At 41.6% G+C, this 281797-nt stretch overlaps 2 protein-coding genes and 3 long non-coding RNA genes across 12 annotated transcripts; 2 read left to right on the top strand and 3 right to left on the bottom strand.

Annotated features, from left to right (window-relative positions):
- Nucleotides 1-59408: 59408 nt before the first annotated feature.
- Nucleotides 59409-70050, bottom strand: LOC121077642. Of its 2 annotated transcripts, none has more exons than XR_005824214.1 (2): nucleotides 69709-70050; nucleotides 59409-60326 (listed from the first exon to the last, which is right to left on the bottom strand). It is a non-coding gene; the product is annotated as an uncharacterized LOC121077642 (long non-coding RNA). The 2 variants fall into 2 exon arrangements; XR_005824213.1 differs by lacking the exon at nucleotides 69709-70050 and adding an exon at nucleotides 61488-61724.
- A 7626-nt stretch (nucleotides 70051-77676) lies between these two features.
- On the bottom strand, nucleotides 77677-85801 carry LOC121077609. 2 transcript variants are annotated; one of them, XR_005824203.1, is made up of 4 exons: nucleotides 85632-85801; nucleotides 80116-80297; nucleotides 79010-79088; nucleotides 77677-78003 (listed from the first exon to the last, which is right to left on the bottom strand). It is a non-coding gene; the product is annotated as an uncharacterized LOC121077609 (long non-coding RNA). The 2 variants fall into 2 exon arrangements; XR_005824204.1 differs by lacking the exon at nucleotides 85632-85801 and adding an exon at nucleotides 81061-81197.
- Nucleotides 85095-137855, top strand: WARS2 (tryptophanyl tRNA synthetase 2, mitochondrial). Of its 5 annotated transcripts, XR_005824015.1 has the most exons (8): nucleotides 85095-85492; nucleotides 87700-87770; nucleotides 107390-107647; nucleotides 119675-119755; nucleotides 121483-121568; nucleotides 124018-124136; nucleotides 126105-126825; nucleotides 136436-137855. XR_005824015.1 is itself a non-coding variant. In XM_040572621.1 (7 exons), the coding sequence occupies exons 1-7, from the start codon at nucleotides 85279-85281 to the stop codon at nucleotides 126551-126553; spliced, it is 1278 nt and encodes a 425-aa protein (XP_040428555.1). In that variant the 5' UTR covers nucleotides 85095-85278; the 3' UTR covers nucleotides 126554-127109. The 5 variants fall into 5 exon arrangements, 3 of the variants coding, with proteins under 3 accessions (XP_040428555.1, XP_040428580.1, XP_040428569.1); XM_040572621.1 differs by lacking the exon at nucleotides 136436-137855 and having other exon boundaries at nucleotides 126105-127109; XR_005824017.1 differs by lacking the exon at nucleotides 87700-87770 and having other exon boundaries at nucleotides 85100-85492.
- Nucleotides 137856-143142: 5287 nt separating this feature from the next.
- On the top strand, nucleotides 143143-256470 carry TBX15 (T-box transcription factor 15). 2 transcript variants are annotated; one of them, XM_040572594.1, is made up of 8 exons: nucleotides 143143-143406; nucleotides 216591-216804; nucleotides 228693-228794; nucleotides 231188-231359; nucleotides 231781-231948; nucleotides 235224-235288; nucleotides 242273-242370; nucleotides 254252-256470. In XM_040572594.1, exons 2-8 carry the CDS (start codon nucleotides 216713-216715, stop codon nucleotides 255034-255036), a joined length of 1482 nt encoding a protein of 493 aa, XP_040428528.1. In that variant the 5' UTR covers nucleotides 143143-143406; nucleotides 216591-216712; the 3' UTR covers nucleotides 255037-256470. The 2 variants fall into 2 exon arrangements, with proteins under 2 accessions (XP_040428528.1, XP_040428522.1); XM_040572588.1 differs by lacking the exon at nucleotides 143143-143406 and adding an exon at nucleotides 155244-155798.
- Nucleotides 143952-155082, bottom strand: LOC121077624. Its single transcript, XR_005824207.1, has 2 exons — nucleotides 154953-155082; nucleotides 143952-144627 (listed from the first exon to the last, which is right to left on the bottom strand). It is a non-coding gene; the product is annotated as an uncharacterized LOC121077624 (long non-coding RNA).
- Nucleotides 256471-281797: the final 25327 nt, after the last annotated feature.

Raw genomic sequence — 281797 nt, 5'->3', positions numbered from 1 at the left:
CACAGGCACTAATGCTAGTAATGCTGTGTCTGCTCAGCTCCTCTGCTTCCAAGGTGAGCATTTGGAGCTGTTCTTGAGATTCCCAGGGCACTGGTCCTAACCTCTGTGCTCGGGGTTCCTGTATGAAAAGTACGAGATATGATTTTGTTGCTATACACAGCACCAGTTCAGGAATATTCTTTTTTGGATGGGCTCTGCAAGTGCTAGTAGGCTTAGATTGCCTTACATCAGGCAATTCAAATTCATGGATGCGTTGGGAAGACAGCGCCTCATGGGATCCTATCCCAGTTGGCTCATGCTGCCACTACAGCCCCGTAGGTGTAATGCCTTCTTTTTCTCCTAGAGAGTTCAGGTCAGAAAAACAATGATCCTTTTCCCTTGTGAGGTCCAGGGATCCTTTCTGCCCTCTGACAAAGGGAAGGGAATCAAACATGGAGGACTTTCCAAATCGTGGGGTTTATCTCCAACTTCATCCCAACCCAAGATGCAGTAGGACAATTTCTTTGGGGGGAAGGAGTCTACCCCTCCTCACGCACCACATTTGTCTTGTCCTCCTTGGACACAGCAGCTCCTGGGAGAAGCACAGTGTACCCTGCCACCCCAAGCTGGAGCAGGGGCTGCAGATGCCATAACTGGTGGCTGCTCTTTTGTTTGCTGGGAGTGGAAACAGCCTGTGATTCGGAAAGCTGTGGGATGCAGTGAGTAGTTCTCAGCACAAGTGCAATCTGGACCCATGCTATTTTCCTCCCTTCTCTTAGAGTGTTCTCAGCTTGCTAGTGCAATCATTTCTTTAAGAAGACCAAACCGAGGAGCCATCCATCTGCCTGAATCTTCCTACACCTCTAGACTCTTTCAGTAGCCTAATTTCTGTGATGTGCCTTTCTTTCACCTCATCTTTACCCTTTCTCTTCATGTTTTACACTCCCAGAAAAACTGGGAGAAACCAGGAGCATGCTCCTGGGGTCCTACTGTGAAAGCCTCTTCCCTTGCACGTCTTTAAGCAAGGAAGGTCTGGCATGCTTTGTGGCACCAAAAAGACACAGTCTTTTCACCAGGTTACCGCTCTCCATAAAGATAGCGGAGTTGCACACTGAAAAAACTCTTCACCATCAGTGCTGGAATCAGGCCAAAAGGGCATTTGGTTGGGATGAGAGATTGTGTCAGGATTTGATGTAGGATTTGATGTAGGACACACTTACCATTGTGTGAGGAGTCATGGGCTGCAGGAGGCAGGGAGGGAGTGTACAAGCAGGGTCACAGACTGAACATACAACCATATAAAATGATTTCAGAAAGTGGTTCAAGAGTCATTTAAGTATTGCTGGGAACTGCCTAAGGAAGGAGGACGTCTGTCTGTCTGTTCTCAGTATGAACACATACAGCACTGCTCATCTCAGACACGTATCTAAGACTACTTTCAAGCAAATAACCACACAAATAAAGGCTAGTGAAACACAACCTGAAGTATGTATGTAAAATAGGGATAAGGTTTTAACGTCAGCAAGAGTAGAGCTTGAGAACAGCAGATGCTGTTTCCCAGAACACCCTTTGGTCCTCACAAGCTGCTGCCAAAGCTGCCTCCAAAGACACTGAGCTCACACAAGGTGGGGCAGCAGAGGAGCTCAGGCATGACTCAGCCTTGAGTTTTTCTCTTCATTTCCATTGGCGGCTGTCCCTGAAGCCAGAGAGTCAGAGGCAGCTGGATATGACATTAACCATGTCACACCCTTATGTAGGGTTGGCTACAGATTATTTTATTACTTTATCCATAACCTTACCTGGCCCAATAGGCCAGCTATGATTGTGTAGACATCTAACTTTTCTCTTCCTTCTTCATCTTTTTTATTTTATTTTTTTTAATACAATGGTGCTGTCAGTGGAAGAAGCAGCTCACTCAAATCCACAGAGCACAATAAAAGTGGAAACAAAAAGCACCTGAGAGTTGCACCTGCCTGAGAGGAAGAACAACCTGGGCCTGGTGCCCAAATTCTACCTTACAAACTGGGCAAAGGACTCCCAAGTTACACCTGCAGTGGGAGTGAAGCTGCCATCTGACCATGTGGGAATCAGTGACTAAGTCTTTATATGTCTTTGTATAACCATCATAGAAGAATACAGAAATAGAGCTGAGAGGAGGCCAGAGAGGCCTGAAATAAGAAACACCCAACCCTGTGCTGGTTTCCACTGATGGAGATTCCACATCTTCCAAAGTAAACTTGTTTCAGTGCTTTATTAGACTTAACACAAGATAGATCATTGCTGGGCATCCCTTTCTTTGTTTCTTTTCCTGATTAAGTTATGCAAGGTCCTGCAGCCTTTCCTCAAGAACCATGTTTTCTATACTTCTCTCCTATGGATTCTTCAGGTATTCCACATCTTCCCTTAATTAAAGCACCAGAAACTGGACATGATCCCCCAGCTGAGTCCTCTGCTGCTCTTATCTAGATCAGAGAAGAAAGAATATGCCAACACTCTTGTTTATTCAGCTGTGATGGTAGAAAAATATTTTTCTATTCATTACTCAGCAGTATGTTCCTTACTCATTCTGTCAGATGTACCATTTCATCCTGAGATAAAGAAAGGAGTCAAACCATTTTGTTCATCTCTTCCAGACAAAATAGTCTCATCGTTTTTGCTTACTCATATCCTCACTAAAGTTAAGATACATCTTTCTGCCGTTCTCCCCTATCCACAGTTCCTGTCACAGAAACATATAGATTTGATATGATTTGTTCTTGATAGACCCATACTGGTTGTCACTCACCTTGTAGTTAACTTCTGAAGGCTCAACGATTGCTTCCTCTGCCCCCTCATAATTTGAAAAAATAGTAAGAGGCAACACATTTATCTCTGTACTCCATGATTCCTCAAAGATGACAGCTAACAGTTCTGGCATTGCTTCAGACGCTTCTCTTAGTATCCTAGGAGGAATTTCATCAAGTCCAGCTGATTTGAAAGCATCCAACATATCTAACTCTCTGCCATGATACTGCTTGGTCTGGCAGCAAATTGAAAACATTCTCAGACATTCTTAGCAAAATGAAGGCCCTAGATAGAATTCTGTAACAAAAATATTCCCTTACCACATGGAAAAAACAAAGCAGTTGGAAAAGCCAACAGGTGTGGAAAAGCACAGATTCAGCAGGAGTTACCCTTATTAGGAAAAAATGGGCAAGTTCTGAATCCTCAAGGAAAGCATAATTCAGAAGATGCAAGTAATTCAACAGGGAATGGAAAGCAAGCATATTATTTTTTTATATGAGGTGCCAAGAAAAGAAGCAGAGCATTGGTACACTCATTTCTACACGATGTTTGAAATCTAAGAAATAATATGAAGAACCAGAATGCCTGATCCAAAATGCAGACACTGATACGCCTAGCATATTAGAAACTTTGGGAGACGAAGACAGTCAGTGGGACACTAATATGGAGATACAAACTACACAGTAAAGATAAACTGTGCCAGCAGCAGAGCAGTGATCTGCCTTCCTGAAAGCTTAGCATCACATTGAATTTGTCAGCTAACCAACTCAATGAGTAACATAGTGTTTATAAAGATTGAAATTCCAGGGCTAAGTATGAAGAATATAGGTACGGTAGATAATGTTACTGACACAGCACAAGAAAATGCCTTGTATTTGATAAGCTGAAGGAGATCACACTGGCAGTGTGGTCAGGAAATACAGTAGTAATGGGAGACTTCAACTGCCCTGCTGTAGATTGACAAATATCATACTAGGACATGAAACAGAGACAACATTTTTGGACTCTGTTAGCAATTATTTAATGGAGCAGATGGTTAGAGAGCCCACAGGAGCAAATGCAGTCCTTAGCTTTGTACTGACAAATGTGCACAATCTGGTTCTAGCCCTTCCAGTGGAAGCACCACTCTGTGACCACGACCACAGAGAACTCAGAGTCACCAGCTCAAGCGGAGCACCACAGGCCAAATACTCCCCTGTCATTGTGCTAAACTGCAAGAAAAGCTATGCAAAAAATGAGGAATCTTGTTAAAAAGAAGCTAGAAAGGTCAGCAGAGAGGATCAAATCCTAACAGCAGCATGGAAACTACTGAAGAACACCAGACTGGTAGCATAACACCGCTGCGTATGACCTATTGAGAAAGGCCGGAGAACGGATTAAAGGAGGCCAGCACACATAAACAGCCAAGTAAGCAAGTTTATTAGCAGTATGAAGGCATTTTTCAAAAAGATGTCTATTGTATCCAAGCAAATAAAATGAAATGAATCATGCAGTCTGGCAAATAAAAAGCAAAATCCTCATTAGGAAAGCTAAAAGGGACTTTGAGGAGCACTAGTTAAAAGAATTAAAACTAGTACTAAGCCCTTTGACAAAAATGTCAGGACCAAAAAACCTGCTAGGGACTCTGTTTGGCCAACTGGTGATAAAGCATAACTCAGAGACAATGAAGTCATTGAACATTGCACAGAAGCTAAGTTTTAACTATAAGCATTGCTCCTCATTTGGAAGAAATGGGGGAATTGTATGTACAGTGGGAAAATGCAAAGGATGTCTGAAATTGAAGTAATTGTGGATGAAATTATGTTTCAAACAGACAAACTGAACACTAACAGATGGTATCTAGCAGAAATCAAGGATGAAAATGCTAAGTTACTAATGACAGTGTGCAACCTTCCAGTTAAAACTTCTCTGGAACCTGAAGACTGGAAGGTTTCATATATGAAGCCGATCTTTAAAACAATTCCCAGGGACATCCAAGGAAACACAAGTTTTATGTTTCGTACTATTTTTTCAGCTCCAGGAGACCAGAATGTGTATATGTGAGAGGGGAACTTTTGCTCTTTGCAAATCATTAGTGCTCAGTTGAGAATTCATTGATATGTGAAGAAATACAATATATTTCAAAAGAGTCAAAATGGCTTGCATACAGATAAGTCCTTCCTGAGATGCCTCCTTGGCATTTATTGAAAGCGTCAGCAGCAGACACACAAATGTGGACAGAATCTGTCTTGAAAAGTCCCTTGTAAAGGCTGCTAAGTACACTGAACAGCCAAAGTACAAAAAGGAAAAATTCTGAGAAAGTATTAATTAAAATAAAGAAAATGGAGCATAGGGATAAACAGTCATTGTCTAAACTGAAGAATTTCACCAGCAGAGTTGCACAAAGGTCTGTGCTGGACCTATGTTCAACAATACTCATAAATGATCTGAAGCAGAGTGAGCTGTCAGATGACACTAGCTGATGGTACAAGATATTCAAGTCGGTGAGGATGAAGGCAGACTGTGAAGAAACATAAAGGGATTTGTGAAGACTAAGTAACGAACAAATAAATTGGCAGGTGAAATTCAGAGCAGATAAGTAGAAAACAATGCACTTGAGAAAAAGTCCCCACTTCTCATGTTGATTTATGACCCCATGGTGACCATTGCCACTAAGGAAGGAAACATGAAGGTGAAATGCCATGAAGACATTAGCTAGGTGCTCTGGAGCAATTAAAATGCTAGTCAGAAGTTTGGAGCTAGTAAGAAAGCAAGAGAGAACAAAACAGTGAATAACATCATGCCTATGTATAAGCCCATGGTTAGCCCCAAGCTTGAATCTGTGTGCAGTTCTGTTCTACCATCTCAAAAAGGATGTAATAGAACTGGAAAACTTTCAAATAAAGGCTACAAAGATGATCAAAAGTATGGAATGACTTCTGTAGGAGGAATGACTCAGTAGACTGGAACATTTCTGCCAGGAAAAGAAAAGATGTTGAGAGAGGTCTACAAAAGCCTGAATGAAGTGGTGATGATGCATTATGATAGATGTTGCTTCCAACTCAAGAACTAGGGACTACAAAATGATGCTAGCAGGAACCAGGTTCAGAAACAACTGAAAAAGAAGTGGTTTTCATTCAAGTAATAAAGCTGTGGAGTACTCCGCCTGAGGATGTTATAGATATGAAAAACATACTTGTGTTCAAGGAAACACTAGACAAATGTTTGGAAGTGCACTGCATTGGAGGATATTAAACAGGGAAAAATATTGGGATCAAGAAATCTCTGGAGCTAAATTTGTTTGAAGATTAGGAGAGTATCATTCATGCTTCACCTTTTCTTACCCTTCTGCAGGCATCTGCAATGGCCACTGTTGAAGAAAACTAACAGGCTACAGGGATCTTTGATCAAAACCACAACAGCAGTTTTCATGTGCATTTTTCTTACATAGTAGTTTGAGTGACCAGTCTAAGCTGTTCATCATAGCTACTTTAAGGCCAGGAGCAACAAAGAGCACAAGGGTCATCTCCTACTTTATCTACACAACATCAGAGGTCCTTTTGCATTCAGTTTTTTCAGTGTACCTTCATAGCCTAAGTATGAAGTAGAAAGTACTGAGCTGTATTCTCTCTAAATAGACTTTCAAGATCTCTTCTATTCTGGGGTTTTGAATAAATGGAAGTATAAAGATTCTTTACAAAGAATGCAAAAGAGCTGCAAAAACAGTTACCGTTTCACAGCTTGTTCCTTAAATAATGACAAACACTGTAACAGTTCAGAGCTGTCTGGGCACATCCACACTTCTCTGATAAGCCTGCATTAGGATCAGTTTTGCTATTCAGCCTGCACTTCTAGTTCAATTTCATTACTGATTATGCCAAGCTGTTACCAATGCAGTTCCAGTCTTAGACTCCCTTCTACCTTACCGTCCATCTCCCTCTTGATTTAAATCTTCTTTTTTCTTCATATTTATGCAGTGTTTATTCAAAAAAAAAAAAAAGGTGTTAAATATATATACTTTCACACTATCCAACAATATTAAATTTACAGCCCTGAAGGTACAGCAGGAATTCCTTGGTTTTAGTTTGCTTGCTTTAATAGATTTGCTTTACTGAAAAGTCATGAATTGCTCCATTTGGCCAACTCTCCTGATAGATTACTAAAGAACTCTTTAGCATGTAGTTTCTAGTACAATGAGAAATTTGAATGACTGTAGCATTCTGAGTGTGGTTTGATTTTTTTTTATATGCACCATTTATTTCTCATCAGTTTGTTTTGGGGCAAGTGAAAGCTTGGGAAAAAAAAAGGAATCGGTCTTCCTTAACTAAGGGAGGCTTAACTTTCTTAACTTCCTTAACTTTCCTTCTGGTGAAATTGTGGAGAGCAGGAACAGAATGAATTTCTTTTCATTTCCTCACTGGGAATATTAAACACAATGCAGCTAATTTGTCTGTGAATTAAATTTCCAGCTTTTTTCAGCTCTTTAGTGTTGCTCTTTTATTTCACTGTATCAGGGGAAGATGCAGTACTGTGCTAGCTAAGGTATAGTGGAGGGAGAAAAGCTTTGCCTTGTGTTTTTTTTTTCTAGCATTGAATTTCTCTAACAAAGACAGGTATGTACAGAAAATAGTAAATGTAGTTGCTCTAAGGATCAATTGCTTAGCAGTCTTCTCAGCCTACTGAAAAAAAAAATATCTCCCTTAGATGTACAAACTTAAAATGAGTCTTTCTGATGAGAGTTCTTGTATTTCTAATTAGGGTTCTTCCTCAATTTACTGTGTGCATAACATGGATTTCAAGCATGTCATATTTGCTGGCTCCTATCAGCCAGAAGCATCTACAACAATAGCGTTAAAACCAGCTTCTCTGAAAGCATTTCCACTCAGGTCTGGAGACTCAGATAGGTTTGTGTGATGGGGCAATTTGGGAGATGGCTGTGAGAGGGATCCTCATACTGGTCTAAAGAACACCAGAACTTCTTTGCTGTACCTAGATACCCTCCAGCACCTTCAACCCTGTTCTCTCTAGTGGCAATGCCAATATTATCCCGCAATCAAGCAGCTGTCCTGATGAATGGAATTATTTCTTTAGAGCAAAAACTTTAAAGAGTAAGTAGGCTTTAATCTAGCAGACCAGCCTCTCTGCTTGCACATTAGAACCCACTGAAAGTCCCACACATTCATCTTCTCTGCCTTCCTCTGCTCAGAGGGCTTTTTAACTGTTTAATGTCTTTTCCGACTGTGTTGCTTTTGAAGCTCGAAATTCTACTGTTGCCCTGTTAGTTTGGAGGTTGGTTGGAAACATTGCTTACTTGTTGGCTACTGCATTGCTCTCCTGCTTACTTTTCCTCCAGCAAGGCCAATTCTTTCCCCAGTGAAAGCATTATAACCTCAAGTATAGTAAATCATCTCACTAATAATGTCACCATAAAATTATTATATCTCATTATTCTTAATTGCTTTGCAGTGTTTCCACATTTTCCCCAAGCTCCTTGCTGGAGAGAAGAGGATATACAGCCTTTCTTTTAGCAGAATTAAGGATGCACTCCAAGTGAGACCCTAGGGTAAATTTTAGTGAAACCAAGATCCATTTTTGTCTCTATATCCCAAGTTTGGGCTACATTTTTTACATGCAGCAGAGTGGACATTTAACACATTTATACCAAGTTTAACAGTCATTTTCTGCAGCACTGTTGGAGAATTCACAGAAGTCATAACTGGCACCTGAGGTAAATGCTTAATGAAGGTGTTCCTAGAGTCCGCTACCCACAGCTAGAATATATATATACCCTGAGACAGCATCCATCCTCCTCAGCAAGACCACAGTTTGGCAAGGAACACTAAACCATCAGTACATCAGACCACAATCTATACAAGCACTTCATATAGAAGGACAGTTTTAATGAAGTGGTGGAGGAAAGAAAGAAAGGAAGGAATTAGCAACTTGCCAAAATAACAAGCACTGTGTATGTACCACTAGGGAATTTTCATGGGGAATGGATATAAGCCCCAGCATAAACAGATCCAGAGAGGAGTCAGGAATTCAACTGAAGGGCACATCCTGCCAAAATGGGTCCCCTGGGGCTGAAATTGCTGCAGGAGATATGGAGAATTTTAGCTTCACAAATCATGTGGGGGGAAGAAAAGCAGCTTTAAGAGGCTGCTGGCTGGTCTGCCCTAAAGCCAACACACCCAAAATTCTATCCAGTCTATGAGATGGAAACTGATGCAGTACTATTGGATGATCTGCTGGAAAAATAGAGAGAGCACAGGTCCATCCTCATCCTTCTGGATGTTTAAGCATTGTTCAACACTTGAGCCTCATGTAAAATAACAGCTAAGTCGGTGATCTGGGGTAAAGTGTGCTGTTGCCTCCTGGCAAGATGCATTCAACCATGCAGTGGTGGGAAGCTGCACTTCCATGATGAGCTTCTTTACCTGTGGAGTCCATCAGATGTTTCGTTTGCTCTCCAACTGCACTTCTTAAAGTGCACACATTCATTGTCTCAGTCCTTATTGTTGACCCTGAGCCCACCATCCCAGAGATATTCTGTGATGAGAATTACAGGGCAGAGTCATGGCAACAAGGTGTCATCCTAAACTGAAAATAGCTCCTAGAGCCTTATGAAAATGAGGAAGAAAATGTATTTTTGCATTTCAGAGGAAACAAAGAAAGAGTGAAGGATAATGTTGGTCAATAGTGCCCTGTTTTGGCAGAACTTCCTGAAATGGAAGTTTGAATACATCTAGTGCATCTTAACATCTGGTAGAGTAGAAAGCTGGGCTGATAGCTTTGGATCCAAGTCTGAAGAACATTTGCATGTATTAGTGCTGTCCATAGGATTAGGGTCAAATGCTCTGCACACAGGACCACCCAAAAATTCAGACCATGCATCTGAGAATGTTGTCCAAACACTTCTTGAACTCCAGCAGGCTCAATGCTGTGACCGCTTCCCTGAGGAGCCTGTTCCAGTGTCTGACCACCCTCTCGGTGAAGAACCTTTTCCTAACATCCAGCCTGAACCACCCCTGTTGCAGCTTCAAGCTGTTTCCTTGGGTCCTATTGCTGTCACCAGAGAGCAGAGCTCAGCACCTGCCCCTCCACTCCCCCTCGTGAGGAAACTGTAGTCCGCCATGAGGCCTCCCCTCAGTCTTCTCTTCTAAATAAATTAAAAAAAAAAATGGAACCTGTGTCTATTCTCTGGTATATTCAGCATACTTAAAGTAGCTGTCTTATATTTTTATGAAAAACATACATGCATTTGAAGTCCTTTTCCCCACCTATCCCTTCCTCAAAGAAGCAGGGTCTGGGTTTATCATTTCCTGCTACAAGCACGCCTATGACGCAGGAACAGGGGCTCAGAAATCCTGTTCAGAAAATAAAATTAAAATGCCTTAAGTAATCTACCCTCCACTCATTACAAGGAATCCATATGCTCTCAAATACAAAGCCATCATCTTCCCTTTTCTAAGCAGTAAAGATTCAAACAGAGGCAGTGCACAGCAACATAGCATTTAAACATAGAGAACCCAGAATCTGTCCCACAGAAGTAAGAGGCAAGCTGGCAACTGTGGTCAGCTTGAGCCCCAAGTTTCTTCTGTGAAAACACATATGAACAGCATCAAGGTTATAGCAGAGCAGTTAATACTGGCTTAATACAACACAAGCCTACTTGCAGAGACTGCTATTCCCTTAAGCTTAGATCCCTTCCATTTGCACAGCTTGATGGTATGAGGACAAACGATGCTGGAAGAATATGGGCTCAGTATGTCAGCCCTGTGAAAGGAGATGAATCAGTATCACACAGATGGTGTGTGCTTAGAGGAGAGGACAGGATGGAGACACTCTCCTTATAACTGGCCCAAAATTTAATCATCTGTGCACCTGGCTTCAGACAAAGTCAGAGCAGAGATGTGGTTTTAGTTAGGGATGTAAGCTGCATCACAAAGGCAGAATGTCTATTAGTTAATGGCTAGTATCAGTTTTCAGCCCTTTTAAGGCCATAAATATTTTAAATATCAAGACATTTTTCTTTCATGTGTGTATCTATTTCTCTTAAGTGCATTCCAGTGCTGTCTATCCCTTTCTCTTCTGCTCTACACTGCTGAAGATTAAACATGAGTTTGTCTGAGGGACACCTCCAAGTCCTCAGCCATAGAAGGTGTTCCTGGCTCCTCACCACAGGTCATGTCAGATTATTTCACAAGTATTTCATAATTCCTAGTATATTTGAAAGAGGACTTCCTTCAAATTATAGGACTAGGCACTCATTCTCATAAAAATGCTAAAATATATGACTCACAACAGGGACCAAGGACTCCTCTAGGAGATATGAATTAATTCAAAAAAGGTACTGTGAAGCTGTGACAGCTAATATCCCACCTGCTTATAGGTGCCTGGGACTGGTACAGAAGCACAAAGCAGGCTTGTCTGACACAGTCAGAGCAGCTCCTGAGAGCCTCCAAAATGCCTGGTGGAGTCTGACAGCACTCCGTGCGTCTGTTTGATATGGAGAGTTACTGTTTGATTCGCCAGATGTGCTTTCCCTGATTCCACTCACCCATCATCTCATTTCCTCTCTGTCAGTGGTTATAGTGTTTGGAGTGTGTTTCTACATATAACGGTTTTCTTATTGTGTTCTACGCAGGCTTTATTAGCAAGGCACACTGTTACTTTTCCCCCATGATGGGCAACACACTGGCCTCACCTCTGCCTTCCTAAACCTTTTTCTTTTCCCATTCCCCAGTCAGCTGGTATGACGAGGACAACTGGATTTGCCTTCTCTTCCATGTAATTTATTCCATTTCAGAGAACGTGCCCACTCCTTGATTAATCACATTCATTAGACATCTATATGAGTTACTGATGTCTTTTACTGTAGTCATGTACAATAAAATCTCCAAGTGGGGAAGCTGACAGCACAGGTGAATTGTACAGTGATGGAGAGAATTAGTGTCTGTGAACCTACCCTTTGAGAGAACTGTCCACAGGGTAGACAAGCTCCAGAGGTATGCCTGAATCCCCTGAATTTCCTTCAAAAACACTTGTGCAACTTACTTGGAATAGATAATTCCGGCTTCTCCAACTTCAGTTTTTGCTTGAATAATGCCAGATGTTAATAAAACTAGCAGACCTCATGGTTCCAGAAGTAACAATAGGATCTCAATAGCTAAATCGTGGCTGGAAGATGTTGGCATCAGTTAGATGACAGAGGGACTGAACGATTTTAGGGACAGCAGAGAGGTAGCTCCAGTATTTTTATTCTCCTTGTGGAATACAAAGAAAAATAATCCTGTTTTAATCTCTGGCATAATCTGGTGGCAACAAAATATGACAAAAAATCAAGTTTGACCATATGAAACTTATCTGTCCTTAACCAGATTAACTACATAACTTTCACAGTCATACGTTTAAAGGTGTTTAGCTTAACTGACTCCTTTAGATACATTAATTTTTGCTTTCACATTGTCCTCTATCTGTTAGACCTCAAGCAGCTGGGGTCCAGATTTGAAAGAAGATGCCTACAGCAACTGAATATGTCATTTAACATTGTAAGCTTCACAGAAGGTGTTAAAGGGAGCTGGCATGCAAGCTATGCAAGGGACATAGGGATTCAATCACACGCTGCAATTTCAGAGAACTGAATTGGAGAGAAAGAAAGAAGTGAAATTTGTGCTCTTATCTAGGAATGGTCAAAAACACTTTGAAGTCAATGGAAAGATTTTCACTGACTTCCAGAGCTCTGGATCAGATCCTGGATAGTCTTACAAAGAATGACAGGGAACTTTCATCTTCAGGAATTCCTTTCAAGGGACATGGCATTAAATGGCTCTAATTAGCTGTCAGGGTCAGTGTATAGATAATGGAACGGAAAATGTTAGGATCTTCACGGCAACTTCAGCTGCTGTCCACTAAGCAACTCAAATCTAGACACCTACACTGAGATGTATACATCTATATTTAACGTCTATGTAACAGAGGTCAGACATGCAAAGAGGAGAAGCATTGAAGTTCATGACAACTGTGGGTGATTAGCAGATGTAAAAATCTGGTCTCTTGCTGAGGTGCCTAAATACAGATTAATCACAGGGATGCATCCAGGAAGAGACCCTGTAATTAACAATGGATACCCATGATTGTTCAAAACCACCTTTGTTCTTATGCAAATGTTGGCAACCAGCTACTCCTCAAGCATCCTTAGTGGCTATACACCAAAGGGCATAGCTGCAGTCAAGCCAGACAGCTGTTTGGAATTTGAACAAATGACATCTTCCCAACATTTGAATATATCTCGTATAGAGTTCACTTAATCATTTATACACACACACATATATATATATACATATATGTGTCAGCCTTACCAACTCCCTCATAATTTTTGTTACTTTGCACTGGATTCTTCCAATTTGTCAATAACTGTCTAGTAATAAGGCAACAAGAACCAAACACAACAGGCAGGCTCTCAGCTGGTGTTAATTGGCACAGCTCCACTGACTTCAAAGTCCTCGAAACTTTCAGGTGTGGTCACACCAGGCATGTAGAGAGAGGGTTTATTATCATGTTCTCTGATGTGGTGCCTTTGTGTATGCAGCCCAAACTGCATTGCTGACACATTGCGAACTCATGTCTAATTTACTGTCCGCTCTCAAACTTAGGTCTCTTTCAGCTTACCTACTTCCACGGCTCCCTTGGTGAATAATATGTTTTAGATAATTTTCCCCATATGTATTATAGGTTTTTTATTTTCCAAGTAGGGTTTCATCTTGCCACCCAGTGATCTAGTTTCTGGTTCTCTGACTTCTCCAGTTTCAATCTATTCACATTACTCTGAGGTAGCACCCTTCCATGCTAGCACTGACTGCAGACACAATGAAGTTGAAACTTACCCTTTTTTCTGTTATGAAAATGCTAGAAAACATCAGAATTATTACTCAGTGTGCAACATATTCTGCTCTGGGGAGATATTGATTGTAAGCTCACTTTCAGGTAGTTTTCAGTTTGGCTCTTATTGACAAAACCTTTAAAATTGTGCTACTGAAATCAAAAACCCATGTCTAGAGCTACAATTGAGGTATGATTGACACAGCCCCAGATATAAGACGGGAAAGCAGCTTAGTGCTGTGGTACCTTAGCAGCAAAGCATTCTCAGCACTTCCAAATCTGGCTGCCAGGCCAGTGCCTCCTAAAAGTCAAAAGTACTTGAAAGCTGCTCTAATTCATCTCACTGACCTCAAGCAGGTGGAAGCCAGACACAGTGGGGATGTGGAGAAACGGAAAGGGACATGCCTACACTGGAGACATGGAGAAGGGATAAGACAGGAGGCACTACAGCTGGCTTACATTCAGGGGGCCATGTAAGACACATTTGAAGCTTGGTCTGTGCCAAAGGTCTAGTATCAGACCTGTTCCACATACTGCTCTCCCTCTTTCCATTAGTCTCATACACTCCTGAAATTCATTTTAAAAACTTCCGCCTGACAAAGTCTGCCTACTTTCTCTTCACGTGTCCATGGAGTGGATCCTGCTGCTGACTTACCCCTTGGCAGGTGAGACTAGACACACAGAATCTGGGCTCAGACAGCACTGGGTTTAGGTAGTCAAATGATGAACATACCGTGGGACCATGAGTAAGAACCTGTAGCAGAAGGCAAGAGCAGACATAATTTTTGCCAGGAGCTCCTCAGACATAAAGTGGCACACCGCAAACTGCAATGCATGGCCACAACTTCCCTCCCAGTCTGGACCCATACTCCAGTCTAGTGCATGTGGACCATAAAGTCATAGAGGCTGTGGTGCTGAACCACAAATGACTGACATACAGACCTCATGAGTAAATATTTTTTAAAAGAATAGAAATTAAACGTGGTACACATACTTTGTTTTTAATAATATTGTAATTGCTTTCCTCATGTTTACCAGTATCATCTCTGCTGTTATTAAGCATGCATACAGCATAAAAACTACAGTTGCAAATGGAATGGGAACTTGCCTGTCAGGGTAGTATAGCCTACACCTACCCCAGTATCTACCCTGAATAGTAAACAATAAGCAGAGCCAGGTAGTGGAGCTGGTGCTCTGTCACCTCTCTGTTAAATCACTGCAAATGTTCCTGGCACAGCCTTGGCCCAGGCTTTCTCTCAAACAATATCAAGGGATCATTCCCAGCCGGCAATAAGGATGTAGCCATTCTGGTTAGAAGACAATACCTCAAAGAGTGCAAATGATAGACACCTCATGACAGATAGATCTATTTGGTTAACCAGCATAAACATATCCTTACTCTTGAAAGCAAATAAAAATAGGATGTGAAAATAGACAATGGAAATTTTCTGATAAAAAAAGGAAGATTCAGTAGTTATACAGATTCAAACCTGAGTCTTACTAGCCAGCAATGAAATTATGGAATTCTGACATCTGTAAGTGAAATAAAGAGAGTGAAGGAGGAAAACAGAAGAGGAGAAAGGGCAGGCATAGAAACCTGTAGTGGAAGGCAAGATGAAAGGTGTTTTTTTGTTTGTTTGTTTGTTTTAATGAAGGGACCACACAGCATATGGTAAGAGTGTCATCTTCCTGAGTGGGGGGAAGTATTGCAAGGGAATGACATGGAAGGCAGAGGCAAGATGAAGGTTCCTAAATACAACAGAAAGGGCAGAAGAGCTGGCAAAGCATGGGGGAACAATCTGAGAAGGTAAAGCAGAGGAGACTAAGACAGGAAAGGGCTCTATGGCACCTTTATATTGCATGAGGGACCAGATAACAAGTTGTGACTGAACTGCACTTGAAGTTTCTCATCCTGGCTTTTATACCCATCAGAGATCTAGGCCCTGGGTCAATCTGTTGTCTTTTCACAGTCGATTCCCCTGGTGTTAAGGTGTAGTACTTTGCCCTTTACTGGACTGCATTTCCCAGTGAGCCCATAATAACGAATAAAACTGAAGTCACTAATTCACAGTAAGAGGATCTGCTTTTCCCTGTAACCTCATGCAGTTTCTGCTGCTATCTTGATATGTGGTTCCTCCTACAATGAGAGATGAGAGTTGCTGCTTTCACAATTTTAACTGTCAAACTCATAGTCAACCCCCCCTTTTTAAAATATCACAAGCATCAGCCTCCTTTTCCCAACTCCCATCTCAGGAACACAGTGTGCTCCTAAGGGCTTTTAGGTGCCCAGATACCCAATCCAAGAATTTGTCATGCCATTTTCTCTTTCCCATGCTTTTACCAGATGCTCATGGTAGTTTCTGCTTTTATCATACCCAGAAGTATACTGCCACTCTCCTTGGAACTGAAATTCACTGTGAAAGAAGTCATGACCTGCCAATGTTGTGGACACACCAGGCTGGGATCACAGCTCCTGGGCAGCCAAGACAGCCTGGCACCAATCAATTTGTCCCTCTTCCAGTTTTCTCTTGCCTCCTTCTCCTCCTGATCACTCATTTCTAGTTCTCAGTCCCAGCCCACAGTTCCCATTCAGGCTATCCAACCCTCCATCTTCTGATTCACTCCAGTCAGCCACTTCATGACTGTTCCCTTTCTTCTGCTCCACCTTTTATTCTTTCAGAAATTTCCACTTCCTCTCTAGGACACATATTTTGAAGCTGGCTGAGCCCCACAGGTCTCTCACATCAGTCTGCCTTTGTTCTCACAGGTAGCACTATGAGCTCAACAACACAGGCTATGGTCTTCCATACCTGGCTGCTCTTTGAGATACAATCCGTCGATCTCGTCTCCCCCTATTCCTCACCTCGGTTTCCTGCAATCAACTCCAAAGAGAGCAACTCTGCAAGCATCCTCTTTCCTTTGCTCTTCTTTTCTATTGCATTTTATCATATAGTCACTTTGGTGCTGTTAATGACCTGCCCAGCCTTTAATCTCTTTCATACACATATTAACCAAGCTGCCTATAGTGGTGGGAAACTAGCAAGAATCAACACAAATATGAAGTCCAGTCTCACTAGTCAGAAAGGTCAAAATGACCTTTTTCTGTACGTACACCTCATCAAAATCCACAGAGTGGTTCTAAAACCTGATTCCTAACATAAGTCTTGTAGCACAAAGAGCAAAAGCCACATATGTCACAGAAGAAGAACTGGTGAGTTAAAAAAATGCCAACAGGCAAACTTTGAGGGAAACATTTTGTGTAAATATAACGGGCACTATGGACCTGGGAGAGCTTTAAGGAGTGGTTTAACCTGGAGTGTACAAGCAAGCCACACCTCCTGGAATCTAGGAGAGCCTTCAGTAACCTCAGGACTGCTAGCAGTGTAGGACCTAGGGAAAGTGCAGAGGTGTTCACATTTCTCATGTACAGACCTTGAGCCTCGGTATGAATGTCAGCAATGTATTTGTCTGAATCTGCAAAATTCTGCCATGTGGATTCAAAATGTGTCATTATTGTGGGTGGATGGGTAAATTACCTGTAATGATGGGAAACTGCTCTTTAAATAAATTTATTAATAATGCAATTCACATGTATAGACTTCCACTTCTGCTTCTCAACTGCAACAGCAGTTGCATCACTCCACTGCTGCTCATTGACATTCTGCACAAGTATACAAAAATGTTCTGTGAAAATAAATGTAAAACACCACCAGTTAAAGAACCCATAGCTTACTGTAGCTTACCTCTGCTTTCCCAGATCTCAGAGTGCCGGACATCCTAGAACTGCAATATGATAGGCAAAAGACAATTGTTTTAATTGATTCTTATCGGCAGAATCCCCATCTGCAGATTGAAATTCCTGCATAAATGGTAAAACAGATCTTTTGGCAAAGCAGAGAGAAATTGATTTAGCAATTGGGAGCTAAGAAAGAGGGGAAGAAACTTCCTCTTCAGGGAAGAAAACTGGGAAACAAATCTAAAACTACATTAGAAAACTGTTCTCCACAGGTACCAAAACAAAACCCAGTCAGATGTCTCACCTACCTCCTTCCTCTCCCTTCTCCCCTGTTAAGGACGGAGCCAGGTATACTCACAGCAATTAGACTTAAACAAACAAAACAAATTGAAGAGGTCATGAGTGTGTTACCCAAGTGTAAAGAACAGGCCTCTTGCATGAGCATTTAGTGGGTCAGCATGTGAGAATGATGGATGGGGAGTCTGGGGGAAGGGAGATAAGGAAGTGTCCTTGCTGTTGAAGCCCCCATTGAGTTTGATGGGAATATGCGAGCAGGAGACTTGCAAGGAATACGGAGCTGATAATCAAAAACATGACAGGGAAACAGATGTTGCCTGCTTTGGAGACTCTCCTTGCACATTCAACACAATGGAAAGGGCTCGGATAATAAAACAGAGAGGATCCCAGCAAGAAATACAGCGTGCTGACACTTTTATGACCTGAGATGCTTACAAAATACAGAAATGGCGTTTTGTTTGCTTTCCATGCGCAGCTTGATATCACATGCTCAGCTCTCTCTGCTGCCACTCGGAGTCAGGAAGGACAATATATTTTCCTTTCCAGATAAACCTAGTGATTCTAGTCAGGTGCAGAAAGCAAATAAATTACATAAGAAGACTTTTTGTATCTATTAATCAAGAGGCTTGTCATTTTCCAGGCCTTGATCCACATGAAAGAAAGTGAAGAGGGGGAGGGGGATCTAGGAATAAGTAAGGATGTAGAAGGGAGCAAAAAGACGACTCTTACTGGCGCTGCTTGAGAGGTTTCTCATAGCACGAAGGACCACAGCTTAGACAAACACACTGAAAAACAACTCCCAACCCACTCCTTTTGGAGCTTTTCTCTGCAAGCCAAGGGGACGTGCTCCAAAAGAAGGAATGCATGAACCAGAAATATTCCATTATGCTTTTGGGGATGTTATTCTCACATTTCCTTTTTCTTTTGAGTGTTAAGAGGAAAATACTCCACTGCTGAAAAAAAGAGAGGTACATTCAACAACTTGTCTTCAAGTATATCCCAACAGGCCGAGTCACAGACTTAGAGGTTCTTTTCCAGTACACAGCTAGATACTTGTGGAGTATAGCAAGGGAGCCATGAAGCAACACAGTTGGTTACTTACATAGATAAAGGAGATAATTTTCACTGTGGAGTGCAATAATTCTCCTATCAAATAGAGATACGATGGACTCAGTAGTAGAAACTGGCTCTATTTCACTCTCTGCAATTGACTTAACATGTAGCATTAAAACAAGACTCAGAATAATCTTATTAAGGTCATATTTACTTCCTTGGATTGCTGCGAATGTAAATCAATGAATATTTATGACATTTTTGAAATCTTCCAAGAAAACAAACTAGAAAAGCATAGAATTACTGTATGGAAGGACTGAATTATTGCTCCAGACCAAATATGAATCAGAGTAATATCCCACATGGAAAACTGACAGGAAAGTTCTTGAACCAGGAACCTGGTTCATGGCCAAAGAGTAAATCTGTTTCTCTCTGAATCATCTGCCTGAGAAAATCTGTCCACTCGCTGCTTAGATGGACATGTACTGACAACATGGGCAAAGGAATTTTCTCTCTGAGGCCAGTTACAATGGCAAACATTGGCTTAGGGAAGGTGGTCTAAGTTCCCTCTACCATCTGTAACAAGAGAATGGCCTTTCCAAGAGGCACTTTTGAACACTGGAACTTAGACTCTTCTGCATTGCTTCCTGGAGGTGCCTGTACAAGAGTGTGTCTCTCTTCTTACTAATTTCTGCACAAAAAATATACTAAGTAAGAGTTAACGCTAAAGTTAAAGTATTGTTGTGATTGGAGCAATATTTCTAGTTCTGGTGTACACATTCATGAGAGATGGTAGAAATTGGAAGGGATTCACAAAACAGTTTAATGACTAATATGGTTTAGTGGAGGACTTGTTAGTGTTAGGTCAGAGGTTGGACTCGGTGATCTTGGAGGTCTCTTCCAACCTAGATGATTCTGTGTGATTCTGTGTGTGTGTGTGTGAGATAAAGTCAGGAAAGTCTGCTGTATAGCGAGGAAGGAAGAAAGACAAACCCACCAGCTTATCGAAAAGGCACTTGAGAAGGGATTTGATACTTACCTACAAATACCTATGTGGGGGAGGGATATCTGCTAAGAGAGAGCTTTTTAGTTTAGCTAGAAAAGACAGTGTGAGAGTAACAAATTTCAATTAGAAAGAATTTCTAATTAAACACTGAAATTACCTACTGAGAGACATGAGGGATTTTCCATTATAAAAAAGCTTTCAATCAAGACTGAAAAGATTTACAGAGGTTATGCTATAACTCAACCACAGGCTACTAATGTCACTGAAAAATAAATAAATAAATAAATAAGTAAAACAAAATAAAACAAAACAAAACAAAACAAAATAAAATAAAATAAAACAAAATCTTTTGTTTTATGACTTTGATCTTAAATTCTCTAGAGGCCTACAGGTTTTTTGCAACACTTCCAATAACCTCTTAGCTTGTTGGCAGTCTCTGTGCTAAGCAATATTATCAACATATTCAGCATTGACCAAAGATGATTCTGTAATTTTTACTCCTACTTTAGCATCTATTATCAGACAAGTCAACTGGAACACTGAAAAGACTGGCTAACAAACACTTCCCTGGCATATCCCTGTTGAAAGGAAGTCCACGAAACAGTCATTAGGTCTTTCATAATTAACAGCATTGTGATAAAGTTTCTTACTGGCTACCTTAACTCCACAGACAGAGGATTCATCTCTATGATTTATATTATGACTTGCTACAGACTGATCTGCAGGCCCTACAGGACAAGGAGGAATGGTTTTAAACTAAAAGAGGGGAGATTTAGATTAGAGATGAGGAGGAAATTCTTCACTCAGAGAGTTGTGAGGCACTGGAACAGGCTGCCCAGAGGAGCTGTGGATGCCCCATCCCTGGAGGTGTTCAAGACCAGGTTGGATGAGGCCCTGAGCAACCTGATCTAGTGGGTGGCATCCCTGCCTATGGCAGGGGGGTTGAAACTAGATGATCTTTAAGGTCCCTTCCAACCCAAGCCATCTCTGATTCTATGATTCTACCAAACTTTCTTCTTGGCTGGGTTTCTTGTATAGATATTCTGCTTGCTTGCTTTTAATTAAAAAGTGGTGCACTCACTTTCATTAGATTTCCTGTTTTGGAGGAATCTTGTTACTTAGTTAATAAAGTTCTCCTTCAACATTTTCTTCCACCTTGGGAAGGTTTTCCTAAAGTACTCACTATAATATAATGTCAAAGTATTTTGAGCTTCAACATATATCCTCCCAGTCCCCTTTCAGTTGGAGTTCGTATTATTTTGGCCGGAGGGAAACTGAGGAATATCTAATTATTGTGTCAGTCTGAGTTTCAGTACCCTTCAAAAGCAGATGAGAGGGCAGCAACAGTGGTGTTTCAGGGCAGGCAGCAGCCAGGCATTCGTCAAAGCTCTTCACCACCCAAGTGTGAAGTTGGCCTTGCCAGTGGCATTCTGGCTTGTAGAGTACAACCAGGTTATGTAGCCTGGGTCACAGAGTTTCATCCAATGTGGAGCACAAAGATACACCTTTCCCCCAACACTTTGGAGATGCTCTGGAGATCTCTATGGCATGGAGCATCCCCGTTCTTCATTCATTTAATTTCTGGTAGGTCTTGAAGTGCTCTTTTCAAAATAACAAATAAACCCACTCTGCAGGACTCAGCAAGGCCCTCAATCTACATATATCTGTCTTTCTAGTTACTCCAGCTCCTCACTCAATTTTGCTTCCATTTTCTCTGTAGATCCCTATTATTCTAAATATTTTTAAATTACCTACAGGGTGCTGGGATAGGAAGATGTATGTTTTGCAGACAAAAAAAAATCATTTAATAAAACATGAATAATTTAGAGATATGTGATGGGGTAGCATAACCATGTGCATTTGTCAGTACAGTAAGCATCAGCTTTCAGGACTGACCACACATACTGGGGACTCCTGTTTTAGAGTGCATTGTATCACCACTGTTGATTATTAGGGGTTTGCAACAGAAGATGTCATTGAGGGTGGTTACACGTGATCACCTTCTGTTCCCATTTCATTATCTGGTTGGCCTTAAAAGGACCGTCACACATCTGTAGTGCGTGAGTGATAGGCTGGGAAATGCCAGTTCAGCTGTGTGTATTTAACATGGGTGGAAATTCTCCTGCAAAATGAGGCCCAGATGACAAGTCTGTGAGAACTCATGGATAATTATCAGGCATCAGGGCTGTGGGTGCTGTGTGCTGCTGAGCCCACACAGCTCTTCAAGCTCAGATACTGATGCAACCACCCGACACAGGCAAGTTATATCTCAGAATATAAACTCTGTGGGGACAATCCCCCACATTGTAGGGATGTCCGCCACACTGGACATAGCTGTTTATACCATGCTTTCCTTCCTTTCATTTATTTTATACAGTGTGTACCCAAAACATTTCTCTTTACACCAGTTCTGATACTCACCCTCTCCATATTCTCAAAGGCTTGACAAAGTCAAGTACTGGAAAATTCACCATGTCCCTACGTTACTTGCTTCAGTAGTTAACGAACTCCACAGGCATGCACATGCTTTACATCCAGTCTCAATTTGACCAGACTGAGCTTTCAAACATTGCAGTTTTCTGTGCCTTTGTTACCGAAATTAAAGAGCTATAACCTGCCATGTAACATACAGCTCAAGGTATGCTCTTTATTGTTTTTTAAAAGCTTGATGGAACTGTTTTGGCTCAATTTTTAAACTAATCCCTCAGAAGGTTTAGTATCTCCACTATATATCTAGAGGTTGATACCTTATCTGAAAAAAACAGGGCTGACATAGAAATTTCTATAGAAGTCTCATTTTGCTAGAGGAAATGTTCATAATTTGAAATGTGATTGTCCTAGTGCAGCTGTGGCTGTCAGACACATTGCTGACTCTGTAATTGTTTTGGCTAACACATGTAGGCCCAGCACTAAGAAATCTTAAACTTTTTTGGTGTTCTTTTTCCTTGGTTTTGTAGCCAATATAAGTGACATCTTTTTCACCATAATTTCACAGAAGTGTAATCAGCCTGTTTTAGCAGTAAATAGACTCATCAAATCCCATTAGCCATAAACCAATGAAAAGCAGAAAAGCACTAGAGTCCCAGAAAAAGGATGCAACTTACACATCCAACAGACAGAATTTACATGCTTCCACCCACCTCATTATCACGTGTATTCCCAGATCAACATTTTTCCCCTTCGAGGGAGGCTAGTCATACCTGTACCCAGGCCCTCTGCCAGACAGTTATGTAGGCTGAGGGAAACTGTATTTGACTCATTCTGATCTGCTTCTAGGTTATGAAAACAACTTCTGTCTGATGTTTTGGATATCTTTCAGCAAAATACTCCAACCTTTTAGAATGACATTACACCTTTATAGCAAGACTTCAGCTGGTGTGCTGTCCACCACAGAACTGTAGAAAGCTATATTTGGAAAGGAACCTCAAGTGTCCCCATAATATTTCATGTGAAATTCTGTGATGTAGTCTTCTTTGCAATGTGATATGATCCTTACAAGTTTTTAACAGGGAAGAGTTTTCCAGAAAAAGGCAGACAAATGCAAAAAGCAATCCAGTGACTTAACACTGAACGATGAGAATTTCAGGGTAAGATAAATATGATATACATTCTTGTCCATGAAAATAGCCATTGAAACTACTTACCTGAGCAACTCTCCATCAGTTGAGATGTTTGAAACAAAAAGCGAATGTATTTTTAAAAGGTAATTTAAAGATAAATCAGAAGATACTGTTCTGTTGATGGAACAACCGAATGCAATTGCTTGGCCTATCTTATGGAAAAGCCTAGACTACAGCATTGTAGTGGTTCCTCTGGGCTTTAAGATCTCTGGAAACATCATCAATGCCTTGTGTTTACAGGAGTTTAGTCTTTGTTTTACCTCTTCTGGTTTTAATAGGCTGATTTTCGGCATTTAGCCACATGTAGCCTCTTAATGTCTAGAAGTGTCCGTGTTGAGCAGTCTCCTTCCTTCTGTATAAAGGGCGTCATCAATGGAAAAATTTGCTCTTTTGAAAAAATACTGATCCAGACAGAGAACAAAATATGGTTCTATTTAGCCCACTGAGATGATGACATTTTCCTCTCAGATAGTTTTCTCAGTAAGTGATGTTTCAACATCCTCTGACAGAAGAAGGAAAACAAACTTTCAGAAAACTTGCCTCTCACCAGCTGGCAGTTCCCCACTGAAAACTAGGTTGCAAAGCTCACTGTGGCTTCCTTGAGCTACAAAAGAAATGGCAGATGAGTGACTGAGGCCATGTGTGTTTTATGTTCAGAAAACATCCCTCTTGTAGCATTGGAGATGTGACAAATGGATGTTTGGTGGGGGAGGGATCTTTTTTATGTCTGAATGGTTTAGACATTAAAAACCAAAAGGCATTGTTTGGGCGATGCAGCCAGCAGTACCAGTGAAATCAAAGTGTGGTCACTGTAAACGACAATCAAGAAGGGCTTCTTCTCAGCAAGATCTATACATTTTAGATTAATGTGGACTCTTGAGCTTTCCTGACAAGCTGATGAGAGGCCTATACCCCAAGTATTCAGCATCTTATCCCCTATCTTGTCCTGCTTTACATCTATTCTCATGTGAAACAGGTGATCACTCGTATCTGACTGTATTTGACACGGTTGGCTTTACATCCCAGCTGCAAGGTAGCAATGGGTAGTCCTCCACAATCTGAAGAGCTTTCACAAAAATAAAACTATTCTTATTTCTTCTCACCCACCATCTCCCTTTAATTTTTCCACCTAAAGATTCAAACAGTAAACATGTAAGAGAAATAGCTTTTCTGACTGGGTGAGAAAAATGACATCAAAATTATATTCTGTTTCTGTCTATGTCTACAGCCTATCTAAATAGTTTGCAATTACCCCAACTTACACCTCTGGGAAGCTGTAGCTAAAGTTGCATACATTGCCTGTAATTTAGGAACTTGATAAAAATACAGATAATGTTGCTTATAATGAATCTGAATTGTAAGATATGGGAGGCAAGATTACAGATAAAAATATGCTGGAGAGGACGGAAATGTAGAACTAACAGGGAATGCAGTTCTCTAGGGTATGTCTTTGAATATTGTGTATCTATGCAGGAGATCGCAACACCTGTTAAATTTAATACATATTAAATCCTGTCATATCTTATATATCTGGGCAAATATAGCATACCTTCATATTTTTCTGGCAGCTTACAACTCCCAGATTTCAGTTTATGTTACAGAAAGTATGTATTCAATTTCCAATGAAAAGCTGATTTAAAGGAAACCATTGGGGATTGTAAAAATATTAAATAGTTTTAATACCTTCAATATACGGAATGGGTAATTTAAGTGGGAAGCTGGGAATCTTTGTTTCTTATGTGAAACACTAAAGTCAAGATTTTGCCATAGATACAAAAGTTGGAAGAAAGTTTCAGTTTGTGTAGACGTCCACATGTCCAGGGTGGGTGCTTAAGATGTTCTTAAATCACGTATGATGTACACTGATGGCTCATCTTGTCAATATACAGACTCCAAATGTAGTTTTTTTTCTTTATTTTATGTGGAAGATGTATGGCAAGAAAAAAGCAAACTAAAGGTTGTTGAAATCTTGAACTTTCTGGGGTTTTAGATTTTTAAGTTACCTCACTAATTTCCCCATTAAGTCTACTTATTCTAAATTCTAGTCTTTCACCATTATTTTTCACTTTTCAGATATGAATAGTATTTTTCTTAGTTTTAATATAACATTTTTTCCTGCAATGCTGGCTTTTCTAGGGACAAATTTTCACATGCTTCTGTACTCAAATTCATCTTGTGCAAAAAGCCAGCACAAAGCCCATTTCAAATAAAGATCTGTGTTGGCCACTGAGTTCATATTCTGCCCTAACAGTCACACTGTTCTCCTAGCAGACCGCCTCACATTGCCCACCACTGCCAACCTATCCGTCATAAAAAAAATCACGTAAGCTTTGCTGTCTGAGAAGGGAAGCTACACAGACTTTTAAACATGTCGTAGTTAGCTTGAAAGGGCTTCTTCAGGCTCATAAAAAATCAGCAACCAAATCTCATACAGCATCTCTATTTTTTTTCAACTTAGCTAATAAACTTTCACCAAACTAGTCAAAAGCATCAGTCATTGATGTATTTGTGTAAATAATTAATGTATTTCCCCCAAAAAAAACATCATGTGGGGTTAATCAAAACAATTCACAAATTCACACTGAATTTAGCAAGTCTACAGAGATTTTTTTGGGAGGAGAGGACTCTTCTCCCACACCCCTTATTTTCTCAATAATGTATTTCTATTCACTGAAGACTGGAGAAGTGGGCAAACACAGCCCAGCAACTTCTGAAGGGTTGGACAGGCTCTCCTCCCACAGAAAGACGTCTATATCAAAGGGCAACTGGGATGCAAGGGTTAGCTGGGAAAGAAAGGTGTGGAGCAGTGACAAATCAGAAGCCATGGAGGTGGGACAGGATAATTTACATACAAAGCCAATTGCATGTTGGCTTGATGCAGCTGACCTCCACGTGGATAAGACACAGTGGTAAAAACAGGCGCAGGTCATGGAGAGGACCAACGTCCAGTTTGAGCCTGGGGTGCACCAGGAAATTCACTCTTCTGACCCAAATTTGAAGTGAAGCTCCAGGTTGTCTTTGTGCCTCATTCACAATACTGGCCCAGCATACAAGACTACAAGAGCTGAACACAAAGCAGCTTCTCATCCATCTACAGAGCTAAGCTCTTTCCCTGCCCCCTAACCCTCTGTTTCTGCAATTGAATGGGTAATTACACAGGAGATTGTCCTTCGATGTGCATCACAGCGCCAGCTGGCGGTCCTCCATCAGGCAGGGAATGGACCAACCAAAAAGTATTGCCCCTTTCGCTGATTTTACTCTGTAGGCCCCTAGAAGAACCTGAAAAACTAGAGTCTACAGAGAAAACCCATGGTCTTGGCAGATCTGGAATTTTCCAGCCCATGTTGTTTTTGAGTCATAAAAAGCCAAAAAAAGTATATTAAAAAAATAGTTAAAAGAATGCTTCATTTTCTATATAAATCCAAGAATGCCTCATCCAATTTGCCTCAGATTTTCCAGAAAACGTCTGCTCTGACATGAGATCATATATATGAAATATAAGAGACTGGTTTGTAGATTTGGCAAAGCTGGGAGAGAAGACAAATTGAATTGTATTTTGAAAAAGAGAATTAGGGTCTCATCTTTGAATTGCTTATCACCTATTTAGGCAAGTCTTGCCATTCATGACACTTTTATCATTAGCAATGATAACAGGAGTAGCTGTCACTGGAAACTACTTTGCACTGGCAAAGAGATAATAAAGCATGTAGGAGGAGGCCAAAACAAAAGGAAAATAGAGATGTTTGGGGAGACAATAAAGAAGAAGGAAATGCAAAAACTTGTGAGCAAGCTATGCGCAAGGAAGAGCCGACATGGAGCTCAAGGGACTACACAGTGTAGCAGGATATTAAGGAGCACAGGGGACTGAAAATTGTAGAAGAGAAAGAACGAAGAGATCTTGAAAGAGACTAGGGAGGTGAAGATTCCCCTGACAATTCAACAAAAAAAAATAAATTGTTTTCTGATAAAGGATAGAATACCTAGAGTCTTCTCAAATCAGAGAGAAGGGAAAGACAGTTCATGTCATTGCTGGCATTATATATATAAATGTGTATATGCATATATATGTATGCATATATAAAAGCAGATGGGCTAATCACTTGAGTGGGCTTGGATATCCGTTTCCCAACGTTTGTACTACAGGACAGCTCCAATGCACCACTACCCAACCTGCTGTCAGTTCCTTCTATCACTGCTTCCCCAGAATGTACCCACGCAGACACTGTTGAAGAGTAAAGTGGACACAAAAATGTAATTTGTAAGCCATGTTCTCAACATACCTTAGCAGCAGCTTACATTGCGCCTAATACGCATCATGATACCTGGGCTGTACAAAGTCGGGTAAGAGCATCCAATTTTTCTTTCAGCATTCTGAAGGTCACCACCTTCAAGAAATGAAACACTTCAAAATAAAATACATAATGAGGCACCTAGTAATAATCTGCAACAAAATAATTCTGAGATAGAAACCCCACAATTCCTTTCTTAAACTCATTTGAATGTCTCAGGATGATAGCTTTTATGACTTCTTGTCATGATTTCATTTTTCCTTTGCAAGGAAAAAAACCTCTGTTACTCTTGGAAAGACAAGGGAGGGAACCTGAGGTGTCATGCAACTCACTGCCAGAAACACATATGAACTACTTGGCAAGAAGAAAACGATTGGCCCTGCCTGTCAGCCGCATGTGTTTCCTGGTCTTTCTTCTCTGTAGTGTTACCACATGTCACAAAGTAAGTTACAAAGCATTAACAGTAATTGTAGGCTTCCCACCCAAACAAAAACACAGAAAACAACTCTGCAAGTAAGTATTTGTAACTAATTACAAACCCTGAAGATGGCTTATTGCACCTTCAATTCATGAAAATTTTTGACTTTTGCGCTTTTTTGGCATAGGGGAGGGGAGGAGATTTGGTTTATTTTTTTTCTCTAATCACTCTGTCTTTTGAGGGGAGAGACAGGATTACGGGCATTTAGGTGATGTCATGTGCTAGACAGCATCCATATGGAGAACATGAAATGGAAGTTTTTTACCTAGTTCCTGGCAAACCTGAGGCAGATCCCACGTGACTGGAACTAGAAAGCAGTGCTCCACAGAGATGCAACAGGCACAATCCCCATCCTTCAAAATATGCAAAAACTGGCACAAACTGTGCAGTTGATCTGTGGGCAGACTTTTCATCCTAGCACACTGAAGGAAATCTGTTTTAGCCCTCTTTTCCTCTAAGGGTTGGCGTCCAGTGAAGGACTGTATTGTCTGAAAGGCAAGAGAACATAGGACTGTAATGAACCTCCAGAGTCACCAAAGCAGGCAATCACATCATGTAAACCTTTTAACACACTTCTCAGACCCATCTTAAAGTTTGTTCAGCTTCCAGTTTCCATTATTCCTACTGATGCTTTTCCTCACTCTTCCAATTCACAGCACATATTTGCTAAGAGCCATCTGTTCTCGTGCCAGAATGGTCACTCAGCTTATTGCTCTTCTCTACCCCAAGCCACTTGGCCCTGAAGTATGTATAGAGAACATCAGTATCTTCTTCCTGGTCTTCTCTTGGCTGAGTTAAAAAGAGACAAATTGGCTTGGTCTCTACATGTAAGACAAGCTTCCTATTCACAACCACTCCAACAGGCCTCCACGCAATTGTATTTTCAGTTTATCCTTTGCCAGACATGAACTGTGTTCTCACTGAGCTCTCCTGCAATGATATTAAAAGTCAACCTCTGCTAGAAACATTTCAATACACTGTAGGATCATATTCATTTTCTCCACGGTTGTATCACATGGCTACTCACACCCAGTCTACAATCACGTAAAAATCTCCAGTTCTTATCTTGTTCTGAATAACCTTACCCTCCCTCTATGCATCAATATCCAAGACCCTCCCTTTTTCCTGCGTGAACTGTGACCCTTTCTGCAGTGGGGATGTCCCCAGGTCTGTGCCACTAGCAAAAGCTGTCAGTGCTTTCTCACTTTTTTTGTTACTGAAACCATTAGATGAGCGCTGTGCCTACCCCATATGCACCTCCCATACTGCTCCTTTTTCTGAGATAGCTTGTATTGGGAATCACTAAATTTTGGGTACATCATGGAAAGATGTCCAGCCAGAGATCCTCACTCCCAAGAGAGATCAGGAACTCAAACTACAGAAGCTGTAATGAAATACACAAGCTTATTTTAATAATTAAATATGGTTATAAAAAAAAAAAAAAAAAAAAACAAAAAAAAAAAACAAGAAAATATAGTTCAGGGATGCTGAAATGTGTTTTAGCTGAACATGTCAAAAAACCTACATTTCTGGGTAAAGCCTTTCAAAATCCAAAGCCTCCACTTGCAGAAAAATGGATAGTCCAACCATTTGACATGCTAATTTTAAGGCTATTAAAAAAAAAAAAAAAAGCGTTACCTAGATATTTATTTCCATTCATTACTAAAATTCAAAATGAAGGTCACTTTGGGATCAGCCACATGAGACTCTTGAGAGTCAACTGTAAGACAAATATATTTATACACTGAATGACATAGCTGACAGTTTGCATAGTTATCATTTAATGAACAACAACAAGATAAAAAGAAAAACAACAGTAAAATGTAGGCTAGATTGCAAGATTGCTAATTGAGCAAAAGTCTCCCTATCAATACTATGGATTTTGTAACAAGGAACAGTATGTGTTTGTACTAAATCTGAATTATAATGGATATTTCAAGGCCAGGACATACCCCAGAAGAGAGGAATACCTTTCTGGCACCATAATGTTCTCCAGTCAACAGGCTCTTTTTATGTAAAAATCAGTCTTTTGCTATCTAAGTACTTATCCCATCTGTAAAGACACTCCACTTCAGTATGGTACCATTTCATTGTAGAAACAGAAAATATTCAGATAGCTATTCCTGAAGAAAATCTCCTTACACACTCAGAAGCCCACTGCTGCCACCACTTTCACCCAGCAAAGAAAACTGCCAAAGGCACACCTGAAAAGGCCGAAGATGGTACTTCCCAGTGTTGTAAACAAGAGCAAATTGTTTTATGGCTTCACATGCAAGGCAGGGAAGAAAGATGCATTTATTTGAACACGTACCTGCGATGTCACATTCTGCCCCTGCTTGGGATTATAGTCTCATTCTCTGTCAAAGCAGTTGAACTTTTAACTTGCTGGAGGAAATAGAGAAAATGTCTGGACCTGTAGCTTAGATGAGGTTCAGGCTGAGTGTCTGTTAACAACAGTCTCCTACATTCTCTGTGTGCAATTTCACAATTTCTGCAACAGCAGAATCCATGCTATCAGTCTCCTTCCCTGGGGTTTGAGTAGCAACTTTGTGATTTGAAGAACCAGTTCTGGCCCACACATGTAAAACTATCCAGATCATCCCTCTCCTCTCCTCTTCCTCTCCACCCCTCTTTCTTACTCTAGTATGTAAAACTCATGGAATTAAGCAGTTCACTCATATATTTGCCTGCGTTCTCACATGGCATTCCCTACTACTAGGCATTCCCCTACTGTTAATCTGATTACCTCACTCTGGGTGGGAATCAGCCGTGATTTCATCTTGAATTCAAAACAAAAAACTATTACACGAAACCATGGACACATGGGAGAAAAATTCTGTAAATGTGTTTTGTTAGTTTAAAAAAATGTCAGGGTTTTTAATCAAACCTTTCCAAAATGACTTTGCAGAATAATCATGCCTTGCAAAATACATCAGACCAGTTTCTGCAAAATAAAAGCCATACTTCTGTCAAATGAGCAGGTTGGCTTTTTTTTTTTTTTTTTCCCATGTTTTGCTTTCTCTTTGGTAAACTATGTCAAAGTGAAAATGCTGTATAAATTATAGGCATGATCTATGACGCAGAACAATATTTATAACATGCCTTTAAAGTTAAGTAATGCTGAGAACAGAAGTGCAATTAAAGTGGAGAGAAGAGGAGAGGAAGTTCTGCACTCTGCAGAGCATGCTGTCTCATCCCTTAAACAATGCAGCATGATGGAAACCAATAAATGTTTCTGCAGAGGTAACTGGTTTCTTATATGATGTATTGATATCATCAATACATGGAGGGGTTGATCTCAGAGATGCATTTTTTCAAAATCTATTTTTCAAACTCATTTGGGGAAAACAATGACATTTTCATTTTCTTTGTAAGGAAAGTATGTACTATCCTCCCCATATGTTCTCAGAAGAGTGCAGGCAAAAGAGGGCATTTGGAAGTTATTTTCTAGTGTGTACTAAATTATTTCACGTGTTTCAAAAATAAAAAGTCATGTTTATATGCATAGATATATTTTATATAGAGAGAGAAGGCTTCTCAGAAATGGGAGCCCAAGATGACAGCAGTATCAGAGACATTCTCAGGATGTGAGCTGCACTACAGAGTTCTCCATCTTCCACTGACAGAGTAGGGGTAATTAATTTCATTCTTTCAGTTTCACTATACATATATATATATGTAAAATATAGCAACTTAAAACATTTATGTCTCATTAGTATCTGTCTGTCATGTTCTTCTCTGTGTAGTTGTTTGTGACTAAGTACAAGAAATGTGCCAAATATTCATCTGTGAAAAATACCCATAGGATATCAGGTATCAAAATCATTTACCCTTTTGAAGACATAACTTCAGTGGCATGTCAGTGGCAAGTTCCTCTCCATAAAGGTGCCCACTGGGTATCTTAGCCTGCTAGTGCTCAAAAAAGCTCAAAAGGCAACCACATAACCAGTACTGCACAGCGCTACCAGAGGCTTCATGCACAGCATCTGGAACAGTCTGGTTTGAAGACCAGGCAGGCTCTTTCATGCATGAAGAAAACAGGGCTGTAAGTGCCACCAGCAGTGCTAATGATGTGTGAAGTAGGTAAGAGATTTGAGAGAGGAGGAGTGCACAGTCTCTCCACCAATAAACCCATTGCTACCAAGATAACACACCATCACTCAAAAGACCAACTGTGGTAGTTATACCAGATTGCACAACATATTTATACCCTAAAAAATATTTTTCAAAGATTCCAAAAGACAGGTAAAGACCAAACCCAAAGAGCTTACAGAGAGAGAAAGTAAGTCTGAGTGTAAAAAAAAAAAAAAATCCTTTAAAAAGCATTTTTCTGATGGAAAATCGATTTTTTTACTAGATAGAAGAATGTGTTTTCTCTTTACAGTTCTTGTGAAGACCAAAAATCTTTCCAGGGGAAATCTGACATTTTCTATTGAAATGTTAGCTTGTGTCTTTGAAGAGCTGTTGCTTGTGTAACTCACGCTGCTATGCCTCTCTAGTATAGTGCCATAGATAATTTTTTAATACCCTGACTGGTGCACCATGGAAGGACTGATGGTGAGAAAGATGCCATGTAAGATTGTGAGATGACAACTAGGGACTGTGAGTTTGACGAGTGGGGATGAGTGAGACATCAAGTAAACTATTCAGATTAGTACCTTTATATTGAAAATCTTAATTTCTGGGACGTGTTGATTTTTTACTGAAAGAATCCAAATTCCCTGGGAAAATGCCCAAATCAAATAAATATTCAACACTTTCCACCAAGCTGTAGCACACAAACAAAAAGACAGGGTGAAACCAAAGAAAAGACATCCAACTACATTAATTTGGAAGTGTTTTATGCTCATTATTATCTCATTTGCTTGATTTTCTTTTGGACACTTGTTCTGTTTCGGGAATATGAATTTTGCCTTTCCATGTATTAGAAGAGGGGGGTGGATATGAAGGGAAATACAGATCAAATACAGAAGACTGGCAAAGCAGAGGTGGCACAGAAACACAGAAGAGGAAGGGAATGGAATAAGGAATATGGAGGAAAAGTTGAGAAGGCTACTCAGAGAAGTTATCAACCCCAAAGTAATATCCAGCTACACTCTGAGGGTCACAGACTGAAGACGTTACCAAAGGTGATGGAGAGAGCAGTGGGGATTACAGTCAAAGTTGGCTGAATCCCTTCTCTGTAGATGCTAGCTTTGGTTTATCTTCCAAGATATGATAGCAGCAGGTGAGGGTGTTGAATCAGGCTTGGAGCCCTCACTTATGTCATTCCCACACACTGCTTTTACAAAGCAGAATATTACCAAAGTGTTCTAGTTAGTCTCCGTGTACGTAATGCACAAATGCACCTGCCAGAAAAAAAGGACTTCATAGATCATCCTCTTCTGTGTAGATAAAGAAGATCCTGAAGGAATCTGGGCTGATTTACAAGACTGCAAAGAGACATCATTAAGATCTTGCATACTAAGTACTATTTAACAGGAGGGAGATTATTGTTTATCACAAATTCAATTGTGAGAGATCAGCTTCTCACACATTTTAAAATTTGGTACATTTTTGCATCAAGACTCTCAAATCTGACAGTTATATCTCCTCAAACTTGACCATGTGCCACTCAGTTAAGTTGTTCATCAGGCTCAGGCAGCCACCAATTGCCACACTTGAATTTCTCCCTCACAAAATTTTCAAAGCTTGACAGAGTGGGACTTTTCCAACAATAACTTAGAAATGTGTAAATTTCTAGAAGAGAAACTTAATAGGAGAAAGCTAAATTAGGCATTTTAGTGTCAGACAAGTCTGACATGAGATCCTCTCAGAAATGGATATAAATGCATCAAAATGTACAGTTAATTCCAGCCAGTTACGTCTGATGAAAAATGTTCTTGTTATAATTATTTGTAATTAGACATTGATTTTGAATAGGATCTCATGAATTCTGATAATGTTCTTGTTTCTCTCTGAATTGAGGACTATGCCACACTTGAGACTGGAAGCAGGCTATTTTCCTAAGTGTATAATTACTTACTTAAGCAGCAAATGGACAAAACAAAAGTGTCACTTCGGAGTGAACCTGGCTTTAGGGACCCAAGGATTAGCAAAGTGTGGACTGAGCCATGGAGGTATGTGATTTTATCCTCTTACTAGGCAGATGAGTCTCAGAATAACATTCTGTGCTTGTCTGGAAGTCTGGATACAAGCCAGTGCCAACAAACTGTAGGTACAGAAAGACAAGCCACATTTTACAGATCTGAGCTTGTCCTGCTGCCTCAGAGGTTTTAAGTAACCATACAGTGACTTGGAGTGTGAAGTCTGGGGTACTGATGTCTTAGCCCTGCCTCATTAAGTCTTCGCTAGGAAAGAAAAGGGTGTGCATAATAATGTTAACAACACAACAAACACACACTTTTTTGAGATTTTTGAACAAGGGAAAAAAGCTGACAAATACGGGACCCAAAGTGCTTAAGCCCAGAAATGGCAGTCTAAAATTTGGGGTTCAGATTTGAGAAGAATATGTGAACAACTTAGAGAAAAGATTATTTTTGAGGAATCTTCCATTTTCAGTAAAACCTTTTTTTATTATTATTATTTTTTATTTTTGACAAAGTAAAGTTTGGATGGAAAAGTTTTAGCTAGCTGTACTTGCAAATCAGACACGTCGCAACATCAGTCCTTCTTTGACTTCACAGATATGAAAGGAAGCCAATTTCTTATGTTAGACTTTTGTTGTCCTGCTGTTTAGTTCTCGCTGGGATTCACAGATTTCTTCAGTCCAACCAGTTGTGATGTGATAATCTTGGACTAGAGTCATGGCACAGATCAAAACACCAAGAGGCTATTTTTGTGCAAGCACTCTGAGATGTGTTATGAGCCAGGAGGAGAGCATGCAGGTCAACTAGCAGGCTAAATTCTGCCACCCTTCCAAATTTACATTTGTTAGAGTTGTAACAGGAACAGGCCAAACAGACTGGGAGCCACTTGTGCCATGTCCAGGTGCAGAGGAAATGACAAATTCTGCCCCACAGAGTTTATGCTACAAATGCCACTGATTGGTGGTGGAATGTCTGCCATCATTCAGATTAACAGGATTATCTTTACCTGTAGAAGATTTTTGTTTCTTTGTTTGTTTGTTTTTTTCCTAAAAATAGTCTAGTCTACCTGCTAATTAATCATCAGCATTACGGCAGTCACCAGGGCAGTCCCTCTCATCTTAATGGACTGCTCTCATGCTCCATGCCACACATTTAAGGATGCTCCAGATTGGAGATGCTACTGCTTACTCTGCAGAAAAAAACACCTATGGACATCAAAGGCAAGATTGTAAATGTATTTAAAATATAACCACTACAAAGCTCACACAAAACTCTTCCTATCTCTTGCATCAGGGGACAGTGAAACAAGAATGGGATCTTATTCTTCTCCTGTGGCAGTCCTTCCTAGCTGTACGTAATATTTTCCTTCAGTTCATTTTCAAACTGTGAGTTCATTTAGAGCTGATTCCCAGATGACCTCCCTCTCCCAGTCATGCAGGCTGGAGATCTCTGTCTATGGGGCAGGTGCAACACCAGCAGATATAGCATAAGTTTCTCCATGGATTCACAGTACATACCACGAAGAAAGGATTTTGTTCACACAACATGCAATTACACTCTGGAACTCATTGCTCCAAGAAACTGTCACAGCTCAAAACCTAACAAAAAAATAAAAGGACAAGATATTTATGCGACTCTGAAAGGCATCCACATTTGTCACAGGCAACAATAGCAAACATTATGTACTTGAGGGATTAAGACACTTTCTAACTCCTGGAAATCCAAATAGGACAGAAAAAGGTCAAATTAGCCTCTTCTCTTTTGTCACCCATTGAACCACAGGATCCTCAAGTCTTCCTCTGAAGACTTTTCACGATCAGGTGGGATCTGGACACTGGCCTGGAGGGGCCACAATATGACAAGGCCATCAGTTCCCACTTATCTATGCTACAGAAGAATGAAAAGCCGAGTTAAGTTACCTGATGCTTTTTCTTCTTCACCCATTCCTGCTGAGATTTGGTAACAGTTGTCACTTACTTCAGTGCCTTTCATCCGCAAAGCTCAAAGTACTCTACATAAAATTTATGGCCTGTTAACACCAGCCTAGAAAGGGGTGTCAAAAGGGCTGAAGTGACTTTTGCTAAATGTCACACAACAATTGAGCATAGGATTCCAGAAGAAAGCACCTGAATGTTTCTAGACCTTCAGAACTTTTCAGCCATGCTGGTATTTTCTAGTTAAGTTGCATGTGTCATGGCTCTGCCCACTGTAGATTGGCATCCAGCCCACTGCTTTCTTCTAATCAGATTCTGGCTTCTCACATTGGGATTGTGGTGGGCTCTGCTTTGAAATGAGATGCTTGAAAATGGTTGACACCTGTAGTCCTCTGGCTCTCGGGAAAATTTGTTAACCTTCAAGAAAAGTCTTGGAGAGGAGGGACTTTCAAGTTTTACAAGATGGTGAAGTTCTCTTTGGTTCCCTTAAAAAGCATTAGCAAAGGTCAGATTAACAAGTCAACACTGAAACTAGATACAAGCAAGACTCACAAAACTGATGCAGAAAAGAAAAAAAGGTGGGTGGGGACTGGGTGTGGGGGAGAAAGGCCCACAACACAACATTGGCTCTGATCCTGTCCCCCTCGTTGGGCCTGGGGCACACTTGATAAGGTGAAGGGAAATTGTAAAATTAGACCTGGCAACCTACACAGAGAGGCCCAGTGCAAGGCCCTTGGCCTGAGGCAAGCTGAGAAAGTTGAGGAATTGTGGGGGAAAGGGGACTTGGCAGGCTAACTTCCTGTGGCTGCATCCAGGGCTAATTAGTTTTCAGTGTTCTGTGTGTGTTTGAATGGAAACGAGCCAGCACTGAGAGGCACGGGGTGAGGAAATCAAAAACACATGCACTGAGAAGGAAGAAAAAAAAAAAGAGAAGGAAAAAAAAAACTGTCCTTTTTAGCTACATTTTCTTTTTCAGGAGGGGATCTCATCATTTTGTTTCATGAGCACTAAATCACCCCGGCTCCCCTGTCTATCACATCTCACATCTGCTTCAGAACTCATTAAACATCAAAAGGCCTGCCCTATCAGTTCTGCTTAGTTAGAAGTCTGAGTTACTAGAATCCTAACCAGGGAAGATTTTGTATGTTTTTAATAATAGCTTAAGGAACTTCTTAGCACCCCATAAATTACTTAATGCAACAAACTCTTCCTGTGGACCAGCAAATGTTTTACAGAGAAGCTGAATGCTGCCTTAACATGCTTGTGGTCAGTCCAGAGTTACATAGCAACCTGCCTAAATGAACCTTTAATCCACATTTCAGCTTAGGAATTGTTTTCTCATGTATCCTCTCCTGTCGCTAGCCCACTTTCGTTTTTACTGCCGCTCTAATTTTATATAACTACATTATAACTTGTATTTCCATAGCATTTTGATCCTCAAAAATGCCAAGGCAATTATTAAACTGGCAATCATAGTGCTACAGCACCAATGAAATCTGCCACCTTCTGCCTCCTTCTGCCATTTCCCCTACTTCAAATACACATGTACAGTGCCCTCCACTACTGCATATGCCAAACAAACAGTTCATGAACATAATTTATATATAGGAAACACAATGAACATAGTAAAGTCTCCAGTGGGCATTTGTTATTAAGAGTGCCACGAGAGCTCTTTAAAATGAACTAAGCCTAGACCAACAGTGATTTTTTTCAGTGCTTGTTATTCAGACAAAACTAAGTCATTTTTCATCAGAGCACTCACAAACTTTTGTTTTTAGTGAGTAAGTTTTTTCTATCTAATTTGAAGGTTCTGCCTGCAGCTGTTTTATCACCAGAGCACTTCTGGCTCTCTTTATAGAGTCAAAAAGAACATTTTTTTTGCATTTTTCCTCATGCTCAGGAATGACTAAATCACTTTAACTCACACTTTTTAAGAAATCTGACCAGTGTCTGGGCTTGAACATGTGAGTCCCATAGGTGAGAATTTCAGATGATGATGGGCAAATCAAAGAGAGATTTTGAACCGAAAAAAAATCTGCAGCCCCAGCTTTAGCAATCATTCCCACTATACCAATAAGCTTTGTCAGCTAGTTGCAACTGTTCCTTCTTCCATCTGAGGATGGAGGCATATCTACACTTCAGGCAGGTTGAGGTTCAGAAGCATCCTTGGCTCCTCAGGGTTGTGTTGTGTCTTGGTAGAGACGTTAAGCTCAGAACCTCTTCTCTCTCAGTTCTGGGTCTAACAGAACATGTCATAATGAAAAAACTACTAAAGAATGGTGATCAAAAATGGTAAAAAATACAGTTATATGTAAAAGTTTCTTTTTTCTTTCATCTACCAGGAGTGACATCCTAGGCTCAAAGACATATAAGAATCTCTCTTTCAAAAATATAAATCAACAAAATTATTTTTTTTCAAAATTCAGAATGTCAGCATAAATAAAAGGAAATTTAAAAAAGAATATCGTGAACCTCAAGCTGTGCTGAACTCAGCTCATCGTGGAACACAAGTAGGGATGTGTGTTAGCACATCCATTATGAGGTCCTATGCCTTCAGAGCCTACCTAACAGTCACCTTGGTGCAGATGAAACTGCCTTGGATAACAGAGATGTTATTAGACTAGCAGTCAAGGAAAAATGAAGTCAATGGCTCTTCTAGGATTCCTATTTCTTGCCAACAAGCTCTGGATACTGCTTACCAACAGAGACGTCTCTTCCCAAACATGTCAAGTCTGGCTTCTTGTAATTTAGCGAAGGCCAGTCCTGCAGAACACCAAGGGTTCTTAAGCCTGAAGCAGGTGCAGCATAGCCAGTAAAGGAACACACACTCCTTATGTTCACTAATCCTCCACACAGCAGTTTCCCAGTGCTATCTTACCAAACCAGATTTAAGGAAAAAGTACAAAGTTCATTCCAACATTATGCACCACTAGGAAAGAAGTTACTTAGCTCAGGAACAGTTAGGAGGAAGTAAAGCCCAATAAGAGATACTTAGCCATTTAGCTCTGTTTCAGGATCTGTGCAGTACTCACTTCAACGACACTGCTGATAGGACAATTTCACAGCTGTCAGAGCTGCCAGCTAAATTCTTAGGTGATCCATGGCCTCTGATCATTGCCTTTCTTTAGAAGGGCATAAGAGGGACCTTTTTCTGGGATAAGCCTCCCATAACAAATCCCCAAGTCACCAGAGGTCCTGTTCAGTGTATCTTTGCTTTTGGGTCTGCAACCCTTCATCTTGACAAGTAATGTAATTAAGACATCAGCTTATAGGAGTACACCAATGAAATGCAATCAGCCACAGTATTAGTCTCTTTTATACTATGTGCTTAAGGAATGAAGCACCAAGCTAGTCAATAAACAAACTTCCTTATACAGTACAAGGCTGATACCCCCCTGCTATACACGATGTTGAGATGAAATTTAGTCCTTGAGAGTTCACATATGTTTCAGCACAGAGATGTACAATGACATATGACTCCAAAACTATTTACTGCACAAATACGTAAATGATAGAGAGGAATCCAGCTTATTACTAGCCCTAAAAAGAGACTAAGCACATCAGGAAATGATGACAGGTAATGATGTTTAGACTGAAAAATGCCTTAGACACAGCTTAGTGTGCTTGGGAACCCATGTCATACCATAAATATTACAAAATCACTGGAAGACTATGCATAATACTAAAATGAAAGGTTGCTGGAAGGTATTATTGCATAGGTATGTCTCAAAGAGATGGGCGATGTACCTCCGATCTGAAGACAACCACTCACCCCTTATCTGATATTCTCTGATAAGGCATTCAACAGCTGGGGTCTTCCTCCTGTAAACGTTATTTTCACCCATATTCAAGATTTGTACCACGCAACAGTTTAAATTAAGCACCCCTATGGAGGAAATGACAGGTTGTGAGTGAAAGAAGCTCTAGGGAGTGTGCGCACTTTCCCACTCTTTGATTTCCTCCTTCATGTGGAGCTCACACTGCCTTGGGACGATATTTACTCTTAGAGTCAAAGAACATATTTGCTTTCTGTTTTTCATTAAATACAGAGGGTTTCACAAAAGAGGCCATTTTTCATCAAAAACTGTTTTCAAGTGAAAAATATCTACCAGCTCTGCTCCTGACTCTAAATAGTTATTGGCCTAGGAGCACATTACTGTGACTTTACAGTTCATAGAGTGTGACTCAAGAAATGAGAAGAATGTTTTCAAGAAGTTACCATGAATATTTAAAAAAGAAAAAAAAAGTGTTTATATCACAGCTAACAGTGCAGCTGGTAGCCTGCATGCCATCTGAGACAGCCTCAGCATTCACTAGCATCAATCTTACTTCTTTTTCTGATGACGGGCTCTACATTTGCTTTCACTCAGCCTCCTGCTTCCTCCCTCATTTTCTATCACTTTAAAATAATTGTCAGTAGTATGATGCAAACTGAATTGTTTTTGTCCTTCTCCTGCCTTTCTAGTCTTCTTGCACTGTAAATGTCCTAGAATGAGGACAACTTACTGGGTTGAAGGAGCCAATTGAACAGAAGGTATCTGAGAGATGACAGAGTCATAAATTGGAAGTGCTTCATGTGTTGTGGCTAATGTACCTACAGAACATGAGGGCTTGCTCTATGTTAATGCTTTAACGGGTGAAGTATGTCTTACTCAGGTTCTAAAAACTTTTGGGAGACGTTCTTCATATGTGCTCAAATTCTTTGTGGCTTCATCAAAGCAAAATCTAGCCTCTGTTCAAGCAGGCGATTTTATTTTCTTTCTTTTCACCAGAGACTTCCTGTGTATCTTTTTTTCTAAAATGACATAAATCCCTCCCTCATCAGATCAGTGCATACAGCATATTTGGAGGCAGCTTATAAAAATAAAATAAAATAAAATAAAATAAAATAAAATAAAATAAAATAAAATAGAGTCTATTAGCAGAGATTAGATCAACCAATTTGAGTCCTACATAATGGCCTAGTTTTGCAACTATGGAAGTCAACAGCAAAAATTCCCCTTTAGCTTCAGACTGAAATATAGCCAATTGTAGAGTTCAGAAACCGTGACTCAAATGCAAGCAAATCTTTAAACTCACCTAAAAGTCATGAGAGATACATAATAATAGATGTTATAATTTTAATGTCTTTCTGTATTTTCAGCCTTCATTTTGACCATCTTCAGTTACAAACATGCTGTTCTTACGAACAGAGAATGAGACACACAATTGCTTCTGCAAAACACATAAGCCAAAATATTATCTATCACAAGACATACATGCAGATATCATGAATTAGCAGTACAAAGTGAGCTGAAAATGCACAGTGAAATTTTGCAGCTCTGAGAAGGACTTGGGGGTGTTGATTGACAAGAAGCTCAACATGAGCTGGCAATGTGCACTTGCAGCCCAGAAAGCCGGCCATATCCTGGGTTGCATCAAGAGAAGTGTGGCCAGCAGGTTGGGGGAGGTGATTGTCCCCCTCTACTCTGCTCTTGTGAGACCCCAGCTGGAGTGCTGCCTTCAGCTCTGGGACCCACAGCACAAGAAGGACATGGACCTGTTAAAACAAGTCCAGAGAAGGACCATGAGGATGATCAAGGGCCTGGAGCACCTCTCCTATGAAGACAGGCTGAGGGAATTGGGGTTGTTCAGCCTGGAGAAGAGAAGGCTCCAGGAAGACCTTATAGCAGCTGTCCAGTACCTAAAGGGGGCTTATAGAAAAGCTGGGGAGGGACACTTTGTCAGGGAGTGTATTGATAGGAGAAGGAATAATGGCTTTAAACTAAAAGAGCGGGGATTTAGATTAGATATAAGAAAGAAATTCTTTACTGTGAGTGTGGTGAGGTGTAGGAACAGGTTGCCCAGAGAAGCTGTGGATGCCCCATCCCTGGAAGTGTTCAAGGCCAGGCTGGATGGGGCTTGGAGCAACCCAATCTAGTGGAATGTGTCCCAGCCCACTGCAGGGGGGCTGGAATTATATGATCTAGGTCCTTTACAACCCAAACCATTCTATGATTCTATGGTACATTCAGCCTAGTTTTAGAAGAACGCCAATGCTTCCCTTTTCCAAGTTCTAGTACAGAATATAAAATTACAAAAATAAAATGACATCTCTACTCAGAAGACTTGGTAACGCATCGCATATTGGCAGAACACTGCCAGCTAGCTACTACATGCCAATAACGCAGCCAAAGTAGGCATCATGACCCAGGAAGAGAGGCTAGCTGAAGTCGTTAGGGATATGTGAACAATATAACTGCCGAATTGTGACTGTGCATTATGATTTTTCTAGAGATCTAAGCAGAACATAAGACTGCTGGCTCCTCCAATGGAGTATATCCAAGAAATGCAGAAGCAATGCTGTCTGACATCTCTAGAGTGAGTCCTCCCAGTCAACAAGACATTGGGTATAGAAAGCAGGTGTGATTTTTTAGCATCTCTGCCACATATACCCACCTAAATATCTAAGCATAAGGGTAGTATATTCATCACCGTAATATGTAAATGTGTCAGAGTTATTTTCCCAACAACATAAAGCTACAGTCCAGCAGCGGAGGGAATTTTTAATTGTATTTCTTCTCCACCTCATCTTCTGTTCTTCCCTTTGACTTCATTGTTTTTGACTTCTTGTTTTAAGTTTCAGTGAAAACATGAGTTTTTACATTTTATTTACAAAATACCAAGGTCTTACTTGCACTGGAAAGCAAGCCAGTCATCGGTAAAATTTCATGTCCTGCCCTCATGCCATTGCTTTCAAGTCTGACAGTTTCAAAATACTTCCTGTAACATAATATAAAAACTAAATACCGTATCATTTGATCCCCAAAAGCATATAATTTCACTTTTGTTTATCTCTGAATTTATTTTTTCATCTACATATAATTGTTCTTGCAAACTATTTGGCAGTACATACTGTCACCCAGCTGGAAAGAGTGTCAGTTTTAGCAAAGAGCTGAAAGGTAAGGAGTGAATACTCTGAGGTTTGGTCTTCTCTTGACCAAAGCTATTAAAAATAAATTTCCTGCAAATCAGCAGCACTTGTTTGTGTCCAGACCAACGTTTTCTGCAGCATGATTTTTTCCTTAACAGTGGCTCTGACCCTCAGGTATGTTCATTTCAACTTTACAGACTAAAGTGTTTGACTACTGAATTCTGTTCTTGAATATTAGTGGTTCTTTCTATGAATGTATTAATTAAATCTCTGCTTTTTCTCCTACAGAATAAACATACTGTTTCCATTTTCCTGTCTAGAAAATGACACTGATAATGCCATAAGCTAAAAAGAAAATAACATAAAAAGTTATCCATTATTTGAAATCACCTATATTCCTGGGCAGCCATCCTTCCAAATGCTCGACTTGCTAAGAAAATGTAGTTTAATGATTCATACTTACTTAATGGTTTGGTCTTCTTTCTTCCTTTAGCTTTGAAAAACACTTTAAAGAATCTAGACTAATTTGAATCAACATTGATTTCAGATACCTCTTTATATCCAAATGTGCTTAAACCCTCTCCAATATTTTCTTTTCATCCTGATGTATTTAAAAAATGCCTTCTTTTATTCCTCTAGGCTTTTTGACAGCATTAACTCATTCTTCTTCCTTTGCTGGTCTTCTCCTCTCCCTTTCAGCCTCAAGTAACTCTTGCTTTGACACTCTCTATCCTAACATTTTCATTTACAGATCAGTTGTGTTTCAATCTTCCCATCTCAGAACAACTCCTATTTACATATGCTGCCTACTTCTTGTTCTCTGAAAATGTTATTTGCATAAAAGAATGCTAGCTCTTTGTGCTGTAATTACAATGGGTCTGGAAGGGAAGGCTCTAGGGAGACACAAGCTCTGTGAGGATGTCTTCATGGTAATTTCTTAGGACGGCTACGGGAAGGACACAGCTGTCCCAGGAAGGAAAATGGTTCCTCTCCCAGATCACATGAATCCTCAGGGAAATAATGAAGACAAGGCCATGGGTGAAAAACCTCTGGATTTCTCTACTGCCATGCATTTAACACTAGCAAGATGGTGTAAAAGTGAATAAATTGATGGGAAGCACCAGCTTTTTGTAAGCTTCAATGTGTGCATTTAGAAAAGAATGATACAAATGAACATGGCTGCTTTTCCTCCTCCACTGAAAAACCCAGTTTTTAACTCCTGTTCTCAACATCTTTCATCCACTAAAATCAAAATTTCAATGCCCTAATTCTACTTTATTGTGGTTTTATCCATATAAGTTCCCATGGAAGTCAAACGGAGCCAACTTGAGTAAAAAGTAAGTAAACAATGAACATAGAATTGAGGGTTTGGTCCTAGATTTCCTAATCTTCTTTTATTCACTCTAGCTTTTTCTTTACTTTGTATCTGTACGCTCGTGAATCCAGTAATTCACTCCATATCCTCTGTCGACAGAACCTCCGGGGTCCAGCTGCCAAACTACTCTCTGTCTCTCTCAGCCTCTCCAGCCCTCTCAGATGGTAAAACAGATACCAGACAGTGGCTTTGCTACTAGAATCCCTGCCTTCTGAACAATAAAGGTTTTGTTTTGTTTTGTTTTTCCCATTCAGTTTAGGAAGCTATTTGGTGCTTATTTGACTAAAGTGAATTTCTTACAGTTATCAGCATATATAAAGCTTACATTCCTCCCTAAGCTTGGCATTTTGTGGCATGTCCTTGTTTAAGGACATTTTGTTCTTATTCTCTTCTGCCTTGGCAGTTAGCAGCAAATGCACATTTATATTTTTGTTCCCTTTTCTTGTGTCCTCACTTAGAAAAAATGAATTAGTACACTTTTCATTGTTGAGTTGTGGCCAGCTAGAATTGTCTCTTTACCCTCTTCTGTTCTGTATAGCTTGTATGTCTCATGCTGACCTTCCAGTTTCAAGTATCACTTTATTAAATTTCAAGGTTTATTTACCACATTGTTATATACACCCATTAGCACAGCCTTATCCTCAGAACTACTTATCTGATTCACAAGCTCCTTATATATTAGTACATTCAGATGTTCCTATTTTTTGATGTTTAAAATAACTCCGTCTTTCAGCCTTTGTTTATCTTCTGATGTTAGGGAGAACCCACCAGATTATTTGTGTTAAGCAAAAACTTGTGCTTCTTATCAAGCTTAGACATATACTTGAGAAGCAAGCTCATCCATCATGAATCATTTACACCTGTATATGTCACCAGCTCATGATCATTCACGGTGCTTTGGTAACACATGTACATAATGCCAAAATGAGATCATCTCTTACATGTCATTTCCACATATGTGAGGTGCCTACATATGAAAAAAAAGAAATGCAACTATTAGTTGCAATTGTAATTTTGCAAAATTGAACAGTGGACTTAACACCAGCCTGACAATCAGACCAAATCTTCTCTTCAAATCATCGCTGATGGGAATATTTTGCTGAAATCCCCAAAGTCAAAGCTCAGCTATACAAATAAATACTGTAGCAGATCCTGACAGGAAGACGTTCAGCCCAATCTTTTCCAGATGGCAGTGATGGATGGCTGTGTGCTTATATTTATTTGGTTTCCCAGGCAATGGTGTCCTGCTTTCACTGGTCATCACTTGGAGTGCTTTGGCTTACAGATGGACACAACAGTCTTGTACACTGCCAGACAGGTATTCTGGTGGGCTTACTCATTGCTTGGATGTCATGATTGCAAGATAGAACTACATTACGCTTTGCTGTGATTATCTTTCCTAGAAATTGTCCATCTCTTAAACTTGCAGCAAACTTTTGGTGCAGGACCCAAGGAGTTCCTAGGTAAAAATGAAACTCAACATATGTAACTTGTTCACGGCTGCGAGATGCCCATTCTGAAAACAATACAGTGACCTAAAGAGGAAAGAGAGAGAGAGAGAGAGAGGAAAGACATCCAAATCCCAAACCACATTGACTGAAAATGTGGCTGTCACTATGTTCTGTTCTGTAAAACACATGGTACTTTACATAGGGATATAAAACAAACGTCCACAGATCAGGGACTTACATTATACCATAATGTGTGGGGAAGAATGGAGCTGGGATACAAAGACTTCTGAATCCAGACCATTCATTTTGCTGGGTCATGCTTGAATAACAAACCAAAGTTATTAGCAACAAACACATGTTTGGTGGCCTAGGTAAAATGATCCATTGCCTCCAGATGATGTTCATTTTGCAGGCATCTATACCAGGGAATAAAATGAGACCCTGCTTGCTGCAGCAGTATGAGTTGTGTGGTGCTAGCACATTGTAAGCAATTTGGGGAAGAGCTTGTATTTTCATGAGTTCACGTAACGTCAAGCATAAGAGAGCCATATTGATGACTGGAGCTTTTCATGCTACTGGTAACATAATAGCGGTAAATGCAAATTCTTGATACAAGAACTTCCTGGTGAGATCAGGTGATGGCTGAAACACGGAGACACACAGGACTGAATGCTTAGCAGGAACCAATACAAAGAAATGCATGCCCCTCCTGTGGTCTTGAGTCACACGTTTACACAGTCTTTGTTAGGAGGGCAATGCAGCCAATGGAGTGCAATTATGGTAAAGCTCCCTTCTAAATACAAACCACACACATTAACATCAGAAAGTGGATAGATCAGGCGAAGGTTTCTTAGAAAAAAAAAAAAAAAAAAAAAAAAACTTTTATCTGGAATCCAAAGACAGCAGGAAGTGAATGAAATTGGTTGAGGCTGTGGGGATGTGGTCACACTTCTCTGTGTAAATGAACAGATGGGCAGCAGAATTCTGCATGTGCTGGTTTGGACAGCTGGGACTCTGGGAAGCCATAGAAAGGGAATGATAAGAGTAAGAGAAAATGAAGGCAGACTAAGGATTTCAGCGGAGGCTGAGTTGCAACACCACTGTGCTCAGGCACAAGTCTTCCAAAATGCACCCAATACCTACTAGGTTAGAGACTATTATTACCTGCCAGGCTGAAACCATACTATTCAACAAACAGAAAAATGAAGTTATAAAAACACTAGTAGCTATTGCGATGACAGAAACTCAAATCAAAAATAAACTACTGTGACTGTTTTTATGCTGCCTAAGTTGATTAGGTTCTCTCACGGACACACACAATGGTTCTACCTTTAACTACATGACCATATGACACTTTTGCTTTAAAACTTTCACCTACAATTGAAAAACTAGAACCTCTAAAATACTGCACACTAGTGATATGTATATAGCTCACCGATAGAAAAAGAGATTTTTTTCACCCAACAGAGCTCTACGTTGTGCTACCAAATACCCGACAGCAATACTAGATTGTTAACTAGATTGATGGGCTGAGTCTAATCGCATGGCATTCAACATGATTAAGTGCCAGGTCCTGTACTTGGGTCATAACAACCACACGCAGCAGTATAGGCTTGGGGAAATGTGGCTGGAAAGTTGCCTGGCAGAAAAGGACCTGGGTCAATAGCCAGTTGAAGACGACCCAGCAGTGTGCCCAGGTGGCCAAGAAGAAGAGCAATTAAGCTGGTGAAGGGACTAGAGAACAAGACATATGAAGAGCGACTGAGGGAACTAGGGCTGTGTAGTCCGGAGAAAAGGAGACTGAGGGGAGACCTCATTGCTCTCTACAACTACCTGAAAGGAGGCTGCAGCAAGGTGGATGTCTGTTTTCTCAGGTGAAAAGGGATTGGATGCAAGAAAACAATCTCAAGTTGCACCAGGGGAGGTTTAGACTAGGTGTCAGGAAGAATTTCTTCATGGAAAGAGTGGTTAAACATTGGAACAGGCTGCCCAGTGTGGTGTTGGAGTCCCCATCCCTGGAGGTATTTAAGAGATGTGTGAATGTGGTGCTTAGGGACGTGGTTTAGTGGTGGTTGGTGACTGGACTTGATAGTGTTAAGGGTCTTTTCCAACCTAAATGACTCTATGATTCTATGAACTTCTTTAGTCCTAAGAAAAGAGATGAAGCCATCTCACAGCATTATTCAAAGGCAAGTGAATAAAAGGGAATTTGTGATTCTCAGTTTTCACCCCAGAACCTGGAAAGGAATGAAGACTCTCACTTTTCCTTCCAAGTTTGCTCTTTCAATGCATCCTACTACATGTCTCTATCCTCCTTCTTTCTTTTCTTCTTTCACATAGTCCTGCCCTCCTCATCTACATGCTCACAGCTGCCTGCCTCAGAAAAATTATCTTAGCCCCACACCATGGCAGAGCAAAATTAAGCCTCAACTTTTCAAAAAACCTGCTCTGGTTCCCTGTCTCACCCTCTTGTTCCCACATGCCAAGCTGCAGTCTCTTGCCTGGGTATGACTGGTCACTGCCAGAGCTCCAATCTACCAGGAATGGCCAAGCTATCTACAAAGAAGCCGTGGCTAAGGAAAGCGAAGGTTTCTAAAGAGGTCATGGCAGTAATTCATTTTATGCATACTCTTGGCATAAATTCATTGCTCTTGCACACAATATGCTGCTGAGTTCCTAGCCTATTTTCCTAGCCACTCAGCACCAACACAACAGCTGTGGTTGGCCAAAAGAAATGGAGGAGTGTGGTGAAGACACCACCAGCAGCAGCAGCAAGATCCCAGTTATTTGCCAAATTTTCATACAAGAACAAAACTAAAATAAGCATACACAAGTTTCTTTGTTAATGATGAGAGTTTGAAAGATGATCCCAGTGACTTTAATTTACTCTTCCTGTAGATTCTGAATAGAAAACTGTCTCAGCTTTCAATATCTTTGTTACACAACAGTTGGCAAAATACTGTTGTGCCCAAAGCCCACCACAAAAGGGAATTAGCAACCCCACATGCCAAAGAGGCAGATGGACAGGTAGACACACAGATTTAATGGCTAAAGGAAAAAAACTGGGAATCTGTGTAACGGCTTCCACTGCAATACAAGGCACAGAACCCCTCTACAAATCCCCAAAACTCCTTGCTGAGCTGGGGACATCTCACAGGCAAACTTCCAACAAATAACGTAAGTTTATTCAATCACTTCAAGTAAAGAGGCATACACTGCATTACTGGTATGTATTTTTTTTCAGCAACTCACTGATCTCACCGTTAAGTGTCAGAACTTGATTTTCAGTGTGAATTTTTCTATTTCACAACCTCTAACTTTAATCCTCTGGATCATTTCTGCCTTTGTCTGAGCTATTTTATCAAAATCCAGTCCGTATAGTTACCTACAGACCATGGCTGAGCTTCCTTCTAACTTGCACTTGAGTTGCTCTCTCACTATGAAGACTCCCTTTGCAGTCACATTTGTGATTTTTTCTAAGCCCTTGTCATTTTTTCATCACCTTTTTGAAGTGTAGACAGCAGAACTGGGCACACATCTAGTGCTAGATATGTATCACCAGTTCTGTTTGCAGAGGAAATATGATCTCTTTATTCAGTACTGTCTGTTTATACATCCAGTGATCACCCAACCATCACTCACTGGGCTCACTCAGCCATAGCACTGCACCAAAAGGTCATATTCAGTCATTCACCACGAGCTGGACTTTGCTGTCAGAGTTACTGCTTTGTAACTGATAGACTTCATCCCACCAGGGCTACCTACTTATTTTGTTCTACTACTGTATAGCATTCCATTAACTCTGAACAGGTGAAAAGAAAAGACTTTATTCCAGCTGGGTAGGAATATGCTGTGTCAGCTTCAAGCAGAACTTCACAGTAAGAACAATTTGACAACTCGCTTCTAGAGCATGGCACTAACTGTAATTTAACAGGTCTAACCAGCTCATTTTTAGACCATTCATTTAAGTTGCATTTCCTGCAATCTAAGGAATATTCTTTGTGTGACAGCTCTAAAAGAATCCTGTAGGCTGCACCATTTATATTCTGAGAGAAAGGGAAATTGGACATGAAACTGAAAGGAAGAAAACTAGCAGGTAAGGAGGAGTCTAAGATAGATCCCAGTATGGGTTATTTCCAAATACAGAATCCTATTTGAGTGCTCAGATACATGCAGAGAAAAATAAATTTATCATGTTCAGTCAGACATGCTAGTCATTGACTATAGGTTATGGTTGTCATGGAAATTATGTTTATTCACCGGATGATTGGCCAACTGCAGAAACATTTTTCACTGCCAAAGGTTTTCCACTTCTCCTTACATTCCAGCTGGGGACTGTGGAATTTCACTCAAAGAACTTACCACAAAGGGCATGAACTGTCAAAACAGGAGCAAAAGCATGAAGAAACTGCCTCCAAATACTCTATTTAACCTTAGCATAAAGTGATGCAATTCTTCCAAAGACAATGTGTTGCTAGCTGATATTAAGGTCAGCATGGGGTACAACTGCCCGTTCTCAGCATATCTGAATTAGTTTATAAGCACTGGCTGAAAATACATTGGGATTTTTTGATTAACGTTCTATTATTTCTGCCAATAAACTGTAGAAAAACAATTTTATCTCATTCAACTAGAGACGCTTTAAGGGAAAAATATACAGAAAAAAGCCAAATGCCTTGAGATTGAAATCAGCAGTTCCAGGAATGGAGAATCAAGATCTCTTTATTTCAGAATTTATTGGACTGGGGGGGGGGGGGCTCAAATTTGCACAATCTTTGTGCAAAGGGACATAAACTAGGGGAACTCTATGCTGCTGACACTCTCAGCAGGGGTTGAAGACTGTTTCTGGCTGAAGTCCACCCTGATTTACAGTGCTCAGCATCCTATCAAGACAGCAACATATGTTATTCCTATTATCTTGCATTCTTTCTTTCCACCCAGTTGTGGAGTACCGTCTCCAGCACTGTATAGTCTAGTGCTAGGAAAGATGGTAATCACTAAGAATTGTAATTATAATAATTGAACAGTGCAAAGACAAAATGAACAGAAGTTCTTCAAGGGCTCTTCGCTGCAGACGCAGTTTCCAGACCAGAACCAAAGATTTGAGTTTTACCCAAATAAAGCCCAGTTATTTGAACTTCTCTCAAACTGCCAAGCTTCTGGTTGTATGAAGACTACACTGCATATACTTACAGCCTTGTTAACTACAAAACTATCAAAACTTTTGACCAGCCATCAAAGCCATTTTAGCTATGAGACAGGAAAATTGCACTGTTTTCACTACTGCTATTCTAATAAGTTAGGAGATTTTGCTCTGACTTAAAAGAAGGAAATTAAGAGACAAGGTTTCACCTTTTTGATTTCTCCTTTTGATAGCATTACACTTTGAAGAAGTAATCAGACATTTGATGGGTCAGAATGGGAGTCAAAGTGACTGTACAGATTAGCAGATTAGCACTTATCCAGTGCAGGAGAGAGCGAGGTTCAAGTCCTAGCCCCAGTTAATACTTGTAGAAAGTGACTTTTGTCACATGAACCACCAGAGTTCCAGATGTAGCCAGCAGCTGTATGGCCTGGGTTCTCACTGGGGATACATGAGGTAAGGACTACAAGTGTGGATCATGCAGTGCAGGGACTTCATGCAGAGTTTTACACTATCCAACTGAATCACTTAGTCTACAGCTCTTCCAAAGAAGGTGAAGATACATCTCTCTTGTCTCCAGAACAAGTCTTTCTGGAGACCTGTTCTCAGTCTAGTGTTTCTTTTAACCTTATTTGATACTTACCCAAACTGAAAGCGTAGCATCTGTCTTTTATTCATATAAGAGAAGAGAGCACTCTCTCATCTCACGTTCACACAAAATGAGATTAATACCCTAAGAATGTCAGGGTGGCATCCCTGCTCATGGCAGGGGGGTTGAAACCAGATGATCTGTAAGGTCCCTTCCAACCCGAGCTGTTCTCTGATTCTATGATAAGAAAAAATCAATGAACACACACTACCCACGTTCCCTGGAAATGGGTTGAATCTTGTAGGTAAAGCTCTTCTGTGAGCTCCTGCAAGGGAAGATGCAACCTTACATTAGCTCTAGACAGTGATCAATTTAGATAGCAAAATCTATTTCCTGATAGAGAAATGTTTTTTTACATGAGCTAGTTCAAGTAGAATTCAAGCACGTGAATTGTAAAAGACTTTGTACGGAGCAAAAATTTATTTAAACAAGGAGCTAAAGTGGGAAAACTCCAAATTTCTAACTATTTCTTCTGTATTTTCAGCTGAACAGCACTCAGGGCCCTGACTGCATTAATAGGCCCTAGTTGCCTTGACCAGCCTTACCTGCAGTCTTCTCACACACCCCGCCCATGTGTGCAGGAGCAAAATATATATTCAGTCCTGGGCTAATTGCAACCCTTGCTTGAGCTGTGTAGTAAGACAGTGTTAAGTCTGTTGTCATCTCAGCCACTACCTTGCCTTTGCCTGATCTTCAGCCTCACTATCTGGACTTTGACCATGCACCCATCTTGTCACTGCAGACCTGTCCCATCATGACTGGACTCTGTCTGACCATGTTTACCCTCATCAGCTCCAACCCTGACCTGTGGATTGACTTCCTGGCTTGACCTTGCACCTGCCTCATCATCACAAGCTTGTCTGGTGATCTGGGCTTCAGCTGAACCTGGCTGTAGTCTACTTTGCTTGTCTCGTTTGACAATGGTGGGACTAGGCCTTGCCTACTTAAGCCATCGTCCTGCCAGTCATGTTATTGTCCTCAGCTCTCAGCTCCCTAGCCCTCTGGAAGCAGCTGGCCCTCACTGCTCCCTGACAATCGTCAGCTACTAAGAAAATAATTCTCTGAAGATGTGCTTCCCAAACTAGGTAAATGAACCCAACAGCTACTGTACATACTTTAAAAAGTCTGTACATCGTAATGACACATATTTACTACATCCTCCACCTTGACCTTCATCTCCCAGTCAGGAACTCACAGTCCAAGTAATGGGATATGACAGCATAGCTCTTTATCACAGCATTCTTTTTTTGTGGGTGATAAACACTAAAATAGATATTATTACTGGAGTCTAGTACCTACCACCAATATGAACAGAGCACTGACATATTATGGCTTCTTATTATTGCAGATGGTCTACAAAATCAGGAAAATGTCTCTTACATTCTCTTGGTGCTTTTTAAAGCTTTCTCCAAACCTCTAATAACAAAAAACTTACTGGACTCCCCTAAGTATAAAACAATTTGTGGGATGGGGGAAGAAAGTTTCAGAAAATACACTCTATGAACTCCCAACCCTCATTAGTCTCTCACTCCATACTGAATGCTTATAGACCCCCCTCCCTGACCAGGGAGGGCAGGCATGCCCCCTGCTTATAGCCAGCTGCTAGAGGAAGCATGCTTCCCAGCACCTTGCGGTGAGACAGACACAGTTCAAAGTATCAGACTTGTTGTGCTGGAAGACTGGATAATCCTGATCTAGTTTGTAACTGGAATATAGGAAAACATCCTACTTTTTGTCTTGTGTGCGAAGTTATATAATAACTCATTTTCAAAATTCACATGCACAAAAAATGTTGAATGTCTTCCTTTCAAAGTTGCCTTGCATCTAGGTAAATACTCTACTTACAATTTCAATGAAAGGTAAGACTAGAGAACATTTATTAAATTTGCCTCATTTTCTTGTCTCACCTCTGTTCTAGACAAGTCATTCCAATACCTACTCCTTGCAGCCTGAGATTTCCTTGTTTTGGTAACCAGCAGCCCAGCACTAGCAGAAAGACCAGTGAATGTTTTCCATACATATAAGCAGCCCACAATAGATGCTAAACAAAGCTGTTACATTTTGAGTCCATAAGAAAAAAGAATCTGTAATTCTGAAAAGTGTTTCAAGGGCAGAAGTGTCCAGGGGGCAGATGTGCCCCGTATGATACCAGACGTGGAAAATTCTATACCTTCATTGTTTGTAGACATTGCGTTGATCAAAGCAATATTTCTTCAAACACTGTAAGGAACACAGTGTTTATATACATCACACAGTATTTATATACATCACTAGAACTATGATGGCCCCTGCCACCCCATGACTGCAGAGAGGACTGCACTAGAAAGCTGAATGTGAAAGCTGAGTTATGTGAATATGAATAACCTGAACAGCTATTTGGTATGGAAGAATTCTTTCAGATGGTAACTCATGGCAGTAGCTTCTGAATTTTATTATTTCTCAGAATGGTGACTGTAATAAAGACAAACCTTCCCCCTAAAACAAGGATATTATATGGGTAGAGATGCATACAGAGACCATGAGACAGCAAAAAGACCACTGGCTACCTTCAAGTTATAAGAAATATGATAACAAAGAAAAGCTTTCCTGAAGTAAATGAAAGAGAAGAAGGAGGTAACTTTGTCTATTGTCTCTCAGGTACAGGGAGACTAGATAAGAACATGAATCCATAAGGTATCAATTATTGCTGAATAAATGCATAAATTAAAGTGTTCTGATACATACCAGAGCCTGTCCTGAGTGCATCAACATGCTCTGCAATCTCTTTCCTCCTCTTTTTAGGTGCTTAGCCACCTGTGCTCAAAACCAGCTCTGGAAAGGCATGGCTGTGTAACCTTGGATCAGATGCCACAGACAGATGTCATGAGATGTGTGAGAGGCCTCCCACCTTTTCTCAAGAACTGCACTGAGATTTCACAGAATCACAGAATCATCTAGGTTGGAAGAGACCTCCCAGATCACCGAGTCCAACATCTGACCTAACACTAACAAGTCCTCCACTAAACCGTATCACTAAGCTCTGTATCTAAACGTCTTTTAAAGACCTCTAGGGATGGTGACTCAACCACTTCCCTGGGCAGCCCATTCCAATGCCTAACAGCCCTTTCAGTAAAGAAGTTCTTCCAAATATCCAACCTAAACCTCCCCTGGCACAACTTTAGCCCATTCCCCCTTGTCCTGTCACCAGGCACGTGGGAGAATAGACCAATCCCCACCTCGCTACAGCCTCCTTTAAGGTACCTGTAGAGAGCGATAAGTTCGCCCCTGAGCCTCCTCCAGGCTGAACAATCCCAGCTCCCTCAGCCGCTCCTCATAAGACTTGTTCTCCAGACCCCTCACCAGCTTTGTTGCCCTTCTCTGGACTGGCTCAAGCACCTCCATGTCCTTCTTGTAGCGAGGGGCCCAAAACTGAACACAGTACTCAAGGTGCGGCCTCACCAGAGCCGAGTACAGGGGGACAATCACTTCCCTAGTCCTGCTGGCCACACTGCTTCTTATACAAGCCAGGATGCTGTTGGCCTTCTTGGCCACCTGAGCACGCTGCTGGCTCATATTCAACCGACTATCAACCAATACTCCCAGGTCCTTCTCTGCCAGGCAGCTTTCCAGCCACTCATCTCCCAGCCTGTAGCTCTGCTTGGGGTTGTTGCGCCCCAGGTGCAGGACCCGGCACTTGGCCTTGTTGAACTTCATACGGTTGGCCTCAGTCCATCAGTCCAGTCTATCCAGATCCTCCTGCAGAGCCTTCCTACCCTCGAGCAGATTGACACACGCACCTAACTCGGTGTCGTCTGCAAACTTACTGAGGGTGCACTCGATCCCCTCATCCAGATCATCAGTAAAGATATTAAAGAGAACTGGCCCCAGTACTGAGCCCTGGGGGACTCCACTAGTGACCGACCTCCAACTGGATTTAACTCTATTCACCACGACTCTTTGGGCCCAGCTATCCAGCCAGTTTCTAACCCAACGAAGCGTACGCCAGTCCAAGCCAAGAGCAACCAGTTTCTTGAAGAGAATGCTGTGGGAAACGGTGTCAAAAGCCTTACTGAAGTCAAGGTAGACCACATCCACAGCCTTTCCCTCATCCACTAAGTGCGTCACTTTAGGGCCTCACCTTTGGTCCCTGCCTGTGCCTGGCTTTATACCACATTAATACGGAGCATGACTCAGTGGCTTGACTTCCTGGCTTGACCTGGTCTTGTGTGGCGATCACCAGATTCTTGTCTGAGCCTTGTTGCCTTCACTGGACCTGCCCTGCTCACCTTCTTTGGGTGATGCGGGACTGTGCTGCTGTGTCAGCAAGGTCTCAGCCCCTGCCTGCCTTGCTGCCACCCTCAGCTCCCAGCTCATCTTTCCTCACAGAGCAAACTACACTTGCTGAGACATTATGAAGAAAAAAAAGTCTCAATACTTTGCAATATCTAGTCAGTGAAATTCAAATACTAGGTTTCCTATAGATAAGCATTATGATAGAGCAAACTGTGACTAAAGAAAACGTCCTTTTTTGAGTTTACAAATACTTATGTGCAAAGGAGTGCAGAGTTACTGTTTCATGCAAAAAGCAGGCCATGCAGTGAATACTCCTGCTAGCTGAAGCACTGAACTTCAAGTCAGTTGGCAGGCTTTCTTCAGTAGAAAATGCCAGACTATGGCCCACAACTTCCTTCTGAGGAATTCCCTAAAATTAACTGATTGTGCTTCTGGTACAAGATCTGAGCAATCAGCATCAAAAGGACTAGCAGAACAGTGAAGCAAGCACAAGAGGATGTGTATATGAATGTATGTGCACATTTGGGAACTTTCTTCAATACAAAACTAGCCAAAATCACACAGTCCTGTTGTGAGAATGTTAACACCCAAAAGCAGATACAGTTCTGGCCCACTGTGAACTGCTGTCATACAGCTGCAAACAACAACAAATGCAAATGACATTCTCTGCATCTATAAATCAGAGTTTATATGGTAAAGCAATACCAGGAGGTTGTTACAGTTTAGCCACACCTGTGCTGCTACTGGCTAAAGCAGTGTGTCTGAGACATCCAACGATCTGGGATTCCAGGAAATGCAAAATTATACTGAGATATGACTCTGCCCACTAACACTTAAACCATATGATAATAACAGTATAATAATAAACAACTCCCAATTAAGTATTGTAATACAAAATGGAAATTCTTATGCTTCCCTAAAAGAGTAAGTTACAGTACAAATGAGGTTACGTTTTGATTCATTCATACCAGTGGAAATGTAGAGTAATTCCAGTGACTTCAGCAGAGTTCCTGAGTATTGACATGTCGGTCCAGGTGGCATCAGCAGCTGGTTGATTGTCCTTTCCATTGCTTTGCTTATTAAGTGTCCATGCATTATATAAAATTATCAAGTTGTGGCAGAAAAGATTGTTGAGTATTTGTGCTATTCAGAGTGGGTAAACTAAATTTCTTTTCTGTGGAAGCAAGGCTTATAAAGACACGTGGGCTGTCCAAGGGCAAGATGGAAGATTGTGATGCTAGTTTGCTTGTAATTTCCTTTCTATTTTCTTTCTTCCTACAGTGTTGCTTGAACACGTGAGACTGTTTCAGCTATATATGAAACAAGTGACAATGTCTCAGAGAGACTAACCTCTGATAGTCAATATGACAATTACTAGCTGTTGAGGAGAGTTCTTCCCAGTGCTTCCCTGCTTATGGAGAGACAGCAAGGTAAGCTTAGTTCTTTGCTGACCCCAGGGAATTCATTCAGGAATGCACTCTTGAAGACAATTAGAGGAAGAGCTTCCATTCTCTAGTGTCATTATTAGAAACCAAAGTTACCACAAGATGCCAAGCATGATTCTTTACTTCCAGAATTCATGAAGTTATTTGTCTTATATCATGTTTGCCTGCTAATCAGGCTATAGTATTCAGACATCATTGACCCATGAGAGGTTTTAGTGAAGGATTAGTCAATTCAGATAACAGGTTTGCATATTAGAGTTTAGCAAAATAACAGCATCTCTACAGGGCATGCATTTCCAGAATTAGCACTAGACTGTAACCCCTTAGATCCTGTGAAACCCGAGAAAATGCTCCCCAGGGGCTCCATGTAGAAGACTTTGGTTCCTCCAATAACAGCAACAATTTCAGGGCATTCTTGATGTCTGATTTGTAGTGATTGTAGTGGAATATCTTCATGTTAGTGAAAGAGAAGAGAAAAATGGTGGGATTGTGGTTAGCAGGTTGTTGGAGAATGGTGTGGACAGTCTGGAAATGGAAGGCTTCTGATGCGGTTTCAGGTTTCCATCTTGCTTTAAAATCTAGTCATAGGTAGCCTTTGCCTAGGTTGTCAACAGATTCCAGCTGTTCTGAAGGCCCTTCTAGGAAAGTCCATGGATTGACTGTACTTGCTTCTTGGTGTTTTTGAAGGGCCCAAATAATATATGGAAACAGCTGATTTGACAGAAAATACTATGTACATGCATACTTCAAGGAAGTATATGCTTGACTGTATTTCAACACACAAAAAACATCTGAGATTTCTCCTCGTCTGTAACAACTGAGTGAGTCCACATCCAGATCTGAGGTCACTTTTATAAAGAGGGTGAACAAACCCTGGAATTAAGCTTTGACTCTTAAAGCTGTTCTTAAAAGGCAGTGTGTGTAGACAGCTAACCCACAAAGTGAAGAGATACAGGAACCAGGAACATGCAGCAACAATGATCCACTCGTGAATGTAAAAACACTGTGGGGCTTGGATTAGGAGTATGACAGGGAATGATGACAGGACCCTCTCCTGAAGCCAGGAACTCTGAAGTATGTATGGAGTTAGAAGTTAGATCTTTTTTTTTACTGCTGAATGGCAGTAGGTTTTATGTATTTGTGCTTGTTTATGTGCTAGAGACCTTGGACTCTAGAATACTACATCACTACATCCTGATAATCAGCTGTAGTTACCTGACTTCTTCCACTACATCCTGATAATCAGCTGTAGTTACCTAACTTCTTCAGGGACTTGTAAATAATGGCATGAAAGTTGAATTCTGTAATCTGACTATATGGAGTACAGGGACAGGGCTACTGATTCTGCAAACTTCACCATTCAACTTGAGCCACAAGCAAAGCTAGATGGAAATGCTCTTCTAACAAGTGACTACTGGTACTTAATACCAATCCAAATAGTTAACTAGGTTTATGGATCACTAAACTGGCTGAGCAATTGTGCTCCCTGACTTACACTATTAATACGTCAGAAACTATGTATCCCTGCTGCAGACAAAACAAAAGTAAGGTTAAGATCTTGTGGAATGAGTTTGCTGGTTCAGTGGCAGGCAGACAAGTGTACAATGGGAACTGAGAGAAACCTGAAGAAATCCTGTATCTGAATAAATTTACCAGTACAAGATTCATTAACAGAAACTAGACCAAAAAATAAAAACATACTGTTTTGAGAATAGCTAAATCTGCACAACCATATACAGAGATCAAGCCCATGAAGTAAATGGAAAAAGATCAGTCACTCATACTGTGTTGTGTGCTTGCATATAAAAACTCAATTTTATTCCTTATACTGTCATCAAATTTCTGAGCATTCCTCTTTAGCCTGAAAGATCAATAGACAGTTTTCACACCTCTTTTTGCTCAGAAATACTGTGAATACATTTCACTTCTTCGTTCAAAGCTTGACTTCACATCATGTCTTCTTCCCTACAGCCAGAGTAGGGGATAATATGAAAAATGTTTTCTTGAATGAAAGGTGAGCAGAAAGATTGGGCTTGGCTAAGGTTTTGCTTTTCTAGTTTATTGAGATTAGAGGTGTATAATAAGTGTTGGGTTTCACAGTAAGACATCTCCGCTCGGTTTATCACATGCCAGTCATTCAGCCTTTCTACTCCACAGTATGCAGAAAACCTTTACATAAGTAGCTGGTCTCAGCAATGCACTTTTCCAGACTGTGCACTACAGATTCCAGTTTCACTACCCCTCACAACACCCCAGAACAAAATGAAAGGGAAAAATAATAAACGTTCTGCAATTTTGTAGCTCCCATTGAAGACATACACAAGCTAAAATAGAGTTTCTGTGCAGATACGCTTCTGAAAAGTAAAAAAAATATTCTTTTAAGTATAGCCTTCTCCAAGGAATAATCTTGGTCTAGATGATGCTTTAGTATCCTAGTCAGACCCAGATAGGGCCCTGAATAATGATAACAGAACCTTCATCTAGATTATATGCGAGAGAGCTGATGTCGAGATGATGGACAGAAATAAGGCTTTTGGTGTCCTGTGCTGTTAAGTGAGCAAATGGCTGCATTATAGTTCACCAGAACTGAGTCAGAACAATCCCCAGAGTTGTTTCTGGGTATAAATAATACAATAAACCAGAACCATATAGATGATGACTGCCACAGTGAAATCAAAATCTGATTGAACAAGGCCTAGATTTCCAGATTCCTACAGCTAAGAAATTGATTTATTAGTATCCATGTTTTGGGGGCTATTCCAGAAGAGCAAGGAATCCAGAAGAACTGGCCATGCTGACTTACTTGATGATATGAAGCCAGATACCATAGATGAATGGGTACATTCTGTTCTGAAGATGAGTTTTTCAAGATAGAAATTCTCCCGCAGACTTCCTCCATCCTGCCAGGCTCTGCCTGGCTGTTCTTTGTCCAGATGTTGATGTTTTCCAGGTGCTGAAAACAGAGAGATGATGCTATTTGCATATGAGGTAAAAAGATGTAGAATTGAGCATTGCTTATGCTGCTTATGGCCCCAGCCATGCTGCTTCAATCAGTTACATCAAGCACTGTGGTGGCAGAGTTAGCAAAAATGGAGGGGGTGCAGGAAGGCCCACAGTCCCTTCAGTTTAAGGGCATGAGGCAGAGGACTCCTGACCTTTCAGGAGTGGAGTTCCTTTGATATAAACTTCTTTCACCATGCTTTTGTCAATGGTACAGCAGCTGTTTGATGGGTACTTTGCGAACATATGGTCACCTTCGCCATTAACCCATGTAAAATACATTAGTATAAAAGCATGCACCATGTCTGGGCCTCTTGCTTGGCTCCAAAACCACGCCTTACTTGTGCGGACTTTGTTGCAAATCCAGAGTATTCTGGGGTCTGGGACTGTTTTTGTTTTGTGTCTTGTTCAACACAGAGCATGCTGAGACTGCTTAGCACATAATAAAATAAAGAACAACCCTAAATGAAGAGGAAGCCTTGAACTATGGAAAGAATAAAAGCATTTCAAAGGTGTCCTGACAATGTTTTACAGGTTTCAAGCAGCAGCTAGATGGCTCACGATGGAGGTCTGCTCTTTCAGACTCAGCATCTCTTACCCTAACGCTCTGAGCCGAAGAAAATGTTTGTTTGCTGCCAGTGCTTGTAGTCACAAGGGCAGCACCCACCTTCTGAGGACAAGTGCCTTTTGTGCTGCTGCACATTCTGCTGCAGTAAGCACAGGGGTGAGACCGCGCCTCACCTTTTATCCCAATTTCACACATTGGCTTCACAGCATTAATAAATTGGTTTCGTTTGCCACACATTTGGCAGGAGAATTTTCTAATAACATTTTTATCCCCTTTGAGAACATGAATCACTCACACGCCGAGTATAAAATTACTTCCCTCCCTCCCCTTATTAAAGGCACCGCACGTTAGCAGGGGTCAGGCACTCAGCCTTGCCAGTGGCAAAGTCAAAAACAAGGGCATGGCTGGGAGGCACGGTTGCAAAGCTCAATGCTTTTCTTTCTTACGGGCAGCAGATAACCTATTTAGCACTCCAAATATACGGTTTTCTCCAGCTGTCAATCCTACCTGCTCGCGGTACAGATTGAGAAAACGTGTCAGACTTACTGCACTGCTCACACGGCCATTCCAAACAATAAATAAATAAAACGTGCGCAGCAGATGTCCGCTGCGGCTGTGCTCTCAGGGGCCAGCAGAAGCTCCCCTTGCTGACCTGGCCATCCTCCCCCACCAGGCCAAGGCGAGACAGGCCGAGACAGGCCAAGGCAAGCCAGGCCGAGACAGACCAAGCTGAGCCAGGCCAAGCTGAGCCAGGCCAAACTGGGCCAAGCCCGGCCAAGCCAGGCCAAGCCGAGCCAGGCGAAGCCAAGCCAGGCCATGCCGGGCCTGATCTTGCTGCCACCAGGGGGCAGCCAGGGTCGGCCGCTCCCCGCCGCACGCACCTCAGACCAGGCTTGGGTTTGGCTTGAGATGTGCCAAAGGGTGGGGGGCAGCTGAGTGGCAAACCAAAAATCACTGTGCTCGCACATTTCTAAATCCATCTGGTTTTGATTTCTGGTTTAAAGAAAAAAAAAAAAAAGATAAATCACTTTTCTGATTTCCAGAGTAATGGTGGTTTTTTGTTGTGTTGTGTTTTGCTTTGTTTTGTGGTGGTTTTGTTTGTTTGTTTGTTTGTTTGTTTTAAAGGGAGAATTTTGTTTAGTGTTTACTTTAGACAGCAAGCAGGTCATGCTGCCAGAAGCAGTTTAGTAGATGACTTGAGGAGTATTGTACTTTGATGGCTATATTTTTCCCAAATCCACACCTCAGTCAAAATACAGCCTTTGAAAATATATAGAAGACGTCCTCAGATCACCTTTTCTCCCACATCCTTGGCAGAGACTCCCTGCTGTGGATGAAGACAGAGGAAAGAGAAGCAAGAGCGATGGCAAGAACCATCACAGACAGGGAGCTACAAACGAATTGGGGCTGCTGGAGGGATCCCAGGCAGTGGAGGAGACAGGACATGCATGTACATAACCTGCACTGCTGCTGAGTCCCAGGCATGGATTTCTCATTTCACAGAAACCTGAGAGGTGCTGGGGAGAATCCCCCACATACCACACTGGTTTTCTCCTTGAGATCTTGCAGGTTACATGCTCTACTACCTAATGCAGTCAAAAATTAACTGCCCGGCAGCAGATCTTCAAGATCACAAGGAGCTTTGCTGGGAAAGGTGTAGCTGTGTAAGGAATTTAAACATCTCCAGGTCTGGCAGCAGTTTTGCTGGCCTTCTAGCATATCCTTGGAGTGACCAAATTGTTGGTTCTTGAAGGCACTTCTTCCTTTTTAATGAAGCCTTTGCTTTTAATTTCTGAATTGTTCACAGGAATATTCATGTGACAGTGTTACACAGGTACAGCAAATATTGCTTGATGGCTCTATGTCAATGATGACATTGTGCCTCCCTCATGTTACACTAGAGCACATTGTGACACCAAATGTCAGCAGATTTTTCACCATTTTTTCGTAATATGCTACTTGTTCCATGAAACTTGTCAAGAGTTCTTTTAACAATTTTAAATCAGTCAGGGATGTGTGAGAGTTCATATTTAGCATAGCATGCAAATTGTTCCGTAGCAACATATTTGTATTTAAATACAAAAATAGACCCCTCAAAAAGACCAAATTTAGTGAATGCCACAAGCATGCAGTTGTTTGGTAAGTGCCAGGTTCATAGCTGTAGGCTCCCACTTTCCACATTTGACCCTTTAAGGGCTGTGCGCTTCCTAGCTTCTGCGTAATCAGCAAAAGAGCTGAGTGACCGGCTCAGAACACAAATGCAATCCGAGGCATCTACCCTCTTCTGTCGGTATTGAAATAACAGCCAGCAAGAGAGCCTGTGCTGCAGCTGTCTGGGTTAGGTTTGATTGGTCAGATAAATCACATTGTATTGTTTCCATTCCTTTGGCTGGGGGAATGTGTAAGCACTTCAAAACTGAATGCCTATGCATGAGAACTTAAAACTAGTTTACTTAAATGCACACATATGTATTTTTGACATTGACTTTTTACAGATTTTCTTGTCAATAAAACTAAATTGCTTGACTGTTCACAGAAAGTTAACATAAACATAGCCAAAGTGAATTCAATTTTTTAAATTGTATTTTAGCATGTGACTGCGTTCAGTGACAACTTTGTCAAAAGGAATGATAAAGTGACTCCATGCCAATCACTGCATTGAAGTAATTTCTCTGACTGAGAGCCCCAGTCTTTAAGAAATAGCAGAGCAAACACCGAATGCCTATTTCAGAGCAGCAGACCGCTGATTTATGGCAAGTTGCGGGTAATGGAATTGTCTCAGCTCATCAGAGGATGCAGACACTGTCCAGTTACTTCCCAACTGTGCAAACGCTTTTGTTTTGAAGCTGACAACTCTATACCTTTTCACCACATTTCAGGTCCTTCTTCAGGTTGATGGAGAAAGCCTTTCAGCATATAGCAAAAATCATGCCTCACTATCTTTCCTAACTCTCACACATCCCTGGGAAACAATCACAGCTGTTCCACAGAAGGGGTCCAAGAAAACCCTGCCTACCCACCCCCTCAGCACCAAGAAGACATTAAAGGAACAGGGAAAGGGAATCAAAAGCTGAACATTTAGCACAGTGGCTCAACCAAAAGGAGGGAAAGACAGGGGAACATAAGTGCTGTCAGAATTTTGGGGACAATTACTGATAAGTCATGTATAGAAGTACTGATGAATTAATCAGGGGCAGAATACTTGGTGCATTTCTAGTATTTCTAGACTTTGCTGTGAGTCCCATTTACCTGAAGTCTGCATGGCAGCTTCTCCTCCAGCAGACTGAGAGCAAGGACACCATCAGCTCCCCATGAGTCCATTCCTCCATGTCCATACAGCCATAACTGAGTGACCACAGCTGCTCACTTTTTGTACCACTAGCGTTATACCTTGCTTGTCTCCCTTGACAGGCAACTTTTCTGGATGCATTAGTACTGCTGTGACCGTGGCTGTTAAACGGAAAAGATGTAGGCAGGGGCTAACTCAGTTTGTGATATTTAAGATCTGTTATTGTTGTCTGGAGACTCTAACAGACCTGACTGATGTATGGGGTCTAATTCATGTAGCTATTGTAAGGTTGCTTCAGTAATGATCTATCCTCAATCAATATGGCTGCGACAGTCTCTGCTTCCCTTCATGTGTGAAGCAGCTGCCCTTGTTTTCTGAGGATGTGGGGTGGAACTGACACAATTAAAGGTCATCCTCCATCTGGGAAGAGAAAGTTCTGGTCTACAGTGAAGCACAGGGGCTGGTTTCCATTTTGTTAGAGTTATGTAATCTCTAAATAAAAAATAATTCCGTTGTTCACTACAAGATCTTGTTGCTTAATGCTCCCTAGAAATGGCTGCCAGATTCCTGTAGGAACATAGCATGTACACAGCATTTTAAAATCTATATAGATGGGGAGTTCTTTAAATTATAAATGAAAAGCATTGTTTTATAGAAGGGAATCCGCTTTTCCAACTGAAAACCATTAGTGCCTGACTTTCAGAGGTGCTGTATTCCAGTCAAAGCCAAAGGCAGCTGCTTTTGGTTTTGTGCAGCCTCTCTGAAAACTATAATATTAGCAGTCTACAATATTAACAGTGCGTGTTAATAGCAGGCGTGTTAGGTACAGGTGAGAGCGACATGGAAATAAAGGAGGGATGCAGGGCATACACGCAGAAGCAAAATTAGACAAAAGAGAAGCAGCCAAGCTTTTAAAGAGCATCAACAACAATTTGCCATTTCAGATTTCATAATTCCAGATTGATAATTCCAACTGAACTATGTTGCAAAACCTAAACCCATAAGTTTAGAACTTTTCAATTTAAGTATGTGTGCCAGGGAGACCGTGACAAAAAAAATACATTTCTACACGGGATTAGAAGAGTGCACCCTTGCTTATTTTGGATAACAAAATTTAATTAACTATTTTCCCCTTATCCTTGCATATGCACATTGTTCAACAAAATGGACAGGTTGCAATATTACCTCTTCAATCTTCACATTTGATTCTTGAACCCAGACTCATATCTTGAGGATTGCCTACTCTTCCTTTACTCAGAAAAGTATCTTTTAACTCCTATTGATTTCTTTCTGATTTTGATGAACCAGCATAACTTAAACTGTGGGTGATCCATGTAGAAATCAAAGGCTGCATTTCACTGTGGCCTCTGCAACAGAACTGGAAATGTGGCAAAATTAACGAGCTGGAGGTCCCCAGGACACATCAGAGTTTCCATGGCATTGCTCACCTGGGCCATCCTGTTTGCTAGCAGAATCAGGCTCGATGGCAGGGACAATGTGCCAGAGAAGGCACAAGGTATGACTGGAGTACACTATGCCCTGTGAAAACACTGACTCCCCTGAGTTTCTGCTGAGGTGGACCCTACTACTCATGTACTCCTAAAGGTACATTTTTGAGTTGTCTCTTCAGTTTGAGCCTTTCTGTTAAGTTGCCACATATGTATCCGTTATGTGACCGACAATTTGTTGATCTAAACTTAACTAATGTGCTTAACTAATGCACGTTAATATAAACTACTGTGCTCTGGCATTGTTGAAAGACACACTTGGTCCTTTAAAGGCTGTTTTTAATTTGTTTCCAGTGTATAAATATGTATTAATTTCATTTTGTACATATCTAGTGTACAGTATCTTTATACTCAGCATCAGTTAAGGTGTCTAAATTTATAAACCAATAAAATTGTGAATATTTATGTTTGTGGAAAATCAGTTAGGTGCATCGCACTATATATATCACAATACCTGACATTCTCCGACTTGACTGCAGAAAATTACAAGAGGCTTTTTAGAAGGAAAAGCACAAATTTAGAATGACAGACAGACTGGGATCTGTCAAAGAACTAGAATCATAGAATCACAGAATCATAGAATATCCCGAGTTGGAAGGGACCCATAAGGATCATCGAGTCCAACCCCTGGCACCACACAGGTCTACCCAAAAATTCAGACCATATGACTAAGAGCACAGTCCAAATGCTTCTTGAACTCCAACAGGCTTGGTGCTATGACTATGTCCCTGGGGAACCTGTTCCAGTGCATGACAACCCTCTCAGTGAAGAACCTCTTCCTAATATCCAGCCTGAACCTCCCCTGTCGCAGCTTGACACCATTCCCTCGGGTCCTATCACTGGTCACTAAAGAATTCTGCTCTAGTTCTGCTATTTTAAAAATACTTTCATCTGTCTCTAATCTCATTAGAGATTAGAGCTTGCCATCTCATTACCAAAATTCACTTTTCCTAGGCCAAAACCATGGAACAATGACAGTTAGACACTGAACCTGCACTCGGTGGGTTGTCTGCATGGTCAGTATCCTTTGCTGGCAAAGACTCTCTGATAGAACGAAAACCAACAAAGTTTGTTTCCCCTTCTTCAGCAACAGAGATAACTAAGCTAAGTAGAGTTTACTGAGGTTTGCAAGGAAAAGTTAGGATCTAGCTACAGGTAAAGACGCATGTAGGCTTTTATTGTTACAACCGTTGTGCTTGGCTGCCATTTATTTTGGAGTTAATGCATAAAGAGCAAAAGAAATATATGCAAACACAGAATCTGAAGAAAATGGGCTTGGAGTTGCTGAGCAAAACTAGGATCAAAGGTTAACAGTACTGTGCAGCCTACCTGCATGTACAGGACACCCCTGAGAGGCTTAGCCAGTCATGGAAGTACCAGCCAGCATGGTTCTCTTGAAACAGAGAACTGAAGGAATCTAAAGATAACTAAACCAACACAACTTTAGGATTTAAATCTCCCACTTCTTCCCATGACAAAAAAAAGCTCTTCATTTTACTTTCATAGCCACCCCAATACAGGAAAGTAAGGGTCTTTTACAAGACTTTCCTCCTTCTACTGCAGATCATACAGCCCTACCAAGTGGAAAGAATCTGATCAGTATTTGTCCCCGCTCCATTACGCCTAACCTTAAGTAAATTTAGACAATGTGGTGTTTAAAATGTCCATGATTCCTCAAGCCTCATGCATGATAGAGTTTCTATTCCATCTAGCGCTACTGACACAGGGATGTAACAGTAGGAATTTTTCAGAAAAGAGCTAGAAATTAAGAGTATTCTTAGATCCTAAAATCATTTCCTATTAAGGTCAGGAAAAAATGAAAAAGGGTAACACTAGTCACATGGAGCAGTACTTGAAAAACACTTTTTGATTTTTGTATTCCTGAAACAATTTCCTGCAGACGTGCTATCTTCCTTAGAAACTTCACATATGTAGATTACAGCACAGCATGTATAAAAAAATTGCTTTTCTTTCCCAGCCCCTTTAGAAGCAGTCCCTGGATTCCCAAAAATCTGTGGATCACAGGTTGAAAACCACTGACATGAGGACACTGCACCTCATGGGGAAAGATGAGAAAAACTGTGGATTAAAGATACAAAAAATAAAGTTAAGGTGGGACAATCATGTAACAGACTAGTAATTACCAAGTTTGTTTTCAAATCAAGGTTTGCTTTGTTTCTATGTACATGCTCTTATTTAAACAGGAATCAGCTCAGGGAATTCAAGTGGTGTATGTTAGCCCTCAAGTATGACTAGGTGGTCCAGTTATTCCCTCTTCAGTCATGGAAGACCGTTAGAACGGTGATAGCTGTGCTTAGTTTTTGCATGCTTGTAAAGTATTTTGCTCCATTACAGCTAAAGCTCAGCAAGGCTAGATTATAAAATACTTGGAGGCTGTTTTGGCATTTTCACACTTATGACTCTATGCTGATGTGCACATGTGAGCACCTTGAAGGCTGTTTTGAGGAGAGCTCTGCACTCATGGCCATTTGACATTAGACATTCTCAGCAGCTAACAGTCATAGCCAGGAAAGCACATTTGCCTTGCAACACTGAATACTGAACCCCTCACCCCCTTTACTTCTATTCACTGGGAAGGCTGCATTAGGGAAAACAGGCTACACTTAAAGGAGCTTTATGGAAGGAACAAATGCATGTGGCTCTTCACAAACAGATTACCAAGACAGTAAACTTCCAGCAGTGTAGAAGGAAATCTCCGCAGTCTTTAGACAGCTGTACAGATGTCATTAATGAAAAGGAAAGGAAATCTTTTCAAAGTGAAAATATGCCTAGATCTGCCCCTGTACATTAGAGAAGCAGAAGATCTGAGCATCAGTTTTTAATGAGGTAGAGCCTGAAAAGAATTCCATATATGTTAGGTGATGTAAAAGCATTCTGTCACTGAACAAAAAGTGTTGCAACCATGCCTCACTGCATGAATCAAATTACAAGAAAAACAGTAAGAATCCAAATGTGGAAGATACCTCATTGTTTAAGAGTGTTAAAACAAAGCATGCACTGTTGTGTGTAAGATTGCATTGGCAATCAAGAAGTGGACAAAATTATCTGATGCTTGGGTTCTCATTTGTATTTACACAGACAGCATATTCCTAAGGACTGAATCTGACAAAGGGCACCCTTTTATTGAATCTTCTTAGTGAAAACTTCACTAAGCAAGAGATTAGTATGATTCACTCACCCGTGCTGTGAGTATGATGCTTTTAAAGTGAGTAAAAAATCTACTGTTTATGACCTGATCTATCTGATACTGCTTTGCTGCAAACATTTCAGTATCTTGTACCCCAGCCTGTTGCATCCTCTAGGAACTGACACCTTTTGTTTATTGGACTCAAAATGAGGCAATCAATCTTAAGAAAAACAAAACACACACAAAAAAGGGGGGGGGGGGGGGTGTGGCAAGAAAAACAATTCACCCTATTTAAACATGGACACTTTGTTTCTCAGTTTTGACAAAGGATGAAGTATCCAATATCTTGCATTGCCAATTATAAAAGGCTCATTATAAAATTAAAAAATATATATTGCTCATTATAAAAGGCTGCCCTGTGTGGTTAAAAGCATAGGTGATTGTACTGGTTGCAACAGACAGAAGTCTCCAGCAGGGTCTTAAATCCAATGAGACCCTCCGGAGGAACAACACTAGGAATCAAAAGTACTGAAGCTATGGCCACTGACTCGAATGGAGGCTCCAGAGTGTTGCAGCACAGCATCCCTATGAAGAGCTGAAAGTAGGTGTGCCTCACCTTCACTCATGCAAACTGCTAGGATCTCTCCTAAAGCACAGTATTAGCACAAGGCAAATAAAAACCTAATCAGAGTTTCTCGAGGAACTGAAGGTGGAAATGGGGGTGAGCACAGGGCACTTCACTCTCATAGAGACCCTGTGTACTGACCCTCAGTGGCCACCCAGAGTTCACATCCAGCATCTGACCCAGACTTCCAGTCTTACCCAAGTCTCAGAGGGAAAGCTGAACACCAAAGCTCTGTGTTGTTGCTGCAGTTCTGATAGATGTGCTGCAGTATGTCACTGAAAGCCTGACAGTCCTCTTCCCTACGGGCATCCAGTCTTCCAGCACCAGAGAGGTGAAAGGCAGCTGCCATTTGCCTCAGCAGCAGCTGGAGAAGCCACAGCAATGTGTAAAGAGTGTCAGAAGTGAAAGCCTCAGGGGCGAAGAGGGAAAGAAACGACGTCACTGTAATGGAAGCCTTTTCTACTTGTCTGTCTGTCTGTCAGCAAGGACTTCTGAGTCAATAAATACCAGTCAGAATGCACAATTCCTGCTGACCTGCAGTCCCCCCTTCATCTCTGGAGAAAATAAATATGGGTTGTGGGTGCTGAGCAGCTCTGCCTTCTTCAGAGCTTCCATTGTATTTGTGTTTGCAGTGTTTCAGCTGGCAACTCTGGGCAACATTCACTTGGTAGTCCCAGGAACTTGGAGGAACTCCCCAGTTATTATGAGATTATCCCTCCATTGCAAAATAAACGGTTCTTCAGCAATTCCATCTCAGGGGTGTTCTCTCACAGATGTCTGGGAGTCAGGAGGGGTCAGGACAGGAGGGACTTAGTTTTATGTATAAATCCTCTCAGTGCAAGCTGCAGTTCCCAGAACAATGCCCTTCGCTGTCCAAAGCATCCATGGGAACAGGAGCTGCCTCTGGAAAACCAAAACTAGGCTCTCTGTCTCAGATCTCAGCCCATGGCAGCACCCTACACGCCTGGAGGCAGCTCAAAATCAGATGCAGAAGGGAGCTCCTGGTCACTTGTGTCAGGAACAGAAACATCAGATACCATATCCCAGTGTTCCCCATTCTTCGTGAAAAGCGTTGTGTTTTGGGATTCCCTCTCTGTCTTATTCCATATCTTAATAGAGCCATTGGTCCTCGCTATCAGTCACTGTTCCCAGTGTAGCTGTCAAACTACTGATTTAATAACAAAAGACCCAGCATCCTCCATGCTTGCTGTTTGCTTGGGGGGAATGCAGGGAGAGAAATGTCTTTGTTACTTAATTTACTAGCAACAGCAGTAGACTGTCATTTTGTATTTGGTCTAGCCACCAAAAAGGGGGCGAGACATACTTCACCCATGGGCTTCACAGGTACTTGATGACAGTGGAGTGACTCAAACACTTTCTGGATTATGTTCCACTTTCACCAAATTGGGCTGTGGTGGCAATAGATCCCTCCAGCTTTATTCTCCAGTACCATGGTGCGGCTTGCTACTAGCCTCATTCCCCATTCCCAGTTTCTAGTTCCAGATTTTCTGTATTTTGTTCTTTGGGCCTGTAAGCACAATAAAACAGAGACTGTTTTACACAATGCCTGGAAAACACCTAATACACTGTGACTCTCCATTGACAACTTATTCAAGCCTCTTTTCTCCTTTTTCCCCTCAACCCTTCAAAATACTTAGTTATAAGCTAAAAAGAATGAAAAAATGGGGTTGTTCAGCTTGGAGAAGAGAAGGTTTCCGGTACCTAAAGGGGGCCTTTACAAGAAAGCTGGGGAGGGACTCTTTATCAGGGAATGTAGTGACAGAACAAGAAGCAATGGCTTTAAACTAAACTAGGGGAGATTTAGATTAGATATAAAGAAGAAATTTCTTACTTTGAGGTTCCGTACCAATGGAACAGGTTGTCTACAGAAGCTGTGGATGCCCCATCCCTGGAGGTGTTTAAGACCAGGTTGGATGGGGCTTGGAGCAACCTAGTGGAAGGTGTCCCTGCCCCTTCAAATGAACTTCAAAGTTCTTGCCAATAGTCCCAAATCACTCTATGAAAGATACTTTGGTCTTGGGGAAGGTTTTGGATTATTTATTTGCTTCTTCAAATTCTGAAAAAAATCATTACTACTGACAGTTTCAGACAGCAGAGAACAGAGCAGATCTTCTTCAGAAAAGAACAAGTTATGCAAATATTCTAGCAAGTTTCAGGTCACTTGTCTTCAGAGCTACGTGAGGTCATTCTGAAAGCCAAGCCTGCCTCAGAGTTTTCAGAATTTGTTTTCCATGTTTTCGTACAGAGCATTATTGTTTACAAGGCAGTCCTGCAAGCCTGAGAAACCATCATGACGCAATCCTGAGGCTGAATTAGTATGAAGGCAAGACACAGCTCACCAAATGTCAAACAGAAAGTGTCTGGAAGGTCACAAGGGTAGAGAACTGGTCTCACAGGTGATGTGCACAAGACTGTGTGACATAAGGTGTTCAACAGAAACTTCTCACAAGAAAGGGCAGGATAGCAATCAGAAGTGGTATGAGCTGGACTTGGGGGGCACAGTCTGCTCTGCTGTTTACTCAGAGACTCTGACTCCTACAGCTCTGGAGCCCACATAAAAATCAATTATTGTAAGTCATGCTATAGAAATCACAGCTTATATTTTACAAAGTTTCTGGCTATTTTAGCTATAGAAATAACTGAACCAGGGGTAAAACATTGCAGCATGTAGAGCTGCCTTGGAGCTGGAAACAATAGTTCTCACATCACCTTCTCCAAGTGTTTCAGTCACAGCCTCTTGAACTCATTTATTCTGCAGCAATGGAATTTGGTAGTTTCCCATAACACATAAATTCAGTATTTTGCCAGTACCTGTAGTCAGGATCCCAACATCAGTTTCTGACCAGCTTGCAACCCAAACAAGTAAAAGCCAGAGAACAGGCTCTTCGTGTCAGTTGAGGTAGTCCTGGCACATGATAGCATTGAGGCTGAGAATTGTGATCTGATAAACTGGTAAAGCCATCTACAAGTTATCTCCTTCCCGGGCACATACCAGAAATAAAGTTCTGGACTATGCTTCCTGAAACAATACTTCATTAAACAGGGCCCTGACAACAGAGATAGATTGCCTGGAGACATTGTGGGGCCAAGAAAAGATAAAAGCTTTCTTAAAAGAATGGTTGAAAATATTCATTGCCATATTGTGGTGATGACTATTTTCAGCAGCTATGGGCCACAGCTGCACATGTTTGTGTGAAGAAAGGAAGACAAGAATGAAAGGATTTTTTTATATCATTACAGTTTGGTCCCATCTCATTACACAAAACACAGAAGCTGGCTTAGCAAAGGATGTGTGAATCCTCTCAGATTGGAACAGAGCTAAGGTAAATACTTGTTAATTAATTTTATTTAAGCCATTAATGAAATTCTTAATCTAACTCACTTCACAGAAGGGTAGGCTATGGCCTATATATTATACCAGGTCTATGTACTGTAGAAATAATACTATGTTAAGAAACTATTAATGTCAAACATTCCAGTGTTAAGGCTCATCAGCAATAAGCCTGACCTTATTTTAGGCCTATCTATGAGCTACCTTGCAGTCTTTAATTACATATCCGTATAACAATTTTCCACTGGATCACTGCTGTGGAACCTGTGTATTTGAGGTCTTCTTTTATACTCACTGCTCAATAGGTGGTTCATGGCTTACTTACAGCACATCAACCAAACTCTGCTCTGCATCATCAATTTTCTATGACTTTTTTTTTTCCCCCCCCTGTAATATTTGATTTTGAAATTGCCAGCTTGAATTAACTACAGAGTGGTCTATTTTAGGCAATAACCATCTGAGGTCCATGCCTCTCCCCCGTCATGTTTCCATTCCCAGCTGTAAGGCCCCCACCCTTCTTCTGAATATCAGGATTGTCCCTATGTCCTCATTCCCAGTACTTTGGTCCCTACCTTCTGTAGTCTTGTCAGAAAGGTTCCTTCTTCTCCCATGCTCTGTCAGAGGAACACTGAAAACACAACAGAGGCAGCAGTGCTGTTCATCTCCTGTGCCATGGGACAGCACATCCGGACCACGTACCCCACTGCTAACCTGAGTAAATGTGGGAAATTTTTCATGGAAATAGCCAAGTGCACATTCCTGACATCAGAGGGATCTCCCACACCAACTGCTGATCAAAAGTCAAGGCTTTGATACAAATTAGGTAGGGAGTATGATTTCTTACTAGTATTCCTCCAAGGTTTTTGAATACATACGTACATGAGAATTAAAGTCTCCTTTTGTGTTTGTGTGTGTGAAAACTCAATTAATTATTCTTTCCTCCTTTCCAAACAAGGGGAAAAAGAATGATGCAAGGCATAGAAATTTATCTCCAACATGGGAAATTTCATCCTAGTTACTTCAAATGTAGAAAGTTCATGCATAACTGAAAACAAGGTATTATAATGATCGGCACAAATTGTCAACATACTTAATTATAAACATTTTCTTATATGTAACAATCAGTTTCCTGAAAACACTTTATTTCTGTTAAATGGAAAACAAAACTCTGTTTTGCTCTCATATTGATTAAACGGTGCAGTAAGATCTTGCAAGTATTTAGTCAAAAACTTGTTGATAATCCTTCCTATGTTGTATTTAAAATGTTTGGCTCAGTCTGTGCAACCTCTTCCATTGAATTCCCATAGACAGCCCATAGTCATCATAACACGGAGTTTTTCCCCAATATACATGACGTGGATAAAAACAGTCAGGGGAGGAATTTGATATTGTCAAAAGTATTTAAAGGCTGTAAGAATAAGCTTACCTAAGCATTCTACAAGTTGTTTTGTTTTCAATGAGCTTTTCTCAGACCTAAACTAAATATCAGAAATGCCTGGGTAATGATAAGAGGTATTTGCTGGCACTGCTCAGCAGCAAAGAGACACAAACCCCATTACATGGAAACATTAAAATAGGACCAGGCAAAGCAGTACAGCAGGATGCCCAATACAAATTAACAGGGGATCATTAAAGACTCCAAGCTATCTGCATGGGGGCTTGCCTTCCTCTCCTTCTCTTGCCAGCAGCCCATCCACCTTCCCAAGCCCCATGGCTGCTCTCCTTCCAATCCTTGCCCCACTGCCATGGCACACCTTGGTCTCTACTGGGGTGGGAGGCATGTTGGGGCCTGACTGGGCCCGTGCCATGTGGTCTCATGTGGAAAAATCACTGGAGAACAACAGCAAAACATAATTTCTTGTGGTAAAGAAAGGAGTGACCAGAAGTGAACTAGCAAAATGTTAATGTATATTCCTGTGGCACTGTGGTCAGGGTGAGCTCCAGCCCATTTTTTTAATCAATCCTGGCATCAGGGTTGAGGCCTGGTTAGGAAACTGAATTGTCTTCTCTCCAGAAAGGGCAGAGCAGAAGGTGATTTTTCTGGCCTGGGTTGAGGTGCTTTAAAAGGGGAGCCTGAGGCTCTTTGACAGGGGAGCTGGCAGTTCTGCTGCTTTGGTGGTACCTGTTCTGTGGACAAACAAATGACCTCAGTTTCCAAGGCTGTCAATCTGGAATCCCTCGTCAGCACCAAATTAATTAAAACGTCTTTAAAAAGTGAATAAAAAACATGTAAAGAGTGCTAGGCAATCCAGAAATCTGAAGCTTGAAGCCCAAGATCGGATGGTGGAGAGGGAGCAGGGGGTCTCTTTCTCACCTAGGTAATGATTATACGAGCCCCATAAGGACATAGTTAAATCAAGTATTAAGAAGACTGCACTTAAGAGGGGGAAAATATGTCAATCACACTTTGCCTTTGACAAAAGGAAATTCCTTGAAACTGAGAATGGGGAGAGAGAGGGAGGGAGAGTGTCTCGTCATGTGGGTGGCCAGGAAACTGGAGGCCAGAAAAGTACGAGAGAGAGAGAGAGAGAGAGAGAGTAAGAGATGAGGGGGGGGGGGAACCACCAGACTGAATTCTAATCCAAATGCTGTGAGGCGTTCACACCAGGCCTTGTGAGAATATTAACAAGGTTACAGGAGAGGGGCCTTTAGCCTCGGGAATTATTAGTGAATATGGAATTATATTTGCGCAAACACAACCAGATGCAAGCGGCTAAATGCTCTGCAGATGTGAGAGGAGACGGAGTGCGTTCCAAATGGGCAGCAGCTTCATGTGTTTTAACCCTCCGTCGTGATGCCTGGGCGCCTTTCTTAGAGGGCTACTTTTTTTGAAATGGCAATGGGACAAGAGGGACAGGGACTTCTTTTTTATCAGAAATTCAAACAAGGATACACTTTAGGGATTACTCTCTCCCAGAGCCACAAGCATCTCCTAGCTAACTGACTATCATGCTGAAGAATACATCTTCACCACATTCCTTTTCATCTCCCTGTACTTTGTCTGAGATTCGCTTCCTCCAAGTTTTCATTTTTCTTCCATTTTACCATGTCTTTTTCCATAATCTCTCTCCATCCTCCCTCCCTGCTTTTCATTGTTCTGTTCTCTCTGTTTTCATTGTCTAACTTCATCGTGGCTTGAGCAGTCAGCTAGTACTCACGACATAGCAGGCTGTTTCCATTAGAATGAGACATTGATTACAAGAGCCAGGTATTTCTTTGAAGTAATCCTGTTTTACTACAAACAAAGTCCCGCTTCTTCAAATACAGTAAGACTGAACAAGAATCCTGTTTTACTACAAACAAAGTCCGCTTCTTCAAATACAGTAAGACTGAACAAGAATCCGGTGCTTTGGTCATGATCCAGATCTGCTTGCAGTCAGTACACTGCTCAAAAAGCTCCTTCCCCTGGCTTTCTTTCAAGGCCATTGTGTATTCACTTCATTTTGTGTATCATGATTTTTGTTTTGCTCCCTGCCTGTTTCCTCCTGCTTTTCACTGTTTTAGTCACTCTAATCGATCCATTCAATGTTTATTTTGGGCATGGCATCCACAGTTTAAGCTATTGCTAAACAAATGGACATCTGTTTGTTCCCTCATTTAGCTGGTGCGCAAGGCAGCAAGCACACCCAGCAGCCTCAGTGGGATTGATGGCTGGTTCTAAATCAGAAAGCTGCCTCTCAGCTCCCATCACAATATTAGGTGTATTATACTAGGACCTCAGTTTTAGTTGAGAATGCAGCTTTGTTTTTCTAGATGAATTGCTTGTTTTAAATAATTATAGTTCCTACTCTGAAAATGAAAGAATATATACTGAATCTTTAAAGATCAGCTTTATCAGTTTAAATACAAAGACACAGAAATGGCCACAGACATAATTATAAACGTTTTGATAGTCACTCTATGGCAGGGCTGAGACTTCTGCTCAAGAGGAAATTTTTTTGCTATGAGGAATAACAGAAGCAGATGATTATTCATCCTATAAAATTATAAATATGAAAGTATGGAGACTTGGATGCTTATGTAAGTGGGATTTTAATAGATTATAGTTTGACATGGTTGAGTATACTAATCGTGATTTTAATGACCTAAAAAGCTTGAATTTCTATTAAATAGCATCTTGAATATTTCCATGAATCACAACGCTTGTTTTCTAAAATAATCACAACATTCCTACAGTATGGCTCATGCTTAATTATTGATGAAGCATACCCTCAAATTTCATTATCTTTAAAAATATTTTCTATCACTGCAATTGTGTTTTCGAGGCAAGTAAAGACTCTAGAGTGAGGGCAAAATTTTCCAACTCAGGTATGCGTCACTGCTCTAGGAAAAATACAGTATACTCTCCCTAACGGCACAATGTGTATGGGGTGATTAAAAAAGATCTGGCTATTTCAAAGACTTATTTGAATATATTCATTTGCTTAGAGATGAAAATTAATTAAAAAATCAGGCAGTTAAAAAACAGACCACCCATTATTAGACCTTTGCCTCCTATCTTGGTAACAGAATACACTCTAGCAACCCAGGAGTATACCAGTGAAAAGCGAAGGTGGGGAAATACATCTTCACAGATGAAATGCTTATTACTCTCTGACAAAAATTGCTTCCTATTCAAATTGTCAAATAAGAATCTCTTTCTCTCAGTTGTTAAGGGGGAGTCAAATCATCAACAGGAGAGAGCAGTACTCAACCTCCCCTACAAATCAGGCTAAAACCCTTGCTAGCTCCCACATAAGTGGACTTTGTTGAAACCTTGCATGAAGACTTCATTTCACTCAGTTTTGTTATTAAGTTGTGGGTTGTTTTTTGCTCATTTGTTTGTTTTTATTGGTTTGTTTGCTTTTTTTTCTCCTGTTGCATGTAATCCATTTCCCCCACAGCAGGGCCTGGAGGCTGCTCAGTGGCCCATGGCCTCTTTCAGTATGGTTGCCACTCCCCACTGCTGTGGACCAGCAGTGAGCTGTGGCAGGCCTCAGCTGGTAGCCACGCTGAGAAGGCTCTTCTCCATTGTTCCCAACGGGGTCTGTGTTTTATGAAGCCTCACAGTATAGCCAGTCGCCATCTCCCCAAGGGCAACGGCAGTTTCTGTTTCCTGGAGAACAATGGATGATGGTGGCCAGTCTAAAAGGGAACAATTCTGCATGGGGAAAACAACAACAACAAGAAAAAGCAACAGTAAGTATGCGTTCATAATAAGCACCAGTGAGGAAAGCACCTATTGTGCTAGACCCTCTCTATGGAGAAGCTGAGAGGGAGGTGGGAGACAGCATGCTAGTTTTCTGCACTGAGAGGGAGGCCAGGAGCACCATCCTTGGAGGAGTGATGGAGAGGAAAGCGGGCACATGCTGAGGGATAACTCCAGGCTTGCCAGCAATGTGGGCAAAATCCTATTTTGCTACTCAAAGTAGAAGGAACAGTGTCACTTCTGCTGTGGGATGCAGAAATGGTGAAGAGCTGAGGCAGAGCGCTCAGGGAAAAGCTGTGAGGAGCTGAACAGCCACAGCCACTATCAACAAGAGGCTAGAAGAGCAGAATGCAAAGGGTGCTAGAGTCTATCTATGGATCTCATCATTTTTTCATTGCTCTGGTGAAACAAAGCAGCTGCAATTCCAGTGGAAGTATCTCATAAACCATAGGTGTTCTATGTTCCCAGATGGGAGCACAATAGTCAGAGCATAGCCATGAATATCTATGTAAACGGTAAAATAAAATAAACCAAAAAATAATGTTGGAAATCTTTATCTGGGGGTATTATTTAAATTGCCTTAACAAAGTTGTATGATTTTTTTTCAAAACAATTGTAACAACTCTGCCTTTTATGTATACTTCAGTCTTTTTGGTGTCTAGAAAAACATTTCATATCGCCATATATCTGCATTTTGATGCTGTGTTTATTTTGGTATTTCATGACAGTCTCATTTTTAAAATTAACATTAAATAATCAGTGAAGTGTATATTGAACTGTACATTAAAAAGATATTAAACCACTACTAACTCAACAGGTTTTAAGCCTCTGATCTCAGTTTAGCAATTAATGTTTTTATTAGTCCCATAGAAGAAAATATGAAAGCATGGCTACTAAAGTTTGCAGATGATGCACAGCTTGGTGAAATGATAAACAGTACTGAAAAACAGCCACTTACACACAGATGGATTGTCTGGTAGGAAAGAGAATCCATACAAGCAATGTGTCTGAACAGAAATAATTTGAAGGTCACACACCTGAAAACAAAAAAATGTAAGTCATCTACAAGCTGGGGGACTGTGGAAATCACTGGCACCGAAAATGACAGAAAGAACATGAGCTCTCAGCACAGTAGGCAACAGTATTCTCAGATATATACACGTTATTTATTGCTCTATCAGTCTGTACATCATCTCCATACTTTCTTAGCAACACTTCTTTTTTTTTTCCTACTGATCATTGGAAGCAGAGAAATTACATTGAGTATTGCAATAGTATGATGGCATATTTTGATGCTTACCCTGAAGAGAAGAGATTGAAAAACCGTAAAGATTAAAGAAATGCAACCGTAACTTAAAATATATGAAGCCTATCTTATGATGACAGTTCTGAAAAAAAGAAAATCAGTCTATGCCATTTGCTTAAGAAAAAAAATATTTTTTGATTATGATAGGAGAGGATTTCTGAAAATAAAAAGTGTTTTAGCTTAAAAGGCAACAATGTTCTATAACCTAAAATTGTAAAGTGAAATTATAGGAATTCAGATTGGAAATGGCACATTTTTTAAGAACTGGAACAATTTATAAAAATATGACAGGTTTCACGTCTATTACTTTACAGAAGTGTCCAGTGCCTAATGACCAATGATTTAAATGTGAATTCTTATTACACAAGCAGGTTGAGGGATTAATTTAATTATGGTTTGTAGTATCTCTTATGAGAATCTTGGACAAGTATGTTAAGACAGAAAAGTGTTCACACTGTAATACATACTCTAGAAAAAGCAAGAGATATGTTATGCTAATTGGTATTGTTAAAATAGCAGCTTGGTGATTCTCTTATTAATCTGAAGAAGCAGTTACAAAGGAGAGGTTCAGACTGTGTGAATTACTACCTATTTCTAAATTTTCCAAAGCTGTTTGGTTATTAGTTAAATTTGCCATGTTTGTTTAAAACTTTTAAGTATGCTTCATTTTTTCTATTAATTATAGAAATAACAGTTGCAGTCTTAAGAGTCTTGAAAATGTTCACATGTATAGAAATATCACCATCAGCTGGGTATACCTGAGTGACATTTGGCAGCTGGGGAAATGACGAGGAAAGGCAAGACCGTACTTGCCAATAACGTTGCTCAAAGTAAAACTCTAGTCCATGGTCTGGTACTTGAAGAGATGTTATCACTTCAGGAATGAAGAAGTGCTGTTTCTTAGCAGTAAACGTATCCTCAAGGCACAAGAAGATTATGACTGAATAACCAATACAGAAGATGATTTTATTAAACTATTTCCCAGATTTGTTTCAGTTTTGCACACAACATAACAGACCTTTGTGTACAATTGGGTGAGGGAGTTCATTAATCTAGTAAAATATTATTTGGGTGGTATCTGCACTGAATGCATATTAATATATAACAGTTGTAATAGGACAGCATTTATGTTTGAGATAGGGAGGCCTTGCGGCACCATCTAAACCAGTAAACTGTCTTCTTTCCAGGATTCAATTCCTCCAGGAATATCAGATTGGAACATACTGTATATCTGGTCCCCAGGGGTTCTTGTAACATCTTTTCTGTCCTTTTCCAACTGTGTTCTTTAAAGCAGACAGATATGTGGATGATACCTCAGAACTACTTTTTTTCTTTGTGAATTCCATTGACACTGCCTTTTTTTTTTTTTTCCTGCCTGTGAATTGCATTTAATTTCTAGAGGATAAGTGCATTCATTCTCCATTTCTATTAATAGTCCCTAAGAACACTATCTAGACAGCAACATTTGCATATAAAACTATTTCAGATACAGAAGACAAATTATTAAAAGCACTGGTACATTGCACCCAGAAATATGCTAAGCATTTAGATATTCTATCTATAGGTATCTATTCTTATCAGATAAAGAATAAGATATATCTGTGCTGGGAACAATGTTTGAAGGTCTCCTCAGACATCCAGGCTGGATTAACCACTGGAAATAATAGCAGATTTGGGTTTTCTATTTACTGCAGTAAACCAACCTTGTCTATAAACTCCTTATTGCTGCAAACTAAAGGTGTGTGTCTGGGGAGGGCAAGCTTTTTCCCTTGATGTTCCAGGACATGGAAATACAATCCTTTTTCAGACACAGATGTTTGCAATAGAAAACTTTCACTCTGCTCTCTTCTGTTTTTAATCTGCTCATGACAGGAAACACAGATTCAAAATGAATGTAAAAAACACAGCCACCATAACTGATGATAATACAAAAGAACATGTAGGAAAGATTTCTTTTTCCCAACATATTATAGGGAGAAAAGGTTTACAGATTTCAGAAGATTCTAGGTGTTTTTATTTCCAACTGGCTACCAGTACAGTGTTTTTCCATGAACTTCACAGAAAATAGTTCTCTGCAATGCTATGATACTACCAACAGTTTCAGCACACAAAAGATAACACACTTCTTCATACTCTGCCAGATCTTCAGCATTCAAATGACTGCCCTGCCAAAGTTTCATTGAGCCAGCAAATGTATAAAAATGGTCAAAAATCCTTCCATAGCATGTGTAAAATATAAAATGAAACAGGTAAGAGTGGGATTTACCTCCTTCCGCCAGTCATGCTGCTAACGTTGATGCTCTCCAAAATGTCAAAGATGTGCTTTTAAACTATGTCAATTTACGTGTCTGAAATGAAGTTTTTTTCTGTTCGGAAATGTAAAGAGTTGGACTGGACTCCTTCCTGTGCCTGTTCCAACTTTGTTTCTGACTCTGTATTCTTCAGATTCCATCCTACCTGGTCTCCTTTCTCTGCCTCGTCTAATTTGCCAAAACGTCCTGTCCTTGCTTTTTTGTTCACACAGTATCTTTGTAACATCATCCTTCATTTAAAAAAGAATGTTAGGCACATGCAATGCACAATATTGCACATGGCAATTTCTGCAACCTCATCAAACAGTGTGTCATACACTCTCTAATCTGTGTCCACTTTGCCTGTTTAGCCTATTGAACTATTTGGAGCATGGGCTACCTCCTTTTGTATGCTTAAGCAATGAATGGCACAAAGGGGCTACATTTTAGACAGTACCTGAGCAAATACTATAGCGAACAATGATTTGCCTAGCATCACATAAGAACTTTAGGACAAGTGGCAAGGAATAAAGCCATGTTTTCAAAATGTATGCAATTTCCTTAACCATTTGTCCTTTTTACAGTCTGTTGCCACAGCCACCAAACAATTTCTAATTTTTACTTTAAATAAGACATGGAGGCTGTGGACAAAATCCCTAGAGGGACTGTTATACATCCCTAATATTCCCTGGACCCTGACATTGTAAAACAACCAAGGCTGGATCCTGTGCAAAGCAGTGCCTCTTAAAGGCTTTATACAAATATAAGTTTTGTGTACTATAGCCCAGCTACTGAAGTCCTTCTGCCCAGAAAAAAAAAAAAAAAGAGTTTGTGTTCTGCTCCTAGCACTATCATGCATTTTCACTAATCACTTATTTGAGCATATGTCTAAGTCTTCTCCTGAATCATTTTATGGCTATTGTCTGCAGGTTTTTCCTTGATTTTTCAGTATTTTTTTCAAAGCACGGACACCCAAAGTGGACTTAGATTTACTGATGGGTACTCCAGTACTAAAAAATTACTTAATTCAACATTTCAGCAAGAGGATTGCACTAGAAATAGAGTTGCTTGTCAAACACAAACTCCAGATCTTTCACAAAATTGCTGTGTCCCAGGAGACACCCACTCACCTGAAATATATGGTCTTGAACTTTTGTTTTTAAGCCAATAGTCACGTTGGAGATATTAAAAACAGGAAACAAACGTAGTTATATTTTGACTGAGGTCTGGTTCATGTGCACCTGCTACTGATATTTCCTAATCTGGGCTCTGTAACAGATTCTTCACATCTAAACAGCCTTGAATGGATTCACAATGTGTATTGGGGTAATATTAGCAGGGAAAAGTGGCTAGGAACCATCATTGAGAAAGGCTGGAAGAGTTTTGGCTGCAGTGGGAGATTTCAGAGGGCAATAAATATGATCAGTGAATCTTTCTCCTCCCCTAATTTGGCCCTCTCTCAGGATGCAAGCTGTCTCTTGTCTTCTCTGGGATTTTCAAGCCAACCTCCTTCTCTTCTCACCCTTCCCATATATTCACATCACTCTCCCTCTCTGCACCAAGAATATCCCATGCTTCTTCTGTGCCTGCTAGATTTCTGTTGTAGTAGTGAGCTCTTGTTTTGTTAAAGTGCTATTGTAACCCAGTAAGTGGAAATTTTGCATTTGGTTCAGCTTGAGTTTGGGTTCAACAAAGACTTCAAAGTAATAATTCAGACTCTTATGGTTGGAGGGAAAAAAAACAATGTGAATTCAAGTTTTTACTCCAGTTTCACTTTGATTTTAAAACATGTTTTGATTTAATACACTCTGATTATCAGAATGGCAGCTATGTTTTTGGCCTTATTTACACATCTGTCAGTATTTGTGTTAAGAGCATATTTCAAGTATCAATTATTCACCATCTATATTCTAGATTACTGGTGACAGTACTGAGTAGGGCAAAGCACAGGTTACTGTAGAAGTCTACTAGAAAGTCTCTCAATTCAAATTTGATAAGTACTTTTTCAGAGCTGTCAGGTAATCAGCCCTTAGTCCCGTTTAATGTGTGTTTCTCCAATAAGTTTAATTAGAATCCTCTGCAGTACTAAGTCAAAAATATTTAAAAAGTCTAAGAAGTATTGCTTTTGTACTGTTACACTTACTAATTCAAATTCTAATAACATTGAAAATGAACACTAATAATTTTTACATAACATCAATACCTTCATTCTTAAGTTTGCAATCACTGAAACACACATAGATTTTTGCTTCATCATTTTGCCTGAAATCAAGGTCTGACTTAATGGTTTATAATAGCAGCATAATATTCATATTTAGTAGGTGCTGCAAAGCTTTCTCCTTGGTAATTCCATACTGGAAAAGGGTTTGTTTTAAAACTCGTCACAAGTGAGGAAGGGCCTACATTTCCTTGTCACATCATCTCAACTTTCTTTACATCTTTTGAAGCTAGGTTTATATTCCACTTCCCCCTTTAGCACCCCTCTCTTCACCTTGTTATTTTGAGACAGCTCTACCTGCTTTGATTACTCTCCAATGGAAAGAAGTTCTAGTCAGGAGACAGACGCTAAGGCATCCATACATCCCTCCCACCGCCTGGATTGTTGGCTAACGCTTCACTCAAAGCATGTCTTCAGTCTCACTTCAGTGGTGCAGCCACAAGCTCGTCTAATATTTTTTTTGCTTGTTTTGGCCTTAGGACAGGAAAATCTCAAAAAAATATCATCTGGTCTTTTCTATTTTTCAGCTTCTTCTCTGATGTCTCCTACAATTCAAGCAGTTTCATGTAATTTTCTCAAAAACAGGCTGACATTTTTGCTGAAACGTAAAGCTAAATAAAATGTCAGAGCAAAACAGACATTGTACATGGAAGTTTTCAGCTCAAATTATGACCAATATTCACAGCGATGATACAAACAATGAAAAAGAATTACATGTACGGTTTTTGGACTCAAATTTCTCATTGACCTTGCACAGCAATTTTTTTACAGTTTGTTTTAGAGTCTGGGGAGCTAAATATAGATTAGGGTCCAATATTGTAAGGACTGTAAACATAGTTTTAAAATGTAAAAATTGTTATTAGCCAACGCATCCAAGTGAAAATGTTTATATAAACTTACGGTGCTTTTAACTATTAAGAATACTTCAGGATTTTACAGTTAGGAACTGTAAAACAGTTGGGAATGTTGTCTGAATGGGCTAAAGTTGTGCCAGGGGAGGTTTAGGTTGGATATTAGGAAGAACTTCTTTATTGAAAGGGTTGTTAGGCATTGGAATAGGCTGCCCAGGGAAGTGGTTGTGTCACCATCCCTGGAGGTCTTTAAAAGACGTTTAGATGTAGAGCTTAGTGATACGGTTTAGTGGAGGACTTGTTAGTGTTAGGTCAGAGGTTGGACTCGGTGATCTGGGAGGTCTCTTCCAACCTCGGTGATTCTGTGTGATTCTGTGATTCTGTGGTAGGGTTTGGACTGATCTTGCCCAGTACCGTGCTGGCTACTGGGAATAACCACCTGTGTGCTGAGGGGTGTCACTGCAGATGCACACCGGTACCCTACAGCTTCCCAGCCTGGACCTGGGGCTGCTATAACCCAACCTCAGCAGCCCGTTAAACCTCCCTAGGCCAACCATTGCTATGGCCGCTGCCCCCACCCCGGTAGGCGGTGCCCGGCCACCACGTGACCGCCCGAGCACCACCCGCCCCGAAGCTCCACTGTGGGGCGCTGTGCGCATGCGCCGGCGCTTCCGGGCTTGTACCCTCGTTCCCTCCTCCCCCCACCCCCCCCGCCCCCGCCATGGCGACACCGGGGGGCTTGATCCGGGCCGCGCGCCGCGGGACCCTCGCCCAGGTAACGGCACCGGGACGGACGCGGGGCCCTCTCCGGCCTCTCGGGCTCGGGCCTGCCCAACCGCCACGCCGCCCCTTCCCACCCGCAACGGCCGCAGCCAGCTCCGCGCATGCGCAGGGTCGGGGCGGCGGGTGCTCACCCGGGCGGCTCCGGGCGTCACTCCTGGCCCCGAGCGCTGGGTTCCGGGGGGGGTTGCGAGCTCCCTTGTCCTCCGGCAGAAGGCAAATTAACGTGTGTAAAGGTGGGGCTGCCTGAGCGCTGCTCACGGGGCGCTGGCACAGGCTGCCCAGAGAAGCTGTGGATGCCCCATCCCTGGAGGTGTTCAAGGCCAGGCTGGATGGGGCTTTGGGCAACCTGGTCTGGTGGGAGGTGTCCCTGCCCATGGCAGGGGGGTGTGACTGGATGATCCTTAAGGTCCCTTCCAACCCAAACCATTCTGTAATGCTATGAATCTATCATAGTGATTTTCTTCCCCCATAGCTGGGCAGTTGGCTTTTTCATGAAAACCATGTTCACATTTATATATCATCTAAATCTGGAATGATACTCAATGTTTCTATAGTGGAGCAGTTCATCTAGAATGGGTGTCAGCGTAGACAACCTGCATCTCAAGTTGCCTGTGAGGAGAAAGGCGAAAAATGAAAGATCAAATACTACTTTTCGATTTCTAACTGTCCATGCTGTCTCTGACCTTCCAGCTACTGTATTCCCCTCAACCACAAAGTTGTTCTGAAAATTTCAGGCCAAAAAAATACGCTGACATGCAAAAAAAAATTCTTTACATATTGGTAAGTTTTGGTAAGTTACAAGTTGCAGGGATGTTTGGATTATTTCAGAACTAGGATTTTTAAGGTTAAATTTAAGAAATGAGGGCACATTTCAGTTTCTTATCAACACAGCTAATAGCATGCAAATGACCTTGATTCTGCTCTGTTTTGAAAGGAGCACTCTGTTGAGGAGAGGGAGTGGGTGGGAAAGAGGAAGAATCTGTTATCCCAAAGAAAACTTTCATAAGTGATATTTCACTTAGTAATTGTACACTTCCTACTAGATGTTACTGTGGGGCAGAGGTAAGGTGTCCACTTATATTTTAGTTTTTTTTGTTTGTTTTGGAATTAATTTTGTGTATAAGACTACTCTGAATGTTAACCATATGGAAGACCTGAAGAGTCTTGACATGTCATACTGAATAAGCTTGTTAGGTATTTCCATTCCTTTAGGTGCTTTGATTTCATTTCATCAATGTGTACCTGAGTCTTCCTAGGTTTATAACACTTGAAGTTTTGAACAATTACATTGTCCCTGTAATACATTTGCCAAAGCAAGCAACATGCAGATCTTGCAAATATGCCACAAACAACTTTTCATTTTTAGAACAAGAACTGCAAAATTTATCAAAACTAGTAAAAAGGTTTGTATATGCCTGTCTTTTCACCTACTCACTGTAGCTCTTTGGGATCCAATCAGTATCCTAACAGGTAATTTCCCCCGCCTTCATGTCTCTTGAAAAGGTTGCTGTTCTGTTTTGCATAGTAGACAAATCTGCTCTGAGTAGACTTGGCTTTGTTACGTCTTAATATTCTCTCTGACTTGAACGTCTTTGCCAGCTTAAAGTCGCCCATCAAGATTATTCTTCAGGTGCTTTGTTACGTCTTTATTCTTACTTGATGTCCTTTAGATGTGCTGTGTACGTGAGAATGTAATTCCTTCCTACTACTATTCTATAAATGTTTTTAATTTAAAAACCAAGAAGCTCAAAGTTAGTATTATGTAACTTCTTACTACTTCTTACTTACTGTACTCCCACACTCCCACAAACAATAGTGGTAATTTAAATTGTTTTTTTTTGTTTTCAAATTTGCAAGTCCAGTATGTTGTGGGCTTTTGTCATTTTCACTTTAAGTGCCCTCTTATGGCTATCTGGAAGGAATTGCACTCTAATATGAAGAATAAAACCTGGCTTCCTAATTTATGCTGTTCCTATTGCCAGACTGCACTTTGGTGTAGTTCAACTATTACGGCAGACAGCTTGGAATGGGTCGTGTATTTGCTGTGTGCTAATGCAGAAGATTCAAATTTCAAGCTCGAAATGTGTTTGTCTTCAAGCTTCAGTCATATGTACTTATTGGCACCCTAAAATACTTGATATCTTAAGCATTTGATAATGTAGTCATAGTTATTAGAAGACGCAATTTCTGTGATTTCAGCTGTGTTTCACTGGAGTGCACAGTTCATCATTAGGCTGGATTTATCCTGCTGTGGAAAAGTTCCTGGTTTTGTAAGTATTTTTACTACACAACTGGAATATGTAAACACAATATACATGGTTAAGAAAAAAATAATATTTTGTTGGAGAGATTAATTATATTGTGAGTATCTTGACTTTTAAGACCTTACTTTCATACTCCTTGACTTATTGTTCATCAGTGGCCTGTAATACAGGGTTATGGGAAATCATTTCATTGAGTTTTTTTCTTTGATAAGACAGTCTTAAAGATGGCAACTAGCAGGTACGTCAGGGAATTAATAATAATATTCTCAGAAGTCCAACTATAGCCTAAACTATCAGTAGGAAAATACAATGTAAGGTAAGTCAGTTGGTGTCGGTGTCTGACTTGATAAAATATGAATTAGCAGAGTTTTAGTCCTGTCAGCAAAGGACATTCTTAACCACAACAGGACATTCTTAACCACAACAGCTACTGATGAAAAAATCTTAGTATGTGAATGAGGTGAACTTATGAACTATATGTAGTTAGGTGATTGGGGAAGAAAATCTTACCTGTCAGCAGTACTACCAATGTCTGTGACTAACTGCCAAGCATTTTTGTACCGGTGTGAACTTAAGCTCTTGGATGGGATACTTCTTTCCTCCTTTACACCTCAAAATGGACTTATGATTTGGTCAAAGAGAAATCTAGACAGCATTGTATGTATCCCCTTCAGACTCTGCTTTGTTCAGATCTACATCACTGTTGCTACATAGTATGTTTCAGACACATACTTTACTCTTTATGTTGTCTCAGTGAAGTAGAAGAAATATGAGGTCTTGCTTTTGATTATAGGTTCTCATGCACCACTAGCTGGTTTTCCAGGCACCCAGATGGAATCCATACAATGGTTTGAGTTGGAAGGGACCTTTAAGATTGCCGAATTATAACTCCCCTGCCGTAGGCAGGGACACTTCCCACTAGACCATGTTGCTCAAAGTCCCATCCAGCCTGGCCTTGAATACTTTCAGGGAGGGGGTATCCACAGCTTCTCTGGGCAACCTGTTCCAGTGCCTCACCACCCTCACATTAAAGAATTTCATCCTTTTGCCTCAAAGCCTACTTTTACATGTTATTGGCCTTCCTGAAGATATCAGGAGCCTTTAGCACCATTTTTCTGTTCTAATAGCCAGGCAGTTATCACTGTTATTATAAGAATACTGTAATACCTCTGTGTTTTTTCTTTCTGAGAGCATCTTTTAAAGAAAATATGAACTTTACATTTTGCTTCTTTTTCTCCTACCCTGATCTTCCCTCTTCTATGCGTAAGCCTTCCCTGGCCTTCACATATGATCTGTTGCAGAGGTGGTATTGTCTCTGCTAAGCTGTGTGCTTTGATAGCCTACAACCTCCATCTCGTACCAACTTTAACAGCATTCTGCTTCACTGGAAAGTGGATTTTCTTTTAGCTCTCAGTGATACAGAACTGCTTCTTCTAGCCACAAGGGATGTCTTATTTTAATACAAAATACTTTCATCTTTGGTATTAGAATTCAGCCCTTTTTTATTTTTTTGCTTGCACTCAAATTTGGATTGGCTATAACGAAACTCAGGACAGTGAGTCTGTCAGGCACTGTTCAGGTCATACAGAGAAAAGATTGATTGGAGTCCAGCAATCCCAAGGATGCTGCTTCTGCCTCTTTTAGAGTGCTGCACAGAAAACATCCCCGGTGAATGTTTAGTCAGGACCATTGCAAAAACAAGATCTTCAAATCCAAGCAATCTTAGCCAACATGTTGGTAAACTTAGCAGCTCAGTTAGGAGTGTACCTGTACCTTTACATGAGTTAACAGCCAAAAAAATGCCACAGGATAAATCCATTTCCTTAGCTTGCTTTTTGGTCACAGTTTGTGACCAAAGATGGTGCTAAAATCAAGGTGCATTTACTGTTTCTTTCTCTGCTGTGGCAGCTTCCTGAGGCCAAGGTTAGACTCCTCAGTCTGGCATGCTTTGCTCCTAAGAAGTCCATGTTTGCTATTGTTTTTTTCCCTCTAGTTATGTTCCAGGGAATTACAAAAAATGGGGTTTGTTCACTGAGAATTTATGCTAAGCAGACTACCTTCCAGGCTGCTTCTTTTCTCATCTCTTGTACTTTTGGAGACAGGAATGGCATTTGTCCTTCTCTGGTCTCTTGATACTTTGTTAGGCCTCTGTGAATGCCAGCATTCTTAGGACTTTAAAAGATCTTCAAGCTAGTTGGTGTTGATGAAATATGATTCATTTTTTGATGAAGTATTGTTCTTTCTGTATTCAGGCCACCTGATCACTTCATTGTTAGTGTGCTGGTTATGTTAGTGATTGGTCATGTTTCATATTTTTTTAATGAAGATTGCTGTGAAAAAGGCATTAAAGATAAAAATTGAAGGGTTGTTTTAGAGAGAACCGCTAAAATGCCTTTTCCCAAATTGCAAATTTAATCTTGAATATTTTTAGCTATAGTTACTGTATGAATTAGGGAGAAAGGCAGTAACTGAAAGCACGAGGCCCTAATTCTTACAGATATTGAAGACTGAAGTTAAAACTGTAGTGGAAGCTAGAGCTCGATGTTTAGTATCATTCAGCTTTGTTTTAAATGAAATGCAAACTCTTTAAAGGAGACCATGTTCCCAACTTGAATTTGTTGCTGTTACATAGGGATCACTTTGTTAATCATTAATGAAATTAGTCCCCAGATGCACATAACAAGCTGTGGTTGTACACAGGTTACTGCAGCAGGTCAACTTCAGAACGACCATCCAGGCACTCGTGTACTGAGATTGATGGATGAGCAGAGAGTTTAAGTGCCTGCCTTGGATTTATGGTTGTGGCAGTCCCTGGTGTAGCATGTCTTTCTTCTAGAGTGCATGAAGGTTGGAGGCAGCATAGTGCTTTTAACTGAGAAAAAGGCTGGAAATACAAATGTCTATTTGATAGCAAAAACCCGTGCCGTGGCCTGGTGTGCAGTATGAGGTTGTTCAATATGTTGTAATCTACAGGACCTTTAGAAAAGATCTAAGAGACGTGAGAAGTACCTTGCAAATAGGAGTGGCTTCTATGTGGATTCAAGCACAGAAATTGATACTGAATTTATTTATTTATTTTGATTTCTCATTTTCTTAAATGTTAACTTTTTGACTATTGCTGATGGGCACAGATGCTCATGGTTCGGTTACCCAACTGCCCTTGAAATCAATTGGATTTAGCAGTGTGTTCCAGCCTCTGGATTAAACCTTTGGCATATTTTATCCAGGTTGGAAATTAATGAATTCTTTCCTAATCAGTCATTTGTTTTATTTTTAATCGCTAAGTAATTTGCATTTAGGAAAACTACCGTATCTTTTAGATAGTATTGAAGGTGTTCTCTATGCCAGAATGAAACCATTATCTTGTGTACCATTTTCAAAGGTGAAAGGAAATTAGTATGCAGTGAGAATATGTATTTCTCGAGTCTTCATTGGGTTTGGGAGAACTCAAATTTCCACACAGAGTTATTAGAATTTCCACTTGGAGAGAGACTTCCCTAATCTGCCTTGCTTAATGCTTCGTCTGTAGCGAATTTCGGCCACTGTTGTAGCTACACAAGAGAGAGCCCCCCATTGTAGACAGAAATGAACCATCTTTGAGGCATGAACTGGCCCTATTCATTTCCATAATGGAATTCTAACAATAAAGTCTGGCAAATGTAGACTGTTTTAGCAGGAAACAGCCCTTTATTCTGGCATCTTGGCAGGGCTTGGGTAGAGTCCCACCATTCTTTCCCCCTCTGGCCCTTGCTTTGAGTCTCTTGGCTGAGCCTGTTTTTTCTCTTGAGAGAATTCTGTTTTTATTAACTTGTTTTTGTAGAGTGAGTTTAATGAAAGATGCTACACTGGCAGTCCTGGATGTTGAATTTCTGTGTATATTTCTCTGGTGCATATATTGGACAAACATCATGAATTGTGCAGTCTGTAGTGGATCACCTCTGTCTCTAGACTGCAGAGGGGGTCTTGTTTTAATGCTGTTTCTTTAGCAGATAGAATTTCCATTTGCTAATACGGCAAGTGCTATTCTAGACCTTCAACAATTACTTTTTTCCATGACACAAGTTGTGGTTTATCCTGGGACTCTAGGGTTAGATGAACAAGCATTTTATGGAGTTGACTCAAATTACAGTAGAATCAGAAGCTGAAGTGAAGAAAACCCCTAAACTTTAAGTCAGTTATGTCACCTTAGATCATTTATTTTTTGAGCTCTGCTGAGTTTGTAAGTAGTGATTTGAAATTGTTTTCCTTCTGGTTATTTGAGCCATTAACTGTTAGTAACTGCAACAATACCATTCTTGGAGTCCCTTGCTCAGACAATTCATGTAGGAAATTTTATCATTTTGTGTTGTATCAAGCAAATCTATTTCATCTACTGGACTGTAGAGTATTGTCTACCTTGAGAGTATATTGAAGTTCTTACTACAAGGGGAAGAAAGAAGGGGAACCATATATATGGTTGCTACCAGAAATCAAATGTCTGTTTTTAACTTTTAACCTCAAGTTTTTTTTGAATTATGCTAGGGCTTGTTTCCACTGCCTGGAGCTGTCACAAGCATTGCAAAGGTGAAGTTGATCCAATAGTTTCAGTGATATCTGCACAATGTCTAAATAAAGAGTTAGTGTTGTGTGCAGGGACCACTGATAGGGGTTTCCTCAGTTTTCATGGTGTTGCGCATAGGTCACGTTACAAACCACTACCCAGGATATTGATGTTTTTTTCATAACCAGGCAGATAAAACCCTGTAATGCTCCATTTGTATTTAGATAGCACTTTCATAACTGTACAGAATAGAACCGTTTTGTTTACATTAACTAGTTTATAGGTGAGGGGTTTGGAGCCTTACAGTACACATTAGAAGGTAATGTAAGTGCTTCTTATTGAGCTTTCAAAGGGGGGTAATCCCACCTAGGTGTGTGTCAATAGTTCAGTTCCTGTGCAGAAAGATCCCAAGGGTAAGTAGTGAAATGTTTCAATTTTCAAGGCTCAGAGCTCCTATATAACTCTTCTAATTCCCAGAAGTATTCAGAAGCTAAAGTGAGATGAGATTATATATGTACTCCCACTCTGACAAATGGAGTATTAATATGTGGTTCTGAATCCAATCAGTACAATCTTCTTACTGTTGTTTCTGGTCACATACTCTCAGTGACAATTAAATATCATTATACCACGGTCTTCGTAGTGTTCTCCCGATAATCTGGATGTTGAACTGTTGATCTCATTTGGGAAGTTACTGGCCAGCATTCAGAAAACTTGAGTTTCTAGCATCTTCACAGCTTCTAAGCTCACCATCATCTTTTTCCTTTTGCGAGGTGTGCAGTTCTGATTTTGACATCTGCCGTGTAGCTCTGCCTTGGAAAAGATATTTCAACATTTCCGTGTTAATAAGATTTCAGGCTTCCAAATGATCTCAGGAGTGATGATTTGGTCCAAATGACCAAAGATTCACATAGCAACTATTTCTGTCATTTGCTTTCATGCTCACAGATACTCTAATATCACTGTCCTTTGGCAGTGAGATTGCGAAATAGCCTATTTTGAGCTTATCCAACAGCAGAAACAGTTCTTTTCAGGGATTCTTCCTTAATCCTAGAAGGTCTCGTGGGCATTCCCTTTTCTGCTTACCAGCGTTGCTTTTTACATTAACATCAGCAAAGAATTATGGGCAGCTACAAACTTTTGATGACAGAACCACATTATTCTATCCTTCCTAAATATAATCTTTTTATAGCCACATCAAAGATTCTTTCAAAGGTGGTCTTTGACTTCTACTTGAATTGGGTTATCCATTTGCAAATATTTTTCTTGAAATCACATACTTGCCAAGATGTGGAAAGACTTTACTTAATAGGCATCCATAGGGTGCTTTCCTTTTGCACAGAAGAACAAAACGGTTTCAAACATTTCAAAGCCTCTTTGTTGCTTTTGTAAAGGGAATGAAGGGTCCAGCCCTCTGAATTCCTAACCAAATCTCATTTTGCATCTCTGCTGGCAACAAATTAACCTATGTAATTGCCACCACCAAGAATGAGTACACTTCTGGTCTCCATGTATTTCTAATGTTTTTTGTTGTTTTAGAATATATTCACATTTGACATCTTTGCAGAGTTAAAGCAGTGTCAGCACTTTCCATGTTCATCAAGCATTAAGCAAGGTCAGAACAGCCAAAGGTGGTGTTCCTCACTTCAGAGTGACATTTTTACAGTTCACAGCCATGCTAAATGGATTGTGAGTCTCTAGCAGAATACATTCAAAGAAGAATGGAATGTTATACATCTCTGGTATAACTGTAGTACAGTCTGCGTCTTTTACACCAATGTACAAATTGTATATCCAAATTGAGGGTCGGCAATTTTTCTGGTTTCCTGTGGGCTAGATTGGATAATACAGGTAAGTTAGTGAGGGAGATTCCATCTTTAAAATAAAGCAATGTCACCCAGGAACTAGGGAACTTTTCATTTGACATTTCTGGGCTCAAATTGCATCACAGTTGGGACTGTGACGATATGATGTGACATGGATTGAGTGTGCTGCAGCTATTCTAATCTCACACATAATGTTCTGCAAACTTTTACATGCAATAGGCCTCAATCATGATAAGCCTTAATTGTACTGCTACAAATCTATATATTTAAATGTTAGTGAACAAGGGGCAGTCTTCTTTAAACAGCATTTTATTGTGCTAGTGACTGGAGGTGCTGGTGATATCAGACCTACAAGAGCTTCTTTTCTAAGCAAAGAATTTGCTCTGCATACTGAACATTTCAGCAGTTGTAATTTCAGTAGTTGCTTGCCTATTCTTTCAAGAACAGGCAAAGGAAATCTAGGTACTACACTCATCTTATCTTCAACCCAACCTTAGATACAATTCCTTAGGGAGAGAATATAGCTTTTATTGACCGATTTGACCATTTTTTTATTGACCATATTGACCATTGTCTTTGGGGTCGGTGCTTGTATCTAAGCTGAAGCTTCCAGATGAGCTTCTGTGCTCCTGGACTCAGAAACATGCCTTGGCTACATCCGTCTTTGAGGGCAAGACCTGAGCATAAACGAACCTCCCTGTTTTTGTCCCTCTCATCCATTCCTTCTTCCTTGTTTGTCCTTTCTGTGGAAACAGCCCAATTTGGTGATTTTTTGGACCAACTTATTAAAAACAGTTTAAATGAAGTTCCAAGTATTACCTTTCTCACTTCAGAAAAAGTTTTTTTTTTTTTTCTTAATGCTGTAGAAGTCCTTGATAGACGTGATTATTATGTCTAAAGTATTTAACTTGATAGTTCTCCCAAGCATAGACAAGGTGGACCAGTTTTGGCATTTTCTTTGTGCATGAGTCCACCATTAGAGAATTTGCTGAGACTTCTACTTTGTAAGTTCTCCCAACAGTCGTCAGGTGGTTTTAAAATTTCCCTTTTCAGACAGTGGCATAGGTGAAAATTTTTAAACAGCTGTGTTAATTTTGGCCCCATGCGAAATGAAGACAACTTTTCCCAGCTACAGGTAATTGCCAAATAAAATAATGGAGGGGAAATGAACTACTCTTTGAGTTTCTAGGATAATATTCTGAAGAAATATAAAAATTCCGAAGAAAAGTTATTTTTTAAAAAACATCCCTCTAGATGTAAGTTGATAGTCTTTGTTTATATCCCATAGGGCAATCTTGGTAGCATGCAGCCTCCTCATTCAAAAAAATATATAAGAAATATAATGAACTCTCTTTCAGCTAGAGGTCAGAGGAGAATCAACAGTCATCAGATGTTTTAAGACATTTGGATACTACTGTGATTGAAAATATAAAACTTCTCCAATTTCTCTGGGAGGGAAGTATTTAGTTATGGGGGCATTCCTTAGCTTTTTTGTTTGTTTGTTTTAAGATTGCAATGTTTTCAATACTTAAAATGTGTTCAAATAAGCTATAATTATAATTTGTAAATAATTTATGACTTTCTTAATGCTGATCTCTTGTAGCAAAATGAGTGCTAATTCTTCAATGGTTGCTATCAGTTTTATTCTATTAAAGCGGTGTACGTTTCTGAATATGGGTATTTACCAGATTACAAGCAGTTAATGTTAACCAGTATTTCACATCTTTCAGCAACACAGAATGGTCTTTCAAAGCATGTCGGTGTATAGCTGCTACCTGTGAAAAGGCCTCAAATCTCAAATTTTGTTAAATGCTGGTAGAAAGACTTGAATCTTGAGCTACAGTGAGATCCTAGCCAGTCTAAGTAGAGCTGTCTTCTATCTTCTTTGTTCATCTCACTTTGACCTTAGTCAGTTACATAAAATCATAGGCTCAGAGAACTGGAAGAGACCCACCTAGAGGTGAGCTGGTGCTTCCGCTGTCCCAAAATAGAAGTGAGCTGCCCCTATGCCTTTATCAACACATCTCATATAATATTTTCTTAAAACTATTTCATTACTGTTAGACAATCAGAACCTTTGTAAGCACTCTTCTGAAATGTTTTCTTTTTCTTACTGTTGAAAAGTTTTCTTTACATCTGTTCTGAATCTTTCGTACTGCAACTTAAGCTCAATTTTTCTTACCCTATTAACTGTGGTTTCAAAAGTCGTATGTAGAGGACTATGTATCTAAGGCATGTTTAAAATCTTGTCTCTCCTCAATTTTCCTTCATTGGACTAAACCTCAGTTCTTTTAGGCTTTCCTCCATAGTCTTATTTCTGAGGTCTCTCATTAGACTTGGTTATACTTCTGTGGCCTTTTTCTACCACTGTTTTGAAATGCAGACCCAGATCTTGGCCCACTGCTACAGCTTGAGGCCATTGTCATCGTGAGTAGGGTGAGAGATTTGTTTTGTGCCTTTCAATTTTGATTCTCTTAATGCATTCCTGTGCAATTTTTGCTATAGTTTATTAATCTGTGTTTTTGCATAAGCATGACATTAAGTCTTCACTTTCTAAAGTGTTACAAACTTCAGATCCTTTTCTGCAGTTGTTGCCTAAACAGCTGTTCTCCTTCATGTATTTGTGCAGTTCAGTATTTCTCACTGTATATATCCATGTCCTTTTTCCCAGTAAAGAGCATCCCATTTTTTCAGACCATTTTGCCTCTCTGTCAAGATCTCTTCGAGCCCTTATCATCCTTCCAGCTTTGTGTCATCTGCAGATTTAATGAATAATCTTGATGATGAAATAAAGAGTACCAATGAAGATACTAAAGTACTGAATAATACTGGACCCAGGATGAAACCCTGCAAATCTACAATTGGTTTATCTTTCCACACCCACTGTAAGCCATCAATAAATGCTGTTTTGTTTGTTTGTTTGCTGTCCAGTTCAACCTCCTAGCATGTAGTATTTTGTCTAGGTGCTATTTCCATAGCTTATGGGAAACTGAGACCCTAAAAATCAGGATATAACCTTTAATACTTCTCCATACTAGCATCTCTTGTGCTGTAGAAGATTATTAGAAAAGTCTGGCATTGCTAGGTCTTGAGAAGTACTGCTGTTTGCTGTTTGTAGCTGTAATTTCTTCTAGGTTCTTAAAATTACTTCCTGTATTTTCCAAAAATTGCAGTTACTCTGACTAATGCAGAGTAACTCTTGGGTGAGGTCCCAGAGTGGAGTAGAAGCCTCTCTGCTCTCTCCTGGCCCGCTGCTGCTGTGCCAGTGTGCTTTGTACAGCCCATGGGGCTGCAGCTGGATCAGGAGGAAGGCAGACCTGGTGGATGCATCAGAGAATTGTCTCCAGTCTCCAAGCATCTGTGCCCTGAAGTGTTTATTATTTGATTGCTGCTTATTCAGCAAAGTTCAGTAAGCTTTTCTATGGGTGTGTGTCTTAGGTGTGTTCTCTGAAATGAAATAAGCCTGTGTAACTCCCTCTTCTTTTCCCTTTGTCTTGTAAGCAGTGCCTACAGTACTGTGTAACTATCATATTTTCAGCTTTGAGCATTGTGTGTGTGTCACCTAAGGGATGTGGAGGTAGCGTGTATGGGGCTGGCCTGACCTTGGTGCCTTGCCCAGCTGGCCAGAAGGCTCCTGCTGGTTGTCCAGCAGGCTTAGCTCCCCCTGCAGCCTCCTGCTGGAGAGGTACTAAGTGAGCATTTCACTGGGTTTCTGTGAAATGGGCTAATGGAGCCTGCAGTTAATGTGCGTGAATAGGTAGTTTGCTTGAAGAAGCTTTATCACTTTAAAAAAGGGAGGGCAAATGGTCTGAGAATAGCTCATGAGGAGTTAAGGCTGGTAGGGTGCTGCCTGTCTTGTACTGTTTGAGACCATCGGCTGCACTTCAGCGTGTGGCTTTGGAACCAGGCGGTGCAGCAGCAGCGCCTGCATCCATGTGCATTGCTCAGGAGCTGTGCCCCTCTGGGCTATGCCTCAGCTTTGGACAGGTGCCACGGCATGCTGTCTGGCTACTTGATATGGAGGGCTGTGGGGAGCACAGCACGCAAAACTCAGGCTATCAGTCTGTGGCCTTGCTCAGGGAGGCTTTGTGTTTTAGACTAGGACTGGTCACAACAGCTGGCTGTGTGCAGGACCTGTGCTTGCTTACTTCACCCACTGCGCGCAAACCATTCACACTCTGTCAAAGATTAACACTGCCTCTTGTGCTAAGATCTCTGTGGAGTATTTGAGCCAGCTCTTCTGTTTTGTAGGCTGCCGGCTGCTTCGCAGTCCCTTAGCTGGAGTTTGTGTCACTTGTTTAATGCTTCGCAAGAGGGACAGGTCTGCGATGCCTTGGTTTCAGAGGTGACTCTGCGGTGTGGTGGTGTGAACTGCAGCAACCTGCCACAGATAATCCTTGCGCCTGTCAGTACAGCTGTCACTAGCACATCGAATGGCACGTGGAGCTCATAAAGGCAAATGAGAGAATACGTTTGTGGGACACAACACACCACATGAAAGGATCCATTTGCTTAGTCATCTTCAAGGAGGCAGCATGAGAGGGCAGCCTAACCCAAACGCAGTTACACTGCAGTCTTTTGCTAGCCCTAGAGGGCAGAATTAAATTTATAGAGTGGGGTTAGTATATGCTGTAAATGTTTCTCCTTTAAATGTGTTTCTCATTTTAAATATAAATATTAAAATCTTAAGTTTAAATATAAATGTATTTGACATTCAAGAAAGGGGTACCAGGCAGTGCTCTTTAAATCTTAATTTAGTTCGGTTTCTGAGCAGTGAGTTAAGCCCTTCTGAGAAGCTATTAATCTGAAATCTTGCTCTGGTATAAATATGTTTTCTTTCTAATTTAATGTTAGCTCTTTAATCCCTAAATTTAAGAATTAAGCATGATGAAATAGCATTTGTACCAGATGAATTTGATGTATTGAGTTAAGAGATTGAGATAAACATGTTTTAAAGGCTTCTACAGCAACTTTGTGGAGAAGTAATTGCTTAAGAGGCAATAAATGAAGAAAAGCCTGTAGTACATAGACTGCTTCTAAGGTTCCCTCTTACATTTTTTTTCTATTTCTAGTGGCATTAACACTTAAACTGTCCCAATTAGGCATTAAAATATATGCTTTGGCTAGTAAAATCTGACTTCTGGTTCCCATGCATTTTGCTGCTTAATAGCTAGTTGAAGACAGTTTTCTGCTAAGCCAGCGTATCGTTTTATCATTTTAGAAACGAGAGCTTTGAAGTTGCAAAGTATTAATGAGGGAAATAAAAAATCATAGACAGATGCAAAAAATGCAGTAGTTGGGAACTTTTGTCAGCCAAAGAATTTCTTTTGTCTCTGAGGTTGAGGCAAGTTTTTCTTTTTTTTTTTTTTTTCCCCCTCTCTTTTTGATCCCTGTTGGGAGGATCTTCACGTTTGAAATTTGAAAATTTCTAATTTGTGTGTTTTACTCGTGTCTGTGTTTACTTAATACTTCTTCCCCCAACCTTCACATTTGCTTTTTTTCTGGCAACTTTGAACTTGCTTCAGTTTGGGACAGCTAGGACTAAATGAACTGCCACGGATAAAATTATAACAAGAAGAGCAATGTCTGTGAATGATCCTTTGCTGTTTCCTGAGTCGTTCCAGTCTCATTAATCAGTGCTAGCGCTGAGGCGGCTGTGCGGTGTGTTATGTCGCCAGCACAGCAGCTTCTCCGTCCCTTTCCCCCACCCCCTGCGTGCCTACACAGTGGGGAAAACTAGAGAGGGAAGCCATCAATCTTGCCTGTCGTATGTGTCAGCAGCGATTCTCCTGTCGACTTCCTGTACTCTCCGTCTTGCCCGCCACCTGTGTTTAGAATTAGCTCGGATGCTGCAGTCTTCGCTCGCCTCTTCACCTGTTCTGCCCTGACTACATGGCTATCAAAATAAAGCAGAGGGGCTAAATGTTATAGCATGTGAATAGCAACCGTCACTGTGGGTTGTAGGGTGATTTCTGTTGCAGCTGTTGTTGTGTTACAGCTATTGTAATAGTGCTGCAATCTTCTGTAACGATGAGGTTTTTAGCTCTGAAAACTATTGCTAGTGTTTCAGCCCAAAGGTGAGCTTGTGAGCAAGTTGTTTTTCATTTAATTAATCTAAAAATGAAAATATTAATTAGATACATTATGTAGATGCAGGAGTCTGTCTCCCATCAGTTAGCTTGCTGGGTTAGATTTATGAACAGACCAAAGGAATTATTCAGAAACCTCACCTTTATGCTCTGTTACTCAGGTGATACAATTAACAGAGTCTCCAGGAGTTGATTTTTATATCTGTATATCTGGCTGGAGGCGGGGGGGGTCTTGAAAATACAAGCGTCCATCTCCCCCTTCCCTGGGTACCAGTAGATTGAAAAGCTGGGATGTACTGCCTCTGTAGTTCTAGGCCAGGATTAATGCCATAGTCTTATGGTCTGTCATGTTAAACCGTAGCTCTGTAACAGACTCCTATCAGCTGAATTCTTATGAAATTATCTAAATATTTCCTATGCCAAATGAAAAGGAGAAAGCAGTCCTGAGAATTGCCAATTGGCAGTTTTCTCTTATCTCCTTGAACAGATGCTAGCTTTTTCTCTTTTTAGAACAGGGAAGAGATTCAATTATTGGCATAAGATTTCTTTATACTTGTAGGTTTGTCTTCATCTGACATCTTTTCAAGTGTATGAAGTCAATATTTATGTTATAAATAAAGTTATAAAGAAGTTATAAAGAGGAGCTTAATTCCTGTGAATGCTTTTACGTCGTTTTATTTGTGTAACTTCTTTTGAGAATCAAATTAACTGCATTATGACTGATTGTGCTGCATGTTTGAGAGGCAGACTTCTGTTGACCATGCCAGATAAATAGATAAATACATGTAACTTAGATTCAGCTCTCCCAGAATTCATAAAGCTAAACATGATGGGCATAGTCAGGATGCAAAGAATTGCTTAGAGTGACACAGGTTTTTTGATCTGCTTGAATCTTTTCAGTGTGGATTCTTGGTACTTTCAGAGACTTGGATTGTTTTCTTCTTTTGAGTGGGTACAGTCTGAGGCTTCCCAAATCACAGGTTCCCTCACTAAATAGCTATATTTCTGTCCATGCTGTGTCTTGCAGTATGAAGACAGTTCATACTTGAGCTTGCCTGGGTCTTATCCTGACCAATTAAAAAAATAAATTCTTCCTGGTGAAGAATCTTAAAAATCTTTTTTAAAAAAAATAGCAACTTCCTATAATTTTAAAGGGGAGAGAGGTGGCTTCTTATACTAATAAACAAAAGAAGACTTGCCCTTTTAAAAGTTGCAGATGTGGTGCTGAGCTCATGGAAAGAGCACTATAAGTTCATGGTCAGTGATAGAATGAAATGCTTTTAGCAATGGGCATGTTTTGCTTTCCACTTGATTTTTAGTTTGGTAAAGCAATTCTAGATTATTGCTAGTTGTACATTTCCATGCTTGTTTCTAAAAGACTCTTAAACTCTTTACTTTCTAGAGTCTGTAATCTTTAATTTTAAAGAAAGACATTTTTTCCAGATTTCTCTAAAGAAACTATTGTGTATTTTAATTTAATTTTTAAGTATGTAATTGTTTTACGTGGGCTTTTTTTTAAAGATGTCTTGTAGCTGTTGTTTTGTTTGGATATCAATTATGCCTATATCTGAGTCATATGTACTCAAATTGTACAGATGTCTAAATTAGAGGGTATTAACAAAGTAAATTTGAGTCAGCTGAAAGTCATGGAATGAAAAAGAGAAACTTTATTGTGAAACTTCTTCTACAGCTGCAAATAGTTTAAGGAGCATATGGCATCCTGCTCTGGAGGTTGCAAAAACCTTTTAAACGCAATTGGAAATGCAATATGTACAGCTACCAGCATCGAAAGGACTGCATAACTGCTCTAACATGCTGCTGGGTTGCTGAAGAGCTTGGAAACTTCTCAGTGTGCTCTTTAACAGATGAGAGAATCATGTGTCTGTTTTCTGAGGTGTACATCTTAACCCCTAAAATCCTCCTTCTGTAGGGTTCCTATAACTTGTGAAAGGGACTGTTTCTTGATGTAGCATGACTGCTTAATATGTGAAAACAGTTTGGCCCACCAAGGACAAAAAACTAAGGGGAACTTAATCGAAGGTAGCTGTATTTTTGAATTCTCCCTTATCTTCTTCAAACAATTTCTTGCTTTGGTAGATTGTTGTAAGTATATATTTTATGCAGTCTGCATGTTTCTTTCAAAGATAATAAGGTTCAGTGCTGTTTGAGGCAGTCTGCCCATGTCATAACTAACATGAGAAAGTTGTGTATCGTGCAGACATTTCCCTATGTATCTGAACAGTATTTTGTTGATTTTATTAATATTCTTTCAAGAATTATTTTGGCTAGACGGGCATGCTATAAACACCTTAGTGTTCAAAATAAAACTGTGTGATAGACTTAAGGAGACACCATTGATATGTCTCCTGAACTCTAGCAACTTGGCTGTGTTCTCCAGTTCTAGCACACTTGTCTCATATGTACAGGGAATGAGTGTGGTTTTGACTGCCAAACTGATGCCTTGACAATTGTAGCCCTCCTTACTGCACGTGTGACCTGTTGAGAAAAGCTCAGCATTGGTCCAAAACAGCAGCACTGGGTTTGGGAAGATGTCGTCTTTTCCTGTACAGCCTTTGGCATTCAGAATAGATGCAGGGTATTGGGATCATCACACTCTGCGACAAGAAGGTAATGCTTATTCCTGATAGTTCAAGAGCATTTACTTGTCAGCTGCTGTTCTAGTTCGAGAAGCAGCAGTTGCTCATTCACTGCTGAAAAAGAAGGTAGGTAAGAAGACACCTGATCCTTAACAGGTTTCAGACCAAACTTGTTTAGAAGTGCAGCCGGGAAATGCACTGTGGTGTTTGGAATCGCCATGCAGATATCTTATTGAGAGAAAACAAGTAATGGATGTTAAAACATCTGTTGGATCCCATGCTCTTAACAGGAGTGTAGATTAACATGCAGCACTAGTGGTGTAGGTGCACACACCATACAGAGTTAAACATACGAACAGCGGGCTCACACAGTGCTTACTACAGATGTCTGAATGAGTGAGTGCCTGTGGGTTGGAGCTGCATGTCTTGTGGCTTTCACTCTGCTCCATTGGGAAGTCTTCACTCCTTTTGTTTTCGTCCTTTTCCAACATGGGTACTTCGGAGCACACAGCTCCCATCCCCTGATCTAGCAGCTCCACTGAAGCGCATTCCAGCCCTATGATTTCATGGTACCAGGCAGAACTCCCCTGCCATGCTGCTATGCTGCCCGCTGCTTCTCACGGAGTGAACAAACAGGGAACATAAACTCTCTCCAAAGGAGCAATGTTCTCTGTATATTTTTAGTGCTAGAAATTCAAGATTCATTTAAGGGTGTTTCTTCTGTTGTTTTTTGTTTTAATATAGACTTCTGCTAACACAATGAAATATTTCATACCACCCTATTTGCTGTAACATCTCATGCTTTATGTTGTTAAATAGAATCAAAGGAGTTAAAGATGAAAGACTTCTAGTCAACTGGTCCCTCAGCTGGGAGCCGGTGTGGGTTTGTTCTTTGTAATGTACTTGCTAGTCAAGCCTAGCTCAGTTTTCATTATTGGATTTACTTGTTTCTGCAAATTCCATACTTTAAGTAAAGTAATTGCTGAGCTTTGACTCAGTATAATGCTGCTACTGTTTGTTTGTTGTGTTTAACTTGTTATTTATTTCCCATATACTGAACAACCCTTTTATAAGTAGTTGTTTACCATTTGAACACACAAGCACCATTAAAGATGCTGTGCTTGCTTTCACAGGTACACTCTTTTCTGGGTAGACGGAGAACTTTCTTCTCTGTTCATATAAAACCATGTCCATTTTGCATTGTATTTGGGTGTTTTCTTTCCAACTTAAAGTGTATCACCAAATGTTAACTTATGTAGTATTACAATAAACCCATCTTTAATTAGCTCATCATTACCCTTCAGATATTTGGTGTTAGTACAGAATTTGAATGTGCATGTTGAGACACCAATATTTTGTATTTTCTTGGTGAAAAATGTTTTCAAACTACCTGTTAAAATGTGTCTATTACATCTGTGCCATCTGTTTGAGTATATTAAAATCAGGGACAATTTTGTTAATACGTCTGATACGTTCATAGTGACTTAATCTGCAGAGTTGGCAGTGATCTTGGAAGTGAAGAAGAAAGATAAAGAACATGTCATGGAAAGCATATGAAGCAGGGACCGAGGCTGCAAGAGACTGGAATCAGTGTGACTTTGGGGCTGAGGTTTGTAGATAGAGTTGTTCTCCACAGGCTCAGGGTGCCAGCTGTGTTTGGGTCAAGGCATTGGTACGTGAGCTGACCTGTGTGAACTGCAGAGATTCCAGCTTTCTGGTACAACAGATGTTTACCCCAAGGGGGCAGAGCTGTTTCTGTCCTAAAGTACTATGAGCTTCAGAGTATCAGGGAAATGAAACAGTAACAGGATATTTCATGTGATGCTGTCTTTGTCTAGATGGCAGTCCAAAGATGTGCAATCTTCTGCATCATGCTTTAACATGGTCATCTTAACATACTTTATGTATGTCCGTAGTGCCTTTCTAAAACATTGTAAAGTTTCTCAACTATTCTGGCAGTGCAGCTAGGACACATTCTCTATAAAGCCACTGGAGTCAAGGCAGTAACAGCCTCCTTACCATATGGCATTCTCTCTGCTTCCTTACTGTCTTGATACGCCATGCAAGAGGTCATCTGGGAAGCAGGGGATGGGAGAAAACAAGTAGAGGAAGAAAATACTACAAGAACACAGGAGGGGTGAAACTATGTGGAGAAGAAAACGAAGAGTGGAGCTGTAAGCAGCCATAGCATGTATAGAATAGTGTGGTTAAACAGGCGTATAAATGGGTGCTGGAAACAATCAGCGCTGTGGAAAGACATGAAGGTGGGAAGGAGCATCAGGATTTGAAGTGAGTGAAGGGAGACAGAGAGATGAGAAGAGGAAATGTGCTCTGAGAAACAGCCAGCTGTTCTGGGATCCCTGGGTACAGAACGCCATCTTAGTGATCATCTATTTATAGTCTTGTTTCCTTTCCTGAGCAATACTGGAAGCAAAAGACAAATGTTATGCCTGCTAAATAACTTTTGCATTGCTTCGCCACTGCTCTATGTCCTTAATAATAACAGCACAGCTCTGAACCCTAGTGAATTTTCAGTTCAAGTGTCTACAAAACTTCATTTTATTTATATATGTTGGGATTCTTTATGCCTCCTTCTCTAGGTGAGCACCTGGACTTGCTCAGTTAACAGCAAGTTGGCTGCAGTCCTTGGGCCAGGTAGTAGCTTAGCAGGAATTCAGGGGTTCTGCAGGTGGCAATAAATGCTCTGATGTAGGTTCCTAGGAAAACAGGGGGTCACATGGCAAGCAAGGAATTGTATAGCATGATCACATTTTTTGTAATGGAGAAGGAGGGTATGGGTGGTCAAGGACTGGAGAACGGGAACTGGGAGTTAGAATTACTGTTGGAGGAAATGGTGTGCTTTTCACAGCAATAGTTACATTCCAGCTACTGTGCTGGAGGTTCCCCAAGAGCATTTAGAAACTGACTCAGGAATATACCGCGAAATCAAGCAGATATTTGGGGTGGAGGGGGAGGGTTACTGCATGGACTTAAGTGTGTAGGCACTTAGGAGAGAAATTAGTGTGGCTGCTAGCCCAAACTTGCTCTTACCTGTCGGCACAAATGCTAATGCATTGGATAAGAAAACTATCTTGACCTGAAAAATAAGCTTGCTTTGAAAGCAAGAATTTTTCAGCGAATTTTAAAGTAAATGGGCTAGGCGTTTCTGAACTACAGATGATGATTTTTTTAATTTTTTTTTTCTTCAAAAAAAAAAACTCTGCTTGGAAATACTTTCTCAATCATTTTTCTTGAGTCTGAGTTGAAGAGAATAAAGGGAATGCAGTCAATTTGAAGTCCTATTTTTAATAGTTAAAGTTACTGGTACTTGTCTTTGACTCTTGCTGCCATTTTGCATGGTTTCATAGTTGTGTGACTTTTTTTTTCTCCTCCCACCCCTCCTACATTTGTAACAGATTCACAGGAATGGTAACGTTATATCAGTAAATAAATAATTTATAACTTTTTATAAATGTTGCTTGTAAAACTTAGCAGGAAAGAAATCATGCAGCCAGAGGTATAATGAAGTTGATGTTCCTGTTGCGCATCAGAGTCTAATGGTTTGTATTGTGCATCTCTGTGACTGGGACTCCCTGTTGAGGTTGCTGAGACCCTCGTTTATAAGTTGAGCAGTCTTGCATGCTCTTATGACTTGGCATGTAACAAGCGTTTTCAAGTAAAGCAGTGCTGAATTACTTTTTTGAATATGGTGGAATTCTTTGGAAAAGTAGGGAGGTAATTGATCATATGCTGACAGCTTGGGGCTCTGAGAAACGGTCAGATGTAGCGCTGAGATGCAGGAAAACAAACTTTCCAAGATGGTAACTGTCATCTAGCCAAGCTATACATCTTTTAAGCTTTTTAATCTTTGCTCACAACCTCAGCTTCTTAATACTTTTTTTGCTGTTTCTCTGAACTTCCTTCAGATGTTGACTTTTCACTGGTGCTGTTGTGTTGATGGTATTCCAGGTGTGATCCTGAGCTATGGCAATATTTCTTTACAGAGTCCTTTAGAAACTCTCCTGCTGCCAAGGTGGATAGCTTCAGAACTTTGATAGTCCTGACCTTTGGATCAAGGACTAGGAACACTCAGAATGTTCTCTGCAGCTAGAATAAGAGTGTAGTGTTCATGGGAGTTAAGATGGTAATCTGCTTGGATATTGTATACATTTATAATAAAAATGTTTTGATTTCTCTGTGTTGTGATCCTAAGTATTGGTATCAGAAAAGATAATGTACTAAAGAGAAACATACAGTTTCAGAGCAAAAAGAAGATGAAAGAATCTACCACTTGGTTTCTGAAACCTAGCATTCAGTGATCTTGTTTACAGCCATATTTGTTTGCATATTTGATCTGGCTATTTAAGATCATGCTAATTGTCAGTCTCTGCAGCAAGATAGAGTATTTTGACTGACTTATTGCACTTATTTTTAGGCACCTCTAGGTAGGGCTTTTTAATGCATTGACAAGTGGAAAGAAGAGACAAGCATAAGTAAGGCTTTATTAATAACCTAAAATATAAAAGAATTTGGCAAAAATGCTTATGTTAACTTTACCAATGCTTTGTAACAGAATATGGTCGTGGATCGTATTTTCTCTGGCATACAGCCAACTGGGACACCTCATCTGGGTAACTACCTTGGAGCCATTCAGAACTGGGTGAATCTGCAGGAAGAGTACAGCTCAGTGTTATACAGCATTATGGACATGCACTCTCTCACCATGCCGAAGGAACCAGCTCTCCTGCGTCAAAACATACTGGACACCACTGCTGCCATCCTTGCCTGTGGGATCGACCCCAAGAAGTGCTTCCTGTTCCGACAGTCGCTGGTTAGTGCCCCTGTTATATTAGAAGTATTTCTAGTTAAGTGTCTTTCCAGTCCTGTTAATGGAGGAGTATAGCATTACTGAATTTTTGTGTCTTCTTCATGTTCGTGGTCCTAGAAAATGTTAGCAGTGTTGGATTTCAAATTCACCTCTTAACTGCTGTTCTGAAGAAGCTGAAACCATGATCAGAAAGTCCATTTAGAGATAAATACATTATAAATTTTCCAAGCAGAGCTAGCAGCTTATGCATGTGTGATGGACACCAGGTATCCACCATGCCATTCTCTCACTCTCCTGCCTCAACAGGACATGGGGAGAAAATACGATGAAACAACTTGTGGGCTGAGATAAGAACAGGGAGATCTCTCACCAGTTACCATCATGGGCAAAGCAGACCTGGCTTGATGAAGGTTCATTTAATTTACTGCCAATTAATAACAGTAGAGAGCAGTGAGAACTAAAAGCACCTTCCCCCGATCCACCTTCTACCTTCTCCCCGCAAGTGGCACAGGAAAATGGAGAGGGAGCGTTATTGTCAGTCCATAGCATTTCATCTCTGTCTCTCCTTCATCCTCACTTTTGTTCTCTGCTCCAGTGTGAGGTCCTTACCACAGGATGCAGTCCTTCCTGAACTCATCCAACATGGGCTTCCAACAGGCTGTACTTCTTCAAGAACTGCTTCAGTATGGGTCCGTACCACGCTGTCCATCCTTCAGGAACTGGACTGCGCCAGCACACATCCACCGTGGGCAGCAGCTCTCTCTAGATCACCTTCTCCTGTGTGGGTTCCTCTCCCCTGGCTGCAGCTCAAGCCCAGGGTCTGCTCTGGTGGGGGTTCTCCATGGGCCACAGCCCCCTTCAGGCCTCCTCCACCTGCTCCGCTGTAGGTTATTCCACAGGCTGCAGCGTGGAGATCTGCTCCATGTGGGACCCATGGGCTGTAGGGGGCCAGCCTGCTCCACCAGGGGCCTCTCCACAGGCCGCAGCGGAACTGCTGCTGTGTGCCTGGAGCACCTCCTGCCCTCCTGCTGCACTGACCTTGGGGGCTGCAGGGCTGTTTCTTTCTACATTTTCTCACTCCTCTTTCCTAGCTTCTGCTGTGCAACAATTTTTCCCTTTCTTAAACATGCTCTCACAGACGTGAGATAGGAGCACCACCGTTGTTCGGTGGCTCAGCTCTGGCCAGCAGCGGGTCCCTTTTGGAGCCAGCTGGAGCTGGCTTTTCTCTAACATGGGGCAGCTTCTGGGCTCTTCTCACGGAGGCCACCCCTGCAGCCCCCTTGCAACCAAAACCTTGCCATGTAAAACCAATAGAGTGTGTTATGAGTAACACAGTGGAAATACCCATTAATTGTTAATTTAGCTCAGTAAATCTTATTTTGGTCACAGAATAGTGATTCATAAATAAATAAATATAGTCTGTGCAACCATAAGGGCAAGTAAAACATGTCTCTATGCTTTGGTTTTGGCATTTAGTACTCAGTCTGCCAGCTGCACGGTATCTCCTGCAGGTGATTGGCATGGTATGTTTTTTGTTAGTTGCATTAAAATCACCAGTGAGTTCTGTCTTCTCTGGAATTCTTTTTCTCCTCTTTCAATACAAGCTCCTTTTCATACACACCTTTTCCCACCTGATCTGGTAGTTCATATGTGATTGCTTCTTCTCCTGATTTTGCCAAACGATACTGGGTTTACCTTCCTACTTGGTATGTGTAAGCCTGATCTAGCACACGCTGCATTTTCCTGAAGCATAACTTATTTTCTTGCCCTAATAACTTTCTGTAACTGACTTTAAATTGGCAAACTTCTGTTATTTCCAACAGAGGCAGATATATCATAGCTTATGCTGTTGTAAAGACATCTTTAAACAGATGTCCAACTTGCAATAGAACTGCAAAGGTGATATACACAAGGTCTGAATTTTATCAGTGAGAGATGAAACCCAGCTATTACTTTTTTCTTTTGAACATGGTTCTTTACAGGCAGTTTCCTGTCATTGTCAAACTGCAAATGGTAATCATAGCTCCGTGTCCTTGATGGATATTGAAACGATGAAGACAGATTCACTGTCTGCATCTTTTTTTCTTCTATATTAGAAAACTAATCTAAGTAGATTACCACAGAATTCTAATGAAGATATGCTTAAATTAATTTAACCTTTGTTCAAATCTGTTCATCTTTTTGAATAAAAAGCTTGGCTTTTAACTTGGCTGTAGCCTGACTTAGCTTCATTCAGGTTGAGGCTGACATTAACTGGAATATTCTCAAGATGAGTTACAAGCCATCAGTGCAGTAAAAAACAGTTTGGTTTGGTTTTCTTTTTTTTTTCTTTTTTTCTCCAAGCAACTGAACAATTCAGTTAGTTACAAGATCAGCCACTAGAAACACAGACAAGGACTTTTCAGTGTGGAATACAGATGATTTGCAGGTTATGGTTAGAGGGGAAGGAAATACAGGTTTCTAAAACAGAAGGTGGATTCAAAAAGGACTGGACAAAATAATCTGCAAATTCTCTTGAGGTCTGTTGCAAACCTGAGGTGCCACCTTTGCAGAAATTGCTGCCACCACACTTAGCCCATGTTAGGAGAGTATCTCTGCTTTCCTCTGTGCCTAAACTCTCTTTTGCTGTTTGCTGTCAGAGGTGAATATTTGGTCTGATCCAGTATTGCTGTTCTTACATTCTTACGACTTTTAAAGCTGAACTATTGCTATTGCAGGTCTTGCTAAAGCCAACATGCAGAATTCCCTTGAACCTACCAGATTATCAATGAGGATCTTGCATTGCAGTTAGCCATAGAAAACGTGTTGTATCTTTCACAATTAATTGTACAGAGATAGAATCTTTGTGTCCCCAAAGAGGAAGTATCAGACTCAGAAGATGGAAGACAGGACTGTTAGTGATGCTTCTGTAGAACCAACGCACTCAACAACCAACGAAAATTTTGGCTAGCTAGACTTGAAAAATGTTCAGCTTTATCAAACAGAAGTTGACACCAAAGATGATTCTGTTTTATGTTATGATGGGTTGTCTGGCCTTTGTTAAATATACTTAATAGCTTTTATCTTAACTTTTCTGGGTGCCCTTATCAGTCCAGATAGCATGTTTTTTCTTGTTATTTAATCTAAAGCATTAAATACGTGCTTTCTATGAGTGGTGTCTAATGCCTTGAACTGTTGTCTTAGTAGTACTTACCACATATATCAATACAGCTTTCAGAAGTGGCTGATTTTAGCAGGTTTTTGTAAGCTTGTTGTCACACTGCAAACAGCAGAAGGACTATGATAGTAGTTTGTGAATCCAGACCGTTTCAGTAAAGGTTCAGGCTGAAGTGGTTTGTTGACTTCCCCAAAATAAATCTATTCAAGCTGTATGTGGTGGTCAGGTATACACAGCGATGCACTCTTCATCTGTTACAATTACATTGGCAGGACCAGACATTTCTCTGGAAGCAATTAAAAGAAATATCTGCGTGTAGCTGTTGATGTGAGGAAAGGAGACAGGAACCTTGCTAACGTGATAATTGCATTAGTATGATAAAGAAATAGTAAGTTAAGGAATGATATAATATTAAGATGATTGTTCCTCAGAACAAAGGTGTAAGATGGATTGCAGTTATTGCTAATTAAGAAAGCTTATTGCCTGATTTTGTTTTTTTTTAGATTTCTAATTGCTTAGTTTTTGTTTCTTTTTGTTTTTTCTTTTTTTAAAAAAGAGAGATGAAAAGGAGATGGCCTCTCCTTTTCAGCATCTGTAGCAGTCCCCAAGGATAGTTTAAAAAAGACTATTTTTGTTTACGAAGATTTGACCGAAGTGTAAAGCAAAGTAACCAAAACTGGATGGATACTAATGTAGGTTGTATTTTCAGAGGACAGCAGAAAAACAAAGAAAATCCATCTGCAAATAGAGAAATGTTTTTTGTGTTTGGTGATTGACAAAGTGGCTTTCTGTTTTATTGGTTCAGATTGCTATTTAAAAGACAGAGTTCTCAGTAGATTAGCACACCACAATTATTCTTGTATTTTCTGTTCTATCTTGAAAATTACAAAATCTGTAGATCACAGAAGTGTTACTGCAGTTACTTCTGATTAACACTTCTGTTCATTTTTCAGTAAACACTACACAATGACGTGATTATGAAATATGAACTTCTGTGTTTAATTACTAAAAACAGCTACAAGTAATGACTGGAAACACCCTGATACTGTAGCAGTAATAACGATGAAATTCTTGTCCTTTAAAACTAATCTGATAATGGCAAGCTCCCACTAAGGGAATTGATCATGCAGTTGCTATTGAAAATGTTCCTGTGTCCTTTTACTTTCTCTGGATCAACATGGGGAAGAATGGTCTAGAATCCCTGAAGAAGTTTTTGGTTTGTTTTATTTTAGCTACTCTTTCTATTCTTTCTTTCTGCTGTTTTTGCTGCTTCTCTGGAATATGTTTGCCATATGTGAAGAAAAATATTGATTACTTTGTTTCTCCGAAGGCATGTGCATTTTGTAAGGGTTTCACTGTCGGTAGTCTTTTATTTACAGCAGGGTTTATGCAGATCAAATCTCTAATCCAGAACTATCTGAAATACCTCCAGAGCTTTCCCACATTTTATCATCCGTTCCAATGCAAGAAAGAGACAAAAGGATGAATAATATTAAACACGAATTGACTGCTGGGAAAATAGTGTGGTGAGAACAGATAGCTCTCGGATTTACACTAGATCCAAAAGGTGCTGTTGTGATAAGGATACAGGTTGCCTTTGAGTCCCCAAATTTTGATGTGCCTTGCAAGGAAAATGAAATAAAAGTAAGTGGAATTTTGTATAGGCTGATTTCTGTCGTGTTACTTTGAGGTCATATGGCATCTGTTCTTAATTGTCACATGTATAGCTCAGTTATCTACAAATGCAAAGTGCTAGTTTGATGAGAATTAGATGTGTATGCTTCAGAATCTACCATTTGTAAATTACAGTTTTCCATAACATACATAAACAGAAACTGAATGTGTGTCTGAATATTTGGTCTATATATATAGCTGTTCTCCAAATACCTCCCACACCTATGTTACCTTATACAAATTTGAACTCTAGCTTAGGTAAATAGTGACTGGAAAGAATAAATGATGATAACTTGAAAGTACTTAGACGATGACGAGGATTTAGGGTAGTGTTTGGAACCACGCTGTATGTGAAGGGTTATAAACAAGCACACCTAGTTAAATTACCTAGGAAGAGACAACTGTGGAATATGTTGGATTCTCTAATGGCCTCCTAGTGAGTGAAGATTTTTCATTACAGTTCTTTTAATTACATTTTCTTAGGTAGGAAGACAAGTCATAGAAGAGTGACAATATCTGTGAAAACAAAAATAAATGCATATTTCAGAATTATTAATTTTCATTTGGAGTACAGCTGCAAGATGTATGAAACTGTCTTTGCTCATAGAGAAAACAATATCAGGATACCCTTTCAGTGTCCGCCTTTGCCTATCAGGCATAAAATGGAAGTTAACAGAATAATAACGTATACAACATATCCTAAGAATACTATAAAAAAATATATATATATTTCTTAAATAGTACCATAACTGATAAAAAGCTGTAACAGTCATCTTTCATAAAACAGAGAATTTTTTACTAAAACCAAAAAGCACTACAGGGAAGAAAAGAAGACAGTAAGCAATCTGCACACATGGTAAGCTTACAGGGTATAACCCATTTTCTCTGATTCCTGGTAGATACAATGCACATTTCAGTTCTTACCCATAACCATCTTGTATCTCATCTGCTTCACAGTCAAAACGATTTTAGAAACTGCTGTTGCTTTTATGTGGTCTCAGGCTGTTCTTCCTGTCCACCTACCTATCCTCATCGACACATGCAAAATGTCCCAATAGAAACTAGAATTCCATCAGAGTTGATTCAGCAGGCAAAGGTTGATATGCTGCACTAACACTTCTCTGAGAAGTTCTGTGAGTTTCTGGACAACTTAACTTTCAGTTTCTGGGTGGAAAATTGCAGTTTTCAGCCTTCTGGATGGGGTGATTTATTTTTTAAGTATAATCAGCTGCAGTATTCTTGCAATGTGCAGGCAAATTGAAGCAGTAACTCTTGGAGGTGGAAATTTGCCAGTTTGTCTTAGCTTTAACTCCAAAAGCCAAAATACGACAATTTAAATGTGCGCACTAACTGTTGCACTGCTATTATATTCCAGAAATATCCAGCTGCTTTGTTTTGTGAGCAGAGTTTGAATAGATTCAAGCTGCTTCTTGTCCAATTTTCAGAGGGCCTTAAAAGCTTCCATTGCATCACGGCTTATAAATTCATTAAAGTCTATTAGTTTACCATATTCCATTGAAAACTTCCTGTTGTAAGAGGAAGTATGTAACTAATTTAGCAAATTATTCTGCTTTTCTCATCCCTGTGTTTTCTCCCCCATAGGACTGAGCTAGACATAACTAGTGCTCAGCGGGAAGAAAAGTTATGGTTCAGTAGTATTTTTTTCTTTTTTTTTTCCTCTTCCGTAATTTACCTGGTTTATTTCGTACTATGATGTAGCTGTCTGTACGTTCCTCTCCACCAATCTTCTGGACACACCAAACTGATTACCCAGACAGTATTGTGGGTTCAACTGGAAAAATCTTTCTGAAAAGAAGTTCATTTGATATTGAATAAATGAAGGTTGTCTGGACCAAATGACTCTGCTTTATCCGGGTTTATAATTGTTGGACTCTGGCAGGGTTATTCTTGATCAGATTTTTGGGGAAAAAAAGACAGATCTTATTTCTGTAAGTTTTAACCAAATATAAATGAGGGTAAGTTATTAGATTGGTCAAAGGTGGTAATGAAAGCTGTAAATACTGATGGATTTACCAACAATAGCTAACCATCCCTCCCCCACAATTTGCTATATTGCTTGACTTATGTTCTTTAAGTGAGGCACTGCCTTTGTAACCATGAACTTATTTCACCCATGCTACAATTATTTATTTGAACGGGAATTTGGGATGTCATGTTAAATTTTCTATCATAAAAGTTTCTCACTGGGTGCTTCAGTTGCTATGTGCATTTGATTCAAGAGCAGTCTAATTTGTCTTGTTCATGGCTCCATTATTCTCTCTAACTGTATAATATAAACATGCATTACCAAGCATCTTGAACATAGTGCTTGCAGTCTTAGGCATTAATAAAATCTTATTTCTAGTTGTAGAAAAACAAATGTGGAGAGAACTTTGTTATAAAAGGCCTCTTGAATTTCTTAGAAGCACTAACTGGTATGTCTAGATGAGACGAAAATCCTCAAAAATGTTTTCTCTCTTTTGTAGTTTAGGATGTGTTCTGTCTTCTGTCCCCACTTTTTTAGTACACAAATATACAAAATATCTCTCCAGACCTGTTTATTTGTCTTCTGCACTGTCAAAAACAAATCTTTGAAACTTTGTGCCCATTTAAAATGTAGATCTTAATGAGGTTACATTGCTGATGGGAAGCTGCTTCCACATAACAGACATGCAGCAAGTCTGAAGTCCCTTATAAAGAAGGGCATAGGTTGCAACTTGAGGAAATCTATCTTCAAAATGAAACAGTGAATCTCTGTTTGCAGGAAGCCTCTTCAGCTGCTGACACAAAACTTCGTGTAGTAAGCATCAGAAAGCTCAGTGCCATTGTTACCAAGCTGCCTACTTTCATATCTGCTTGCAGGATCCATGCCTTTCCCTCTGTTCCTGAATCTCGTAGCTTGCTGTTCTCCTCAGCTGTATGTCTCAGCATGAAAAACCATCTAGAATTACTTGGACTCAAAGTAGCTATTGGTTTTCCATGTCATCAACTCTGGCTGTGGCCAGGGGATAGCAGTAATAACTTGGTCGGGAATAGCTGGGGTCAAGAGCTAAGTAGTACATCTGCAGGGAGAAGCCCTGAGGTTGTACTTCAGCATGTAGCACTCCAGAGATGTTCCAAGTGTAAATTGTGATCTGAGTTTAGTAATGTTGAGTGGCTGCACAAGTGAACAATTAAGAAGCTATTTGTAAAGAGGAAGAAGCAAGGTACTTAGCCAAACGCAGAAACAGAGATGTCTGTACCTTCTAGCTAACTGTGCATTATCACTTTTTTAACCTTTTTTAAAAGTGTGGTTTTAAAATAATAATTAACAATAATAATAATAAAACCTGTCTGCAGAATGGAGTGTGTTCGGCCATGAGGAAGGAATGCCAGTAGTTTGTTCTGGAAATAACTCTTTGAGTAGTGATTAGCAAGCCAGTCGTGGGGGATGCGTAATGCAATGGAAATTGAAGGAGGAAATGTGTTGCTGGTAATAGCAGAGAGATGACCATCTTGACCCTTTGAGAAATGTTGATGGGTTTTACAGACTTGTAAAGGATTAGGAAGGAAAGCTGCATTAAAATGGGCAAGAGGGAAGAACAGAAAATGGGTAGAAACAATGTATTTACTGAGAGAAGCAAAGGGTGAGATTTGGGCTGTCTAAAAAGCAGCATTCACTGTACGGATCTGCTTAAGCTTGTTTGTGAAAGCTACAAAATGCAAAATAGTTGTCACTGTCAGGGAAACAATAAATAGAGGATTTACTAGGTAATTAGTCCTCCAATTATTGATTAGAGAAGCTGCACATTTAGGACAGGGAGCAGTATTATTACATTTCAACTGTCCGTGTAAAGGCTTTATCAAAGGCATACTGATAACATTTTTGGATGCAATAAATGATGCTTCCTAGTTTTAAAATCCATGAGAAATGATGCCATTCTTGGTTTGTTTTTGTTTGATGCAGAGGACCTACCTAGATCACGATGTTTTAGTGGAGTCCTATCAGTACTAGCCACCTAATTACAGCTGTGTTTAGCATTGTAGTTGGAGAGAGCAGGTGAAATAAAGTACGTGAATGTTCAATTTCAAGAAAGAGAGCTAGCTGAAAGTGAAGTCCAATTGTCAAAAATACATTTTTTTTTTTTAAAAAAAAAAAGGCATGAAAGCTACAACCATCTTGGAGGTAGTATTTTAAAAAACAAACATATATAGGTATATTTTTAAAAATATAAAATATGAAGCACCACTCAGAAACTCCACAGTAGTCTAGAAAATCCCTTTCCCAAAGAAAAGGGATTGCCCAAGTTTGTGGGCAATGCTGAGCACTTTTTGGGTTGTTAAATGCTATGGCAGGGGAAAAGAACACCCAATGGCCTCATAAAACAAGATTAGGTAGGCACATTGGTTGTAGAAGAGCTTGAAATGCAAAGTAAAGCATCTAGCTAAAAGTAGTGTAAACCTTTACACAGTATGGAACTTAGTCACAACTCAGTAAAGAAGTCTTGTGGAATTGTTGAATTGTGCAATACAAGACGTAGGTGGCATTTACAACTAGTAATGAGAATTTAGGGGATAAATGAAAGTATTTTACCCACCAAGTTTGAACCTCTGGAACTTGTTGCTGTGTGAGGTTGTGGAGTGAGTAGTATCAGCAGGTTCAAGAAGGGATTAGACACATTCATGGGGAACATGGATACTAATGAGACTGGGCCAGAGGTAATAGCTTCTGATTTTCCCTAGTACAGCTGTTGTGAATGCTGGTGAAGTATGAGGAGAAAGGTACTGCAGGAAGAAATGGGCTCGTGTGCTCTCTAAATTGCATCTCTTTTTGCCTCTCTTGGAAACAAGTGCTTGGTAAACAGGTACCTATGCTGTGATCCAGTATGATGTTTCATATGTTCTTATGTTTTTCTTATGTTCTTATGTTTTCATTGCTTAGCAGACCTTCACTCAGGTTTTTAAACAGAATGGTGGTGGCGAGAGAGGGGAGGCAGGAGGCTAACAGAGTTTGTCCAAGAGACGATCTATTGCTATTTATCAGCACCAGAAAGGAAGAGGTGACTGGGCCTTTTTTTTACTGCCATCATATACGTGTCACATCTTCAAGTTTCTTTGTATTTGTATACAGCTTCGCAGTTGTACAAATCAAAGTGGTAGAGTACTGTAGCTTGAGTAATCACATTTCAACTGGTGCACAGTGACCGACCAATGCACCAATTACCTGCCCCTCTTGCCAAGTAAAACACAGTAGCTTAAACTGTGATTTAGTCTGACAAATGATTTGTGGTTTAGGCCTAGTACCTCTTGATTCACAGACCAACATACAGTCAGTTACTGCAATTTGGGTGATGAATGTTAACGCATTAGGCTCCAGTACCGATTTTTTTTTTCCAGCTGAAATCTCTACCCGTCTGTGCATTCTTTTATATTTTCTCCCCTTTTCTTCAGTCTTTTTCTTAACAGTATTCAGAACTCTTCTAGCCTTGCTTAGGAAAGGACAGGGTTGCTTTTGAAGTTTAGAAGCGAGTATAGCTTGCAGGAACCCAGAACTGTGGAATCAACTCAACAAATGCTGTTTAGATCACTTGGTGTTTTGGTAACTGATGTAATGTCAAAGCCACTGATGCAATGAAACACACATGCAGTCTTGGCTGTGGAAGCAACGTCTGACAGAGTCAGATCAATGACTGCATAGTTTTAAAGGGAGTCCTTGTCAACACAAGTGCAACAGAGCACCATCTTCTCTCTATCCGTGACTAGAAGAAAGGAATGAGAAACCACTTTGAACCAGATGGTGATTCCTCCTAGATGAAATAGGAGTCTGGGCTTAGTATTTTCTATGCAGCTAAGTTTACTCTTTGTGTCTTGCAGAAGATACATTTGGTGCATCTTGATGCACTTTGTCTTTTGCACAGAAAATAGCAAGTCATATAAGCATGAGGAAATTAAAAGAGAGAGAGAGAGAGAATCAACCAGAAATATTTCATATGTCTCACTGGGATTTTGCCTTGAGGTCAGATACCTTTATGCAACATTGGCAACCAAAACAGTCTAATGACTGTTAGCTAGGAAATGACTTAATATAAAATGTGACAACAAAGGAATTGCCATTAACAATGCAAGTTCTTACTTGTTAACAAATGCTTCTTACTGCCTTCCGTCTGGGAGGTTGTATCATATTGTGAGCATAACACTTTGAACACCTTTGAGATGGTTAGTATGCTTTTAAACATCCAAACCTGCCAATATTGAAAGGAGCGAATAAAATTTGTAAGCAAAGGAGCAGAATACAGATCACCTTGTTTGTTTGTTTGTTTTTTTATCTTATAGCTAACTAGCAACAGATCAAAATGGCTAAAGAGATATTAAAGAACAGAGTATGCATCAGCAAAGCTTGCCTGTTTTTTTACTAATCCTGAAATTAATATTGAAAATGAAAAAGCTGAGGGATGTATGTCAAAAATCTAAATGTGGATTCATCCAGCATAGGTTGCTGCACAGCGTGTTTCTTGTCTTGGTCTGTAGAAAGTCTTCCTCTTAGCAGGAAGAGGGGAATATCACTCTGTCTAATATGTTTCTGAAACTATTAAAATGGCACTGATGTGACATTTTCCCCAGAAGGTTAAATGAAGACTTTGTTGTATGAGATTACACAGGGTCTTCCTTCTCTCTCATCGTTTAAAACCACTCTTGCAGAAAAGGGAGGCCTGATCCTTCTCTTCCACCTCCAGATAAGTATTAGTTTTGATAGGACTGCTGAACTGAGGGGCAAATTAATGCGCTATTCAGGCTATGCTCTAAGTTCAACACACAACTTCTGCTGTTATCCCTGTTACTCAGACAGTGGCAGTGTAATTAAGGCCTGTTGGTGCACTCAAAGCCCTGACAAACCTCACCAGGGCCCTCCACCCATGCACCATTGCACCAGGGTCTCCACCTAAGCTCAGACTGTGGTCCCTGGTCTTCACCTGAGCTATGTCATGGTGTACCTGTTCTCAGTGCTGTACCTGCTGCCCTGGTTTTCTCACTGGGCTTCCTGGATTGGCCTCCGACATGGCCTCAGCCTTTAAGTTAGTTTGTCACTGCTGACCTCAGTGAAAAAAAAATGACAAAAATAAATGATTTTCTAATCTTTGATATGTTTATCTATTTTGATTTCAAGGAAATGTACGTATAAATGCAGAAGAATAAAATACATTCTGACTTTTTACTTCCAGGTTCCTGAGCATGCAGAACTTGCCTGGATTCTTGGGTGCATAACTAATGTGCCACGTTTACTACGCTTGCCCCAATGGAAGGTATTTATGAACTGTTTAATAAGTTGAAAGGAAATGTGTGGGAATTCAGTAGAATTTTTGTCCTTGAAATACTTGTTATCTGTGAAGTACCAACTGTATCTTGGTTATCCTTGCTTTTGGGTTAAACAATTCTCTAGTCATATGGTGGAAAGAGGAAAATGTGTGTTTTCATGTCTGTTGCTATCAGTGAATGTGTTCCTGTTAGAAACTACAGGGTAATATTTTTGGCAGAGACTAGCAGAAGCTGTACCAGATGGAAGAGTTGTTTAATTAGTTTTATTAAACTGATTTTCTTTAAAATAAATAAATAAATAAAAGGACTTGTTTCAATGTTTGTTTAATAATGCAGAAAAGTACAATATTTTGTAGTGGAAGCCATGCTTATTAAGGAGTTCCATAAAGGGAGGTGGCTGTTCTGTAGATTTTATGGAAGAGGATGCAAAAGAAACATTTGTTGGGAGAGGAGTATAGAAATTATAAATATTAAAAGTGTGCTGAATGATAAAGTTAATGCACCTTGAATGTTTGCCTTTACAAGTTCCATGCTCATCTTAATCTTGGTACTGTATCAGCATTACTGTATCAACTGCATTCTTGCATTTAATTTCCTTGGATTTTATTTGGCATTTAGTAGGCAGAAAAACCAAACAGCAGGAGAGAGAAGTATCAAAAAAGGGGGAAAAAATCTTAAGAGCAGTTTGGCTTGCAGAGTTCAGAGCAGTCCTAAATACCTCCAGATGTTTTCTTTTTTTCCTGTTTTTCTTCTTAATTAAATAAAAACAGTAAAACTTAAATACAGCAGCCAGCGTTAATGCGTGGCATAGATTAAAGCCAACCTTTTTAAACCTGAGGTTCTAAAGTTCTAAACTCTTAAGTCCTACTTTAACTGGATTGACTTTCCAAATCTACAGATAGGTGTTACAGGTGCTAGGTTTTGCAGAGTAGGTTTCCTGAACCTAGGCACGTGGGGATGAAGAGAGAATCTGTGTGATAGTGCGAGGAAAAAATTAAAGATATTTTAATCTTAATGAAATCACTTAGGTTGTAGAGTTTTAGTGTAGTTAACTATGGTTAAAAACAAAAAGTAGATATGCTGTTGCTAGAACATATTGAATATCTTTGGCTGGAATATCTTGTTTTCAATGATCAATATCCTGGAGTGGTAAAAGACTTCAGGACAGAGGGTGGATTGTGTGGGGCAATGTGAACTAATGGAGAGAACATTGGACCCTGCCTCTGTAGTTCTGGGTTCTCCTCCTGGTTGTCACTGACCCTCCTGGTGACTGTGATTGCTGCATCTTGATCTCTGGTCATTGAAATGCAGGTGGTTAATGCCTTTTTATATTTACACTATAAAGTGTTTCAAAAATTTACAGCTGAAAATGCTATTTAAAAAGTAAGGGTTATCATAATAAGTGTAATAACCAACCTGACCATTTTTTGTTTGTAATCATTTGGTTAGTAGGTTAGAAAGCATGCATAAGGCTGTATTCTCTTCCTACTACAATATTAGAACAGTGTAGGAAAATTCATATAGAACATAAAATGGGATGTGTGTATTCACAAGGAGCAGATTTTACATGACACACTTTTCTATAGAGTTACACGATGAATGAGCACTGTGGCTGAAACACACAAATTAGTTGGAGCTCTAATTAATTAAAATCATGGACTTTGATATTGTTAGCTAAAAAGGTGATTTCTTTTTGTTTTTCTTGTCCAAACAGATGAAGCGTGCCAGCCAGAGTAATGGTGGAACTGTTGGTTTGTTGACTTACCCTGTGCTTCAAGCAGCAGATATTTTGCTGTACAAGTAAGAGTCAGAATGTAAGCCCATGGGCAATGTCTGTTCATCTGCTTTAGAATGAATGAATGTTCATCAGGTCAACATGCTAACTTACTAGGTGGGGAGCTGGGTGTGATTAGATCAGAAGATTGGAAATGGATGACAGCTTTTTCCCTCTACAGTGGCCAGTTGAAATCTAGCCTAGGTTGAAAGCAAAAGACATGGCTTTAAACAAACAAAAAAGCCAATAACCTCAGAACAATTCTCAGAAAATTATGGCACATTGATTTTAATTATAGATATTACATATTCACACACATTTGTACGTAACTTTTCTTTTTCAAGTAGTTATGCTTTATTTCATGCAGTGCTGGTTCTATAGAGCCTAGCTGTTCAAGCTTGCTGTACACTGTCATGACTGGTTATATTTCATATGTTTTAAACTGTCTCCATAAGTAAATGTCAGAGGTATTGCGCTGTGCATTAATTATTTTTATGTTTCAAGTGTATGTACTTTGAAATTTTTTGAAGTGAAGTTGTGAATATTTGCTGGAATACTGAAGTTATATGCAGAACTATAAAGACAAAATAACTAGCAAGTAGTTAACCAGAAAAATGTATCTAGAGAAATTTAATCCTAAGTAATCATTAGTAGGGGAAGACAGTAACGTAGGAAGACCAGTAGATGATATTTCTAATTAATTTGAAATTTAACTAAAAATAATGGGAAGGAAGCAAAAGGAAGAATTAGAATTTGAACATTAAAATAATCTTCTATATATTGAGACCCATTTGATTGTCAAACAGTACTGTAGGGTGAAATGTAGATGTTATCAGAAATTACCTTGCTTTGATTGATTGATTTCAACCATGTATGTCTCTTCCATCTCTAATAAGATCAAGTGATTCATCATTCTTTAGTGAAGTCTGTGTTTTGTTTGCTACCATGTGTATTAACAGCAGGTTGTCCAGACAGAGCACAAAACAGGGAAGTGAAAGAGAAACAATATCTCTTTGAAGAAGTTTCACATAGTATCTTTAATAAGAAATGTTTTAATGTAAAAGCATAATATAGGGAACAAGAATAAGGGAGAAATGGAAACACAGGAAGGGAACAGCAGTCACAAAGAAGAATTAAGAACAGGAGAAGGGGATGAACAGTACTAATTCAGATGAACCAAGGATCAAAGAAAAAGGAAAATGGACAGAAGGTGAATATATGACAGAAAGGAATAAAAATAGCAACAGGACAGAAATATTAAAAAAGCAGCAAAGGAAAAGGCAAAGAATCATGCAGAGACATTTATAAAAACAATATGTTTTCTGTTTAGTGGCAAACTTTGTGAATATGGAACCATTTTGGCATATGGAAACATTTCTTTTGACCTGCTTATAGTATATTGATTATGGTAACTGATTTTCTTTCTGTTAGTTGTAGGCCACTGTGATTTCCTATTGGCTACTGTAACTGTTTTTAGGTTGCTTTGCTGACTATTTGGTGGTGGATAAAGGTGGACAAATTGATTCCTGGATGTCTGCCCAGTAATTCAGAATCGGAAGGAAGAAGTACTGTGTTGAACTGAATTTTTCTGGGAACTTGAAAGATGCGTAGTGAACTTTCTTACACTGGAACATATCCAGGATTCAGAGCTGAATACCCTGCAAGCGTTAGAAAAAAATCTGCTTGGAGGAGGGAAGAGTAATCAAAAACTGGCAAAATTTCAAGTCAGCCTCATCTAAAAGAATCATATATATTTTTAGTGAGTATGATTAACTGTGGGAAAGAATCACCAGGGGAAGTAATGGATTCTTCACCTCCTCGTGTCCTCAGACACAGATTATATTTTCCTCCAGAATTTCATTCAAGCTATGGAGCTCAGTACAGAAGATCAAATGATCCTTTGATCGTAACAGCCCTAATCTAGGAAAGATAACACTTGTGGTAGTAGAAATGCTGTCCCACGTGATATTTATAAAATCATGACCCATGAGGAAGAACCACTCTCTTCTTTCCTTCCCTTGGTAAATTCATAGTACTAACTTCTCAACAACAGTTATGTCTTCCTGAGACTTGACAAGGCAAGGTTGGACTTTATGCCTTGCAGATCTTTCTTGCTTTGTTCACACACTCTAACACATGCTCTTTGATCTCTAAAGAGACAGCAGGAGATATGACAAAAACCTTTCTTTGAGCTGAGTTTAATTATTTGCTCTTACTGGTTTCTTTACTATATGTGTTTTTGTGAAAGGTTATTTTTACCCTTGGAGTTGTGCTTCAGTTTAGCACAGAAAGCAGATTCACACTGGGATGCAGTCTGTTTGGAATCTTGTCCACACAGCACCTATATCTAGCTGGGACTGTGTGTTTGGCTCAGTCTGGCCCTCAGTCATGGCAGGAGCTGTGACAGTCTTGAGTAACATTTCAGCAGAACTACAGAGCTTTGCTGAATTTCCTGTATCTGTCTTTTATTAAAAGGTCGACACATGTTCCTGTTGGAGAAGATCAAGTCCTGCACCTGGAACTAGCCCAAGATATAGCACAACATTTCAACAAGAAATACGGAGAATTCTTTCCTGTGCCCAAAGCCATTTTAAGTGAGCTGGTCTTGGTGTTTTATTTATTTATTTATTTACCCCCTAAATTGCACTTCAAGGCTGAAGATGGATTTAAATATTGTGGGAACAGTTTCAGGTACCAGGAAAAGAGAATTCTCTGATGCTAAAAGGGTTGACAAGGGAAAAACTGATAGCAAAAGACTAGCGGCTGTGAAAATGAACTACCAAAACAGACATAAGTCTTTACAAGGCCTTGGTAGAGAAATGTATGCATTTAGGGTCTCTCCTACATGTTGCTAGTTCAGGAGATGTTTAAAGAACAAGATAAGACCCCTAGCAAGTAGAATTCTGTAGTTTCTGAATGGTAATCTTTACATTAAGCATGCTAAATAGCTCGTAGGTTTATTGCTACAGTGTTCAAAAAGTGCTCAAGCGTGTTTAATTTATACTTGCATATTTCAGTAAGGGTCTTTTATAGAGCTTAGACTTGCTGTTTTTTGATCTTAGACTAAGGGAGACTTATAAGGAAAATCTTCTCAGCCATTTTGAGCTACAAGGTCATAGGCCAGGGGGTGAGGGGGAGTCAGATGGCGCAAATGGCATGTTTGTTAAGAAACGTGAAAAATTGGGCAAGGAAGAAGCATTGCATCTTTGTTGTAAGTAATGTAGAGGAATGCACAGCAGAGACCTTCGCCCCCAAAAGGGCAAGGAGCTCTCACCTTAAAAAAGACAGGCAGTAATAAACCTTTCTCGGTTTTCAAGCCTCAGTGACAAAAATGGTGTTAGACCTAGAGAGGGGTTTAAAGAATACTGATTATTGCAAGCACTGTAGTTTCTAATGAACAACTAAATAGTAAGCGCTGTAATGAGGAGATGAATGTAGCCTATGGCACAGGGGGAGACTGTTTAGCAGTAAGCCAAAAGCGCCAACTCTTTAAAAAAAAAAAAAAAAAACTTTTCACTTTCCTCATGAGAAGCATACCTTAGTAAGTGCACAGGTATACACAAACCAATGACATGACCTAGATTAATGGAGCAGTTAGGGAGTTACTCAGACTCACTAACTGTAGGAAGCTTAATTACCCAGACTCCTTCAAATTTGCAGGAAAGAGACAGACTCTTCCAAAAGGTGATTCAGAACAGAGCCCTTTCTGGGGTAGTCTGAACTGTACCCTGTCCTTACACTGAGTGCATAATCAGTCAACGAAGAGTACATGATGAATTTAGTTGGTTGTATTAGATGTCTAAAAGCAATTGGTGTGAATACTTTCTAAATTAGAGGTACTTTTGTGTATACCATGAATCATGTTTCTTGGTGAAAGACTGAAACAGTTCAGGTTGATTCTGTTAAATAAAATACTTTGCAATCTTCCCCTAGTGCTGTTATTCTATTTCATGTGCACACATGTATCTTAGTAGTTTGTACAATACCCACAGCTTTGTCTGAGCAGTGACTTCCCTTTAACGGAACTGGTTAGTCTATGGTTAGGGAACTCTTGAGAACTAGCTGTCTTTATTGACATTTAGGATAATTACCAAAATGCTTGGTGATAAGAGTTTCCTAAAGGAGATTACCTGTTCTGGGCTTCTATTTACCAAGGGATTTAGCCCATTCCCCCACCGTTACAGAAGCTTTCAGTAATGTCAATTCTGTGCTCTCAAGGTATCTCATCCTTGGTGCCAGGAATGTAACAGAATGAGAGAGTTTGTGGGGAAGATCATCTTGTAGCCACAGAAAATATTAGACAGTGTCCCCACAGAAGTTTCCACTTAGAGAGGAGGGTAAAAATGAAGTTAAGTTTTCATTTAGATAGGGGAGGTGAAAATTGACTTAGAAGGACAGGGAGACCGTAAGGACTAAATAGGAGGGTACGCGATTGTGCTCACAACTCCTTTTTAAGCATGGCAAACAGAGCTTTACCAAACAGCTACCAGTGTTCTTAACAATTGTCATAAGAAACAATTGTCTGTGCATGTGCATAATTGTTCCTTTTTTTTTTTTTTAAGGTACAACAAAGAAAATAAAATCCCTCAGAGATCCAACGGTGAAGATGTCTAAATCAGACCCACAGAAGTTAGCTACTGTTAACATAGTGGACAGCCCTGATGAGATAGTGTTGAAATTCCGCAAGGCTGTGACTGACTTTACCTCTGAGGTGACCTATGACCCAGTCAGTCGCCCTGGTGTCTCCAATCTGGTGTCCATTCATGCTGCAGTATCAGGACTTAGCGTAGAAGAAGTGCTGCACCAATCTCTTGGTCTTGACACTGCTCACTACAAAATGGTGGTAGCAGAGGCAGTTATTCAAAAATTTGCACCAATCAGGAATGAAATCAAGAAACTCCAGGAGGACAAATCCCATCTGATAAAGGTTTTAGAGGCTGGAGCAGAGAAAGCCAAAGAACTGGCTACCCCCATTTATCAAGAAATAAGAAGACTGGTGGGATTTCAGTAGAAACTGCTGAGTAGTTGTGAGGACATTTGCTCCTGGGACAGCTATTTTGTTACTTGTATCATCTTAATCATTTCAGTTTGAAACAGACACTTTTTTTTTCCCATTGCAAAATCCAAGTAGAATATCTAAGATGTTTGCATCAAAAATATGCGTGAAGCCAGTTCTTTCCAATGGGACCAGCAGTGAGCTTATCAGGATGATCAGAGGAGGAGGGTGCAGGCAATCCCAGTTCATGAAGAAATCCCACAAAAGCAGAAGACAAGGTTGCCCATGTGCGTTTTTTTTATACATATATATATTGACTACTGCAAAAAGCTACAGTATAGGTAATGATTTGAATCTCGCTGAAAGAGTTGTAATCTTCCCAAGAACATTCTTAGCTGTGGATGTGGTCTTGTTACAGATGGATAGCTCATCCTGTTAATGGTTATTCGGCTCTGATACTGTGGTAGACCATGTTCTTGAATAACCAGAAAGCGTAGACTTCCAAATAAAAATGCTCAGGGATTTGGTGGTGAAGACAGAACTTACTGCCTCTCCCTGTTGTGTCTTCAAACCCAGTGTAATTTTTTTTATTTACATTTAGTTTGTGTGAAGTAAATTAGTCTGTATTATGGGTACAGATATTTATACTGTAAAACTCACTCTGACTATTGGGCTAGATGGCCTCTTTTGTAGTCACTCCAAAGAATACACAGAGTGAATGTGAATTTCATTTCTGCTGCCTGTGCAATCCTGCTGTTCAGTTCTGAGGTTCTTCAGCAGGAAACTACATGTGCTTCAGCTGCTTCTTTTCTACCCACTCTTTGGTTTAGCAGAGAGCTCTGGGATTTTTGGTTCAGCATCAAATCTAAGATTCCTTTAGAAAAGGTTCGGGGGCGAAGTGTGTGAAAGAGATGTTAGACTGATAAAATAGAGAACTTCCTGTGTAATTTACAAAATTACTTATTTAAAAAAATATGCTGAGGTCAGAGCCAGAACTATGGTAAAATATTTTGTTAAAATGAGATTAAATAGATCTTTATGAAATCGCACTACTGGGCCTCAAGAAAATGCAGTAATGGGAGAATGATGTTAGCATCTACTGATCCTAGGCCTCACAAGACCCACAGGATGGGACCCATGGGCCATGCTGTGTATTGGGGAGTGTGTGGTGAAGGCAAGCTGTCAAAAGGAGACACTATTCTCCTCCTGGAAGGGGTTAATCGTTCTTGTGAAAGCAACTGATGAGGCTTGGGTGGGGCCAGGAGCAACCTCCAAAATCTACAGAAGGCAGCCCTAGGGAGCACTGCAACCCCAACATGGGGCAAACAAGGCGTGGGGTGGCAGTTTGCACAGCAGTTTGCATGGAAGAGCATGCAGGAAGGGCATTGTCAGTCTACCAGTCCAAATGGTTAGTTGAATCGATGGTCATAATCCTCTCACAAAGAGCTTTAGCGGTGGTATCCTCCAAGCAGAAAACTATGTCTTCTGCATCCCCTATGGCCTCTGCACTCACTGGATCTGGCGCAGTTACCCAGACAGAGCTCCCAAGGAAACACAGCCATCCAGGTCTCAAGCTGCAGGGTGTGCCCAAGTTTTCTGTCAGTGTCTGAGGGCAGCAGTGAGTGCAACTGGTGGAGGTATGGCCAGGCAGAGAAACTGCTCAGCCTAATGGCAGAGCTCTCTGAGGAGGTGGGGAGGTAGAGGAGCATCAGGGAGTCTGAGAAGGAAATTGGTGGAATTGTACTCTACCATCCTGGGATAGATGCATCAGCCAGTCATAACATAAGATACAAAGGATCCACAACCTTCTCGCCACCAGGTAGGTAGACGGTGGTAACTTAAGAGATAAGGAAACAGGTTTCTGCTTAGGGCAACAGGCAAACTCCTTCCCTGCCTACCTCACTTTCTCGGGTTCCCTTATGCAATAGGTGTGAGGCCCTGGAACTTGAAGGATGCTCAGACAATGATGTCTATGATGGTCCGTCTATGTTGGAGGAATCGCCAAGGGCAGGTCAACCTACCCCCTGCATCACAACCACCTACATTAACAAATACGAGACAGGTTATTGTCATTAGTGACTCACTTCTTAGAAGAACAGAGTCACAATACGCCAACTACACCCAACTCATATGGAAGTCTACTGTCTCCTTGGGGCCTGGGTTAAATATGTTACCAGAAAACTTCCTAGCCTGATATGGCTCTCAGATTATCATTTTTTTCTTGCCTTTTTTTTTTTTTAATGTAGGCAATGATGAAGCTGCAGTGAGATCAAAAGAAACAGCAAGAATGATCAAAAGAGACTGCAGGTCCTTGAGCCAGTTGGTTAAAAGTTCAGAAGCACAGGTAGTGTTTTCCTCTATCCTTCTAGTTGCAGGGAATGGTATTGAAAGAAACAGGCAGACACAGCTTATCAATACATGGCTATGAGGCTGGTGTCCCTGGCAAAATTCTGGATTTTTTGATGACAGGATGGTCTATACAACACCAGACCTGCAGGATAAACCTTTCTCAAAGGGGGAAAAGGATTTTTGCTAAAGAGTTATCAGGGCTGATTGGAAGAGCTTAAAACTAGTCTTGAAGAGTGTAAAGGATAAACTGAGGCTCACCAGTGATAAACTATGGGACAGCACATCAAAGTTTGAGGGATGATGTGCTAGGTGAGCTATGTTAGTCTCCACAAGATGCTGGCTACGTTAGAGCACATTTGAAATATTTCTACGCTAATGCACATAGCATAAAGAATAAGCAAGAGAAGCTAGAAGCTTTGGCTCTGTCCCGGAGCTATAACATCGTTAGCATAACTGAGACGTGGTGGAAAGAGTTCTGTGACTGGTGTGTTATGATGTACTCTTAAGGCTCTTCAGGAGGGATAGGGGGGTTGCACTGTATGTAACAGAGGGACTCAATTGTATGGAGCTTACAGTTGGCAATGACACAGTTGAGAGCCTCTGGGTAAGGACTAAGGGACAAGCAAATAAAGTGGATGTCATTGTGGGAGTCTACTATAAACGACTCAGCCAGGTTGACAATACTGATTAATTATTCTATAAAGAATTAAGGGAGAACTCTAGATCAGCTACCCTTGTCCTTATGGGTAACTTCAACTTGCCAGACATTAACTGGGAATACCACACAGCTGATACAAACAGGTCCAGGAAATTCCTGTGGCACATTGATGATAACTTCTCAGAACAGGTGCCAAGGAGCTGACTAGGACTGGTGGCCTGTGAACAGAGAGCGTCTTGGGTGAAGTGGTGGTTGGTGGCCATCTTGGCCACAGTGGCAATGAAGTAGTTGAGTTTCAAATCTTTGGTGATAAAACTTCCAGCAAAGCTTTGACCCTGGATATGGAAAGAGTAGACTTCAGGCTGCTCAAGGAACTTATTAGTCAGGTCCCATGGGATTCTGCTTTAGAAGGTATTGGGGTCCATCTGTACTGGTCACTTTTTAAGAGTAATCTCTTAAGACTGCAGGATCAGGCAATTCCAAAATGTCAGAAGTCAAGCAAGTAGGACACAAGGCCAGCTTAGCTGAGCAGGGATCTTTTTCTAGAGCTTAGGCAGAAAAGAAAATATTGTGGACATTGGCAGCAAGGCCAGGTGACATGGGAGGACTATAGAAATGCTGTTTGCCATTGTAGGGAGAAAATTTGTGCAGCCAAATCTCAATTAAAGTTGAACCTGGCCAGTATTACAGGGGACAACAACAACAAAAAAAGGTTGTTTAAGTATATTAGCAAAAGGAGAACCAGAGATGACATGGGTCCATTACTTGGTAAGGCTGGTCACCTTACAAACAGGGACATAGACAAAGCAGAGATGTTTAATGTCTTCTTTGCCCATCTTTGACAGCAATGATGGGCCCTGGGACTCCTGGAGCCCTGAGTTGGAGGACTGTTGACTGCAGGAATACTAACTCACAGCAGACTCTGAACTTGTTCAGAATTTGCTGCTCCAGCTAAATGCATACAAGTCTACGGGGACCAATGGGATTCATTCCATGGTACTAAAAGAGCTGGCTGATGTCATTGTGAGACCTCTCAATTGGTTTTCACTAGTCTTGGGAATCTGAAGAGGTCCCAGCTGACTGGAAGCTGACTAATGTCCTAATTTTCAAGAAGGAAGATACCAGAAATTGCAGGCTGGTCAGTCACACTTCAATGCCTGGTAAAATTACAGATAAGAACATTCTGGGAGTTACTGATAAACACTTGAAAGGCAACACAGTTACTGGTAATGGCTAACACAGGTTAATGAGGGGAAAGTCCTGTTTAACTAACTTAATATTCTTTTATAACAAGGTTATCCATCTGGTTGACTGAGGGCATCCAGTAGATGTGATCTTTTTTGATTTCAGCGAAGCTTTCCATACTGTTTCTCACAGTATCTTTCTACACAAAGCATCCAGCATACAGCTGGACAAAAAAATAATGTGATGAGTAAACAATTGGCTGACAGGTCAGGCTCAAAGGGTTATAGTAAATGGGGTTACATCAGGCTGGTGGCCAGTCATTAGTGGGGTTCCCCAAGGCTCCATTTTAGGTCCAGTTCTCTTTAAAAATTTCATAAATGTCTTGGATGCAAGACTTGAAGGTATACTAAGCAAGTTTGCAGATGGCACTAAGTTGGGAGGAGCTGTTGACTCCCTTGAGGGTAGAGAGGCCTTGCAGAGAGATCTTGACAAATTAAAAGGCTGGGCAATCACTCCCAACAGTATGAAGTTTAAAAAAAGCAAGTGCTGGATTCTGCACCTGGAATAGAGCAATCCCGATATACATACAGACTATGAGATGAGAGGATGAAGAGCAGCCCCACAGAAAGGGCTTTGAGGGTTCTGGTCAACAGTAAGTTGAATGTGAGTCAACAGTGTGCCCTGGCAGCCCAAAGGGCCAACCATACCTTGAGGTGCATCAAGCAGAGCGTTGCTAGTCAGTTGAAGGAAGGGAAGCCCTACTATGTGCTGGTGTGGCCTCATCTCAAGTACTGTGTGTGGTTTTGGGTGTCCCAATGTAAGAAAGACATAAAACTATTAGAGAGTGTCCAAAGGAGAGCTACAAAGATGATGAAGGGTCTAGAGGTCAAGACATAAGAGGAGTGGCTAAGGTCACTTGTTTTTTTTTTTATCCTAAAGAAGAGGAGAACTCATGGCAGCCTACAGCTTCCTCACAAAAGGGGGTGGGGGGGAAGGCACTGATCTCCTCTCTGGTGACCAGCAACAAGATCTGAGGGAATGGCATGGAGTTGCATCAGGGGAGGTTCAGGCTGAATGTTAGGAAAAGGTTCTTCACTGAAACGGCACTGGAACAGGCTCCCCAGGGAAGTGGTCATATCACCAAGCCTGCTAGAGTTCAAGAAGTGTTTGGACAACACTTGAAAATATGGTTTGATTTTTAGGTAGTCCTGTGTGGAGCCAGAAGTTGAACTCAATGGTCTTGGTGGGTCTCTTCCAAATCAGGATATTCTGTGATTCTAGTACATGCTAAAATGTAATAAAAGCCTTACTTATCCTATGCCAGCATATTTAACGGTGCTGTGTATGAAATTGCTATACTGTAATGTAAATTGAGCTCTGTACTCTGTGAGCTCATAACCATTATATGCCTGTAGCATTTGTCATGGGGGACTGTAGGCTTATATGACTGAGTTGGAAAAATGGGGGATTTCTATATAATACAGACTTTTTAAATAAATATGATGCTCAGTTTTAATTTACTTAATTATCATAGTGAGGTGATTCAGAAAGAATTAGTTAATTTTGCAGAACATAAAGTTGTGGTCTGAGTGTTTGGGAATCTGCACTGAGACCTGTATTTGTTTGTTAAGGATCTGAAGAAAGAGAGCCACGAGGCAAGAACTTGATGCTGGTTTCTAAAGTTAGTCAAGACTAGAGGAGTAGAGTAGATGGGAAGAATGAGGGGAAACTAAATGTAATGTAGACAAGTCCTCTGAAAAGAATAAGTGTATTCATAAATAGTCTCTGGTTTTGAAGTAGCTGTAGTACATCAGGAACAGTTATGCATAGTTATTGCTGTGCATATTCAGGCAGTTTTGTAAGACTTTGGCCAGTGTTTCACAACAGATTCACATATATATCAGTCTGCATGGGAAATAAGACAAAAAATTAACATACAACTCACAATTATTTTTATTCATCAATGTCAAGATGAAGGCTTACTGGGTTCGTTTAACTCTTCTGCTTGTATCATAACTCTAACCTGAGTTACCAAAGAACTTGACATACTTTACTTCTGCAATCTTTTTATCCCTTTTCTGTGGCACAATCTTAGCAGAGAAAGTAAAGAAAAAAAAAAGGGTGAAGATGGTAAAGTAAATCAAAATAAATAACAGAGAGCTGGCTTTGTTACTTTTTGTGTTGTCCAAACAAAATATATACAAGGGAATGTGAAAGGCAAATGAATAGAAGTTGTTAAAATGTTGTCTGTACACAGTGTACAGCTAATTAGCCAAGCTGTCACGAGTTTAGCTATATTTAGTGAGTGGGACTTGATAGACTAAAGAACAGGACAGTTCAGCTGAAGTAGATTTCCACTTTTTAATGATCTTTCTTTCACACAGAATCTCAAGCTCTGGCATTGTAAGTTAGAGCAGATAATATTATGAAAAGCAAATACCCCTTCCAGTTGTAGTTCTCCTCAACACAGCCTTGTTCACTTACTACTGCATGCCAGCATTGTCATAAAATTTTTTGCTGTGACACTTGGATTGGATTAGAGCAAAGGTCCCACAATTGGTTCTTCAGGAGAAACAAGCATAGTATTCATGGAGATACTGAAAATCTTTAACATTAATATATCTAATTTTTACCTCTCATTTTCCAGTAGCAAAGACAAATCACAGTTTTAAGGTCTTTATACACATATGATACTCAATTCACCTAACACCTGGTGCTGGCATTCAACACATCTCCTTTGCAGTAAGGAGGAAATAGGAGTATTCATATGTCTTCAATACTTTTTTTTTTTTTTGGAGGAGAGGGGCAACATGTTGCATATCCTCTACTACTGTTCAGTTTAATAAAAAGCAATGTTAGATTTGGCTAAGCACAACTGCCAGTTTTAGTAATTATAAGAATATATAATTATGACTAAAGAAAGTATTTACAATGTAGTTGTTCCATATCTGGTGGTGAAATCAAGGAACATCCAAAGTTATTTGATTGTCAAAGTTTGTAGCTTCCTCATTTCTTAGTGGAGGATTTCTGTATCATGACTGTCAAAGGCATGAAGCAAATTATTTAAAGCAAGTTTTTATTGAGTTTAGTCTACTTTTGTCATTCTCTAGCATGGCACCCCCCACGATCCCACCCGCCCAGTCTGTGGATCATTATGAAATTAAATAATTCTAAATTGCATCTGAGAGACAACTGATACCCAGACCCAGATAATTCTCAACTGTTCTGCCCTGCAGAGCTTACTGCATTTGCTAAGCAACCCTAAAGAATCTATCAAAAGGGAAGCCTGCTGGACAATATCTAATATAACAGCTGGAAACAGAGCCCAGATCCAGGTAATCTTTTCAGCTATGATCAGTAATCTTTGTCTTGCAGGCTAGAAAGAACATATTGGGTGGTAAGCTATTTTTTGTGTTGTATGTACACAATTACATAGATATATAATTATTTATAAGCAGAAGTATATTATAGACTTTGTGGATAATTACAATGTTTCAGTGCCTCAGTCGTGGTTTTTTTTTTTTTTTTTTTTTTTTTTTATGAAAATCACATAGGGCAGAGCAGGAAGAAAAGCTTCAGAAGAGCCCTTTGGTTGGTGCACAGGCTTTGTACCTAACATATTTAGCAATGTTTCAATCAAATTCAGGGTTTTCTCTTTAGCTTAACAATATATATATATATTTTTTTTTCTTTCTCTTTCCCCTATCAATTAAACAAATCTTACTTGCCTGGCCTATTTCCTTGGAGTAAGGAAATAAGCCTTTCTTTTCTTCTTCAGGAAATTCAGACTTCTGTAAAATGAATATGTTCACCTACCAATTGTTGACTTATTTCAGTAGCTTTTATTTTAGTAGCTCTTGTCCAGGAATTCCCAAAATAAAAGCTGCATCTACCCAGTAGAGTAATCCCAATACTGCTAACAACCATGATCTTTATAGTTGTCTCCTCTCAGGGGACTCTAATGTAGGTGTTTGCAGGTGTGTGCTGCCTATTACAGTTTTCTGAAAGCATGTCTTTTCTGGGAAGTTAACCATCTTGGCATTCAGGTTAAGGGTCTGGCTGGACCTAGCCTGACTGCCTCTTTGCGTTCTTTGAACCATTTACTTGGCATCCGAAGGAGCTTGGCAGGAAGAAGCTGAGCTTGAAGCAACATGTGCTTGCTACTATCAGTAAAAGTTGTTTGATACCAAGCTACTGTGATCTCTTCGCTCTTCTTTGAACTCCCTGCTTCCTCTTCAGAATGTTTTTGTAAGCACCCATTTTAAATGGTGTTCTGTGGCAGTACTTACTTTAACAAAGTAGTGCAGATGAGTCAGAACAGCTCTTCAGAGCAAAACAGTTTTTGTGGAGGGCCTGATGTGATGTATCTCAGAGGGACTTGTTTCACACTAACTCTAGCCTGGTCCCGTGGGTTTATTTACAACTGGAGTACAGTAGGTACACTCATGAAATGCATTTTCTTGTTTGGTTTCATCCAATTCATGAACCATAAAACTTCTCTGATGCCTGCTGAATTGCAGTAAGTGGGGACAATGGGGAGCTTCTACAAAAGGACACTCCTGCGCCCAGTCATGGTGCTAGTGTAGATGCTGCTTGTGCTGCTGTGGAAGTCAACCTCAGGTGTTATCCCAGACTGGGTGGGTAGAAGATCAAATTGTATCTTTCCTGATTGAAGAAAGAAGAGTTGAAAGATGGAGATGTATCCTTACTACCCTCGCTTTCTGTGTTGCTCTTTGTTCAGCTTCCCTTTCTTCAGTGATCTTCTTCCTTGAATACATGCAGTAATTTGTAGTCTTAGTACTTAAATCTCTTCCTCTCTCATTCCTGTATGCTTACTGTATGGGAAGTACATACGATGGTGGTTAGGACCACAGTATCAGAACAGAGATGGACCCAGCATCTCCAAATAACTGAAGAGGTCCACTTACATTTAGAGATTAACACCAACTCCCCAACAAATAACTATTTATTAAGATCTAACTAAAATGTTTATACGGTTGAGACATTTGTCTTTGCCAACAATGGTTCCAAGGAAATCCTCTTACCACTGACAAGAAGATGTTGTATGTGAGTCACAGTTCTGTGCTCCCAATTTAGACCATGAAATTTACTGGGAAATATGTCTCTAAGATGACGATAAAATTCAGAAAGGGTCTGGATGTGGTTCTGCTAATAGCAACAATATGGACCCATGTGGGTTTGAGTCTTATGTCTAATGAGCATGCTCTTTCAGTGGTCCAGCTTGTCTAGATTTATTTTAAGAACAACAGACGTATCTTTCACTCTATTGATATCTCTGTTTGCGTTACTGGCTGATGGCTACCTGTTTACAAACAGTTGCTTCACAGAGAGAAAGAGATAGCATAGGGAGTCTAGTGGAAAAGGTTTTCTGCTCAGAAGAGATGTTTTCATGCTAGGAAACCCTCCATCTCCTATATTGGACTATCTGATTTCATTTAAATTATTGGTCTGTTTCTTCTGCCTGGGTAAATTTGGCAATAATAGCTATAAGAAGAATGGCACTTTCTTGTGTAGTCAAAAGTGTTGGAAGGACCCAGGCATCTCCTCTCATTATTTCAGAAGTACCTTCCATTGTGGGACTTTACTGTTTGTGTCAGCCAATTTCAATGAAAATGCTATGGAAAAGCTGTGATCTTCTGTGACATTCATCCATCTAATTAAAGCTTTTCTATTTTATTTTTCAGCTCAATAGGTTGTGAGACAAGACTTCTGTTTAACTTTGAATTTCCAACCAAGCTCTCTATCTCATAGTCCTTTGGTGACTGAATGGCATTCAAAGTAACAGAAAATTCCTTCTTGTCACAAAAGATTCTGTGCTGATTCTCACCATCTTTTCTATATGCTTTTGTTGTTGATGATGATTGTTTTTGTTTTGTTTTATTATTGATTTTTGCATGTGCTAATGCTCATATTATGAAAGATTTGACAGAATTTATTTTGCTTTGTGCCAATGAAAAATCATTCTACGTGCAACACTTCCATATTGTTATGCAGAGACCACAATTTGATGATTATTTTGCTTTTAGGCAGCTTTGTTTTCAACAATTATTTCATATAAAATGGAATGCCAACCTACACTGAGGGATGAGCATAAGTGCCCAGTTGCAATGGACAGTTAAAAATCTGGGTAGAGATTTTGCTGCTGTGGTAAATTGCTGTCACAGAACACCATGACTTGAAGATGAGATTATACACTACATGAGTGGTCTCATACTGCCCGTGGACATGAAACAAAGCACTGAGCTTAATGTCTGTTGTGCTGTCATGCTCTCAGCACTCCAACATGGCTGTGAGGCAGGAACGGCAAATCTATGCCACACCAGAAGGTTCGATCAGTTCCAGATGTGCTATATTTGGCCTATCTGCAAGATGAAATGTCAGGACAAGAGTTCCAACACTGAAGTCCTTACAAGTTATTAAAAGTTTGGTAGTAACAGCATGCTTGTAAAAGCCTGGGTATGGGAGCATGGTCATAGTCTCATTCATATGGCTGACATGACAAGTCACAAGTCTGTGATGAAGTAAGCCATCTGCTTCCTTTATACAATCAGTGTAAATAAAGACTGTGTGCGTCTAATCTGAAGGGTTAATGGATTAACTCCCACAGTTGGGAAGCAGCAGCTTACAACAGAGTAAGGTGGAATCACATCTCTCTTACTGCCGTAAATCATTCTGAAACAAGATGCTCACAGTTTAGGTGGGAACTTCAGGTTGTACAAAGCAGAAGCACGAGATCCTGCGTGGACAACATCAGTTGTCCCATGTGTTCTCCTAAGTATGTCTTCAGTCATAGTCTGGTTTTATTGTCATCCATCCACATGAAGCAATGGTCAGGTACTGAGAAAGTCAATGAAACTTCTGTTAGACGCATTGAACATGTGTTCTTTTTGCTGTCTTTGGTGAAAACTTCTTTCATGATACCCCAGCATCTACAAAAACATATTGTTAAGCTAAGTACAGATGAGATTTATCAACATTGTTACTCTCTGATGTTATCCAGTGTTTCTGGTGTAGGTGGTCTCTGCCTTCATTCACCCTGTTTACTTTCATGTTTCCTTCCCTAGATCATACCGCTCTCTGAATAAAGAAAGACCTTGAATGTTATGGAACTGACTTTTTATTGTGACTGGAAACAGTTGTTCAGATGTATTTCAAGACACTTTTCATGGTGTTTGCTGAATGAATAACAAAGATCTCAATAAGTGGCTCTTGAACTGAGCACTCAAGCCAAGAAAGATCTTCCTGAGTGGGCTGGGGCTTTCTTTGCCCACATTTATTCCTTCACTGTCTGTCTGGCAAATGTTCCTACAGCAAGAATCGGAAAAAATAGCAATATTCTGTTTCTGCTTAGGCTTGTGGGCCACGAGTAACCTGTGAGTGGTGGTGTGGCATCCATTCTTTTTAAGCTACCCTCACCTATTTTCTGATACTGATGGAACTGCTTGCCAACACTTAAAACTTGAAGTTGTGTAGATGAGAAAGAAAGAGGGAAGGGAAGGGAAGGGAAGGGAGGGAGGGAGGGAGGGAGGGAGAAAAAGAGAGAAAGGGAGAAAGAAAAATAAAAAAGAGAGAAGGAAGAAAGAGGAAGAGAAAAAGAGAGAATAGAAGGAAAAATTGTGATTTACTTTACAGTGGCTGTGGTTTTTAAAGACTTGTTACACGCATGTGCAGGCTGTCCTGCCTTCTGTCCTGATCAGAAAGTTGCTCTTGAGATTCTTGCTCTTAAAAATAGGTTACAATTTTTTTTCTTGCAAGAGAAAGAAAGTTGTGCAGAGTGAATGTTGAACTTTAATGGCTGCACCTCTTTTAAAAGAATCCAGTCATTCATTCCTGGGACATATGTGGAGTCCATGTGGACAAGGCAACTCAAAGGACCACAGTTAGACTGTAGTTCTGATGCAAAGAAAATGCCTCCCCATCATGTCAAGAACACCTCTCAAGAAGCACTAGACGTACTGTCTAGTTTCAGGCTGAGTGCACTGGACCTGAATGAATAACCCATTTCTTTCTCAGAGCACATGCATTCTCGAGGCATGCCCATTGACCCACGAGGCAGAAGGGCCTTGATGGACTTTGGGAAAATGTTGGTTGGCAGAGGATTATTACTGCTACCATTGAGAAAACTGATCCAAGCTGCAACACTCCTAGCTTATGCCCAGCAACCTGAGCCCCCTAGAAGTAAACTGTGAAATAGATGAATATACCACATGGACTGTGTGAAGGCTGCATGTTGCGTAGGATTGCTGTGACCCATTGGGAAAGTGCCATTTTGGGGTTTAATAACCATTGCAGAAATGGTTCAGGGATGTGCTGGGATTCTGAAGATCTTGGATTCAGGTGTGTTGCTGACCTATATGTGAGAGCAGGTTATTCTGGCTCCACTGAAGATGAAATGTGCTTTTACAGGGTTCTTATTTCTAAGGGTCTTACTTCCTATGGAGACACAGTGTTGTTAAAATAGACTTCAGATTTATCGTATACGTGTACAAAATAACAGCAGAATTGAGGTGGTGAGCATCACTGCTATTTTAATCCATTTTGCTTACCCACATCACATGCTGGCAGACTGCCTTGGAGTGGAAACTCCACTTTTTTCCTTCTTTAAGCCAGCAAAGCCCTGATTCAAAGGGCTTCACTCTCCTCTCTGCTTGCCTTTGAAGAGATGGATTAGCTGAAGTGTGAATGTCATCTTTGTGGTTTATGAGGATGTTTCAGTGGATGATGAGTGGGTTGTCAAGGGAGATCTCTGGGTGGCCTGAGAAGATTTAATGGATGCTGGAAGGTTTGGGGGAGTTGTCTTAGCTCTCTTCAATTTAATAAAATGCTTAATGTATCCTCAACTGAGTATCATCAGCTGAAAATTAGAGTAGAGATTTCCTATCAACTTTGTAGAATTTTTTCTTCCACAATTTCATATAAAACAACAAAATGTATATCAGCAAGGCCATTGTGGTCTGTAGTTCTTAATCTACTTTGTGTCTTTGTTGTCTGCCTTCTGTTATTCTGCTCTTTTAGTGTTATTTCTATGGGAAGATTTTTGCTCTCTTCTTAAGAAAAGAAAATCTTAAAATGTGTTTTGCCTTTTATTTCTTTGACGTCCTTGAACAAATTGCTTAACTTGTTTTGTCTCAGTTTTCTTTGCTATAAAATGAGGCATATGAGATTGCATTGCAGAGGTATAGGAAGGCTAAGCTAATATTTGCTAAGCGTTTTGAGCCTTCCAGTTGAAGATGCCCTCACTTGGCTTTGAGTTATAGTGCATCTCAGGAAGAAATACTATTAGTGGTGCTTGTGGCATGAATAAACATAGTGAAATGTGCCAGAGGGCAGCCAGTTCAATCCGGAGTAATAAATAACGGATCCAATGAAAGCATCAAAGTTGTCTGCTTCACAGAAACCTGTAGGCTATTCCACTCTAACTTGATACTTTTTGTTCTGGTTCAAAAATGCCTGAAAATATCCCGAAAGCAGCTTGCACTACAATCTCTGCTGCAGCTCCTTGCTCTTTGTCTCTTCCCTGCAGTCTGAAATTGAGGGCCTCTAGCAAGGATCTAATATCAAAAGAAGGGTAATGCCACTACAGGGAGGGGAAAAATAATTACTAAATTTCCTGAATAGTAAACAGTTTAGGCTTGGTATTTTTTTTTTTTTTAGGAGCAGTTTTGGCCCTCTCTGTGCTGGTGGATGTCTCTAGGGCGGTAAGCCTCTGCCTGCTGCTGCTGCTGCAACTCTCTTCCCCACCCCTACCCCACCCACCCCGTCCCGAAAGTAGCCACCAATGGAGAAAACAGGTTGGGCTGGGGACGTGCCACGGGAGCTCCGCCGTGGTGGGGCGGGCGGGAGGGAGCTGCCCCTGCGCGGGGGGCTCCGCGCCCAGAGGCCGGGGGGCGCAGCGCGGCGCAGGTCGCCAGGGGGCAGCCGCGGGCGCGGAGGGGGCTCGGGGGCGGCGGGGGGGGAAATCGGGGCCTCCCCTCCCCTCCTCGCCCTCCTGTGGCTTTGCAAGCGAGGCGACGTGGGGCTCCGAGAGACACGGAAGCTCTGCCAGGCTCACGCAAGCCCCCCGCTGCGCACTGAGGCTGGGCTGCGTGTCCCGCCCCCCCCCCCCCGGGCTCCTCCGTGGCCCCGGGGTGTTCGTCCAGCCCCGAGCGTTTCCCAGCCCTCCCAAACGCCCAAAGCCACCCGGAGGAGCCCTGGCACTCGAGTCGCGCATCGCCTTGTCCTCTCCCTCCCTGCCCCTCCTAGGACGATGCGCCGGAGGCCGCCCCGAGGTGTCGGCAGCCTGAAGGGAGCCTTCCTCCCCCTCCCGCAGCTCTCAGAGCAGAAATCGGGGTAGGCTCTGCCCCGCCGTCGGGGTGGGGAAACCCCCCAGGGGCTACGAGGTTCGACTCGTGGCTCAGGCCCCATCTCTCTGACTCGCTCCCGGGAATTATTCCTCAGCACTTTCCCTAAAGCGAGCCGGAGGCCGGGGAGGATTTCGGTGGCCGAGCGGTTTGAGAGCGTGCGGGAGGGGACTGTGCAGGCGCGGTCACGTCTGCTCGTCGAAGGTCATTTGCTACCCTAAGCACCAAAATACGAGCCGAGCCGAAGGCTGGCCCGAGCCGACACCTCCCTAACGCGGGGAGAGAAGGAGAATCGTGCTGCGCTGCTTGGGAGACCTTCCATTATTTCACGTTCAAGAGAGAGCATTAAATAGGATCAGCAGGGCAAAATACACCTGATCCTGCTCGTTTCCGCCACAGCACCACGCGGGTATCGGCAGATAAAGAAGCACGTCTTCTTTGTTGCGGGACGGGCTCTGCTCTCATCTGCGACCTTTTCCTCCTGGCTTTTCTCCTTCCCCGCCGACTAGCTAAAAACTGCGCTAAAAAAAAAAAAAAAAAAAAAAAAAAAAAAAAGAGCTGTGCCTTCGAAACAAAAGCAAAGACGCGGGTTTTGGAAAGCCACTTCTGCTCCCGGCCGCGTATCCCAGCCTTGGGGCGATGTTTTTAGCGATGCTAAACCTGGCGGGGCCCGGCGCCGCAGGTCTGCGAGCCCCGGCGCGGCGTGGAGAGGGGCAGCAGCCGGGCAGAGAGGGGCTGTCCGGAGCCCCCGGGCCCTGCAGGCCCCCTGGGACCACAGGTTGGCGGGTGGGCAGTGGCTGCACGCTGTGCTCTTGCAAGCGCTCTTGCTTTTCAAGCATCTCAGCGGGGAAAATCGCAGCAACTTCCCGACGAGCAAAACCAGTTTAGGGGAGAAAGAGGAAACAGAAAATGGTTAGGCAGGTGATCTGTTCCGAGCAATGAAGCCCTGAGCGCCTGACACCTTTCCGTGCGCGGTACAGCTCTAGCAGCCGCAGCCGGCTCCGCGGCCCCCTGCGGCTTTTCCCTCGGCAGAGCCCGGGGAAGCCCCACGGCTTCCAGCGGCGGCCGCGGGAGCCGGAGGCGGCGGCGGTGCCGTGGGCGCTGCGCATCGCCCCGCGGCTCGCCCCGGCCGGGCGCCGCCCGCCCCCGGCTGCTCACCCCGGCTCGCCCCGGTCTCCGCCGCCGCTCCTCCCGGCGCTCCGGGGGTCGGCCCCGCCGAGCCGCATTTCTGCCTGATTTCAGGCCACTGCGACGCCCAAAGCGGCTTTTCCCAAGCGTTGCCGTGCCCAAAAGAACTTTTCCGAGCAGCCGTGTGCCTCCCAAACACGGATATAATCTTTCCGGGCTTTCTTTGTAATGACTTCCAGTGAATAAATGCTGCAAAGCTCTTTATCTTATAGTGCAATACGGAATGTGGCGTTGTACACATATGGTTTAGTTTTTTTCCCTCTAATTCTTGCGTGCTGGGCAGCTCTGAGTTGGGAAAGGCGTATTTATAAGAATTTGACTCCTTCCACATTCTAAGGCTTGCAGTGGTGTAGGGTGGTTTGGGAAATCTGTCTGGGCAGAGAGATTAAACGAAGTGTCGGGCAAAAGTGCTGTTAAGAGGGCTCTGAGGAAGCGCTTCCATCCTTAAGAAGGAGTTAAAAATGCCTCGGAAAACCGCGGTTGATCTCGCGGAAAACGGGCGAAACACTGAGCGATCGATTGCCATAGCAAACAGATCGAGAATTAGAGTTAAGATCCCGTGTGACACAAACAAACAAACAAACAAACAAAAAAAGCAGTAAAAATAAATGAATAGCAATGAAAGGAAAATAAAGAGAGAGGGAAGGGACGCGTAAAGCTGCTGGTAACAGAGGGTGAGTGCGGTGCCGGGGGGGAGCTCCGGGGCGCGCAGCAGGCGGGGGCTGCTTAACAGGGGGCGGGCAGGGGGCAGGCAGGGGGCAGGCAGCGCCGCGGGGCGGGGGGCAAGGTGCCAGGCAGCCCCCCCCGCCGCCGCCCTCAGGTGCCAGCGCCCGCGGGCTAGACGGCGGCTCCCCGCTCGGGGAGCGGGGTCGGGGGGCAGCCGGCCCGAGGCGGTGCCGCCGGGACCCCTCTCGGTTCCCCCGGCGCTGCTCTCGCAGGAGCCCGGAGCCCGCAGCGGGGGCTCGCCCGCCTCTCGGCCCCGCGTGTCGCTGCGTGTGTGTGTGCGTGGGAGCGTCCTCCGTGTGCGTGTGTGCCGTGGGCTGCTCTGTCCGTGCGCGGTTGCTGCTTGAAGGCATCCCGGCAGCACTGTCCCCGGTCTCCCCACGAGCCGCTGGCCAGGCAGAGGGGTGAGTATGAGTAATGTGGCCCCCGGCTGTCACCCCTCTTTGCGCTGTGTCTGAGCCGCCAGCTTCTCAGCATCAGTTTACTCCGCGTCCTCCTTCTTGCTCTGAACTCGACAGGAAAGTGTTGGTGCGGTTTTACTCTGTGCGAGACAGTGGTTGCAAACGCGATATATGTTTCCATCCAAATAAATAAATCCGAGTAAGCTCTGCTCTCTGAATTGTGCCAGCCCTTTCCATGCTGAGCTCAAGCTCCTTTTCTCACTTGCAAAGTCTGTCTGACCCCTGCCTGCCGGTCTATCCGCCTGTCTGTCTGTCTACCTTTGGGGTTGAACTTCTTGGGAGAGGCAGCCTAGATTAAATCAGTGAGTGTTCAGGTATACGTCCATTCTTTTACCAGTTTGTTTTGGTGTCCCCCTCCCTCCCTCCATCCACCTCCGATTCGTTCTTATTTGAGTTATGAAACACAGAGACACCCGTCTTATTCTTGAACAGCTAAGGCCCCCAAACCAAAGCCCAATCACAGCAGTCAAAAGTCAGAGGGCCTCTATAATGGAAATGTATTTGTATTTATATTTATATACATGAGCATCGACCTGTTAAAAGCTCCCGAGCCCTGTCAATGTATAAACGAGAAATGTCAGCTCCTGGATGGTGTGAAAGGATGTAACATTCGTCTCCCTGTAGGCGCATTTGGAATAGGCTACCAGTTTGATGTTGCTTTTTCTCCGGGAATAAACACGATCTGATTTCCGAAACAGTTACGTTTTTTTCCACCGGCATTTCCCCCGTTTCCGTGATGTAGCCGCGGTTGCGAGCGGGACATGAACGATTTCACAACCGTGTATTGGACGACGAGTTCATGCAACCACCCCAGTTCTGTTTCTAGACAGACGTGTTTTGGGAAATGGCAATACCCTAAAGAGAAGTCGCTCCACGAAAGGAAGAGCCGCTCCGCGTTTAGCCGTGAAACTGCGGCCGGGCTCAGCTCTGCTGCCGCGGACATTCCCATCCCAAAAAGCTCGGGAGCTTTTTCGCGTGATAGAGCTGAAGGTTCGTGCTCCATCCCAGCTAGTGCGGGAAGGCTGGGGGAGCGAGGCTGCCGCTCTCGTGGGAGGGGGAAGCGTGTGCCGAGTTGTTTTCCAGTCCGGGGTTAAAACGAAAAGGCCTCCTGAAGCGTGGCTTATTGGGACGCGCTGTGCGAACCTGGAAACCGAGCGGTGAAACCTAAAGAGGGTACAGGGAGCCGTGAAATCTTTGCAGCAGCAAGGATTAATCCCGTAACAGCGCGGCTGGACCGCGTCCTCCCGGGACGTGCGCTTAAAAAAAAAAAAAAAAAAAAAAAAAAAAAAAAGGAAAGAAATAAAAAAAAAGAAAAAACACAAAACCGCGGAAACCAGAGGAGCTAAAGTCGTAAAATAAAAGCGATAAAAGCGGCTGATGCCAGAGCGGCATCGCGCAGGCCGACCTGCATGGCCGGAGCCAAGGGCGGTGGAGAGCAGCGGCCACGGGAGGACAGGGAGGGGTGACCCGCCATGTCACCGCGGTCCCCCGGGCAGCAGCGCAGCCTCCAGGCCTCTGCAGCCGCCGCCGCGGGCTTGCCCTTCTCGGCCTCGGCGTTTCCAGCCCCCCGCCTCAGCACCCGGCGGTTTAAGGGACTCTGGGGGAAGGATTAGCGGGGTAAGAAAGTGTCGTGGATCTTCTCGTTGGAAATGGGCTAATGGGATGGCACTGGAGGCCACCGAGTCCCTGAAGAGGCCACCGCGGCTGGCAGGAGGAGAGCGTGGTTTGCTCATCCTCCTTTTTCTCCCGTGTTCAGACCACTTATCCCGAGGGTCCCGGGGCAGACAAATCCCTCGTAATGAAGGGAACAAAAGTCCCTGCGCTGCACCCTGTCTCCGTCCTCTGCATCCCCTGTTGGGCCGACGACGTCTGCTGGTGAAATCTTCCCTTGTGCTCCTTTCCTACAAGTTATTGGGTTACACTCGGCTGTTGTGTTATATGGGGCATGTGCAGGGTTTTTAGAAGCCTCTATAAAAGAATAAAGACTCAGTCGCAGCTCGAGCCTGAAACTCGTTTCCCTACACGTTATAACACAGTCCGCAGACGCTGTTTGGTAGCGAAGGGATTGGGGCGAGCAGAAAGACGAGTCTTGTATTATTTCTATTTGATCGAAAGAAGAAAGCCGTGTAAGGTGTTTCCTGTCTATTTGAGATTTTGTATGGCCCTTTAGGCAGGTTATTTCTTTGGAAAACAGCCACGGAGCCCATTGTCTTTATCTGATGCTTGAAAGATTGGGGAGGAGAGGAAGGAGAAAAATCATTGTTAAAAACACTTTGAAGTTGTGCAACTGTTGCTGCTCCAATTTTTTTCTCCAGTCTCCAGATGCACCAGAAATCTCTACTTTGATCTCACAAAGCAGCAATTTATATTTTTTAATTTTTTAAAAAATGGTTGGGTAGCTCGGCGCGTAATGGCAAACATGCAGGGAATGAGGTCATTGGGCAGTGCTGGGGAGGGGGCGGGGAGGCAGATAGTAAATGCCGAGAGCGCAGGAATGAGGAGGCAGGGAAGGAAGGGGGCTTGCTCTCCAAACGAGCCTGGCTGCGGGAACATCTGCTCAGGGCTAAGTTTTACATCCACGCTTGTTCACAAGGGAAAAGTCTCTGCCAGTGCACATGGGTCTGGCTGGAGTGTGCGAGGGATGTTCCCTTCGCGATGCCTCGGCGAGGGGCGCGCACGTCGGGCTGCCAGGAGCCCGGCACCGGCAGCTCTTGGCAGCGTGGCTGGGGGACAGCACGGGAACGGGGGTGACACGGGGAGGCCCAGCACCCGAGGCGGCAGAGGGGACCAGCCCCTCTCCTTTAGAGCACCTGGGGGTGCCCCTTGCTGTCGCTGGTGCGTGCCCGTCTGTGAGTCCTCCCCAGCAGCGGTCGCCCCAGACAAAACCTCGAGCATCACATTTCTGGTAACCTCACCGTCCCTCCGGCCAGGGGCAGCGCTAAGCGCTCCCGGACGGGAGCAGATTCTCAATTGCCTCCTTGGGAGGGCCTGGGGGCTCCTCGGGCCGCCCCCTCCCTGCCCCAGGGTTTGGCTCCGGGCAGGGACCGACCCGTGCGGAGCTTGGCTGCGGGCGTTTGTTTGGCTAAGGGAAATCAAATGCGAGGAAGAAGGGGGGACGGAACCCAGAGACGCTGGTCCAGCCACTCTGCCATCTCAAAAACAGCGCCGGCCTCCCGGGCCGACTGTCCGGCAGTGCAGTGCCAGCGCTGGTCGTCTTGAACCTTGCCAGTACGCGGGTGATTTTCTCCCTGGGCAGTCTCTGCCCTTCCATCCAATGCCCTTCCATTGCCTTTCCATCCCGAAGATGTCGGCTCGGGTCAGCCCCACTTTCCCTGCATCCCCCTCATCGTGCCCCTGCGGGGCTGTTTCCCGAGGCTGCTCACCGCCTGCCCGCTCGAGATGCGCGGAGGATGCTCCCTCCTGGACCCCAGCAGCTCCCGCCAGCCGCCTGGACCGATGGGAGCCACTGGCACCACGAAAACCTCTCTGCCATCCCGCGGCCGTGCGCGGTCCCGTGACACGGGGAGCCGGGGCACGGGTTTCCCTCCCTGCAGCCTCGGTGGGGAGCTGCGAGCGAAGAAATCCTTGGTCTACAGGGGGAGAAGGCATCCCGGTACCGCTAGAGGTGGCCCTCCTCTGGGAAATGGGAGGTGCGACAGCGCTGACCAGCGGGTGAAGTGGCGAGGGAGGCTGGGAGGATCTGTCGGGACCGTACAAAAATATGTATTTTTTAAAGGGAGAAGTGGGGCAGGGAGTTGGGGGGAGTAAAGTAGGGGGTGGGGGTATAGCGACAGAAACGAGATGCTGACACTGAGGAGTAGTAGGGAGAAATCAACAATTGGTGCCTATAGACCACATCAAAGGACTGCAGAGCAACAATAAAATGCCTTGAAATACTTCTTAATGCAATGTTTGCATTGGGCAAGTCCACAAATGACGCTGGTTTTGCCATCACAGGGGAAAGAAAGCAGCAGATGAGGAGGTTTAGCCAACATTCCTCTGAAACCCGGCTTTAGAGAGAAAAGAGGAGAAGGGAGAGGGAGAGAGAGAGACTTTTATAATCCTGAAAGGCAAGAAGAGAAACCACATCAACGGACAGCGAGCAAATGCAGCAGGGCAGCATTATCAAGACACAAGGGGATCTTAGCAAATAGCCTGATCTGCAACAACACATCTGTAAAGAAGAAAACTTCAATTCCTTGTTGTTATGGGGACATCTTTGACTCCGGCTGTCGCTCAGACCCGCTGTTTTAAAGACGAGGCCACGCTTGTCCCCCCTTGCGCATTTCCCCCCGGGGAGCTGCGGGCACCCGAGGCCTGGGGCTCATCCCAGCCCCTGGAGAGCTTCTCCCTGGCGGGGCGGCCCAGGGTGCAGGGGGGGAGCGGGGGGCAAATGTGTGTGCTGGCGAGGGAAAGCATCCCGGTTCCGGTCAGCCCCTGTCAAAGAAGTAGTCACACTCAGACGAGCGTTTAATTTCTATTGTGTTTTTTTTGTTTTCCGAAGGCAGGGCTCCTATTCCCCGAGCGAGGCTGCAGTGTGGCACAGGCTGGCTTTGGCTGGTTGCTGTGCGGCAGCTCCAGCCGCGCCGATCCCGGCTCACCGAAGCCCAAAGTCGGCGGCAGTACCTCTTGACCGCCTGCCATCCACGCACAAAGGATGCGGGAGGCTGAACGTCCTCCTGCACGGACAGCGGCGCCGAGCTCCGCAGCCAGGTCTCCCTCGCTGGGCTGCTCGCCCCCTCGGGGAGGCCACGGCGGTAGAAGCCGTCGGCCCCCCTCTAAAATCGCTGTGCCCCTTCTGTCCCACCCAAATCTCCCACCCAGCCCTCAGCCAGCGCCTGAGTTCCCCAGCCAGCCCCCCCGCTGCTGAAGCAAACCTCTCACTGATCCCCCCGACGGCTGCGCCCACCTGAGGCAGCCTCGGGAAGCGCTCCGGGGCTGTCCCCCCGCTGCTTCCCGGGGGACTTCGCTCTCCCCGCCGCAGGGGTCTCAGCTTTTGGCCCCGGTGGTCAGCAGCTGGTTGCTGCCTCCCGCCCGCAAAACCTTGCTTTCCGAGCACCCGAAGGGCTGCACCGCGGGCGGGGGGGGGTTCCCCCTGCAGGCTGGGGTCCGTGCCCCCCGTCTCACGCCTCCTGCCCCTCCTCCGGTGCTGCCACGCGTCCCTGGTGACTCCGTGCCCTGGCGGTGGGGACGCGCCGGGAGCATTCACGGGGGCAGGGAGAGGCCTTGCAGAGGGGAGAGTCCTCCGGGGCCGGTCGCACACGCTCCGGGGTCTCGGGGTCGCAGTTTTGCGGTGATGCCTCCTCCTCCGGGAGACGGAGGAGAAGATAAATCCGCCTGTAATATCAATACGGTGATAGAAAGTGACCCGGGGGAAAAGCAGCCAGCACCGAGCGGGATTCCCCGTTTGCTGAGAGCCCCCGGGAGCAGCCGTGCTGCCGCGGGGAGGAAAGGTTCGCTCTCCTTTCGTTTCAAAGGTTTCGATCTTCGAAGCGGGGGAACAAAAATAAAAATAATAATGAATAAAAATCGCCCTGCCAGGCGGGCAAGCCACACTGCAAACGGTAGAAGCACACCGCCTCGGGATAACCCAGGGTTTCGTCCTGGATAGCCCAGTTCCCGGCAGCTTTTTGGTTATTGGAAAATAATAAAAACGGCAATCACAGCTCGAGTAATAGTAAATCTGGGTAAATTCCGGGCGCGGAGCGAGGTTTGCGGTGCAGGAGGGGAGCCCGGGCTGGGGCCCGGCGCGGCGGTGATGGGCACCGCGGACTTTCCCTCCCGCCCCGTCCCGGCTGGCCCCGACGGACCACGGCCGGCCCGTGCGGATCGGAGCCGGGTTTCTGGCGTGCCTGGTTTACACAGCGGCCGCATTTCACGTGGAGGGAAAGAAGCGGGGTCTGAAGTGGCTGCGGTTGTGCCGCATACGTTGCCCGAAGCTAAGGCCGGGGACCGCTCTCCTGCTTTTGCGGCCGTGCCTAGCGCTGATAGCAGGGCGCGGAAAATACCTACTTTCGACAGCAGAGTGATCACATCCTTCTGCCCCCCGCTCTTTTGAATAGCCCCGTTAAAGTCTGCCGAGTTTTAGGATCGGCGCTAAACGGGATTGTTTACAGTATAACACACCATGTCTGAGGTAGGGGAGCGCACAGACCTCTCTTGGTTCAAAGAGCTGTGCCTTGAAGAAAAAAAATAATCCCCTTAATATTTATTTTTTTGACTGAACACACATTGAAATGCTCTGCGCAGCTCGGCTTTCTTCCCTGGAAAAGCGGACTTCGGATCCCGTCTCGGTAACAAGGGGCCGGTTGTCCGCCTACGGTGCCCCATACGAGAGCCATTGTGTGCGAAACCCGCAGCGTTTTCTGGGGTCGCCGTCTGTTTGGCGTGCGCTAGGTGTGGGGATAGGGGGGGAAGGCGGCTGCCAGGTGAGGGGAAGGCTCGCTTGGTCCGTCCCCTTGCAGCTGGGGCGGCTGCGAGGTGCCGTGGACCCCACGCGTGGGAGAAGCACCACCTCTCCCTACCTACCACAGCGAGTCCCCCGTGCCTGTGGGCTTGGGAGACAAGGTGTGCGTGGTGCTGGGGGGAAAAAAAGTAATAAAATAAAAATAAAATGGCAAAACAAAACAAAATAATCCACCCAAAATTGTAATAGCGGCAATAACCTGTAGCTCTTCAGCGCACCGCCGTGTAAAGTGCTGTTTGCTGTCGGCGTGGGTTTTACCCTTTTTCTTTCCCTCTGCCACGGCGGTAAAGCAGAGCTCGGCCGGGAGCAGCTACTTCGGGACAGAAACCTCCACGCCGGCTGCGCTTGGGCAGCCCCGGCCCCATTCCCCGGACGGGACCGTGCTCAGCGGCGTAGCCGTGCGAAGCCCCCCGGCCCCTGGGAGATGCTTGCCTCTTGGCCTGCCGCCTTCCCGGGGGCCGCCCCAGAGGAAAATCTCCCGTGGCCTGGGGTCGGCTCGCGTGTCCTGGCTCTGATGGTAAATCTGGCTAAAGCTCCTAGGTCGGGATCTTGTCCAGATACAGCCCCGCTGCCGGTTTTTCCTCTGCTTTTTCCAAGGTCCCTTTACCCTCTAGGCTTTCTCCTCCAAATCCCCGCCAGGGCGGTTTATTTCTTGGGGGAAAAAAAATAAAAAAAAAGAAAGAAAACGACCAAACAAACACCGAGGACCGTTCTGAGATCTCTTTTAGTCTCTTCCCGCCCTGAGTACACCTGCAAATGGGGGGCAGGGGCAGGGAATGGGAGGCCACCAGGAAACCTCGGACACCCACTGCGGATGGGGTCGGGGGGCAAGGGGGGGCGCAGAGAGGCCGCGGAGCCCAACCTCCCCTTCCCCTCTGCGCCGGGCCTTCCTCACCTCGCCGTGCCAGCCCTCCCCGGGGGGACAGATAAAAGTCTCAGGAAGGTAACGAGGTGGGTGGTGAGCTCGGAGGGGCCGGGAGCTGCGCCGTAGCCTTCCCGGGGAGGGGAGACCCCCGCTCCCCCCCGGGCTTGCTGCCCCCGGCCCTGCCCTTGGCCTCTGGCCACCCGAGAGCAGCGGCCACGGGAATTCACCTGCCAAGGGAGACCCCAGCACGGGGCAGGTAGAAAATCTGCAGAGGAAAGAGTGGGAGGGTGGGGGGATTAAAACATAAGGGGCAACGGGAGCAGCAGCAGCCACCCCCGGGGCGCCTGTGGCGTGGGAGCGGGGAGTCCCAGGAGGGAGCGCCCCGAGGCTGTGCCGGGGACTGCAGAGCTCCTGGAGCGAGGAGCAGGGGAAGCGAATGGGTTTTTTTGTTCAAGCAGCAATAGCTGACAAGCCGCGGACACTCCGCGACCCTGAAAGCCGAACGAAGAGGGCTTGTAGACAGAAAAAAATGAAGAAAGAAAAAATATCGGGAGCCTCGCTTATCGAACTGGGTTGTTCGGAAGTTTAGGGTGGTAAATACAAAAATGCACGGCTTTAACCCTGCCTTCGCTGTGCCAAGTTAGTAGCTAGTAAGTCAGAGGGCTCCCTACCCGGGACCTTCGCCTTTGTGAGGGGAACCTGCTTTGTTTGAATTGTTCATCATAATTGCCTATTTCCAAACAGCTCCACGGGGAGGCTCCGAAATGCAGTCAGGTCTGATCAGTGCCCGCGAAGAAGCGATGTCTGGAGTTGGAGGAAGTCCGGGGACACTTTGAGCTCCCCATTCCCGTCCCCTCCCGGAGCACGGTGGCCGGGTTGGGGTGCGGGGGCAGGTCCAGGGACACGGGGCATTTTGCTGCCTTACGCCCAGGGAAGCCTGCGATGCGCTTCTGCTCTGCCCGCTCTCCTTCTGCCGCCCGGAAAGCAGGAGAGCCAGAAATAATGCTAACGCGCCTTGGGCTGTGGTGCCCGAACGAGTGAGGGAGAAGTCCTGGTAAAATGGAGGGAAAGTAGTGGCTGTTTTTTACAACCCAAGTGTATAATCGGATTTTTTTTTCTCTCCTGATAGAAAGCAGATAAATTTATGAAGGGAGAGCTAAGAGAATAATTACAGGGTGAAGGTAGTTAAATTTTATTTCGAGTCCCAAAGGCAAAACCTGACATTTTATTGCAAACATCTGGAAGGCTTAAGAGACTGGCATGGTGTTTGTTTAAACACTAATAGAGATTTTTATTCTGTAAAACACAAAAAAAGCCCATTTAAAAACACTCGAGACTGTAAATATTTTGCGGTGGTTCAATTCTCCAAGCCTGAGAAAACCGGGGGAACGGGAGGGGAGGGGAACGAATCGACGGCGTAATGGGGGTATAATTATGAATTAGTTAATAATACGCAACAATACCGTTTGTGCAGACCCTAAAATAAATTGCAGGCGGATTTTTTTTTTTTTTTTCTCAGTCGCAGTAAATGACCCCGCGCAGCCCGGGAACATCACCTCGCTCGCGTTTCCAGGCAGCCACTCTGTTCGCCTTACACTCGCCTCTTACGAGAGAGCCAGCCCCGAAATCCTCCGGTCCGTTTAAAAGGACGATCGGCGTTGCGTTAAAGTCCAGTAAATCACTCGCTCGCGTTATCAGACAGCCTTCAGCCCGCACCCGCTGACTAGTTTTAACATTGTTTTCAATTACTAACTTAAAAAAAAAAAATCCCCTAGATCTGGCTAAAGGACCTTCGATAACGTTTCCCTTGTTGTGCGGCAGGGTTTGAAACTGGCTCCGCTCAGGCTCTGCGAGCAGAACATCTGGACAGCACTCCCACCCCGCAGCCGGCTCCCCTTATTTCTCTCTTTTGCAAATATTTCCATACATAAACAAATATTTTCAGGCTCGCTCGGCGACAACCGGGAAGCAGGAGTGAATGATTTCTTTATAAACCCCAGGGCCTGGCCCTGCGACCCTTGCTCCCGCCACTTTATTCCAGGGAGCAGTTTCCTGGATTTAATGGGAGCTACCCCTGCGAGTGCGGGTCTGGAATAAAGGCCAGGCAAAGGGGGTGCTTTCTTCTGCAGTGGTTAGAGCGGGATCTGAGCGTCGCGCCTGAGCCCAGGCCGGCTCCAGGCTGACCAAGGATTTCCAGCGGGGGGTCACGGGCAGAAATCTCCTGCAAGGGGACAGCCCCGTCCCTTCCCCGGGCGCATTTCGCCGCTGCCCTTCGCACCGCCGGCACCGGCAGCGGGCGGGCGAGACCTCGGGCGGCGGCGGGGAGGGGGAGGCTCGCCCCCGGCCGCCTCTGCCGGGACCGTGGGGAGCTGCCCTCCAGCCCCCGGTAAAGGGGTCTGCTCCCTGGGGCCTAGCGGTCAGGAGGCGTGTTGGCACGGGAGTTTGGTCGCGTTTCTGCTGCGAAGCCTCCGTCCCTCTGTCCCGGCTGGGCGGACAGACGGACGGACGGCAGCGCCCGGCGGTAAGAGACTGAAAAGGGCTCGGGGCTGCTTTAAACCGTCGACCCGTAAAACCACACTTAAACCCGGGAAAATTGTGTTTCTGAGCTCTTATATCAGCCCCCGAATTTCGTTTATATCGCCCTGCCTTTCCAACACCATTTCCTCTCGCTAAAACGCTATAAATAATCATCTGTTTTCTTGGGCTCTCTTTCTAAATTCTCCCTCCAGCCTCTATAAAAGCCTCCTTCGCCGTCCGTCTCCCAGGCGGGTGTTTCCGAGGCTTTCGGAAATAGAGAAACGGGTTTTTGTTTGGGAGACACTCCCTCGCCGTGGGACACGCAGCCGAGGGACCGGGGCGAAAGCCGTGCGCCCTTCCCCGTCTCCCTGCTCCTCGGCCGGTCCCGGAGCCCGCTTTAAAACGCGGGCTCCTTCCAAAAGCCTTCCTCTTTCGTTGCCCTCTCCCCCGCCTCGGCACGGCTCTCCGGGCTCCCCTCGGCCCTCCTGGGGGGCACCCCCGTGCCGGGGGGCCGCCGTGCCCGGCGCCGAACCCTCTGCGAGCGACCTGTCAAAGGCGATGCTCCAGAGGGGAGGGGAAAGGAGCGGCGGGGGTGTGGGGGGGGACGGGGGGGTGTAGGGCGGGTGATGGGTACGCAAAAAACCTGCTCCTCGGCCTAGATAACGACGCTCAGCTTTCCCGGGATCTCCCGAAGAAATCGCTCCTTTCTCGCCCCAAAATCCCTCGCCCCGGCAGGCTGGGGCCGTGCCTGCGCCACCCCGCGCTTCAGGCCGGGGGGAGACGCCCGGGCGGCTCTACAGCACCCCGCAAACACAGTGGGGAGGCTGGGGTAAAGGAGCTGACCCCCCAGCCTACCCCCTTCCCTTGTGTCCCTCCTCTCTACCCCGGCGCAGCTCCGCGCCTTCGGGGAGCATTTGGGAGCCACCGACCCGCAATAATCTCTTCCTCAATCTGCCATGCGCTCTCTCCCGCTTTTCCAGAGTCGCTCGATCCATACTAATTCCGCCCCTTACTGTATCATTATTTATTGTTTATTTTGAACCTTTCTCTACTCGATCCTTGGGATCGATTTAACTCCCGGCGGCTTTCCCCACTACGTTTTCCTTGGACGGTGTTTCGCTTGTATTTTTCGGTGGTCCGATCACGGTGCTTCCTTCCCCTTTCCAAATGCAGCCCCGTTTTCCTTTTCACTGCGATCCCCCAGCGCCCCGCACGACCCAGGGGTGTGTGAGCAGCCCGAAGGGTTTGGGGGCAGAGCGAACAGAGGGAGCCGAAATGAAATGTTGGATACCATCCAGGCAGCTGCCCGGGATCTGTACCTAGAGGATTTGTTCTCGCTGGAGCTAAATAAATAAATAAATTAATAAATCAAAGACCACGACCCTTCCTTCCAAAGGCTCCCCGTGCCGGTGGTGCCGGGTCTGGGTGTCTGCCCCCCCGCAGCCCGGCTACGCACCGTGCTGAAATTTCGCTTCAACACACGCAAATATCCCCGCTGCCGGGCCAAATACCGGCAAGCTCTCGGAAAACACGGCACGAATGACGCTTTAAAAACAACCCCAGGTTTTCAAGCCCCTTTCGAGTACTTTTTGTTTGTTTGTTTGTTTATATATATATATAATTTGAGGGGGGGTTGGTTACCAGAAGCCCCTAGGAAACGTGGGTGCGGCGGAGAGAAGTGCCGGAGCTGTTCCGTCGCTGCATTTGGGGCTATGTGCTTCCTAACAGCTCCCCGCTCTTCAAAGAGTTAATTCTCCCGGCCGGTGCTCCAGGACTCAGATGGCCAAAATTCCTAGCCCCGAAGCCCGAGTCTCCCTCCCTTCCCCATTGGGTTGCAGCTTTTGGGTTTCTCCCGATCTCTCTCTCCGATTGGCCGGGGACGTTTTTTTTTTTTATTTTTTTTTCCTTGACAGGCGCACGCAGCCTGCCCAACTCTCGGAGGAAAAAAAAAAAAGAAAAAAAAAACACAGAAGTTTGGATCAATCAGAGAGAGACAGAAGGAAAGGGGAGAAGGAAAAAAAAAAAAAAAAAAGATGAAATCCAGCCTGCAGCCCCTCTGAGCAAGTGCTGGGGACCTGGGCTGTGCACACCCTCCCGGCTCTGCCTACGGAGTATCTGCAGCCTCATGTAGTTCCTTCAGGAGACTGAAGGCTGGTTCTTCTTGGGGGTGCAGCTGGGGAGGGGTGGGGGGAGAAAGAGGCGAGAGGCTCTGCCTCTGGTCCCCGAGCTCTGCGCTCCCAGCCACTGGTTGCTCATCTGCCCAAGAGTCCGGGCTGGGGGATAAGATGAGTGAGAGGCGAAGATCGGCGGTGGCCCTCAGCTCCCGAGCGCACGCTTTCTCGGTAGAAGCCTTGATTGGGACAAATAAAAAGAGGAAACTCCGAGACTGGGAGGACAAGGGGCTGGATTTGTCCATGGAAAGCCTCAGCCCCAATGGCCAGCTAGGGGACAATGAAGACCCGACTCAGTGCCTGGACCTCAACCCCGGTTAGTGCAACTCCTTTCTCCTCTCAGTGCCTTCCAGCCCCTCTCCCTTCCCCGGGCCGGGGCTGCCCCCGCTCCGCCGGGCTGCGGCTCCACGAGAACATCCGGGGCTGGGGCGGGGGGGGACGGACGACGGGACGGAACGACACGTTTTGAGGAGATTTCTCGGGTTTTGTTATTATTATCATTACCGTTATATTATTTTAGCTTTACAGGGAGTTTTCTCCTCCTCACCGCGGCTCTCTCCCCCCCGACTCCTTGATCTCCCGGGAGCGGAGCGCACCCCCCCGCCTCCTCCTTCTCCCTTTCTCCTCCCTCTCCGCGCCTGCCGGGTCGCGGCGGTGCTTCCCGTGTGTCCCGGGACACGCGTTTCGTCCTGTCCCGGAGCTCTCCGACCGGCTGGGTGCCCGCTGGGTCGGCGGACACAGCCCCCACATCCCCCCGGGAGGGTGCCCGATCCTTCCCGCAGCGCCGGGATCGGGTTCGCCGGGGCTGACCGGAGCGGTTGGGATGGGGCCGGTGGCGACGGGGGAGGGAGGAACTGGGGCATGGGGAGCAGCGCCGGGGCCGCGGACCCTGGGCCGGCTGCAAGATGTTTGGGGGGACAGAGCACGAGACTCCCCTTGAAAAATAATAATATTAAAAATACTATTTTATTTGAAAGGGAGCCGGTAGCGTGGAGCGATCATTTGGCTAGAGCAAAGCCCTAGAGCTGCTCACCCCCCGTCCTCTGTCCTTTTCTCCCCGGGCTGTCCCCATCGCTCCCGGTCCCCCGCCCCGCTCCCGAGCGCTGCGAAAAGGGACGGAGCCAGCGGCGCTGCTCCCGCAGTTGTGGTGTGCGGAGAAAAGGGGACTTCAAATATTTTCTCTTTACGTCTTTTTTTATAGTTGGGGTGAGGGGGGGAGGTCAAGCGATTTCTGTTCGCCGCCCCATAAGAGAAAGGGCAGCGGTCTCCTCCACTCGCCCCAAATCCACTCCGCCGCACTCGGAGAAGAAAATACCTTATATATATATACATATATATATGCTTATATATATATATATATATGCTATATTTTATATATGTTATTTTTGCATGAGATTCCCCGCGACATTACTGTGCCAGCTGCCTACAACCCGCCGTGAAAAACAGAGAGATCGACGAGGAAAAAAAAAAAAGGCTGTTGTAAAAAATCTGTTAAGTGTTTTTGAAGGGAGCGAAAGACCGGGAACTGCGGAGACCTCGCCCCGCTCCGCTCTCAAGGAACGGCATTTCATTTTGCTTGTAACAGCAGCAGCTCTTCCCCGTACATGTCATAAGGAGACGGAGGTAAAATCTTCCGCCTGGTACCCCTCGCTCAGCGGAGCGAGGGGCATGAAGGAGAACGGACAAAAGGGATCAAAAGAGCAAACGCCAAATAGGGAAAAAAAAAGGGCTTCAAAGTGTTCCTCGTCCAAAATCATAAATACGCCAACGAAACGACAAAAATCGGCTTTGCAATAACAGAGCAGATAGGCGCATTAGTCTTCCTCATTTTATTTATTTTATTATTATTATTTTTAGAATCGTTTCTCATTCATTTCCACCCTCTACGGGATATATATATATTTGTTGATCTAGAAGTTTAATTTTCTCATTTCTCCATAAATTCGAAAAAAAAAATATGGAACGGAAAACTCCCCTCTGCGCCAGACTGGAGAGCGGGAGAGAATAGCTGCTAAAATGCCTGAAACCTTAGAAAGCAAACGTGATGTTTTTCATAAAGCAAAGGAAATCAAGAACAGTTTGAGAAATCATTTTTTAGGAGGTTGATAGACTTTAAATAAAGTTCCCGACTGTAATTTGCGCAGTCACTTCATTAAACCCAAAGCCTCCGCAGCGTACTTTTGCTGCTGGGTGAAAATTGATTAGCGGCCATATAATAGCCACCAAATTCCATCTTTACAAGACCCAATTAAGAGCAAACTTTACACCTAAAGTATCTAAATCTTGCCAAATCTCCAGCGATATGCCAAAAATTAGAAAGGGGAGTTTTTCTAGCGTCCCAAACGATCGAAACTCAAAATCGCTTCTCTGGGTAGCGTAGGAAATAGCACAGGGCTGCTCTTTATGCTGGAAATATTATTGGTACAGGCGGGTTTACAGAGAGGCCCCATGGATCACAGGGACCACTGGAAAAGTAGGGATTGATTTTGCGTGGGAAACAGCAAATCGGTCCAGCCCGATTTATCGAACCCTTCCCCAAAATTGGATTTGAGCTGACGAGGGGCCGCAAAGCCGAAATTCATTCGCCCCAGGAAACCAAACACCACCCGAGGAAGACGAAGGCTTCGTCCTCCTTTTTCTGCTCCGGGCGAGATTTCTCTACGGCACGGCTCCGGCTCCTTTGCCACGTCTCGCACGGGTTTCCCCATGCCCCACGGCCGCAGGGAGCAGCGCTTTGCCCGGGGAGGGGCCCGGGAGCCTCCCGGCAGAGGCGAGGGGAAGGTGCCGGGCTGGGGGTGGCGTGGGGAGAGGTGAGAGGAGCGAGCGGGTAAATGGCCTGGGTTTGTAAAAAAAAACATCTCCAGCACATCCGAGTGATTTACGCCCCGGCCGTGAATCTCGTCACCAGAGCTAACGTGCTGTTTTACGAGGCTCGTTTAAAAAGGAGGATAAAGCCGGATTTTAATCACGTGTGCGGATTTTAATCACGAAGCCGCGGAAAGGAGCGCGGGATGGTGGAGGCTTCCCCCCGCTCCGACCCAGTTTAGGGGAGCCCCCCGCGAAGCGCGGCTGCTCTCCCGGGCGGTGGGAAGACACGCTTCGGAGGCAGAGCACAGGGTGGGGAATAAAAATACACAATTTCTCGCCCTCACGTTCCGCACAATGGGAGAAACACGGCGGTGTGCACGGAAACGAATTTCGCCAGTCCAGCCTTCGCATCACGCACCCCATCCTTATTTTTTTATCGCGTGTTAAAAAAAAAAAAAAAAAAAAAAAGAACACGCGGGTTACAAAAAAAAAAACATAGCACGTTTTCTAGAGTTTTTTTTTTGTCGGTCTGCGAAGACATCGCGTTACAAATGGCTTTTCGTTCCGTGTGTTGTCTGAAGCGCCGTTAATCAACTGCCGCGAGGCTTTGCAGCGTGGGGAAACAATCCGGCATGCACGGAAGGAGCTGCAACGTATTTAGCACAGCCACTCATCCGTAAGACCAGCATCGCTTCGAAGTTCGAGAGCCTGAGCGAGCCTCGCGTTGCTGGCAAGAGCGAGCCCTCCGCTCCTCTTCTTGCGGCTCGAAGCTCTGCCTCGGCCCGGAGGTGAGACAGAAGTGGCCTTCCTGCCCTGCCCGCACTCCACTGCGGAGCCCGCTCCTCCCGCAATGCGCAGAGGAGCTAGGGCATGAGCGGGGGCGGCGGCGAGCCGGGGGCGCCCGGAGGTGCGGGGCTCGGGGCGCCCGGAGCCCTCCACCCGCTGGAGAGGGCAGGCGCGTCGGAAGAGTGGAAGAAATGCGTTTTTTGTTTGTTTGTTTGTTTAAATATACGTGCTTTTGAAGGTTCGTGTTGATGAATCCCCATTTTTTGACCAGTGGCTGCCCAATAGGGAGCGGCCAGGTTCGGTAGCTTCTCGCTGAAGCTTTTGTTGGAGTGCTCGGTGGATGGGGCGAGGGTCTCAAGAGGTGGCAGAGGGCTTTTGTCACCTCTTTCCTGCGGTGGGGCGATTTGGTGTTATCAATAATACCAAATTATCAATAATACCAAATTGTGGTGCTTGAGACTCGCTGATGAGAAATGTCCCCTACCCCCGAGGTGTAAGTCGGAGAGCCTTAGCTTAGTTTTGGGCAGAAATGCTCGAGAAGGGGATTTATTTACCCGACGACTTTCTAGCAGACGTGCGTGTGCGTGAATTCACTCCACCTGCTGGGCTTCCCTCTCGAAAAGGGGGTACCGAGGGGGCAGTATCTGCGCATCCCATGGTAGGAAATGTGAAAACCCGACCCTCGTCAATCCCCCGGGCCGCGGGGCTGGTGCTTGTGCCCTTCCCGGCCGCGGTCCGGGGTCCGGACAAGTGCGGTCAGCGCTGACCTGGGAGCCCGAGGAGCTATCGGGAGGGAAGGATTTGGCTCTGCATTGGTGCGCGTCCTGCTGAATCGCTGAACTCCTGCCGCTGGGTCTGTTCAGCTCGTTCTGCAAAGAGGTGAACTGCCCGCCCTGCAGTCGGGCGGCAGGTGAGAGAGAGCATCCCGGGGACAAACCTGGCAGAGCAGCAGAGTACTCGGGAAGAGGCAGCGCGTCAAACAATGTCTCCCTTTCTTTTAAAGGTATTTTATATCTACACCATTCTTACGCAGGTTTGTTCCATCTGCGGGGAAGGGGAAAACTGTTATTTCCAAAGACATTTCTTGTCTTTGACAAGAACTTTGGGAGAATCCAAAAAGCTTCTGTTACAAGCAAAAGTCAAGTAATTCCTTACAAACCATCAATCACTTCTCCCTCCTCCCACTTGGGACTGAGCGCTTATATCAAATATCAGCCCGGCTAGCCTTTCCTCAGGCAGAAGTGTCCTGCTTTATCTATACCTGTCTTTAAGGAAAACTGATGCTTTTTTCAGATGGAAAAGTCGAAAGATAGATACCTTCCAAGAGTGCTACATCCAAGAAAGAGCATTTGCATTGTTTTACAACACAGTCAGTGCCACTTAAGTCACCCCTGTTCACAGAGATCAGTATTCCTGTTTTAATCCGCTGACTTCTGATATGACTCTATACTTGCAGTCTTATGTCTTCAAACTTCAAAGATTTTTTTAATGTATTTTTTTTTTTTTTGCATCCTGGTCTAGATTAATAAGCGTACAGTAGTTTAAAAAAGTACTAAAATCAATCTGAGAGCACTTGGAAAATTTCTGGATGTATTGAGAACAGCTCATATGGCGTTTACATCAGTTCCTGTTGTAAGTAAAATCTGTTCAAATGCAATTTAAATCACCCCAAGTGTCCGTATTGTGATCTGTAGTTTGCACTGGTGACATAAAATCAGCTCAATGAAAGAGGCATAAGTTTTCTAAAACTGACAAAGTTTTAGAGATCAATAGTTTCCCAGAGGCTAAGCTTGCTAGTGCCTGTTAAGGGAATTACAGGATTTTGTACTCGCTCTTAGCTTTCTGACATCTTACTGAACAATGTGGTTACTTTGCAGTAATGGGCTGGGAGGCTATGCTTAAATCCAGACAGCAAAAGCATGGCGGATTTTCAGGCAGGTGGTCAGGATGTGGCAGCTCTGTCCACCCAGGAGGAGCGGCGGTGGGCACCTTGGTGCACGGGGGAAGCATCTGGGGGCTCCACAGTGCTCTGGTGCCCAGCCTTGCCCGGAGCAAGGCTGAGATATTTTTTCCTTTTTTTTTTCCTTTCTCTTTTATTTCTTTCATTTTTTTTCCTTCACCAAATAGATTTGTGTAGCTCTTCACTGCTTAGCTCCAACACAGGTTAGTATAGGTGACAACTCCAACCTTCCTGCTTGCTAAGCACCTGCTCTCTCAGAATATAAAGTGTTCCCTGTGGTAATAGCTGTAGCACACTTTGGTGAGAAGGGCTATGGAAAGATACAGTGGTGTTATGGTAACATTAAATGGAAATCACTTTGGAAGCCGAGTGAGGAATTTGAAAACTGACAGGAAATGCAGTGCCAGTTCAAGTTCCAGCAACAATATTCATGCGAGTGGCATCTTTTAATTGCGTATTCTGCAAGATCAGAATACAATGAATTAGTAAATCAATCCAAGAAGTGACAAAAGCACTTGTTACAATAATATTTCCATTTGCCATTTGCTCAGTTGAGCTATCTATCTGAAAGTATTGTGTAGATGGTGAAAGGACTGTTCGAAACAAACCCCTGTGACAATAAATTGTCCAATGGTGTTGTATATGTGTAAGTGCAAAATTACAGCTGCTAGAGGGTAGGCTGGACATAGCAAATGTCTTGGGTCAGCACACACGCTGATTCACAGCACCAGAGGAATTCAGGGGGGGCTCTCCTGCCTGGAGCTGAATCACTGAAGGATTTTGCATGTGGAGATTGAACTAAAAGAAAGTGAAAATTCTCTCTCTTTCTCTCTTTCTCTCTTTCTTTCTCTTTTCCTTCCTTCCTAGAAAAATTCAGGTTTTGGTCAATCTTTAAAAATTTGTTTTTATATAATCAAACTGCTTCACATTTTTGAATTATGCAACCATATTTAACATGGTTCCCCAAAACTCCTTGTTTAAATTAATTTTAAAATACATGTAAAAATACATTTTAAAATTATTTTGCAATGGAAAAATATGACATTTTGATTTAGGTAATAATGAAATCAAGCATTTGGGCATTTTAAACCACTTAGCAGTTTTTCTTCTTTTAACACTGTTATTTGCCAAATTCTGCATAAATAAGTTCATTTCTCCAAAGACATGTTTTCTTGGTCAATTCACTGTATTAAAAAAAAAAGAAAAAAAAAGAAAGAAAAGAAAAAAAAGTCCAGCTAAACTCTGGCAGTGTGGAATTCAGTCCCTGTCACAGTGGACAGTTTCACTGCTGTTTATCTGCACCCGCTCATTCTTCTTAAGGCTTCTGGGTTTTGTGAAGTATGGAAAATAGTCAAGTATTGTTAAATGGACATTTTCAGTGGTGTCCATACATGTAGTTCTTGGAAAAGATTTTGGGAAGAGTATTTAACCAGTTGTTTAAGAACTGACACAAATTACGGGAATTTGCAATATCATAAGACACTTCCAATGCTTTTTGTTCTTAATTTGGCAGATACGCGATAAATAAAAGAACAAACGCGGGGCAAATCATGTATAGCACATATAAAGGTGCTATATCCTATAGCACTTTTATTGGAATTCACAGCAAAAATAGTTTGAAAATCACTGGGCCAGAGCACATAGAATAATTATGAATGACTTACAGTTCTGCAACTCCACGCTGTTACTGGACTCACTCTTGACTAGCATGAACATTTTTCCCATGACCAATGAATTAACAAAACCAAGCCTGTCATTTTTGAAGCTTTGGAAAATAGAGAACTGCCTGATCAGAAATCTACCCCAAAACTGAAGGGGAAACTGAAGACATCAGAATGCCTTTGCTTTTAATGAGAGTAAAGAACTGTGTATCAGAGACATCTTAAGAAGCTACATCAGCTAGTAGCAGTATTCCTAATTAAGATATTGAAAGTGTTGACTGACTGTGTGGATGCTTACAAACAGAAAATAATTCTAAGGAAATATATGGTAATATTTAGTGATATACGGTGCGCAGGATGAATAGGTCAGGGAATTTTGAAAAGCAGGTTCTTGCTGTTTTATCCCACAAATGTCTGCAGAACAGCTCTGTAGGTTTGGATTTGCTGAGGAGGAAGGGACCTTGGGAACAGACGGAGAGATTCACAGATGGATTTTTTTTTTTTCACCAATCTGCCCCACTTGACAGTCCTCCATCCCACTGAGGTGATTCTTTAAAAGATCAGTTATTAATTGTGCATAGGTGCTACTGTCATGATTTTTATTATCATCACTTAGTTTGATGAAAAAATTATCCCAGAGCTGCCTTGCCATCCCTTTGTCAGTTTTGCATGTAAATGCTCTTTGCACTGGTGAAATGAAAATGTATTTTTGTTGTGCTTTAAGCAGTCATTCTTATCAGGGTGAAAAGGCAGTAGGGGAAGACCTGTGGAGTATTCCCTGTACCTGCTCAGACCTTGACAGAAACACTCCTGCTGGTTTCTTTTTTTTTTTTTTTTTTTAAGCAGACTTTGTCTAGGAAGTCTGGATTCTGCTGCTGATGCCCTAACTTGTAATAAAATATCATGCAATAATTGGTTTGTGTGATCATAAATTTCTGGTTGATAAATCCTTTTACAAATATGTGATCTTCCCTGAGTTTGTTCTTTTATTTATCAGGTATCTGCCAGATTATGAACAAAGGCACTGAAAGTGTCCTATGACAGTGCAAAATATAATAATGCAAAGGTTATGTGGAAGCAGACTTATTAGGCAGCTGATAAACTAGGGCCTAAATCCCGAAAGATGCTCAGCATCTACATTTCAAAGCACTTTATGGTGCTGACTTTTGAGAGCTCAGCTTCTGTGACCTTGTTTTTCAGTGGCACAGAGAACGTGCAATTGCCATGGAGATCTGGAACCCCAGCTTGATTCTGGCTCTTCTGCTCTGGGATACCCGTGCCGGGCAGTCACGGCCAGAAAGTAGCCTCCCCACACCAGGGCTGTCAGGATTGAGATCACTGTGTCTTATTTGTGGGAGCTTCTTCTTCATCTGTTGGAATACTGTGACTGTCTGTTAGAATAAAATAATTGTGATTGTGAGGTTAATGCTGGGATGATCACTTTTATGCTGTGGGAGGACCATGTTTTCCTTTCATCTTCAGTTTTCCTTCAAATGTTTGATAGAATGAAAACTGTCAGGCTGGATCAGATAAAGGCTTCTGATTATGCCCGTCTTTGCAGTTTCTAAGTGTTCTTGCCTTTTTGTTGTGTAATATAATACAGTAGTGCTCCATACAAGGCAACAAGGGTGTTATTTTTAAACTGAGAAGCTGTCTTTTTGCTTCAGAAATCTTAATCTGTTTATGCTGGAGGGGTGCAGAAAGACCGGAAAATGTAGAATACAACGCATGGCTGTGGGTGCCTAATGGTTTATATTTGCTTCAGAATTTAAAAGATAAATAGAAGATTTATTATGGTAGGATTTTGGGGTTTCCTGTGCCAGGCTCCTTGGAGCAAATAAAAAAAAAGTCTTCATTTATCATCAAACAGCTTCAGCAAAGTCTCCATCTGCCTAGTGGCAAGGCAGTCACGTTACTCACTTCAGTGCTGCAGAACATTACCCACACATGACTGTAACATCAGAGTGCTGTTGTGCAGGTCCCTGCAGCCCCGGCTGAGTGGCAGAAAGCTCACTTTGCCCTTGCAGAGACTGTTCGGATTATTCTGTACATAGCAATTCTGTTTATTCCAGGACTCAGGAAATTGCGCCTGGGCTGGGAAAAGGCAGGGTGGCCATGGAGATTGCCAGCAGTGTGCAGCTACAGAAATGGTCAATAATTAATAGCTTTTGTGGAAATACAGCCATATAATGAAGCTTGAGGAAAAAACTCCCCTTCTGCTCCTTGGAATGAAAGATTTGATTGTAAGGTGGCATGTTATTAAGAGTGTTTCAAGATTGATTGCTTGAGTAACATTACGGTGCTGAGCATCATTTATCCAGAGTAATTGGGGAATAATTAATTTTTTAAAAAATGGAGAGAGGGTTGACTGCACACAGGACATGCTAGCAAGTAACCTGGTGCAGTTGTAGCCTTTAACCAAAGAGCGTATGAGTCCCAAAAGGGAATGGAAAATGCCTGGGGTGTTTGTTTCCTCTGTCCTCTTGCCATGTGGCACAAGGGACAAGGGATGTCACGTGCCAGTGAATGAACCTGGTGGCCACTGTGGTAGCTTCCTTCCAACGCCGAGATGTGCTTGTGCATGAGCCTCGCAGGGATAAAGTGGTCATGAAATAAGGGAGAGGAGAGAACAGGGGCAAAGGAGGAAAAAACAGTGGAAAAAGGGAGTGCTGTTGGGAAGAAGAGAGAGAAACAAGGCAGAAAAGGTCAGAGGAAGAAAGGGAGTGTTCAGGGTTTCATTTTCTACCCCAGCAGCTAGCTGCAGCACGAGGAGAAATTAGAGACTTTTCAGACTTACTGCTTGCATGTGGGTAATCTCATGTTTTCTTCCCCCAAAATACTGAATGGCATGGCTCCTTGAGATGCAATATACAGTTATGGTCCAAAAGAGTTTCTGAAGGCGTTGGAAAGCAACTGAATACATTATACTAGACAAATGCACAATCATTTGATATAGCTTAGATATGTAAGAGGCTTGTGGAAAAAGAGAAAACCTCTCAAAGAGGCAGAAGCTTTCGGGAAGAAAGAAAGAAAAAAACAAAAAAACTAACACAACCAATTAAGTTTTCTTTTCATGGTCTTTGTTCTCCATGTTTTGATGTGAAAAAATCAGGCATTTCAGGAGAAATTAGGGTCTTTTAAATTAAGCATTTTCCCTTACAGTGAACTCCATAGGAGTTTATGTTTCACATGAAATTATTCTAGGTTTACGTTATCATGCTGGTGCATTGGCTGTACAATATTGATTTTCTTTGTGTATAAAAGTCAGGTATTTCTGTTCTTTATATTATTCACATTTAAATTATCAGCATACAGAAGAGTTATTAAGTTCCCTTCAGAATGTGTTACTCATTCTTGCAATGCTACTTACTATATAGATATACCTACAGGCAGTTTATGATTGCTAATTAAATTATGCGTAGCACATTTATTATTGTTAAGGAAGTAATTAAACTTATGACAATCAGCTACTACAGATAATTCAGGCTCTCCCTCTGCTCTGAATTTCTACTTGTTATTGTGTTTATTTGTGTGTCTTTCCTGGGGGTGAGGGTGGAGGGAGGACGAAGGCATCTTTTTTGTACAGCAGCAAAATTTATTGGAAATGTTGCTCTTTCATGTAGACTGATGAGGGCCTCATAATCTAAATGAAGAATTATGAATAGAAATAAAGTTTTCTTATTACAATAATTTCTAGCGAAATGAAAATATTTAATCAAGAATTGACCCTTAATTATTTTATTTATGAAAATTCAGTCACTTGCTGAGTATTCATGAAAATGTTTGGTAGTCCTGAACCAAACAGTTGCTATTCACTATAGCAATGGCACAGTGATGTTTGTTCTACAGATAAATGGGAAGGAAAAGCTTATTATTAACATGGTCATCAAATGAAGCATATAATAGTTATTTTGACTTTTTTTTTTTTCTGGAAAAATGCAAGTGTTTCTCTTTACAATTTTTTCCCCTTGTTTTCCCCTTCCCTTTCTCTTTATGACAGAGTCACAGTCAATATTTTCTGAGTCTGAGCCATGACGTAAATCACTTTTTCTTCTATAACTCGGGATGCTTATCTCACATTATTTGTGAGGCAAGAGATGATTCATTGTTAGCATTTAGGATGTTACACATACTTAGGCTGTGACTCTTTGGAACAGCCCAATTTTCTGTTTTGCTTGCATTTAACATTACTGTGGAGTGTCAATCCACATCGAGGGCTTTTGGACATTGCAGTTGTAAAAAGAATAATATTTTGAAGGTGTTGCTGGTTAGTCACCTTCCTTTAATAAGACAGCATTTACACCAGCCGTTTACACTGTGGTTGGCTAAATTTTTTCCCATGTACATAGCGAGATGTGATCTTCATTTGGTGTGCCAGACTTTGCTGCTTTGAGCACAGCATGTCAAATGTTCTTAACTCTTCCCTGCTATCTCTGTCATGAGGAGAACGGGGTCTTCAACCAGAATTTGTCATTATTCTGCTTGTGGGCTGACTTTGACATCATTTAATAAAAAATTCAAAGGGACCCCTGATGATATCGGAGCAAGAACTCAGAATTCAGCTCAGGGGAAACCTTAAGTGAAGAATGAAGAAATAATGAAAGTACAGATTTTTGAAGTAGAACAGAGGTCTTATGTTGTTTCAGTGCACAATGAATCACAGGTTAGATCTTCATTTTATAAAGGAATATGCTGTGAAATATAGTGGAAAATTCCTGAGATATGTTTCCCCTTAATCTATCTCGGATACTGGGAGAAAAACCCTTACATCTCCTATATCTTAAAAATAAGCAAGGGAATAGAAAGCAGTAATTTCTCATTTGTGAATGCAGAGAGCAATCTGAAGCAAGAGGGCTGAGTCTGCAGAGCTCTGTTATATCTTTCTCTTCATGTTCCTTCTTTGGTTAAAAGTAACAGAATTCCCAATTCAAATTGTTGGCCCAAAATGCTTCCTGATTTAGTAAGAAAACAGCTGAAATCAGTCAGTAATTGAGCCCTGTACATGCAGCATTTTCAAAACTGTAGATCTAACAGTTTTGTTCTCTTCAATTAGACATAGATAAATTTTTTTTTTTTTATGAGGGCACAACTTTTAAAAACTTATTTTAAATTTTCAATTTCTTTTGTTTCTCTTCAGAGGGATCCATAGATACCTATTTTGGGCTAGATTCAGCAAACAGCTGAGAACTCTAGCCCATTCTATTATTGTATTTAAATAGAAGGTTAACAGTGGCAACGACTTTTTCCAAATACCTAATATTATCCATTTTTAGTGAATATAGTTCTCTCTCTTTCTCTCTCTCTCTCTGATTTCTTTTTGTTAAGAACTGGGAATTTTTTTGCAGGAAAGAAATTCTTGTTGCACTTACCAGTTCAGTAAAAGTGACTGTCCAAGAGTGAACAGCAAATCATCTGGGTTCACATACCATTTTACTTGTCATACACTTTCTTTAAGATGTGTGCAAGTCTCTCTATAGAGGTAGACTTTTAATATTAGGTACTAAGTATATTATACTAATAATATTTTGAGTGTATATCTATGTATATATTTGAATAAGATTGTAGTCTAATCATTTTCTGGGCTGACTAAAGTCCTGAATTTAAACTTTTAACTTATTTTAAACATTTTAGAAATCCCTATCTTTTATGTTCCTGTTTTGCACTTACAGTTTACTATGGCAATAACTATTCAATACTAGTACTATATTTGATGGCTACAAGTAGGAGACTCCTACTCTGGAAGAAGTTTCAGGCATTTGGTAATGAAAGCAACTTCCATTTCTTTCCTGCAATGGCATTCATTTTACTGTGGAATTTGAACACCTGGTTTTGTCTAGGGCAGCAAAGCATTGCCTTGTTTTTCAGTGGGAGAAGCATTGTTTTATCCATCAATTTATCCATTTTAGTTTGCAGCAAGTAACTAAAGTAAGGACCTAGGACACGAATGTCAAACTGTCTGCTGTGTTTGGTGGGAGCCTCTCAACAACAACAGTATTCCCATGGATCCATCAGATGCATTTGTGGCAGTAAGGGTTTCCCTCAAGGCAAAAGTGGGGGTGAAATTCTCTCTTAGAAGGGCAATTCAAAAAATTCCCCATGTTAAACAGAAGTGCAAAAACCTCTTTTAATGAAAGACAGATTTCAAGCGTTTGCCTGAGATTATCACTCGGCTAAACTGAAGCAGAGCAGCAGAAATTCCTGCATCATTTACATCCCTTGAGCAAGGCAAGGGCAAAAGCTGGAGGGAAAATATTCAATGGTATGGGAGCAAACAGCTGTGAAGAAGAAAAAGCTATGGTTTTAGTAGCTGAATCTCTTAGCAAAAGAAAATAATAGTTTAGTAAAAGCCAAACTAAGCAAACCCTGGTCTGTGCCATGCCATAAATCCTTAAAGGGACACCCCCAACTTGCACTTAAGAAAGCCTGATCTGTTCTGAAATCTTCCAACTTCCGCCAACACTCCCTTTAAATACACTGGCTGGCATTTAAAAGTGTATTAAACTTTAATTTTCGTTCCTGGGATCTTTCCTACTCCCCTCATTGTGTTTGCAAAGGTGGTTTCTGTTAGCCAGTTTCCTCCTTGATATCTGAGTCCCTGATCCTGCCAAAATGTATTCATGTCCTTCATTGCTGAGAGTCTCCCATTGAAATCACTCCCAGCAGGAAAGGTGAGCTCATATTTATGTGTTTGTAGGATCAGTGCCTAATTGTAGGGGAAATGGAAACTGCACAGAGTTCTGTCAGTGGCACAAAGTATGCAATACGGGATGCAGAGTGAAATATATTTCTTTAATTCTTAAATTATAGAAACTATAGATGTGTAACTATAGAAACAGACAGACCCTTCAGAGAGGAATGTGATTTTTCATATTGTAAGTACATAGTTTTAAGCAGAACTAACCATTAAAACGATGTGTATCGAAATGATTGTAGTTGTGAGGTGAGGAATCAGATTCCTTATTTTCATTCTGTATTTTCCTTTCAACATAAAACTGTTGAGCCCTTTTGTTGCTTGCCATTGAATGCCAGTGGGACTTTGATTTTAGTTCTCTTAGTGTGTGATCTAATTTTGCATATTTGACAGTTCTGGTGCAGGAACTTAAGTTCATTTAGAAACTGCCTGTTTTTATAAACCTTCAATGGTGGCAGCACAAGACAGAATTGTAAGCAAAGTGAAACTGTGTCCAGTCGTATGTCCTTATTCAGAAAAGTTATCTCACTGAAGTCACTGGGAGCTGGAAAATACATCAGATGCAATTTATGCATTTACCTGAACCTATAAGCTTAGATTGCATCTGAAACTGAAAAAAAAATATATATATACTTTCAAAAATGATATTAAGATTTTAAGTATGATACTGGCATGCATGACCATAATGCAAAATTCTAGTCTAGCATACTAACTTTAAATTGTGCTAGAGCTGATTGAGTGTAAACCCACTGTCATCTGGCAGATTTGGGTACAGACAGTGCACAAAATTCCGTCAGACCCAACATGATGAACAGCAATAATAGGGGACTGAGCTGTTAGGTGAGAAATTATCTTTTTTTTTTTTTTCTTTTTTTTTTTTTTTTTTTCTGGGTATCAACCTGAGATAAAAGCTGAGGAAAGGAGTTTTGCTATTACTCAGTTTTTGGGCTTAATTTGCAGGAAATTTATGGAGAAGTGAAGCAATCTTTATGCCCAGTTGTCTCTTCTAGTGTAGTAGTGCAGCTGTTTTATTGAGAACCATTTGCAGAGCACAGACAAGATGTTAGTATTTAGACCTTGTAAAATAAGCATTTTCTCTGTCTCGGCATGTCCTGCCTAGATGGGTACACAGAGCAAGAAGTTAAGATGGTCTCTCAGCTGGGGTGTTAATTTGTACTCTTTTTTCTTTGGTTTAGCCATTGATTTTCACAGAATTTGCAGAAATTGTATCGCTTTGAGACCTCTGTCCCTCTGTCAAACTTGGTTGAAGCCGACCAGTGAGTCAATCTGGACCTGTGGGTCCAGAAAATTAAGAGGAAAGGGAAAACTGGCCAGCTGATGGAACCCTGTGAGCCTCATTTCCGAAGAAATATAACCAAAGTATTTGATGCATAGATGAACAATCTCTCCTCTTAGATTTTTCATTCCAGTGTTCAAAGGAGATGCTTTAGGCTAGAGTTATTTTATGCGTTTATGAAAGGACAGTGAAAAAAAAAGTTTCACACTTCCACACAGCTTTTGTTATTTGTGCAGATTCATTCTTCAATGTTTAGATCTGAGTGCCACTTTAGGAAACAAAACCAATTGCATAATGCTAATGCACTGCTGGTAAAAGGGTACCCACTGATCCTCTGTGCCCTTTTGCTCCTGACATAGATTTTCTAAACAAATGATTTCCTTTTTACAATATTTGATTTCCTTTCATAATATTTGACAAGTAGAGAAATAGTTAATGAAGTGCAGCATACCATGATTAGCCATCAAATCAGCACCTGGAGATATAAACAAAATGACCAAACTCATTACTCCTGGTTTAGGTTCTGCAGATTCACACAGATGTCCATGACATGTCTTGCAGATCTACTGTGCTGCTCAGGTTAGAGGAAATTGCATGCCCTGATGGTGGGGGTGAAGGGGGGTGAGGACAGCAAGGAGCTGAGCTTGGCTTCAGGTCCTGCCACTTACAGGCTGCTTGATCTGTCAGCCCCAAGCGAAGATGCATAGGAACCTGTTCATTTTGTTTCAGGCAGCATTTGAGTATTCCATCAGTGATATATAAGTAAGTGATAAGTAAAACTCTGTATGTATGACCCATCATCCTATAACTAAAATGTACTCAAATATGGCAAAATTAAGAATACCATCTGAATGCAGTACTTCAGGCTTAATTCTTGCTTTGAGAAGTTCAGTGTATTAAATTGTATCATTAAAACAGTCTTGAGTTTTATCGAATATCATTTTAATTGCTTATTTTTTTTCTGGGAGAAGGTTTGAGTTGTCACAGTTTCAACTGATTCACTGTAACATTGCCTTAATGTAGATTCACACAGTCCATTCAGGAACATTTTCCTGGAGATGGAAGCGCCTTCACCACTGCCCTGTCCCTTGGGATGCTTTAGATGCTCCAACAAGTCAGAGGGAAATGTTTCCCCTTATTTGGTAAATGCTAACATTTTTCTAATGATAATGCAGAATAAACTTGCATTTTTTTTTCCAGTGATTTTCTATAAATAGCTAGATCCCATGAGTGAAAATCTCCCTGGCAGGGAAACCCAGATTAAGAACCCACTTACCACATAAGACTAATTTAAACCCTGCATTAAGGGTTTAGTGCAGTTTGTTGGCTCCTCCATGGAGCACTGGATATGAATTTCACCAGTATATTTATAGATACAACATTCCTCCTTTGTATCACCATCTGCTCACCACCTCTGTTTCTCTAGCTGAGCTTCAGGGTCTGTACCAATGTCAGCGGAAGCTTTAAAATCTGCCATTAAAATAGCAACAACAGCAAAGATCTGCTGTTAAAATAATAGCAACAACATCCCTCTGTGGGATGCTCGGGAACACACGACTATGGACAGGCCTGATCCAGCATTCCTTTCCTGCCCTGGGAGTTTTTTGGGGAATAAAAAAAAGTAAAAAAAATGCCTGGGCTGGTTCCATTTGTGTACGGAGAGCTGAAATATGGAACTACTTTCTCCCATTGTCCTTCTGGTTGAACACTAGGGAGAGAGTGGAACAATGCATGGAAATGCCACAGAGGAAATGTAAAGAAATGCTCAGCAGATGAATTCAATATAAACAGAGCTAAAACCATGGATAATATTAATTTACATTTTATTTTGTTTGTTTGTTTTCAAATGACTGTCTATGTAATTGCAACTAAGCCAGCTTCCACACCTATTCCAGTTAATGGTAGCAAGATTAAGTTCTTATATTTGATAGCAGAGGGACTGAGCTTATGGATCACTTACCAAACATCCTGAAAACACAACTACAGCTGAGAGCAAGAAAGCAGAATGAGAAAAATGGAAGTAATAAATAAAAGTAAAATATTTTGTCCCCCCCCCCGCCTTTTTTTTTTTTTTACTTGATTGTAAGGGAAAATCATTGTTGATTGTATTTGTTTGGTCCATGAATTAGTTGTTCTTTTTTTTTCGAGGAGTCTGGGTGGCTAATTATATAGAAGAAGTTGAAAAATGTTCCTGGATAACATTTCAGCACATGTAAGTGACTAATACATTCGTATCGTACTCTCCAATATGACTTCCTAGAACATTTTAATGTTTGACTAGCAGAACATCAGAAACGGTGTAATTCCTGACATGAAAATAGGATCATAGTGGCTAGTATAAAAGAAAAATATGACCACAGTGATCAGTTATATACCCTGAGAAGCTTTGCTTTTCAAATTTGTTTTAAAACAGCATAATACTACTTTAAGAAGACAATCTAAAATACAGCTTAATGCGCCTTGTCAAATAGAAAGGAACTAAGGGCTTTAAAATTTACTTTTTTTTTTTTTCTCACAGAAGAAGAATTTAGGAAAAAGGGACTAAGTTAACCACAACAAAAGGATGGAAAGGACAAAAATTCAAGATGGAAGGTGTCTTTGGATGAGTTGCTATCTAGAAAAGTGCACGAGTGACTTTTAACCATGAGAGTTAAAGGTGTAACATCAATGGGGTGTGTGAGGTGTCTTTGTGGATGTCTGTGGACCTTGACATTAGTGCAAAGTGTCACATTGCCTGTTGAATAGGTTGCTCCCATGCTATTTTGAGTAAGTCCTGCTTTAATCACCATATCCATTAATATGTGTTTGCAGCACTTGGCTTTTGATTGTCTGTTAGAAGGAAACTAATGCTAATATTCTTAATAGCTGTCATCTGGGTGTGGGATATGGTAAAGGATTTCTTCTCTGGTGCAGCAAAACCTGTGATTTCCCAGCCTTAGAATAAGAAATTCTTTCAATTTACGTGTTGAAACTGAAGGAGGCCTGCTGAATTTGTTGCAACTATTTGATGAATAATCAAAAAGAGTTCTGTGTCTTGTTGTACAGTCACTATGAAGGGTAAAGCTCAGTGTAGGAGGAAGCATTAGAACTAAATCTAGAGGACCAAGACTGCTATTAGGTATCAGCTGTATATCAGTAATGTGACTGCATGGAAAATATTAGTGATAATTGATAACTGGTCATTTCAGAACAGCGAGCTTGCAGTTGGTGGTGTTCAATCTCTAAAACACTCAAGACCCTGCTTAGTTATTGCATGGTACAAATAGACATTTGCACTTTCATGGCATATTAAGAATATATAATAAATATATATAATATATATATTTAAGAATTAAATAGCAAAAAGCAACACAAAATGACAGCATTTTAAAAAAGAAATTGAGTAATGCTCTAACAATAGTGAAGAGTAGTGGGAATACCATCTTTGTACAGAAGTCCTCCCATGTTATGCAGGATTTTTTACATTACTCCCACTACACATTCCTAGAGCACAGTTGGTAAAGCAAATATCAGAAGAAGGTGTGAATTGGTAGTGTTTCTTCTGTAAGAGGGAGAAGGGCTGCTGCAGTTTGTTTTAATCTAAACTGTGCAAGTCTGTCAGCAACAATAAATGGAAATGAACAAGAGACCAAAACAAGGGGGTAAAGTAAGAGATCTCCATAAGATAAGGGAGCCCAATTTATTATTTTTAATGACAGGCATATGGAAGAGACACTTCTACAACAGTAGTAACAAGAAACAGTCTACCATTTAATAACTGTAGAAGATATCATTTATTTTTATGGCAGGTCAAGAGCCCAATCCAAAAAACAGATGAAACTTTGCTTTCATGAACTCAGCAGGCCAGACCCATACAACACAAGCCACTTCTGCAGTTGGGCCTTTCTTTGAAGTCAGTTGTATCTGCCTTCGCACTACCAGGCACATGAAGCCTCAGAGTTCTAGGGAAAAAAATCTTTAAAAAATTACTGTTGAGAAAATGTAAGATGAAAAGGGGAGTGGGGAAGTAGTACAAAGGAAAACAAAGGCAAAATCCACATTCTTGTGGCTATAAATCAATTCCAGTGACCTGAGTGAATTTTCACTTGTTGATACTATGTGAGACTGACCCACAAAGACAGAAGTATGAAAGCAGTAGCCAACTGGGCAGAACAGCAGTAAGATAGGCATTATCTGTGTAATCTGAGATAAATTCCTTTTATTTTTGTTCAATAAAAGCAAGAATTGCACAGTGAAAGCCATACAGATGAGGTCAGGCTGTGCAGCATCTCCTCTGTGTGCCCATGACTTCTTGTCAGTAATCTAAAAGAGCTTGAGACATGACTTTAATCTGACCTTGCACGTCTACTGTATTTTAATTTCTTGGTCTATTAAGACAATAAAGGATCTCTTCTACTAACCCTGGGGTTTGACAGAGAAGAAAAATTGGATGAAATGCCCAGAAAATGGTTCTTGGACAGAGATATCCATTTTGTCAAGGATGTGCCTGCCTGGCTAGGAAAAAGTATCAATTATTAAAACAGATAGCTTATTTGGTCTGCTCCTTTGTGCTTATTCCTGGCCAATTTAAGCTTCTTTCTGTTAAGCTGGTTTCCTAGTATCTCTTCCCTAAAAGCCCAGTGTCTCTTTTTTGTTTCAGATCTACCTTTCTCTGCTTTTTCACCATACTCTTAGACCATCTTGCCTACAGCAACATTACTGTTGATAATTCTGTCCAGATGTTGTCTGGCACATAATCTTTAGGCCAGGCACTTCCTAAGATATTTACCTTCCATTCAACAAAAACAAAGACAATTTTTTACTTAGACAACTAAAAACACAACACCAAAACACAACTACAGCAAACAGAAATTGCAAAACGAAATATTCAAGCTTCATGAAAACATTAGCATGATACAATTCACATAAGGTAAGAATTATGCCCATTAACAAATATTAAAACACACACACATGCAAAATGAATAATTTATTTCTTATATGATATTTTATTATGCCTATATGTAATAATTCATACATAAATAGTATTATTCATCAATGGACAAGAAAAGAAAGTACTGGTTAGGGACTTGGACTCATTACCTGGTTATTTTCTGTCTTTTGTGTAAGCAAAGAGTTGAAGTTGTATTTACAAGCATCTTATCCCGACTCCTTTCTAGAAATGTGACTTTGATGGTGTTCTCCGTCTCTCTTACCAAGGTCTTCCAGAATTAGCAGGCTGCAGCTTTAAGCGGGAAAGTACAGTGCTGGTTAAAGGAGGAGAAATGGTATCTTCCACATTTTATCATTTCACACTTAGGGTCCTGCAGCAAGAGGAATATCCTCTCTTCCTTCTGCACAAGGTGAGGAGCAGCCCAGAAGGTCCAGCGGGTATTGCTGCCTGCCACAGGGACTAGGGCTCTTGTCAGGTCCACTCAGAATATTTGGGCTTTGGTACAAACCAGGATGGCAGAAAAGAATCTTGTCTCTCAAGAGGTCCTCCAGTGGGAAAAGCCACCATTACAGAATATATGTTGAACTGTTACTGCTTCAATGCAGAACTATATCTAATTAAAGTTTTGTTTGAGCAAATTATACTGGCAAGATGAATAGCCTATGTGTTCCCCCACTCTCATTCTCTGTGCTGATGTATCTACTTCTTCATTAGAATTACAAATATTTTCTAAATTATTCATTTTTTTCCTTGAGTTCATATATGGCAGTTACTCAGAAGGGCAAAAATGCCAGATGAGAGCTCTTATGTGGTTATTGCTGATGGCTATGGCTGATAGAAAAGAGGAATTCTTACTTTGTTATCACAAATCTCTTCATAAGATTTGACACCCTTTTCAGAAAGAGTTAATCTAAATGGGTGACAGCTGTCATAATGCAAATAGATATATACATTAGATTGAGTGAAGAATGGTTTATTTCTAACCAAGATGGTAAATGTAGAAAGATGAAGGGAAACTTTCTTTTTCCTATTTATCTGTGTATACCAAGGTAGGCCAAATAAAGAACTGACTTTAAATTTTTTGTTGTTGTTCTTAATCTCTTTCTTATGCAGCAGTGATCTCAGAAATTTCCTCATGCTGTTCTCATTCTGTATCAATCTACGAATATAGCTTTGCCCACAAGTATAAAACATATTTCAGCTGGGTTCCTTATTTCGACTGAGCTCTGAAATAATATGCCACGCTCTTAGGACTGTAAGACTTCCCATTGTGGGAGGCCTCAACAGTACCAAGCTGTTGGGTTTTGGCTCTGTGTATTGCCAGATGAAATTCATGACAACAGCTTTTCAAGTCTTTAAAGTGATGTCTGGTACACACAAGTAAGCAATGAAACAGGAAAAGAAAGTGAGGGGGTATATTCATTTTCAATTTTTTTTTTTTTTTTTTTTTTTAGCCCATCTCAGAAATCTCTGTTCTTGTCCTATTTCTTTAAGGTTTTAAAAAAATCTTTTTTATTTTAAACTTTACATATTGGACCAGATTAATATACCATTACATTTTAAAAGACCTGAGCCATACAGGTATCTCACTGAACCTTTAATGCCCAATAGTTTTGTATCTGAGCTTTTTTTGGAGGGGAAATGCAGAAATGAAACACTTTTCTTTTATCTTGACTAACAATTTTATGTATAGAAGCTGAGCTATACCTGCATGTTTCAAACAATTCTGCTTATGAGGCATCCTGTGCAGAAAGTTTCAAAAAAAGTTATCTCAGGTCCTTCCTCTGATCCATCTTCTAGTTGTTTTATTCTGAGAATTCTGATTGTGGCCTTGTGGCCAAAGCAAACAGCTGTGAGCTTTTGGCAAGACTTTGGTCAACTGTCTTCCCCTTGAAGACATCCAATCCACAAATAGACAAGCTGTAGGATCTTTATCGAGCATAATGCAAATCCTCAACATATCTTCAAAATCATAGTTTTAATTATTTGACTATAAATTCCCATTCTATTTAATCAAATACACTTCTATACCCAGAGATAAGATGTCGAACCTATACCATTTCTAAGCTTTGCAGCTCTCTGTGTTTTAAAATTTTCATTTATTTGTTTGTTCTGGAAGATGGACTCTACTTTGCACAATCTTGATAAATAGGTTTAATGACACAGTATTTGGTCATAATCCATCTGTTTCTGCTGCCACTTTTTTTCAATAATATTACTCCCTTCCATCTGTTAAGTGGGTTATCCAAGAATTCTGTATTTCTTGTGTGATTCTGTGGGAAAGAAGGTCTTCAAGTGGTTTAGAAGTTGTTGGATTTTGGAGAGTTGACCTGTAATCAATAACTGTTTTGGTCTCAAATCACCCAGTGTCTCTCCTCAACATGTTACCAAATGTCCCTTGCCATCCCTTTTAAAGAAACTGTCGTATTACCTTACAAAATACATATTACAAAAAATAAGCCTGTCCACCATCTTTCCCTTACATAGCATTTTGTTTATCTTTGTCTTTAGGTTGGTTCTCTTTTACAGATTTGTGGGAAATCCAGTCCCTCCAATCCATCTAGATTTTTTCACAAAAATTTTTAGAACCTTTCTGCTTATCTCAGACTGAAAGGGATTCATCAGGACCTCTTCACTGGTTCCTGGCTTTATTAAATTTTTACTGGTAACTTTAATATTAATCTTTGCTTTATAAGTGTGCTGCAGAATTTTCTTATTTCAATGGGCTTAATATTTTCTGCTCGATAACTGAAATATTTCTTTTCCGGGCTTATAAGCAGAGCTGTATCCAGTTAAAGTTAATATAATTTGTTTTAAAATTCAGTCTTTAAAATCTAAGCACGAGGAGTGAGGATATTTAACGACTACTTCCAGAGAGATCAAGGTAACATTATTTAACAAGATTTTGGTGACAGGGAACACTTCAGTGCTGGAACATGTATAACGTGATTGATGATAGTAAGTGGGGTTACACACACCCTTACTCACTGAATTGATATCCCCTGAGCTATGAGCATTACCACCTTCCAATATTATCAGCATCTAACAAGGCGACTAGCTTTGTTACCTTCTTCTGAGCAAATCCTGATCACTATGACCTATCAAGGGTTGGATTCATGAACCAACTAAAATTGTCTGTCCTATCTTCAATTTTATTAAATATTCTTAAAAAAAATAGAAGGGAAATGGAAGGAAGGAAGGAAGGAAGGAAGGAAGGAAGGAAGGAAGGAAGGAAGGAAGGAAGGAAGGACGGAAGGAAGGAAGGAAGGAAGGAAGGAAGGAAGGAAGGAAGGAAGGAAGGAAGGAAGGAAGGAAGGAATGAAGGAAGGAAGTTGTCTGTGGATGGAATGGTATGGAGTACTCATTCTTTACAATTATTCTTCAGAAGTCTTTGATCAGAATATATCTGCCATCTTCAAACACCACTCTTTTAGGATGAAAAGAAGATATTTGACTAATAAAACTGCCACTCCTTTTCCTTTTGATGGCCTGAGGAGCAATATGATATCTGTTCTCATACTGCATCTCAAGCAGCTTTCATCATTGATCTGAAAAGGAGGTTCTTGTAATTGCACAGTAGTGTTATTATAATTTTCTTTTTTTTTTTTTTTTTCTTATAAAACTCTTTTCCTGAAGCTGGTCAACCATTTAATGTTTAAAGACATAATTTGAATTGATTCATCTGTTCTGCAAGGTTTCCAGCCACTGCTTTTCTAAAATACTTTAAGTATGTTATTCTACTCCGTTGAGCTGATACTTCTATAATCAATTCAACGCTACCTTTTATAATAGCAGATATCCATTCTTGTTTATGGAAGAGATGACAAACCTTCAGATGACTTTTTAGGCTCCTTACTATATGTGGTTTACTTTCTTGCATCCTTTGTTTCATACTGTGTAACATTCACTTAGTTGCAGGCTAATCATTCTGAATTTCTCCTGCCCATCATCTCTCTCTTAAATGCCCTATTACTACCCTCCCAGATCTCCAAACATATATCTTGTGCCTTTTGGAGTCCTAGCACAATTGCAAAATAGAGTGAGCAGAAATTATTTGTTAGCAAAATGTACCGACCACTACAGTGGAAGGTGCTTGCAAAAGGGAGATACCAGGGTCAGGAGGGAATCATTATTTTAAAAGCTCTGCTGGTTTGGCCAGCATGCTGTCTGCTGTCCTGCCTGACAGCCTACACAAGTTGCAGCTGTTCGCCTGTACATCTGTAGCTGTATCTTTCAAATCAAATGAAGGACATGGTTTAAAGCGCTGCCTTTACCCAAGTGGCGGTGTGCCCGGTCCAAGATGGTGTCTCCGCACGTTGCCAAGAGGAGGGTGTCCTCTCAGAGTTTTATTTCCTACAGATGGAAGGGGCCTCATCATCCGGGGTAACTTAGTAGTGCAAAATACCTTGGATGTCCCCAAAGCTTTTTCTCTCTTTGAAAGTCAAGGCAAGGAAGGCACCCTGCCTTGCTAGAGAGATTTCTGCTGCCCAGACGGGGGAAGTGCTGCTTGTTATTAAGTCTCTTGAAACTGTGATCTGTTGTGAAAGCATGTTTGAAAGCAGGATATGCTCTACAGAGATATCCAGGGCTCATAAGAGATTTTAAAGGAGTTTAAAGAGGAAATCGGACCTGATCAAGAGAGTTTGAGGATGGTTATTTAACAGGGGCACTCTATATAGTTTGAGGGTGTTGTTTTCCCGTGCATTGATTTTTCTGTGATTCTGAACTAAAAAAAATGCAATAGGATATTAAAACCAGAGCTTCTGGAGTATGGTTTAGATGAAATAATGAAGTGGGAGAATGTGGCAAATTTGCCCACGCAAAGCCCACTGTAAGCTTTTGCTTAAAAAGTCACATCAAAGCCATAAACATTGCAAGATGTAAAGCCCAATTAATGTACAAGTAGAAAAATACCTCTCTTTGGTCTTTCCATCTGGGCCTACAGAGGAGAGTGTAGGACAAGCTAGAACAATAAATGCTCTGGGGTGCAAAGAAGAATAGCAACGCAACCAAATTCAGGACTTTATGCAATCATTACATTACTCTTGCAGGCTTTGCTGCATTTTTTTTTCATATCAATATATTAAAAAAAATGTCTTTAGCATAGGATGTGGTGCAGACATGCACTCCCAGTTGACACCTCTCCTGTCAACAGAGATTCTCTGGATTCATGCCACTGGCAGGGGAAGGTGAAGGGCATTGTGGAATTTGTTTCATCTGCATTGAAGGCAAAGGAACCTGCTTTACCCCTCAGTTTTATTTCAGCTTTATTTCTGGTCCAAACTCCTCCTGGTTTTGAAGCTCAGAGGATCTCAATTGGATAACTGACCCCTCCCGTTTTGTTTTTTTTGTAGTGAAACTCAGAGATTACTTTTGTCTTTCTAGCTTTAATAACATTCTTTCACTGTAATGACTTGTTATTTTTCATACAAATGAACACAAGTGTTGTGATTTCACCTGACAGACAGTTAAGAACCACACATGCATTCACTCACTCCCCCACAGGGATGGGGGAGAGAATCAGGAAAAAAAGGTAAAAACTCATGGGTTGAGATAAAAACAGTTTAGTTGAACAGAAAAGGAAGGGAAAATAATAACACCACCACCAGCAGTAATAATAACAGTAATATATATATATTTGTACAAAACAAGTGATTTGCAATGCAACTGTTCACTACCTGCTGACTGATGACCAGCCAGTCCTCGAGCATCGGCTGCCTTCCCCTGCCAACTCCCCCAAGTTTTATTGTTCAGCATGACACCACATGGTATGGAATATCCCTTTTGGCCACTTTGGGTCAGCTGTGTTGGTTGTGTCCCCTACCAGCACTTCCTCGCTGGCTGGGCAGTAGGAGAAGCTGAAAAGTCCTTGACTTATTGTGAACACTGCTCAGCAACAACTAGAGCATTACTATATTATGAACATTATTTTTCTTCTAAATCCAGAACAAGGCAACATACCAGCCACTATGAAGAAAATTAACTCTGTTTCAGCCAAAACCAGGACAAGTGCAAAATGTACTTTAATACTGAACCTCAAACCTTTTTCACTAGCAGCAGGGATATGCTGCAGGCAACAAATGTGGGCTGAATAACATACTGATGGTTCCTAGTGGTTTTTGTAGGATTTTATTTTTATTTTTATTTTTATTTTATTTTATTTTATTTCTGATTAGCTAGTTTATTTTACTGTTTTCAACCACTAAACAATGTTAACATATTCCTTTACAATACAAAGCAATATCCACCATTTCTCTATTTGCTATTATATGGCATTAGGAAAAATGCATGTTGAACTTTTAGTTAATATTTTCTTTCTTTATTTTTTTTTCTTTTAATACTAAGAAGGTTAAAGCCTCACCCCAAATAGGCTGAGAAGCTCCCTTGAAGTCATCAGTGTTATCCAAAGCCAACAGCCTCTTCCTAGTTTAATGCTTTAATACAAAAGCCTCTAGGTTCAATGAGCTCAGGGACTCATAAAGAACTGAGATGCCTGTAGCTTCATAGTATCTTAGTGTGGAATAAAGAATGGTCTTTGGCCCTAATGGCTTTCTTTGTTACTTTAATGAAAATCCAAGGAGTCGTCAGCGCTTGTTCTCGTGGGGGACTTCAACTTCCCAGACATATCCTGGAAGCACAACACAGCCCAGAGAAAGCAGTCTAGGAGGTTTCTGGAGAGCGTGGAAGATAGCTTCCTGACGCAGCTGGTTAGAGAGCCTACCAGGGGAGGTGCCCCGCAAGAAGACTGGCCTGGCTGAACAGAGAGTTGTGGTTCGAGCTTAGGAGAAAAAAGAGGGTTTATAATCTTTGGAAAAGAGGGTGGGCCACTCACGAGGACTATAAGGCTGTTGCGAGGCTGTGCAGGGACAAAATTAGAAGGGCCAAAGCTCATCTGGAGCTCAATCTGGCTACTGCTGTTAAAGATAACAAAAAATGTTTTTACAAATACATCAACACCGAAAGGAGGACTAAGGAGAATCTCCATCCTTTACTGGATGCGGGGGGAAATTTAGTTACAAGGGATGAGGAAAAAGATGAGGTGCTTAATGCCTTCTTTGCCTCAGTCTTTAGCGGCAAAACCAGTTGTTCTCTGGATACCCAGTACCCTGAGCTGGTGGAAGGGGATGGGGAACAGGATGTGGCCCTCACTATCCGCGAGGAAATGGTTGGTGACCTGCTACAGCACTTGGATATACGCAAGTCGATGGGGCCAGATGGGATCCACCCGAGGGTACTGAGAGAACTGGCGGAGGAGCTGGCCAAGCCGCTTTCCATCATTTATCGGCAGTCCTGGCTATCAGGGGAGGTCCCAGTCGACTGGCGGCTAGCAAATGTGACGCCCATCTACAAGAAGGGTCGGAGGGTAGACCCGGGGAACTATAGGCCTATTAGTTTGACCTCAGTGCCAGGGAAGCTCATGGAGCAGATTATCTTGAGGGTCATCACGCGGAACTTACAGGGCAACCAGGCGATCAGGCCCAGTCAGCATGGGTTTATGAAGGGCAGGTCCTGCTTGACGAACCTGATCTCCTTCTATGACAAAGTGACACGCTTAGTGGATGAGGGAAAGGCTGTGGATATGGTCTACCTTGACTTCAGTAAGGCTTTTGACACGGTTTCCCACAACATTCTCCTCAAAAAACTGGCTGCTCATGGCTTGGACTGGCGTACGCTTCGTTGGGTTAGAAACTGGCTGGATAGCTGGGCCCAAAGAGTTGTGGTGAATGGAGTCAAATCCAGTTGGAGGCCGGTCACTAGTGGAGTCCCCCAGGGCTCAGTACTGGGGCCAGTCCTCTTCAATATCTTTATCGATGATCTGGATGAGGGGATTGAGTGCACCCTCAGTAAGTTTGTAGATGACACCGAGTTAGGTGCGTGTGTCAATCTGCTCGAGGGTAGGAAGGCTCTGCAGGAGGATCTGGATAGGCTGGACCGATGGGCTGAGGTCAACTGTATGAAGTTCAACAAGGCCAAGTGCCGGGTCCTGCACCTGGGGCGCAACAACCCCAAGCAGCGCTACAGGCTGGGAGATGAGTGGCTGGAAAGCTGCCTGGCAGAGAAGGACCTGGGAGTATTGGTTGATAGTTGGCTGAATATGAGCCAGCAGTGTGCTCAGGTGGCCAAGAAGGCCAACAGCATCCTGGCTTGTATAAGAAGCAGCGTGGCCAGCAGGTCTAGGGAAGTGATTGTCCCCCTGTACTCGGCTCTGGTGAGGCCGCACCTTGAGTACTGTGTTCAGTTTTGGGCCCCTTGCTACAAGAAGGACGTCGAGGTGCTCGAGAGAGTCCAGAGAAGGGCGACCAGGCTGGTGAGGGGTCTGGAGAACAAGTCTTATGAGGAGCAGCTGAGGGAGCTGAGATTGTTCAGCCTGGAGAAGAGGAGGCTCAGGGGCGACCTTATCGCTCTCTACAGGTACCTTAAAGGAGGCTGTAGCGAGGTAGGGGTTGGTCTATTCTCCCACGTGTCTGGTGACAGGACGAGGGGGAATGGGCTAAAGTTGTGCCAGGGGAGTTTTAGGTTGGATATTAGGAGGAACTTCTTTACTGAAAGGGTTGTTAGGCATTGGAATAGGCTTCCCAGGGAAGTGGTTGAGTCACCATCCCTAGAGGTCTTTAAAAGACATTTAGATGTTGAGCTTAGTGATATGGTTTAGTGGAGGACTTGTTAGTGTTAGGTCAGAGGTTGGACTGGGTGATCTTGGAGGTCTCTTCCAACCTAGACGATTCTGTGATTCTGTAGCTAGCTCCTAATCATAAGAGACAGAAGCAGTTGAGATGCATAAGGACCAAAGAGACCATTAGATTGTTTCATTACCTTTCTGTGTATCACAGATTGCAACATCTTACTCGTCACATTTTTGTTTGGCTAAAGAGTGTCTTCTAGAAAAGCACATTGGCTTCACCTGAAAACTTCAGAAACTGGGCATTTCAGCACAGCCTGTAGCAGTTGGCTCCAAGAGTTATCACCATGCTGTTAGGACAGATATCTTCTTTCCCTCTGAAAAGGGCTTCACCTTTCTGCACTGGTTCTTGCCATTCCTGCCTCCAGGAAATGAAATAATTCTCTTCTATTTCATGTTTTATTCTGTAAGCATATTCCTGCACTGTAATAAACTCGCCCTGTCGTCCTTTGGTATATGAAGCAGGCATTGCTCCTTGAATCTTTCTCTCTAATACATTTTCTCCAGACCTAAAGTAATCTTGCTCTTTCTTTTCTCCATCCCATTAATTTTTAAAACATCCTTTAGAAAATTTGTGCACAGCATTGCATACAGAATTCCAGAAGTAGTAACACTGTACTGAATTCAGGATTAAAACTACCTCAGCTTCCCCTTACCCACTTTAAACATTGTTACTTGGTTTTGGTAGAGTATTGCATTGTGTGTCTACAGTGTGTTTCTTGTCACTGTGAACCCAAACTCTTTCCAGACACAGCACTGCTTAGAAACACAGTCTTCATTTGGTAGGTTTGGCTTTCATTCTTTGTTCCTAAATATACAATTTTGCATTTGCCTGTTTTAGAATGCCCTATTTGACAAGATTTATGTTCCATCAAATCATGTGATATAGCTTTATTTATATCTTCATTCTTTGGTTGTTTTATGAATGGGACCCCTTACTAGCTTTAGCATTCTTCTGCCCAGAAGTGATACCAGGCTCATCATCAGAGACACTCCTCTCATCCCATTCACTGAATACCAACACTATTCTAGTCTTTTAGCATTCCCCTGCATTTGCAAGATGCATTCAAGTCCATCACAGCAGGCCAGAGATCTCTTCAGCCAAATCATTTAGAATTGTTGCGCACAAGTGGTCTCAGCCTGCCAAGTTGAAAATACTTATTCCTAGGGGACCGATCTGAATTTATCTAGCATCCTCCTCTGTTGCTAATAAAAATAAATGTTCTTCATCATTCTTAAATGATGTAGCCTTACTTCTGAGTCCCAGACATAAGCGATTGTTATTTTGTATTTATAAGTGTATCTGAGTGTGTTGATCTTATTAATTCAACATTCTCAGTTTTATAGGCTATCAGCTAGCATTTATTGCTGTCTTCTGGTGAAGAATGTTATGCCTGTAAATTCCCTGATACATTTTACACTTACTTACTAATGCAGATTTCCTTGCTGGTTTTGGCTAATTCACCCTTGACTCATTCAGATAATTTAAAACTCTTGCCAAAATCACCTCCTTTGCCCATTGCTTCACTTATGCTATCAGTTCCTATGGACTCTTAGTTTTTTTCTGTGCAAACCCAAATTGTATTGGGACATTGGAATGAATCACTTCTAAATACAAATACCTGTGCAGTTCTAACCAGATTTCAGTCATGCCTGAGAACTTGATTTGACCCTTAAACTATTAACCACAAAAAGTGTTAATCTTCTGCCCTGTCCCTCAAGCAAACTATTTTTATGAAAGTGATTATCTGGATGGAAGCAGTCACACCTGCCATCAGGAAGCTTTGGTGCATGCTGAGAGTTTTCTGTAATACTAGAATTGCAGCTGCTTCTGGACCAGGGGCTCTCGATCCTGCTGTCATTCATAGGGGCACAGGGCTTTCATTCTTTGCTCCTGCACATGCACTGGTGACCTGGGGCTGGCAGTGCACATCACCCACGATGTATTGCAGCGTGCTGTCTCTGTCTTCAAGCTCTGGAGGAGATCCCGATGTTTGCTCAGTTTGCAGAACCAAAAGTGGTTTCTGTAGGTTTGAATTCTTCCTGAGTTTGCTGTTCCTGCCTGCCTCAGTCTAAGTGTGTCTGGGCGACAGAGTACCACTATAACTGCATGTATTTATACACCTATAGGAGGAAAACATTGTTCTTCAAGGTCAGTGTTAGAGGAAGATGACAGAGGAAGGGAAGAAATAGGGAGAATGTTCGCTTACAAGTGACAACCACCTGGGGGATGCATGTTTGTTTTGGTCAGTACCCCACCAGAAGGAAAAAAAAACAAACAAACAAACTCAGAAAAACAGTTTCTGGGCAACAGAAAATATTTCTGACATTCAAAAGTCTTTAGAAGCATAGATACTGGAGAATTGCAACTACTCAGCGTAGAGAGAAAAGATAACAAATAGGATAGCAAAGGTAAATTCTTGGTTCTAGTAACAGCTTCTGGTAATACAAACAGAGGGAGAAAAGTTTTAAGAATAAAATTCCTGGTGCTTGTAGCAGAGATCATGACTGAACTGAGAGCCCCAGGTACTTCTGCAGTAAAAAAAAAAAAAAAAAAAAAAAAAAAAAAAAAAAGCATAAAACATGGACTATAGCTTTAGTTAGTTAGTTAGTTAGTTGTTTCTTCTACAAGAAGTGGTTTAAAATGTGGGTATGTAATTGTATGAAATGTATTATATGAATGCTTAAATAGGGTAGCATCATGATTTCTACTGTAATGTTTGAGTGAATTCTGAAATTCAGTGTGCTTGCTCTTAGCCCAAGGGTAATTTTCTTTACTTTTCAAAACTGGAGGAGATGGTTCAGCTGATTGTATGGGCAAGGTGAGGGTTCAGTAAGCAATTTGCAGGTCCTAAACACCAGAAACAGCGGTCTCCCTTCTCTGGAAGATGCAGATGCAGCAGGGGGTAACTATTGCTGATTCTCCTTTTACATAGGAGAAGACAAGATCTAGAGTAAAGGAAATGGGTGATACCAGAGCATCCCTTGCATTCTTTGGTTTGAGTGAGGTTTGTGGTGTCACTGCATATGAATCTGCATACATTTATGTGTGCACAGAAAAACAAAATATAGGGAAATGAGTAGATTTTCTGAGTTTGTTTCCTTTGCTTCTTTAAAAAGTAAACACTTGCCAGTTCTCTTTCATTAAAAACACACTTCAACTCGTCCCCTCCTCCCCCCCGCCCCCGGCTTTAGAAATAGGCATATGTTCTGCTCATATTCATTCATTTCACCTTAGAAAACAGCATAAACTAAAACTGATCCAGAATGTAAGTTTTTCACAACACACATCTGCATTTCCTCATAAATCATGAATGACAGCACAACCTAGATCTTTTCTCATCGCCCTTAGCCGTTATAGCCACTTATTGCAGCTATAGTGTATAACTCCTATAGTGTAAGAGGGAAAATCCTTATACTACCAAGAAAACTATAAAGGTTCCCAAGTCTGCCAGAGTGAGTAACAGTGGACATACATAGGCTGGAAGGGAAGCTGCATAGGCAGACACAGATCTGCCAACTCCAATGTGTCCAACACCCGAAACTTGAACAACAGCCCAACACTTTCCATATACACTGTTAATATAGAGACAACTTGGTATGCAGGGATTATGTTCACAAGGTGGTAAGAGACATTGTAAAGAAAGCAAAAGATGTCAAAAAGATCAGGAAAAAAGTTGGACGTCCAAATGTCAGGAGTGTGGGACAGCAGGCACAAAAACCTAGCTGTGGATTTAGTGTGATGCATGGCCGGACTAGTCTGATGCCTTCTGTACAGAAATCATGCAGGTACAATGCATGCCCAAAGGGACTAGGGACTAGGAAAGAATTGCAGAAGTGGTAGCCCAATTTATGGAATTCATTGACCACATCGGGACCATCAGAACATCTAGTGATTCTGTTTGGCAATCCCTCCCTGCTGTTGCATTTCCAAAGATCCTTGTGACCTCGGCAAGGCATGAGCTGTTGATGAAATTACCTGTTTTGGCAGCTTACCACCTTGCAGTCTTCTTTGACCTGTCTTCCTCCTTCCTCCATCCAATGCATTTAGTTCATGTGACAAATGGGCTTCTGATCTGCTGAAAGAAGTTGGAAGTATATATAATCACCACCACAGGTGACAGGATTTAAGGATTCCTTGAAATAGTCACGGTTAAAACAGTGCATTTGTGTTACAGTTTTTGGTTTTAGTTTTTAATATATTAACTAATTTACATGGAAATATCATGTAAATTGTCTTTAGAGATACAGCAAGTAAAATCAGATCAGGGTCATCTTAATTCTCAGCCCCATAAATGGCTTAATGAAGTTTAGCAAATTCCCTTTAAATTAACAGCTTCATTTAGTTCAGTATAATTTCCCTTGATGTCTCTGTGTAGACAGTCCCTTGCAGAGGAATTCTTGTAAAGAAGATAAGTTTTAAAGCAGCATGAATATATATATATATATACATATATATTTCCAGTTTAAATCAGGTTTCTTGAGGTTGGTTTAAAAAATAAGGAGTAGATTTAGGGTAAAGTGAAATAGAATACTCTTTACATATGTTGGAGAGTTCTCTGTAAATTTAATTTTGCCTCTTTTATTAACATTAATTATATGATTGTTTCTAATAAATCCTTTCTAAAGCCAAAGAAGGGATTCTTCAAATACAGATCACATCCAGACAAACTTCTGGTGATAAAAGAGGGGCTAATACAGGCAAGATAACAACCTCTTCAGAATGCATTGATGCTGGAGGGAGAAGGATAAAATGAGACACTCATCAGAAAGCCCTTCTTTTGAAAGTGCATTTTACTGTTCTGATAAAGGATCAGAGGCATGAATATCACTGTAATTAACATGTACAGAAGTTTTCATGGTGAAAAAATAATAATAAAAAAACCAAACACTTCATGTAGAGGGGTATGAAGAATAATGTAGCCAAAAATATAACGGAGAACAGGGGGTTGAGAAGATGGCAGAGCAAAATTATTCCTGTATGGGGAAGGCATTAAGAAGGCATAATTTGGGTCATGTTGACTATGTAAGAGTGAATTACAGAGCAGAACTAAACCTGGACTGGAAATGTGTTCTGTGCTAACTATACCAACAGTTGCTGATGTATCTAAATTACAAGTCAGTTTTAGCTAATATGTTGCTAATTTTTTCCTCATCTATTAAATTGTTTTTCATTTTCTGATGCACTGAAAATATCTGAATAGGACCTTGCAAGTATATGAACTTTTACCACAAGCTATGCGGGTGGTGGTACTAAGAATTCTGAAGAAAATTGCTTTTGGCTTGAGGGATTCCAAAGACAATGAAAATCTTCTTAAAACAAAAACAAAAACAACTACAATAACAACAACAACATCCTCCCAAAACAACAACAACAACAACAACAAAAATCAAAACCAAAAACCAAAAACCAACCCAAGTTTGACTTTTGTTGAGGAACTGACAACAGGACCTGGTTATGGGACTCATTCCCCACGGAAATTTGGCCAACATCTCTCACTGTCCATTCACAACGTGCAGTGGAAGAGGGACGGGTATCTTCTCACTGGCAGCAGCATTTGTGGGAAACACAAAGTGTAAGCAAACTAACTGTCACAAGTTGCTCTGCAGGACTAAGTCACTGCTCCAGTCTTCCAAGGCAGAGTAGAAGTTGAGGCTGAAATCCTTCTGTCCTCCAGAAGAGGAACAATACAAGGGAGAGCCTGCCCCACCACATTTTAGCTGGGGAAAACATTACGACGTTGGAAAAATAGGAAAGTAAGAGTTCAGAACCAGGCTGTGCAACATAGTGCTCATATAGATTTTCAGAACAGAACATTTTTTTTGTCAGCATGCACAAAATAACTTTAATTAGGAGTACAAGCGATTTGGAATAACTGCTGTAAAGAAACTGAAGTGTGCAGAGGCTTAAATCCATATTTAGCACCTGGCCTGAGCAGTGGGTGGGGAGAAATGAAGGGAAGAAACCCTGGGAACTACTGTGAAGCTTCTCCTCTGAGTCCCCACAGCCCCTTTTCTAGCAAGCAGCATCTGAGGATGCCCTGCTGGCAGAGTCCCTGTTTGTTCTCCTTGCCACCTTTGTCTGCTCTGCCACAGGACCCCACGGAGAGCCGGATTGTGCACGTCTCCTCTTGGGCTCCTTTTGCACTGATCAAGCCCATTGATGGCACTGGGTGGGGAATTTTGCCCTCAAGTCATGAAGCATGACATTTGTGGTTCACCAAGTCCTTCTGAAATCAATTTTTTCTTCCTGATGCCTTTCATTGCATTGTTTCTTTTTGCTGCTTTTCTGCTTTAGTTTGCTATTTTCATTTGGTAACCTACCTAAACTAGCATTTTGTCAGCCTAGTTAATATCTGCTGTATCTGTCTTCTTTATGGTAAAGGAATTCTTCCAATATTTTGTCTCTTCTCCTGGTTTTCACCCAGATGTACTCCAAAATTTTATGGAAGGTGGACTCCCCACCATACATGCACTAGCCTTCATACATAGTCCTGAGGTTTCACTTTGGAAGCTGAAAATTGAAAAATGCAGGCAAAAAGTCTCCTTAGAAACAACTTCCTCAATCAATAAATCAAGGCACAGATTTTCTGAAACTGCTTGTGAGTTATTTTGGAGCAATAACCTGAAATGCTTCATGTGCATATTTGAGTTGTATTGTGTTTTATACATTTCTTATTGTTTGCATTAAAACCCTCTTCTAATTGAACATAATCACCAATAATGTATGGACAGAACACCGGTTGGACATTAAATCCTAACTTAAGTCTGAGCTGCCTTTTCATGCAGTTGGATGAATTGCAATTGCAAGTAATTGTATAGCCAAGATATTGTTCAGTACTGAAAACTTAGACCACATACTTCACCTCTCAAATTCTCCCTTCCTTTGGTAAGGAAAAAAAAAAAAAAAAAAAAAAGGAAAAATTGTGTTGCTAAACTACGCCTTGCTTCTAATGACATTGCTCCAGCTGCAGGAATCTGCTCAGAGAAAGAGGAGGAGGATGGCTGCTGGCCATTTTTGTTTTCTAACATGCATGGGTTGAAGAAAGAAGAATCCCAGAATCCCTCATGGGATTTGATTTAGAAGGTTTTGGCAGCTGTAAATTACTCACAGTATGCTGCAGAGTTTGTGCTATGAGATATTTTCAGTTCCGTTCTATCTCATGCTAAAAAAAAACCCTCACTAACTCAAAAAAAAAAAAGGCAGCAGTACAGGAAATCGTCTTTGGGCTGACTTGTGCCTGCCTGCTCTATAGGAGGAGTTGCTGGGTTCTCTGGATTCTCTGCTTTGGGAACTCTGAAGAAATGACTGTGAATGGCACTGAAATGCTGATTTTTCCTGCTAACGGCAAAGGAAATACTTTTCTTCAGACTTTGGGCTACATGAGTGTACCCTTACAGAGGGGACTGTCTGTTTATCTCAAGATTATGCTTTCATACAGGTTTTTACAGGAATTTGGGGGTAATGACTTGGTACTTTCTGAACTGTTGTTTACTTCTGTGGTTATGCCATGAAGGCCATTTCAGAGTGATTCTTAGTCAGAGGGCAGAGCTGCGGCTTATAAATTGTACCTCTGCAAATAAGCAAACAAATAAACATAAACGTGTGCTAAAATTACAAATCTCTTGTAATTTGAGGAGCACTGGGTTCAAATACCTCTATTTTGTGGAAAACCACTTCTTTTCTTAGACTAATTTCTGTTTCTTTTAAAAAAAAAGAAAAAGTACTTTTTTTTGTAGCTTCCTACTTCTGCTGCTGCAGGAGAGCTTCTGTTATGAGTGAAGTGAGGGAGGTTGCTTTCCCACCAGGAAAAGTATTGCTGCAATTGCAAGAATAAAATCCGTTTCAGTGGAAGGAACTCAGCTTGGTTCTCAAATCCCAGACCAGATTACAAGGTTAACACCACACCACCACCACCACCACCAATACCAAGAGAAACAATAACAAAAAAACTTTCCCAGATTTGCTTTGCTGATAAATTGAGAAATGTAATGGATTGAAATGAAGAATCATTGAAGAGTGGGGAACACAAGTGCCCTTGCTGCCTTTGTTTGTGTTAGGTTTTCAGAGAAGTCATGTTCTTTCAGGACATTTCACACTAACCAATGTGTGTCCACATAGACTCGCTGCAGCAGAGCAGGGTACCTGCAAAATCATGCTATGGAGGAAAGTGAACAAGAGCTGCTCACCTTTCCCTCCATCCGCAGGATTGTTTCTGGTGTCTATTCTTACTCCATAGTGTTGTTGTCTTTCCTACATCACTGTGTGTAGAACTGAGTAAAATATTTTATTATGTGGGAATACACAAGACATTTCAGGAAAATATATGGACATGATAATACTGATATTTTTTGCAAATGTCAGTACAAGAAGGGCTGTAATCATCAAAATGAAACAGGGAATTTGACTTATTTTCCATTATGAATAATAATTATAACTCTATGACAGGCTTCTTCTTTTAAAAAGTTGAATTTTCTGAAGAAACACTATTTCATCAGCATTTTTGACCACCTTCTATCATAGTTTCATTTTACCGTCACTTTATTGTGTGGACCAGAACAGCAAAGAGTCAAGAAAAGTGCTGACACTGTGTATTAACAAATTAGGGTTCAGGAATGTCCAGCCTCCCCATTGCTCTCCTTATCTCAGAGGACTCTTTTCTGTAGGTACAAATGGACACACGCACAAGTCTTTGTGGTTGAGCAGCAGACAACCAGCCAGCTTCTTGTCTTGCTTGATGACAGGAACTTTGTGTCATGGTCCATCTCCACCTTCCTCTCCAGGCAGCAAGAGGAGGGACTGCAGGAGAAATGTCACCTGATCCCTGCCTAATTCTTCCCCAAGCTTAATGAAAAACTAAAGAAGAAACCAGATGTCAGATACTTATCTCACATTTTCCACTCAAAGGCAGGGCAGGACTTCTGAAGTTATTTTGGTACTGTGTTATATGGGTAGCTATGTGGGGTAAGCAAGACCACTGCAGTTCATGGTTGCATGCTTCTGCACCATGCTGAAGGTGCTTGGATAAAGGGATCATTTGATGCATCCTGGAAATTTCAGTCACTATCTCATTTTGCAAATGCTCCTAAACACTTCTACTGAGAGTTCCCAGCTGGTGCAACATGAAGGTGTGTGGGGCAACTGTGAAGCCTGGTAAGACAGCATGGTTATAGACTTCTCTTCAAGAGAAAGATGCTTGAGGACCATGGGTCCCAGCCAAGCCTTCTCCTGGTAGTCCCTCAACCTGTTCATGTTCAGCACAGCAGAGGTCAGTTCTGGGTGCCAGCATGGTGCCAGTGGGCTCCCATGCAGGGACCATGAGGAAACTCTTCTGAATTGCTCCTCATAGTTTTTCTTCTGGGCACAGAGGTTGCAGAAGGGGAATGCACAACATCCAGTATACAACACTTTCAGACCAATGGTATGGCAGTGGTTTCATGCTGTCATCTGTTCTCTTGAACATTTGCTTTGTGTATGTTCCAAATAAATCCATAACTGCTTCTACCTGAGCTTCCACAGGACAGTAGCTGAAGTCTTGTCTTTGGCTGAGTAGGTTCTCTGCAAGAGCCTGTGAACTTGAGACTGGATATTGCACCGGAGAGCTTATTCTCCTTTGGCCTGCTGTCTCTGTAACTGAGCTATGACCTGTGCAAAAAGACAGCATGATGGAGAATGATTATAAATTTCTAGCATCACTGCAAATGAGGAAAAATGCCACCAAAATTGACAGATGTAACTGTTGTGATTCAGAAGAGAACTGGAATTACTTCACACTGAGTTAAATGTATACAGGGAAATACAGTGGTGGGTTAAGATTTGAGATTAGAAGAGTTTCATATGTTTCCTCCATAAGCCAGCATATGTGGCTTTATGTCCACCCTAATGTTGTTGCATGTATTGTGCAATGTGGGAATCTCACGAAAGCATAGAAATTATACTTGGGGAACTCTGGGAAGCTGTTCAAACCATCTAGCAGTGTCAGTCATTTCTGAATTTGAGCTTCTATAGTTTATTCCCCCTTTATGTTATTTCTTCATGTTTATATGTCTTTCTAAGGTCATTTTCATGTGTTTATGTTTATTTTTCTTCCTTGTTTGAGCTAAGCTTCTGTAATGTTTTTCTGTAGAGCTTTTTACTCTATTTTATTCTGCTAGTGGCTTCTTCCCCTGATACATGTAGCTTTCTTCCAGTCTCTTTTTCTTGTGCTTTTTCCTCTTTCTTCTGTGAAATCTGCTGTGTTTCTACCCATTTCCTCTGAAAACCTCAAGACTCAGGAAGGTCTTAAGAGATTATTTATTTATTTATTTATTTTGTATGTGTGTGTAAGCCAACAGATCTCTTAGGGAAACCTGTAGTCAAAGTCTTAATTTTAGTAAATAGAAAGTATTGTAGTCTTCCCTGTGCAGGAGAGGTGGCTCCTAACTTGTTTAACTTGGCTTCCAAGCCACATAGGAAATTCTTGAGAATGTTTTCAGTGATTCAATTTGTTGGTTAGCAAGTCTGCAGTTATTGAATTATTTTGTGTACATGTGGGCAGATTTTCTCTTTTTGCTTTACTTTTTCTCTATTCCTTTCTTTAATTATGTCTTTGCCTTTTTGTTTTTATTTTCTTTTTCCCTTCCTTATATTACTTTTCTCTCCATAGCACCACCACATATTCTATTTCCATCTGCTATACCCTCCAAGGTCCTTTTCATCTTGTTTCTTCCACCCTTTTTCTCTTTGTATTCTCCTTGTCCTTATTGTCCTTATCATACTTAGTTTGCTTCATTTAAAAAGTGCTCTAAGGAGAGAGTCGCATGACTGTAAGGAACAGGTTTTTAAGATATTAAATATCAAAGTGGAGCATTCAGTTTAGGAAGTCTGAAGGTTACTTTAACTGAGACTGTAATTGTGTTGGACCTAAAATTCACCTGTGCTTCTCCTGTAATGGCCCCTGCTAGATGCTCTGACTTTAGGAGCAGAGACAGTAAACTTCCCATCTCGTTTCTTTGCTGAGTGCTCAGGTAGCCTGCAGCCTTAGGCAGCATCAGCAGCTGCCACTTGCTGTTGCCTATTACAAGAGATTGGGGAAGAGTGTGAAGGGACACAGGCTGGGAGAAGGATCTATTGCCTAGGCTCCTCCTGTCAACTGTGGCTTTCAGATCACTTCCCTTTGGATCTTGTCTTGTTTTCACACCCAGGAGAGTCCTGTGCAGGGCAGGACATCCTGAAAATGTGTACCTGAAAAAGGTATTGAGTTGGTGCCAGCATTAACAAGGTGTAGCTGCTGTGTGAATATATGGCAGCTCTATCTCCTGTAATGCTGATAGTGATGCTGCAAGCATTGAGAAGGTTTGTGCAAGTCCCCACTTGTTGTCAACAAGCCTAACTGTGCCTTCTGTGTGAAGGTTTCGAGTTTACACAGGAAAGCAGTCTGGACAATGGTGAATGTTAATAGATTTACTGTTACTTGGGAGGTAGCAGCTGTGAATTAATCATAGCACCCTGTGAGGGAATGGCCCAGATTTGAGCAATTCTGGTAAGTGTGATTCAGCGTGGACTTCTTCAGGACACTCCTGGCACAGGCACAAGGAAATAGTCCTGACTGGGGTTTAAGGTCACTGCATGGAAGTAAATGTGTCTGTTTCTGTGCTTGGGAATGTGAATCCCTAGTGGAAGTCCTCTCAAACCAATGGTGGGCTAAAATAAGTATGAAACTGCTTGAGCTCATTGAAGAAGCCAGAATATAATACTTCTCTGTGACAAATTCTGCGTGGAATTGCTCTAAGTTGTATGCAGAAATTAAAGCACTTACTGGAACCTGCACTAAAACAGTCTGTGTTTCTACAGGGGTTTTTGCTTCCTCGTGGTTTGTACTATCAAGGCAAACATGTTGCCTATAAAGTTTGAAAGCTCTGTTCATTCTTAGGCAGACTGTGTTGGCCTGTATGGTTGATTTGTATGAAATTTCTTCTCAAGAGCTGTACATTTCTGCCAGATTCATTTGAGTGCCCTGCAAACCTTTGAAATAAAAAGCTGTGGAGTATTTGAGTGCATAAATAAATGGGAGGAAATCACAAGCAGTAAATCACCAGGAGTGCACAGACAGTGTAAGAATTGTGAAAGAAATAAAGTGTGAAATAGCAATGATACTGTTAAAGATATATAACAAAATCAGAAAAACAGTAGGTCAGGTGCTAAGCGGCATGAAGGCTGCTTTGCTCTACTCCAGCAGCTGAATATAGCAATTAAACAAACATCTTATAGGTGGAGGTACACATACTCTAGTTCCTCTGAAGTCGAGTGCTGTGCCACTCTTGCTGAGTGTGAAATAGTAGTACACAGTCCTTTCATCGGCAGTCTACAAGACTCATTCAGTGGGTCAGTGTTTGGGAATGGGACAGAAGAAGTATTCACTGCAGTAAGGTTTTTGTGTTTGGAGTTACTGCTCTATTCCCAAGCTCCTCTGTGCAGTCCTGTATAAAGAGAGAGCGGGGAAACCACAAAAGGATGCTGAAGTCTGTGGAGCATCTCCTGACTTACTTGAGGCAACTCGGAAGTTATTCTCATCTTTTAAATAAATTGCCTCCTGCGAGAAAATAGTGGTTTTGCATCAGTGGACTATTACAGGGAAACAGGCGTGAAAGGCAGAAAATAAAGAGTAAAGTCTTTAAGCTTGGTCTCAGCTCTGCCCCCTGGTGCCTGTGCTTTGCAGTGTGACCCCAGAATCACCACGTCACTTGTCAGCTGGTGAGATGAGATGATTACTTTTTTTTTCCAGCTGATCTTATACACTTACACTTGCTTGCATGCATGTGTGTTTATGGAAATGACAAGCAAACTAGGCCAAAAAAAGACACAGTTGTCTGGTGTAAGCATGGCTGTGTGTAGCATTGTGCTGAGATAACTTTAGAATATAATTACAACTGGTATTGTTATGCCAGAGGATTTGCCCCATTTGATGACACTGATCAGTTCAGTAGGTGATCGTCGTGAGCACAGCAGTACTGTAACTAATCTCATGGGTTTCAAGTCCTTATGGTGTAGTCAAGTCTGAAGGAAGAGCTGAAGGGTGAGTAATGACCTGCATGTGCAAATGTTTCTTCCCCTGTGCAAAATGTGTTTTAAGAATAGGCATAGATGTGCTTGCTGAGACCCATAGCATGCTGGAAATAAATGCTGGCATTGAGCCATTTAACGGCTTCTGTGGATATAGAGTGAGGACAGAAAAGGTTGAGTAGGTCCTTGAGAGGTGAATATTTTTCATATTGGTAAGGTGTTATAGAAAAGGGAAGTAGAGTGAAGAGATGTGATGCAGCAAAGGGATCAGGTGACAAATGGAAGCTTATCCTTGCAATGGTGTTGTAAATAAATGTAACTGTGGCAAGACTGTGTAAGGTCCCGGGAAAAATGATTTTGTAATAAACAAAATGCCAAAACTAACAAAGCTTATGAATTTATTGTAAAAAAGGCACAGATTTTGCTCATTCAGCATCAGTTTCACAATGCAGAGAAAGGTTACTGACTGTATGTGTTTTTTTTAAGAAACAGTGAAAGAGAAAATACTGCTCAGAGCCTTGCAGAGAAATGTATTATGCAGGAAACTCAGAGGAAGCTCCAGCACTCCTTATGAGCCTGGGTCTCACACCTCTAGCTATGAGTAACCTCTGGTAACGGCTCAACACATATCTCACAGGCAGAGTGGGCCCCTGTTGGAGTTGGACATAAATTGAGGTGTCTCTCTTAGCAACGTTTGGTCTTATTCTTTTTTTCATGCAGTCTTCTAGAATGAGCATTACAGATGAAGTGTTTATTTTCATTTAATTATCTTCTTATCTAATAACCATTAACATTGTGTATTATCCTCTGTGAGTTGACTTACACATGACTTTTCTCAAGTCTTATGGCATTGTAAAAAGCAACTGATTCTTCAGCTCAGATGGTAGACTTGAGCTTTTTTTTTTTTTTAAAAAAAAAAAAAAAAAAAACATCTAGAGGCTTCCTTCGAACTCTTGACTGGCAACCTCAATAGGACATTATTATGTTTACTTATTTTGGCGTTAAATACTAGACCACGGATAGAAACTAAAAAATTGATGCCTACTATCTTCTACTAGCAGATTTGCTCTTAGGTTATTGCAGAAAGTGGTATTGGTCCATGCATATAAATGTAGCAACATACTTCTTACGTAATGCTCTCACATCCATTTTGCCCTAAGACTTATATAAAAGTGTGTTTAAGTATAAACATTTTGACTTTAGGCCCTTCTACTCTTTCCATCCTCCTGAGTTTCATAGAAATGTATATTTATGTTAAAAAAAGGAAAAGTGTAATATTCATGCAATAATTATTAGCTTTTCCTTCCTTCCTTCCTTCCTTCCTTCCTTCCTTCCTTCCTTCCTTCCTTCCTTCTTTCTTTTCCCCATAAATATGTGAATGTTGTGCTAGGTGTTTTATTTGCATATGTGCAGTGTCCATTTAAGGTTATGGATGTGGCAAACAGTATTCAGACCTGAAGAGGATGCTGTCGGTTATGTAGAAAAAATGGAAGACCATGTTTGGTAGGCTGTTAAGATCTCAGCTTTGGTTTGGTTGAATTCTTTCTAGAAATCTAGTCTCAGTTTTGAAGATACATTAGCATCAGTAGGCCTTTAGAATGTAGCTAATGGGTTGCAGGGTCTTACATCAGCACATCAGAATCTGTATAAAGCCCAGCTCAAAGGGAGTAACATTTCCTACATACACACTAGTCCCTCTTTATGAGGACTTTGATGAGTTTCTGTTTCTCCTCCTATTTCACAAAGCAGTTAGCCAGTCTTGTCCTCTGAAGTGGAGATGCTTTCTTTCTGTGTGCTTCTCAGTTGCCTGGTTCCAAGTAGACACTCATATAGGAGCTCCTACCAGGGCCAAAATTGCTCCACAACAGATGCGAAGCCTACAGAAAGCTGTTCACATGATAATTTCATGAGGTAGGCAATGTAAACTATGCCACTGAAAAGTTTCAGTGAGCAAATTCTTAGGGTGAATTTTTAATATACCAATATAGCTTTTCTTAGTCAGTTTCTCTGTGGTTCATCCTTGATAGTACTGAGACACGTACTGGGTATCAGGGCAGAGAGGTAAGAAGCAAGCTTGTGGTGGTCCTCAGAACAAAGCTTTGTGTGGACTTGCTGAAGTCTGTTCAGCAGGACTTTGTAGTTTTTGTATGAGTTTCATAAAGGAAGAAGAGCCTTGCAAACCAGCAAATAACTAATGCCTTTATTGAATGGCAGGAGCAGCTGTCTTGTAGCAGTCTCTGGTATACATTCTCCTTTTCTTTCTCTATGTTCAGCTGACAGCTTTTATTACTGCATGACGTGTTTAGGTGCATGGTACCATGGGAACAGCATGATGCCATAACTGGCTGGTTGTATAGGGATGTGCTGTAGCATGAAGTGGAAGAGGGAGTGTTGTGTCCCATGCTACTTGCAGAGGGGACCATTGTCTTTCCTGGGGTGTGGGAAAGCTCTTTGTGTCAGCCTTGCACAAAGGAGGGCATCACTGTGGCTCAGGTTTCATTGAGGGGGACAAGGTGTGCTCCTGGCTATGTCAAGGAGTGGGGAGCGCTCTGCCACCTCTCCCTCAGGGCAGGAGAGTGCAGAATGGCTGCTTGCTGCTGGAAGAAGAGACCTGGGCTGTGCAATTTTTGAGGGTGTGAGGGTAGGTGAATGCAGGGGTGGAGGGTCGGATGGAAATGGGAAGGGCACCTCAGTTTGCTCTAGCAATATACTGCACAGGACACTTGCTTTATGCTCTGAGGGACTTCTCTGCGTGGAAGGTTCTTACCGAATTTTTGTGATTTCCATTCAGTATAAGGTGTCCTTTACTCAAGAAAACAAAACAAAACAAAACAAAACAACCAACTAAACCAAACCAAACAAGAACAACAAAAACAAACAGACAAAAACCTTCATCATGCTTGCTACCTAAGTAATACAAAAGCCTCCATGGCCATGGCCATCTGGTGATGCCTCTCGATTTAGAAACACCAGAGCTATTACACAAAGTATGTCTCATGAATGTGACTTTCTCGATTCCTCCCACGCAGTAACCAGTGGAGTCCGTTATTCTCCAGCTCTGTCTTCCCTGCAAGAAAAGCACATCGTTACAATAAGACACATAAAAGGAAGTTAAGCTATCTTTGTGTAAAATACTTGCTGTAATAGTGTTGCATGGCTTTTGCCCCAGTTGCAGAGGAAATCATACAGAGAAGGGATGTAACATTGTATTTGTTTTGCTGCATTCTAAGGGAAACTCCTTGCGCCGACTTTCCAAGTAGGAGGTAGACAAAGTGCATTAGTTTACCTTTCTCTAAATATCCTGACTTGTTTTAGCAGCAAAAAGATACCTGTGGCTGCAAAACTGCCATTTTGCAAAGACACCTTGAGATGCAGCCATGAAAATAACCATCTAATTTCAGCCAGCCACATTTATTTTATTTGTTTTTTTTTTTTTTTTTTTTGTTATTTCTGTTGTTTGTTGTTGTTGCTTCTTTTTGCTTTTGCTTCCTCCATGCCCCAGTAGAACCTATCTACATTGCACCATGTTGCTAGTGAGAAGCATTGCGATATCCTGACTGCTCAGAGCTGGGTAAAGAGGGAGTTTGCAGACGGGCAAAAGGCTTTTTAGTACTGTCTTCTTTACACCTAAACACTGTAAGATTTAAACAAAGAACAGACCCACCAGCCAGGATCTGGGTACTTCCTACAACAAAGGGAAACCTCTTGAAATAACCCCACATTTCACTATTTTGTTCTTATGTTCCTCTGACATGAAATGGAAGTAGGCAAGCCAGCTGCTGAGATGGGTTGCAAGGCCCCTTCTTACCTGACACACACAGCAGCAAATGATCTGATCTGCTTGAACAAGTCAGACCTGCAGCCAGCAATAAAAAGCAAGACTGTCTGATAAGCACCATAGAAAGGGGAAAAAAAGAATTGTATCACATTAAGGGCATTAGCCTGGTTGTGAAAAAGGTGTAAGGTACAGGGTTGCAATGGTTTCTGAACTATCCTTTCTTTAAGCTTTACATCATTCAGTGTCAACAAGCCAATTCCAATAAACTATCCTAACCCCAGCCTCTTCCTTCTCCTTTCTTACTCTGTACATTTGTTTAACTTCTGTTTTACCCTTGTTTTCCTCCACTCCCTCCCTCTCTTTCCCTGCTTTCCATAATGCATTTCACTGAAGAGCAGCCCAGCTGCTTCTCAGACCCCGCTGGGCTCCAGGCTGGAAGGGGTGGATCACAGATTTGCTTTGAAGCATCACTGTGGGGCTTCGTGACTGCACTAGGAAAGGAAATTGCTACCTCCTCCTGTAGCCACATGGTCAAGCTCAGCAGCATTAGAGACAAGCTTGGGCTGCTTTTCACATCAAATCTTACCACACAAGAAGAAGGTGGTGGAAGTATGATTGAAGAGAAGGTGATGAGTTGGGGAGGAAAGTACATTGTTTTGAGACTGTGTTTTCCTTCTCTCTTCTCCATGAGAACTGATGGATCTCTTATTGTAGTTTACTGCTTCTCTTCAACTACTGTGTGCTTTAGGGGAGAAAGGGCTAAAAGGAACTTTTGAGACACAGATGACAGCGTTTCAGTGATAAGGAGGACATGGGAGGATGCACAAGAACACCAAAGATAATAAACTGAGTGATGAAATAATATGTTTAGAGGCCTGAAAAGAGATGCAGTAATTGGCTGCCTGTGCACTTATACTCCACTAATAATGAAACCTCAGTGGCAGTTAAAACTCTCCTTTTCCTCTTTCCTCTTCTGAGACTTTTGAGCTGACCAATAAGACAAATCTACAGCAACACCTGGGAAGGATGTGAGGGATCATCTGCATATCAGAAAACTGTGCCTTTTTCATTAAGATCTTTCATAAGGAATATGCTAAATGGTAACAAGCACTCGTAGGATTGATCGATATCAGGATTCTTGGTGTGTTAGTATCCATGGTTATTATTCCATCTCTGGGCTTATTATTTTGAATTTGTGAATTATTTTGAATTTTCATTTTTTTTTTTTTTTTTAATGCAGTTTTTAACGCAGTTGCACGCTTTCAGTTTTCTTTGTGCCACATTTTTTTTTTTGTGTGTGTGTGATGGAAAACTAAGCACAGGACAAGTTTCTCAGTGTGCAAGCTCTAATGCTGGACTACAGAGTGAGGCCAAACAGGGAATTTTGCAAGGTGCAAGAAGACTGTGAAATCAGTGCATTATCTGGATATCTCTGTTTATTAGTGAAATAGTTAATGAAATTATCATGAAACCTACCCTTAATTTTCATAATTAAGAGCACAGTGAGATATGTGGAACAAATCATATAATTCAGAGCTGATACTCCAAGATGCCAAGAATACTGAGAAATTGCTGTTATATTGGAGTATATTCATTTAGCTGGAAAGGATTTTTGCAGACTTGAGGCCTGGAAACTTCATTACTTTAAACTCAAGCCTTGAAGGCTAAAGTAGAAATTAATGAAGACAGAAATTCTTGTTGTTTTCTTCTAAAAAAATAAATAAATGGAATATTTACTTTCTTATCTGTAGTTGAGATAAAACATTTTGAGAATTTTGAATTTTTCCTTTCCACATGAAAACTTCATCCTCATTTTCTCAGCAGTATTTAAAAAAAATCAGTAAAACGCATTATATTTCTTCTCATCTGCAGTAAGATACAGCCAGCTATTCCCACTGTGAAAAAGAGTAACTTTTTTAGAGAGAAGATGGTTGGGAAAAAACTCAATAAACTCAAAATATGCATATAATTTTTGAAGTGTAGTACATGCTTTTAAAGGTTTTAAAAGAATGGGTTCTGAAACAGTTTGGTTCTGCATGGTTGAAATTGTGTGGGTGTTCATACACACAGAAAATTACTATCCCTGTTTGTGACATCCATAAAGGATATTATCTGAGGTCACAGAAGCCAGTAGGTTATTATGCATTGACATTGGTGGTGGGGAAATTGGGCAAACCTGAGACCTTCACAATTTCATTGCTTCCAGACTGTGTGCTGTCCAGCCTATTTTGCTGTAACTTAGAGTTTGTTGAAAACATCACAGGGGAACATCCCATTGTTTCCAGTCCAGAGAACTGACATCTAAGCAGGCAAAGGTATTCTGAATTAAAGTATTTTTAATAAAATACTAACCCAAACTATCAGAAGTTTTTGCCCACATTCTCCCTAAATATATCATTTAGGTTAGATTTGGATGAGAGATGCAAAGTAAAACAGATTGGAAATTTCCAACATCCAGAAATGCTGAATAATGAAAGTACCAGTTTTAGTGTTAAGCAGTGGGATGTTTTTAAGTTAATTTGCATCTGGATGTTTGCAACTGATTCTTCATTTCCTTTTATCAGTTTTATTCTTACATGACTTCTATCCAGAAAGTGGAAATGTGAGCCTCATAGCAGGTAAGGTCATGTAGGCACATGTACAAGTATGGCTGAGAAATAAGGAGGTATATATATATATATATATGTACATTATGTGCAACATCTGTGAAGTGTTTATGTCAAGAGCCATTCATACCATGTTATTCAGAAAGATTAAACGTGTGCTTCAAGACTAAGTGCAAGTGCTTGGTTGTATTTCTGCATGTGTGACTCTGAATGCCAGGTTAAGAGCACATAGTTCTTCCAGTGAAGTGGAAGAGGTTATGCACCTCTTTAATGCACATATAGATGAAGTGTTTGTGAGTTTTGTAAAGATGAATGGAGTTCATGGAGTTATTACAGCTAGCTTGTGACTGCCAGATGTTGGGATATGTGTGTGCATGCATGATAGTGCATCTGTTGTAGGGATAATAGCATATACACATGGGGGACAACTGTGCAGTGTAGGTGTTATTACTCTCGGGACCATAACTTCGGCAGGCGTAAATCAGGGTGGCTCAGTGGAAGTCAACAAAGTACAGCAGTGTGCACTTCCTGGAATCGGTAAGTTTGACTCCATGTAGGGGTTTTGATTTGTGGGACTGCGGTTGGCAGAGTATGTCAGGATGCGACTTAAGGAGTTTGGGTTGAAGACAGTAAAAGAAAAGACAAAAAGCCAAGCCACAAATACACATCCAAGGAGCACGGATGTTAAAGGAAAAGGAAAGACTGCATGAACTTATCCTCCAGGATAAAACACCAATTTTGTGCTGCTCCTTCCCCATGGAAGTACATGGAAGCTATGGGATTTTAGAATATTGATATTCTACATAACTCAGTTACTAGTAATGTCTGTATTAACAACCCATGCAGCCAGAGAGGAGCAGATCTGCAGGGTGAAATACTTGGTGTTCAAGACCTGATATCCATGCTGTATGACTTTTGAGGAGGGTTAATTTATACTGTCTCTAATTGTTTTTGTGGACAGGGTACAAATTAGCATTAGATGCTTTGGGTACTTTTGAATGACCTCTTTTTGTTTAGATTCACCCAGAAGGACCTAATATCATGTGCTCCAAGACTCCTCCATAATGTGAACTCAAGAGCAGTGACTGGGAATGATCATGAAATTGGCTTCAAAAATATTCTCCTGATCTGAATTGAAGCATCAGTGTAGGCATACACTCCCAATATGATTATAGCCTCTTAAAAAAAAGTCTTGGTCTTTCTTTGCCCCTTTGGTGTTCTTTACCTTTAGTATTTATGCATGGCAATCATTTATAAACCAGCTTTATTTTGGACATTTAATTCCTTAAATTGTTTCCTATGAAAATAACTATGTTTAGTTCCTAAAACTTATTCTGCCTCTGTTCTTAACATTTGTGTTTTTTTTTCCCCACTTTTTTATGAGCAAAGTACTCAGAAACCATGCAGTGCTCCATCCTGATTCTCCCCTGTGTTTTGCGAAGGATAGTTGCCCACCGAAGGTTTGACTGGGAGACGATAACCTTTGAGCGTGGGTGATGTGTTTTGTGCTACCTCACAAGGTGCTCAGATGGGAGAGATGAAACTTCATCTTGTTTTCTACTTCAGCAGTGCAAGAAACTTTATTTCCTTTCTCTTCTTTGCCTCCAAGCCCTTGGTGTAGTGGAGCTGAGGCAGGCCTGAAGTCTCTCTCAGCCATGACCTCGTTGCACTGTGGCTCTATTGGGGAACAGATTACACTTGCTTTTGGCTCACCTCAGAAGTACTGTCTGGCATGCTGGGCATGGGAATGAGGCCTGTGTTTATTTGTTCCCTCTCCCTTTCTCTTCCTGCCTTTCTGTTGGACTGAGGAGGAATGTAACTCAGTGCCTCCTTCCTCTGCTGTACATGAAAGGGCAGTCTCTAGCTACAGGGTTTCTTTACATCTTGGTTGCTAAATGGAGCCACATCTTGGCTCTCATGGAATCATTGTCTCTGTATGCGCTGCCCAGAATTGCATGGGATTATTTTGACTGGTCAAATTGCACAGTATGGAAGTCAACTCATCTGCCTTCTCTTACCCCAAGGTCACTTTTGGCATCCCTTTACCTGTCTTCTACCAACTACTGCTGCTGTTGATGTGCTGCTTATATCTGTCTTTCCGCTTATCCCTGCATCAATTTAACCATTAAGAAGTTCCTTAACATCATTGTCTGGTACCAATCGCTAGACATGAAGTGAAGCATCAATTTTTGCGACCTTGAGAGTGTTTACAGCTTTAACTCTCTTTTTGAATGATGTCATCCTCTTAAGCATTGCTCACTTTTGCAAGATCCCTGATTATTTTTAAGTTACTAAGATAATTGTTTCAAACTGATATGAGATACCTTCTTGTTTATAGTTGAAGGGAAAATGCTGTTTATGTCTTGCCATGTGTATTTCAGATTTCAAATTAAATTGTTTTTATATGACAAGGTTGCCTTTCATAACACAGGCTGGATTGAAGGCCCTAACATGTAATGCCAAAATCTGTGCACCATACTGTCATAATGCAGTGCTGTAACCTGTTCAGTCTCTGTTGTGGTTCTGTTTCTCACAAAATGGTACCAATTCCTTTCCCTGTTTGTCACTTTCTTTTGTAAAGAAATTTTTATGTTCCTTGATGGGTATTGAAATACTAGATATTAAAAAGTCAGCACTGTACTTAAGTGTTTCTGGAAAAACTTCTCTCTCAACCCCACCTACACAGCTACAGAGTCAGAAGAAGGAAAATTATCTGGTTTGAATGCAAGTCAGTTCTATGTGAAGCAAATGAAAGGAGGAATATGTTTATCACTTGTGAAAAATAACCCAGGCTCATTGTGAATAGTTTAGTGAAAACATCTGGTCACTCTGCAGAAGTGGTCAAAACGGTGAACAGAATGCTAGGTTGCAAGAAATATCCCTACAGAAAGTACAATGAAAATACTATAATTTCTGCCATGTGAGCCAGTGGCAGGTCACTAACTTAAAAGCCAAATGCATTTTTAAGAACCAACCCCATACACATATTTACCTGTCTCCGTGTGTGTGTGTATGTAATAAAAATAGAATGGATTCAGAGAATGAACAATTAAAATACTAAGAGCTATGGAAGTGCTCCCTTATGAATGAAATATTGGATTATGGTTGAGAAGTTTAGATAGAGGGTAATCAGAATTGCACTAGGGCAGATAGTCTCCCAAGTCTGGTTCAGAAAGGAGTGTGTGGGTGGGTCAGTGGTCTGAAAGAAAGCTTGGATAAAGTAGCATGTGGATGAAAAAAATGAGTTTAATGATTTGTGGAACAAATCCAAACATCAGTTCAACGGAGCCAGTCTGCTAATTAGTTTTCCCAAAAGAAAATTCTAGATTGTGCACAAAACAAACAATTTAAACTCAAAACTTCATCTTAATGGAGCTGCACTTTGCAAAACCATTTCCATGGGAGTTTCCTAATTATTTCCTCCTGAAAGGCAATACAAGAAATATATAGAGTGGTATTTATCTCATTATAACACTGGGGCAAAAGGACACTCAAACTAAAAAGGCAATACATTTTTAAAGTGGAAAAGGACTCTTTCTCTTCTTCTGTGCATAATTACACTGTGGAACTCACTGCTGTATGATGACAGTGCCAGTAGCTCAGTAGGACTCAGGAAAGGGTTGGACATTTCTCATTATGAAGTTGCCAGCTGGATCCCTGATACTGCTGTCATGATAACCACCATGGTATAGGGAAACATATGTAACATCTCTTTCTCTGTGGTTTGTAGGCCACAAAATACCTTCAGCTAGCATATATTTAAAATGTTAGTCTTCATTTTTTTGGGGGGGCTATATTCATACCTACAAAAAAGATGGCGATACTTTGGGGACTTCACAGTCAGTTTAGATTTCTTGGCAATATCACATTGGTCTCAGAGAGAATCAATACCTCTGAAGCATTAATTCTGTGTGCTAATGGTGCCCTGAGCTGTGTTTTTTTTTTTTTTTTTTTCCCACTAATGATTTTCTCTCAGTCTCTCTTCCTCTCTTTTTTTTCTCTCTTTTTTTTTTTTTTTTTTTTTTTTTTTTTTCCTGGCTGGCAGAGAGAAGTCCAAGCCACAGAATCCAGAAACAGACTGTCCCAGAGCTTGTGCTGGTTCCCATCAGGGAGGGGCCTGACACAGGGCTAGGATCTAGTTTCAAACTCCTGCACAATTTGTGGTTATTTAGGGCCAACATTTTGGTTTAGGCTGGTCTCTAAACATTTGTTGTACGGTTTTATTTATAAGAATAATGACTCTATGTTTACAGGCCGCAGCATATAATGTATCTAATGCCTGGTCTCTCATGTTTTTAGCTCTCCCTAACTTTCAAGTGCATTTTCACTCTTTAATTTTACACAAACTCTTGGACATTGGCCAGACAAATTCTTTGTAGTGTATACAGTTCAGGATCTTGTCCAGATTAAAGTTGTCATCGGTTTCACCTCCCTCTTCTTTTAATAATCCTACTTTCTCCCTAGTATTTCTTACATTTTGTACAGTTGCCATTCTCTGTGCTCTTCTGCATTTTATTGAATTTTATGCTCTTTTATTTTATCTGTTGATTTAGCTGAATCTTATTTCTTTGCATACTTTTTTTTTTCTTTCCATTTTATGAGTGGCCTTTCTGAATGTTTGGTACTGAGCAATGTTCTGTGAAGCTGTGCTGGTTGTTTCCTGTCCTAAGGAAATACTGAGTGACAGCTGCAGAGAATCTCCTCAGGGACTTTTAGGATTCTCTTGGTTTCTTCTATACCGAAATTTCAAATTACATTTTCTTCAAAGATAGTCTGAGATACTGAATACCTAAGCTAATTTTTGTTCTCTGGAAGACAATAATACAACAACATATGCCAAGTTCAAGTTTCGTTACTTACTGGTGTTTGTTCTCCTGATATATGATTACCAGAAACCTTTGCTGGAGAAAGGTTATGCTTATGAAATACTTCTAAGCAAACAAGATAGCTCAATCCAGAGATAGGAGAGTTCATAAAACAGGCTTTTTTTGACATCCATTCAATGAGATATTTTGCTTGTAATGGACAGTCTAAAGCACAGACTGATGAGTTGTTGGCAGTTTTCTTAAGAGAATTTCTTTGGATTGGGTGAGAAGTATTCAAAGAAATCCTATGCTGTGACACTACTCAGAACAGTCTTGGTCACCTAGCTTACACTTCCCTAATTAGAATTTATATTTGTCAAGGATGACTTCAGAGCCCAGCAGCCAACATCTCCATCCTTAGGTGATCAAGCTTGAAACTGGAGCTGGACTTTTGACTACCTGGTCCTAAACTGTATGTGGGCAAAATATGCAAGTCCCATTTATCTCTGTATCCTAAAAAACAAAAACAAAAACAAACATACAAACAAAACAAAGCAAAACAAAACAATAGATTGTGAGATTAAAAATCACTTTAAAGTTTAACTGTGACTGATGTTCCTTTTCCTGGCTGGAGTAAGAATTAACTTTAGAGGGTGAACCCCGAGGGCTAAGTGTACTAGTAAACTCCAGCTGCTTCGTACTTCTTTGCCAATATTGAGAAGCCATAAACCCAATTTAACTTGCTGGTTAAACCAAGTTTACAGCTGTTTTGCATTGCTGGAGTGTAGTAGAGCAGTCAGAGCATACCAGTGAATCACGGTGATTTTTTCTTTGTTGGGGCTTGTATCCTCTTTTGAGTCTTAATTGGAATAAGCCAAGGCAGAGGCCTGTTCTTGGCAGCATAAAGTCAAGTTGGTGCAAGACCTGCTTTTAGAGCCAAAGCCACTGTGTTTTTTGTCTTTGTGTTTGCTTTTATAGTCTTCTACTAGTAGTGTTTGCCATAGATAAACGTATACATATGTAATCATTCCCTGTCATACAGGCCTTATACTCAGTCTTTATTTCAGTAAGGAGAGACATCAGCTTGAGTATATTTCACAAGCTTTGCTGGCTCAGGCCATCTTATGAAAACACCTTTTAAAATTATGATTTAGAAGGATGAAGAAACCTTTAGGGTCGAAATGCCAGAGGAACTCTTCACTTCAGAACTAGCTTGTCTTTAATTGTTTTCATTTTTGACCACATCAGGTTTCTTTATTTATCTATATCACGGTTTCCCATCCATAGAATGAAAAAATAATTCTGTCTTCTAGCTTTGACTTAGTGTGTGTGTGCTTTTTTTTTTTTCTTTTTTTTTTCTTTTTCCTGATGTTAATGCCATTTTGTCTTGCTGTGGTTTCATAAAAGGGTCTTAGGCTGGAAATGAATTATTTGAATACAGTGTTAGGCTGTCTGAGATTGCAATATAGCATTAGCATCAATGAAATTCTCAGTTTGGACATGCTTGTACCGCCCTCAGACCGGTAAATCCTGAAATTCATTTCAACTTGTGATCAATAATGTAATAACAAATTAGTATTATCACTAATAAAAATGTTGCAAGTTCTAGCTGCATGTAGTTGATAACAAGCCTAATGCTCAAAGAAAGCACAACTAATATGGTAGGGGAGGTGAAGGACTGGAAAACAATTGAGGGGGATAAGACAATATGTAAGGACACTTGCAGAATTATCTTTGTGTTATTTGCTTAGTGCAGCATGTGCATATGGTTAAAATCACCCAGAAAGTGTTTAGAATTATTTGCCTGCACCAAATATTATTGCTGGACCACCTTTGTAAAATGCAATCGTGTTAATCTGAATAGTTCTGTTGAACCCCAGCCTGCTTCACCTCAGCTGTTCCTGCTGCCTTTGCTGTTGCACAGCTTCTAGTGTAACTTTGAGGTTACTGGGGGCTTTGCTTAGCTTTCACCCAAGTGTTAGTTATCAAGGAGAACCCATCTGTATATCTGAAGTCGTTGCACCAGCAACCACCACACCATGGCCGGGCCAACCTCCACTCTTCTGGACTGTTCAGACTTAGTGTTTCTACACTTTCACTTCCATAGGATTGTGACATTTTGTATCCAGATCCCAGTAATTTCATACATCTATATGCATGATTCCCATGCTACTGAGTTTGTTGGGTGGCAGCAGCATCTGCAGGAGCAAAGCTCTCTAATATTTCAGCTGAGTTCATAGATAAAAAAGTGTCAACCCCCAAGTTTTATCTGGCTCTGCATGTCCATGATTTTGTACCATCTCTGTAGTCTGCAGATCCTGGTTGCCAGAAAATTGACTGCAGGGATGAAGGAAGGACCACCTGTTGTACCGAATGTTCACAAACCTTGCAAACTAAAATCAACAGTTGAAAAAAAAAAACAACTCTAACAGCTTGTAACAGCTGCCACATTCCACTCAAGAGAAATCTTTATGCTAATGGAATCTGACAGGATCTACATCAGATATCTACACATAAATTTGGGAGGGGGGGAACTGAGAGAGAGGGAGCGAGAGGGAGAGAGAGGGAGAGAGAGGGAGAGAGAGAAAGAAACAGAAACAGAGAAACAGAGAAAGAGAATAAGACTTTTGGGCTTCTCTGGGTAGGTGGTATTTTATGTACATAAAGTTTTTGTCATTGTTCTCACTCTTGTAGTTTACATTCTTTGATACCTTGCAGTAAAATATGTGCTGAGTGCACGAGTTGCATGATATGGTCAAGGACTAAACTGAACTCTTTTTGTTTTAGTGGTTAAATATGGGGCACAGTATCCCTGCTGTGTTCCAGCTGCAGAGAAAATTCTGCTGAAGATCCAAGTATGAAGTTGCTTAGAAAATTAATGTCTTTAATGTCTCACATACCAGTTTGCCTCTTGTACCAGACCGATGAAAATAGAGGGAATTCACATGAGGAATACTAGGCAGCTGAACTGTAAAAATAAGGCAGTCAGTAGCAGCTTGCTGCTTTGTATAAGACGGCTTTTATCCCAGGACACGTAGTGTTGGTGCAGGAAGCTGGTTGGGGTTATTGGCCATCATCTTGGGACACTCAGTGGGGATGCTGACCTTAGAGTCACTATGCTTTTGAGAATGGTGTTTTCCTTCCTATCTGCCAAAAAGAAGCCTGGGAATTTGTGGAACAAAAGAAATCATGAGCTGAGGGTTCCCAGGGTGATCTGGAGATAGCAGAAATGGGAAAGGGATTAAGAAAGAAAAATCTGAACTGGCTGTTCCTATATAATCTCAGCAATGGCCACAGTATCCCTACAGGCTCTGAAAGTGACCCTAGGGTCTTGCTGATAGACTGCAAGTTGCTGAAAGTGCCAAGAAATTTCTGTTCTTCTAGGTCCAGCACTATTAAACTGCACCAGATGGATATATGGTTAGTGAGGTAACAAGAGATAACAAGACGCCATCCAACAGGGCAATAGAAAGTGAACAGCCTTGAGCACAGTGGCAGTGAGAGAAAGTTATGCTTCAGGTCTTAGAAAGTTACTTTGAACATTTCCAAAATCCATGAGTCTTCTCCCCTAACTTTTTAGTAGTGTCACACTAGATAGTTTGAAGCTCCTTGAAATATAGTGCCTGCTAGAACCTGTCTCTTTTTGACAGATCAGGCCAAGTCCCGCAATCAAAACCATCTGGTCAGCTTGTTTGTCCAGCAAGATGCCTGTAACAAGGGGCAATATTTTATAAACTTTACTCTGTATCACCTCTGGGGAGAGTGATATAGTCTGGAGGGGTTGATCATTGGCATTCCCTTGTGATCAGAGGATTGTTCTCCACACAGACCAAAATGGCTGTGTTTTCTTCTGGCTACATATCACTCCACAGAAGAGCAGAAATAAATGACGGAAACATCAGAAATAAATAAATAAATAAATAAAAAACAGCAGGAATGGAAATGGATGGATGTTTTTGAAAGAGATGTATAACAAGGGGAAAATGAAAGTGGTAGAGTGATGTGAACTGTTCAGTCAGCAAGAGCTTGGAGATGTTCACCTCAACAGCTATGGGGCAGCAGGAAGGGTCCTTCTTCGAACATTCAGGTGAGAGGAAGGAGCTGGTAGAGAAAGGTATGTAAGATCAGAAGGTGGAAGTTCATGGATGCCCATAAAAGCAATAAGGAACATATAGACCTGAGAGTATTTCAGTTGAAAGTCCAGTGTAATACTGTAGCTTTAGAAACCTCAGCTGCATCTACTCCCACTTTTGCTAATTGCAATCAATGGAAGAGCTTGGCTTTGGGGCATCCTTTTTCATGGACTGTACTCTATCCTAGCAAGAGAAAACGGTGGAACTCTTTTAAATGCCATTTCCCTAACATATGCCAAAAGTGACAAAGTTTGCAACCTAACACAGCACCAGAGAACCAGAATTCCTGTGGCAGCAGCCAGAAGAGGTCTCCTAACTCTGAAGGGAACCAGTCCATGTTGGTTCTGCATTTCCCTATGGCTAGACTTTGGATTCAGAATATGGGCTTTTTTACAAGGCACTTTGTTAAGGAAAGTCAAGGAATATTATCTTGTCCCTTTGGAGCCAGAAAAAGCTATAGAAAGCTTCTTCAGTTTTTTTTCTGTTTGTCCTTCAGTTGGACACAATATGTAGTACCAGCCACAACCTGTTCCTCAGTGAGTTCACAGACAATTTTTTAAAATTTATTTTTATTTTTATTTTTTAACTTCAGGAGCTATTTGTTATTTCCCCCCTGCTTACATCAATATAAAGTAGAAGTAGTGGCTTTGAGTTTAGTGAAGTTGCATCCCATCGAAAGTGATGCATGAAGAAAACTAAGCTCCAAGTTTGACTGTCAGAACAAAACTCAGATCTTCTTCCTGTCTTGCTTTATTGCAAGTGCAGCAGAGTGGTTTGAGCTGTGCTAGCTTCCAGCCACCACAAAGTATGAGACATTGAGATTGGTTCACTCTGCACCCCTCTGCATGTTGCTCACTTACAGATGTTGCCACCTGTCTCTTCATTAATTTTGAATCCTAACTTACATAGAGACTCCTGTTAAGAGCCACAGAGCTACTGAGACTGAACTAAAAGCAGCAATGCTAGAGATTCCATCTCTGTCATTTCCAAAACTGGAGTAAAGAGGGGTACTTTCTGTTCTGAGCATTAATCTGGCAGTAATTATAGACCATGTTTCAAGGCAGAAAATAATCAACCTTGGAACAACAACAACAAAAGTTTCTATTTATTTATTTATTTATTTATTTTATTTTCCCCTCCTTTGTGTGGTACTGCACAGTTGGGTAGATACTGGCATATTGGTAATTAGGCAATTCCTTTTGCAGTTATTGACTTGTGCCAACAGGGCAATTCATATTCAAGGATGTGCCTCTCCTTTCACTTCCATCATTGTCAGAAAAGTCTCCCAAGACTGCTGAAGTCAGTTTAGTGATATCAGCATAAAGTCAGTGAGAGGGGACTTAGGTCTGTGATGTTTAGTTTTCTGCAGCATGCAATTCCATTCAATTCTCAGGAATCCCTGAGACTCCATCCACATGCCCATTTTGAAAGGCTGTCTGGGAAATGCTGAAATGATTCTGGTACAGTATCTAGCCAGGTGCCATCTGTTGGCCATTTACTATACTGCTTCAGAGGACATACACAGTTTGTGAGTGCCTGAACCAAGCACAGACGGTGTAGCCTAAAATAGTCTCTCTATATGCAAACCCTTAGTTGGGTACCTCACTGCAGGAGGAGGACTCCATAATAGAAGCTTTTCCCTAGGTTCAGTCTCTTCAGACCCTCATGGTAGTTTACCTTCACTTTCTTAGGAGCTTAAAGAAGATATAAGACAATTGTTAATGATTCATTTCATGAGTAATCATACAAAAAGGTCTTAGAGTAATTTGAGAAGTATTATCTTGCTTCTTCTTAAAGGATAAAGTGATTAACCATCACTACAAAAACTAATGTCCTTAGTGCAGTGATACATACTCAGGCTTATCCCCTCCAACTCTTTGAGGAGGAATCATTTGAGCTAGAGGAAGCAGGTAAGTATCACTTTGCTCCTGCATCACTGGGCTTCTTATGCAAGCACCAAATATCTTTGCCTCCTTAATCTTGGATTGATCCTCTAGCTTGTGGGCACAGAACCCTAGCAGGTTATCTCATATTATCTTATCTTAGATTGTGTCTTTGATATCAGTTTTGGATGGAGTACTGGTCTCCATGTAATAGTCCTCTCTTGGTTGGCTACTCTTTTAAAGGGGTGGACTTCTTACAGCTTCAGCCCATCTTAGATGTGAGTGGGAGACATAAAGGACCACATATTCAAAAATGGATTGAGAGCGGTGCATACCAAACCTTTCTAATGTCCTATAGAATTTCTACATTATACGTGCAGAAACTTCTTGTCAAAGTTTACTGAAAGTATCCTTCAAGGAAGTCCATTATCCAGTGTCATATTCTCCTAGGATTCTCTAGAGGATAAAGGCTTCCTGGTGGTACTCGGGGCTGTAAGTTTCTCAAATATCTTCAGCCAAACAGTTTATGTCCATGCCATTGCAGCAGTACAAATTTTCCAAAAACATTTCTACATGGCAGGAGTTGGGGCTTGGGGTTCTGCAGGGGTTCATCTTCACCAGCTTCTTAACTGTGGCACTCTTCACTGGTGTGCAAGCTGCTCCAGGAGATACTGTCTCTCAGAAACTCTGTAAATCTGAGACCCAACCTGCATGACCTCAGGGTTACTGGACAGTCTCTGGCACTTGTTTGATATGGAAGAAATTTTAGCCAGGGTGATTTCACCACATTTGTAACATAGATTGTTACTTTTTATCTCCCTAAGTTTCTATATGATAGCTGTTCTGCTCATTCATTGTGATGCTTGTGTTTAGGTGATCAATGAGGACACTCTGCGGCATTGTTTCTATTTTTGAAAGCTACAGAGCTCTTCTTGATCCATTTGACTGAGCACTTCACACCATTTTATTGCTCTGTCAATCATCAATACTGGTGCCAATTTGTTAAAACTCAAATTCCAAATGTAAGCGCATTGCTTTGCAGAATGTATTGTGAATAATGATGTAATTCAGGTGTGCACCCTGTTGCAAAGTAACACTACTATTTGCAAAATTCCACCGTAGCCCTATCATATGAGATCTAGGGCCATATATATATATATATTTATATATATACCATACCTATCTAAAATATATATCTGAGAGATTTTGGCAAAGAAATGGCTACCTGGCTCAACATGCCTGTGCTTTTACACTAGTCCGACCTCGTTTTTTTTTTTTGTTTGCTTATTTTTTAAGCAAGCTTTTCTCTTCTTCTCTCCCATAAAGGGAGGTGGTTGTCTCATGTGGTCTTTTATATGGTTTGCTTCAATTACTTTCCTTGGTAACATATTACATATGTTTACTATCTTTCCTTTTTGTCCTTCAATAGCCTAGAGCATTTTCCTCACCAAATGCTGCATGGTTATTTTCCCAGGAAATGTCATTGTTCCAAAAAAAATTATAAAAGCAAATAAAATAGATTTCCAAAATGGTATTGCCAAATAGCAAAATAGAAAATGTTCATTATTTTTGATGACAAGAGTATTAAAAAGGGAAAAATATTTAAACATAACCAATTCTTCAATAGTAGTGTGGGAGGATGTTCAATTAAATGGAATGTAGTTTTCCAGTGAGACAATTTAATCTTGGATTAAAACTATGGGTTGAATTATTATTTTTTTCAGTTCTTTTTTTTTTTTTTTTTTCATCTATATTTTGTGCTCCATTCCTGGCATTGTGATGGTGTTTGTTACTATTTATATTTTATGTTGAGGGTCTTTTTTCAGCTGTTTCTAAAAACTTTATAAAAATGCCAGATGTCATGTTGGAAACCCAAAGACAAAAATCAGCTCATAAATCACAACAAACTATATATATATGTAGTTTATATATGTACCAAAGCCAATTGTACCATTCTTTAGCACTTCCTTTACTGGCTTTCCTCTTCCCTCCCTTTTCTACTCACAGTAGGTAGAATCAGTGTCTCACCTGGTATGTTTATTTTACAGACTCAGAGCAGAGCACTGGGTCAGACACAGAGGTGTTGGCAGAAAGGACATCCTGTTCATTTGGCTCCCATTCTGACCTTACATCTGGTGGAACAGGTCCTCAGCCTCCTCCATCTTCATCCATGGAAGAGATCCAGGTAGAACTGCAGTGTGCTGACCTGTGGAAAAGATTTCATGACATTGGGACAGAGATGATTATCACGAAAGCAGGCAGGTAAGGTATCTGGCTTTCTGTCTAGCTAAAAAAAAAAAAAAAAGTAAAAAAAAAACTTTTTCCTTGAGGAAAAAAGAAAGATTTTTTTCTTCTTGATATGTCCATGGAAATAAATACGGGGGGTGGGGGTGAGTGGGGAATGGTTGTCACATTTTCACAGCTGTATGTCCTACCATCTTTTTAAAGATAAAATAGTTCCATATTACTACTTAAATCAGTATATCCAAAGGAGAATTGGCAGCTGCAGGAAGTAGTTGAGGATAGACTCTCCTTAGAGCAAATAAAACAGGAAATAATCATTGTGCTGCTGGCTGTACTGAATTTTAGATGAGTTATGAACTGGGAGAGAGCCATTTGATTTTCCTTTCAAGTTCCCATAGCACTTCATGAGCCAGTTGATTTAATCTCATGCCTAGCTTAATTCAAATTCACCTTCGCACCAAAGGAATGTCCTCCTGCAATTCTAAATAGATAAAATGCTAATGACTTCCTGTATCAAAAATGTGCAAGTTCAGTGTTTCCCTCTGCTCTTGCAACTAATCCCATGCCAGCTGCAGTTAGGAAGAGCCACTAATAAGCCAGATTTTTTTTTTTTTTTAATAAAACTCACTCTGCCATGCTTAGCTGAGTATAATATCCTCATTGCTCTCTACTATTAAATAATGGATAGAAATCTGCTCACCAAAACTCAACTTGAAAAAAACTGAAAATTTCTAGATCCCTCAAGCTATTAAAGATCCCAAATTGTTTAGTCATGTTTGCATTAATGTAAAGATCCTTACCTCCACCTAATGAGATTTTAATTCCTAATAATCTTGTTACGAAGAAAGTCAGCACCATGGACAGGGCTGATTAACGAGAGCAAACCATGTGTCTATCACAGGAGTTTTTCCGCCCGTTTCGCAGAAATGCAGAAGGCAACTTTTCCATAGTTTTGTGGGGAAAAAAACACAACCTCAGTATTCAGTTGTTCATAATTAAGTTTCATGTCAGTGATCTCAGAATTTGCCAGAACTGCTGGAGTTACTCTTTTATGTTCTTGTGAAGTGGTCACTAGTGTTCAGAAGCCCCAGGAAGTTCAGTTAATTTGAGGAAAGTTTTCTTGAACAACCCAGATATCCCCAAAGATTATGAGAACCAGATTAGCTGCTGTTTTTTATGTCATCTCATTAGTAAATGAAACATTTTGAATCAATACAGAATGGGCTGCTGGTTTTGTTTCAAATGGAAAAGGCAAAGTAACAGAAATGATAACACTTGCTGTTATCCAACATCTTTTCACTAATGAAGTCAAACAGAAGGGAAGAAAACTACTAATTTTCATTTTTCTCATAGAGGGTGAAATTGAGACCTAAACAGGTTAAATAATCTGTCCGGCATCATTAAATATGACACTGGAAGAACCAAATTTATTGGTTCTGAGTTTGTTTTCATAGAATCATAGAATGGCTCAGGTTGGAAGGGACCTTAAAGATCATCTAGTTCCAACCCCCCCACCATAGGCAGGGATGCCACCCACTAGATCACGCTGGCCAAGGCCCCATCGAGCCTGGCCTTGAACACCTCCAGGGATGGGGCATCCACAGCTCCTCTGGGCAACCTGTTCCAGTGCCTCACTACCCCTACAGTGAAGAATTTCCTTCTAATGTCTAGTCTAAATCTATCCTCTTTAGTTTAAGACCATTCCCCCTTGTCTTATCATTTTCTACCTGAGTAGAGAGTTCTTCTACATCTTTTCTGTAAGACCCTTTTAAGTATTGAAAGGTCGCAATGAGGCCTTCCTTGAGCCTTCTCTTCTCCAGGCTGAACATACCCAGCTCTCTCTGCCTTTCTTCATAGGAGAGGTACTCCAGTCCTCTGATGATCTTTGTAGCCCTCCTCTGGACTTGCTCTAATAGGTCCACATCTTTCTTGTGCTGGGGGCCCCAAACTTGGACACAGTTCTCCAGGTGGGGCCTCACGAGGGCAGAGTAGCGGGGGAAAATCACCTCCCTCCTTCCTGTTGCCTGCACTACACTGCATCTGAAAATGAAAAGAATACATTGTTACCTGCTGGATTAATTATAGTTCATTCTCTTACAATGAATGGAATGGATAGTCTTAAGAGCAGCATAAGTATCTCAAAGCCCATCAACACCAGTGCACAACAAAATACCCAGAACTTAGTGATATGAAGATCATAGAATCACAGAATCACAGAATGGCTGAGGTTGGAAGGGACTTCTGGAGATCGCCCTGCCAAGCAGGATCACCTAGAGCACATTGTACAGAATCACGTCCAGGCAGGTTTTGAATATCTCCAGAGAAGGAGACTCCACAGCCTCTCTGGGCAACCTGTTCCAGTGCCCTGTCACCCTTACAGTAAAGTGTTTTCTCATATTCATCTGGAACTTCTTGCATTTCAGTTTGTGCCCATTGCTTCTTGTCTTGTTGCTGGGCACCACTGAAAAGAGTCCAGCCCCATGCTCTTGACACCCTTCCTTCAGATATTTATATGCATTGATAAGCTTCTCTCTCAGCCTTCTCTTCTCCAAGCTAAACAGGCACAGTTCTCTCAGCCTTTTCTCATATGACAGATGTTTCAGACTCCTAATCATCCCCTAAGATGACCTCAGCAGTTCAGCAGTTCATACATTTCTGAATGAAGTAGTTAACCTTTCTGGAATCTTAAAAAGCTATATGCTATGTACAGTTTTTTTTTTTTTTTTTTTTTTTTTTTTAAGTAACCAAAAAAGTTGAAACATCAATGCCACTGCAGTTTTACAAATTGTTCAGCATCTTCTCACAGAAGCCTTGAGAGTATTTGCAGAGGTTATAGAGAAGGAAGGATTTATGGAAAAAACAAAAACAAAAACAAAAAGCAAAAAACAGCAACAAGAACAAAAAAACTGAAATATTCTGGGGAGATACCAAATAATTAAATTAAATACTTTGGATCAGTTCAAAAAAAAAAGAATTTCTATTAGGTCTGATTGGTACACACATATGAAAAAAAAATATATATATTTTCTTACAAAGTTTTTAGAAAATTACAATACTGAATAAGTTGCTGTCTTTTTGCTTTTGTTTTAAGAAAAAGCAAAAACATTTTTGTTGAAATTCTTCTTCTGCTGTCTTCAAGCTATAAACCACTATTTTGTTGCTTGGAACAGTCTCAAGTATGTATTTTGACGCTTGTGATATAAAACTATTGTTCTGACATTTATGAATTGAGATGTTTCATGTCAGCAATGGTTCATGGAACTTGTCATGCATGCTGCCTTTCTGTTTGACAAATACAGTTTCCCACATTGCATAGCATCATAATGAACAATAGATACATATCCCTAATTGCACAGTAATAACAGGAAGCTGATTAAAGATTATTGTGAGATGTACTTAGTTCCTTCCATGTGGGAACATGATGCAGCTGAAAAACAGATCCAGTTAACTGCAATTCCAATTCCATTTTCCCCACGCCAGGAAAAATGCTTTTATTTAGTGAAGAAGCATCTCGCTTCATATTCATATTCGCTTCCCCTACCTGATTTTTTTTTCTTCAACTAGTCCAATATAAGATACTTTGGTTTAGTTTTCTAAGTTTTTGGCTCAAATATTTTGATTTTCATGTTTTTGAAGATAAGTCTACAAGCTCTGGGGAAGGTCTCATTTAGTTGCATTTTCTGATGAAATATCTAAGTCTCTATTTTAGCCACCTTTCAGATATGTTTAACAGCACATGTTAAGGAAGACAGAGACACTAACTTTATTTTAAGAAGTCCAAAACAATACTTACATACATACATACATATATATATATATATATAGGTAGGGAACAGATGCAGGGAAATATGTAAGAACTGTAAGAAATATTTATCTTTTCAAGAATTTTTTTCTTTAATACCATTAACGGCATTCTCAAGTGCCAAGCCTGAGAGCATTTTCAAGCTCCAGTCTTGACAATTTTTCCACTTACAAAAAAACCTTGTAGCACAATACAGAGCTTAACTTACAGAGCAAATAATATATTCATTACAATCTTAAATCATATTCTTTCTCCCTGAAAGGAGATGTTTATCATTACTTTAGTCCTCATGGACATCAGGCTCATCACTGGCTGCCCACACAAACTCTATGTTGGCTACCAAACATATATATATATTTCTGTTTGATGATATTCTTCTCCAGAGGTTAGATTAACAGTATGGGAAGGGATTTTTTTCTGCAGACTACGTTTCTTATTTAACCATCACAAAGTTTAATGATTTCGTTACTTAGTACATCTATTTATTTGTGACAGTTCTTATAGATTAAAAAAAATGCACAAGTTAAATGTTTAACTTTTTTTTGGTTAAACCTTCTTTCAGAGAGGATGTGTCTGTGATGGGTGAAAGCTGTCTGGCAGTCCTGTTTCTCCATATGAGATGCATGATACATGATGCATCCAATAGATGAGATTGCATGATTTCTGGCAAAGAGAGCTGCATTGTTATCTCCTGAGGATTTCCTATTATTTATTGAAATAGTGAGAGATGCGCAGCTTCTTTGCAAATTTTTCCTTCCCAAGGGAACATTTTTCTGTTCTTGCCACTTTCCCTACAGAAACCCTGTCTGAGTCCTGCAAGGCCTTCTTGTTTTGAAAGCCTTTATAATTACAGACTCAGTTGCCTATGACTACAGCTGCTCCTTAATTTTATGTGACTGGTAAGGCATTGTTTGGCTCCTGCCTGACCTCACATTGTCTTTTTACTCTTACTGTTTAATGCTAGTTTCTAACCTACATTCTCATTTCAAACATATTTCTGGAGCTATATCCTGCTTATGTCCAGCATACTACACTTTTTAGCTTTCAAACTCCCACTCCCATTCACATTTAATTCTGCTTCATTTTTTTTCTTTCTTGATGCTGTATTTATAGATGCTTTTTTTTTTTTTTTTGGATCTGTTTCTATAAACCTGTATTTTTTTTCTGTTTTCATAAAGTTCTCTTAGAACTTTTCCCTTCTTCCTTTCTACCAGAACTCTGTTATTCAGAATTTAAAAAGATTCTTCTAACAAGAGTCCTTTTTTTCTTTGTGCGAAAGATGCAAATGGCTTTTTGTCAGCTGCAGTGTATTCAAAACTGCAATCTCTTATCTATTTTTTGTTTGAAATGCATCCTTAGACTGTACAAAATAAAATGAACTCACCTTAAGCCCCAGGTCATACTGATTTAAAGCAACTATTCCTAAAAACATATTTAACTATTTTTCTCTACTCTCCTCCACCATGCATGCATGCTTGCTGGCAACATTAGCACAGGAATCTGAATCCCTCCCCACATTCTCTAGCTAAAGACCATGGTCACCTGAGCTGCAGGTCCAACAGTTAACTGCTGATAGAAGTGCTGCCCAAATGGGAAAGAAATGTGCAGTTATTACTAAGGGAGGGTGCACTTCCACTACAGTGAGTGTTTGGAGTACTGCTTTGCAAGGGAAATGCCGCCTCTTATGGAGATGATTGTGACTGAGCACACAAACACAGACAGGAGATATTCCTCTGGGGACATAGGTTCTGCCTGTAGCAAATTCGGGATTTCTTCTCAGCAGTGAGGGAAATAACACATGAGTCTTATCAAAGTTATCATATCTGTGCTGAGGGATGGCTCAAACCTGGGTGCTGAGGCCAGGCTCAGTAATAAGAGTGGAAAAAAAAACACAGCAGTGAATGGAAGAGGTGACCTTGCTATCTCCTGACTCTTCAGTGCCTCCTGATAGGTTAAATGGTATCTTGACTGGAGTTTCTTTCCCTCCCAGAAACTATGAGCCAGAGTTGTTTGAAACATGTACTTAGGGCTGTTTACTCTACTGAATGGCTGTTTTATTTCCAGTGGAAGGAAGGAGGGAAGGGCCCCATGGTCCTCTTCAGTTAGAGTAAAAACCAGGAATTTTGTTTCAAAGCTTTGTTGATGCTAAAGGGACTTGTGGAGAGGACTTCTCAGAGCAAGGGCTGGCAGGATGCAGCTACCAGACTGCTGCCCAGAGGCCCTGGCCCAGTGGACCAGATAAGCTTTCTCCAGCTTCTAGAAAATGTCCCTTTGGGGAGCTGCTGGGAAGATCTGCTGGACTCCTTCTGCCTTATAATAAATTCTTTTTCTCCCAGCCCTGCATCAGCTTTTCCTCTCAACACAAATATCTTCTCTACATATTCTCACACTGCAGAGGGAAACAAGGAAGCATTCTTGCCTTCCCTTCTCTTCCTGTCCCTCGCTTTCACTTCCACAGGTTTGTTTTTATAAACAAATAAACATTTGGCACCAGACTTAAAGACAAGGAAATATGAGGTATAAAATAGCTATAACTTCAGGTAACACTGTAAACTCAGGCATGAACACTATGCACACTTAACCTGCAAGCCTAAATCAGTCTGAATATTTTTCAGAGTTTCTTAATCCCATTTTTTATGACTGGGAGGTGACTAATCTCTCTTTTCGTGTCAATAAGTCTGTAGCAAAAGACAAACAGTCTTTTAGTACAACTGAAGAACATGTATCTTCATTTTATGGTTTACATTTAGCAGATGTCACCCTTAAGCAAATTTAATCCCATTTAAGTTAAGTTTTTGTTTACATGGTGTGTAAATCATTAAGCTGAACAGTCATGAAAACTGTAAAGTAAATTATGTTGATCCTTTTAAATTGTCATCTGACTTCAGCTCACTAAGCTGTCTGTACAGGTGTATTTCCAGTGTCTGAACAGCTTCAAGGAATTGCACTTGTATTTTGAGACAACCAGCCAGGTACCCATTAATGTCTTATCACTTAACGAGTGATGCCCTCTCTAAAACTTAACTGTGAAACAGAGAATGAATTTATGTTGGAAAGGATACTTGGAGATAATCTTGCCCATGAGCCCACTCAGAGCATGCCAACTTTGTAGACAGATCCAACTTGACAAAAGCTTTACATGTGCTAGTTCCAGAGGCAGGGTTAGGAGCTGTCTCATTTGAGACTCCTAAGGGTTAGAAACTGATTATTTTCTTGGGAAAAAGAATCCAGTTTGGGGATATACATGTAAACTTCCTTCTCTGACCAGACTTCTTTTCCTTAAAGGAAAACTACGATTTCATGTTAAATGAAAAGTTTAAACAACAACAAAAAAAGCTGATTGCTGCAATCCAACTTATTTCTATCTCTGCAAGTTCACAAACATAGTTTTTAAAATCAGTGCACTGCTGTGCTAGAAATTACTATTTTAATGAAAAGATCTATATGTATCATTAATTTTCTTTACATTCAGAGTTTAATAAACCTCTTTCTCATTATGGAAGAAGTAAGGAATTGAGTAGGATGAGGCACATGGTTCTTACAAGAATGCTTTTTAAAACTCTTCTAAGTGTTTCTAAATCAATTGAAATAACTTATTTCATATCATGTCATATTTCCTCTAAATGGGTGCTGCATGTATGTGTACAGATTTCCAGCCTAAGTTTAGGAAGATAGTTTTCCTGCTGAGTGGTAAAGCTAATGTATAAATAACTTGACCATCCCAAACTGCTGTTGATATAAAACCTCCTCCTGAACTATATCAAATGTCATCGTGTGTTCCCTGTGAAAACTAACAGCCTTTGTGTCTGAGCTGCTGACTATAAAGACAACCGATATTATTCTGGATGAAAGGTTCTTGACTGTTTATGAATACAGCCATATTCAAATGACCTGAATTCCTCCCAAACCTTTGAACCCTCTATTTTCTATAGGGTTGGTGCCTAGGGAGACAAAGAGCCAGCCAACAGGAAACAGAGCACCAGGACTTATCCCAGATTCCACCTATGTCACTCAGTCACTACTGTTTATCTCTGTGTTTTCCATTTTTCCCTTTCCACATAGCAGTGCTGCTGGAAACCTGCTGTGATAGTTCCAGGCCACATTCTTATGTCAAAGAAACCCAAGTTACTTTTACACCCACAGAAAAAACAAAACAGCAGTTTTTTAGAAAACTTTAAAATACACTGAAACATAGAGAAAGCAGTGGGATTAGCTGAGCTCTCTCTGATCATTTTAGAGATTAGCCCCTAAGCCTGTTGAATGGTCTGTGGTAATCTTTTACAAGGTATTTCGTAAGTGAACAACCCCATAAGCTATACTGCAACATTACACGGGGTTGCAGTTTTGGAGAGAGCTGCTGGGAACACACAGTGTTCAGTTTTCCGAATATAGTACACAGACTTAGACCCACAGAGACTCAGAATTAATCCTGGATTTCTCATCCACCCTCTGAAACATGACCTACCTCTTAAGCTGCTCCCAAGCCACCTCCATCCAATTAATGAGAGCTGGATTGTAAAATGCCACATCCTGTACCCATTTGGCTTGGTAGATTTAATGAGCCATTGTGGTAGAAACAAGGTAACGTCCTCAAGTCACTGAAGACTAATCCATTATTCCTTTCTTCCCCTCTAAATTGTTCCGCTAGCAAACTCACACCATCAGCTATACAAATGTCTCTCTTTGAAAGTTTTCTGCAGACAATTTTTCTGACAGTTTTATGTCTCATAACTCTGGTTAGCTGTGTGCTGGCAGCTTTGGGTGATGTTCTAACTGCCCCCTTGATGAATGCCCTTTTCCAAGGCAGATTCAGTTACTAATAGATCAGAACTTTGCTTCTCTATGGCTTGAAAAGGAAGAGCTATGGGCAGGGTGAATGCTGAACGTTGACCTCCTCCTTCCCACCCTCTTCTCCAAGTGGTTGTATGTGGTCCAGATGGGAAAAAAACAAAATAACTTCTCATGGGTGCATCCCTTGAGTACATTTTTTGAAAGACATGTTTGGAGATGTTCACAAACTTTCCCATTTCCTTCCTCCAGGCTATGTCCATACTTTGAGAAACAAAAATGTTGGGAGGAGATGTAGATCTTCTCAGACATTTCACTACTCTTTGCTAAATAGAAGGAAAAATGTCATGATGGTTCCTAGGGAGGCCCCCTAGAAACAGTGGACAAAGATTTATTGTACACTTTTCTGGATTTTTTCATCATGACTTTAATGATATTTAATTCCCTTTTAATGTCCTGCTTCCATTCAACCTACCCTCATTACTTATATAGACATGTACTTATCAGAGGAGCAGAACATAGTTACATATCAGCATTCAGTATTTTCAGTTTCTCATATCAAAGCTCTGTATCTTCTGGGCAGAAGTAGTGCGATTGAATAATACCGTCCTGTGGGACCTCAGCACAAGGTTTTCTCAGGTAAGGACTGAGAAGAAAATAAGGTAGACTTCAGGTTTGAGTAAAAAGTTAGTGAAACAACACAGGATTTCTTTCAGTGCTCTACTTTGAGGCTCTTGATTCCTTTTGCACATCAGTCAACTCTCTTCCACAGATTTTATTAAGACATTGAAATACTGCATTAATCACAAATATAATATAGAAGCATAGAATGGTTTTGATTGGAAGGTACCTTAAAGATCACCTAATTCTAATGCCCCTGCCGTGGACAGGGTCACCTTCCACTAGACCAGGTTGCTCAAAGCCCCATCTAATCTGGCCTTAAGAAGCTCCAGGGATGGGACATCCACAGCTTTCCAGGGCAGCCAGTTTTGGTGCCTCACCACACTCATAGTAAAGAATTTCTTCCTAATATCCAATCTAAATCTACCCTCTTTTAGTTTAAAACCATTATCCCTTGTCCTATCACTAAACTCCCTGAGTAAGAGGCCCTCCCCAGTTTTCCTGTAGGCCACCTTTAGGTACTGGAAGGCTGCTATAAAGTCTCCCTGGAGTCTTCTCTAAACTGAACGTCCCCAGCTCTCTCAACCTCCCTTCATAGGAGAGGTGCTCCAGCCCTTTGATCATCTTTGTAGCCCTCCTCTGGACTCTCTCTAATAGGTCCATGTCCTTCTTATATTGGGGGCCCCAGACCTGAATGCAGTACTCCAGGTGAGGTCTCACAAGAGCAGAATAGAGGGGGAGAATCACCTCCTTTGACCTGCTGGTCACACTTCTGATGCAGCCCAGGATATGGGTTGGCTTTCTGGGCTGCAAGTGCACATTGCCAGTTTGTATTCTTTCATCCATCAATACCCCCAAGTCCTTATCAGTAGGGTTGTCCTCAATCTACTCATCTCCCAGCCTGTATTTGTGCTTGAGATTACCCCAGCCTAGATGCAGGACCTCATACTTGGCCTTGTTGAACTTCAAGAGCTTTGCTCTCAAGCTTGTCAAGGTCCCTCTGGATGACATCCCTTCCCTCCAGTGTGTTGACTGCACCACACAGCTTGGTGTCATTGGCAAACTTGCTAAGGGTGCAATTAATTCCACTGTCCATGACACTGACTAAGATGTTAAACAGCACTGGTCCCAATACTTACCCCTGAGGAACACCACTCATTACTGATCTCCACTTGGACATTGAGCTGTTGGCCACAACTCTTTGGCTGTGACCAGCCAGCCAATTCCTTACCCACTGAGTGGTCCATCCATCAAATCCATGTCTCTCCAATTTAGAGACAGTGGGGACATGGGGTACATGTCAAATGTTTTGCACAAGTCCAGGTAGATAACATTAACTGCACTTCCCCTATCCACCAATGCTGTACCTCCATCATAAGAAGGCCACTAGATTTTTTAGATATGGTCTTCCCTTAGTGAAGCCATGTTGGCTATCACCAATCACCTCCTTATTTTCCATGTGCCTTAGCTTAGTTTCCAGGAAGATCTGCTCCATGATCTTGCCAGGTACAGAAGTGAGACTGACTGGCCTGTAATTCCCTGCGTCTTTCATTTTTTTTTTTCCTTTTTAAAAATGGGGATTCAATCACAGGAGCCTCACATCAATCATGCTCCCATCGCGTCTCCATAATGTCAATGGGGTCATAGCCCTGCAGGCATGTGTACATCTCTAACTCCTAACACATGACATAAATGATTTACTCGCCATGCTGGTTGAGGAGTATATAGGCATCTATATTACTGGCAACCAGAGAATTTTGAAGAAGAAATTATGACATAGCTACATCAATACTGATATATTTTGAGGTTAACATTGTTCTTGGCTATTGTCTTATGAAATAATGAAATCTAGCAACATACACCTCTGGAACAGTGACCAATACACAACACAGCTTAGCTTGTGCTCAGACAAGAAAAGAAAGGCTGGAAACTAATTTTTTGCTGGTGAAAATTTTCATAACTTACCTATCAAGTGAAAAATCTTAAGACAGAACTGGATCATATGTCACAGAAAAGACAGCACTTACAAAAGATTTTTCACAAAATACTGACTAGACTTCAGGGAAACCACGGTGATAAGGCCAGTGTTTTTGTTACGTGTGAAATATAGGCCTAATCAGCAGATTCATTTAAGGGATTTTTTTTTTTAAGTATCTGTGAGCATAAAAGCAAGAGGATCTTTCAGGATGATGGTTTTGCTTTCTAGCGCTGTCAAAGTCCATACTGAAATGTGATTTTCTCAAAAACACAGAACAAAAATGATCCTGCATTTAGTATGACATGAAAGCATAATTCTAGATGGAAAAGCAGCACTAAGAATGTATACTGCCCATCTGTGTACTGAAATACCTAGAGAGGAGGCCTGACCTGAGGGACAATTTGTGTGGAGTATAACAGAGCTGTCTGCTAGGAGTCAGGAGCAGAGACTGCTCGACTGGGAGTGATCTATTGTAACCCACAGGTTGTTATCCTGCTATTCCTTTTCTTAAATGCAAAAAAAAAAAGTTTTAAAAAAAAAAAGAAGATACATAGCACCACCAGCACAATCTTTGCTAACTACACCAAACCCAGAGAAGTCATGCCAAGAAGTGGGTTTTGTAAAGCAGCATGCTCCTGGTGTCAGAGGGGGTTAAGAGCCCCTTCAGCTTCTTTATTCACTATTTTCTTCCTTATTTCTACTCTTCTTTTTTTCTAGGAGAATGTTTCCAGCCATGAGAGTGAAAATTACAGGTTTGGATCCCCATCAGCAGTATTATATTGCCATGGATATTGTGCCTGTGGATAACAAGAGATACAGGTAAGCTTTTTAGGTGTAAAGATAGAAACATTGTGATGGATCAGTGTCAATGAAAGCATATGAAAGACATATGCCATTACACACTATTGCAAGAGTATGCTGGAGGACACTCTGTTTGTTTACACCATTAATTGATTTGACCAGAATTGTAAGACAAAAAAACAGAGGTTTAATATACTCTCTTGCACATTTGGACTGATATCTGAGACTGATACACCTCTAGGTGGATAAGGAATTGGCTGGTTGGTCGCACTCAAAGAGTTGCAGTCAACAGCTTGATGTCTAGGTCTTGATGACCTGTGAAGAGTGGTGACCCAGTGATCCTCGGGGTTCTGTACTGGACCAGTGCTGTTTAACGTCTTTGTCAGTGACATGGACAGTGGGATTGAGTGCACTTTCATCAAGTCTGGTGACAACACCATGCTGAGTTGTGTAGTTGACACACTGGAGGGAGGGGATGCCATCCAGAGGGACCTTGACAGGCTTGAGAGGTGGGCTCATGCAAAGCTCTTGAAGTTCAACAAGGCCAAGTGTGAGGTCCTGCATCTAGGCTGGGGTAATCCCAAGAACAAATACAGGCTGAGAGATGAGTAGATTGAGGATAACCCTGCTGATAAGGACTTGGGGGTATTGGTGGATGAAAAAGAGTATGATCTGGCAATGTAATTTAGATTAGATATTAGGAAGAAAGACTTTACTATGAGTGTGGGGAGGCATCGGAACCAGTTGTCCAGAGAAGCTGTGGATGCCCTACCCCTGGAGCTGTTTAAGGCCAGATTGGATGGGGCTTTGAACAACCTGGTCTAGTGGAAAGTGTCCTTGTCTAAGCCAGGGGCCTTGGAACTAGATGGTCTTGCTCTATGGTTTTGAATAGTAATCAGTTTTTAATGGGAAGTTATTAACAACACAATTAACAATGACTGTCTGAGGGACCTGGTCACTGGAGTCTGGATCCTCTAACACTACCTACCTCAGCAAGAAAGAATGGGCAAGTGGACACTGAACAAACGGGGGACACCTCAGGTCTAGCCTGAACCGAATTGGGTGATTTTTGTTTTAAAAGCATTTACTGTCCAGCACAGCAGCAATTGGGATTGAAGATCCTGATCTACAGCATGGAGCTGTTGAGAAAACCTCTGGTGAATTGCCACCACTGAACTGAAAGATGGAATGAGGAGATTTCTCTGGTATTAGTGGGCTCTGCACCATAGAAAAGTATGCTGGAAAACTATAGTGGTCTGCATCCCAGAATACTATACAGACAGAGGTGTTTTATTTAGACTCATTAAAAGACTCTTGAGAGCAAGTCTTTTCCCCAAATAGTCTTTACTGTACCAAACTTCAGAGATTCAAGAACTATGCCTCAAATGCTAAATATTGCATTTTGCTCTCAGATCATCCAGAGGGTTTCTCAGGAAAGTGATTTTCCTGGGAGGTATCAGGGTGGTACCTGATACCCAGACAGTTTTTTTTGTCTCTTCCTTTCAGTGTGGTTCAGTGCTAAAGTTGAAAATGTGTATATTGTTTTATACTTTGTTTCTGTCCTTGTTAGCTTATTCAGCCACATTGAACAAGGTAGCACTGAAAGGAATGGATTTATTTCTTTGCATTTCTTTTGAAAATACAGGAAATGAGTCACTGTTTGTAGGTAAGGACTGAAATAGCTTCACAGAGCTGAGTAGAGACCCAAGGAAGGGCAGCGTAGGGCACGACCTAGAAGTGTTAGCAGGACTGTTTGTGAAATACCTTAAGCTGAAGGAGCCACAGGAGAGAAAGAAAAACAAAATCTCCAGAGAAAGCTGTAGGAAAGTAATTTATGGCACATATTGGATGGTGGTTAGGTCAGGAACACAAAAGATCATTTAATTTTTTTTTCTCTAATCCTTACTTTTGCAATACTAAATGGAATTTCCTATTTTGTAACATTTAAAATTAGAAATTCTGTTTTATCAGTTGTTGTTGTGGTATCGATAGGATTTTGTCCTGTCTGGATGAACACACGTGTTTTATACACTGTGGCATGGCAGCCAGTGCAGATTTCCAGAAATTATGGGGCATTTATTAATATTTTCAGAGAGGACTTTGTTTACCAGTATTCTCTATCCTCTGGCTCAGACAGGGTTAAGGAGTTGAAAAGGCACATGTGGCAGAGTTTTACAGGAAAAATAACTGCAAAGGTGGCTTTAATAAGGAATCAGGTCTGAACAAGTGGCTCAGGGGTAATCTGGCTTTCATTTAGAAGGTAGGAGGTTGCAATAAAACACATTCCCCCCTGACTGCAAATGAGAGCTTGAGGTGTGTGTGGTAGGGTGGCAGGGGAGGAGAAGCCCTAAAATTGTTCCTCTAGTGAGTGAGTGACAACTTTCCTTAGCCATCACCCCTTTTTCTTTCAGGTATGTGTACCACAGCTCCAAGTGGATGGTGGCTGGCAATGCTGACTCCCCAGTGCCCCCGAGGGTTTACATCCACCCTGACTCGCTGGCTTCTGGAGACACCTGGATGAGGCAGGTGGTCAGTTTTGACAAACTCAAGCTGACCAACAATGAACTTGATGATCAAGGCCATGTAAGTTAGAAGCTAATTTTAGCACCTCCTGCCCCAGCCTCACTCATTTCAGACTGAGAAGGGTGCTGCTCTTGCTCTAATGCTCCTCTGGCCTGATGGCCACGCATATCTGTAGATACTCTCCATGGCTGAGCTTTTTTCCCTATTTCAGTTCTTTTCTTTAAAATGTTGCTTGGCCCTCTAAAGCAGTAAATCCCCTTTCTCTCTCGAATGGTCCACTTTGACGCAGCATCTGCACATAGCATGAACTTTGTCTCATATGCACTTGTAAGACAAGAGTAACTTCTTTTGCATTAGCTCTTAGTCCTCCCCTGCTTCCTCATGCTTCTGGATGTAGTGCAGAAATTTTAGAAAAACAAAACAAACAAGCAAACAAATATCCCACTACCTCTTCTTCCTCCTCTTTTCTTTGCCCCTTCAGATAATCTTACATTCAATGCATAAGTACCAGCCCCGTGTTCATGTCATCCGAAAGGATTTCAGCAGTGACCTTTCTCCTACAAAGCCAGTTCCTTCAGGAGATGGGGTGAAAACCTTCAACTTCCCAGAGACTGTCTTCACCACTGTGACAGCCTACCAAAATCAACAGGTAAAGTTGTGTGCCTTCAAGCTCCTTTTGTGTTGAGTGTTCATAAAGATATCAGTGTGTTCTTTGTGTTTGTGAGACATTAACTTTTTCTGAGAAATGTAGCTCAAGAAGTGAGTTACGTTGTCCACTTCACAAGCCCACTATGTTTTTCTGTACAAAGAGAAAATGTTTGCTATAGAGTAGTCAATAGACATGAAGTATCTAGCCAGAAAACCATCCTGGAGGTAAGGTGACTGATGTTTCCTCTGCAAAATAACTGTGTGAGAACATTCACAAAGAGGTGCATTGTGTTTGCTTTTCCTTGCTGCTAATTTTCCTTGTGGTACAAACCCCAGTGTCCTGATTGCACTGCAATTTTATGGCAGTACCACCAGTCCAGATCCATTATCTCACAGAGAAAAATATATATATATATTTTTTTTAAATCAGTGAAGGCAGAAGTTTTAAAGAAGAGGAGTGTCATCAGTTTGCTGACAAAAAAAGCCTTTGAACATAAGCAACAGCAGTCCATTGCACATTAAATGAAGTTCTCATGCATAATTCAGATTTGATTCAGATCTGCACAGTTTCCAGTGAAGAGTGTTACTGTTGACTATAGATGTAAGGAAAAGATATTGCCGCAGTGGGATCCTATCTGCAGAGGCACTGGCTACTGATCTTTGTGACTGATCTGCCCTTTCTCTTGAACTAGACTTCTTTGCACCCAAAACGTAAATTTAGTCCACGCTAGCATTAGTTTATAGAATTCCCTGTCTACCCCTGTCTTATCAAAATATAATATATCCTTGAGAGGAAAACAATTGTCAGGAAAATGTGAGCATTTGAGATACTAGCAAAGAAAGAAGTTTGGGAAATGGTTTGTGTGGATTACACAAGTTTACTCCCTCTTTTCCTTCAGTGGCCTCTTGAAAGATGTCCTGGTCTTTGAAGGACATGGCCTGCTTCATTGTTTCTGTAGGAATTGTACATGTTCAGATATCCACATAATCACACATTCCCTCTGTACGTTTCCCCTAGTCTTCACACCACCTCTGCCATGCCTTGGGCTCAGCATGCTACTCTTATCTTGTTTGTGCATACATACTCTCTATCTTATCCTCAGGTGAGAGGTGCTATGCACATCCCATTTCTCTTTCCTGCCATCCTCCTCCATATGGGTGGCTATAACAGCATTATAAGTTTTGTGTAAAGGATTTTTTTTCCCAGACATTTCAAATAAAATCTCAATTGATGAAGCTTTTTGCTGTGTTAATAATGTAGTGTCCCGTTTGAGAGTGCAAGGTATTGTCATGAGGTGGAATGATGGCACAAACCAGCTTAGAAGAAAAATAACTTAGCAAGTCTGCTAGGAAAATACTTCATACAGTTTTCTGCCACAAACTCCACAGGAATCTTGAATCAAAAATAGGGAGGTAAACATTTCTACATGACAGCATCTGAGCTTCTGGAGAATGCCCTCATGAGTTCAGTGAACATCATTGTACTTGGTATTCTTGGACAGAGCCATGTCAAGTGAGCTCAGGGCAGATTGTCACATTTAATCAGTGAGTTATAGAGTTTTTAGTTTCTTACATATAAGAGAGAGCATACATGCTTATGGTGCTCCTGTGACTGCTTCAACCTACTCCTAATTTTTCTCAGTCCCCTTGAACTGACTTTAGTCAGGATCCAAAATGGAATACATTATTCAAGCAGAAGAAAAAAATATTTTACTACAACGGTAGGTTTGCTGTCATTGCAGCACTTTGTAATTTTTTGCCCCTCCTCTCCCCTCTCTGATACAAATACTGAAGAAACTTTTAATTGTAGACCAGACATGGAAAAAGGATAGAGAAAGGAGAAAAAAGGACAGCCTTTTAAAGTCTGTAATTCTTCCCTAATAACCAGAGCTATAAGACAAAATTCACCGATAAGGGGTAGGATGCTAAAGGAGGAATCTCTGTAAGACACCTTACTGTAAAAAAGCACTTTTTTTTTTTTTTTCCAAAATATAATTTGGGGTGGCATTTTTATAACATCAGTAAACGAGATTCAGATAGGTTGGAAAAACTATTTTATTAAAAATAAATTAACATGCATGTCCTCCAGTGGTTGTAAAACTTTGCCTTACTGGTAGAAGTGTCCCTGGAAACAGTCATAAAATTTTAGCAAATCCACCACAGGGATTCCCTCTGCTGTAACTCCATACTCCACAGAACATATCTGTCTCTGTACACACAAGTCCCTGGACAGCTGCAAAGACAGGCTAGCGGAAATTAAGTTCACAAATTAAGCTTCTGCAAAAATAGGAGCTGCATTCCAGATCTGAGGCTAATATCCAGGAGTAAGGGCTTTATTCTGACAGAAGCAAACCACCTGCAAGTCTACTTCAAATCAGTCTGTATCAGACTTGTCCCTTTTGAGCAGTTTCAGCAAAATCACCTCAAATGCAACATGATTTGGGGTGTCTTAGTCCCTTTTCACCCCAGAGACAGAGTATCTGGGATGAGGTGAGGCTGACACAGGGAAGCTGTCATGCTGTAGCAGGTTAAGCATTGGCCAAGGAAGAGCACGATAGCACAGGCTGCAAGGTCAACATATCAGTACTATTTTCCATTCTTGCCAACATGGAATTTATGTTAAAATATAAAGCAGGAAGGAAGATTCCCCCCCAAAAAGCACTAAGTCTGGCCATCTTCTTTCTTGAGAGGAGGAAAAAAAAAATGGTTTCCACACCAGAAAACTCTTGAAGAGCCACCCAGATGCTGAGCAGAACAGCAACTGTGCACGTGACCAGGTGGCCAGCTGCTGTCTTTTGGAGGCTGTAGCCTGTGCTTTGCTCGGCCTTTTCTCCTCAGCATTGTTTGAAGGTCCATGAATGCATCCAGCTGCTGGGATTTGGGAGTGTAGGGAGTGCTGGGATATTGTAGATACTAGGCAAACCTGAGTAGTACGCCTGCTTCCTGAAACCTGTGACTGTTGATGGGTTGTAGCTCCGAGGGTTTTGTCCTAGGTCCCCTGTGCTTCTCCCTCAGGAACAGCTTTTTAGTTCCAGCACCCAGCGGGTTCTCAGAGCCCAGAGCAAAGACAGGTTTTCCGATGTGGCACCACTCAATTTCTGAATGGATAATCTGCTCATGCACAATGGAAGGGTGACCTTAACATGAATCTGGTGCAAAAAGTGTGGAAGATGTGCAGGTGGTTTCAGAAAGAGTGGTGATCATCCAAAATTTTCATTTGTTGAAGGAAAAAAAAAAAAAAAGAGATCACCTAATTTTCTTTTTCTTCCTTTATAGATCACCAGATTAAAAATTGACAGAAACCCTTTCGCTAAAGGTTTCAGAGATTCTGGGAGAAACAGGTAAGGAGAACTTGTGTGTCCCTAATGATCTTCTTTCTTTCCCCTGATTATCACACATGGAATGTACATAAGGCCAGGGAAGGTGTTTTTCAGTACTAAGTCAGTTTTACAGGAGGAGGTTGCTATAGACTGGTTCTTAGAAGAACCAGAAGAACTGTTTCACTTTGCCTAACTATCTAAACAGATACAGGATGTAGCGATGGCTTCCTCAGAAAATACTTTTCAGGTTAGCCAGCTGAACTGATCTGTTTCTCTTCAGAAGTCTCCTCCAGAGCTACTCTTCTCTCTGCCTGGAAGCAGAGGGAAACTTTGTACCTGTATTCCCAAAACCCCAAGAGAATATTTTAGATACTCTTTAAATAACATACCTGTCAAGATAGCATTGCTTTCCTGCTTTACAACATTGTTTTTTTCTGTGACCGTGTATTTTTGTTATCAGATATTTAATTAAATGTTCACTTTTACCTCTATATCTTTTCAATAATCGCTACTATTAAGGTTATTTTCTTCTGTATATGTTCTGCTGATTTTTTTCCTAGCTTAATAATGTATTTATATATGCTCATTTCTATTATTGTCACGTTCCCCTAAACTTTCCCATTTGTTGTTTAGAACATCATTAAAATGTTCTTTAGCTTCTTTGATAAGCTATAAATATGTGTATTACTGGTATGGCACTACAGTACACGTTATTATAACATTAGGAAAAATGAATGAACTTGTGAAGATACTGTAGTGTTTCTCAGAAATTTTTGTTGTTGTTGTTAATAAAATGAAGAATAGAGGTGGAAAAATGGGGGACCATAGACCGGAAAACAAATAGGTCTCAGGATAATACTCTGCAAAATATGGAAAGCCATAGGAAAGGGGTTCTACTTTTTTTTTTTTTTTTTCTTTATGCATAATGCTGGCTAAAAGGCAGATTTATATGTTAATTTTCACAGGAAATTCCCAAAATTGGAGCACAAATGCTTACTTTATATTAGAAGAAAAAATAACTTTCTGAAAATAACTTTCTGATAGGTTTGTGGGATAAAAGGGCAACAATGTTCTAGTGTTAAACCATTTCAGTTTTTCTCTTGTGATGTCAAAGTTTTTCACTTTGTGTTGTTTAATTTTGTCAGGATTTTTATGAAAAGATTAAGTGGAATACCTTAAACATTATTAGAATAATTTGTATTTTAATAACACAATAGTAAAGCAGGAACTTTAATTGAAAAAGCTTTTGTATTATTAGAAGACATTATGGTGTTATAAAAAAAAAAAAAAAAAAAAAAAAAGGAATAAGAAAGCCCAAACAAAAAGTTTCAGCTTTCTCTGCCATTCATGACTCCAACAGTGTGCAACAGATCTAAATATTTCAGTTTTACAAATGTTGTGGGCATCCTTTAAATCAGCATGACGAAGCCTTTAAACATTAAATTAATGATGAAATTAGGCATATATGACTACATTACAAGAACAATAGGGTTGTAAAGCAAGGTTCTGAGCATGCAGACCAGAGTGCAAATTGTGTGTACAGCCTTCATTTGCTGTCCCCAGGGGCATTATAATTCAGCCTTTACTTGCATGGTCCTCTTGAGTGCTTTCACCAGGAGTGCTACCTCATTCGTGGTTTGCTATAGGAGGCCTTCAGCGAGTGGGCAATTCCCCCCAATCACCCATTTAAATAGCACACTGTCCATGTTCACAAAGAGAATGTCCTACTGACCTAGGCAACTTCCTATGTCAGCCCTCTGTTCTCATCTCAAAGCAGCTATGTGAAAAGACATTACCACCCTTATTTAATCCCTGCCGTATTAGTTCTGATACATTGGGCACATGTGCCTTTTACTCTGCTCTCCTTCCCTCTGTGGGGGAAGTAGCGTGTGCCCCCTGTACAAGGTCTTCCCTGTCTGCAGATGCAGCTGCACTGGAAGCTGCGCTTAGAAGAGGGATTGATGCAGTTCCAGGTACATGGTGGGCTAGATGAACATGGAAGGCATTAATAAGGTCCTAGCCCAGTGAATTTGGACAGTTTCCTGAAAAGGTTGGGAATTACTGATCTTTGTAGCTCATTGATTTAAGAAAGGGCAGGAAATTGCTACACGGCTGCAGCTGTGGGGAGGGCTCAGTAAGGCTCTCTGCTGATGTAAAGAGGAATTAAAATCTTTAAGGTATTACACATCAAAGAGAGAAGCCTGAGGCTTTCAGAAGAAAAAACAGGCAAAGGTATTTGCAAGCATATATAAGCAGTCAGACGCCTGCCTCACAAGCAGTGGTCTGGCTAAGGTTGCACTGCTGCTGTCAGCTAGCAGAGGACACTGTAACACTCAGCTGCTGCCTTTAAAGAGGACACATGTATGTAGGTGTACACATAGGAGGGAGAAAATCATTAGGATCCAAGCCGTGTGTGGAAAGGCTTCACTAAATGGGATTTTTCTTATCTGTGCTGAATGGTTCCTCTTCCCCTAATGAATTTTTAATCTCGTCAGAATCACTGGTCAATTACAGTAATCATCAAGATGCTCTGCAGCTTCCTGCATCCTCACAACTTTGGTCAGCTACAGAGCATCAGACTGTAGCTGGAGAAAATCCCACTGAAAGTGTAGGCCTCCTTTGAAAAAGAAACAGGGTAATTTGAGAAAGGGACCATTTGTGAAGAAGGGAAGTGGTGTATATGTCCAGAAGGTTTTCTGTATAAGCTTAAAAAAACAGTGTGGCAGCAGTAGGGGCCACAGAATACCTGAGACTGCTCCAGGGCATCCTATCCCAGCCACATTGGTCTGCTGAAACAGAGCCATGGTTAGAGTTTGCTAGCAAATTAAAAAGAAATGCAAACACTGGGAAAAACAAAACATGATGAGAGAAGAGGAACTCTTGGGCCATTTCTTCCCTAAGACATTGCCTTTCTTCTTTGTGGTGAGGCTTTTCCATGAAACAGAGAGGGATGATTTTCCTTCACTCGTTTCTTATTCTGATATTGTTTTACTGTCGTTGCCTGATGCAGAAATTATGGGGTCGTACTGTTTATAAAACTAATTAAGACTAACAAATGTTGTTCAGCAACTTAGCCATCAGCCTTGGTGGGTTAGGGAGCTAGCCTGCGTGAGAAAGCCTTGTCTCAGTTACCTCTTATTAGATGAGGCATCTGTAAAAGTAAAGCAAGAGACCTGGTCTTGGTGGTGAAAGGATACCTAGATAAAAGAGATACTTCTTTAAGGGGGCAATGTACTTACAAGCCAGGTATTACTTGTTTGCTTTCCTGAACTTCAAGAGATTGAGAAGCAGTGTTTTTGACATATGGGGATCAGTTAGCCAAATGTTTGGGTAGTGGGGGTGCAGGTTTAATGCCAGAGACTATTTCTGGAGACCGAATAAAGTTCATTTGACAGTGGGATGCTTAGGAGAGCTCCTTATCCAGGAGGAAGCCAGAAGGGGCAACAGTCTGGAAACCCAGCAGGGTGATGGAAGAAAAAAAAAGTAAGCTGAAGGCAAGCAACAGCATTTTCCTTTCAGATGTGGGCAGCTGAGGTGAATAAAAGTTGTTTGTGTTGGAAGTGCTTTTAGAGCTTTTGTCTAGGGTAGGAGAGTGAGGAGGATGCTTGGAGCCAATAGTTTGGCTTCCCCACTGAACTATGAAATGATGACCTGAATCCTGCATGCAGCAGGAATGGCAAGGTCGGCCATATGGGATGGATTATGGACATGCACAGATAGCTTGTACATCTTTTTTCATTTTTCAGACAATGGAACTGTTTCATTTATTGCCTATTATTAAAACTTTATAGCACTAAAAATAAATTTAAAAAAATGAACGAAAAAGAGCAAATTTTGGATACTTTTTAAAGGACTGATCTTATTAAAATAAAGCTGGCACTGAGTCCTCTTCTGATACTTTTTTACTTCCTTCATAAAGATGGTGTGAGAGGGGAAGCTTTATGGCCTGATAGACAGTTTGAAGTCAATTTTTCAGTGCAGTTCTTTGGAAGAGAAAGTGGATGCCATATGGATAATGTTCAGTGCGCTTGGTACCAGCAGCTCTCACCAAAGCCCAAAAGAAACTGCTAAGATTGCTGCTGAAGAGGTTGCTGCTGAAGAGTTGCAAAAATAGTTGTGTTAAAGTGGTGTGCACTCTCACTCAATAAGTTTTTGTACAGCTGCGCTTTCCTTTGCTGCAAGACTCCATTAAATGGGGTGCATAGCAGGTCAATATATGAGGCTGCTGACTCTCAGATCTTGTCTGATCCATGGAAGAATCTGAAAGTTCAGTACGTGTGTGTTCTGCTCAGGTAATATTTCAAAAACACCCACAACACTTCTTCTGCACAAAGGAAAAGAAAAAAAAAGATAATCTAGTTATAGAGGGGCTTAAATTTGTGTGTAGGAGAATTGGACATAACTTTGAGCTGTCACCCACACACTTGGGGTGTTTTGTCATGTGTGTTCAAGATGTACAATCCTGTGCACACTTCTGTGGGAGCGAAGGGCTCTCACTTGGGGAAGGAAGAGTGAAGAGGTGTCTTTAAGCCTGCTGTGGAGTTTGGCGGCCATTCTTCAGATACTGGTGGCTGTAGAGCTGCCCAGAGCATTGCAGGGCAAGCTATGAATCTGGTGACGCTGGCAGTTACAGAGGGGATGTGGGGGGCCAGGAGCCATATATGTGGCACAGGGGCTGTTTTAGACCTGCAACCCTGGAGGTTCAAGAGTAGGAGATGGGTTCCAGGTGGCATCCCTCTCTTCCCTGGCATCCTGTGCAGGAATAGAAAGAGTGGAGTCTGATCCTTGAAAGTAGTATATTATTTCTCATTTATTCTTTTATCTCTTTGTATTATCTCCTGACTATTATTTTTTTTCATTTTCTTTTAGAAATACAGTTCTCTTCTGAGAACTGTATTGATACAAGGGAAAGCTGTAGACTGAGAGCTAGGAATTTTAAATTTGAGCTGTGAATGATGCAGGCTCCAAGAAGAGGCAGGGGCAATAGCTTATTGTTTCCCTAAGCCACAGCCCATGAGGGGCTTTTTTTTTTTTTTTTTTATGGGAAGGGAGCAAAATCATATACCAGAATTATTTAGGCTGAAAAAGACCTTCACGATAATTAAGTCCAACCATTAACCAGGCCAAGAAGTTTAATGGTGTTTGTATCTATTGTTTGTACCTATACCCAAAAGAGAAAAGTGTATTTATATCTCCATCTAGATGAGAGCAGAGCTAGAAGTCAGCTACTGGTGCAGTGCTAGGCTATGTGCACAGGGATCCATGGTTGAACCAGACTGTGCAAACACTGGCTTTGGTGAGCTGGCCTCTCTGCTCCCCTGCACCACCCCTGTGGCAGATGCAGAACAGCTGGATTTGCAGGGCTGGAGCTTTCAGCATTCATTTCAGGACAGATTACTCATTTTTAACCATCAAGGCAGATTCTTTCAGCAGTCGATCTTGCTACATTGACTTGCTCAGGGCATTTTATGCTCAAGGGTTATATGGTACCAGAAAATCCTCCCTCGGCATTTGGGCTGGGGTTCGTTTCAAAAGGATGCAGATCGGTACCTGTCTCTTCCTGGCTGTGCATGTCGAGAAGCAGCTGGAGCCTGCACATGTGCAGCTTCCTTACTTGGGGAGCAGAGGAAATCGTGGGGGTGGTACTGGTAGTCTGAGAGCTGCTTCTGCACACAGAGCCCAGCTTAGCAGACAGGCTCACGCTCTGCACTGCCTTGTTGTCTCCAAGCTCCACGAGCTGGCAGAGGCCACTGTATTAACCAAATAGTTTTGTTGTAATGTGCTCAGTGCTAGTGTGAGACTGCTATGCAGAGATGTCTTCTGTTTCTACTTCTAACAGCTTAGCAGCTAATAAACACCATGCAACAACTTCACTTCTAAACCTCCTCTTAAAATACAGAGTTTGGTTTGCCAACTCCAATGTATTTAAAGCATCTGAGCTTCCGGGGAGACTTTGGAAAGTTAACTGAGTGAGTAGAGGCACGTGCAGAAAGACATTTTCAGAAGCAAAAGACAGCTCCAGTATCAGCTCAACATCTGATGGGCGGCTCTGGGGATGTTAGAGACTTTTGCATTGAAAGAGGATATGTTCTCGCATTTGACAAAGCATCTCTAGTTGTGCTAAGCCCATGCAAGGGCTATAGCCTCCTACGGGAAAAGATGCAGGGAAAGGCAAGGAATGGGAAACAGAGCAAAATTCAGTGTCTGCAAAGAAGAACCTTTCCTGGGAAGAAGAGACAGTGTGTTGTCTCATAAAGAACATGGGGGTCTTCTGGTAACGCACCTATGTCCTCAGTGAGCCTGTGGAGTTAGACACTTCCAGCAGAGCTAACGTTCTGCAATGAAAACAAAACCAAACCCGAGACCCCGGACCTGTAAGAGGAAAACCTGTTCTCACTTGATTTTTGGCTTTTTCTCTTTGGTACCTTATCTACAGTGAGTTAGAGACCCAAAGCAGAGATGCCACCAACCTTTTCATAAAAAGCCTCTTACTTCATTTCCAGTCAAAATCCAAAACCAACAAGACTCCCTTTTGGACGACTTCCAATAGCACTTCAGAACAGTGTCCAGAAGTGTGAAGTGACAGGGAAAGGCTATTCACAAAAATACTCTCAGATTCTGTAGGCTGAATCCCCAATCTCCCACATTTGCATGTATGACAGCTTCTGTCCATAAAGTGTGGAAGCCAGTTCTGTGATAAAGCGTGCCTTGAGGAGCTGGCTGTCACCTGCAAAGCAGAATGAAAATTTAGGATCCTTTTAAAAAGAAAAAGGCACTGAAAGACTGTTAGGAGCTTTTGAAATCTTAGACTGGAGAAATGTTGTTTTACTCTAGCAGCCCTCACCCGTGTGGGAAGGCTTGCTTGCGAAATTCACAGATGCCACTGTGGCCTTTTGGTGGCCACTGGCAGCCTGTCAAGCAAGATGAGAGCCCTCCTTCCCCGGTGCCAATATCCTTGCCAGCTGATTGATGTTCTTCTCTCCTTACTTTATTTCCATTCCACAGGACAGGGCTGGAGGCCATCATGGAGACCTATGCCTTCTGGAGGCCCCCTGTGCGCACCCTCACCTTTGAAGATTTCACTACTATGCAGAAGCAGCAAGGTGAGCGTACAAAGGGCGTGCAAAGAACTGCACAAAGAGCTGCAAAAAGAGCAGGGGAAGAGGGTGCAAGAGCAGTGAGCTCTCTTTGTGCTGGGGGCGAGGGGTCACACACCTCATTGAGCTCTTAATGGCCGTGAAAGGACACAGAGCAGAGAGGATGGATGTCAGCTAGGAAACGCAGGACAAGCTGTACATTGTAAGGTGTGATGCAGCTGTGTCACCTCCCTGGTGTCCTCAGAGCTCATACATGGAGCAGGAAGGAGGACAGTGTTGGGTGAACCAGTCCACATGCATGGCATGAGTTGAGATAAGCACAAAGAGAGCAGAGAGAGACAGAGGCAATGTTCCAGCATGTCAGGCATGTTGTTCACCGTTTACAATTAGAGTTTGCCATTTGAGTGGGAACCCAAAGGGAAGGAGTGTATGTCCTCTGGAAGCTTCAGGAGACCAGAAATGTGCCCTGTACACATCCCCCCAGGATCACACTGCCTCGCTTTCAAAACCCGGGGGCCTTGCTGGAAAGACTGTCAGTATGAGGCTGGGAAGAATTATTGGGTAGGCCAAGTATTTTCCAGTTGTTCGTACTGTGTCTTTTCATAGCTTCTGCCCTTTGTATCTCTCATTTCTTAAACAGGGCTTTCATCTCTAGTTTCAGGCTGCAATACCATTTTTGTTTTGTGCTGATAGGATTTACCCACTGACTTCATTGCAGTTCTTTCTAGTTCAAAACACGGTCATCACTGTGAGCAGAGTATTGGTGCAACATATTTTTTTGTTTTGTTTTGTTTTTTCTTTCCCCCAGTATAAATGCAACAAAAGAAACAACCCAAAAGTGTCTTTAGATGTGACACCTGTGAGGTTAAAGAGTCAAAAATAAATGGGTGCCATGTGTAGCAGAGCACATTCTGCAGCCTCTTCAGCATCAGCTGGACATCAAATTAAAGCTTCCCTCCAGACCTTGCATCCACCTGGGGATGACGTGGTCTAATCCAGAGAGAGGCTGGGGGCTGCCCACTGGGCAGGCAGGATCAGGAGAAGATTCAGCACAGCATGGGGCAGGAGATATTTTGCAGAATCTCAGGGGAATGTGTGGAGAGGAGCACTTGTGGTGGGGTGTGTGGTCAGAGATGGGTTAAAGAAGGGATTCAGAAAGGTTTTCATCACCCACCTAAATAGAAACATAACAGCCTCTCCTCCTGATCACCCTTGCTGAAGCAGCCTCCCTCCTCTGGCGGCTGGCCGGCCTGTCTCACCTCCTATTTGGGCTTGCACAGCTCCCCTCCCTTCCCTTTGGTTATCAGATAACATCCTAGTGGCAAGTCCAGCTCTTGCTTACGTGGTAAGGTAATATTAGGAAAGGAAAATATTTAATGTATTTTTAGCTTGTTTTAATATAGTTTGGCAGCTGAAAAAACAGGAAGCAAGCCAGTACCCTGTGACCAGCCAGAGCAGTGCAGACCACCACCACTGCACTACAGACCACTAGGAATAGGGCAGCCCCTAAGGTTGTGTCCACAGGTTGGTCTCAAAACTTAATAACTTACTACAAAACAGTGCTCTTGAGCTTTGCGTTTAGCCAAGCAAAAGAACCTTAAGATAATGCATCAGAAATACTCCCTGCATCATAGCGCTCCCCTCTCCAGTGGCTGCCGTGCCATGCTGACCCTTGGTCTCAGCAATCGGTGCAAAGCCAAGGTACAAACACACCCTATTTTAATACCTGGCTGCTGGGACAGCCACCAAAGGCCAGCACAAATACATGAAGCCTAGATGTGTCTGTCCACTGCAACTCAAGAGGAGTGCATGCTTACTGCAGTGAGCCAAGATGAGAGCAGTAAAAATGGCCATGTGCCTAGGAAGAAACATTACCAATGAGGAGAAAGTCATGGTTGTACGGGCTGGAGAGGGGGGTGGGGGAGGACATCATAGCACTGAAATAAAATGCTGCCTGTGGTGGATAGAAGAAGTAACAGGCTCCAGTTACATGAAGTCTAGTGGAGTTCTGGAACAGATTCCCTGCAGGGACTCTGGAATTCCGCCCTGATTAAGGGGGATGGAGAGTCCCCCTTACTGTGGTAGGAAAAGTGATGCTTTCTGGGGCAGAAGCTTGGGACTTCAGAAGTATAGATATGGTGACTTTGCTGCTTTCCAGATGGATTTTTACATGCTGAGGATTGCTATGGATTCTTATCTTTTTCCCTTCCGTATTTTTTTTTTTCATGAAATAAAAAGTGTTATGTACCTTTTCTAAAACAGTTTTGTCAAATAAATATAATTTATTTGATTATCTGACTTGCCTGTTAGAAATAAATGGTGTGAAGGATTTTTAGAGAACATTTAACTTAATGCCACCTGTGCCAGCTTGAAAAAGTTAGCATTAGTGTATTTGAAGAAATGAGTGGCAGGCTGATCTCAAAGCTGATGAATAAATGTGAAAGCTGATGATAAACATGAAAACACCATCCAGTGAGGACAGTCCCAGTGTTTCGCTGCAAAGACTGTTTCCTGGACTAACTGGTCCAGAGCCAAATAAAACTGCATTTGCTAAAAAGTGCAAATCTCATAAAGACTGCAAAGTCATCAGTAATGATGAGGACAGGGGTAAGAAGAGCAATAGGGATAGCTTGGTAACCTGCACATATTCAAACAAAGCATGGCTTTAAGTTCAGCCAGATACAATATCAAGTGTCTAGGAACAAAACGTAGGGGGTACATATCTACGGAGTGTGCTGGAAAGCATTGGCACTGACAAGGATTTGGAGGTCATGGTGGATAAGCCACTGCACAGGCAAAGGGATAATGTCTGTAACACTGTGATGAAAAGGGACATGCAATCTTTGGTGTAGAAGGAAAAAAAAAAAGTGGGAAGCAGTTGGGAGACAATTTCCTGGCTGGGAACTAATGTTATAATATGGTCTTCTACCGTTTGAATTTTTAAAGGATGGAAAGAAATTAATTCAGTGGAAAGAAAGGTAGAATAATGTGTTGGCTAGAGAATATGCCTGAGAATGAAAGCTCACTTTGCACAGTTAATCAAAAAGATCAAGAGCTAAACCCTCGTGGCCTATATTATCTTGCTGAGTAAAGAATATGTGTTAGCTGCGTGTCACTCATCCTTAATAGATTCCTGTAAGTGAGGTTTTCATGCTTTTATAGCACAACTTTGGGAAACACTTCATTCAGGTGACTCTGATTTTTCTACTGTAATTGAATATTCATCCCTTTTTATGGGATGTAATGAGATAAGCAGAATACAAGTTCTTTCCCATCCACCTTCTTAATATAATTAATTGTTTTATAGGTTTTTATGTCCCTCTTCCGTGCTTCTCACAGTGAATAGAGCCAGTCATTTCATTTCTCTTCTATTGGGAGGTTTTCCAGGTCCTTAATCGTTTCTTTAAAAACAAGTCTGCACAGAATATTCCAGATGCAGCCACATGATACAATTATCTAAAGGTATTATAATTTTTTCCACATTACCCTTTCTCTTGTTAAACACGCATCCTAGTGTTTTGCTCATTCATTTGGCCTGACCTATATGTTGAGCAAGGGCCACAGCGACACAGAGAATTGATACTCAGAGCACTGTTTGCAGCTGTTTCGTACAAGGATTAAATAACTTTCTAATTTACACAATGATAGGTTTCAGCTGCCGCACAAGCTGGAGAGCCTGATACCACAACCAGTAACACAGATGTCTAGTGTGGCTGGCACTAGTGGTCCACAAACTTTATTTCCATTTCTCACTGGTGTAGCCAAGAGCATCAGCAAGCCTCTGCAGGTCTGTGGTCGTTGCAGTCGCTGTGTTACCCTACCAACGAGGAGAACATGTCATTTCTGTCAGTGAACCCTCCTGACCTGAGCACCAAACGTCTCTTTTGGAGCATGCAATGCAGAAGTCATCACAGGTTTACTAGAACAAGTACCATGTTTGACACAGTCAGAGCAGAGCTGCAGCCAGTCTATATAAAAGTCCCCCCAAACAAAACCTTACAGATGATCAGAAAACAGCAGTTTAGGAGAGGCTGACCTTCTGGAGAATGATGTCACCCACTCTGCAGTCTACTACTTATTACTAGGGAAAAAGGGGGCTTGGGATTATTGAATACACATGGCAATGAGATGTGGGGAAAGCCAAGAATCTATTAAAGTCTTTAATTGGAATATACTTTCAAAATTTAGATTGAACCTCATCCAGATTCTCATTATTAAAAATATGTGGCTCAGTTTCTTGATTTTAACAGGGAACATTAAAAAAAAAAAAGAGAGAGAGAATGGGAAAAAAGAAAATAGGAGTTCCAGTAACTCTGGGTTGTGTCACTTTCCAAGAGTAAAAAGAGACATTGCTGGCTCCTATATGATATACAGTTTTCCACAGGATGTTGAGATGAGCAGATCACTATCAGTGACTATAAGTTTTGCCAGGACATAGAGACTAGATAGACACTGTGACAATATTAGAATAGTGATCAGTATCCAATCCTTCCTATGAAAGCTGATGACTTTGGCAAAAAGTAAAATTAAAACTACTGGTGAGAAGAATTGCATCCTAAGTAGGACTTCAGGACAAGTATGAGAGTCACATGATGTGGTATATCCGCAGGTTTACAGAACATAAAATTAACTTATCCATTAAACTACTGTTTTGATACATGTACACCAAATCCACGAGAGTCAAACATCTTAGCTCCAACTACTGAACTCTCAAAGCAGCTTTTCTTTCAAGTGCCTTTCACTTGCCTTTGCTGATGCCCCTCTACTGCTTGCTTTCAGTACATTCAATCTGTTCTCCATCAAGTTGAGCATCTACATTGATCTTATCTTGGAGATCTCAGGTAGGTAGGCCACCCATTAGGCAGTCTGTAAAATCATTAATGGTTGTTGAGCTTAGCATCTAAAGCTTGAAATATGTCTAATAGGGCAGAGCAGAGGCAAAGAGGGGTGTGCTCCTCTTTCATAGGAGAGCTCTTGATGTCTCTGGTAGGATACGGCAGCACATGTGTACAAACTAGCATCCGAGCACAGCTCCTACCGTCTTCCTTTGAGAGAACATTGTAATGCTGCAGTCTCATGCCAACAAGGATATGCACAAAAGGCTCCCTCTCCTCCATGTGGAAGAGGTTCAATTCACCTATTTGCTTCTGGAAAAGAACAGTATTTTCTTGTAGTAGTGGTCAGTTCAGACAGATCTTAAGGCTGCATGATGTATTAGCAGATGGGAGACATAATCTGAGCTGAGGTGTTGCTGTTTTTCCAGCTTCTCTATCTATAAACATTACCCTGTTTCTGCAGGCATCACCACTGTCTTGCCAACATTTGTCTGTACTGCTTGTTACTCACTTCTCCTTTGGTATATTGTTCTTGTTTGGCGTGGTGTTCAGAGAGCTGCCCTAATTGCACCCATCTGCAAACAATACCATGAATGCACAAACGTGTGTTGGTGTAAAGTGGAGGTAAGCCTGAGCCCTCCAGAACTTGACATCAGAGGCACTTCAAGGCAGAAAGTTCTTCTTGGCTTTGTCTGAGACCCCAGATCCCCAAAATAGTGTCTCCCAAGAGAGTGGAACTGCTGATGTCAAAGGAAGCTGAAGAACCCATGAATACATCTGCTTGGCCACTTGCCTCCTGACTGCAGCCATCAGTTCTTTCAGCAGTGCCACCAAGACAATCTGGATGCTGCTTCCTTTTTGAAATCAATTGTGAATGGTCTAGGCTATTGGCAGGGGTCAGATGTATGGGTTTGGTCTCAATTATCTTCTTGATTCTGTTGACCTTGAAGAGGAGATTGAAAACAGCAGTTGTTGCCAGAGTTATTGGGATGGAGTGCTGGTTTTTGCTGCATACTTCACATGGCTAGTAGATTGCCTCATTTAAACAAAGCAACAGGGAACAAATGGTTCCAGCTCCATCTTGGTAGAAATGCAGACAGTATTTCTTCAGGGAAAGGGTGTTTCTGGTGCTCCGAGATCTCATTCTTCACAGTGAAAATAAGTTAAAATACCTTCCCAGCTGTGACATGAGTGTCTGTGAGTCAAAGTCTGTGCTACTCCATGATGACCTGAAAGGAGTCTGAAGCAATCTCTTATTCCAGAGAGGTGTTTACCCTGACGCCTAATTACTGATGCCTAAATCTCTGTTATTCCGTGAATGTCGATCAGATTTCACATGAAACTAAGGAGGGCAAAGGTAATTTGAAGGTTTGCACCATTTCCTCAGAGTGGCATGTTATTTTGTTAAAAGTAGAATATGGTATGTGCTTTGAGCTTGACACAGTGCCATGACATTTTTTTCTCTATTCAGAAATTTTGATCCACTATGCTTCCAGGGTTTTATTGTTTTTACCAATTTTTTTATTGTCTAATGTGCTGGAGCTTCCAAGGCCTATGTTGGACCAACGTGGACTCCACCAAGAATGGAGGACGAGGTTCTCAATTCAGTTTAAGGTAACTTTTGTTACCACCAAAGGAATCACCATGATGTCAGTTAATCTCAGCTGAAAATTTGCAGCATATTCTGCAAATTTCTTTGCTACTGTAGTGATTTTCTGAAAGGTGTGTGTCAAAAGGAGTCCTTTTCATCATCCTTTTTAATTCAAAGACATTTTCTGGGATAGCTTCCATTCTGTGACTCACATATCAATGTCTGTGCCCAGATGTCAGTTGTACAGGTGAGAAACGGTGCATATTTATCACTGGTGAGCAATTTTCTCTGCTAAACTGGGGGGCTCATCATTCTCCAGTCCTGATTTGTCTGTATCTGAAGAAAAGAAACAGGAAATATTTCGGTAGGAACTGATGTTCAGTTCAGAAAAATGGTGTGTATGCTGCTCTAAAGCTGTCTATGCACAAGTCAAAGTCACATCCAACAAGTCTTTTGAGACTGTGTGGAGCTGGCCCCACAAACTATATTTACATGAGAAACCATTGTGCTAAAGTTAGCCTGTGGGGACTTGGAAGGGGATGTTTTCGCTCTTGGGAAAACTGTCTTGGTGCTCTGGATATAAATGCGAATTGAAAACAGAAATCCTGAATTGTAACTTTTCATAGTGTTTGTCCACATTAGAAAAAAGTGTTGGTTTTCACTATTAGATCTTGAAAGTATTTTATTTTGGAGAATGTCTGAGTCAAGTCTTATCTCTAACTTGCTGACTGGTCAGTTTGTATTGCAGAATCCATAACAGCTAAAGAGAAGTAAAATATAATTCTCAGTTGTTCTAGATTTACCATTAATTCCAGTGATTCCCATAATTTGAGGCAAATTTATTAAAAAATCCTTCTCTATGATTTACTGAACTTAAAGTTTCCTTTCATTCCTGACTTTTGTCCCATATAATACATATTTTCCCCTTTAATTCTATCGCTGTAACCATTCTTTCTGTGAGTTATATCTCAAAGAAGTACAAAGCAGTCTTTATGTTTCCCCTACCAACACAACAATTTAACATGCTATTGCTTTTGGGTCTCATTTGAGCCTCTTAAAGATTTTACCAGCAGTTTCATAATTTGATAATTGGCCAAAAGCTCTAGAGAGAAAAAAGGCAGCTACACTGTGAACACAGAAATGGCTCTCCTTCCCCTGGAAGAGGGAAGTTTTCAGTCCTTGATACTGGGAAAGAATGAAAGGAGACTGCAGCATGTCATGTACCAGGTGGCCCTGCCATTCCTCAGTGAGAGACCTAGGAGGAGACATCAAAGTTGTTAGTTTTCCAAAGTGGTGACGGGAAATCAGAAAGGATAGTGGTGGCATAAGAAGGACCTTTCAGTCCTCCTGAGGCTTTTAGATTGGAGTTCAGGAAAGACAGGAATGGGAGGAAGACCTCAGAGTGTCAGTTATGCTTGCAAGACAAAAGTTGTCAGGAAACATGGGAGCAGGAGTGACACCTGATTTGGTGGTATTTAGACACCTGGAGATGCAAGTAGGCATCAACCAAGACTGAGGCATGTGCTGCATGAAACAGGACTAAATCCAGGCTAGTACGAGGCCTGGATCTTAAAGGACATGAGATCAGTTGATTTATAGTAGCTCCCTCTGGCTTCATAATCTATCAGTCTGTCAGATCACCTGGCAATCTGCACAATCTCTCCTTTATAACAATCTCAGATTTCCATCTTTGGACAAATAACTTAAATTTTGTTCTTCCACCAAAGGTACAGGAACTTGGAAGATGGAGAGAAAGATTTGTAAGCTATACTTAGAGTGCATGCACACATGAGTACACAGAATGGGAAAGGAATCTTACTTCTTTGTTCAAATTTTTTTCCTGCGTGCATACCACCACATTAATTTACTGCTGTGTCCAGGAGTAGAACATTGTGAAAACCCATGAAGAGTTGGGTTCTCCTATGCTTTACAAAAACACTTTATGTATATGTACATGTCCAGACATTTCAGGAGTAACTTAGGGTACATCTACATGGGCAGGCTCCCCTGTCTGTGCTCCATGCTGGCCAGACACATGCCAGCTCCCAGCCAGCTCCATTTGGAAAGCTGGAGAGCTGTATTAGCATGGCTCTGTGCCTAAGTGAATATAAGCTGCCTCTCAGGAGGGCTTATTAGCTCAAGCAAAGTGCCAGGAGAACTGCAAGCCAAATGAATGACTAGTAGCTACAGCCCCTATCCTGCACCATCAGGTGCTCAGGCACATGCCTATCACGTGGTGAAGATACCAGCCGGTCAAGTGTGTGTCAGAGAAGGGGCTGTGGTTTCTCTAGGGCAGCACTGATGGCTCCCAACTGTCTGGCCTTCAGGCTATGCCGTGCTCACATCTGGGGGGAAGAAGATGGTGGAGCTGAGGCTGTGTGCCAAACACTGTCCTGCTGGGCTGAATATAGCCTCCAGGCTTTAAGCTGGCCATGCTGAACCTGCCACCCACATCTGTAGACCTGCTAGGCTAAAGTAGCTCATACGTGGAAGCATGCTGAGCTGTTTAACAAATATTTACAGTCAAAGAGAGAATCACTTTGTACATGAAAATGTAAAATCCTAAAGACAAAGCATCTTGGGGTTCCCACACTTGTTAGAAAGTTATGACACAGGCTCTGAGAACCCTCAGCCACACCTGTCCTTACAGCGACAGGGAATACTGAATTATGTCTGTCTGAGCCCAACCATACCAACAGCTGGAGGCAGCTGATACAGTCAGATAATGGCAGTGATCGAGTTGGAGTAGAGGACCGAGAGGCTAACTCAGCTGAGATGAGCAGCATCCAGGTGTTGCATAGCTCAGTGTCAGTGGTGCTAAAAGGAAAGCTCTTTACCCAATGTTTAGATTTAAGAGTTGTTCATAGAAGGCAGGCTAAACTGACTGGGTTCACTTGTTCTTCTAACCGTCTGGGCATGTGTGCAGTTACCTGCAATCAGCTGAAGGGCAGTAATTTCTCAAACTACTCTAAAGCTCTTCTGTGCAGTTGTCTGATGAGATTCTGCTGTTGTACAAGGCATGGCCTTGAAGTAGCTTCAGCTTGTGCTTGCTCACCTCCTGTGCACTAAGTAAGGACTTCATGGACTGAGAGTCCCTGAAGGGAGGAAGCTCTGCAGATGATGATAGCAACTGATGTCTGGAAATATTAGCAAGGAAAGTACACTGTTGTGGAGTCCAAAGTGTGGTTTATGTACACCTTTCAGACAAAGGAGGTTGGGATAAGTTGTGGGTCAATTGACTAGTGTGGTGTCATTCATATGAGAAATCCCAGATAATTTTCCATGAGCAATTGCTTCAGACTCCCTTGGCATTGATGCTCTCCTTTTTACCTCCCTCTTGCCAGAACTAAAGTAGACTTCATAATGAAACTGCTTATGTAGGGGCACACATTCCCTTCTGCTGACCCTGTTGCAGTTTTGACCACCCGTAACAGAGAGACAGGGAAAAAGGCTGAAGGAGGTACTCTCTTAACCTACCACAAAAAAAAATTAATCAGAGATTGTCTGTTAGAGACTTTAAATTAACCAGGGAATTGTACCTTTTATAATCAATACACAATTAGAAACACACAAAACATCTTTGAACTCTGGAACTATAATGCAGTAGCAGGTTTGAGCATTTCAGCATTGTCAAGAAGAGAATATAGAGAATTCACGATGATATTTGAAATTTGAAAATTTCTTTTTAATTCTACCAGAGATTTGACACAATGTTTCTCTTTTAGGCTTCTGACGAAAAAGACAAAAGAGTCAGTGGCATAGCAATAAGTATTCATCCCCATGGCTGGTAATGGGAATGATTACTTTTGACTTAGAAGCACAGAAACTTGTATTTTCTTGATGCTACCTGTGTCACTGCAGCCAGTCTAGGCTGTGCTTACCCAAGGCTGCCTTTCTTCTTCTTTACGGCTTTTGTTTCAAAAAAAAAAATATTATTAATTTCTCAAAGCTACATTTTCACCCTAATGACCCATTAAGTTTTATCCTAGAAGTGTTAGAAAGAATCAGATATAATTCTCACCACCATATAGTGACACAGAACCTGTCCTTCTAGTGCATCTTATCCCAACCATCACCCCGTCTCCTTTCATCACACAGCATTGTTCTCAGTTCCTCCCCCTTTTTGCATCAGACCTAGACTGGTCTCAAAACCCTGCTTTGTTTCCACAAAGCAACCAAAGATAAAGTTGCCCCTTACTTTGGACCATCAATGTGCAATCTCTGCCTTGATTAAATTTCAGTCACCCACTCTTTTCTAATCCCTTAGTCTCCCACCTGTCATCTTCTAGCCTTTCCAAAATGCTGCCTTACCCAAAATGCTGCCTTACCAGTTGTTTTCCTAGTTACCCTGATACTACTGATCCACCAGTCAACTCACTTCACCAGCACCTCTTTGCTCCTTTTACAAGAACCTTCAGTGTTAGTTGCTGTAATGCAGAAATGGAAACTCATACAAAGAGAATCATTCAACTGAAAAAAAAAATAAAAGAAAAAGAAAAAAGAAAAAAAGTTTCACACCAGAAATCATTGCCGTAAGCAGAGAACTGATTTTCCTGGTTGACCACAGAAACTTTCTCTAACTCATAATCTTGGCTGTAATAATATCTTCTCAAATTCAGAATTGTGACATCAGCTTCTTCATATCACATACCTTCCATTTTTTACTGGTGGTATTACATACTATTGTTTTCCCCAAGTAAGAACATGTGAACATCCCTGCTGTGCAAAATAATTAACTCTACCATTATAACTCTACCAATAATAATGTATTTTATATATATATATAGAAACCACAGACAAGCGTATATATCAATATTTTGTTAACATCAGTGATACATCATATGGAATCCATTTTAAAGTTAAAACAAGAGTAAAAATCCTGACACATCCCCTTCATTGGCTCCGTGGAACAGGCTATAGCTCGAAACCGTGTCCATTCATTTTAGTGTTACTTCTGGCTTAAATCAGTACCGCTGCACCACGAGCCATCCAAGAAAGCTGTTGAACAGTGTAGAAGTCCAACATGTTTTCAGTCACTTCCTGCCACAAGCCCCCAGAGCAGATGATAAAGCATGTTTGTAGCGGGGCCATAGTCTGCTGACTGGTGGTCTTCCTGGAGACCAGGAGAGGAGACAAGGCAGATCTCTTGACTGATGGAGCTGTACTTCCTTGCGGATTTCCCCCCTGCTTGAATGCTCTGTGGCTTGCTTGCTTCCTTCTCCTATTTTACAAGGAAAGAAAACCCCATTGAAAAGCAAAATCATAACAAAAAAAGCAGCAGGAAAGACCAAGGGATGCTATTAATAAAATGAAGGCCCTTGCCAAGACAGCCTGAGTTTTCCAGCGGCCATTTTACCACCCTTGTTTCTTTATTAAACTAAGCTGTTTCTTAATGAGACTGTCTTGTTTTGCACATGTGATCCCAGGCTCTGAACATACTCCCATGTGTTTTGTTTTGCAGGAGGCAGCACAGGCACCTCCCCAACAACCTCCAGCACAGGGACTCCGTCACCCTCTGCTTCCTCTCACCTTCTCTCTCCATCCTGCTCCCCTCCAGCCTTTCATCTGGCCCCAAACACTTTCAACGTTGGCTGCCGGGAGAGTCAGCTCTGCAACCTCAACCTGTCCGACTACCCCCCGTGTGCCCGAAGCAACATGGCTGCCCTGCAAAGCTACCCGGGACTCGGTGACAGCAGCTACAACCGGCTGCAGAGCAGCACTGCTTCTGCCTCACAGCCCTCCGAAACCTTCATGCCTCAGAGGACTCCATCTTTGATCTCAGGAATGCCTACTCCTTCTTCCTTGCCCAGCAACAGCAAGATGGAGGCCTACGGCAGCCAGCTGGGGTCCTTCCCCAGCTCCCAGTTTCAGTATGTCATGCAAGCAGGCAACCCTGCATCCACCTCCTCCTCCTCACACATGTTTGGTGGCAGCCACATGCAGCAGAGCTCCTACAATGCCTTCTCCCTGCACAATCCCTACAACCTCTATGGATACAATTTCCCAGCTTCCCCAAGGCTGGCAGCAAGTCCAGAGAAACTCACCACTTCCCAAAGCACTTTACTCTGCTCTTCCCCATCTGGGGGGGCCTTTGGAGAGAGGCAATACCTTTCAACAGGGATGGAGCATGGGATGCACATGATCAGCCCCACCTCCGGCAACCAACAGACAGCCAATGCCTGCGACAACAGACAGTACGGTGCTGTTCAGGGCTCCTCCTCACAGATGTCTGTGCACATGGTCTAACAAGCTGTGCCTCTCTGTGGCATCGAAGGCAGTTGGACCTTCATTGCTTCCATGGGTATACCCACCCCAGTACCTTTTTGCCTTCAAACTTATAGAGGAACTAATGTAATGATAAATAAGAACACAACCATCTAGATATGCACCACCAAACCTTGTGGAAAGCTTCCACTGACAGCCATTGCAGTTTGTTGTAACCCAGGGCCAATGGAGCTGCCATGGAGCATCTGCTCTTTCTGGACATCGCAGAGAGAAGGGCATGACTTCGTGAGAAGCTGGAGTGAAGCAGCCAAATATACAGTTTATGCATTAACTCTCAGCTAGTGTGAGCTCCTGGTGTGGAGGGAGCTGTGTCCTCGTGTTGCCTTCTCTGGGTGTTGAACAAAGGCAGTCTCCCAAGATTTTGTCCTCTCGAAGCAGCACTGCTCATGAGGGGCCAAAGCTTTAAAGGCCTTTCCCTTCCCGAACTGTCCCGCACTGCTGAAGCCGCTCAGCCTGTTTCTGAAGCCATCAGTAGCCCGTGACCCCTTCTCCTACTGTAGCACAGGATTGGCACTGCTGAACTGGAGCTTCTCCTCCCAAAAAGGTTTCTGTATTTTCGTGACAGCTCTGCTTGACAGCTGGTTTCTTTGTGAGGGTCAAGCCTACCAGCACTCAGCCTGCAGACAGAGATGGGAGAGAGAGGAGAGAGAAAAGTTGTAACTTCTAAGTGAACCTCAGACATAAGCAGAGTTGGAAGCTTCACACAAGCATCTTTGGAAAGATGCACAGGGGGAGAGAGAGCTCAGCTCTTGTTGACATTACCCAAAGGGATGCATCCAAACCAAAAGAATGACAGCCTCTGTTGGGAACATGTGTCCTCTAGCACTCAATTCAATGGGAGGAAATTCTCCAGACTGAGCTCACAGGGAAGAGCAATGAGAAACGAGAGCTCTGCTCTACAGCAGTACAGCTGGCCTCCCTTACCTTGCATGCAAGAGTTGCCATAGAAAACCATTAGCATTTCAGTAACAATGAGGTTGAGTATTCTCCAACCTCTTGCCTGCCATGTGACCTCTGTTTAAGCAAATAGAAAATAGATCATTACCTTTCAACAACTTTCTTTTCTGTTTTTTTCCTTTTTTTTTTTTTTCTTCTTCAAATCCTTTAAAAATAAGAAAACAATTGTAGCTTGGTGCAAGCTATGCATTTAAGTTGTGTGAAAATGCAAATACCAAGTAACAGAATACAGATATTATTGAGATTTGTTGTGAGGTGTTGTAGATAAATGTATTTATATGCCTAGTGGGGGAGTCAATATTATGAATATAAAAGAGGGCAATAAAAATGGTATGTAAAATATGTATGAAGAAAAAGGTGTATAAAGATTTGCCCTATGCACGGAACTCTGTTTCTAAGTGCCAAGCACAGAATGCGCTAAATAAATCTTTGCAATTATTCCCTTTGTGGTTTTTTTCTTTTTTTTTTCTTTTTTTTTCTTTTTTTCTTTTTTCTTTTTTCTTTTTTTTCTTTCCTATCTGTGAGGCTTCCTTGGTGGTCTTCTAAAGACAGACATTTTCGAAGTACTGCCATGCGTGTTTACATCATAGAGGAAATGGTACAAAAGTATGAAGTCCAGGTACAACACTTAAAGGGAGCACAAGCATGTACATGGATGTGTGTTTGGAAAGTTGTAAGCCGACCACTTAGGAGGAGTATGAGCAGTCAGAAATACTGCTCAGCAGCTACCAGCCCAGAAATCTGTTTACTGGGAAGATTTCACTAAAGCCATGATACTTCACACAACTGAAACCCCTGATACAGTTCACAATCAGACTTCTCTTAAAAACAACACTTTTCAGTGATCTGATCAGCTTCAGAAAATAGCAAACATTCCCTGGGAGCTCTATTACAGTAAAAATTCTGTCTTCTCAATTTTTTTTTTTAAATCGAGTGCTTGGGATATGTAAGGTGCCTGCCTTCACAGGAGTGTGTCTTAAGGACAGCTCGAGTTGTTATCTTGATTGTTAAACTCTAATAAAAAGCTCTTCAGAGCCATTTTTCACAGTTAATATATAAAAATAATAGTTACAAGTAATCATATAATTTTTATTTCATTTAAGATGTCATTTTGGGGTATTTGTCATCTTTTAATTTGCATTGCATTTCTAACATGAAATTGAGGCATTAATACTGAAAGTAGTAGGGAAGCTGAAGCACCACGGACCTGGCTATAAGAGTTATGACTGTAGAATTTATAGTTTTCCTTGTGTCAATAAACTTCCTTTCTGAATAAAAAGAAATAAAAATAATAATAATAATAAAAAACCCAACACCAGGAAGGTAGAAAGACCTTGAAAGATAAATTCTGCAACATTTCTTCATTTTTATTTTTACAGGGGAAAATAAATATACAAATACCATTCCCAGTCTGTCTGACTGTATTGTGGTTTTTACTTTGTCTGGTCTGGGAGGCTTCAGAAAAAAGCTGGAGGGACTACTTATGAGAGAGAATTCATCCCTCCCCTTGTCTTCTGTTTACTCCTGATAATTGACTCTGGATTTAAACTAGAAACAGAGTGTTTTAAAACTGTTTTAAAATCCTTTCAGAATCTTTCAGAAATACTCTTCATTCTGCACATTGAATTTTGATGTGATTTGGGGTTTGATTCCATCCTGTGGCAACAATTTCTACAGTTTAACAGTAGTATGAACAAATATTTCCTTCTGCTGGCTACTTGCATTACATAAGAGAGTCGTGTATGAAGGCCATGATTGTGAAAGGTTTCATGACCATGAATCCTAAAGATGATGAATGAAACACACATGCAGATCAGGAAGTTCTCTGTTTCTTGTCTCACAACCTGGGCACCAAGACACACTCAGTTTTTCAAAATAGCTTTTCCTTGCCCCATGCAGTTTTTTCTTTGATTCCAGTGTCTGTTTGGAGATGTGGTACCATGAACACGTATAATCTTGGCATGTGGCATGCAGGAGAGTTTTTCACTTATCACATGGCATGGTGTGGCACCTGCAACCCTCCTTTATTCACCCTCACTTCTTCGGGACTTTGGGGGGAGAGGGGGAGAACTGTTCACTGATTAACTGCTGCCTCACACTGGGGCTAGGTCATTAGTGAGGTATACCCTGCCACATTCAGACTCCCTCTGAACAGACAAAACTAAAGAAAATTTTAGATAGATTTATGAGACATTTGGTCTTCTTTCAGTATCCATTGTTTCATATTTATGTCATCACGGTCGTATTGCCTGTTCTCTTTGTTTGGCTCAGTCTTTCAGAGCTTTCTAACAAATTTTGCTAAAACTGACTTTTACAGCTTGGTTTCTCCTACAAGTGCAATCAGCTGATTGAGCTGTTTGCTCAATTCTTGTTCAAGTGGTAGAAGCATTTTTTAACTTTGAAGCTGTTTATTGAATGACCTGATCTCTAGTGTTAATGTTTTGCTGTGATCAAAATACGTAACAAGCAACACCAGCATGCTGCTGGCAGCTTATCACTCAAGTGCCTTCCTTACCCCCATCTGATTCATTGCCTTTCAGCCTAGTAAGTTAGCTGAAAAACTTTCTCATACATCTGGATGGTGCAGCCTTTTGAGTGTCACGGAAAGAAATCATACTGTTCAAGACCAAAGTATTGATTTTTCTTATTTATTCCATTTAAGTCTTTATGAGTGAGCCTCATAAACCAAATTAAAGTAAAATTAAAATACTTCTCAATATCAAAATGTATGTTTCTAGTCTTCATTAAAACAAAGAATGAATTCTATCAAAAATTGTCACTTAAAAAAGCAAAAGACAGATGTAGGGCACAGCCTTCAATATTAGCATGAAGAACTAGACTCCCAGTTTCCATGCATTTTAATAGGAACCCACTGGGAGAGCTTTGAAATTGTCACCTAGACTCTTCAACGATATGATCCTTCAAGGTATTGTGCAGGCTGTCCCTGATCCTACCAAGCTCTTCAGCATGCTGAAGTAATGTTACTCTGTCCAATTGCCCTCAGTACAAAAATTACTGACCTCAGGGTCAGTGTTTATTGACTGTATTTACAGCCTTTTTTTATTTAGATCTTATATAGCTATGTGACATATTAAAAATAAGACATCTTAGTTATTTTTTCATCTTAGTATATGGAAGATACGTTTTGCTGATCCAGAACCAGAATATTCAGCATCAAGACTGAAACAGGATAGGAAAAAAAGCCGAGCAAGGGTTGTATGTTCTGTATGTAGAGTTATAACACAAATATGACTGTGTGTGAAAGTTACACAGACTTTCTGTGAGGATTAAAAACAAGCTAACATTGAAATGGGGAAAATGTAATAAACTCTTTCCTTGGTTGTCACTGAGCAAAGCAAAAGCAGAGCAGTGTTCGGAGTGCAGCATCAAAAATAGCAGGCTAAAGCACATTAAAATAGATTACCTAGTGTTATGCACAGGTGCACAGGTGAAATCCTCTCAGCATAACACTCTCCTGAATAGACAACCTGCTTAAGGTCTCATCAACCCCCAAAACACTCGCATGCACCCCCAAGAATTTTCATTTAGCACATGCATGCTGTTAGACACCAGAGGATCTACCAAGAGGCCAAGTACTGCAGAAACCAGAGGTCTTTATTCCACTGTTCCGGGTCCCACCCATTTGTTCTTAGCCCATGCAGGCTTCTGGCTTCCAGCGCAGAAGGGAAGTGTCTGCATCTCACAGTTAGATGCTGCAGATTTAAACGGCAAAACATCATGTATATATTGGAAGAAGAGCCCTTTTCTAAAAGTCCAATCCAAATGCCAAGAAACATAGTGGAAATATCCATGATAGGAGATTCTTCGTTCTACAGCACAGGTTGTTTCAAATGCAAACCTTGCAAATTGTTACAAAAATGAAGAGGATAGATGCAAAAATAATCGAAGCGGGTTTGTAAGCAAGCCTTGAACACTTATTTAGCTCCATTCCTTAACACACTGACAGGCTCAGGACAGAAATATTACTGTGAGCACAGTCAGTGCAGCTGTGAACATTGCACTCCAGTGCAACATAGTGTTCTTGGAGGAAATGTGGGTGCTGTGTACTCAAGCAAGATACTTAGGGCACAAACATTAAAATAAATTAAGGTACACAGTCTGTGACAATAAATTAAATATACTATGGCAAAAATTACAGCAGATTATCTGCTAGTGCAGTTGATTTATTGCATACCAATCGAAGCTTTACTGATGTAGGTGAGGGATGACAGTCATTTGCAATAATAATAATAATAATAATAATAATAATAATAATAATAACATATTCAGCTTTTTTTTTTTATTTTGTTTATGTTTTTCAACACAGTTAGAAACATTCACCTAGAACATGTTAGACCCTATCCTGCACTAGGAGATGAATTTTTTTGGACATTGCTTGTTGGACATCATTCTAAACAAAACAACAAGAACATGAAAGTGCACCCAAGGACTAGGCAGAGGAATTCCTGAGCATGCCAATTATATGCTACAGGAATACCAGGAGTGCAGCTATAAGAGCAGTGGCAGAACTTTGTGAGGAGTGTGCTGGTGTGGTTAAGGGATTATTTACTATAAATAAGCCAGTTCCACCCAAGGAACAGCTGACTCCTTCAGCATTTTTTCTTCTTTAGAGAGTCAGCCTCCAGGCCCAGGCATTTTGGCCAGGTCTTTAACCCAGCATTTTGAGTCCACTGACAGGACCATTTCTAACACAATCACAAATACATGTATTTCTCTGCTGGGGAGGGATTTGTGTAGCCTGCTGTTGGCCCACAAAACTTTTGCTGGGGTTGTGGCTCACTCAGTTTTCTGACTGCTCCTTCTAGTTTTTCTGTAATTGTTATCTAGGAACCTGTACAGAATACAGTCAGGATCCCTGAAACTCTCACACAGATGGTGTGAGCAATATGCTACGTACACCTCTTTAAATATTAACTCCTGTCCTCAATAAAAATCCCCAATAATTCTGATATGCCTGAATGGGGGACTAGACTGGAAAACAGCAGCTCATATTGCTGCATGCAATTGCCATTGTTTTGTGACAGCTCAGTGATGAGCATTGCCCCTGTGCTGGTTAGTGGTCAGCATCAGCTGATTCAGGGAGGAGCAATAAACCTGCACATCAGGGCTAATCGTGCAATAGCCTATCTCTGGAACACTGAGCTAGTCTTTTTCTGTCTCAATATGGAACTCATTGCATGCTGTGGGGGAGAAGGATTAGGAGCCTGTGTAATTTTACACTGGTTGAAGTTCCTACAGATGCTGTTCTTATCCCAGTAATGTTCTAAACTTGCAGAGCATTTTGAAAGCTCTGCCATTCAGCTGGATAATACCCTTCTCTGCTGATATTGAGTGACTTCTGTGGGCTCCTCTTGGACACTTTCACAAACAGGGCTCTTGTTAGTTCATGTATCCCCTTGAGCATACTTCAGGGCATTATTTCCAGCTGACTGCACTCAGCAATACTGCAGAGACCCAGAGCTGGCCTATCTGGGGCTGTGAGAAGAAAGCATTAGCCCTCATTTTAGGATGATGAGGAAGGTGGTGCTGGTTCAGGCGAGGCTGCCTGTACAAGTTCTTAGTGTAGGTCCCTTCACTAAAGGATGGGTTTTCCCCTCCAGATCACACCAATGACAGTCCTCGGGACATACTGCAGCACTCACTGCCTTCCCAGTATTTCCTTTGTAAGAATCAGGATGTCAGGAGGGGTGACATGGTCTCTAGTTTCTCTCCTATCTGAACTGTTTTATAACATTTCCCTTAATGTGCATTCAGGTAATTGCACGTTAATACCATTGCATTTTAAGATGGTGTTACTGGCTCAGAAACGAACATAGAGAAAAACTGCAGCCAATTTGATATATTAAATAAATAATACTGTCTAGTGATTGGAGGCTTGATGTAATTACCTGCATCTGCCTCTCCCAGTAAAGCTGGAACAAGCTGTGGTGCAATTAACTCAGCATAAATTTAAGTACAGCCTGCCAACACCATCCAAAGCAGGGCCAGCACTGTACTCCACAGTTTATATTAGGTTGCTATGCAAAGATCTGTATATGGAAATATTAAGATTAGTTAAAAGGAAGTATGAATGCAGATGCATGTATAAAAAAGAACCAGAGAAGTACACGAGCACAGATTCAGATAATGACCTATACTGATTGCCAGGGACATGATCAACAACAGTGAAACTGGTAAACACTGACGAGTGTGTTGTCTTCACCAGCAGCACAGCACCAATGACTTAACAGCAGAAAACCTGCAATCCAGTCATGGAAGAATGGCAACAAGACTACTGCACACTGCGTGTGACTTTTATCTTCCTGTAAACCAACAAGAAGACAAGCTTTAATAGCAAGCTACCCAAAATGAGGAAGGAGAAGACAAAGTGTGGCAATGCCATCTAAGATTTATGATGGGCATGGCTTCTGAAAGGTGTAAAAGACCTGTCCAGAAGAAAACCAGAAGATGAAGGGAAGGTTCAATGGTAATCATCCCTTGTATGCAGGTGATTCTGCCCATAATACTTGGAGGTGCACATTTTGGAGCTCATGAATCTGCTGTGTGAGTTGGCAGTGTTACCTCCTTTAGAAAACTAAATAAAAATCACTTCCACTTCCATACACTTTTGTGATCAGTTTTGTAACATGTTTATACATGTAGTATTATCCATAAAATACTCTTAACTTCTTACTTTTTGAATATTATAAAGATGGGAGTAGTCTCAAACTTTACAGAAGACCAGACAATATCAACACAAAATTTTAGTGAACTGAGGGGGGAGGGGTGGGGGAATAAAAGATTATACAAAAGGATGTTGTTGGCCTGAAGAAATTTACACAGAAAAGAAAACATAAAGTGCACTTATCAAAAAAAGATAAAGAACTAGTCATGCACACATAGGAAAAGTGACAACATAGAATCTGGAAAGATGATCTGTTAGTAGCTCAGATATCTATGGATAGCATATAATAAACTGCTCTTCCTCTTGAATGGAAGATGTGAACTAGTCCAAAGGAAATGGTGATTCTTCAGCTTCTGACTGCAAAAATAAAAATCATATCAGCAAAAAAAATCAGCCTTTGAAAGCAAACATTATCTCTGTAATCAAATAATACGGTTTATTAGATTTGTTGTATTAATACTCTAAACATTCAAAAAATAGGAAAGAAAGAAAAATAGATAAAGAACGGGAGAAAGAAAGAGAGAAAGAAAGAAAGGGAGAATATCAAGTAAAGTAGCTTGACAAGCTGAATTTAGCTGTGGAATTGTCACAGCTCTAAAGCTCAGGAAAGTACTGCAGGAGTGGTCCTGGGTGGTCTGTGAGATAGATGCCCAGTGCTAATGCTGTTTTCCACTTCTTAGTCCAAGAGTTCTACAACAGAAGGAGCAACATATAGCATCTATGACTTGCTCCTAAGAGGAAAAGTGAGGAATTCACAATTTCTCAGAGCAGCTGAGATGCAATTGAGCTTGAATCCAAACCTAAAAAATTCTCTAGGTTCATTCATCCATAATATCTATGTTTTTTCTCCCTTCAGCTGTTGCCACAGTTGTGCCGCTGGGGGGTTCTTTAATTCAGTTCTCCACTGCTTTTATCCATGTTTCCCAGAACACTAGCAGCTGCAATATAATGAGATTATTTATGATTTCTAAATATCATCTTATAATGTATCTCCCAGGCCAGTAAAGCAGCAGCCCAGCAAAGCACACTGAACCAGAGCTGCCTGTAGCAATCCCACAGTGTTCAGCCATTCATTTCCATTTCCTGGCTTTTCAGATTTCCTTCTGGATTTTTTTTTTTTTTCACAGCAATAACAGAAAGAAAAATGTTATTGGCTGCTGGTGTTCAGTCCCTGAAGAGGTATAGCAGCAGGAACCTCCTTTCTAGGACTCTTTTGGTGGCACTAAGCAGAAAGAAGTTCTGTCCTTGATGCAATCCCCACACGTGGAAAGTGCTGTAAACTATGGTGTTTCCTGACCCAGTTACCATTGAATGACAGTCTGCAGTGACAAGGATGGATGTGATCACACAACCTTCTGACCTGGTCTCAACAGCTGGCACTTCTTCCGTCATTTGTGCACTTTTCTTATCCACTCTAGGCCTTGTTCTGACTATTCCATGACAGCCGTTTTAGATAAGTACTTACTTGAGGGTGAACACATTTCTAACGCTGCAAGTGCAGATTGCTTCTCCTTCAGTGCAAAAATGTGTTGACTGCTTTTCAGCAAAGTTGTTCAACATTCATTTCTTAATAAAGATTTTCATATAGCAAGAAAACATAATTTCAGATTTTCCATTAAATTCTATTTTATGGTGAGTAACTTCGAAGAGGATTTTTGCTGCTTTATATAGACAGAAAACTACCTACATCCTCCTGTTTGCAATAGCACTTGAAAATTTATCCTCTGCTTTCCACAGTCATAGCACTTAGAGGTTTTAAATAAACAATCTCTGCATCTCCCTTGCTTGTCAAGGCAGTATAGCCCATTTTACAGACCATAGGGACAGAACAAAAGATTTGCCTAAGGCCATGTATACCATGTGCCAGTCTCTACTCCATTTCTTGCAAAACTGTAATCACTGGTAGAAGTGACAACAAAGGCTCCGCCTCTGCCAGTTTGGTACCGCATTAAAAGTAACGTTGCTCCATTTGTAGTTTCAACATTTAAGTCAGGTGGGAGGAAGAGCCTGTCAAGTGCTGCTTGACACCACCAAGCATCGGTAGTCCAGGCAGTAATTCTCATACTGCTCTTGCAACAACACCCAGATATGCAGGTTTAGTGGGACCAAGCCTAGTTTTTTATCACTGACCCATGGCAAGGCAATGGTGAAAGAGTTTCCAGATAACCCTGCAAAGGCTGTGGGTTGCACACGCAGGAAAGCTTGATCAGTGTGTGCTGATCCAGAGCAGTGCTGCTGCTGGCCAGCGGAAATATCTGGGGCTCAACACCAGTCTCCTGAGTGGCACTCAGAGCTGAAAGTGCACCTCTGGAAACACAGTACTTGTGCCCATGGTGTTCTTCAGTTTGATCTTACTCTCTCTCTCTGTGAAGATAAACACAGTCCTGTGCCAGCAGCATTGTGTAGGTGCACAGAGGAAAAGACAGTTGTCCAAACAATATGGTATGGAGACCTGGGGAAAAGGCACGTTTGAAATGTAAAGGGCACTTACATTAAAGTAAGGTGTGAGAGCTATAGGAAAAGGCAAATAAAAATAAATAAATAAATAAATAAAAATCCTTTAAGTAGCCAAATTAAATAAGACACAAATCCAATTTTGCCTCCCAGGCATTTCATAAGCCCACACCCCAGAGTCCAGGAGGTGCTGAGGGGAGAACCATGTGTCCCTCCAGGTCTTATTTCACTTGGCCACATGTAAAGAACTTTAACTCTTTTGTGAACTGCCTGTTTCTACAGCACTCACATCTTCTCAGTTTTTTGCTTTATTTCTAAGTCATTTTTGTCCTTTTTCTATTTTTTATTTTTTTGGGGGGTGGGGGTGGGGGTGGGGTGTTGAGTTTTGAATACTTTTGAAGACAAATAACTTCTTTCTATTTAGAAAAATAATCAGTAGATGCAAAACATAAAGTCATTTCAGTCATAGTATTTCGGAGGAAAATAGATACAGTATTTTGGAAAGAATTTGAAATGAAAACACAAAGCCTGATGGGATTTAAATGTAGAAAACCAAAAATTCAGTCTCGCCCCCTCTTTTCCCTCCCCTTATTCATGAGGTCATCATTTCTCATCTCACTAACTATGGCATCTTGCCGGGATCCAAAGGCAGCCACCAGAAAAAGTGTTCTTGCTGCTCTGAGCACACTGGAGGCAGGCTCAAACTGGCCAGGAAAAAATAACCAGAGTGGTTTCTTGAAGCTACAGAGAGAAACTGTGTAGAACCAGAAAGAAACAGATGTCCAGAAAATGCAGACCGCCTTTCTTGTCCCCTCAAAAATTTGATGCGTAAGCATTTGAGAAAAGGGAGACCAGATGAAAATGTGTGAAATAGTGAATTTGCACTGACATTCAGCATTGTTGCTTGCAAAAAGCTTACTTGTATGTGTGTACAAAGAATGAGAAGGAGGAGAAAGTCCCTGCACGCTTGGCCTGAGCCAGGCCTCCATTCAATAAGCTGAACTTTAATCCAAAGTGCTTGCAAATACTTTGTTGCAGCAGTTTGGGTCTCTGAGGAGGGAAGGCTGACACCGCTGACATCTCAGCTCTATTCCTACTTCTCCAGAAAACCATTTCTCTTATAGCATGATTCATACTGCCACTGCACTCCCCTGCCCCTCAGGAGGTGGACCAATGTTCAGCCCTGGCCCTGTGTGAGCAGCACCTGAGCTTTGCATCTGATGTAATTCTCAGCCCACCTGCAGAGGAAGTGGCCACTCTGTCTCTAACACTGCGTTGACCTTGTTTAGCTACAGATAATTCCCTTTTTTAAACAAGTTGTGATCCAGTTGGGGAAACCAAGAGTGTGAGAGGAGTAGGGTTTGTGAATATTTTCCTACCACTGCAGATTTCTCTCTAGAAAGCTGGATCAAACTCAGGACCTCCTGACCATATCAACGGCTCCTACTTGCTCTGTCACATCTTCTTGGACAACAGTGGCAAAGTGAATGCTCTAATTCGTACCAAAGTCAGGCTACAGCACAATTACTTTCAGTGTACATTTCCACGTTATTTTGCTGCCACATAAATCCAGTGCAAACCTAAATTGAAGATCCAGTTAGAAAGGCATCCTCATGAAAATTTCCCCAATACAAGAAAGAAGGAGAACTTACTACAAAGAGAAATTTATGCCTGTTAGAAGGAATAACTTGTTTGTCGAATTTTGGCTTTAGAAGTAAGTTGCCTCCAGGGAAAACTGATGACATTAAGGCTTCGGAGTCAGCTTGGCTAGATAGGATAGTTTGAAATAGCAGAAAGGCTTTAATGTGTGTTCAGCATCAAGCTCATTTCTAATTTCTGTCCATATTAACAGGGATGTCCATATGCCAAAGCCCACAGCCAGACAACTTCTTCAGCTGAGTAAAAGCACATCTAGTGTCCCTGGGCATTTTGCCTCATCTCATGCAGCACCTTCACAGAATCACAGAATCACAGAGTGGTTGAGCTTGATAGGGACCTCTGGAGATCATCTGGTCCAACCCTCTGCTCAAGCAGAGTCATCTAGAGCACATTGCGCAGGACCATGTCCAGGCACCTTTTGGATCTCCAGGGAGGGAGACTCCACAACCTCTCTGGGCAACCTTAGCTTGAAGCTGTCCCATATACCTTCTGGAACACAGTCCCCAGCATCTATGAAAGACAAATCCTTTGGTCTTTGTTCTTTTCTCATTGTCTGCTGCTACTTTTGCCTGGAATCATATGGAGGTATTCAGGCCTACAGTGACAGTATTTTCCTTACAGCAGTTGTGGGGATGTGGGGATGAGCAGAGAGCGTCTGACTCTGACACTGACAGATCTCACACTGCTCACAGGGAGATGCCCAAATGTTACAAAGATGAACCATATGGGCAGCCCCAGCACTTGAGACCATTAATAGGAATTTTTAAGCAACTGTGATTGATGGGGTAGCTCTTACAAGTCTAAGATCAATGAAAACGCAACTTGATCTTTTGAACTCAACTCCTTAATTTTTTTGTTCCTTTTTCTGCAGAGAATCCCATAAAACCATTTCTATGCAGACAAAAGCTGTCTGGGACACTTCATGTGGATTTGTCATGCATTTTCCTTTTGCTCCCCCCCCACCTCCATCCTGTTTGCAGTTTCACATGCAGTTTGCTTTTGAGTCTTTCTCCATGATTTTTACAGGTATTTCAAGATCAGATTTTTCTGTACTTGTGATTGGATATTGTCTTGATTCATTTGAGACTTATTATTTTTTCTTTCTTGTCAATTTAATTAATTTACCCCTCATTATAACCTAAACACCAGGGAGGAAAAAATAGTAGAAAAAAAAAAAAAAAAGAAAAGCAGAAGTCATCAGGTACAGAGAAAAGGATGAACAACTTTCAGGAGAAAATGGGGAACCCAAGAAAGGAACAAGAAAGAGGACACACCCTCTAAACATATCTAACGAGTCTTGAATTACCTGATATTGATATTATCCCCTCAGGATTTGCTGACACAAATCCACATTATCCAGAATGGCTTCGTCTTTCAGCATTATCTATCAGGCACTCAACTAACAGAGCAGTCATTCCCAGTAACTTTGTATTGAGCTGGTCCTCACCAAGATGGCAATAGTCTTCCAACAGCCAGATGCTCCCAGAAATGAAAGCCCCCAAGAGTTTGGCAGGCTGCTTATAGATACAGGAGAATGAGCCTGGAAAGGTAGAGGGAAGAGGCAGGTTCTTGGAAAGCCAGGCAGGGAATTAGGGAGGGGAGTGAGAGTGGCATGGAGAGCTGTTGTTAGCTATAGTCACAGCTGGGGATTAACAAGAGAGCCCAGGGTGTATGAGGGAAGAGTACAACAGTAAGGAAATTTGTGGAATAGGCTAAGGAGGAACTTTGAAGGGGTACGGAGGGATGCAGTATGAGCAGGGGAAAAGCATGGAGACAAAGCAGCAACTCCTCTCTCTCCAGGGAAGAAAAGAACAGGAAATGGAGCCCTTGTTTTATGTGGGATTGACAGATGTATTTTGATCTTGAAACAACCACATACAAGTCAGAAGCTGGGAAATTGTCCCTTTGGGCAAGAAAATGAAGAAATAGGGGAAAGCAATGAAAGCTGTGTGTTAGTTACATGACGCTTAAACCAATGTCAGTGCAAAGGGGATTTGGAGAAGGATTTGTAGGGCTGGTACAGACTCCTGGAGTAGTAGTGCCTGAGGTGGGACATTTCTTCCCCTCCCCTGACTAGCTGTGGGCCCACACAGCTTAGTGCATGGCTCAGAGTAGGCAAGTTCTAGCACAGTTTTGGGACAGGGCAGGAAGAGTGATTATCTGTCTCCAGAAGTTCCTGTTTGAATGCATTTTCAAGAGCGCACCAACCCTTAGCTGAGTAACACTTTACTAATAGTAAAATGGGGAGGACTTTTTTGCTTGACTGCTTGGCAGTGGAAGAGACAGGCCCAGCACGCTCCTTGAGCTCCTACAGACTTCTGGGAGAGGGATAAGCAGCTGCTAAGCAATGGAAAGTATGTGTGCACTCTCCAGACCTCAAGCACCCCAAAGTGTTCAAGCACTTTGTTACCTTCTGGTAGTAGGCACACATCCAGTTGCTGTTGTGTGTAGCCTGGATACTTTTGTCTTTAGAGGAGGTCTTCAGTGGTGTCACACAGATCATTGGGTGAGTGACTGCCAGAGTTATCCTTTTTTAGCTTCTGGAGAACCCAAACGTCTATTTTGCAGTTCATACGTGACAATGTGGTATCCACAGAGATGCACTCACACTAGACAGGTTCTTTCATTAAAAGCCTTAATGTTTGCAAAATGCAACACTCCCTCACTAAAAATATTACATTCATTTAGCTGATGGTAATGACTCAGACATGCCTTAGGCTCTGCAGTGTGCCAGTAACAATGCTACTAACCTGAGTGGTTTGGACTGTAGAGTCTTTTCTTTGTAAATAATACATGTGATTAACACTTCCCTTAAAAATGGTCAGCGGAGCAGTGAGACATTCCATGCTGGCAGTGTTAAAAATTGGAGTTGTGTCTCCAAGGAGCAGAGGCAAGCTAACCAAAGGCAGGGCCAGCTTCTCACATCCACACAGGGCTCTGGCCACACAGCTTGGCCTCACACCCAACCTGGAGTGACAACTTCTAGAAGTGAATGTCGAGCTCAGTCTCCACGACTTTCTCAGATGCTGGCTGCAATTACTGAGGCTGCCAAAAGCCACAAGAAGTCAGCCAGATAGTATCACCACATGCTGGCTAAGCTTGTCTCTTACAAGCATCTACCAACTGGAACTCCTTTCATTGCCACCCTGCTGCTTTTCCAGGCCAACTACAGCGCAGGGCTGAGCTTTAACAAGAGACCCAAAAAAAGTAGTCATTGGCCCAGCTCACCTCCCTTTTCAGTTTGCCTCAGCTGGGCACTCCCTTCCCCAGGTGAATATTTGCGTTATTGAAACAGCAGCCTGGTCTTGCAGAACCTTTGTCACTGGTCACATAAAGGTTTTCCTCACCGTGAGCATTAGGGAAAGACTAAATGATTGCAGGGAAGTTCTTTTCAGCCTTGGTCTCTACTAGCTTCTGCTTTTTTCTTTCTTTCCTATCATCTGTTCTGATTCTAAAACTCCCTTGAAAATGACACTGACTCTTCCAGTTATAGTTGCTGCTCGGGAGCTCAGTCAGCCTTGTTGATCCCTGCTGCAAGTGACAACACTTCTCACTGTCTTTTATATATCAGCTTAACAGCCTGATAACAACTGGGCAGGAATGGATATTCCTGGCACTCCGAGAGAGTATACTGTGCAAGGCTTGAAGTAGGGCACTAACTGTATTTTTCTGTCTCTTGATCTTGAGCTGTTACCTTCTGATTGCTTCAAAATTACTCATGAGGTCCATATGTTCCGAATTAAGTCTACAGCTGAACGCTCATGGTGCTATAGATTACTTAAAGGATTTTAGGCAGAATCTTAACTTTTTTTCCGTGTGTCTGCACTCTTCTGAGACATTTTAGCAGGAAGTGAAATGCACATTTGGTGAATTGCTGTCAACTAGCTAAATATGGGTCCTGGTGTGCAAACAGCTACTGCACGTCTGGAATAAACAGCACTTTCTCAAGGCAGCAGCAGCTCCATCTGACAAGAATGTAGGTGACACTCAAAAAGCAAAAAGTACAAGTCTTGGTTTCTCTGTTCCCACTGCCCTAAAAACCTGACCTACCTACTGGTTTTGGGAGCTGCACTGTTGGTCTGAAAGTCACTCTTGCACCTCAGAATTTTCTGTGCAAAAAAACTTTCTACTCTTCCCTAGGTCTTCAATTTCTTATGTTTGATGCCCCAGTATTCCCAATGGGTGTTCAAAATGCCTCTAGCCCTTGCACTCTCCATTTCACATTTTGGCAAAGGCTGGAGGGTTTGCCAGTGGTTTTGCCTTCCCAGCATGAGCCAAACATGCCTGCCAGATTTCTCAAGAGGGGATGTAAGATTTTCCGATTTCTAAATAGACCAATGAAGCATAAAAAAATCAAAACAAAAAATGAACGTGTTTTATGAAAGGATTCTCTGTTGTCAAGGAAGGAGGGCTGGCAAACACCTGAAGGCACCGAGAACTTTTCTCCTCTGTGACCTGAGGCTCTCGGGAAGTGATCTTTACCAGCCGGGAGACAGAGGAATGCAGTGGTGCCAAACTTCCCCTCCTCGTGTTGTGGACAGCTTAATGGAAAAAACTGTAAATATTGCAGAATGTTGGGAATTGTTACTACAGATAGAGACATGTACTGTGCATTTATTCTCCATAACTCTTTTTTTTTTCATAACAGTTAACTACTGTACAACAAGGAAAGAAAAGCCAGAGGTGTTGTGGTTACAGGAAGTATATCGTGTCAGTGGATTTGCATAGTATTTAAAAGAGTTAGAGTTACACTGCAGTGACGCAGTTCTACAGCACTTGCTAATTCCCTCTTCTTCCCAAATACTTCCTTCTGGCTCCCACTCTTGTTTGTTTGAACATGGTGATCTCCAAGTCAGAGGCAGGCTTTATATTTGCTGGATTTCTATCCAAAGTTCAGGTTTCACATAGATATCACCCCACGTCCTTACACGTGGCAGCTTGTTACTCTGCAAAGTGCATGATCAGAAGAAACAGAGCCGTTGTATCATTGTCTGCTCTGATTCTGGTACAAGGGCAAGCCTTCCATGAACCGTCCAGCAGCATTGCAGGGATGACCCTGGAAAATTCCCTGGAAATGCCCTTTCCTCTCTCCACCTTGAGAGATGGTTTCAATTGCCCCCCTTTCGTGGCAAATGGGAGTAGAGGTGGTGACATCAGGCCCTTCTTGGCAGCTCCCTTTTCACAAGGAAACATGCATTCAATTAGAGGATTTTAATTAAAATACTTTTCTGTAGCATCCTGTTTCCAGGCCCTGCTGTAAATTTAACTTGACGTTCTCTCATTTAACAGGTGGGTGAGATTATTCTGAGAGCTGCCAGATGGAAGAAAGCAGAAACAGGGCTGGCTGTTGAGATAGAATAATGATGAGAGGAAGAGAGAGAGCAAAAGCAAGGAGTGGGATACATATCTGCTGCATATCTGTCAATATTTACTGTGTAACATGCTATCCCTTTCTGTGATGGTTCTTCACTGCCATATGCGCGTGACTTCTTAAATTTCTTTTGAAGGATAAAGGTTGCAAATCCGGGATCAGCACAGTTGCATTTGGTTTCCTTTCCTGTTGAGTTGGAGCAGTTCAGGAGTAACCACTGAATTACAATTGATGCAAAATTCAAAGTACCCCCATCCTACCCCACAAAAAGAAAGAAAACACGCCTCAGCCTTGGAGTTGGGAAGCAGTGTAGCAGCTGTGAGGCTGCAGCAGTAGCCGTAAGAGTGGGCAGCTTGCTAGAGGTCTGTGCTGTGGCTGCAGCTGTGTCAGCATCAGCCTCCAGATGCAGTGGGTAACAGGATATGGGAGAGAAGAGATTTTTTTCCAGGAGGTTAATACCCAGCAGCTATCAGAAGCAAAGATGAGGAATGTGGAAAGCTGCTGGCTGGGAGTCTGTGAGGTAGAAAGTCTGGTGACAAGCAGTGTCTAGGAAAGAAAATGAAAGGGATCAAAAGAAAAGAGAAAAAGGAGAAGGACATTCCAAGGAGGAGAAACCTCAGAGAACAGGGAAGGAAGAGCTACTGGGGGTAATGGGGCATAGGCAGAAGGCTGAGAAAATCATGAAGGGCACAAGGAGAGGAATAGGGATGAAGGGGAATGAAGACCATTACATTCTCTTTTTACCCTTGAACGCAACAAAACATAAAGGAATTCAAAACCAGACTGCAAATTAATGCAGGATGGTGCCTGCACTGATCTCCTTCCACTGTGCTGTGGAGGACTGTAGCAGCCTGACCTATCCACTGCATGCTGTGTACCTCCAGAGCACAGCACAGCAGATATTATCTGAGCCAGTACAGAGATATGGTGCAAGCAAAGAGGGTATTTTAAATCCACAGAGGCATTGGGCACTGCTGTCCTAACTTACAGCAGTAGTGCATCTAGTCTCACTCTTGCATTGGTGGCCTGGACAAACTGCTTTCAAAATTGACTTTTGCAGAAGAAGGCTTAGCAGTTAAGGTGCTTCTGGGCAAAATAATAATAATAATAATAATAATAATAATAAAAAATCCTGGCAATCTCCGCTTTTCTTTTTTTTTTTCATTTGGTAAAGGCTGGTATAGGCTCCAACTTCAGAGGTCTGTAGCATTCAAAACTATTGATTATCTACTTAGATTTGCTGTTCTAACTCTAAAGGCCCACTGAGTGAATCCACAGTCTGTGTGAGTTGGTTGTTAAATTGATAAACTTGAAATTGCGCAGGTAAGCACTACAAGTCCTTATGGTTTCCCCACAAGTAATAGGATTTCAGCCAGAGATATGGTAAGTCCAGCAAGGACACAAGAATATTTTGCGGAGATGCAATCCCATAAAGACCTTTCCCTAGCATGGAACAGAAAAATACATGAGCATATTACACCTACATTTCTGATTAGATTTTGCAGTATCATTGGCAAGTACAGCTTTGCTTTAGTTTAGCAAACTGAAATATTTTGATAGAGACCAAAACCAAAACAGATGTTTTAAATTCTCCAAACAGGAAAAAATCTTGTATAAAATAAAATCCTATTAAAAAAAAAAAAAAAAGATAATTGTTTTTCATTGAAAATTGGTTCAGTGGAAGGTTTTCCACCAACAGCCACAGCCTAGACATTGGTACAAACTGAAGCTTACATCAGAAAGTTCCCACACAAAATCAAGTGCTTTGGCCAGCAAACATTTTTATCAGTCATGATGTAATCACTGTCTAAAAAGAGATGTTAATTTTTTCCAACAGGATCTGCTCTCCATTTTATTGCACCAATGGTCTTTAATTGCATCACTATCCTTTAATTCTTTACCAGTCATGTCTCATACAAGTCTTTCCATATTTTCCCTGGGACTGATTCCAGGCTAATGTGCCTGTGTTTGCTTGAGCAATCCTATTTATCCTCTTGAACACAGGAACAACAACTAGCTTTTTTTATAGTCATCTGGAGCTGTCTCAGTGTTCCAGGACATGTGAAATATTAACAGGAATTGCTCAGAGTGCTTTTCAGCAAATTTCCTCTAAGCTTCCTGGTAAAACGTACCTGGTCTGTGGACCTTAAAATGTTTAATTTTAGTAATTGTTTAAAACCTTCCGAAGTTACTCTGGAAAGTATTTTTGGAGATTCACAAGGAAGAATGGCCCACCTGGCTGGCTGCTGAGACCTCCTCTTTATCTCTGATTTGCTACATGTTGCCCAGATATTTTTGCATGAAGTCCCACAATTTAAGCCTGACCAAAGCTAAGGACAAGCCTCAGACAACATCTGTGCCAGTATTTCTGTGGTAGCCAGGAACTGATCTACACACACAGGTGACAGCCCTGCAAAGGGCACTCTGTACTGCAGAAGAAGTTAAGACCCTCTCCAAATCTATGCCAGTGTGATCTTAACAAAGTCCTGTTTGCACCTCAAGTCAGAGCTGTGATCTTGAGCAAAGTGGCACAAGACATACCTAGGCATCTAAAGCAGAAGTGCTTTGGAGGAGAGATCACTTCTCACTCAAAGAGTAGTATTTGACTCTAGGTTGTTTCTCAAGCTTTATGAAAAAGCAAAGCAGGAAAATGTTACTTCTTCCCCAAAAGCCAGAAATTACACCAGTCACACCAGAACATGTCTGGTCAGCTAAACACTGAGGAAAGCTTTGTTAAACCCTGGAGTGAAAGTAAGAATTTTCCAACACTTCTAAGTTTCCCCAGAATACCAAGATTTGTGAAGAGTATGATTCAGGAAGCTCCTAAACTACTTCAAGAATCTTCATTGTCTAATGTAAGTAATTTCTGTCTTGCACCCTCTTTTGCTACAGATGGCAAACTTTTTACTCCATATATATATCATATTTAATAAAACCTGTTCCCTGCTTTTTCTCTGTGGAACTGAAATACAAAGGGAACTGAACACCTTTGACTTTCCAGTTTTGCTGTTAAAACTACCCAAATGAGACTAAGGGTTTCTTTTCCTTCCTTCCTTTATTTATTTTTTCCTAATATATTTTTAAATATTCTCTTTAAGGCCACTGGTCATTGACTTATCTTTCACATATTTTTAATGTATAAATTATCTTAATCACCAGCTACTTCCTACACTTTCTTCATGTGACAGCTTGTTGTTTCATCACTACTTTCAGACAGCCTTTTAAGCAGCCTGACTTCCATTCAGCTATATTTCCATCCATATCCAACAAAGTAGCATTTTATGGATGCACACAAAGATGTGAACATTTATCTAGTAAGAGATCCACAAAAGACTCCAAAGCTTAGCTAGGCTTTTCCATGTTTTCTAATCAGGAATACTGACAAGCATTGGAAAATGGCTCTTCGAGTTTTAAATAAAAGTTTAATTACTGTTTCATGTGATTCTGTTCACACATAACAAATACACTTTTACAGTCATTGGTGTTCAGGCAACCAGTAACCCTTAGGTTAGTTATTAACTCATGGTCCAGCACAAAAGTTGGTACTGAGTTACCTCATTCCAGATGCAGGTTAGTGTGTGTAAAGAAATTACCACTTATTATTTTTAGAAGCTCTCAGAAGCTTTGTCAGTAGTAACATGAGTAGCCCAGCAAACGCTCCCTAGGTTCTTCTCAGCCAGATGTCTGTCATTCTCTGTCCTTAGTGAACCTAGTTAGACATTTAGCCTACATACATTCAAATTTTGTGATTCTGAATCAACAGTGACTCTGGAGGACATACAGATTCTCTGGTGTCTGGAAACACAGTCTCTTGTCTGCTATCCCTGCTGTACAAGTTATAACTATGTCCACATGGTAAGACAGTCATCCTGGTTGTAAGGTCTGCTAGTTTTTTTGGCTCTAGAATTTATGTAGCCCAGTTTGGTTATTATCTCATAAACAGGTGGACCACATAAATATTCCTTTCATTCATGCACATGGTGGTATATTAGAACTTGGACCCCATCAACTGGTTAAAGAAAAGTGCCTCAAGGTCTTTACAAGTTCATGCTACTACTGAGTGCACAGTCATCTCAGGACAACCATAACCATCATGGTCCAACTTCACACCTTCACACTCATCCCTCTCCTTTGGAAACAGATCTCTCCCTGTCACCAAAGCTCAAGTGGACATGACTAGGAAGATTTTCTATCATTTTTAATGTATGAATGTGAGTTAAATTATTATTATTATTTTTTAATTATGTGAACACAGGTAACTGTAGCAACATGGCCTATAGGATTAGTTACCCACAGGGCTGCCCACCAGGCTGCCCACAGCCTGTTCTTCAGGGTATGGACTCTTTTTCCTGCTGCAGATCCCTGCAGACCTCTACAACTCCCATAGCCTTGTTTTTTCTAAGAAAAAAAAAAGGGGGGGGGGGATGGGATAAAGTGATTTAAGAAGAGTTAATGCCCCTGAACAGATGCACCAGTAAGAGATGTGACAAAATGTCAAGTGGAATGTGCCTGAGGGCTTGGAATTTGGCCGTGGATGTAGCAGATGAGTCCCCAGGATGGCATGTCCCCCAGAGGCCCAGCATGCTTTGGTGACAGCTGTGATTTTTATGGCCTGGCTTCGATGACAGTTTGGGAGGGGGCAGCTCTGCTCTTTTCTGACAGGAATTTGGTTTGTCATCAGATTCTAAAATCCCTCTGATTTACGGCATCAGCCACTGCTGGCATTTTACTCAGATGCATGTCCTCTCCCCATTCCCTGTGAAAAAGAGACTGGCAGAGGTTAAGGTGCAAACGCTAATGTTCAAGTTAAACTAATTGGGAGGAAAAAGTAAGTGGTAGGTCATGAGGTGATAGGAAGCACTGAGAAAGCGAAAGCTCCAGAAATGGCTCATTAAGAGCACTGAAAATGGACAGCTCTTCCACAGCCATCTGGACACCAACTTTTCTGCTAACCTCTGTGGTCCATAATCTGACAGACTTATGCCTGATGCAGGGAATTAAAAGATAACAAAGATCTATCCATTGATATCATGTCCCCTTACATTTGCCAGTAACAAAGTTACCTCCCAGAAAGGTGATCTGTGAATGTACTTGGAACAAGAACTTTAGGAAAAGGTGTCGAATGCCTCGAGCCACATAGGGTAAGGGCCATGTCAGCACAGCAGTCCTTAGCTCCTCAACTCCCATTTGGTTTGACCTTGGTGTGCATTTCTGTGGTCACTTAACACCCAACAGGGGACCAACATGGCACTTGCAGACAGTCATTTAGGGTGCAGGTTGCTTCTGCTTCCCTCCTGGATTTTCTGACCACTTACTTTTATTTATTTATTTTTTTTTTTCAGGCATGGTAAGACACAGCACAAACGGTTCCCCTGCTAGTCAAGAGCCCCACTCCCACCAGCATCAGCATTTAATTCACATCTAAGAGAGAAGGTTACAAAATAAGGTAGGTCCATTCTGGTGGACCTCATCGGTAGTCTTCACGAGATCTGCTATAAATGTGGCTGCACAAACCTGGAGACTTCAGGGGTAGCTTTTCTTGGAGATGACAACAAAACATTTGAAATTACTGGGTAGCCAAGATGTGTGTACTCTGTGGGATCAAAAGGAGCTGAGAGGTGGGGATTCTTAGTATGGCACCTGGGACTTTTCCAGCAAAATACAGGTATTTCCTGCTTGGAGCATGTGCGAATGCACCACCATTTTTACTGTTCATCCTCTTATCCTTGGGACTTAGGCATTTGCCTCTCTCTTTCCTCCTTATATTCTGCCGCATGGCATTTTTAGCAATCTGATAAAAAGTTCCTTCCATTCCCACTTACTCAAGTTCTTTGTATGTTTGTAAAGGTTCTTCAGTGGTCTATTTTTTCCAGGCAAAATGTGTAAATATACAATCTTCTACAGCAAATTTCTAAACTGGGTAAAAATTAAGAAATAAAAAAAAGAAAAATAATTCAACCCATTTTTATCAAGTGTGAATTGAATTAGTCCCATGCTTATACTCCTCATTGAAAGTTATCTAGCCACAGGGTTTTAAAGATAAATGCACTTATTTCCCCACAAATGGCTAAAGGGGTTTTACATTAACCTTCTCATAAAATTTGCTTGAGACATTTGGTGAGTTTTTCTTTGGACAGATGGGGGAGAAATGCAAATATTCCCCCAAATAAAAGAAGCAATTGGAATTAATCAAACATTTTTTTCACCAAAATGAAAAAGCCTGGGAGAATCATAGTGGAGCAACAGCAAGAGGAAGCTCAAATAAAGCCCTTTCCAGGGAGAATGCAGGTGGTCTGTCACAGCTCCTGGGGACATGGTGGGAAAAATTATTATTATTATTATTATTATTATTATTATTATTATTATTATTATTATTAATAATAATAATGATAGTAATAATAATAATAATAATAATAATAAGAAGAAGAAGAAGAAGAAGAAGAAGCAGCAGCAGCAGCAGCTGAACTAGCCCTGGAATCGAAACATTCCAGTTCAGTTTCATAAACCAGATACAGTTTAGGTCTGTTGAAAAACTTCATCTCAGTGAGAAATGTCAGACAGAGGTCAGTAAGGACATCTCAGTACTTCTGGTGTGGTGGAAAAGCTTAATAGTTTTGTTATATATCCATTAGGATGCAAAATATTTTTTTAATATCAGAATTCTCTGGTAAGTGGGTGCTACAGATTTCAGCAGCAATTATGTAGAATCATTTTCTTTTTCTCCATTTGCCATCACACCACTCTAGTATAGCACTTCTCACAGGTTGCTCTGTATGAGAGAGGTACATGGACGGCAGTAGAAATTAAATCCCAAGGGACTGTTCAGCTTCCTTTATGGCTATTTTAGTTTATATTCCAGTTGTCATCCTAATCTAAAAATGCATAATCAGATAGTAAGTACTCCCTAAAGACCTTGGGATCCTGCATGCAATCTGGGGACAGCACTGAAACAGGTAAGGTCAGTGCCACATGAAATAGACAAATCCATTTCTTATTAACAGTATAAATATTTTTCCTCTGATTTCCAAGTGATGAGATAAGTAGGCACAAGCCATCTGTTTTCTTAGTTAGAGCAGTAGCAATGCTGAAGTGCAGACTTCGGGCAAGATGACTGGCCAATTAATTGCAGGGAAAATAAAGGACCAGCTCAGTACAACTGCTAACAAAATCAGAAGGCATGAATCACTGGTCTTAGAGCCCAAAAGACTCCTGAACTCCACATCCATTTGAATAAGCAATCAGAATTTCAGTACCATCTATCTGCCTCCAGACTCTGCAACACCACAGATTTTTTTATTTTTTTATCCCAGAGAAATGTTTTCCAGATTTCCTTTGCTTTTACTTCTTGCCAGTGACACAAATACCACAAGAACAGTCTATCTCAAAGTGTTCTGGCAAATAATTCAGGTGTTGGCTAGGACTCTAATGCATATTGGCTACATTAGGCTTTTATAATGCGTCAGCTAACCCCTGATAGCTACCATGTGGTGATAACGATTATTCAGTCCAAGCCCTAAATGAGATGGAGAAAGTGCATGTGTAAAGAGGGAATCCATCTCTGCAATGATGTTCTCATTCCTACACTTGCTGTAATTCCTGGAGAAAGAATGAATTCAGAGGCCTGGACTGTTAACACTGAAATAAGTCCCACACTTCCCAGCCTCATATTTATGGGTTCATCATCACTATTTTTCACCACTATGTCTTAATCTTTCTTTTTTTTTTTTTTTTCCCCAGCTTGTGGACTTTGAGGAGAGCCTAGCACAATTCACACATCTCTTTAAAGCAGGTAATGGTCACACAGTTCACTGGAGAAAATTGATTGTGTCACAGTGAATGAAGTGCTGCTGGGCTGATCAGCCTCACTGAAGTCAAGGTTTGCACTCAAGTGCCGCTAGTTTGGAGTTATGTGTCAGCTATAATTTAATATTGGGAACCTAGAAGTATCTGACCAGGCTTTGGAGAGAGCCTAACTACTCTGTTCTGCATGTCAAATTAACTACCCAGTAGTGAGCTCCCCCAGCTAAATGATCACCCGTTGGCCAGCTGCCACACCACAAAGCTCCCCATACAACCGTTTCAAAAATGGAAACTTGTTATTCTGGAGCTGCCCTGTGAATACCCGTTCTGTCAAGGCTGGAGGGAAATATTTGGGGCAGGCATGCTGAGAAAACAGAGAGGTGTTGGGTGTCAGAATTGATTTAAATGGGCTGCAGCTTTGTACAGGAGCACTGGAGCTCAGCAGCCAGAGGATGGGAGGTAGCCAGGGCAGGGGGCTCAGGGACAGAAGAAAGTGCACTAGAGATAAGCCTTGGATGCCCAAGAGCTTCATTTGGCTGAAACACAGAGCACTGTCTGTTCCCACATGATATGTGAGGCCTTCCTAATTTTCACAAGCATTCACAGGTAGCAGTTGCATTTACTGAAAGAATTCCTGTGCACTGCTGCTGGTAAATCAATAGACGTGGCTCCTTGGGGGCCCTTACAGTCCGAACTGCCAGGGGACCTGATAAGTATGAGAGTGACAGATTCAGCCTTTACTTGAGTCAGCTGTGGAATTAACAGTGCCCTGTGCTGCACAGGTAGTGACTGCTCATGAGGCCTCCCTGAAGATCTTCTGAGGGTGTTGCACTTCTGGGTGCTTCTCTGCCAAAGGGACCCCTGTGTCCCTAAAGCCTCTGTCTTATCCAAATGAGTATGTGTTGTGTAACCTCTTTTGGCAGTCTGTCCTACTGCTTTACTGCCCTCACTGACTGAGCTTCAGCTGCCTGAGAGGTTTTCAATGCTTTTATGCCACCAGAAGGCAAAGAGGAAAGAGAACATATATAGGAGAGATGACAGAAAGTGCACCACTGTAAGTCAACTGTTTGTTCTATAACATTTTCATCGGCCATGGGCCACCCAAATCAGATCACATCAGATAACATAACACAACAACTTTACACAAGATGTTTTCAGACTACTGGCTGCTGTCACACAGATGCCATGAAGCAAACTCACTAACTTAAATATAAGGTGAAGTGTAGCTGCTTATGCACTGTTAAGCAAAGAAACTCTCTTCTTGCCATGTGCAATCTTAAATTCCAAGGGTCTGTCTAGGGCACGCCACCCTGTTCCATGCTTTCTTTCCTCAGGATGCTAGAAATAGACCATTCAACAAGTCATTCTGGAGAGAAATGTCTTTCCTGCTGTAGATCCCTCACCAAGAAACACCACTCTTCCTCTATCCTCTGAAAGCCACATGCTTCACTAACCCTACAGGTACAAGCACATGGACACTAGGAGTGACTCTGATGATGCCATACTGGAACAAACACAGTCACAGGAAAAGCTGACCAGGTCCACAAGAAACGTGGAGAGATTGGTGCGCACATGAAACCACACTGTGTCATGATGAACTAAAGCCTACAGGGGTGAAACTGAACCTTTGTTCTTCTGCTCATGGTGTGCTATCCAACACACTGAACAGTCAGAGAGATATTCTTGGAAACAGGTACATACACCTGCCATTTTGTTCAGGTGGACTTGACCTATATGACTGTTTTCTTAGCCATAATATGATACTAATTCTTCGTGTTTTCAAATTGTTTTACTTC

The sequence above is a fragment of the Cygnus olor genome, chromosome 1 (assembly GCF_009769625.2).
Source record: "Cygnus olor isolate bCygOlo1 chromosome 1, bCygOlo1.pri.v2, whole genome shotgun sequence".
Classification (NCBI taxonomy): Eukaryota; Metazoa; Chordata; class Aves; order Anseriformes; family Anatidae; genus Cygnus; species Cygnus olor.
Note: the sequence above shows the minus strand (reverse complement) of the source record. Positions and strands in the feature narration are given on the sequence as shown.

What these genes read in the sequence shown, in the direction of transcription:
- TBX15 (XM_040572588.1), top strand. Translation starts at nt 155,597, where the DNA reads ATGAGTGAGAGGCGAAGATCGGCGGTGGCCCTCAGCTCCCGAGCGCAC. An exon ending in GTGGATAACAAGAGATACAG is followed by an intron (nt 228,795 to 231,187) that starts GTAAGCTTTTTA and finishes TTTTTCTTTCAG; the next exon opens with GTATGTGTACCACAGCTCCA. An exon ending in CAGCCTACCAAAATCAACAG is followed by an intron (nt 231,949 to 235,223) that starts GTAAAGTTGTGT and finishes CTTCCTTTATAG; the next exon opens with ATCACCAGATTAAAAATTGA.
- WARS2 (XM_040572621.1), top strand. Translation starts at nt 85,279, where the DNA reads ATGGCCGCTGCCCCCACCCCGGTAGGCGGTGCCCGGCCACCACGTGAC. An exon ending in TCCTGTTCCGACAGTCGCTG is followed by an intron (nt 107,648 to 119,674) that starts GTTAGTGCCCCT and finishes TTTTACTTCCAG; the next exon opens with GTTCCTGAGCATGCAGAACT. An exon ending in TGTGCCCAAAGCCATTTTAA is followed by an intron (nt 124,137 to 126,104) that starts GTGAGCTGGTCT and finishes TTTTTTTTTAAG; the next exon opens with GTACAACAAAGAAAATAAAA.